The sequence below is a fragment of the Dipodomys merriami genome, unplaced genomic scaffold (genome assembly GCF_024711535.1).
Source record: "Dipodomys merriami isolate MVZ:Mamm:240054 unplaced genomic scaffold, mDipMer1.0.p SCAF_8, whole genome shotgun sequence".
NCBI lineage: Eukaryota > Metazoa > Chordata > Mammalia > Rodentia > Heteromyidae > Dipodomys > Dipodomys merriami.
Genome location: NW_027206401.1, coordinates 33,511,410 through 33,758,307, shown reverse-complemented (window position 1 = coordinate 33,758,307; position 246,898 = coordinate 33,511,410). Strand labels below are relative to the sequence as shown.

The following is a 246,898-nucleotide window of genomic DNA, read 5'->3' as shown; positions in this document are numbered from 1 at the left end:
CTCCCATCTGACCTTAGGAGGGTCCCAGACCCTGAGGTCACATCCAGATCCAGTGAGTCCACACCTTTCCCCCACCTGGCCACACCTCTTCCTGTCCCTGGCCTAGATAAGTCCTGGGCCAGGTGTGGGTCACCCCTCTTTTCAGCCATCCCTCTCTATCATACTGGGTTGTGGCAGCTGTTGGGTAAACAAACTTCTTTTTCTACCTGAATAGTGTGTGGTGCTCTCTTCAGCTACCTACTTAATATGCCTTACATATATGAATACATATAAATAGGGTTTTTTTTGGTCAATTGTGGGGCTTAAACTCAGGGTCTGGGTGCTGCCCCTGAGATTTTTGCGCTAAGATTAGTGCTCTAGGGCTGGGAAGGTGGCTCAGTGGTAGAGTGCTTGCCTTGCATGCATGAGGCCCTGGGCTCGCACTGTTTGGCGTGGTTTTTGGAGATATCTCACATGTACTTTTCTGCCTGGGCTGACTTTGAACTGTGATCCTCATATCTCAGCCTCCTGAACAGCTAGGGTTACTGGCATGAGCCACTGGTGCCCAGCTATAAAATTGTATTTTAGGGGCAAAAAAATACATGGAAATTTTTTTTAAGAATGTAGGAGCTGGGGTGGGGGAAGTAGTTGTGGAGGTGGGAGGGAAGGGAAAGTAGGGGGAAAACAAAGGAGGAGGCAACAATGCTCAATAGGAAATGTATTCATTAACCCCTCTGTACAGCATTTTTACAATAAAATGTACAAAAAAATGTAGGAGCTGGGAATTTGGCTTGGTAGAGTGCTTGCCTAGCATTCCTGAAGCCCTGGGTTCAATTACTCAGTACTACATAAACAGAAAAGGTACTGCGGTTCAAGTGGTAGAATGCTTGCCTTGAACTGAAGAGCTCAGGGACTGTGCCTAGGCCCAGAGTTCATAAGAATATGACCTTGCTAAAATTTTAGAACTAGGTGATTAATTATCCATGTGACAGTATTTTAAAGAGAAATTAAACAGAAGTTAGTATTTGTGTTCATATTGTTAGAAACCAAAGTTTTTTTCTAATAGTTGAATGATTAATAGTATTCAAAGCAACCACCCATACCTGACAGCTCACTTTTCAAAGCATCTCCATGGGCTGGGAAGGTGGCTCAGTGGTAGAGAGCTTGCCTTGCATGTATGAGGCCCTGGGTTCGATTCCTCAGCACCACATAAGAAAAAAGCCAGAAATAGTGCTGTGGTGCAAGTGGCAGAGCTCTAGCCTTGAGCTGAAGAGCTCAGGGACAGTGTTCAGGCCCCACGACCAGACCCCCCAAAAAAAACCCAAACAAACAAAGCATCTCCACACTGACACTGATCTTCAGTGATATTGTAAAGATACATTTTACAGTAAAGTTTTTTCCAACTAAGTTAATAACAAATAGGATTCTAGCCTTAGGAAGAGTGCCTGGCCAAGTTTCAAGCCCCAGGACCAGCACAAAAGAAAAAAAGTCATTGCTACCTTGATTAGAAAATGAACTGTCTTAGGAGGGTGCTGGTGGCTCACGCCTGTAATCCTAGCTATTCAGGAGGCTGAGATCTGAGGATCGCGGTTCAAAGCCAGCCCAGGCAGGAAAGACTGTGAGACTCCTATCTCCAATAAACCACCAGAAAACGGGAAGTGGCGCTGTAGCTCAAGTGGTAGAGCGCTCGCCTTGAGCTGAAGAGCTGAGGGACAGCGCCCAGGCCCAGAGTTCAAGCCCCATGACAGACCAAAAAAAAAAAAGAAAGAAAATGAACTGTCTTGAGCTGGGAAGATGGTTCAGTGGTAGAATGCTTGCCTAGCATTCCTGAAGCCCTGGGTTCGATTCCTCAGCACTACATAAGCAGAAAAAGCCAGAAGTGGTGCTATGGCTCAAGTAGTAGAGTGCTAGCCTTGAGCTGAAGAGCTGAGGGACAGTACCCATGCCCAGAGTTCAAGCCCCACATTGACAAAAAAAAAAAGAAAGAAAGAAAGAAAAAGAAAGAAAATGAGCTATCTTGAAGTGTTTTGCTAATATGAGGGGTTTGGTGTTTGTTTGGGATTGGTGTTTTTTTTATCAGTAAGAAGTGGAAATAGTATAGACAAGTTTCAATGTATTTGAACAGTTTGTATCTAATTTTAGAATTGTCGAAAGAGATCTAGCTGCTCCCTGGTGGCTCATGCTTGCAATTCTATCTATTCAGGAGGCTGAGACTGAGTATGGGGTTGAAAACCAGTCTGGGCAGGAAAGTCTGGGAGACTTTTATCTCCAGTTAACTACCCAAAGACCGGAAGTAGAACTGTGGCTCAAAGTGGTAGAGCACTAGTCTTGAGTGCAAAATCTCAGGGGCAGCACCCAGGGCCTGGGTACTGTTATAATCCAGGAAAAAAATTTTTTTTAATCAGGCCTAGCTGGAAAATCTATGAGACCCTGATCTTCAATTAACTACCAGAAAATTGGAATTGGAGCTGTGGCTCAAAGTGATAGATCACTAGCCTTGACCAAAAGAGTTCAAGGACAGCGTCCAGGCCCTGAGTTCAAGTGCCACATCTAGTGCTGGGTGTGGTAATGCATTTCTATAATCCAGTCCTGGGGAAGAGAAGGTAGAGGCAAGTGTTGGGAAAATTCAAGGCCAGAGGCCCAATGTCACAATGAGACTAGGTACAGAAAATAAAAAATAGGGGGGAAAAAATCTAAGATCTCTGCCCAGCTAGCTGACAGTGGCTCACACCTGTAATCCTAGCCATCAAGAAGTTGAGATATGGGTTTGCGGTTCAAAGCCAACTGAGCCAGGAAAGTCCATGAAATTTCTTTTCTTTCCTTTTTTTTTTTTGTCAGTTGTGGAGCTTGAACTCAGGATCTGGGCCCCGTCCCTGAGCTTTTTTTGGCTCCAGGCTAGCCTTCTACCACTTTGAGCTATAGCACTTCTTCCAGGTTTCTGGTAGTCAATTGAAGATAAAAATCTAATGAACTCTCTTACCCATGTGGCTTTGAACGGCAATCCTCAGATCTCAGCCTTCTGAGTAGCTAGGATTACAGGAATGAGCCACCAAGTGCCTGGCCATGAGACTTTTATGACAGCCCACCAAAAAAGCAAAAGTGGAGCTGAAGCTCAGGGACAGTGCCCAGGCCTTGAATTCAAGTTCTGTGATGGACCGAAAAAAAAAAAAAAATCTCTGCTGCACCTTTAGAAATGCAATAATAGGGGCTGGGAAGGTGGCTCAGTGGTAGAGCGCTTGCCTTGCATGCCTGAGGCCCTGGGTTCGATTCCTCAGCACCACATAAGCAAAAAGAAAAAAGCCGGAAGTGGCGCTGTGGCTCAAGTGGTAGAGTGCTACCTTCAGCTGAAGAGCTGAGGGACAGTGCCCAGGCCCAGAGTTCAGGCCCCATGACCGGACCCCCCCCCCAAAAAAAAAAGAAAGGCAATAATAGAAATAGTTCACAGTTCATAGGATGTGTCTATCTAAAGTAACTTGGGTTTTAAAGGATCTGCTTAATTTCAAATTGTCTTTTAAACTTTTTTATGGACTGGGAATGTGGCTTAGTGTAAGAATGCTTGCCTAGGGCTGGGAAGGTGGCTCAGTGGTAGAGCGCTTGCCTTGCATGCATGAGGCCCTGGATTCGATTCCTCAGCACCACATAAGCAAAAAGAAAAAAGCCAGAAGTGGCGCTGTGGCTCAAGTGGTAGAGCGCTAGCCTTGAGCTGAAGAGCTGAGGGACAGTGCCCAGGCCCAGAGTTCAGGCCCCATGACTGGACCCCTCCCCCCCAAAAAAAATAATAATAAAAAAAAGCCAGAAGTGGCACTGAGGCTCAAGTAGTAGAGTGCTAGCTTTGAACTGAAGAGCTGAGGGACAGCGCTCAGGCCCACGACCGGACCCCTCCACTTCCCCCCCCAAAAAAAATGCTTGCCTAGCATGCATGAAGCCCTGAGTTCCTCAGTACCACATAAACAGAAAAGGCCAGAAGTGGTGCTGTGTCTCAAGTGGTAGAGTTCAGGCCTTGAGCACAGAGAGACTCAAGGACAGTCTCCATACCCTCAGTTCAAGCCCCAGAACTGGCAAAAAACAAAAACAAAAAGAACTTTTCTTTTTTTGCTGGGGTCAAACCTAAGGGCCTTGAACATGTTAAGCAGAAACCAATAAGCTCCATTCTCAACCTCTCATTTCATTTTCTCTCTCTCCCTCCCTCCCTCCTTTCCTCCTCCTTTCTTCCTTCCTTCCTTCCCTCCCTTCTTCCTTCCTTTTTTCTTTTCTTTTCTTTTTTTTTGGGGGGGTCCGGTCGTGGGGCCTGAACTCTGGGCCTGGGCGCTGTCCCTCAGCTCTTCAGCTCAAGGCTAGCGCTCTACCACTTGAGCCATAGCGCCACTTCTGGCTTTTTTCTTTCTGCTTATGTGGTTCTGAGTGTAAGGTTCGCTCCTGGATGGTGAGCAGACTCCACCCTCCTCGCAGCGAAGTCTCCACCCAGTACCTGTGTTACCTAGGCAACTGGGACACCTGGAAGAGGTCACATCTGCATCCACTGAGGTCACATCTGAATTTGATGTGGCCACACCTTTCTCTGCCCATACCCTAGATAAGGTCTAGCCTAGGGCCAGATCCCTCTCTCTGTTCTTTTCTAGCTCTCTCTGCTCTCTCTCTCTTTTCTCTCTCTCTCTCTGCTCTCTCGCTGCTCTTTTCTAGTTCTCTCTTCTCTCTCTGCTCTATCTGCTCTTTTCTAGCTCTTTCCTCTCTCTCCCAGCTCTCTCTCTTTCCTAGGCCTTTCCCAGCCGCGTGGAGTGCCAACCTTGCCTGGTCCCTTACCTGAATACCACGTGCGTGCTGCTGTTCTTACTCAGCTACCTCTTTTTAAAAACATAACACTGAGGAATCAAGGCAAGCGCTCTACCACTGAGCCACCTTCCCAGCCCCATTCCTTCCTTTTTTCTTTTGTGCCAGTCCTAAGGCTTGGATTCAGGGCCTGTGAGCTACTGAGCTTTTTTTGCCCAAGGCTAGTACTCTCTACTACTTGAGCCACAGTTCCACTTCTGGCTTTTGGAGGTTCATTGGAGATAAAAGTCTCAAGGACTTTCCCTATCAGGGCTGATTTTGAACCATGAGCCTCAGATTTCATTCTGAGTAGGTAGAATTACAGGTGTGAGCCAATGGTACCTAGCTTGCCTTCTCATTTTCAATTTTACCTGAGTAAATGCCTCAGAGGAAAATTTCTTATTTGGCTGTATGAACTACTTACATAAAACAGTAGATGTAAAAACTCAACTGGAAAATTACACAGCATTAAATGAATGTGAGGTATGTTCCACATTTTATATGCATGTCACATATATAATACATAATGTAAATATAAGAGTAGTAGACAGTCATTAAGTTTTAGATTTATTATTATGGTTGTACAAAGAGGTTTCAATTCCATATGTCAGGTTATGAGTATCTTATCCTTTTTTTTTTTTTTTTTTGGTCAGTCATGGGGCTTGAACTCTAGGCCTGGGTGCTGTCCCTCAGCTCTTCAGCTCAAGGTGAGCACTCTACCACTTGAGCCACAGGGCCACTTCCAGTTTTCTAGTGGTTTATTGGAGATAAGAGTCTCATGGACTTTCCTGCCCGGGCTGGCTTTGAACCGAGATCCTCAGATCTCAGCCTCCTGAGTAGCTAGGATTACAGGCGTGAGCCACCGGTGCCTGGCATGAGCATCTTATCTTGACCAGTGCCAACCCTTCCATTGTTCTCCCATTTTAGATATCCTTTAATTGGTACTCTAAAGATTTATTTTTACTTTTGTAGGTTATAGGTCTTGAACTCAGGGCCTGAGTGCTGTCTGTTCCTGAGCTTTTTCACTCAAGGCTGGCACTCTACCACTTTGAGCCACAGCTCCATATCCCATTTTGTGGTAGTTAATTATACAAAACAGCCTCTTCTTGCCTGGGCTGGCTTCAAACCACAATCCTGGATCTCAGCCTCTTTTTTTTTTTTTTTTTTTTTTGCCAGTCCTGCTTGAACTCAGGGCCTGGCCACTGTCCCTGAGGTTCTTTTGTTCAAGGCTAGTACTCTACCACTTGAGCCACAGCACCACTTGCAGCATTTTCTGTTTTTGTGGCACTGAGGAATCAAACCTAGAGCTTCAGGAATGCTAGGTTAGCACTCTACCACTAAGCCACAGTACCAGCTCCACCTCTTGAGTAGATAGGATTACAGGTTTGATCCAGCAGAGCCCAGCTACTCTAAAAGTTTTTTTTGTTTTTTGTTTTTTGTTTTTTTTTGCTGGTCCTGAGGCTTGAACTCAGGGCTGGGCACTGTCCCTGAGCCTCTTTGTGTTCAAGGTTAGCTTTCTATCACTTGAGTCACAGAGCCACTTCTGGCTTTTTCTGAGTGTTTTTTTTTTTTTGAGTCTCTTGGACTTTTGGAACTTTCCTGTCCTTCTTGGAGTAGCTTTGAACCACGATCCTCAGATCTCAGCCTCCTGAGTAGCTAGGATTACAGGTGTGAGCCACCAGCTTTCAATGATTTTTTTCTCCATTGCTAAAATATATTTGTAGTTGCTACAACAGTATTTAGAAGGAATTCTTTTTTAGTAGTTAAGTTCTAACAGATTTTTACTGTTATTTGTGAGATATTTCCACATTATATTTTGCCTGTTGGATGTATAATTTTGCCAAGTCTCAACTTCAAGCAGAGTAGCTGGCAGATCAACATGAATCTGAGAATACCCACAAGAGAAAAGAAAGGGAAAAGAGGGTCATATTTATTGAAGAATAGTGTACTTCTAAATTTAATTCCTCCATCCTGGAAAAATTAAGCAAAAAAACAAAAATTTTGCCTTTAATGGAATATGGGATAAAAGTACACTATAACCCAATGTGGGGAAAAAATATATTCTTGTTGCTTTTTAAATTAAGGTGTTGGGCTGGGAAGGTGGCTCAGTGGCAGAGTGCTTGCCTTGCATGCCTGAGGCCCTGGGTTCGATTCCTCAGCACCACATAAGCAAAATGAAAAAAGCCGGAAGTGGCTCTGTGGCTCAAGTGGTAGAGCGCTAGCCTTGAGCTGAAGAGCTGAGGGACAGCGCCCAGGCCCAGAGTTCAGGCCCCAGGACCGGACCCAAAAAAAAAAAGAAAAGAAAAGAAAAATAAATTAAGGTGTTGTACAGAAGGGTTGCTTTTTTTTTTTTTTTTTTTTCTTTTTGCCAGTCCTGGGGTCTGGGTACTGTCCCTGGGCTCCTTTGCTCAAGGCTAGCACCCTGCCTCTTTGAACTACAGCTCCAATTTGGGTCTTTTTCTGTTTATGTGGTACTGAGGAATAGAACCCAGGCGTGCTAGGCAAGCATCTACCACTAAGCCACATTCCCAGCCCACATCTTTTATATTTTCTTTTCTTTTTTTTGAGACAGTATCATTATGTGGCACAGGCTGGAGTTGAACTTGTGATCCTCTTGCCTCAAACTCTAGAATGTTAAGATTAGAAGTGTGTGCTACTATCCCAGTATGTATTATTTTTGAAACCAGATATCCCTAGGCAGGCCATGTTGGCTTCCAACTTACTGTCCTCCTCAGCCTCTCAAGTGTTAGAATCATAGTGGGGCCAGCACAACCAGCAGAGCACCACTTTGAATTCAGGCTCCATTCAGTTAGACAAATGCCATCATACAATTCTCAATATGGCTAAAACCTATGATGGTCCCCAAGCCATTCTTTCTTGTTTTGTTTTGTTTTGTTTTTTTCCTTTTTTCTTGCCAGTCAGTCCTGGAGCTTTGGCACTGTCCTGAGCTTTTTTTTTTTTTTTTTTTTGGGTCCAGTCGTGGGGCCTGAACTCTGGGCCTGGCTGCTGTCCCTCAGCTCTTCAGCTCAAGGCTAGTGCTCTACCACTTGAGCCACAGCGCCACTTACGGCTTTTTTCTTTTTGCTTATGTGGTGCTGAGGAATCGAACCCAGGGCCTCATGCATTGCAAGGCAAGCGCTCTACCACTGAGCCACCTTCCCAGCCCCTGAGCTTTTTTTTTCTTTTTCTTTTTGCCCATGCTGGTTCTAGGGCTTGAACTCTGAGTCTGGGCAATTTCCCTGAATTTTTTTTTTTTGGTCAGTTGTAGGGCCTGAACTCTGGGACTGGGCGCTGTCCCTCAGCTCTTCAGCTGAAGGCTAGCACTCTACCACTTAAGCCACAATGTCACTTCCAGCCTTTTCTGCTTATGTAGTGCTCAGGCATGCAAAGCAAGCACTCTACCACTAAGCCACCTTCCCAGCCCCTGTCCCTGAACTTTTTTTTTTTTGGTTGGTCGTGGAGCTTGAACTCTGGGCCTGGACGCTGTCCCTCAGCTCTTCAGCTCAAGGCTAGCACTCTACCGCTTGAGCCACAGCACCACTTCTGGTTTTCTGAATGGTTTATTGGAGATAAGAGTTTCACGGCCTTTCCTGCCCAGGCTGGCTTTGAACCAAGATCCTCAGATCTCAGCCTCCTAAGTAGCTAGGCTTACAGTGTCCCTGAACTTTTTTTTTTTTTTTTTGTCGGTCGTGGGGCTTGAACTCTGGGCCTGGGAGCTGTCCCTCAGCTCTTCAGCTCAAGGCGAGCACTCTACCACTTGAGCTACAGCGCCACTTCCGGTTTTCTGGTGGTTTATTGGAGATAGGAGTCTCACGGTCTCTCCTGCCCGGGCTGGCTTTGAACCGCGATCCTCAGATCTCAGCCTCCTGAGTAACTAGGATTACAGGCGTGAGCCACCAGCGCCCGGCTCCCTGAACTTTTATGCTCAAGTATACCTAGTGCTCTTTAAGCCTCAGCTCAACTCCAGTTTTCTTGTGGTTAATTGGAGATAATAGTCTCAAGGAGCCTTGGGCTCCCGTGGCTCACGCCTGTAATCCTAGCTATTTAGGAGGCTGAGATCTGAGGATTGCGGTTCAAAGCCAGCCTGGGAGGAAAGTCCATGAGACTCTTATCTCCAATAAACCACTAGAAAACCAGAAGTGGTGCTGTGGCTCAAGCAGTAGAGCACTCGCCTTGAGCTGAAGCCTGCAGGGACAGTGCCCCAGCCCAGAGTTCAAGCCCCACGACCGACCAAAAAAAAAAGTCTCAAGGACTTTCCTGCTGGGGCTAGTTTCAAACTGTGATCTTAGATCTTAGCCTCCTGAGAGCAAGGATTACTGGTAAGACACTAGTGCTCAGCAATACTTCAGGGTTTTTTTCTGGTGCTTAATTGAAGACAAGAGTTTCATGGACTTTCCTGTGAAGGCTGTCTTTGAACCACAATAATCAGATCTCAGCCTCCTGAGTAGGTTGAATTATAGGTGTGAGCCAGTTGAGCTTGACTCTTCAAGCTACATTTTTTTTTTTTTTTTGTCAGTCATGGGGCTTGAACTCTGGGTCTGGAGTTCTGGGCATTGTCCCCGAGCTTCTTTTGCTCAAGGCTAGCACTCTACCACTTGAGCCACAACACCACTTCCAGTTTTCTGGTGGTTAATTGGAGATGGGTCTCATGGATGTTCCTGCCCAGACTCCTTTGAACTATGATCCTCAGATCTCTGCCTCCTGAGTAGCTAGGATCATAGGCATGAGCCACCAGCACCCAGCCCTAAGCTCTCTTTTGTTCAAGGTTAGTGTTCTACCACAGTGCCTCTTCCAGCTTTCTCTGTGATTAATTATAGATAAGAGTCTCACAGCTTTCCCAGCTCTCTCCTCTTTTCTAGCTCTTTTCTTTTTCCCAGCTCTCTTCTCTTTCCCAGCTCTCTTCTCTTTTCTAGCTCTTTTCTCTTTTCTTTTTCCTAGCTCTCTCTCTTTCTAGCTCTCTTCTCTTTCCCAACTCTCTCTTCCTAGTCAAAAAACAAAAAAAAAAAAAAGAAAATTAAAAAAAGAGGAAAAAAAAGAGTCTCACAGACTTTTCTGCCAGGGCTGGCTTTGAACCATGATCCTCAGATCTCAGCCTCCTTAGCAGCCAGGATTACTTGTGTGAGCCATCAGTGCCCAGCCCAAACCACATTCTAATGTTCATTCTCCTCAACCCACCCATTAAACGGGGAACAATATATCCTGCTGTCCATCTTCAGGACAAGTTCTGTCATAGGGTGAGAATGTAGAGGTGTGTATACATTTTGCTTCAGACATCTGTATGAATGAAGAAAAAAAATTAAGAACTATAATTTACTTTCTACTTGAGCCCTATCCTTTTCCTTTTTGTGTGCCAGTCCTGGAGCTTGAACTCATAGCCTGGGCACTGTCTCTAAGCTTTTTTGCTCTAAGCTAGCACTCTACCACTTGAGTCACAATTCCACTTACAGCTTTTTGGTGGTTAATTAGAGATGAGCATCGTAAGGACTTTCCTTCCAGAGCTGGCTTCAAACCATGATCCTCAGCTCCCAGCCTTCTGTGTAACTAGGATTATAGGCATGAGCCCTCTCCATTTGGAGTCCTCTTCTCCCAAGGAAAATTCAGGGCTCTTCCCTACATGTTCCTGCAGAGCTATGGTCATTCTTCCAACATGCCCTACAGGCAGCAGCTCTGCCATGCCCAACCAGGGACAGGGGCATCTCTCTGCTAGGGTGCCTGGTACAGGTCAGGCAAATGCCTACAGGAAGCTGTAAGACATCATAGGGAACTGGGCACTTTGCCTCTTATACTTCTATGAGAAACCCAGGAGTTCCCATGTTACCTACTGTGTATATCTCATCAGTCTGCCTTGCTGTATTGAGGACTGAACGTAGGGCCTCATGAATACTGGACAAATGCTCTAACACTGATTCTTAAGCATTTGGAATGTCTCTTTCATTTCCCCATATATGGAAAAAAAAAATCTTAAGAACCCTGAAGAACATTCCTGCCAGGGATAGGTGGCTCATGTCAGTTATGCTAGTTACCCGGGAGGCTGAGACTGAAGGATTGCTGTTCAAAGGGAGTATGGTCAGGAAACTCCATGAGTCTTACCTCTAATTATGAACTAAGAGGCTGGAAGTGGAGCTGTGGCCCAAGTGGTAGAGCTTCTGCTTTAAGCAACAAAGCTAAAGGACAGCACTCTTTACACACACACACCCCCTGCCCCATACACACACACACAGTGTCACAGGGGATCATTCCTCTGTATTAAGAAAAAAAGCCATGCAAGGCCCTTCACCCCTGATTTCTGCATAGATGGGAACAAAGCAATGGCCAGCCAGGGTGTTTATTCCTGCTATGGTCTGAGTTTGCCTCCTAAGAGCTCAGGTGTTGGGGTCCTGAGTATGAGCCCCAATGTGATAATGTTAAGAGGTGAGGACTAGTAGGAGGCCTTTGGGCATGGAGGGGTGCCCACAGAAGGGATTAACGTAGTTTTCCTAGGAAATTAGTTTTCATGAGAGAACTAGTTCCCTTGTTCTGGCTTTGTGTTTGGGAATGTGATCCTTCTCTCTTAGCTCTTCTTTTATACTCACTCCCACTATGAAATCATCCACCCTTAGGTTGTTAGGCCTCACCACAGAGCCAGCAAATGGGGCTGCATGGTCGTGAACTCCCAATTTCCTAAACATGGGCCTAATAAACCTCAAGTACATATTTTTACTTGATCCTTTCTACTTTATCCTTATCTTTTTCCTTTTTTTGTTCTGGTCTTAGAGCTTGAACTCAGAGCCTGGGTGCTGTCCTAAGCTTTTTTGCTCAAAGCTAGAGCTTTACCACTTGAGTTATAATTCCACTTCCAGCTTTTTGGTGGCTAATTAGAGATGAGTGTCTCAAGGACTTTCCTTCCAAAGTTGGCTTCAAACCATGATTCTCAGCTCTCAGCCTTCTATGTAACTAGGATTATAGGTGTGAGCCCTATCCATTTAAGTACCCAGCCATTATAGCAATGAAAAACAGATGACTGCTTAATAATACATTAGGATATTCCATATTTATTAGTATTTTGTTTTCTTGATCATACCATGGGCAATTTCTTTCTTTTTCTTTTTGTTTGAGATCGGAACTCGAACTCACTATTTGATGCTTGCTTTTGCTTATTTTCCAGTGCTCCATGAGCAATTTCTGAATTAAATTACACTTTTTGGGCTGAAGATGTAGCCCAGTAGTACAGTGTTTGCCTAGTATGCACAAGACTGGATTCGATCCTCAGCAGGGGAAAGAAAAATCTTTTAATCAGACCCATGACCTTTACTATTGAGCGGCATCTATAGCCAGTTATGAGTTTGTTTGTTTTTTTTAAAGCTTTTAATAAATTGCTATATCAAAGGAAGTTAGCTCAGCAGCTGGAAATTGTTTTTGTGTTTTTGTCAGTCATGGGGCTTGAACTCAGGGCCTAGACCCTGTCTTGAACTCCCTTTTGCTCAAGGCTGGAGCTCTACCACTTTGAGCAACAGTGTCACTTCTGGTTTTCTAGTGGATAAATGAAGTGTCATAGACTTTCCTACCTGGACTAGCAGGGAACTGGGATGCTCAGATCTCAGCCTCTTGAGTAGCTAGGATTACAGGCGTGAGCCACCAGCTCCTGGCTTGAAAGTTTTAGCTACTGAGTTAATAATAAACACGATTCCAGTTATTATTGCACCATCATTGGTTTAAAGCAGTAACTTCAGTGAACTATCACTGGTTTAAGGGGCTAGCCCTGAACAACTGTGCTCAGGAAGATGATGGATGGGGGCAGGAGGGTCACTGAAATGCCCTTTGTTTTGTCATTTTCTTTGGTGTGTGAGAGAGATGCTAGTCTCTGCATGGTCCTGATCTGAGTAGTCAGGAGTCAGGCAAGAATACTAGAAAAACACCAGATGAAAATCCTTCAAGTAAGCTGCTTGCTCCCCTCCTGACCCATGGAATCAACCAGGAGTTGAACCAATTGTGGGAGTTTTCAGAAAAAAGACCAGAGGATCTAATAATGCATATTTACTGTTTCTTCCTCTGAGTATTATACATTATACACCTAAAAAGTTGTACGTTTCTCCCTCTGATGAAATGAAAACCATTAAAAATAAAAAGCAGGGCCGGAAGTGTGGCTTATTGGTAGAGTGCTTGCCTGGCATGCATGAAGCCCTGGGTTCGATTCCTCAGTACCACATAAACAGAAAAAGCCAAAAGTGGCCCTGTGGCTCAAGTGGTAGAGTGCTAGCCTGGAGCAAAAGCAGCTTAGGGAGTTCAAGCCCCAGGACAGGCAAAAAAAGGAAAAAAACAGCAAAGGGAGTTGCAGGTGCATACCTGTAATCCTCGCTATTGAAGTGGTTGAGTTCTGAGGGTTGTGCAGGAAAGTCAGGAGGAAAGTCCATGAAACTCTTATATCCAAATAATCAATAAAAAGCCAGAAATAGATCTGTGGTTCAAGTGGTAGAGCACTAGCCCTGAGCAAAAACACTCAGGAACAGCAACAAGACCCTGAGTTCAGGCCCCAGGACTGGCACAAAATAAGTAAATGAAATAAAATAAAAACTATGATATGGGAAAGCTAGAGCCTCTATAGCCACACAGCTCTTCACTATACCAGAGTTCTGTATATTACCAGTGTTACCCTTCTCCCTTTTGGTAAGTAAATGGGGATTGGTAGGAAATGCATTTGTGAGCCTGGCCAGACAGAGGAAGTGCCTGGAAAAATTACATTATTCTTAAATACCAAAAGGGCCAAACTTAAAAGTTAAAACTAGGAAGAAGTTGAAAAAGCAGTTAAGCAACCCTCTCCTTTACCTGCTTTTAGATGTTAACCTACCAGATTCCGGATGAGGGGGCTATCTAAATTTGTTTTATCCTTTGAAATATAGGAGGAGCTATCTTTATCTGCCTTCTTTGAAGTGGTAAAAATCTGGATAGAGATAAAAAGTGTGCAAAGCCCGTCAGGTAGAGGAACTCCTGAAGGTTAACCATTTGGGGCAGGCCTCACCCTTCTCAGTCACCCTAAACAGTAGTTTTAAGATTAGACTTTGTAGCCTGGGGCCTGTGGCTCACGCCCTTAATCATAGCTACCCAGTAGGCTGAGATCTGAGGATAGTAGTTTAAAGTCAGCTGGGGCAGGAAAGTCTGTAAGACTCTTCAATAAACTATTCAGAAAAGCTGGAAGTGGCGCTGTGGCGCTGTGGCCATGAGCACAAAGAGGCTCGGAGACAGCTCTGAGTTCAAGCCCCAAGACTGGCAAGAACAAGGAAAAAGATTATTAGTTGTTAGATGTGACAGCTCTTCCCAGTTTTAAGAGTATGACAGCTTTCGGGAAGAGGAAATGTTTCTCTCCTTCCCACCTTTTCTCTATTTTAACCTGTTGTTCTAAAATAACTCCTTCTTGGGGGGGCTGGGAAGGTGGCGCAGTGGTAGAGCGCTTGCCTTGCATGCATGAGGCCCTGGGTTCGATTCCTCAGCACCACATAAGCAAAAAGAAAAAAGCCAGAAGTGGCGCTGTGGCTCAAGTGGTAGAGCGCTAGCCTTGAGCTGAAGAACTGAGGGACAGCGCCCAGGCCCAGAGTTCAGGCCCCATGACTGGATCCAAAATAAATAAATATAAAATAAAATAAATCCTTTTTTTTAAATTGGATAATTTTTTTCCCCTTCTGGTACTTTGGGCCTTATGCTCAATCTTGTTTTTTTTGCTCAATATGGGTACTCTACCATTTGTGCCACAGTTTTGTTCCATTTGGTCTTTTTGCCTAGTTAATGGGAGATGAGTCTCAAGGACTTTTCTGCCTCAGCTGACTTCCTACTCTGATTCTTCAAATCAGCTCCTGAACAGCTAGGATTACAGGTGTGATCCATCAATCCCAGCTGAAAGGTTTCTAATGAGTGGATTTCAAGAATATGTGATTTTGCATGGAAATCAGGAAGCTGAAGTTCCTCCCTGCTCCCCGCGCCCCCTCCCCCAGACCCCATTCCACCCATCTGACATTTCCAAAGGATCTCTCACCTAGTTTCCAGGCACTGAATGTGCCTTCCTCCAGCTTATGCTCTTCCAGAATTTGGAGCATCTGCCTCACAGCGTTATAAAGGTGATCAAGACCACTTCCTGCCTAAATAAAGGTCTGCACTCACGCAGTTGGCAGAAGATGAGAACTGTTTGGAAGAGAGCTTTGCCAGTTTTCATGTACCCAAAGCTTTCAGAACTAAATGTTTACTGAGCACCTATGCTTACAAAGCCTTGAGTCTTCAGAGGAATAAAGAAAACTCACAGGCTGGGTGCCGGTGGCTTGTGCCTGTGATCCTATCTACTCAGGAGGCTGAGATCTGAGGATCTCAGTTTGAAGCCAGCCTGGGACAGAAAAGTCCCTGAGTCTTAGCTCCAATTAACCACTCAAAAACTGGAAGTGGAGCTGTGGCTCAAAGTGATAGAGTGGTAGCCTTGAGCAAAAGAGCTCAGGGACAGCACCCAGGTCCTGGGCTCAAGCCCCACCACCAGAAAAAAAAAAAAAGTCAGGTTAGCCTCCAACCATGATCCTTAGGATCTCAGCCTTCTGAAGGGCTAGGATTACAGGTGTGAGCCACCAGCACCCAGCTTGTCCCTCCATTTCTGTGCTCTCTCAAAGACAGATAAATGGACAAACATGACAAGAAGAAAACAAAAATGGCAACAAAGAAAAAACGTTTTTTTTCCATTCCCTGGAGTCCATTTGGATAAATATTATCTTATGAGATGCACATGAGTATTGTGCCTTTGTGTTCTCCTCCTAAGGGTATCTTCCTTTGGTCTCATTGCACACACATTAATTTTAAAACTGGTGGGCACCAGTTGCTCACACCTATAACCCAAATGATGCATGATTAGGTGGGTTCTGGTTTTCTGGAGCCATCTAGAAATAAATCCAGAAACTGAAAACTAGAAGGAGGAAGAGTTTATTGCAAAGTGAAAGAAAAAAAAATCCTATTACTATTAAGGAGTGGAGCCCCGTAGTCTGTTTGGCTGTGGTGTCTGCCTTTATCCCCCTACTCCCTAAGAAAAAAAAAAACAAAACAGAAATCCCAGCTATCCTGACTTTAAGCCTTTATCCGTGTCACGGCACCATTTATGTTAGGTTTTTAATAAGAGGTAGCCGAGTAAGAACTGCACCACGCATGTGGTATTCAGGTAAGGAGTAGGTTTATTCAGTAGACCTGCTGGGACCAGGCAAGGTTGGCACTCCACGTGGCTGGGAAAGGCCTGGGAGTGAGCCTGGGAATGAGAGAGAGCTGGGAAGAGAGAAAAGAGAGAGAGGAAAGAGCTAGAAAAGAGCAGAGAGAGCAGGGAGAGAGAGCAGAAAGGAACAGAGAGAGAGTTAGAATAGAACAGAGAGAGAGCAGAGAGGAACAGAGAGAGCAACAAGAATAGAACAGAGAGAGCAAGAACAGAGAGAGAGCTTCTGGGCCTGGGCTAGGCCTTATCTAGGGTATGGGCAGAGAAAGGTGTGGCCACATCAAATTCAGATGTGACCTCAGCGGGTGCAGATGTGACCTCAGCGGGTGCAGATGTGACCTCTTCCAGGTGTCCCAGTAGCCTAGGTAACGCAGGTACTGGGTGGAGACTTTGCTGTGAGGAGGGTGGAGTCTGCTAGCTATCCAGGAGCAGACCTTACAGATACCATCTAGGGACACCTTACTTTCTCTACACACTAAAGAATTAAAAGGCAGGAAGTGTTTAAGGGCAACAGTAAATTTATCTGAAAGTTAGAGGAAAGATGTGGAAGCAAGCAGAGAAACTCCACCTAGAGAGGGAATTAAACAGGAGTTGAGCCCTCTCAGAGGGCAGTATTATACTATGGGGCTCCTTCTGCATCTCCTTGCCTGGGCTTTGCCTGATACCTTAATGGCTTGTGCCTGTGCTGTCTCTGCCCTTTGCATTGGCTGTGTAGGCACCCAGGGGCATTATGGGAATAACGAGCAGTTGAGCAGGAGTCTAGGGTATTAGTGTCATGAGGGGACACTTTATTGGCCATGTGCTATGTCTGCCACTTTTTCTCTGTATGTAACAGTTCCCTTTTGTCTCCTACTGGCTACTTAGAAGGCTAAGATCTGAACATCCCAGTTTGAAGCCAGCCATGGCAGCAGAATCTGTGAGAAATTTATTTCCAGTTAACCAACAGAAAGCCACAAGTGGAGCTGTAGCTCAAGAGGTAGCACAACAGCCTTCAGTGAAAAGCTAAGTAAGAAAGAGAGTAAAGGCCCTGACTTGAAGCCTGACTTGTGGGGGGGAGGAGGGAGAGAAGGAGGGAGAGGGAAAGAGAGAGGGGGGAGGAGAGGGAGAGGGGGGGAAGAGGGAGAGAGAAATTCAATTTTAGAATTTTAGAATTCAGAACTGGCAACCAGCTCCCATTCTTGGCCAGCTTTTGTATGAGATCAGGGTAAATACCCAGAGTGGTGAGGATGGGGGTCTTGGATTTGAAGCTGAGTCGATGAAAGCATATGTGAATGCTCCAAAGAGAAGTTCTCTTTTCTTTCAGAATCTCTACATTCAGATATTTCTAATTGGGACATTTTGAAAATCACTAATGCTATCTTGAGGACATTGGACTCAGAATTGTCTCCAACATGCTGGGCGCTGGTGGCTCATGCCTGTAATCCTACTCAGGAGGCTGAGATCTGAGGATCACAGTTCAAAGCCAGACTGGGCAGGAAAGTCCGTGCGACTCTTATTTCCAATAAATCACCAGAAAACCAGAAGTGGTGCTGTGGCTCAAGTGGTAGAACACTTGTATTGAGCTGATGAGTTGAGGGACAGTGCCCAGGCCCTGAGTTCAAGCCCCATGACCAAAAAAAAAAAAAAAAAAAAAAGGTCCCAACAGAATTAAAATGGGGCCACCAGGTGGCATGAAACCACAACTGAGTTGGGCATGAGTTTATGAGGTGCTGGATTCCCAAAATTCTTCAGCAATTAGCTGCACAGGTTGAGGTTGGCCTTTTTTTTAGTGCTATAAAACATGTTGACTTTACATTTTTTTTTTTTTTTTTTGGTCCGGTTGTGGGGCCTGAACTCTGGGCCTGAGCACTGTCCCTCAGCTCTTCAGCTCAAGGCCAGTGCTCTACCACTTGAGCCACAGCGCCACTTCCGGCTTTTTTCTTTTTGCTTATGTGGTGCTGAGGAATCGAACCCAGGGCCTCAGGCATGCAAGGCAAGCGCTCTACCACTGAGCCAACTTCCCAGCCCCGACTTTACATTTCTTTCTCTCTGTTTTCGCCAGTTCTGGGGCTTGAACTCAGAGCCTGGGCGCTGTCCTTGAGCCTCTTAGTGATTAAGGCTAGCACTCTACCACAAGCCAGTTCCATTTCCTAGTTCATTGGACATAAGATTCTCATGGAGTTTTCTGCCCGGGCTGGCTTTGAACTGCAATCCTCAGACCTCAGACTCCAAAGTAGCTAGGATTATAGGCATGAGCCACTAGTACCTGGCTTGTGACCTTACATTTCATATGTGTGAACTCCTTGGATCTCATTTTTCCAGTTGCAGTAGTTTTACTATACTAATGATAAAAATTGAGGCAAGTATCCTCTTAGTAGACAAAAGACTAGTTAAATGACTACTTGGGTTAGAGTGATACACACATCTCATTGTGTGAAAATTAAAATGTTCAATACGTTCATTTTATTTAAAAAATTTTTCTTTGTCAGTCATGGGGCTTGAACTCTGGGCCTGAGTACTGTCCCTGAGCTTTTGTGCTCAAGGCTAATACTCTATCATTTTGAACCATAGCAACCACTTCCAGTTTTTTTGGTGATTAATTGGAGATAAGATTTTCAGAGACTTTTCTGTCTGGACTGGCTTCAAATCTTGATCTTCAGATCTCAGCCCCTTGAGTAACTAGGATTACAAGTGTGAGCCACTAGTACCTGGCCTAATATGTTCACTTTATAAATACTTGATTTCTCAATTTCTGAGCAGTTTGTATTACTATCATTTTAACTTGATTTACTGGTTTCTTTGAAATTGTTCCCTTGTTTGAGGCTGTATTGTTAGAAGCCAACTTTCTTTTATTAGTACACATTAGTTTCTATTCGTGTATATGTATTCTGATCAACATCACCCCCTCCATCACTCTCCCTCATTCCACTTCTTTCTTAAAACAATTTCCATAGGTTTCATTTTCTATTTTCATACATGCAAATAAACTTCTTAGATCATACTGACCATATTCATCATTGTTCTCTTCATGAACCATTCTCTCTCCTTCTGATGGTCACCCCAGCAGAACCTGGTAAATGTTTTGGATGGCTGTGTCTTTTTTCTTCCCCCTTGCCGGTATTGAGGCTTGAACTCAGAGCCTGAATGCTCAAGGCATTCTCTAATGCCTTGATCTAGAGCCACAGATCTACTTCCAGCTTTTTGTTTGATGGTTAACTGGTTAAAAGTCTTAGGAATGTGTCTGCTTTGGATGACTTTGAACCAGGATCGTCAGATCTCAGCCTTCTGAGGAGCTAGAATTACAGGTGTGAACCATCAGGGAGCAGTGGGCCAGGGCACTGTCTCTTCAGCTCAAGACTAGCACTCTACCACTTGAGCCACAGCGCCACTTTCGTTTTTCTGGTGGCAAATTGGAGGTAAGAGTCTCACAGACATTCCTGCCTTGACTGGCTTTGAACTGTGATCCTCAGATCTCAGACTCCTAAATAGGTAGGACTACAGGCATGAGCCACTGGCACCTGGCAGAACAAAAATGTCATTTAGGGGCTGGAAAGGTGGCTCAGTGGCAGAGCGCTTGCCTTGCATGCATGAGGCCCTGGGTTCGATTCCTCAGCACCACATAAGCAAAAAGAAAAAAGCCGGAAGTGGCGCTGTGGCTCAAATGGTAGAGCGCTAGCCTTGAGCTGAAGAGCTGAGGGACAGCACCTAGGCCCATAGTTCAGGCCCCACAACCGGACCCCCCCCCAAAAAAAATGTCATTAATTTTGTGTGTATGAAGATCAAAATAATAATAGGGCCATGTTTCTGTTGGTGTTTTATATTGTTGGAGGGCAAAATTTCAGTGAACATTACCATGCAAGATGTTTCCATCTTTACAAAGTACACAAAGAATAGGTTGAAAGACTAATTACAACTTTGTAAATAACAAATATAAAAATTTCTGCCATCCTTTTTTTTTATGAGATGCAATCATTTGGTTTACAAGCATGTTTTTTTTTTGTTCATCATAGCTGTGAAGTGACTGTGATGAATGTAATGCTCAACTCCTCATCCACATAACAGCAGGTGAGGGACCAGGGACAAAATTTTCATCTTCAACATTTGTTTTTAGGCATTTATATTTGTCCAAGTATTTGGATACCAGGGGGATAGCTAAGCAACAGCAAGACAGAAACGAAGGTAATCTGTCACACTAACCTCTGATCACTAAAAGTCGGTAGGTAGACATGAGCAAGAAAAATATAGATGCTAGGCTGGGAATATGAAGCCCTAGGTTTGATTCCTCAGTACCACATAAACAGAAAAAGCCAGAAATGGTGCTGTGGTTCAAAGGGTAGAATGTTAGCCTTGAGCAAAAGCTCAGGAACAGTGCCCAGGCCCTGAGTTCAAGCCCCAGGACTGGCAAAAAATAAAATAAATAAAAAAGAAAAAGAAAAAGAAAAAGAAAAAAACCCACAAAAAATCTAGATACTAAATGGTTTAAGAACAAGAAGATGAAGCTGGGTGCTGATGGCTCATGACTATAATCCTAGCTACTCAGGAGGCTGAGCTCTGAGGATCCTGGTTTGAAGACAGTGGCGAAAAACTCTGGAGACACTTATCTCCAATGAACCACCAAAAGTCTGGAAGTGGAGCTTTGGCTACAGAAGTGGAATGTTAGCTTTAGATCACAAGAGCTCAAGGACAGTGCCCAAGCCCCAGTTTCAAGCCCCAGGACATGGACACTCATACACAGGCACAGATAGGACAGGATTCACCACATTATTTAATTCAAGATCAGAAAAGAACTTAGGGTTGTCATGCAACATTTGCATCAAAATTAATGCATGTTTTTTATTCTTTTTTAAAAGTACTAATCATAAAAGGTAAATAGTTTAGCTTACAATTTAATCTAATTGAAATTGTGTTTTTTTGTTGTTGTTGTTCTTTTTTGGTTGTTCACGGGGATTGAACTCTGGGCCTGGGCACTTTCCCTGAGCTCTTCAGCTCAAAGCGAGCGCTCTACTGCTTCAGCCACAATGCCACAATGCTGCTTCCAGTTTTCTGGTGGTTAATTGGAGATCAGAGTCTCATGGATGTTCCTACTCAGGCTGGCTTTGAACCGTAATCCTCAGATCTCAGCCTCCTGAGTAGTAAGGGTTAGGGGCATGAGCCACTGGCGCCCAGCTTTGAAACTGTTTTTAATGTCAGAATTAAATGTTTTGTGTGTATATGTGCATGTTGGCTTGAATTCAGGGCTTGGGCATCATCCCTGAACTTTTTCACTCTAGGCTATCATTCTACCATTTGAGCCACAGCTTCCCTTATGGCTTTTTTTTTTTTTTTTTTTTTTTTTTGCTGTTTCTGAGTCTTGAACTCTGGGCCTGGGCACTGTTCCTAAACTTCTTTTACTCATTGTGAGTGCTCTATCATTTGAACCACAGTACCTCTTCCGTCTTTTTCTGAGTAGTTTATTGGAGATATGAGTCTCTTGTCTTGGCCTTTTCTCCCTGGACTGTGACCACAGTAGATTTGGAAGTGATCTCAGGGCCTGGGGAACCTCTCACCATCCAAAGGAGGAGTGACTGGGGTGGATAAGGAAGTGACCTCACAGTCTGGGGTCCTTTGGTGACTCACAGTCAGGCAATTACTTGTTTTGGGCAAGTGATTTCTGGTTAGGCTGCCTTTATGAAGATGAAGGGAGGAGGGGTTGTTTTCCTGGGCAGACCTAACATTTGTGTGTGTGTGTTCCTAGAGCTTGACCTAGGCCTAGGTGCTGTCCCTGAGCTACTTTTGGTCAAGGTAAGTGCTTTACCAATTGAGTCACAGTACCATGTCTGGCTTTTTCGGTGATTAACTGGCGAAAATAGTCTCACAGACTTTCCTGCTCAGGCTGGCTTTTTTTAACCACGATCATTAGATCTCAGGCTCCTGAGTAGCTAGGATTACAGGCATGAGCCACCAACACCCACCCATTCTAGCTTTTTTTTTGGGGGGGGGGTCTGGTTGTGGGGGCTGAACTCTGGGCCTGGGTGGCTGTCCCTCAGCTCTTCACCTCAAGGCTAGCACTCTACCACTTGAGCCACAGCACCACTTCCGGCTTTTTTCTTTTTGCTTATGTGGTGCTGAGGACTTGAACCCAGGGCCTCATGCATGCAAGGCAAGCACTCTACCACCGAGCCACTTTCCCAGCCCCCATTCTAGCTTTTTGATAAAGCTGCACCAATTCACTCTGGCTACTTCCTATTGATGAGGGGTGTCAATCTTAGTGGTAGAAGGCAGAGAAGTCATCTGGTTTGGGAGAAGGCAGCAGTAGCAGGTTTTTTTTTTTTTTTTTTGGTGCTGAGTGTGAGTATACATCTTTGGATGAAATATGAATAGTCTTATGAGGCAAGGGCTTAACAAGAAAAAATATTATTAGAGAGCATAAAAATAGCAGAAGGAAGCATTTGTATCAGGGTGGAAAACAAAAATTGGATGACTTGGCTAGTTCCTATCTCCTGCGTTCCAGGCAATCCTGGAGTTGGTAAATCATGTCCCTGACTACTTCTGACTGATTAACATCTGGCGACTGGATAGGGAGAGTTTACTGGGACTGCTGTGGTTAGAGACTGGTAGGAGGCCTTGATCATTGCCTGTAAACAGACTACATAAATGTCTGGACTATAGAGTATGGATAGGAGACCCAGGAAGGTGCCAAGTCAAACTGTCCTGAGTCTAACTATAAGTTACTGTCCAATTAGAAGGTAGACAGGTATGAACATTAGGTAGGCATGCTTATTAACTATTTTCTTTTGAACTCCTGACGACTCCATTTAGCTTTGACAGGTACAGAGTGACTCCATTTAGTAGGATCAGACACCATCCCCAATTATTCCACTCCATGATCCCTCATCTCCAGGACCAGTTTTGTCTTGGGGGTATCTAAGTGTTCATTGCTAGGGTGGCTTGTCCTAGTTGACATTTTTGCTGGTAGCTGGATGGCATGTCCCAGTTGATGTCATATCCCACGTTGGAAGGGTAGGTGATTGAAAGATCAAGAAAGAGTCAATGCCAAAAGATTCCCCTCCCCCCCTTTTATTCCAATAGAAGCAACAAGGAGATTGATAGAAGTAGCTTTTAAGCAGGGCTTACCTGGAGCTTGTTAAGAACAGAAGTTAGGTTTGATGAATAAATACTTGTAAGAGTTATTTAGGGCTGGGAAGGTGGTTCAGTGGTAGAGCGCTTGCCTTGCATGCCTGCAGGCCCTGGGTTCGATTCCTCAGCACCACATAAGCAAAAAGCCGGAAGTGGTGCTGTGGCTCAAGTGGTAGAATGCTAGCCCTGAGCTGAAGAGCTGAGGGACAACGCCCAGGCCCAGAGTTCAGGCCCCACAACTGGACCAAAACAAAAAAGAGTTATTTATCCCTCAGTGTCTGACTGTAAATGATATAGAAGATCAAATCTGTACAATTGAGTTTTGAAACAGCAAATAATTAAACAATCATATTTTCTTAATTTTTAACTAAACATAGCACTTTAGAACACTGTAACCATTGTTACTAAGTCAAACCTTTGTGATTACAATGAAAACAGTAGGAAAATAACTCTGTATCCAAGGGAGCTCACTTCCTTGGGAAACTGACTTTAGATAGCAAAAACAGTATTCAAGTTTAAAGGTGTTCACTGGAAAGAACATGATATAAACAGATACATAAGTGAACCCTGCTAGTCTTAATTTTCCTCTTTCTCCACTTTGAAACATGTAGGACAATTCTTACTTTCCAAATTCTTTGTATCCAAAGGAAGCCATTTTTAATCCTTTCCCAAAGCCTTCCTTTACTAACTTCCCTTTTGTGCTTTACACTCCCTTTGCTTTAATTTGCATTTAAAATAACCCCTAGAAAACCTCTTAACAAGCTGGGCAACCTCACCTGTAATCCTAGCTACTCAGGAGGCTGAGATCTGAGGATAATGGTTCAAAGCCAGCCCGGACAGGAAAGTCTGTGAGACTCTTATCTCCAATAAACCACTAGAAAACTGGAAGTGGCACTGTGGCTCAAGCAGTAGAGTGCTCGCCTTGAGCTGAAGAGCACGGGGACAGCGCCCAAGCCCAGAGTTCAAGCCCCGCCACCGACAAAAAAGAAAAAGAAAAGAAAACCTCTTAACTAATATTCCTCTGTAATGCAATGTAATAATCCTTTAAAACATTTGGTAATGCCTAAATCTGATAACCTTCTTTGTAGTTGAATTTAATATCACCCATTTTTTAAACTTGGCTGCTGGTCACAAGCAGCCATATATTAGTTACAATCGAAGTAAAAAAGCAAATAATTTCAGGAAATACCAATAACAAAAATATCAAGCCGGGCGCTAGTGGCTCACACCTGTAATCCTAGCTACTCAGGAGGCTGAGATCTGAGGATCGAGGTTCAAAGCCAGCTTGGGCAGGAGAGACTGTGAGACTCCTATCTCCAATAAACCACCAGAAAACCGGAAGTGGCGCTGTAGCTCAAGTGGTAGTGCGCTCGCCTTGAGCTGAAGAGTTGAGGGACAGTGCCCAGGCCCAGAGTTCAAGTCCCACGACCGACCAAAAAAAAAAAATTAAAAAAAAAATCAATATTCAAAACAGAAGCACTTCAGTTTGTTAAAAAAAAAAAGACTACTTCTCACACCATTGTAAGGTATTGAATAGGTAGGTTTCATTAGGTAGCCGATGAAGAGAATACCACGTGCTATTCAGGCAGGAAAAAGTTTATTTATTGAACTGCTGCCCCGGCTGTGCATGGTGGAGACGCATGGCTGAAAAGAAAGGGTGGTGAACCACCCCTGGGCCAGGACTTATTTAGGCCAGGGACAGGAAGAGGTATAGCCAGGTGGGGAGAAAGGTGTGGCCACACTGGATCTGGATATGACCTCAGGGTCTGCAACCCTCCTAAGGTCAGATGGGAGCCATGTGACCAAAGGTCAGGATATGACCTAGCAGGAGGGGAAGGTGACTGCTTCCAGGTTTACCAGTTACCTAAGTAATAGATACTGGGCTGAAAATTAGCCAAGAGGTAGGAAGGTGTCCCTGTGTAGACCTTTCAACCATGACAACAGGGTTTTTTGTTTGTTTTTTGACCTGGGGCTTGAAATCTGGGCCTTGGTATTGTCCCTGAGCTCTTCAGCTCAAGGCAAACACTCTACCACTTGAGCCACAGCACCACTTCTGGTTTTCTGGTGGTTAATTGGAGATGAGTGACACAGACTTTTCCTGCCTGAGTGACACAGACTTTTCCTGCCTGGGCTGGCTTTGAACCGTGATCCTCAGATCTCAGCCTCCTGAGTAGCTAGGATTACAGGCGTGAGCCAATAGTGCCTGCCTGGGCCTTGAGCCACTAGGGCCAAGCTGATAAGTTTTTATGTATTAAAATGAGGTTGTTTTGAACATGTTCAAAGTCTCTTCAAGTCAACGCGAGCACTCTACCACTTAAGCCACAGTGCCACTTCGGGTTTTCTAGTGATTTATTGGAGATACATCTCACAGACTTTCCAGTCAGGTCTGGCTTTGAACTGCGATCCTCAGATCTCAGCCTCCTGAGTAACTAGGATTACAGGCGTGAGACACAGGTGCCTGGAGACAAGTACACTTAGGTTTTAAAAAAGAAAAATGAAAATCAGTTGTAAGTTTTCTGGAATTCCACTGGCAAGTTGCATGACAGCACCATGTGGTCAATGCTAGAGAAACAGGCAACACTAACAAAATACAAAGTAAAAGACTATAGTTTCAGGGATCATTTCTATAGTTTGTTACAAAGTAAAACTCAAGACACACAACTTTGGCCAGCAGACAGAATATTTTACTTTTACAGCTAAGGTTTTGGTAATATGTTTAGACCACTTTTCAGCAGAACACATTAGATGGGTGGGCCTCTGTATACAGGGCCTGTGAAGAGAGGCAGCAACTTTGTTAGCAAGGCACATTAGCATACAAATTGATCATTGAATACTTCCTGCATGGGTAGAGGCTAAACCCTTAACCCACCATGTGGCCAAGATGGTGAATTTCTGGACAAGTCATGATGATAAGAAAACTTGGAGCTTTATTAAGTAAACAAGCAGACAAGGAGACAAAAAGCAGATAGACAAACAAAAAGGAAGGGGAATACTCTAACAGAGTTTTGATGGTCTTGAGGAGAGACAGTTTTAGCTAAGAGAATTCAAGCCCAGGATGGCTAGCCTTCAAGAGGGAACCTGGGTGAGGGCTGCTTCTCGAGACCTATCCTATTGTACTCATGAGAGCACAAGTCAAAGGGTTGGGCCATTGAGATTGTCTAGCCTACAAGACATTTTGGCTTTATGGAACTGTCTGGTGAGGATGTAGGAGTCCAATAAGGACATGAGGGGTGCCCACAAAGATGCAGAGGTGGTCCATAAGGATGTAGATTCAAATTCTCAATTCAGGTGTCCCTGAAAGGAGAACACATGGCCAAAAAGGCATAGGGGGTCCCTCTGGCATGGTACCATGTCAAAAAAGACAACAGATGAACAGAGGGCCCATAGACAGAAGTCACTCAACAGACAGAGAGATGATGTGGTGGATGTGTAGTCAGCAACAGTAAAGGCAAGAAGTCTAAGGTGGGATTCCTTCAGCTTTTGGTCCCAGGAAGGGTGGTCAGGAGGTGGACTGGCCCTCAGAGAGAAAAGATGAGGGGATCCAGTGGCTCCGGACAATAGCCCCTCCTGGGTTTCAGCACCGTATGTAAGGTTTGCAGAAAGGAGACTGCCATGTGGTTCAGGCAGAAAAGTTTATTGGGGGGGGGGCGGGAAAGCAAACAGCCTGCATGAAATGGAGATGTGCAGAGGAGGGGAAGGAAGGGAAGGAGAGGTGAGGAGAGGAGAAGATAGGAGGAGACAGAGAGAGAGAGAGAGAGAGAGAGAGAGAGAGAGAGAGAGAGAGGAGGGAAGGAGAAGGGAGAAGGGAGAAGAGAGGAGAGGGAATATATGGTTGAGAGATTATATAGGGAAAGATGGGGAGGAGGGATGTCAGAGCCTGGGGAACCTCTCATTGAAGGAGGCAAGACTGGAGCGGATGAGGAAGTGATCTGAGTCTGGGGTCCTTTTGTGACTCACAGTCATGTGATTAACAGTCATATGATTACTGGTTTCAGGCAGGTGATTTCTGATAAAGCTACAGTGCTGTCTTTCACCCAGAGGAAGGGGGAAAGGGACTGTCCTCCTAGGAAGACCTAATAGTGACTATTTCCTTTGCTATGCAGAAACTTATTTATTTTTGGTTGATCCTGGGGCTTAAACTCTGGGCCTGGGTGCTGTCCCTGAGCTCTTCAGCTCAAGGCAAGTGCTCTACCACTTGAGCCAAAGCTGTTTCTGGTTTTCTGGTAGTTATTGGGATATAAAAGAGTCTCACAGACTTTACAGCTTTGAACTGTGATCCTCAGATCTCAGCTTCCTGAGTAGTTAGGATTACAGATATGAGCCAACGGCACCTGGCAGAAACTTATTTTTATGTAATCTCATTAGTCAAGTCTTTCTCTACGTAGCATTCAGCTCAAGGTTTCTTCTCTACCACCTGAGCCACAGCTCCACTTCTTGTTTTTTGATGCGTAATTGGAGATAAGAGTCTCTTGGGTTTGAGTTTGTCTGGTCTGATGATTTCTGAGAATCTAGAATCCTCAGGATCTCACCCTTCCTGAGTAACTAAGATTATAGGTATGAGCCACCAGCTCCTTGCTTTAAGTCTTTCTTTCTAAACAATTTCAACAGAAGAAATCAAATTTTCTAAGTTGGAGAATTTAAAATAAGATCGTGGGCTTTGGCTTCTGTAGTTTAGTGGCAGAGTGCTTCCCTAGCACGAGGGAGGTCCTGCTTCATAGTTTTTAAGGAAACAGAATTGAAAAGTTCTGGGCTGGGAAGGTGGCTCAGTGGTAGAGCGCTTGCCTTGCATGCATGAGGCGCTGGGTTCGATTCCTCAGCACCACATAAGCAGAAAAAAAAAGCCGGAAGTGGTGCTGTGGCTCAAGTGATAGAGCGCTAGCTAGCCTTGAGCTGAAGAGCTGAGGGACAGCACCCAGGCCCAGAGTTCAGGCCCCACGATCAGACCAAAAAAAAAATTCCCACCACCCCCAGAATTAAAAAGTTCATAGAAAAATGATGCTGGAGCTGGGTGTAGGCTCATACCTGTAATCCTAGCTACTCAGGAGATCTGAGGATTGTAGTTCAAAGCCAGCTGGGGTAGAAAAGTCTGTGAGACTCTTATTGCCAATAAACCATTCAGAAAACCGGAAGGTGCTGTGGCTCAAGTGGTAGAGCACTCACCTTGAGTTGAAGAGCTGAGGGAAAGTGCCCGGGCCCAGAGTTTAAGCCCCATGACCAACAAAAATCAAATAAATAAATAAATAAATAAATAAATAAATAAATAAATAAATAAATAAATAAATATACACACACACTCAATACCTGTACAGGTAATTGTAATCTCTTTGTGATCACCTCTATAATAACAATAAAGCAAATTAATAAAAAAATTAAAAAACAAACTTTAGGACCCCACACATCCATCCCAGGGGACCACGCAGAGGCAGGCAGGCACAAGAGAAAGATTACTATAAGGTTTATTAGAGGAGCCATAGTTCCCCCAAGAGGGAGCACATGGCCTCCATCCCCATCCAGGTAGCAGGAGGGTCTGGGGGATAGGAAGTGAGGTAGATGGGAGTTCAGGTGGGTCTGAGCGGAGAGGGAGGGGCCAGCTGTAAGGCGGGAACTCCAGGGCAGGGAGGAGCTCAGGCTTTTGGGTGGAGCTGAGGACCAAAGGTGGGCATAATGCTTACACAAACTACCAAAATACCAATAACAACAAACCTGGAAGTGGAGCTCTGGCTCAAGTGATGAGTGCTAGCTTTGAGTGAAAAAAAGTTGAGGGACAGCACCTAAGCCCTAAGTTCAAGCCCTAGGACTGGCAAAAAGAAAAAGAAAAAAAAAAGAATGATTCTGGGAGAGAAGTAAGAAACAAGAAGGGTAGTTGGAGAAGAAAGGTAGAATGAGAACACCGAAGCTTTTATAAAAGCTTACCAAGCAAGTGTTGGTGGATCACACCTGTAAACCTAGCTACTCAGGAAGCTAGGATCTGAGGATTGCAGTTCAAAGTCAGCCCAGCCAGGAAAGACTGCAAGACTCCACCTCTAATAAACTACCCGCTCCTCCCCCGCCCCCCCCCAAAAAAGTTGGAAATGGAGCTCAAGTGATAAGAGTGCTAGCCTTGAGCAAGAAGCAGCTCAGTAACAGTACCCAGGCCCTGAGTTCAAGCCCAAGGGCCAGTGTGCACAAACACAAAAAACTTACCAAGATACAGAGGTAAGGACTTTGCTAAGTAGGAGCTGAGAGGCCAGGTGGCATTGTGGGTAGAAGTCACTTACCAGGAAGACTGGGGCTGCTGCTCAGGCTGCAGGAGCCAGGAAGTCTGGACATCAAGGGAAGGGGGATGGAACAGCCATGGGTGGTAGAGCACTGGCTTAGTATTCTTAGTATCCTTGATCATTTGTACTGCAAAGGAAAAGAAAGAGGTCACGAAGAAGAGAGGAATGGAATACAGAAAGAATGCTGTTGGGAAGATGAGAAACAGGTAGGGAAGAAGTAAAAAGGCAGAAGAGAGACAGGTAGATATTGACAAACTAGAGTCCTGGATGTCATCTTAGGAGAACTGGAGAATTTAGGTCAACTATGAGGCAGCTTATCAGATGCTCACCACTAAATGCTCTTCATTCCTTTAGAGAAGACAGTTAGTTTCCTACCACACTGAATCTCACACACTCTTTGTTATTTAGAAGTGGTATAGAAAATAACAGAAACCCAGGAAGGGAGTGGTATGGGGGAAGTATTTTATGCCGGTTATTCTCAGGAGGCTGAAATCCAGAGGGTTGAGATTGGAAGCTAGTTTGGGAAGAAAGAATCAAAAAACTTGGGCAGGAGGCATAACTCAAGTGGTAGAGCATCTGCCGAACAAGTAAACAAGCAAAGTGAGCATGAGACCCTGAATTCAAACCTTGGCACCCTTCCCACCTCCCAAAGGAATTAGTGTAAACCTGAAAGAGAAATCATACATTACCTTATTTAATCACATTTTACAGATGAGGAAATTGAGCCTGAGAGAGAAGCAATTTTCTCAAGGCCATACAGCAAATTAGAAGGAAGCTGGAATCTGAGGCACACATGCCTGTGACCTGCAATGCCCCAAGATTTTCCAGCTCCCTAGAGTTTCTGCACATTCAGAACACAAGGACTCCTCCTTTATAGAAGTTAATGGTTAAAATCTAGTCCATCTAAAGCATCTCAGTCACGGTTATTAATTAACCCAAATTCAGTGAGAAAAGACATTGTGAACAGTAAGAGTGGAGTGTTCTCCTTTGGGAAATGTATGGGCGGGTAATAGCATTAAAACATATACAATCCAAGTATTTCAGATCCACTTCAAATATTTCATAATACACAGTAATCTCTGTAACTTTACATTTTCTCTTCATTGAATGCCACCTGCTGGGCTGGGACAAAACTTTTTGGGGGAGGAATTTAAAATGACTTAGTGTTTGAGTGCAGTAGGTAATAAAATCTGTTTGCTGTGTTTGCTGTCTCTAGATAGGGCTGTAATTACACCACATGAGGAAGAAAGGTAGCTGAGTCTCAATCTAGATCATTTATGTAAACTCAGCCTTCTTGTCAACCATGTTCTCATATTGCAATGTGTGTAAACCACAAAATTCATCTCCTGTGAACTGCACAGACAAGTGTCCAATTGCAGGCCTGTCAGATTGCTTATGTTCTTTGTGTAACCAGATGTCTGTGGGTCAAGACCAAAATTTGACATTCTAAAATAAAATGTAAATCTCACCAATGAATTCCTTAGGATAAAAATTATAAAAACATTAGAGAGAGTCTCTAACTCAAAGTATTACAAACAAATACATTTCGCTAGGAAAAAGTTCATCTTTTAAAATAAATTAAAAAGGCCTTCATTCTGTGCAATGTGTTTAGAAAAAAATAACTCTAATCTTCAAGAAAGAAAAACAGACAATTCCTAATATAACTAAGTTAACATTTAATAATATCTTAATCTCCAACTCCAAATATTTGGCAACTTTTCAGCAATTGTTTCCTCCCAGAATCTTACAAAAACCCCACAAAGTATATTCATATTGTATACATAAAAAGACAGACATAACCAAGAAATATATTTTTGTTTGTTAATGAATTGAGCTATTCTCTGCCATGACAACTGGTCAGTAGGCTTCAATGTGACAGTTCTCCAGGGCTGGTCTCAACATTGTTTCTCTTGACACCTGCAGTTTCCAGCTTGCTGTGTCCTCTCCATAAGGAAAACCACAGGCCACCGCCCTGGCGCCATCCCTGGCCTGGTCCAATCAATAAGGACTTATTTCCTGTCCATTTGCTGAGGTCACAGGAGTGAATCTCATTAATTATTTCTGCTACTGCAGCCTCAAGTGTGCTGCTGGTGTGACAAGTGAAGGCTGCTTGACCTTTTTTTCTTCTAATTTTGTTTGTGGTGGATTCAAGAGGAAGGCAGTATTCATTTAGCAATATGATAAAAGGAAAAAATATGGATGTGTTTAAAATCATTAACATGTTCCTGATCACCTCATTCTCTAGGTTTTTCAGCCAAGGAATAATAGTGTCTTTTAAATTTGGTGTCATGAAAATCTGGTCACAGCAAATACAATATTTTCCAAAGCTGATCTCGCCTCTGAGGGAGGGAAGCTCTCCAGGGCTTCCAGTGCCTTGTTTCCATGGTAACGACACAGGTCAATAGCTGAAGTCACACCTTTGCCAGCTTTGATTGTTTCACACAACTGTTAAGAAACAAAATATACAATAAGTCAGTTTTTACGTTACACAGTAAGGACCACAATGTGTGTGTGTGTGTGTGTGTGTGTGAGAGAGAGAGAGAGAGAGAGAGAGAGAGAGAGGGAGAGAGAGAGAGAGAGAGAAACAAAGAAAGGAAGAAAGAGTATACATTCAGTATTTCTGCTCTGGTATTTTCAAGAGAGCAGCCATCATTCCTGGTGATTCCGAGGCATTAAAACCTTCCTTCCTGAGGCTGCTAGTGTCAGTGCTCCAGAGCAGCATAATAGACCCCAATCAACCTCATTACACCTCCTCCACTCCCACCCCTTGATCTATATGGCATGTCTATGCCATGCTGGGATGTGGTAATGAAGATGGAGGGCATTTTGAATTTTGTAGTCTGATATTTTTATGCCACTTCACAACTTTTTCTTTAAAAAAATCATATGTAGATTCAGTGTATATGAAAATTCAAGACCAATATTATTAGACCTGAATGTGACATATGTAGAACCAAAAGATTTTATTTGGAAATGAACCAAAACACTTCCCCTGCCCCTTCCCCTGGTACCTGTCAGGTAGTGGGTCTTCAGCCCTCCAAAACATCTTTGTAAAGAATAAAGCCAGGTGTAAGCTGGGTGCTGGTGGCTCACACCTGTAATCCTAGCTACTCAGGAGGCTGAGATCTGAGGATCGTGGTTCAAAGCCAGCCCGGGCAGGAGAGACCGTGAGACTCCTATCTCCAATAAACCACCAGAAAACCGGAAGTGGCGCTGTAGCTCAAGTGGTAGAGCACTTGCCTTGAGCTGAAGAGCTGAGGGACAGTGCCCAGGCCCAGAGTTCAAGCCCCACGACTGACAAAAATAAATAAATAAATAAATAAATAAATAAATAAATAAAGCCAGGTGTAGTGGTCATACCTGTATCTTAGCTACTCAGGAAGTTGAGATCTGAGGATTGTGGTTCAAAGCCCAGGAAAGCATGTGAGACTCTTATCTCCAATTAACTATCTTCAATTAACTACCAAAAAGCTAAAAGTGGAATGTGGAGCATGAGCCTTGAGCAAAACAAAACAAAACAAAACAAAAAAACCCCACAAAAAACCCAAGGGCAGTGCCCAGGCCCAGAGTTCAAGCCCCACAACCAAAAAAAAAAAAATAAAGTAAATTCAGGCTGAGAAATGTCATCGACTTCCAAACCTCTTCATTAACTGAGAGACCCAATTAAACGGTTATGCTTTAGGGCTGGAACACTTAATGTCTTGGTCTGCTATATTTCCTTTGTCCTAGTTCTACCTTCTCAACCAATGCCTCTAACAAATGCTTATTCGCTCTGCAGGAATTAACAGTCCAGTCCATTAATTTTTCACATACAGTCAGCACCAGGGCAGCACCCTGGTTGCTCATCCACAACAGAATTGTGGACCTCAGCAACTGGGTGGGGCCAGGTACTCTAGTCCTCTAGTTATGGGTCAGGCTGCATGCCACTTCTGGGCTGCAGCACTAGACTGTCCTTGTGCTCCCCTCTAGCACACACAGTAGCCACACCGAGGTTCTCAGCCTTGAGTGACAGCAGTGAGCACCAAGTGCCTTGCCTGCCTGAGATGGACAGAGTGTGGGGGCAAGAGACCCAATTTTATTGTCTTAAGTTGCTAAGACCACGAGAGCAACTGCAGCCACTGTTTTTTGGTGCCAGTCCTGGGGTCTGAACTCAGGGACTGTGCTCTGTCCTTGAACTTTTCTGCCCAAGGCTACAGCTCTACCTTGAGCCACAGCTTTTTAGTAGTGTATTGGAGATAAACTTTCCTGCCATGATCCCTCAGATCTCAGCTTCCTGGGTAGCTAAGATTACGAGCACCTGGCTGTAGCCACTTTCCCTGACATAGTCAATACGACCTTGCTGTTCTATCTCTTTTGGAGCGCTCAAATTTATGCTCTGCTCTTCTTCCCATTGATACCATATACATGAGTTCAGGCTCTCATCATCCTGTGGGTTGATTACTTTTTGCAGTCATCTTCTAAAGAGTCTTCTCACTACCAGTCTTACACCCCTGGACTCCATCTGCCATACCACATTGCAAGGAAGAGCTTTATGAAATGCTATTACAGTCTGCTCACAATTGCCTTCCAATACCCTTAAAAGTCCAAGGTCTTATAGGAGATAGGAAAAAATTTTTTTTTTAAATCTTGCTCTTGCCTAGCTCCATCTCCACTCCTTTCCTCATGTATTTTTGTTGTAATTCTCAGATCAGACCATCTTCCCTGGAGCTGCCATCCTCTACCCCAACCAGCCCTCCAAATTCTACCTGGGTAGAATGTGCTCAGTTGGCTATGTTAATGGCCTAAGGGACTGGCTATCCTTCCTCTAGTACCTTCCTCTAGTATCTTCCAGAGTACCTTGCACATCTGAAATATAGCATTATTACACAGCACTGTGTTTTAATTTTCCACCTCTTCATGAAGCTTCAAGCGACTTACTGCATAATGCATGAAATGTGAATAAATCTGCTGGTGTATGCCCCTAATTATAAAATCAAGAGATCAAAGGTCCAGAAAAACTCAATGACTCAAGATCTAGCTGAAGAGTGGCAAAGCTGAGATAACAGGACAAGTTTTCTGATGCTTGTCCATAACAGCAAACAGATTCCCAACATTCCACACACATTTCCACACTGCCTATGTGCTTGGGGACTATTCCAGCCTAGATTTCCCTAGTCTTTTGTCAATTGCTGGAGGCTTGAAGACTAAATTGGTGCTAGGTATCAGAGGGAGCTAGATTCAAATTCTTACTTTAGTGTAAAAATCTGAGGGAAACCACTCAATTGCTAAGTCCTGAGTATAGCATAAGACCTTGGAAACATTGTTAAGAGGACTTCATGATACAGCATAGACTGCTGGATACTGTCTGAATCACTATGAAGGCTTACACCATTTAGCTTTCCCCTAATCCTTAGAAGCCATTTCATCTGTAGTAACTCCAAAGGTGGCTGAACTTAGATTAGAACAGTCCTAAATGATAAATAGACTGGCAGATAGATAGAAGAACAAAATGAACACTTTCCTATTGTCTTTTCTTTAATCATTTCAAATCTAAATTTGACAAGCCAACATTTTCCTGTTCTAGACTTTGGGCATATGAATACCTGCATGACTAGATTTAGTTGCACAATTTACAAGGATTAAGTGCTTTTGTTGTTGTTGTTGTTATAATGAGGTTTGAACTTGGAACCTTACTCTTGCTAGGCAGGTGTCCTACTATTTTATTTTATTTATTTAGTTATTTATTTTTTGGGTGTGGTTGTGGGTGTCTCTCAGCTCTTCAGCTCAAGGCTAGTGCTTTACCACTTGAGCCACAGTGCCACTTCCGGCTTTTTTCTTTTTGCTTATGTGGTGCTGAGGAATCGAACCCAGGGCCTCAGGCATGCAAGGCAAGCGCTCTACCACTGAGCCACCTTCCCAGCCCGTGTCCTACTATTTGAAAAGCAGTAAAATCAAAGTATAAACGTAGGACTATAGTTATTGAAAGTGATCAGCTTTAACTGGAAGACTGCAGAAGATTGGGCTTTGAGGCAGGTTTTTGTGAATGTTGGGAGGGAATTGTAGGGAATGAAAGCAGTTTAAGGTAAGACACTAAGACACAAAACGTATTAGATTACAGAGTGATCAGGGAATGGAAACAGACTAGTATGGTACCACTTGAAGGGCCAGGTGTCAAGGGACATAGCAAGGCTCTGAAAACCAGGCTAAGAGATGTATACTACTTATTTTTCTTTAAAATGTACACACAGACAAACACACCTACTAAAATGTATATTTACATACACACAAATATATGTATATTTATATATTATGCTAGTAGTAGGGCTTGAACTCGGGGCCTCTTTCTCTTGCTTGGCTTTTTTGTGCAAGACTGGCACTCTACAACTTGAGCCAAAGCTCCACTTGTAACTTTTTGTTGGTCAATTAGAAATTCCTTCCCATGCTAGTTTGCATCATAATCCTCAGATCTTGGCTTCTTGAACAGATAGGATTATGGGCATGACCCAACAACACTCTGACAGAATGTGTGGGGTTTTTTTTTTTGGTGCTGGTTGTGGGGCTTGAACTCAGGGCCTATGTACTGTCCCTAAGCTTTTGTGCTCAAGGTTAGTGCTCTACTGCTTGAGCCACAGCTCCACTTTTTTTTTGGTGGTTAATTGGACATGAGTCCCACAGACTTTTCTGCCCAAGTAGGCTTGAACTGTGATCTTTAGATCTCAGCTTCCTCAGTAGTTAGGATTATAGGTGTGAGCCATGCCACTGGTACCTGGTTATACATAAAGTTTTCTCAGACCATAACCAGGTCTAGTCACAAGTCTTATCTATGGTTGCTTTGGGCTACAGGGGCAAAGCAATAGAGAGGAGTTGTTATGGCAGAGGATAAACGGTCTATAAAGCTGAAGGTATTTGTACTTTGGCTTTTACAGTAAAGTTCTCTTGATTACAGAATTAACACAATAAGTGATACAATATCCTCCACCAAGATTCAATGAGGTTTTTTTGTTTTGTTTTGTTGGTTGGTTGTGGGGATTGAACTCAGGGCCTGGGTGCTATCCCTGAGCTTTTTTGCTCAAGACTAGTGCTCTACCACTTTGAGCCATGCCACAGTGCCACTTCTGGTTTTCTGGTGGTTAACTGGAAATGAGTCTCATGGACTTTCCTGACCCGGCTGGCTTCAAACTGCAATCCTCAGATCTCAGCCTCCTCAGTAGCTAGGATTATAGGTATAAGCTACCAGTGCCTGGTACAATGAGTTTTATCTTGTCATTTTTCTCCCCTCTCTTTCTTCTCTCCTTCGTTCTCCCCCCTCCTTTTTTCCCCAATGCTGGGGTAAAACCTACCTTGCACATGGCTAGGCAAGAGCTCTATCACTAGGCTACATCTCCAGCCCTCATTTCTATCTGTCTATATGTGTATATGTGTGTGTTTCTAAACTATTTGAAAGTAAGCTACATGCAGTGGTATGCTGGTAAATTAGCTGGGTGAAGGAAGAAGGGTAACAAAGTCCTAGTTGTAGCATTTGTAGATTTTTGTGGTATAATACTTCTTTTTTTTTTTTTTTTTTTTGTCGGTCGTGGGGCTTGAACTCTGGGTCTGGGCACTGTCCCTCAGCTCTTCAGCTCAAGGCGAGTGCTCTACCACTTGAGCTACAGCTCCACTTCCGGTTTTCTGGTGGTTTATTGGAGATAGGAGTCTCATGGTCTTTCCTGCCTGGGCTGGCTTTGAACCGCGATCCTCAGATCTCAGCCTCCTGAGTAGCTAGGATTACAGGCGTGAGCCACCAGCGCCCGGCTTGGTATAATACTTCTATCATGTCTGATTTCAAGCTGTTCAGGGTTATGGGATCACAAAAACCTGAATATTTACAAAGGCCCTGGGTTGTGAGGATTTAGCTTTGGGCATGTATTGGCTGCAGGATGTTTCATCTTTGGTTGGACATGCACCAAATTAGTACAAAACAGTAGCCAAGAGTAGCCAAGAAGACAACACTGCAAGTTATTCAAGTCTACAAGAGTTCATTTTCCTCATATAATGACGATTTTCTTTTTTTTGGGGGGGGGGTCCAGTCTTGGGCCTGAACTCTGGGCCTGGGTGCTGTCCCTCAGCTCTTCAGCTCAAGGCTAGTGCTCTACCACTTGAGCCACAGCACTACTTCCAGCTTTTTTCTTTTTGCTTATGTGGTGCTGAGTTGTCAAACCCAGGGCCTCAGGCATGCAAGGCGAGCGCTCTACCACTGAGCCACCTTCCTAGCTCATAATGACGATTTTCTACTTACTCAAACCTACAGAAGTGGCCTCCCAGGACTCTGTATATACTAAGGGACCTGATAGCTTCCAGGTGTAAAATGATTCACTAGTAACCCAATCCTTCATGGAAGGTATTATTTCTCACTGACATCTGCCTGCTAAAGATGAATTGTTGGCTCCAAGGAACTATTTTAGATGCAACTAATAAATTATAAATAAAACTCATTTTTACTGGAAACTAGAATAGGTAATAGGTCTGACTTGATGAAAATGATTTTATTTAAATTTTTTTTTTATTTTTTATTGTAAAGATACTATACAGACGGTTACAGTTACATGAGTAAGGTAATGAGTACACTTCCTATTGAGCATTGTTACCCCCTCCATTGTTTTCCCCCTACCATCCCTTCCCTCCCTACCTTCCCCGAGGTTCTTTTTTTTTTTTGATTGTGATTAAGATGAAAATGATTTTAACCTTAGCAAATGTAATGGAAAACACATTAAGCTGGAGTTCCTAAATGTGGATGATCATGAGCCTCACTGAGAAACCTCAAAATGCAAATATATAGGCCTCCAGATGTGGAGAAGGAGTTCAGGCCTGAAAAATCCTTCTTAGTTCATTTCAGTGGTTATCCTAATTTGGCAGTACTTCACTAGATGATGCATGTATTTTTGTTGTTGTTGTTGGTTATGGGGCTTGAACTCTGGGCCTGAGTGCTGTCCCTCAGCTCTTCAGTTCAAGGCAAGTACTCTACTAGAGGCACAGCGCCACTTCTGGTTTTCTGGTGGTTAATTGGAGATAAGAGTCTCACAGACTTCCTGCCCAGGCTGGATTTGAACCGTGATCCTCAGAGCTCAGCCTCCTAGTAGCTAGAATTATAGGCGTGAGCCACCGGCACCTAGCTGATACATGTATTTTAAGTTACTGCACTTAATTTTTTTTTTTTTTTTTGGTCCAGTCATGGGGCCTGAACTCTGGGCCTGGGCGCTGTCCCTCAGCTCTTCAGTTCAAGGCTAGTGCTCTACCACTTGAGCCACAGTGCCACTTCCGGCTTTTTTCTTTTTGCTTATGTGGTGCTGAGGAATCGAACCTGGGCCTCATGCATGCAAGGCAAGCGCTCTACCACCTTCCCAGCCCCAATTTAAATTTTTTTTAAAGGCAGAATATTGCTGTTGTCCATGTTGGCCTAGAACTACTGGGCTCAAGTGATCTTCCTACCTCAGTCTCCAGGGTAGTTGGGACTACCCTATGTAACACTATACCTGGCTACTGTTTTTAAAAGTTGGTTTGGAACTGGGAGAAAGCAAAGGAAGGGGTGACATTGTCCAAAATGAAATGTACTCATCACCTGACTTATCACCTGAAACAGAAAATTCTCTGTATAACACCTTAATAATAACAATAAAATTATATTTTCAAAAAGTTAGATTGGCTGGAAGCTGGCAGCTCATGCCTATAACCCTAGCTACTTAGGAGACTGTGATCTGGAGAATTAAAACACAAAGCAAGCCTGAGCAGAAATGGCTAGGAGACTTCATCTTTGAAATAAGCAGCGGAGAAGCTGGATTAGAGGTATGGCACAAGTGGTAGAGGGGCAGAGAAGCAAACAAACCAATTGAGTGCAAGAAAAGTTTTAGATTAGGTTTATGTGGTTCTAACTACACTTCCAAGTGATTATCTTTTTTTTGGGGTCCGGTCGTGGGGCCTGAACTCTGGGCCTGGGTGCTGTCCCTCAGCTCTTCAGCTCAAGGCTAGCGCTCTACCATTTGAGCCACAGTGCCACTTCCGGCTTTTTTTCTTTTTGCTTATGTGGTGCTGAGGAATCGAACCCAGGGCCTCAGGCATGCAAGGTAAGTGCTATACCACTGAGCCACCTTCCCAGACCCCAAGTGATTATCTTTAGCTGGCACTAGTGGCTCACTCCTGTAATCATACCTACTTAGTTCAAAGCCATCAAGGGCAGAAACATCCTTGAGACTTTTTTTTTTTTGGTAGGTCATGGGGCTTGGACTCTGGGTTTGGGCACTGTCCCTCAGCTCTTCAGCTCAAGGCTAGCACTGTACCATGTGAGCCACAGCACCACTTCTGGTTTTCTAGTGGTTTATTGGAGATAAGAATCTCACAGATATTCTTGCCAGGGCTGGCTTTGAACCAAAATCTTCAGATCTCAGCCTCCTGTGTAGCTAGGATTACAGGCATGAGCCACCAGCTCCCAGCTTGCTTGAGACTCTTATCTCCAATAAACAGACAAAAAATCTGGGAGTAGAGCTGTGATTAAAGTGGTAAAGTACTAGCCTTGAGCAAAAACTAAGAAACAGTGCTCAGACCCAGAGTTCAAGCCCCAGAGCAGCATACACACAACCCCTCCTTACCAAGCATTTGCTTGATACTTATTTGATAGGGCCTGAGTAGCTTGAGAAACAGAAATGCTTCTAAGATCACATGTTAGAGGGGTAGAGGTAGCTCTAGAACTAGAAGGGGTTCAGTGAAACACTGCCGAATTTTACCCATGCCCTTGGTTCTAATAGCTGTAAGATAAAAACTACAATAAAAAAAAAAAAAAAGTTCTTCCAGGCGCTGGTGGCTCATTCCTGTAATCTTAGCTACTCAGGAAGCTGAGATCTGTGGATCACAGTTCAAAGCCAGCCTGGTCATGAAACTCTGTGAGACTCTTATCTCCAATAAACCACTAGAAAACTGGAAGTGGTGCTGTGGCTCAAGCAGTAGAGTGCTCACTTTGAGCTGAAGAGCACAGGGACAGTGCCCAGGCCCAAAGTTCAAGCCCCATGATGGACAAAAAAAAAAAAAAGTTCTTTCCACTTCTAACTTCTAGAAAGCGCTAGTGTGTTCACTTTGGTCCTTATAGCTTAAAAATACTAAAGACATTTAAAAAAGGGGTAAGTTATCAGTCTGTTTTCTTTCTCTGACATAGCACTTTAGGGCACTAATATAATTAAAATCTCTAATTAAGTCAACTGAATAATCATAAAAGTATAGTATTACCTGAAATAAATTAAACCCAAATCCCCTGATATAGGATCCAATTAAAGAGATTAACAAAGAGGAGAGAATGCAAAATATTTAAAAGTGCAATTGATTTAAAATTTATTAAATAACTTTTTTTTGTTGTTGTTGGTTGTGGGGCTTGAACTCTGGGCCTGTGTGCTGTCCCTCAGCTCTTCAGCTCAAGGCTAGTGCTCTACTACTTGAGCCACAGTGCCACTGCTGGTTTTCTGGTGATTTATTGGAGGTAAAGAATCTCATGAAGCCAGGTGCCAGTGGCTTACACATGTAATCTAGCTACTCTGGAGGCTGAGATCTGAGGATCATGGTTCAAAGCCAGCCTAGGCAGGAAAGTCTGTGAGACTCTTATTTCCAATAAACCACTCAGAAAACCAGAAATGGCACTGTGGCTCAAGTGGTAGAATGCTAGCCTTGAGCTGAAGAGCTGAGGGACAGCATCCAGGCCTAGAGTTCAAGTCCTACAACTGACCAAAAAGAGTCTCATAGATTTTCCTGCCTGGGCTGGCTTTGAATTTCGATCCTCAGATCTTAGCCTCCTGAGTAGCTAGGATGACAGGTGTGAGTCACCAGCACCCCTGGCGCCCGGCATAAATAACTTTTTGATAGTAAATTTTGCTCATATGAGACCCTTTGAGAAATCATTGTATACTTCTGATAACTATTTGGTTAAAAAGTCCTTTCAAGCCTGGTCCTAGTGACTCACACTTGTAATCCTACCTACTAAGGAGGCTACAATCTGGAAGATTTAGGTTCAAATCTAGCCCAGGCAGAAAACTCTGTGAGATCTCTCTTTCAAAATCACCAATAAAACACAAAGTAGAGCTGGGTGTTGGCTTAAGTCTGTAACCCTAGCTACTCAGGAGGCTGAGATCTGGGGATCACAGTTCGAAGCTAGCCTGGGGAAGAAAGTCCATGAGACTCTCCAATTAAACATCAAAAACCTGAAGCAAAGCTGTGACTCAAATGGTAGAGCACTAGCCTTTAGCTCAGGGACAGCATCTAGGTCCTGGGTCCAAACCCTAGGGCCATCACACACAAAAAATAAAAATCCCCCAAAAACAAGACAAAAAAACTGAGGGAAGGCATGGCTCAAGTCACAGGGCCCTCTGCCAAGCAAGCCAGCCAAACATGTGCAAGACCCTAAGTTTGGTGCAAAAATTCCTTCAAAATATGAAAGAGAAGGGCTGGGAATGTGGCTTCATGGTAGAGTGCTTGCCTAGCATGCAAGAAGCCCTGGGTTTGATTCTTTAGTACCACATAAATAGAAAAGCCAGAAGTGGCTCAAGTGATAGAGTACTAGCCTTGAGCATAAAGCTCAGGAACAGCTCTCAGGCCCTGAGTTTAAACCCCAGTACTGGCAACATACATACAAACATACATACATACATACATACATACATATATATATATACACACACATATATATACATATGTATATATACATATATGTATATATATAAACATATATGTATGTATATGTATATATATGTATATGAGAGAAGTTTATGGCATGAGATGTGAATAGTTATAGAAAAACTGAAAATAACAGCCACTTTTGCCCAAGGAAACCAAAGAAAGACTTTAAGACTTGGGGAAACCTCTAAGAGAGAGCTATTAAGTAATATGGATAAGAGTCCGGCAAAAGCTGGGCGCTGGTGGCTCACGCCTGTAATCCTAGCTACTCAGGAGGCTGAGATCAGAGGATCACAGTTCAAAGCCAGCCTAGGCAGGAAAGACAGTGAGACTTCTATCTCCAATAAACCACTAGAAAACCAGAAGTGGCGCTGTAGCTCAAGTGTAGAGTGCTCACCTTGAGCTGAATAGCTGAGGGATAGCGCCCAGGCCCAGAGTTCAAGTCCCACGACCAACAAAAAAAGAAAGAATCCAGCAAGAGGGCAGGAAGTGTGGCTTAAATGGTAAAGTACCTGCTTTGGAAGTATAATCAGGGCATTATAGTAAAGGACAAACAAAAAGACCAGAGAGGATTTTTTTCTTTTCTTTTCGGGACAGGTTCTTACTATGTAAATAGGCTGTCCTGAAGCTACTATGTAACCCAGACTGGCTTTAAATTTGCCACTTTCCTACACTCCTGGACTTCAGGAGTGTAGGAGTATAGGTATGTAGCAATAAGGTTCACAATAAAACCCGTCTTCAATTATAAACATTCTATGAAGTATTTCACACTGATTCATGACACATTTAAAAATTTTCAAGTGTGGGGCTGGAAGGTGGCTCAGTGGTAGAGTGCTTGCCTTGCATGCATGAGGCCCTGGGTTTGATTCCTCAGCACTATATAAGCAGAAAAAAAATGGAAGTGGAGCTGTGGCTCAAGTGGTAGAGTGTGTCCAGGCCCAGAGTTCAAGCCCCATAACTGACCAAAAAAATTTTTTTTCAAGTGTAATTATTAGTAATATAAAAACATTCCTGTGTTTGAAAAATAAATTCCCAATTCCTCATAACAGTTTTATTTTTTGTCAATGCTAGGAATTGAATTCTAGGTCTTCTATAAGAAAAGAATAAGGGGGCGAGGGGAGGATGGGAAGGGATGGGAAGGGGAAACAAAGGAGGAGGCTACAATGCTTGATAAGAAATGTACTCATTATCTTGCCCATGTAATTGTAACCCCTCTGTACAGTATTTTCACAATTAAAAAAAGCCATTGACGGGGCTGGGAAGGTGGCTCAGTGGTAGAGCACTTGCCTTGCATGCTTGAGGCCCTGGGTTCGATTCCTCAGCACCACATAAGAAAAAAAGCAGGAAGTGGCGCTGTGGCTCAAGTGGTAGCCTTGAGCTGAAGAGCTGAGGGACAGCGCCCAGGTCCAGAGTTCAGGCCCCAGGACCGGACCCCCCCAAAAAAAAATAATAATAAAAGCCATTGACATAGAAAAAAAAAAAAGAAAAGAATAAGAAGAGGAAGAGGAGGAGGAGGAAAATAAAAAGAGAAGGAGAAGAGGAAGAAAAGGAAGAGGAGGAGGAGGAAATAAAGAAGAGGAAGAAGGCAAAGGATAAAGACACATGTCATAATTTTTCTTGCCTTCTCTTCCATGCACCTACTAGATTCAGTCTGGGTAGAGTGTGGTCTCCCACTGGGAGTGAGATTTCTGAACTTATTTCGAGATCAATCTCCCTATAAAGAACATTTATGAGTCTAGGTACTGGCCTATCATCCACAACCGAATATAACTGAACAACTCATTTAATGCAGATTATATCTGAATGGCTGTATCCCAGAAGGGCGCCAGTGGCTCATGCCTATAATCCTAGCTACACAGGAGGCTGAGATCTGAGGGTTGAGATTCAAAGCCTGCCCAGACAGGTAAATCTGTAAGTCTTTTATCTCCTGTTAACCACCAGAAAACTGGAAGTGGTGCTGTGCCTCAAGTGGTAGTGTGCTAGTCTTGAGCTGAAGAGCTGAGGGACAGAGTCCATGCCCAGAGTTCAAGCCCCATGACTGACCAAAAAAAGTTATATCTCTACCAAATGTATAGACCAAAGCATATGTGTGTGTGTGTGTGTGTGTGTGTGTGTATGTGTGTGTGTATGTGGGTGTGTATTTTTAGGTCTGAGACCAAGACTGACACTTACTCATTGGCTAGAGCTGTACCAGCGGAGCCACATCTCCAACTCCAAAGTAGATTTAGCAGACTTTTTTTGGTAGGAGCAGGATTTGAACGCAGGGATTTGCTCTTTTTTTTTTTTTTTTTTTTTTAGTTTTATTGTAAAGATGCTATACAGAGGGTTACAGTTACATGAGTAAGGCAATGAGTTTTTACTTGTCAATCATTGTTACCCCTTCCCTTCCCCCGCCCCCCAAAGTTATAAAGTTTGTTTCCAATATACTGTCCTGTGGGTATCCTTAGGGCTTTGCTCTTGTTAGACAGACACTCTGTCACTTAAGCCATAACCCTGTCCTTGTATTCATTTTCATATATGTGTGTATATATGTATGTATATGTTTATATGTATGTGAAATCCTTTATTGGTGCAGTCAAAATTGACCTAAATTGCTGATACTATGACAGAGAAGAATTTAGGTAGTGTTGCTACCCAAGGAGCAGAGATCTACTTGTAGCTTAGGGCAGGAGCAGATAGACCTGACTTTAGGATGTAATTAAATAGGACAAGATGTATAGTTTAATTTATAAACTGTCATCAATACTTAATAGGTTGTGCATTTGAGATTAGTGATATGGAATTACATTAAGTTCAGGAGTAATTCCAAGGGAAAAGTAAATCATTGCTTCCTGGTTTATCATGCCTTTCAAAGGAAAATTTGATGAGTTATAAACAATCATAGCCAGGTATTGGTGGCTCATAATTGTAATCCTAGATACTCAGGAGGCTGAAATCTGAGGATGGCAGTTTGAAGTCATCGAAAGCTTAAAAGTCCATGAAGATTCTTATCTCCAATTAATCGCCAGAAAACTGGAAGTGGTGCTGTGGCTTGAAGTAGTAGAGTGCGAGCTTTGAGCAAAAAAGCTCAGGAGTGGCGCTATAGCTCAAGTGGTAGAGCGCTCGCCTTGAGCTGAAGAGCTGAGGGACAGCGCCCAGGCCCAGAGTTCAAGCCCCACGACTGACAAAAAAAAAAAAAAAAAAAAAAAAAAAGCTCAGGGACAATTCCTAGGCCCTGAGTTCAAGCCCTATCACCGACAAAACAAACCAAACATAAATTTATCGATATTCTGATTCAAAGTGGATTTTTCATTTTAGTATTATATTTCAAAACAGGAATTTAATTCTACATATTGAAGTTTGAAGAGTTCTTGAGACCATGAAGCATTTAGTAAACTCTAACAGAAATTCATCAAGCAAAACATCATAGGCTGTGCACTGCAGCAGTGAGCCAGTCTTGCCTATAGCTATTTTTTTTTTATTTGGTCGGTCGTGGGGCTTGAACTCTGGGCCTGGGCGCTGTCCCTGCACTCTTCAGCTCAAGGCCAGCGCTCTATGGATTGAGCCACAGCTCCACTTCTGGTTTTTAGTGGTTTATTGGAGCTAAGAGTCTCACGGACTTTCCTGCCGGGGCTGGCTTTGAACCCAGATCCTCAGATCTTACCTCCTGTGTAGCTAGGATTACAGGTGTGAGCCACCGGCGCCCAGCTTTGCTTTAGTTATTTTCAAACAGGGTTTCAAGACTTTACTAGGGCTATCCTGGAAGCCACAGTCCTTCCATCTCTGTCTTCTAAGTAGCTGGAATTACAGGTATGACCCACTACGCCCAGCCCCTATCAACCCTTCTTCTCCTTGTACTGGAGTTTGAACTCAGGGCCTACTACTTGTGCTCTTGCTTAGCTTTTTCTGCTAGGCTAGTGCTCTACCACTTGAGCCACAGTTCCATTTCTAGCCTTTTGGTAAAGATAAGAGTCTCAGACTTTCTGCTCCACCTGGCTTTAAACAGTTATCCTGGGCTCCTAAGTAGCTAGGATTATAGGCATGAGTCATTGGTGGCTAGCACTATTAATGTTGATCTACTTTAGTATTTGGGTATTGATGCCTAGGAACTGTGGGCCCCAAACTACAACTACCACTACCACTATCCACATAACCCTACATTCTTTCTTGGGTGTTTTTTTTGGTGTTTTTGTGCATGTGCGCGTGCGCGCACACACACACACACACACACACACACACACACACACACACACACACACACACACACACACACACACACACACACACACACACACACACACACACACACACACACACACACACACACACGCAGAGTGGTCTTGGGGCTAGAACCAGGGCTTGGGCACTGTCCTTGAGCTTTTTTGCTCAAGAGTAGTGCTCTATCACTTTAAGCAACAACTCCACTTCTGGTTTTCTGTTGATTAGTTGGGGATAAGAGTGGTCTCCTGGACTTCCTTGCCTGGGCTGGCTTTGAACTGTGATCCTTACACCACAGTGCCCTGAGTACCTAGGATTATAGGTGTAAGCCACTGGCGCCCAGCTAATTTTCTGATACATCCTGATGCAAGATGAGTTTAAAATGAGAGAACCTTTCAAGCAATAGAAAAACTCTGTAAGAATAATGAGAGTGAAATAAATCTCTTTCATGTTGGTGATGTAAGACTGGAAGCATTTGTACAGGCAAAGTTACTATTATTTATACCATGGATATGTAATCACACCTGCTGGACCAACAGCTTTCCCACATCTAGTGGGTATCTATAGAGTGGTGTTATAGAAAGTGAATTTGTTGCCTTAATCACCTTCTTCAAGAGAATGGCGATGAGAACTTGTTTTACTTTAGTAATTTATTTTTGTGCTGGTCCTGAGGTTTGAACTCACAGTCTAGGCACTGTTCCTGAGCTTTTTTTTCTTCTTCTCAAGGCTAGTTCTCTATAGCATGAACCACAGGCTCCATTTCTGGCTTTTTGGTGGTTAATTGGAGATAAGAATCTTAATAGACTTACCTGGCCAGGCTGGCTTTGAACCATGATCCTCAGATCTCAACCTCTGGAGTAGCTAAGATTATAGGTGTGAGCTGCCACTGCCTGGCTTTATTTTTATTTATTTTTAATTTTTGTTTTTTAAAAAAGGTGATGCGTGGCTCAAGTGGTAGAGCACTAGCCTTGAGCTGAAGAGCTGAGGGACAGTGCCCAGGCCCAGAGTTCAGGCCCCACGACTGGACCAAAAAAAAAAAAAAAAAGAACACTAAGTATAAATTCGGGCTGGGAAGGTGGCTCAGTGGTAGAGCGCTTGCCTTGCATGCCTGAGGCCCTGGGTTCGATTCCTCAGCACCACATAAGAAAAAAACCGGAAGTGGCACTGTGGCTCAAGTGGTAGAGCGCTAGCCTTGAGCTGAAGAGCTGAGGGACAGCGTGCAGGCCCAGAGTTCAGGCCCCACCAAAAAAAAAAAAAAAAAGGTGATGCACAGAGGGTTACAGTTATGTGTCAGTTAAAGAGTACATTTCCTTTTGGACAATGTCACCCCTTACATTTATGTATGTATGTATGTATGTATGTATGTATGTATGTATGTATGTATGTATGTATGTATGTATATATGTATGTATGTAGGTTGTGGGGTCTGAACTCTGGGCCTGGGTGCTGTCCATCAGCTCTTTAGCTCAAGGCTAGTGCTCTACCACTTGAGCCATGGCGCCACTTACAGCCTTTTCTGCATATGTGGTGTTGAGGAATTGAACCCAGGTCCTCATGCATGTAAGGCAAGCACTCTACTACCAAGCTATCTTTCCAGCCCCATTACTTTTATTTTTTAAGACAAGGTTTTACAATGTAGTTCAGGTTGGCCTTCAACTTTGAATCCACCTGCCTCAGCCTCCCAACTGTTGGAATTATAGACGTGTTTCTTTGTGAAAAGATGAGAACTTACATGTGTAATACACCTTGAGAAATAAGTGGCATAGTGGAAAAGAGCATACTACACAGTGGACTCAGCAGACATAGAAGAATCTTGATTCTCTGAGATATAAACTTTATAAATACTGTGAAGTTTCTGAGATTCAGAGAATCTGTTAGAACCATCTGATACTACTGCTTAGTGTGCCTTGAATAGTGCATGCTAGAAACATGAATACAGTGGCATGTATTTTATGAAAGCGCAGCACTTAGAAAGGCTTATCGTCTTTCCTAATCAGGTATACACAAATCTTGTCAGCAATGAATCAAAGATGCAGGTTAGAATCATTTCCTTAGGTCCACAATAGGGAGATCTTCCACAGGGGGCACCATTGCACTGTGCACTAGCTTATGTTCAGGCTTTGGCTGTGCTATGCTCTTGTGAAAGGCAAGACCTTCATCCAGTCTTGCTTGGTAGGGAGTCTATAGGTAAGGTCTCCTTGCCTCCAACCCTTAGTTAATATTGTACACATCACTCATCTATGTTGCAGGTCCTGTGAGCACTACTGAAAATTACCTCAGTAGTTTGCTTGAAATGGAGGGGGCACAGCCACCTTGTTATTTCAGGAAAGATGGTAGGGCACATTACCAAGGATCAATACTCTGTCTGATGCGGTAAATGGGGAGGCTGAGTGCTTGCAGACACTACACAGGAAACATGGGGGAATGGCTTCAGATAAACCAACCAAAAAAATTACAGCTTTGCACATGGCCAACACAGCTGAATCTCAGAAAAAAATTAATCTTTTATAAAATCAGACCACAGATTTAATCGATGAGCCTGGAAATAAAAAATCCAGGTGAGAACAAAGACATCTAACTTATTAAAACCACATTCCATAGATACATAGAAATGCTTTTCTTCTCTCTCCCTCCCCCCTCTCCACCCCCCCCCCCTCACACACACACATACACACAATTTTGGAAACCCATGCCTATCTCAGAGCACTATCTCAGAGACAAGAAAAGAAAATTCCCTTCAGATCTACTTAAAATCTGTTTTAATGGACCTAACAGGCTTACTATGGGCTCTATCCTCTACATAAAGATACACGGACTCTTCCTGTGCACAGGTGGCTCCTGGCACCACAAACTGGGAGCAATAATTGAATCCAGCTATCCTACAGTGCAGTGCATTCACCCACAGAAGCAGCCTGGAGGGCATTCTGAGTTAGCTTTCCAGGTTAAGATTCAAAAGATTATCCCAGCTGAATCTTTGTTTCAACCCAGGAGGTGTAAGGCATTGAGGATGTAACCATTTGATTAAAAATATACTTGAGTGGAAATAAGACAAATAAAGGTAGAGTCAAATAGGCTTGATGAATTAAAACAAGGAACAGGTATAAAATGTGGGGTTTTGTGGGTAATTTTCTCATTCAACTGTCATTCAGAAAATATGTACTGGGAATCTATGGTATGCCAGGCAGTACGACATCAGGGTACAAAGAGGAGTACTCAGACACCATTTCAGGCTCACAAACTAGGAAGGGTCTTCCAGGCTCACAAACTAGGATCGGTCTTCATCAATAATTGAAATCTGTTTTAAGCCTCCTGATAAATATTACATATCAAGATAGGTAATGGTTTTAGAGGCTAGTAATTTAACACAGAAAATTTAAGAGTAGGAGAGACTAGCTATTAGGAAGCTGAGATTTAAGCATCCCAATTCAAAGCCAGACTGGAAACGAAAGCCTGCCAGACTCTTATCTCCAATTATTCAACAAAAAGCTAGAAGTTGAGCTGTGGCTCCAATGTGGTAGAGCACCAGCCCTGAGAAAAAAAGCAAATGTCTGAATTCAAGCTCTAGTACCTGTCCCTCCCTGCAAAAAGAATGAGATTATACCATTAATTATTTAACATTTTATGTATAACATGACAAGGCAAAGATCAATAGCCAATAATATGATTTGTTAAAATGTGAAATTGTAGATATTTAATTATATATTATATTGATGTTTGGGTACACAGATATCTAGTAACCTACTTTCTTTTTCTAAAATATAATTTTATTGTTATTACTAAGGTGTTGTACAGAGAGGTTACTGTTTCGTATGTCAAGTAATGAGTATTTTTCTTTCTTTTTTTTTTTTTTTATGCCGGTCCTGGGGCTTGAACTCAGGGCCTGTCCCTTTTTGCTCAAGGAAGGCTAGCACTCTACCATTTGAGTCAGAGCTCGATTTCAGCTTTTTTGGTAGTTTACTGGATAGGAATCTCATGGACTTTCCTGCCTCGCCTGGCTTTGAACTGTGACCCTCAGATCTCAGCCTCCTGAGTTGTTAGGATTACAGGTGTGAGCCATTGGCACCTGGCTTTGAGTCTATTTCTTTTTGGATAATGTCACTCTTTCCTTCATGTTTCCCTAGTTTCCCCTTCCCTTCCTTGCCCACAAGTTGCATAGTTCATTTTCCACCATTCTATTGAGTAATATGATTAAAAAAACATTTTAGTAAGGGTTTAATATAATAGTGTTAAAATGAGGAGAAATAGAAATAGAAAAAAATTGTTCCTCCCACAGGAAATGCCTAGCAATATAATTTGAAGGAAAACAAGAGAGATTTATAAGCTGGGAGCCCTTGTCTCATGCCTGTAATCCTAGCTACTCAGGAGGCTGAGATCTGAGGATGGTGATTCAAAGCCAGCCTGAGTGAGAAAGTTCATGGGACTCTCATCTCTAATCAACCACTTAAAAGCTGGAAGTGAAGCTGTGGCTCAAGAGGTAGAGTACTAGCCTAGAATGAAAAAAGCTCAAGATACAGCACCCAGGCCCTGGGTTCAACCAACAAAAGAGAGAAAAAGAGAGAGGGGGGTAAGAGAAAGAAGGGGGGAGACTTATAATTGCCTATCTTCAGACAGTATCAATAGGATTTGGCAAAGTAAAAGGGTGGTGTGTTTTATGATGTCATAAAGAGGCTTATCATTAAAATCATTTAATAATTTTATTCATGATTCACAAGGGAACAGAGATTATGATAATTAAATCTGTTGATGCCATTGAGGTGTGTGGGATTGCTAACGCCTCAGAGAACAAGAATCTAATTTTAAAATAACATTAAGAAATGAGAGGAATAGATCATCAAAACAAGATGATAGTCACCAGGGACAAATGTTAAATAATATACTCAGACTTAAGAAGAAAAACTGTGGCTTGATGTTTAAGATACTGCTTATTTCATGTCTTGAATGGTAAGATCTCAGTATTTTAGTCCAGGCTAGCACTGAACTTGAAATCCTCTGAATGCTAAGATTAAAGCTCTGGTCTCATACTAGAATTTGTTTTTGATACAGAGTTTCCTATGGTACAAAAGCTTCTGTGCTTTGTTCTAAACAATAATTGATCAATGATTATTTTTCTACCATTAAAAGTTCACAATACATTGTTATAATAGCGTAAAGAGACTGCTAAAAGAAGAACAATTGTCTGAAATATGAGGGGAGTTTCAAACTCGGTGATGGAAGTTCTGGAATGACTTGAAGCACATCTTGAGGTGGGAGGCCATGAGCATGACACTCTAGCCCTGAAGTACACTAGACGTTCACAATCATTCTCTAGCCCTTTTACCATACCTTTTTTTTTTGGGGGGGGGGGGGTGTTTTGGTCGCGGGTCTTCAATTCTGGGCCTGGGCGCTGTCCCTCAGCTCTTCAGCTCAAGGCTAGCACTCTGCCACATGAGCCACAGTGCCACTTCTGTTTTTCTGAGTGGTTTATTAAAGATAAAAGTCTCATGGACTTTTCCTGCTCGGACTGGCTTTGAACCGAGATCCTCAGATCTCAGCCTTCTGTGTAGCTAAGATTACAGGCGTGGCTCACCAGCTCCCGGCTCTTACTATACCTCTTATACAACAATTATACCTCTCAAATGTGTATTTTTGCTGTGAGTAGAACTATGACTCAAGTGGTAGAATGTGAGCCTGAGTGAAAAAGGCTTAGGGATACACACACACACACACACACAAAACCCGGTATTATTTTAAATTCACACACACACACACACACACACACACACACACACACACACACACACACACACACACACACACACACACACACACACACACACACACACACACACACACACACACACACACACACACACACACACACACACACACGGTATAATTTTAAATTCCTCCCCTCTCTGGGTCAGTACTGGAAATTGAACTCAGGGCCTGGGTGCTGTTGCTGAGCTTCTTTGTTCAAAGTGAGTGTTCTACCACTTGAGCCACAGCTTCACTCTGGCTTTCTGGTGGTCAATTAGAGTCTTATGGACTCTCCTGCCTGGGCTGGCTTTGAACATCAATCCTCAGATCTCAGCTACCTGACTAGCTAGGATTACAGGTGTGAGTCACCAGCACCTGGCTCTTTAATAACTTTATTTACATTTTTATATGCTGTTTTCCACTGTTTATGGAGAATATAAACTTTACACAGTTGCAACCATGTCACAAAGTAGTTAGACATTTTTCTTTAAATTCTGCTATAAACATAATCCTTTAGGAACAAGATAGGAGAGGGGAAGATCAATACATTTATAGTGTTCCTAATATGACTAATTAAACCAGAAATACTACATGGTAAAATATCTTTAAGAAGCTAGAAGAGACAGGTGCTGGTGGCTCATACCTATAATCCTAGCTACTCAGGAGGCTGAGATCTAAGGACTATAGTTCAGTGCATCAGAGTAGGACTGTGATTCTTACCTCTAATTAATCACCAGAAAGCTGGAAGCAGAAGTGTGGTTTAAGTGGTAGAATGATAGCCTTGAGCACAGACACTCAGGGACAGTGCTCAGGTCCTGAGTTCAAGCCCCAAGACCAACACACACACAAAGAGTCCAGAGGGCTGGGAAGGTGGCTCAGTGGTAGAGTGCTTGCCTTGCATGCATGAAGCCCTGGGTTTGATTCTCAGTACCACACAAGCAGAAAAAGCCGGAAGTGGCGCTGTGGCTCAAGTGGCAGAGCATCAGCCTTGAGTTGAAGAGTTGAGGGACAGTGCCCAGGCCCAGAGTTCAGGCCCCACGACCGGCAAAAAAAAAAAAAAAAAAAGAAAAAAAAAAGAGGCCAGAGGAGCTGGGTGCCAGTGGCTGACACCTTATAATTCTAGCTATTCAGGAGGATGATATCTGAGGATCAAGGTTTGAAGCCAGCCAGGTAGGAAAGTCCACAAGACTCTTAACTCCTATTAAGCACATAAAAAAAGCTGGCAGTGGTAGATGGTAGCCTTGAGCAGAAAAAGCTTAGGGACAGTGCCTAGGCTCTGAGTTCAAGCCCTAGGATTGGCACCAAAAATTAGCTAGAGGAAAGCAGAGATTTAGTACACACATTGATGTAGGGACTGTTTTACCAAAGGAGCTAATGTGGAGTCTCAGGACAGGAGGAGCAGCATCTGCCCAAGCAAAGGGTAAAGAGAAGAGAAAACACAGCAACATCTGGTCTCTAAATGTGCCAGTGTAAAAAATTGTTGGAGCCAGTGAGCTAAGGTTGTGAGAAAGCAAGATAGGAAAACTGTTTACACAAAGTGCTGGTGGCTCATGCTTGTAATCCTAGCTACTAAGGAGGCTGAGATCTGAGGATCACAGTTCAAAGCCAGCCTAGGCAAGAATGTCTGTGAGACTCTTATCTCCAATAAACCACCAGAAAACAACAATATTTAAAACAAAATTCTATATTCAAGGTTTAAAAAGTAGGGGTTTGGACTCAGTACAAGGCAAGTGAGGCTAACAGGGCAAAGCTTGGAGAGCAGAATCATGACATAAGGGAAAATATTCTCTTCTTAAAAGGAATTATTGAAATTGGATTGTGTGAGAGCAAATGTCAGTGGGTGTTACTACTGATGAGAAGATATTTTCTGATGAGAAGATTTTTTTTTTTTTTTGGGTCCAGTGGTAGGGCCTGAACTCAGGGCCTGGGCGCTGTCCCTCAGCTCTTCAGCTCAAGGCTAGAGCTCTACCACTTGAGACACAGTGCCACTTCCGGCTTTTTTTTTTTTTTTTTTTGCTTATGTGGTGCTGAGGAATCGAACCCAAGGCCTCAGGCATACAAGGCAAGCGCTCTACCACCCAGCCACATTCCCAGCCTGAGAAGAGAATTTTAATGTGTACACCATGCAAATGAAGTTCATGGTAATGCGCGAGGACTTCTGGGGAAGGAAGGTTAGAGGACAGCAAAGGCTAATAGTCACCAATGCGTAAGAGTCAGGGTAGGACAGAGCCAGAGAACATGCCACCTTGGAACCCTGAACCAATTCTGGAGAGAGTGAGTCCCAATTTCCACCCTTCTTAGAAATCTCTTACACTTGCCTGGGAACTGGATGGTTAAAGAATAAACATCTAGGGCTGGAAATGTGGTTTAGTGTTAGAGTGCTTGCCTAGCATGCATGAAGCCCTGGGTTCGATTCCCCAGTACTACATAAACAGAAAAAGCCAGAAGTGGCACTGTGGCTCAAGTGGTAGAGTAGCTAGCCTTGAGCAAAAAAGCAGCTCAGGGACAGTGCCCAGGCTCTGAGTTCAAGCCCCATGACTGACCCCCCACCCCCCAAAAAAAAAGAAAAAAAAAGAATCAACATCTAGCCAGAAGCCAATGGCCAACACCTGTAACCCTAGCTACTCAGAGATCTGGGGACCAAGTTTCAAAGGCAGCAAGGACAGATAAATCCTTTGGAAACTCTTATTTCCAATTACCCAGAAAAAAGCCAGAACTAGAAACATAGCTCAAATGGTAAAGTGCCAACTTGGATGGAAAAAGGCAAGCAAGAGCAAGCAAGAGCTCCTGAGTTCAAACCCTACTACCAGCGCGCGTGCGCACACACACACACACACAGAAAAAAAAGGAGAGATGGGGCTGGGAAGGTGGCTCAGTGGTAGAGCGCTTGCCTTGCATGCCTGAGGCCCTGGGTTCAATTCCCCAGCACCACATAAGCAAAAAGAAAACAGCCGGAAGTGGCGCTGTGGCTCAAGTGGTAGAGCGCTAGCCTTGAGCTGAAGAGCTGAGGGACAGCGCCCAGGCCCAGAGTTCAGGCCCCATGACCAGACCCCCCCCCAAAAAAAAAAGAAAAAAGAAGGAAAGAAAGAAAGACTCTCTTCTTTGCATAACCTTGAGCCATTCTGTGCTTAAAGTGAACCTCCTAAAAGCTGGATTTCTGTACTGAGTCATGGTAAATGATATGAAATGCTAAACAAAGCAAGAGATCTCATCTTTGTGTCAAAGTCGGCATGAATGTTGAAGCCCATGTAGGGCACAATCTTAGGCACCAGAGAAAGAATGAACATGAGGCAGACTTCACAGTGCTGAACAGTCTGGTTTTGACCAAGTGGAACTTATTCATTTCTGTATATCTAAGCCAATTATTAAAAAGAAAATTGGGAAAACGTCTCTCTCTCTGTGATGAGGATATTTAAACAAGGCATTTTGAAAATGTTAAAAATTAAAATTGTAGAAAGTCAAACCATAGGTGCCATGTTTTGCCTGAAGTGGTAAAAATACCATCTGCCACAGTCTTTTAGCAGCATGCTTATTTCAAGTAGCAGTAGGCTAAACTACAGGCATACGCTAGGCTCCAGCTGGGGAAAATACACAGACGTTTGTAGATGTTTTTCTAAGCAAGAGTAGTCAACATATTCGTTTGCTTTTAGACATATATATTAGTTACCATAGCAAAGCAAGTGTGAATGTGGTCTGAGAAGCTTTTCTACCAGTCCCAACCCACACCCAAGAATCCCTGCAACTTAGTAGGCAGCACTCTTTCCTCTTTCCAAGCCCAATGAACTGTGCTAACCTTAGGGTCAGCAGTCTAAGGAATAGGGAATTGGGGAGGGCTCCAACTTGGGGTTGTAGACCTGTCACTGTAAATAACATTCTCATAGCACTGTTTACCACGGTAAAGCTCAGTGTCAGCTTTCTGACATTTTAGGTAATGACATTCACCTTATAAAATGTTCTCTGCAGGTTTAGTGAGGTAAGTATGATGTTCTTTGTTTTCCTATCTTAGAAGCTAGGATTGGCATACACAGAGAACAGTTTTAATCCTGTACACACCTCAAGGTGGGTGGTCTTCAGCAGTGGGTAGAAAGGAGAAATTTGAACCCACAGTTGTCAAGTGCTTTGATATCTTAGGAAGGAAGGCACCATAACAGTATAAAGCATTCATACTTAAGATCCACTGAAACAGGAACTCAAAAGGTGACTTAGCCAGGCTCAGTGGCTCATGCCTGTAATCCTAGCTACTCAAGAGGCTGAGATCTAGAGGATCATAATTTCAAGACAGCCTGGTCAGCAAACTCTGTAAGACTCCATCTTCATTAATAACTAGCAAGAAAGCCAGGTGGAGGCAAAAGGATCAAGCAATTTGAAGTTAATCTATATAGCAAGAGCTTGTTTCTTTCTTCTAAGGTAATTCACTTATCTGTTTGTGTCCAGGCCACTATTTGCTGAATGTGACAGACACCAGACACTCTGGAGACCCAGCTGAGGCTGATTTTGAAATAATCACCTCTTCCACCACCCCCCTAATTCCTCTGCATTTGAGACTGACAAAATTTGAGTGATGGCATATAGAGCCAGTGTGCATGACTGAAATAATTTTGTTTCCCTGAAATCTGATTTTTAAGGCAAAATTTGGCTTTTCAGTAAGTTATTTCTCACTTGGAAATAAAGAAATTTTCAGCAACAACAGTCTCCTGAAATGATGTTGAGTTTTTTAAATATTGGATTATAGATAACCCCAGCAGGGGAACCCTAATCCAGCAAGCACAATGCCTACATTAGGTCGTGAGCATTATAGGCAATAAGATCACTTCTCTGTCTGTCTGTCTGTCTGTCTCTCTCTCTCACACACACACACAGATACATACACAATTCAGTTCAAGGTATGTGTTAAGACAGGCCCATAGTGCATTGCACAAGAGATAATACTGCAAGGTGCACCCTGCAGACATCACCTCTACTGAGAATGATATATAATCTTACCCCTATGTTACTGGATTTACAGGTAAGAATGACATATCTGGATTAATTAATTACTGTCATCTATTCACACCAGCAATACTATACCTAGAATATCACCAGAAATTCAAGGAGGGGCAGGTTCTGTCATCACATAATGAACATATTCTTAAAATGGCTAAGCTGAAATCTATAATCATTGATTATACTTCCTTTACTTCTTTTGGTGTGCCAATACAGGGACTTGAACTCAGAGCTTTGTGCCCTTATTTGGCTTTCTTGCTCACTGTTGGCACTCTACCATTTGTGTGTGTGTGTGTGTGTGTGTGTGTGTGTGTGTGTGTGTGTGTATGTGTGTGTGTGTGTGTGTGTGTGTGTGTGTGTGTGTGTGTGTGTGTGTGTGTGTGTTGCAAGTCTTGGAGCTTGAACTCAGAACCTGGGAGTTGTCCCTGAACCTTTTAACTTAAGGCTAGTGCTCTGTCATTTGAGCCAGATCCACTTCAGGAATTTTGCTGGTTAATTGAACATAAGAGTCTGATGGACGCCAGGTGCTGATGGCTCATGCCTGTATGTCTAGCTACTCAGGAGGATGAGACCTGAGAATCACAGTTCAAAGCCAGTCTGATCAGGAAAGTCTGTGAGACTCTTATCTCCAATTAACCACCAGAAAACCAGAAAGTGGTGCTATGGCACAAAGTGATAGAGTGCTAGCCTTAAGTAAAAGAGCTCAGGGACAGTGCTCAGATCCTGAGTTCAAGCCCCACAATCAATAAACAACAATAACAAAAAGTCTCATGGACTTTACTGGCTGGCTTTGAGCCTAGATCCTTAGATCTTAGCCTCATGGGTACTTAGGATTATAGAAGTGAGCCACCAATAAATACCTGGCCCACTTAAGCATTTTGCTGGTTAATTGGAGATGAAGTCTCAAAGACTTTTCTGCCTGGATTGGTTTGGAATTATGATTCTCCAGGTCTCAGCCTCCTGAGTAGCTAGGACTTCAGACATGAAGCACTGGCACCCAGCCTATCTGTTCATATTGTCTGAGGAAACTAAGGGAAAGCCAAGGAGACTGATGTAAGATTTTGTACTGAGTTGGTGGCTGAGCTGGTCCAGAGCTGTTCTCATAAGTGCACCATATCTTTTTTGTAGGTCATGGGGCTTGAACTCTGGGCCTGGGTGCTGTTCCTCAGCTCTTCAGCTCAGGGGTAGTGCTCTACCACTTAAGCCACAGTGTCACTTCCAGTTTTCTGGTGGTTAATTGGAGATAAGAGAGTCTCATGGACTTTCCTGCTGGGTTGGCTTTGAACTGTAATCCTCAGATCTCAGCCTCCTGAGTTGCTAGGATTATAGGCATGAGCCACCGACACCCAGCCCATATATATATATATATATATATATATATATATATATATATATATATATATATTTTTTTTTTTTTTTTTTTTTTGAGGGGGGTAATTTTTTTTTTTTTTTTTTGTCGGTCATGGGGCCTGAACTCTGCGCCTGGGCACTGTCCCTCAGCTCTTCAGCTGTAGACTAGCGCTCTACCACTTTGAGCCTCAGACCCACTTCGGCCTTTTCTGGTTATGTAGTGCTGAGGAATCGAACCTAGGGCCTCATGTATGCAAGGCAAGCACTCTACCAATGAGCCACCTTCCCAGCCCAAGGGGGGTAATTTTGTTTTATGGCGATACTGGCGGGCTTGAACTCAAGAGCCTCACACTCTCACTTAACTTTTTTTTTGGGGGGGGGGTCTGGTCGTGGGGCCTGAACTCTGGGCCTGGGCGCTGTCCCTCAGCTCTTCAGCTCAAGGCTAGCGCTCTACCACTTGAGCCACAGCGCCACTTCCGGCTTTTTTCTTTTTTCTTATGTGGTGCTAAGGAATCGAACCCAGGGCCTTGAGCATGCAAGGCAAGCGCTCTACCACTGAGCCATCTTCCCAGCCCTCACTTAACTTTTTTTAGCTCAAGGTTGGAGCTCTATTACTTCAAATCTTGTTCCTCTCTCATCTCAGCCTCCTGAGTATCAATTATAGGTGGGAGCCACTACTGTCTAACTTCCACTAAAAATCTTTTCCATTGTCAAAGTGCTTCTGGGATAAGTACCCTAGAAAGGTTCTCTGAGTCATAAATAAGCTCAGTACTCAGTAGTCAAGTTTTCCTTTACCTGTATATTCTAGTGGTTGCATTCTTTTACTACCACAATAAAATCCCAGATGTTATCTTCAAACTAGTTTGTCAAACCTCCCCAAGAAATCTTCTTAACCTTGTGGATACCTGCAATATGTATCAAAAGCTTCCTTTTCAGAAATGCAAGTCAAAACAACATTGAGATTCCATCTCACCCCAGTAAGATTGGCTAGCATTAAGAATTTGAACAATAACAAATTCTGATGGGGATGTGGAGAAAAAGCGATTCTACTACATTTTGGTGAGAAAAGCATGAAGAGTCCTCCCCGCACCCCCTTGCTCCCCTGCCCCAAAATCTAAACATAGAACTATCCTATGATGAAGCCATACCACTCTTGGGCATCTACCTAGAACATTACAAGTAAAGACAATTGTACATCCATGTTCATTGCTGCATTATTAATAATAGCCAAGTTATGGAAACACTCCAAATGCCCTACAATAGCTAAGTGGATCAAGAAAATGTGGCATCCATACACAATGGAATTTTATACATCTATTAGAAAGAATAATACTGTCTCTTGTAGGAAAATGGATGGATCTAGAACAAATCATGTTAAGTAAGCCAGGCTCAGAGAGACAAACTGAATTTTTTTTCTTATATGTAGAAGCTAGATCCAAAATAATACTGGACATGATAAAATGTATAGAACTCAAAGCATGTACATACAAAAAAACTGACTAAAGACGGGTATATTTAGGGAGGCATCCAAAGGCCTAACTCCCCGGAACAACTCATGTATTGCTTATCAAAATGAATACCAGAAAGTAGAAACCTTTTTTGGGCGGGGGGTGGGCCAAGTGGAATGGAGGGAGGAAGGGTGAGCAAATACAGTCCTTATATTCAATGTACATTATGTAAAAGATGAACTATGAGCCGGCTGCAGTAGCTCATGCCTGGAATCCTAGCTACTCAGGAGGCTGAGATCTGAGGATTGTAGTTCAAAGCCAGCCAGAAAAAATGAAAGTGGCACTGTGGCTCAAGTGGTAAATAAAGTGCTTGCCCTGAGCTGCATTGCTGAGGGACAGCACCCAGGTCCAGAGTTCAAGCCCCATGACCAACAGAAAAAAGAAAAAAAGAAAAAAACTATGTAACTTGAAGGTAGGAATGAGAGGGAAGGGGAAAAGGAGGACAGAGGGTAACATTGACGAGAATCATTGTACTCATGATCTGACTTACAGAATTGTAAACCTTTTGTACAACTACATAATAATAGTAATGGTAATAGTAATAATAACAATAGACTTTGATCTGCATCATAATGGAGCACTGTGATACAAGAGAAGTAGCAATGACTGAGACTGTATTAAGAAAATTGAGGGCTGGGAAGGTGGCTCAGTGGTAGAGTGCTTGCCTTGCATGCATAAGGCCCTGGGTTTGATTCCTCAGCACCACATAAGCAGAAAAGGCCGGAAGTGATGCTGTGGCTCAAGTGGTAGGGTACTAGCCCTGAGCTGAAGAGCTGAGGGACAGTGCCCAGACCAGAGTTTAGGTCCTACAACCAACAACAAAAAAAAAAAATTGAGGAAAGCATCTGATCCAGTCTGAGCAACCAGATTCCCTATACAAGATGGTAAATTACTCTTTACTACAGGGTTAGTAGAGGGTTCTAGAAAAAAGGAGAAGAACCTTGAAAGCAGAGAAGATAGCAAGAGTCAAGACAGAAAAGAGGGGCTCTAGGTGTGGCTCAAATGGCACAGCAATTGCTCAGTAAGCCTGAGGCCCTAAGTTCAAATGCCAGTACCACCAAGACAGAAAAGTAAAACCATGCTTTCCTTAATTTTGTACTGCTGTAGTACAGGGTAAGAGATGAAGCTGGGCAGTCCCTCAGGGAAATTATTGTGTAGCCCATAAATGTCAACATAACAAGCTTTGAATGCCTTGTAGACAACAAGGGGCCAATGAAAGGTTTGAGGCTGGACAAGAAAACTGTCAGACCTGTGGTTTAGATAGATATTCTTTCTGGTAATTTATCTATGGGAGAGGCAGGGAGACCAAGCAGTAGAATTTTCATTGGTTCAGATGACGAGGCTGGTCCTGAGCGCTGAAAAGGGAGGAAAACAAAGGATGGTAAACTAAAAGGAGGATGCAGCCTAGTTTAATGTTGTCGTGGAACATAGGGGTTCAGAAGCGAATGCAGTTCCTCACACAGTTGACCGGTGGGATGACAGTGAAAGTAAAAGGAGAGAGAATAAATAAAAAGGACCAGAAGCAAAACACTAAAGGTGAACTCTGATGTACACTACAAACTGAGTGAGAATTCTGTGATGTAGGCTTGATGATTGGCTATAACAAGTATACTGCTCTGTGTGGGAGATGGTTAGTAGGGAGGTAGAACAAAGGACAGATGCATTTCAGGCCAATAGAACAAAAAAAGAGTTAGGACAGAGTGTGATCCAGAGATGTGCACCTCTGGGCAGCCAAGAGAGTGCATGGTTCCAGGTCAGTAAGAGAGTTAAGAGTTTTCCTGTTGCCAGCATTCTGGCCAACAGAGCTTTTCTGGCTTTTTTTTTTTTGTGGAAATAAAGAGTATCAGGACTTTGCTGCCTGGGCTGGCTTTGAACTGAGATTCTTAGATTTCAGCCTCCTGAGTAGCTAGGATTATAGGTGTGACCTCTGGTATCTGCCTCAGTAGAGGCTTTCTGAGTAATACTTCTTCCCTGTCTCTGGAGTACAGGTACAGGTGTGTTCACCCTCTGGATATTCATGAGTGTTGCACAATTAAGATAGTCACCATATTCATTTAGCCAAGCACTATATATATGGGAAACACTTGTAAATGTTCGTTTGTCCCTGAGGAAAAAACAGAATGTAAATGTTCATTTGTCCCTGAGGAAAAAACAGAATATGACTCAGGTATGTATGCCAGCTGGACTAACGCCCTGAGAGCTAACGTCCCATAGCAGGTTTTAGCCAGCGTACTATATTAGAATTACTGGAAGAAATACTGGAAGGCCCAACTTGTCTTACTCAGCCCTACCTAGCACAGGAGAGTAAGCTTACTGAATGAGAGTGAATTTACTGCAGTAACAGGACCTCAGATCTCAACCTCCTGAGTAGCTAAGATTACAGGCATAAGCCACCAGAACCAAGCCCTGATATCATATTATCTATTTAGTTTTGTTTACTTATCTGTTTTCCCCAGTGGATTGTAAATGTCTTGAAAAGAAAGACTTTGTTTGGCTCACTCTTTTATTCTTAATATTTAATAAAATGTCTGGAGTGAAATAGGCATTCACTAATAAACATATACATTGTTGAATGAATATATTCCATTTGCTGATGTCTATTACTTAACAGGAAATGTCTGTTAGCTTTAAATGTAATGATTCTCTTCTGACTTTTCATATGTAAAGACAAATCAATCATCAAATTGAAATGTGTAAAACTGTATAGTTTACATAAAATCTACTTACCTTAGCATAGTTTAATCTTCCTTTTTCGTGAGCCTAAAATTTGACAGATAAAATGAATGTTAGTTCTTGAACAATTATTTAGTATTTAAATAACTTGTTTCTTGAAGAATAAAACTCAATTGTCATTCCTTTTCTTTCCCCTCCACTAGTTGTGTGTGTGTGTATTTTTTTTGGTGGGGGGGGGGGGGTTGGTCGTGGGGCCTGAACTCTGGAGCTGGGCTCTGTCTCTCAGCTCTTCAGTTCAAGACAAGCACTCTACCTCTTGAGCCATAGTGCTACTTCCAGTTTTCTGATGTTTTATTGGAGATAAGAGTCTCATGAATTTTCCTTCCCAGGCTGCCTTTGAACAGGGCTGGCTTTGAACTGCGATCCTTAGCTCTCAGCCTCCTGAGTTGCTAGAATTACAGGCACAAACCACTGGTGCCGGCTTGTTAATATATATTGAAATACACACATATACATCCATATACCCAACGGTCCCTCTCAAATACATGTATGTGCATGTGACTGCAAATGCACACACACACAAACACTCAGACACATACAACTCTTCCAACTATTCTTTTTGAATTTGGGGCCTTGCTTGAATCAAATCCACAGCTATCAACTTTTCTTTATGTTGGAGATTTATCCACATAGAGAGAGATACACATTATAGACACACACACACACACACACACACACACACACACACACACACACACACACACACACACACACACACTTTGAAAGTAAAGAAAAGTTAAAAGAATAGTACATCCAGGCATAAGTGGCTCATGTCTATAATCCTAGCTACTCAGGGCACTGAGCTCCAAGGATTGTGGTTTGAAGTCAGCCTGGGCAGAAATGTGTGTAATTGGGGCTGGGAAGTTGGCTCAGTGGTAGAGCGCTTGCCTTGCATGCCTGAGGCCCTGGGTTTGATTCCTCAGCACCACGTAAGCAAAAAAAGCCGGAAGTGGCACTGTGGCTCAAGTGGTAGAGCGCTAGCCTTGAGTTGAAGAGCTGAGGGACAGCACTCAGGCCCAGAGTTCAGGCCCCATGACCGGACACAAAAAAAAAACAAAACAAACAAAAAAATGTGCATAATTGGAGACAATTAGGGGCTGGAAAGGTGGCTCAGTGGTAGGGCACTTGCCTTGCATGCATGAGGCCTTGGGTTTGATTCCTCAGCACCACATAAGCAAAAAGAAAAAAAAGCCAGAAGTGGCTCTGTGGCTCAAGTGGTAGAGCCTTGAGCTGAAGAGCTGAGGGACAGCGCCCAGGCCCAGAGTTCAAGCTGCACAACCGGACCCCCACCCCCCCAAAAAAAATCTCCAATTAGCTACCACAAAGCTAAAAGTAGAATTGTGGGTCAAGTGGTAGAGCTATCCTTGTGCAAATAAGCTAAATGATACTTTGTAGGCCCTGAGTTCAAGCCTCAGAACCAGCATACAAACAAAACAAAACAGTATAATGAGCAGATATGTACTCCCTCACAGGATTTGAAGGTGTAGACATCATGATGTTTCATCCTTACATGCTTTAGCATGTCTACAACACATAGGGTATATCTCATATACAATCACATGACTATTGTCCAACTAAAAAACTAATAATAATCCCATGTCACCTAAAATATAACCTGTATACATATTCCCCTAACTATCCCAAGAATATCTTTTATGTCTTTTCTTCCCAAACAAGAATTAAGCAAATTAATCAAGATTTGTACATTGGATTTTGTTTTGTTTTGTGATAGTATTGAGATCAAGACCTCACAATTGCTAAGCAGGCACTATACCACTTGAGCCACAATTTCAGCCCCCTAAAATCTTAATTGTGACCATTCCAAGACTTTCTGGGGAGATGAACATGTTGGGAGCCAGAAAATTGCTTCTAGGCAATTTGTGTATGTGTATGTATGCCAGTACTGGGCCTTGAACTCAGGGCCTGAATGCTGTTCCTTAGCTTTTTCACTCAAGGTTGGCACTTTACCACTTGAACCACAGCTTCACTTCTAACTTTTTGATAGTTAATTGGAGATAAACATCTCAAGAATTTTCTTGCCTGGACTGCCTCTGAACAGATCTCAGCTTCCTGAGTAGCTAGGATTACAGGTATGAGTCACAAGCACCAGCTCTTAAATGGAATCTGAAGGCTTTTATATGGGCCCTTATTGCCTTGCTTATAAAGTAAGAGTATTGGACCATCCTGTTGGATACTGGCCAGTCTGCCTTGGAATCACTGGAATAGCCTGTGAAGAATCAAGATTCTCAACCCCCTACCCATGAGATTATCATTTAAGGATAACTGGTCTGGTCTATATCTTATGTCCTTTCCAATTTATGTTTCAGTGTGCATCAGTGGTGACTTTAAAGACTGGAAAGAAACAGCTGTATGAGCTCTTTATGTCTCATGGAGAATGTATAGTACTGTCACTTTCCCCTTTTTCTGACATCTGTCACAAATGTATTTCTAGTGGAGCAAGATATTATTAAAATAACTTTCTCACTAGGGCCCAAAATAGGCTGATACAAAATAAATGCAGACTATATTTCAACAGCCACAGCCCTGAATTTCTTCCTGCCACACAGTTCATCTCCAGAAGCTACTGTAAATTCTGCCATACACTGCGAATCCCCAGAGGCTTCATTACAAGGGTCTTTAAAAGAGATTCACTCATCTCTTTGCCTCCTGTAGGTGTGCTTCTTGTCAATCCAGGTCATGAGAAGAGAAAGTAATTTTTCCCAGTCGTTAGCAGTTCATAGAAAAATGTATGGTTTGATCCTTGTTTTATCTTTAAAAATGTGAAAATAGACAAGACTGTGTGCCAGTGCTTATGACACTGGAGGTGTCCTTAGACGGCTATGGTGTTCCTGTAAAACAATATCTTGTACAAAAGCAAAGAAAGGCCAGCACTGTGATTGAGATGATGCACAAAGGGATTAATTCCAAAGGTTTATATACTGGTCTCTGCAGTCCACAGGCAGACAGGTTCCCTGTTGGTAAGTAATAGATGTGCAATATGGTCTTTTTTTTTTTTTTTCAGGTAAGGGGTAGGTTTATTTAGTAGACCTGCTGGGACCAGGCAAGGGTGGCACTCCACCTGGCTGGGAAAGGCCTGGGAATGAGAGAGAGCAGGGAAGAGAGGAAAGAGAGAGAAAAGAGCCAGAAAAGAGCAGAGAGAGGGGTAAGAACAGTAGCACTCACGTGGTATTCAGGTAAGGGGTAGACCTGCTGGGACCAGGCAAGGTTGGCACTCCACGTGGCTGGGAAAGAGAGAGAGCAAGAAAAGAACAGAGAGAGTGCTAGAATAGAACAGAGAGAGCAAGAAAAGAGCAGCAAGAGCAAGAGTGGTCTTTTACTTTAAGAAACAAATGCTTTTTTTTGTTAGGTAACAAAGAGGGACTGGATGACATAAATGAGCTGTTTCCAATTTCCAAATAGTGTTGGAGATGCAGACACCATTCCTAAATGTAGAAAGCTAATATTTCACAGCAGGAATCTAGAAATTGCTAGAAACTGGCCATCTCTATTTAACAGGTTAAAAAAATAATTTGAGTCATCTTCCTCCTCGATGTTTTCTTGTGTTGGTATTAGAACTTGAACATAGGGCCTTAGTTCTTATGCTTAAGACTAGCACTCTAAATTGGATATATAAGACTTTACAGACTTTCCTGCCCAGGCTGGCTGATCCTAACATTTCAGCCTCCTGAGTAGCTAGGATTATAGGTGTGAGCCACCAGTGTGCCTGGATAAATTTTTTTTTTGTCAGTCACTATTTTTTCACTTTTTCTGAATCACATTCATTTTTCTTAGGTAAATATCTAGTCTTTTTTGGAAAACTTTAGGTAAAATTCATGTAAAATAAAATTAATCATTTTAATCACCTTAAAGAGCATACATCAGTAGCAGTTAGTACATTCACAGTGCTGTGCAGTCATTATCACTATCAATTCCAAGTATTTATCATCCCAATAGGACACTTGGGTAGGAGGCATTGGTGGCTCAGTGGTACATCTAATTTTCATATCCCTAAAGGAAAAACCATACTTATATGCAATCACTCTCCATTTCCTTACAGCTTACCTGGTAAGCCCCAATAGCTACATATCTGATACATCTCTCTTTGGAACTGCCTATTGTGGATACCTAATAAAAATATAGCCACATAATATGTGGCCTTGTTTTTTTTTGGGTCCGGTCATGGGGCCTGAACTCTGGGCCTGGGCGCTGTCTCTCAGCTCTTCAGCTCAAGGCTAGCGCTCTACACTTGAGCCACAGCACCACTTCCGGCTTTTTTCTTTTTGCTTATGTGGTGCTGAGGAATTGAACCCAGGGCCTCAGGCATGCAAGGCAAGCGCTCTACCATGGAGCCACCTTCCCAGCCCAATATGTGGCCTTTTGTATGTTTTTTTTTTTAAATTTGGCATCATCTTTTCAAGAGTATAGCATATATCAATGCCTCACTTCCTTTAATAACATCCCATTGTATGGACACACTGCACTTTGTTTATTCACTCATCAGCTGATGGACACTGGACTATTTCTGCCTTTTGTATATTGTGAATACTGCCGTACTTAATTTTGTTTGAATAAAAGTCTTTTAAATACATTATTATTTCTGCATCTGTTCCTTACAGTGCCCATGTTTATCACATTTCAGCCAAATGATAATCCTGGTTTCTGAATATACTCTATATCCAAATGTATCCCCTTTTTGTGGCTTCCTTTGTCTAAGAAGGTCTCTTCCCATCCCTAATTCTTATCTTTACTATTAAGACCTTTTCATTCAAGGACTATGTTACATGTCATGTACTTCATAAATTCTCTCTGTTTCTCTCACCAGACTCAAATCCTCTTCCTTCTGAGTTCTCTACTGAATTAATTACAGTACTTTCATATTTATTCCTTTCTCTTATTACCTCAGTAAATTACAAGCAGGTTTTGGGCAATTTATTGTTATGTAAATAGCAGCTAAACACTCTGTCCCTTTAAGTGCAAGAGAAAAATCTTAAGAAAAATTCAAGCTGGGCACCATTGATTTATGCCTGTAATCCTAGCTACTCAGAAGGCTGAGATCTGAGAATTGGGATTCAACTAATCTGGAAGGAAAGTTCATGAGACACATTTTCAATTAACCACCAAGAAGCTGGAAGTAGAGCTGTGGCTCAAGTGGTAGTGTGCTAGCCTTGAGCTAAAATCCCCAGGAAAGCACCCAGGCCCTGCAAACCCCACAACCAGTACGCACACACGCATGCGTACGCATGCACACACACATGCACTCACACAGAGATATATTTGGGTTATGTCATAGATTTAATAGTCTGTAGCTATACATATGGTTCTTTCAAATGTCCACAATGTATATCTTCAATGTTGAGGATGATGCTAATATTATTCTTTTAGTAATAACTAAAAATAATAATAAAAGCCAAAGTATATTGTACATGAGAGGGCTCTTTTCATATGCATTTTCTCTTTCAAGAATTCATGTGTTAGCTGGGCGCCGGTGGCTCACGCCTATAATCTTAGCTACTCCGGAGGCTGACATCTGAGGATTGCAGTTCAAAGCCAGACTGGGCAGGAAAGTCTGTGAGACTCTTATCTCCAATAAACCACTCAGTGGCACAGTGGCTCAAGTGGTAGAGTGCTAGCCTTGAGCTGAAAAGCTGAGGGACAGCGCCCAGGCCCAGAAATCAAGTCCCATGACTGACAAAAAAAAAAAAAAAAAAAAAAAAGGGCTGGGAAGTTGGCTCAGTGGTAGAGCACTTATCTTGAATGCCTGAGGCCCTGGGTTTGATTCCTCAGCACCACATAAGCAAAAAGCAAAAAAGCTGGAAGTGGCACTGTGGTTCAAGTGGTAGAGCGCTAGCCTTGAGCTGAAGAGCTGAGGGAGAGTGCCCAGGCCCAGAGTTCAGACCCCACAACTGGACCCCCCCCCTAAAAAAAAAAAAGAGAAAAGAAAAAAAAGAATGCATGTGTTATTTTTTTTATTGTGAAAATACTGTACAGAGGGGTTACAATTACATGGGTAAGATAATGAGTACATTTCTTATCAAGCATTGTAGCCTCCTCCTTTGTTTCCCCTCCCCATCCCTTCCCATCCTCCCCCACCCGCCATATATATGTGTGTGTGTATGTGTGTGTGTGTGTGTGTTATATTTGTGTGTGTGTGTGTGTGTGTGTGTGTGTGTGTGTGTGTGTGTGTGTGTGTGTGTGTGTGTGTGTGTGTGTGTGTGTTAGTCATGGAGCCTGAACTCTGGGCCTGGGCGCTGTTCCTCAGCTCTTCAGTTCCAGGCTAGCGCTCTACCACTTAAGCCACAGCACCACTTCCAGCCTTTTCTGCTTTTGTGGTGTTGAGGAATCAAACCCAGGGCCTCATGCATGCGAGGCAAGCACTACCACTGAGCCACCTTCCCAGCCCCTGCATGTGTTATTTTTATGCATACTAGCCTTGTCTAGAAATCTTTGTTTCACTTTTCAATAAAGAGTAATAGTAGGATATCTAGGGACAAATGAGTTATAGCTTAGCAACGGTAATATGCAGTGAACTTAAGGCATTTTATGGTTGGTTATGACAATGTCAGAATGTTACAAGGCTAAGTGACATTTCAGTACTTTTAAGAATAGTCATGAAAATATAATCATAATTATTTCTTCGGGTGACTTCTAATGGAATAGAAAACTAGCAGGATCATTAAAAATAAAGCTTGCTGACCTGCAACAGCCTGTGGACTCCCCGAGAGAGTCAGAGCTCTGGGTTCTCTGAAGGATTCCACTTACTTTTACGGGAATCAAAATGCAACTGAGTAATGACTTTACCTCCCTAGGGTGAATCACCCATTCACTAACAGTATTTTAATCTGATCGTTATTTTTTTAGCAGCTACAAATTTAAATTTAAAATTAAGTAGAGTGAGATCTATGGAGACAACGTTCAACAAGTATTTTTCAGTGTTCTGGGATCCAGGCTTGTGTTGTTCATAAACTGCTTCAGGAGTAAGTGTGCGTGTGTGTGTGCATGCATGCATGCATGTGTGTGTGTGTGTGTGTGTGTGTGTGTGTGTCTGTGTGCACATGCCTATGAGGGTGGCCTCCAGATGTAATGAAAGAGGGTTATAGAATCTTTGCAGGGAGGATTGGAGATGAGGTGGTAGATGCTCTTCCTCCTTAGAGTCACAATAATGCTGAATAAGTTTTAGGAGTTCATGATATCCTTGTTTCCTTGCCTAGTCAATAATTTTCACTCCATGTAGGAAATCAAGACTAGATGGGACACAAACCTTTCTGGGCAGAGCAGGAAGTAATTTTACATGTGGCAACAAGAAATCATAGTTGACTTCCATCAACAGGAGCAAGATTTTTCTATTTCTCAGTGTCAAAGCTGGTTTAAGCTTGAAACAGTATTTTTCTTATAGTGCATGTCTTGTCTAAGATATGTGTTTTTTAGATTTGAGAGCTGGAAAAGACCTTACTAGAATTACTATGAATTAACTGAAAAGTGAATTTTCTATTATCCTTATTAATCTTATGATCAACTTCAAAACTAAGGGAAGATATTCAGGAGGGTAAATGACTTGAAAAAATGGGTAAGGGGATGAATAGGGTCAAAATGGCTTTTGTAATGGGGCTGGGAAGGTGGCTCAGTGGTAGAGCGCTTGCCTTGCATGCCTGAGGCCCTGGGTTCAATTCCTCAGCACCACATAAGCAAAAAGAAAAAAGCCGGAAGTGGTGCTGTGGCTCAAGTGGTAGAGCGCTAGCCTTGAGCTGAAGAACTGAGGGACAGTGCGCAGGCCCAGAGTTTAGGCCCCACGACAGGACCAAAAAAAAATAAAAGGCTTTTGTAAGAATGGAAATAGAACAATGAAATCTGCTGAAATTGTTTTAAGAAGAGGGGATTGCAATAAGTGAAAATGATAGATGAGTGCAGTCAATTATGATACATTATGTACTGTGTGGACATGTTATAAGAACCTCCCTTGTTCAATAAATGTTAATAAAAATGACTTGGAAAAAATTTAGGAAGAATTACAAGTAATTTTAGGATTAAAAAGCAATGTCTGCCAGGCACCAGTGGCTAGCTACTCAAGAGGCTGAGATCTGAGGATTGCAGTTCAAAGCCAGCCTGGGCAGGAAAGTTTGTGAAATTCTCATCTCCAACAAACTATCCAGAAAAAGACAGAAGTGGGGCTAGGAAGGTGGCTAAGTGGTAGAGCACTTGCCTTGCATGCCAGAGGCCCTGGGTTCAATTCCTCAGCACCACATAAGCAAAAAGAAAAAAGCCAGAAGTGGCGCTGTGGCTCAAGTGGAAGAGCGCTAGCCTTGAGCTGAAGAGCTGAGGGACAGCGTCCAGGCCCCATGACCGGACCCCCACCCCCCCAAAAAAAAGACAGAAGTGGAACTGTGGCTTAAGTGGTAGAGCCCCAGCCTTGAGCAAAAAAGACAGGTATACACTATTATACTGAGCTTATTAATTGCTAACATTTCGCCTGGGTTGGCCTGGAAGTATAATCCTCCAAATCTCTGCCTGTGAAATAGCTGGAATTAAGCTTAGTCTATTTTTGCTTTTGCTCTAGACTGGTGTTTTACCACTTGAGCTCCATCTCTACTTTTTTTTCCTGGTTAACTGGAGATAAGAGTCTTAAATTTGTTTAGCAAAGCTGTCTTTGAACTTGTATCCTCTGATCTCAGCTTCCTGAGTAGCAATAATTACAGGTGTGATCAACTGGTGCCTGGTTTAAGTTATATTTTTTAACTTAAGATTTTAACATAAGAAAACAATCTGTAGACCTTCTCAGTCCAGGATCCTTCTCTTTAGTTATTTTATTTTTTATTTACTTTCAACTATCACTCTTCCTTGATTTTTAAATTTTGGATATTATCTATTGGTCTTACATGAAAGGAATATTTATATCTCTTTCATAAGCAAATATTTTTTTTCTGCCTTCCTCCCATTCAATCACACTTTAGGTTAAATCAATATTCAGTATTTGGGAGCTCAACTTGTGCCAGATGGTCACCATGTTAATCCCTTTGTGACCTCAGATTGTAGCAAAAGGCAAAAAAGCCACTCTACTGGCTCCTTGAATATGTGTGGGACCATGTCTTTCTTCTCCCCAGGAAGTGGTGGCAAAACTATAATGTCGGCTCCCTGGCCATCTATAAGCACAATGTGATCCAGGTGCTTTGAGGATATATGAAAGGTCAGTAAAGTTCAGGGTACAGAAGGAAATACATCATCTGCATCTAGTGGTGCTTCAGGTTGAGACTGCCATTCTCCAGAGCCAAGAGGCTAACAGGCTCAATTTGGACTAAGACTAGAAAAAAAGCTGTTTCTTTTTTTGGTCTGAGACTGGAACTCAAACTCAGTACCTGATATTTACTCACTGGCTAGTGATTTACCAACTGAACCACGCCTCTAATCCCAGGAAAAAAAATTCTTGAATATGAGGCCAAGTTTTAACAATTTGGAAAGGAAAAAATCAAACATGAGGATGAATTTACTGAGAAAATACAAGAGAATGTGAACCATAGTGAACTAGCCTAGTGTGTATTTCTTAGAAACTTATTAAGATGTTCCTGGAATGTTTTAATTCCTTCCAATTCTGGCTTAATGAATCTGCTTTTGCAATTTTGATGAATAATTTTATGAATAAAATTGGATATCTTTCCTAATTCCAAATGGTATTTGCATCATTTAATCAAAATCAAATTATTTAAAAATATTAAGATGTCTATTTTTATGCTACATAAATATTGTCATATGGAGTATTGTGATTATATTTCCTTTAGTGTACATTTAAATTTTTTTCACTACAGCTAACACCTACTTCACACGACATTCACTGTTTTAAATTCTTATTTGTCCTGGTGCTTGAACTCAGGGCCTGGATGCTATCTCTGAGCTTCTTTTGCTTAAGGTGAGTGCTCTACCACTTGAGCCACAACTCAAAAAAGCTTCTGGTTTTTTTTCCCTTGATAGATTATTGGAGATGCCCGCGCTGGCTTCGAACCATGATTCAAGGATCACAACCTCCTGAGTAGCTAGGATTACAGGCATGAGCCACCAGCACCTGATCCTTTGCTTTTATTTATTTTTTGTCCTGGTACTGGAGCTTGAACTCAGGGCCTCAAGCCCTCATTGGGTTTTCTGGCTCATGGTTAGTGCTTTACCATTTAAGCCATACCTCCAGCCTGGCATTTTTGCTTAGTTCAGTATAATGGACTTCTGAAAATATCTTTCTTCCTTGCATGGTCTCTACTCCTATGAGTTCCCTTACAACAGTTTGCTTTTGACTGGTTCTTTCCTGGGAGTTTTCAATGCTCTGTGGTCCTCTGTTACGTGTCATCTTCAGGGTGGGGCTTTTAATGGTGGGTCTCCCTATGGAGGTCTGCTCCTAGACTAGGCATGCATAATGAGAGACCCCCAAACTGTCACCTCCTGGACTCTTCTAGTTATCTGCCTGGTGAATACTAGGAAATTCAAGCTGGATGCCAGCATTCTAAGAGTCAGTTCAAAAGAGAGACAAGTAGACAAGTGCCAGTGGCTCACGTCTGTAATCCTAGCTACTCAGGAGGCTGAGATCTATCTGAGGATCTCGGTTCAAAGCCAGCCTGGGCAGGAAAGTCTGTGAGACTCATTTCCAATTTTACCACCAGAAAACTAGAAGTGGTGCTGTGCTCAAGTGGTAGAGTGCTCACCATGACCTGAAGAGCTCAGGGACAGTGCCCAGGCCCAGAGTTCAAGACCCACAACAGAGAAGAAAAACAGTGAGGGGGGAGGAGGGAGAAAGGGGGGAGGAGAGTGAGGGGGGAAGTAAGGGAGAGAGGGGGAGGGAGAAAGAGGGGGAGGGGGGAGAGAGAGAGAGAGAGAGAGAAAGAGAGAGAGAGAGAGAGAGAGAGAGAGAGAGAGAGAGAGAAAGAGAGAAAGTGCTAGGCTCTCTGCTCTAAGCATGGGGAAGGCTGTTCTACCTTCCCCATCACTAGCTGTGCCTAGTTTCTGGCACCAGACCTCAGAGTGACCCAAGCAATTACAACAATAACTTCAATGAGGTTCTAAATAAAAACTCAAGAACTTTCTGTACCAGAGTTTTTGAATTAAAGAAAACTAAAAAAGTTCCTTTATATCTGCTATTCCTATGCCCACCAAAATATAGGAAATCAACTCAATTTAAGCCCCTGACCCGTTCTACTTCAGCATGCTTTTTTTCCCCTTGATAATGTCTCAGAACAAGCACTAGGGTCCAAGCTTATTTTAAAATAATTCAAAGAGTTGACAGACGGAGCTCCTGGAATTCTGCAGCTTGCTCTGGAGTCCACAGATGGGAAATTGTTGTCAGTTAAAGGGTGGTGCTGGTAGCGCTATTACCATGCCCAGTTTCTAAAAGCCTTTAGAAAAATCATGTGAATTAATTAGCATTCTCCACAGGCACTAGTGTGTGCTGCAGTATTCTAAGAACTCAGATAACAAAAAAACATAATAATGTAGTCTCTAACTTTTACCTAATAATGTATTAGATAAGTAGATTACAAAGAAAGAATTTTACTTGTTATATGCATGTTGAAAATAGCTGATCTATGTTTTCAAATCATTGTAAAATATGAACTGTGTTCTAGGATCAATTAAAAACTAAAGGTACCAAAATAGGAATAACTTTACCTCTCTGATTTGCTTAATCCACAAATCTCTTCCAAGAAACTCCTGATGTAAGACTACAGGAGCCGAGTTTAAGTTAAAAGTCATGGAGTCACTGCTCTTTTCTTTAATAAATGGCTGAAGGTCAGAATTTATCTGGAAGAGGTAGTTATTAGTTGTATCAATAAAATGTATATATAAACTGGTATGCTTTAGTAACATTCAGAAAGCACAAGTTACACAGTTTTTGGATAAACTATAATAAGCATATGAACATTTCAGATAATTAATAATAACTTTAAAATTCCTTATAATTTGAAGTGGCACTGTGGCTCAAGCGGTAGAGCACTTGCCTTGATCTGAAGAGCTGAGGGACAGCGCTCAGACCCAGAGTTCAAGCCCCACGACCGTAAAAAAAAAAAAAAAATCCTTATAATTAATTTTCCTTATTTATTCATTCAGATACTCTATCTATCTATCCATCTATTTATCTGTCTACCTACATACCTATTTATCTTTTGTGGTCCTGTGGTTCTAACTCAGGGCCTCATTCATGTTAAACATGAATGCTATAACACATTTGAGCTACAAATATTGGTCTCCCCCCCCCCCCCCCCCCCCCCAGTCCTGGGTACTGTTCTTGAGCAATTTTTTTTTTTCCTCAAGGCTGGAGCTCTATCACTTTGAGCCACAGCTCTACTTCCAGTTTTCTGTTGGTTAACTGGAGATAAGAGACTCACAGACTTTCCTTACTGGGCTAGCTTTGAATTGTGATCCTTAGATCTCAGCCTCCTGAGTAACTAGGTCTATAGGTATAAGCCACCAGTGCCTGGTTTCACTCAATTATATTTTAATTTTTTTTTTTTTTTTTTTTTTTGCCAGTCATGGTGCCTGAACTCTGGGCCTGGGCACTGTCCTTCAGCTCTTCAGCTCAAGGCTAGCGCTCTACCACTTGAGCCATAGCACCACTTCTAGCTTTTTCTGCTTATGTGGTGCTGAGGAATCGAACCCAAGGCCTCATGCATGCAAGACAAGCACTCTACCACTGAGCCACCTTCCCAGTCCCTCAATTATATTTTAAGCCCTATTCTTTTTTTATTTGGTAGCAGCTTTCATGCTAATTTTTAAATTAAAGATAAGGATTTAAAGAGTTAGTAAAATTACTAAGTACATGAATCTAGGATTCAATAAAATACGCAAAAGCTTCATTTAGAGATACTGTATGCGTATTTTTCTTGACTCATATGAGCTGTTCAGGTAACATTTGAAAAATAAATAGTAAACAAAATTTAGAAATTACATATATAGAGAAGTAACAATAGCAATTAATTTTGGGATATTTATATTTCACATGTCATTGAATAGTAGGATTTTTTTGTTTGTTTGTTTTGGTTGGTTGTTTGAATTTTTGAGAAAGGGTCCTAAAGTATAGCCCAGGCTGGCTTAGAACTTGTGGTCCTTCTGACTCATGGATATGTGTAGCTATATTTGGCTTAAAATTTTCAATTTTATTAAATATGTGTCTATATTTCATTAACTTTCCATGATTTGTTTTACATTAGGAGCTATAATAAAATTGTAGCAAAAATATCAAATATTCTCCCATTCTGAAAGTAGCAATATTACATGTTATTTAATGATTTGTAAGAGTTCTCTCAAAAATTGTTTCAGGTGGTCAGAACAGATATCATCTAAATATAACTTAAGTAAACTGACGTTTTCTAACAAAATTACATAGTACTTACCAATCACACCATTTTATATAACAATCACCATCTATGATTGACAGATTTTAAACACACATAAACTTTCTTTTTTTTGGAGACCTAACAGCAACTTATTAAATGGCAAAGAGTTCTTGTGTTTCATTTTGGCAATTTAAGTATGCAAAGAAAAAGGGTGGGTAAGTACCTTGTGACTCATGGCCATGTGTTTCCCATACTGAAATGCCATATCCTGAACCTCAGCATCATGCTTTGCTAATTCCATCGCAGCTTGGCAGCTCTTTGCTAGTAAGGCACCATGAGAGAGAAAAGTCTGCTCCTTCCAAGTTGATATTCCAATATCATCTGTGATATAATTTTCCTAAAAATGTAACAAAAGCCAAGATTTAAAAAAAAGCTTTAGGACTAATTTAATTGTTTCTGTTTTTGAAGAGTAAGAGTTAAGAAAAGAATTATTCAAAATGAGCTAGTGTAACAAGGCAGAATTAAAAGATGCAGATCCTGTCCCTGTCTAAAAACAATGAGCACAGACGGAGGTTGCTTTTTTAGGGCAATGGAGAAAATTAAAAAGAATTGTTAAATCATATTTTATTTTGAGCTGGGGAATTTCTATTAAATTGTATTCTGTATAATAGGCAAAAGAGTAGAAACTTAGACCTTTATATTAATTTCACCTATAGTCACATCAGTTCTTGCAAGCTACTGCATGATATTCCCAAACTCAAGAAACATAGTGTTTAACTTATGTGAAAATGTCAAAATGAAGGAACCGCATCTCTTTCTGTAAACAGAAAGGTTAGAGAGGGCCACTTGTTATAATGCAGAATATTAGATACAGAATTTGGCAAAGTATATTCTGATAAAAAAAGGACATCAGGGAGATGTCCTTTATTATTGAATCTTATCTTTTTAAAATATGAAAATCATTATGGTATTTGTATGTAAATTTATACTATCTATTACCTCTAGACTATTTCTGTGTAATAGAGATAAGCCACATGTGCAGTATAACATTTTTTGGTAGCCACATCAAAAAAGTGAAGAGAAATGAGTGCAATTATTATTATTGTTTTACATTACTGGGAATTGTACTCAGGCTTTGCACATGGTAGACAAGCACTCTCCCACTAAGCTGGAACAGCTTGGGCCAGCCTGGGATAAACACTGAGAGCCTATATTAAAAAAAAAAAAAGTGACCTTTAGACAAGACAACAAATAGAAACTTATCAGCATTTCTAACTAGAAAGTCTAGAAAGAAACCAAGCTACGTTCAGGAATTTAATTATTTTAGGGAAAATTTAGACTTTACTATAAGGAGCTAGTTCCATTGTTTAGAAAGATCTATCTTACATAGCAAAGGGGACTTTTTTTTTTTTTTTTTTTTTTTTTTTGCCTGTCGTGGGGCCTGAACTCTGAGCCTGGGCGCTGTCCCTCAGCTTTTCAGCTCAAGGCTAGCACTCCACCACTTGAGCCACAGTTTCACTTCCGGTTTTTTTCTGCTTATGTGGTGCTGAGGAATCGAACCCAGGGCCTCATGAATGCAAGACAAGCACTCTACCACTGAGCCACCTTCCCAGCCCAGCAAAGGGGACTTTGAAGATATGGTTAAATTCAGGGTGTTGAAATGAGAGCAGTTTATCAGGATTATTTTAGGATTTTAAGATGAAAGATTAACAGGGTGGGAAAAATGTAATCAGAAGGGCCTTTATAAGAGGTGGCAAACTGGCAGGAGAGAAATGGACAGGTATCATGTTGCTAGATTTGCAGGTGGAGGGTAAGACTATGAGCTAAGAAATGAAAGTGAAAACCAGAGAGACAAGAAAGTAGATTTTCCTCTAGAGCCTTCCACCATCTTGAGTTTGCGGCTTCTGACCAGGAACAAAGATGTCACTTTCCCAAAGCTTAATTCTTAGTGGGTATGGTTGGGAAGAAATAAAAAGTAGAAAGTAGGTAGAGATTTTTGTCACAGTTATCAAAATTGTAAATGTATTAGTCCTGTGATCCAGTAATCACCCATCTGGGAATTAATCTTACAAATCACACACATATGAAATGGAACATGAACAAGGTTATATCTCTTGTTCATCCACATGCCAAGACCCACAAGGCCTCCAGGATGTTTCTCAAAATATTCCAGGTGTTTCCTCCCTAAGGCCCCCAGAACTTGCTGTCTTCACTGGCAGATGCCCCCTCTGAGGTTTGCATGGCTGGATTTCTCATAGCTTTCTGGTGTCTGTTCAAAATTCAGTTCATCTTTAATAATCTGCCTCTCTCTCCTATTATTTTTCTTCTTACTTTGCTTTAAACATTTTTCTTTGATCTACTAGAATCCTTGTGTGTGTGTATATATATATAAAAACAAATATAAACATATTTGTTTAATGACTTGTCATCTCTTTCCTTCACTAGAGTATAAGCTCCATGAAAACAAGCACTTCTTTTTTGTAAAATTTTTGTTCTGGTCCTGTGGCTTGAACTCAGGACATGGACACTGTCCCTGAGCTTTTTTGTTCAAGGCTAGAACTGTACCACTTGAGTCACAGCTCCACTTCTGGTGCACGCGTGCGTGCGTGCGTGCGTGCGTGCGTGTGGTTTAGTAGGGGTAAGAGTTTTAGAGACAGTCCTGCAGGGATTGGTAATTATTTACCTGTTATCTTTCTTTGATATATCTCTTCTCTTTCATTTTTCTTCTGTATTTCCTAACTTGGTCATAATAAAGAACTGAAATAATTCTCTCTTTTTTTCTTTTTTTGTTGGTCCTGGTGCTTTAACTCTGGCCTTGGGTACTGTCTCTCTGAGCTTTTGTGATCAAAGTCAGTGTTGTAGCATTTGAGCTACAGAGTTACTTCTGGATTTTTGTGGTTAATTGCAGATAAGAGGCTCATGGACAGAAGTGGTACAGTGGCTCAAGTGATAGAGGGCTTATCTTGATTGAGCTGAAGAGATGAGGGACAGTGCTCAGGCCCAGAGTTCAAGCCCCATGACTGGGGGGAAAAAGGTGCAAATTCCAAGCCAGGGACTTAATTTTGGGCTGGGAAGGTGGCTTAGTGGTAGAGTGCTTGCCTTGCATGCATAAGGCCCTGGGTTGGATTCCTCAGCACCACATAAGCAGAAAAGCCAGAAGTCGCACTGTGGCTCAAGTGATAGAGAGCTAGCTTTGAGCTTTTTGCTGAGGGACAGCGCCCAGCTCGAGTTCAGAGTCCACAACCGATCAAAAAAAAAAAAAACAAAAAGTCTCATGGACTTCCTTGTCTATAGAGGTGTGAACCATGATCCTCATGTCTCAGCCTTGGTAGCTAGGATTACAAGAATGCCTGCTAATCATTTTCTTTTAATGCCACTCAGTTGCCCTTAAAATTAAGATAAAACTGTATACATAGTATCTAAGTCCTTTCTTTTGATTGTATGTAGTGAGCCCTCTCTCCTGCCTAATGTATATCCTATGAGAACTGCTTTTCTGTTACACAGGACAATTGCTTGTTTTTTTTTAAAATAAAATATGCACTTATATGAATTTAAAAATTTATTCTCTTCAAAGGAAGTGATATTTCCTCACATTCCTTGTCTAGTAAATTGAATATATCCAGGATGAATACCACTTCTTTGAGGAATTTTCTCAAATACTTTATTTTTCTTCTGACAAACATTGTCGTATTCATATTTCAACAGAGTACTTAATTCCTTCTGAGTTGTACAACTGATTACATATATTTTCCCAAAGGTTCCTTTTGGTCATTGTTACATTTTTTTAATCATTCAGGCTTTTTTAAAATTCAACAAATGTTTGGTAAATCAAAAGAACCAATGTTTCTCCATTGCATGTATTGAGTAGTTGTGTTTTTTTATTTTAAAATAAAATATACTATACAGTTCCATAGTATTCTGCAAGAAAATGAATAAAACTCCTGATACATACTATGCCACAGAGGACTTAAAAAACACTGGCTAAGTGAAAGAAGCTAGATAACAAGAGATCACATACTCTGTGCAAAAGTAGGTTACTGGCTGCCCAAGGCTGAAGGTGTGAAAATGCAATGGGCATGAGAAGCCTTATAGAGGTAGATGTGAAAATATTCTAAAACTGATTTGTGGTGATAGATGTATCATTTATTTAATAGTTACGGAAATTACTGAATTACATACTGGATGTGGGTGAATTTTTTTTTTTTGGGTCCGGTCGTTGGGCCTGAACTCTGGGCCTGGGCGCTGTCCCTCAGCTCTTCAGCTCAAGGCTAGCGCTCTACCACTTGAGCTATAGCGCCACTTCTGGCTTTTTTCTTTTTGCTTATGTGGTGCTGAGGAATGGAACCCAGGGCCTCAGGCATACAAGGCAAGTGCTCTCTACCACTCTTCCCAGCCTGATGTGAATGAATTTTACATGCATATTACATCTTAATAAAGTTGTTAAAAAAGGAAAAAGACTAATGAGGATAACATTTTATACTTTTTTTATAATGTTTTAATTGTTATTATAAAGATGATGTACAGAGGGATTATAGTTATTTAAGTCAGGCAAAATATTTTGCATTTTAAAATCTCAACCGCTTGAACATTAAAAATTTTTATATGACTCAAACTTTTTGTGGTGAATATACCATCCTCATATACTCATACTCAAATAATTGAGATTCTATCATAGGTCAGGCTATTTACAAGCAATACAGATATAAAGATTAATAAAAAGTCTGTCATCAAGATATTTACTCTCTGGACAGTGACAGTGACTCCTACAAACATATACACACATACACATATATCCATACAGATAAACATATAATAAATATACAATATTAACATATAGTATACATAGATTTCAGAATAGCAGGATCTCCAATTATCAAGGATTTAATTTTGTTCATTATTTATTTCTTACAATTTTACAATTCATTTGTATATTTTAAATTATGCAAATAATGTGATCACTAGAAGTACTAGGAATTCAGATAACCAAGAAACAATTTATAGTCCCTTGAAATCTACTTCCATAAGTTAATTGGACTGTAAGTTAATAATTCTGTTCCTAAATAAAGCAGAAATGTTATTCCCTGAACACTGTTATTACTGCTGTGAACTTATTAATGAAACAAAATCCCTCTATTCATTTGTACCAACTTGCCACGTACATGAGCATTCTATTTAAAAGCACAAGTTAACACACAATTCTAAAACATCAGGAAACAAGTATGACAGTGACATTATAAACCAGTATCCTTATATATCCAATATGTAGAATGAGCGTGAAGTGAGTAAATATAGTCAGAATGATGCTCAAATGCATGGCAGGGTAACTGGCATGCTCCACCATACCTGGCTTTACGTTCAACTTTTACAACAGATTTTCTTTTTCTTTTTCTTTTTCATCAGAATTTAGGGCCTGGGAGCTGTCTCTGGGCTTTTGTGATCAAGGCTAGCATTCTACTATTTTGAGCTACAGTGTCACGTCTGGTTAATTAAAGAATCTCCTGGACTTTCCTGAACAGGCTGGCTTCGAACCATAATTCTCAGATCTCAGCCGCTTGACTAGCGAGGATTACAGGTGTGAGCCATCAGCATCCAACTAATTGTTTAATGACCTTTTATGTTTGAGTAAGGCTGGTTCAAATAACAGGAAAAGATTCCCCCCACTTCCCCTGCCATGCCCGTGGCTTACATCTATAATCAAGAGGGAGGCTGATCTGAGGATCAAGTTTCGAAGCCAGTCCAGAGACAAGTCCCCAGACTCTTTTTTTTTTTTTTTTGGTCGGTTGTGGGGCTTGAACTCTGGGCCTGGGCACTGTCCCTCAGCTCAAGGCGAGCGCTCTACCACTTGAGCTACAGCGCCACTTCCGGTTTTCTGGTGGTTTATTGGAGATAGGAGTCTCACGGTCTCTCCTGCCCGGGCTGGCTTTAAACCGCCATCCTCAGATCTCAGCCTCCTGAGTAGCTAGGATTACAGGCGTGAGCCACTAGCGCCCGGCTCCCAGACTCTTATTTCCAATCGGAAGTGCTGGGTGCTGGTGGGTCACACCTGTAATCCTAGCTACTCAGGAGGCTGAGATCCAAGGATCTTAGTTCAAAGCCAGCCTGGGCAGAAAAGTCCGTGAGACTCTTATCTCTAATAAACCACCAGAAAACTGGAAGTGGCGCTGTGGTTCAAGTGGTAGAGCACTTGCCTTGAGCTGAAGAGCTGAGGGACAGTGCCCAGGCCCAGAGTTCAAGCCCCATGACTGACAAAAAGAAAAAACAAAAAACCAAAACAAACCAATAGTGGCGCTGTGGCGCAAGTGGTAGAACCCTAGCCAGGAGCAAAAGATCTCAGGGGCAGCACCCAGGACCTGAGTTGAGGCCCCACTTCAACCTCACCTGGTTTGAGGCCAACTACCACAAAAGAAATCCCCAAAGCTTTATGTAAGAGGATGTTTGCCTGACAGTGTCACTGGTAGTCTTTAAAAAAAATTGTTATTATAAAGGTGATGAACAGGGTCAGTGGTAGTCTTACTTAGAACATATGGTTTAGCTACTTTTTTGTCTGGAGACATATTCTTTGGGTTGCTTTGCTCACTGAAGTGATACATTTGTACACATATATACACAATTCCTGGCTGTCCAGGAATTAAGGTCAGGTCTATCACCATAGAACAAAGACAAACTAATCTGGCTTGGAAAGATGTCAAAGTCTAGCCAGAATCTATTAGATCAAACTGCTACCTTTCACATGGTCAGAAGGGAGGGATTCTGGAAACTCTGACACTAGCTCTCAATGGAATTAAAATAACTTTAAAAAAAGTATGCAAAGGTTAGAGACATACTAAGTAGTAGATGATGTTGCTCTCTAACAACACACAAAGACAAAAGACACACACACACACACAACATGACAAATATTTCCTATTTTCATGCTATTTCAGATTTACACTATGCTTATAAATGTAACCTCAAATAGTCAATTTGAGGTTACATTTAGAAGTCTAAATGATTAGACTTCTCTAATGTTACATTTAACTATTTTAAATGTTTGTTTTGAATTGCCTTTCTTAACTATTCTGAGAAGTTAAATAAGACAGCCAAAACAGTTTATCAGATTCATTAAGAGAAAAATGGTAAAGTATAGGAAGTTTTCAATAAGTTTCTACAGTTATGGGTGAGAAGAGTGGAATTTAATATTTCCTGGGAGTTAACTACATGATGACATTTATTATATTAGTCCTCCAAAATTTTAGGAAGTAGCATTATTCTCATTTAATAGGTAAGGAGGACTCTCTCTCTCTCTCTCTCTCTCTCTCTCTCTCTCTCTATATATATATATATATATATATATGTATATATATATGTATATGTGCTCTGGCACTGAGGCTTGAACTTGAGACTGGGCACTGTCCTTTAGGTTTTTTTTTTTCCACTCAAGGCTAGCATTCTACCACTTGAGCCACAGCTCTACTTCTAGCTTTATTCTGGTTAACTGGGCAGACTTTCCTGCCTGGGCTGGCTCAGAACTCAGCCTCCTGAATAGACAGCATTAGAGGCATAAAGCATTGGCACCCATCTCAAGAATGTATTTTGATGGGGCTGGGAAGGTGGCTCAGTGGTAGAGCGCTTGCCTTGCATGCCTGAGGCCCTGGGTTCAATTCCTCAGCACCACATAAGCAAAAAGAAAAAAGCCAGAAGTGGCGCTGTAGCTCAAGTGGTAGAGTGCTAGCCTTGAGCGGAAGAGCTGAAGGACAGTGCCCAGGCCCAGAGTTCAGGCCCCATGACCGGACCCAAAAAAAAAAGAATGTATTTTGACCAACACTAGTAAATGGTAAAGATGAATCTCAGATTCATCTAGTAAATGGTAAAGATGAATCTCAGATGTATAGTTATTACTTTGATTTGTTTAATACATAATACAAATAGAGGGATGGGCACTAGTGGCTCATGTCTATAATTCTACCTACTTAGGAAACTTGGATCCAGAGAATTGTGGTTCAAAGCCAGTCCAATCAGAAACACCTACAAGATTCCATCTCCAAAATAATCAGTAAAATGCAAGCCCTGAGATATGAGTCAAGTGGTAGAATGCCATCCAAACAAGCAAACCCAGTAAGCAGGAAACTTCAGTTCTGCCACACACAAACAAAAAAATGGATGAAATGTACTAGTAAGCTGTATATAAAAATGAATGATGGGGCTGGGAAAGTGGCTCAGTGGTAGAGTGCTTGCCTTGCATGTATGAGGCTATGGGTTCGATTCCTCAGGACCATATAAGCCGAAAAAGCTGGAAGTGGCGCTGTGGCTCAAGTGGTAGATCGCTAGCCTTGAGCTAAAGAGCTGAGGAACAGTACCCAGGTCCAGAGCTCAGGCCCCTCACAAAAAAAAAAAAAAAAAAAAAAAAAGGCCAGGTGCTGGTGTTTCACACTTAAAATCCTAGCCACTCAGGAGGCTGAGATCTGAGAATCTTGGTTCAAATCTAGCTTGGGCAGTAAAATCCATGAAACTCTTATCTTTGACAAACTAACAAAAAAATCCAGAAATGGGGCCATGGCTCAAATGGTAGAGCACTAGCTTTGGGCAAAAGAAGCACTGGGACAGTGTCCAGGCCCTAAAATATCAAAGGGTTGTTTTCAGGAATCTCAAGGGAGTGTAAGTATATAGTATTTGAAAAATGTCAACTAATAAGATGAAATAATTTGCTTTGATTTATATTCCAGTTACATGGGAGCTAGTAAAGTAGGTACCTAGAAGCTTTACATCTGTATAAATCATAGAAGATAAACTGGTAAGATTTGATAAGTGTGTATTTAAAAGTTGTTTTTATTCAAGTCAGTCACCAGTGGCTCATGTCAGTAATCCTAACTACCTTAGAGGATGAGAATGATAGGGGAGTGGTTTAATGCCAGTCTGGCCAGTAAAGTTCAAGAGACTGCCCCACTTCTCAATGCATAGCTGGGAAAAGTGGCATACATGTGTCATCCAAGCTAAGATGGGAAACCCAGAAAGGAAGTGAAATCCTTTCTCAAAAATTAATCACAGGGGGCTGGGAAGGTGGCTCAGTGGTAGAGTGCTTGCCTTGCACGCATGAGGCCCTGGGTTTGATTCCTCAGCACCACATAAGCAGAAAAAGCCGGAAGTGCCGCTATGGCTCAAGTGGTAGAGTGTTAATCTTGAGTTGAAGAGCTGAGGGGCAGTGCCGAGTTCAGGCCCCACGACTGGGGGAAAAAAAAATCAATCACTGGTGGCTTATGCCTATAACCTTAGCTACTCAGGAAGCTGAGATCCATAGGACTGTGGTTTGAAGGCAGCCTAGAGAAAAATCTTCAAAACTTTATTAAAAAAAAAAATCAGCAAGGCTTGGAATGTGGCTTAGTGGTTTATTACTTGCTGAGCATGCATGATTCATGCCCTGTGTTCCATTCTTCAGTTCCACATAAACAGAAAAAGCCAGAAGTGGTGCTGTGGCTCAAGTGGTAGAAGTTAGCCTTGAGCAAAAGCAGCTCAGGAACAGTGCCCAGACCCTGAGTTTAAGCCCTAGGACTAGCAATGAATAAATAAGTAAATAAATAAATCAGCAAAAAGGGTTGGAAACATGGTTCAGGTGGTAGTGTGCCAGCTCAACAAATAAGCCAAGAAAATGTGAGATTCTGAGTTCAAACTTTGGCATTGGCAAAACAAACAAACATGCAGTACAAACAAGGGCTGGAAGCATGGCCCAGTGATAGAGAACCTCACTAGCAAGTGTGAGGCTGTAAGTTCAAACTCTAGTACTATCAAAACTGTTTCTATTTAATGCATAGTAATTAACAAGTTAGATAGGTTTCTAAGGAATTTAAAATTTTAGGAATCCTTTGGTCTAGAGCTGGCCACTTCCTTCCTGACTTTCCATTAAATCAATTCTTCCTAAAATATATGGGAACAATCATACAAGTCTAGAGTGGGGATGGAGGAGGAAAAACTAGCACAGACCCCAGAACTAATAGGTTTATATCTGGGCTGGGGGAGGCTTTGACCATCTAGAGGGCAGCAATGAGTCTTAGACTGGGTACCATCAAAGAGAAACCTGTGCTTCAAAATGCATGGGGTGGTGCACCTGTAATCCTAGCTACTCAGGAGGCTTAGATCTGAGGATCTTGGTTCAAAGCCAGCCTGGGCAGGAAAGTCCGTGAAACTCTTATTTCCAATAAACCACTCAGAAAACTGAAGTGGTGCTGTAGCTCAAGTGGTAGAGAGCGCTTGCCTTGAGCTGAAGAGCTGAGGGACAGCACTCATACCCAGAGTTTAAGCCCCACGACTGACCAAAAAAAAAAAAAAAATGCACGGGGTGGGTTTGAGCATGGAATATCATGTAAATGTGCATTTTTGAGTGTGCTTATTATATGCTAAGTGTTGTGAATCTGAGAAATAGGCATTACTCCTTGATCTTTAAAAAGAGTTTAGCAGGAGAGAAATAATAAATGATTATAAAGCAGAGAAGGAAGTAAACATCTATCAAAGAAAGGTAACAAAAGGCTTTCATGGCAGGACTGTTAGCTGGCTCTGGTTTTGAGTAGTCAACTGGAATTAACCACAAAGATAAGGCTGATATGACTTTGGGACACCAATATTAGTTCTACATAGATGAAAACACACACTGGGAGATGCAGGTAAAAAAAAAGTGGGATTAGTCAGGTGAGTAAGAGACCTGGAGTTTGATATCTTATCATTTATGTGCTCGGGAACCTTTCAATAGGAAAGAATATGATTACATGTGCAAATTAGAAAGGCTGAATGCTGTGCTTTAGCTGAGCAGAGATGCAGTAACTGGCAGCTGTGTGTGGGGACTGAGAATGAAAATATGAGCTGCTCAGAAAGGAACCAAGATTCTTCCTTACTGTGAAAAGGACTGTTCTCTTAGCATATAATAAGCACACACAAAACTGCACATTTCCATGATATTCCACCCTATGCATTTTGAAGTATACCCAGTTTGTTCAACTCTCTCATTCCCTTCCTTCCAACTAAAAAGAAAAAGTTTTCCCTTCCTCAGGTATTCACTTCCGCCAATTATTAAGCAATAGATGGGTTTGCGTTCTGACTTTATCCAATGAGTTGTAAGAGCAGTCTGCAGAGAGCTCCTGAGAGAGAGATCCAGGTAGCAGGGAGAGTCGTTTCCTCTCAAGACTAGTCAGTCTCGGTAAGACATAGTTATCTAGTGTCCTAAACTGCTATTAGATAAAAAGTATTCTCTGGTTCTTTATTATTGCACAGTTAGAAGATACCTCCTTCATGTCAGGAAGAGAACCTTCACCAGAAATGAAATTGACTGGAACCAATTTGTGACCTAGATTTGTGACCTAGAACTGACAGAAAATAAAGTTCTGTTGTTTATGATGACCCAAGATGGCTAATACACCTACCTTCTCTAGAAGAATTTAGAACTTAACAAATGACCAATGATTTATTTTATTTAAAATTAGTGTCATAAAACCACCATTTTACTCTTCCCAAATATTTGGTGAGTTAGCAATTTAGACAAGGCACTCTGAAGATGGCATATTTCAGCTCCAAGATGTCTGAGGGAAAGTTGGGAAGATTAGAAAAACTAGGGATAATTCCAAAGGCTAGGCATGATTTGACTGGCTGGGGTGTGAAGAACTTAATTGTGGTGGGCTTAGTCACTTATCATCAGTCAGCCCCATCTAGGACTAAGGACCCCAGGACCTAAACTGGAGTCTCCAGGAGGCTTCTCACAGCATGGTGACTCAGTTCGTCTCTTTTATTTTTTTGGCTGGTTGTGGGACTTGAACTCTGGGCCTGCGAGCTGTCCCTCAGCTCTTCAGCTCAAGGCAAGTGCTCTACCACTTGAGCCACAGCCCCACTTCTGGTTTTCTGGTGGTTTATTGGAGATAAGTCTCATGGACTTTCCTGCCCAGGCGAGCTTTGACCCACGATCCTCAGATCTTAGCCTCCTGAGTAGCTAGGATTAGAGGCATAAAAGCCATCAGCACCCAGCTCATGGTGACTCAGTTTTAAAGGGATACTGACATAGGGAGTGTTTCTAGAGTAGCATTACAACAGAATCTGAGATAGCCACTTCTGTGGTATTCTACAGAGTGTACTTAGCCTACCAAGATTCAAAGGGAAGGAATAGAGATTCCCACCACTGGGAGATGATAGGAGGGGCTAAAAAATTTCTACCTCCCTACCCCTCCTTTATTTATTTATTTTTTGGGTCCTGTCATGGGGCCTGAACTTTGGGCCTGGGCGCTGTCCCTCAGCTCTTCAGCTCAAGGCTAGCACTTTACTACTCGTACCACAGTGCCACTTCCAGCTTTTTTCTTTTTGCTTATGTGATGCTGAGGAATCGAACCAAGGGCCTCATGCATGCAAGGCAAGCGCTCTACCACTGAGCCACCTTTCCAGCCCCCTCCTTTATTTTTGTTTTTGTTTTTTTTGGGTCCAGTCGTGGGGCCTGAACTCTGGGCCTGGGCGCTGCCCCTCAGCTCTTTAGCTCAAGGCTAGCGCTCTACCACTTGAGCTACAGTGCCACTTCCGGCTTTTTTCTGTTTGCTTATGTGGTGCTGAGGAATCGAACCCAGGGCCTCATGCATGCAAGGCAAGCGCTCTACCACTGAGCTACCTTCCCAGCCTCCCCCCCCCCCCTTTATTTTTAAGCCATGAAAATTTACTTTTGTTTGTTTGCTTGAGACAGGATCTCAATGTCACTCAGGCTGGCCTGGAACTCACTATGTAGACCAGATTTGGCCTTGAACTCTCATCTTGCTCTAGCTTGACTAATGCTGGAATTACTATGCCATTAGTAATTAGTAAACTAATGGCATAGTACTATTACTATTAGCTTACTACTATTACTATTAGTCTACTACTATTACTATTACTGTTTGTCTACTTTTGAAGAGAATGCTCAGAGGAATAACTTGTTTTCTATGCTCCCTCTCAGTTAAGTTTCTAGTTATGGTAGTGGTACAGGACATAGAATAAGGCAGCCATGGGAGTGACACTGGTGAGGTGCAGGGGTGTGAAGGAGGACTCCCAAATTTTTGACTTGAAAAGTGTCTGAATGGAAATGCTCTTTGTGAAGAAAAAGAACAGAGGAGTGGAGGGAGACAGATCATATATCTAATCTTAAGATTAGAGTCAGAGATGCTCATGAGACCCCCCAAGTAGAAATTTTAACTAAGCAGCTAGTGAGCAAGAGTGATCTGTGATGGAGATAAAATGGGGACACACTGCATATGGAGAGATGGTAATTGAAAGTTTGGGCTTTCTGAACATTCTGAAATGTTTCTTCTTGTTCTGTGATCACAATGATAGTCTATTAAACAATTTACATACTTCACAGTAATGTTTCATCTTTCAGGCAAATAAATTGCCTCTAAAGATATTTTATTGTGATAGCTGTCAGTGAGTGACCTAGAAGACTTCCAAAATATGTACAAATTCAATTTCAATTTCCAGCAGAGACCCACTGTAAACTGTAGTCTACTTAATCAAAAAGACCACTGTGCATAGTAATCTTTCCCAGTCACCTGTATCTTCTGCCTCTCAGTGTCTGCAATGACCTGCACCTCATCGCCTTTTCATGTTGAATCTAGTACTCCTATATTTGATTTCTAATATGTTTACTTCTAATATGCTGCTTTTGAAGCTGCTTCAAATAAGAACATTTTGTGGTTTAAAGAAACATTTAATATTGCTTTTTAAATGTAGTGTGTAGGTGTTTTGTTTTTATTGCTTAAACCATATCATAGATACCTTTGTGTGTTTAGTGCATTTTGTAATGAAAAGAATCATTTTAAGCTACTCTCAATAGACTTCAAATCATAACAAGTATAACATTTTAAAAACATTTTTTATTTGTAGCAAATGATTTAAGACTATTTATACTTTGTGAATCAAGGATGCTAGTAAAATTATAAGTATTATCATCACCAGTAACAGCATCTTCAGTTCTGGGCTTGTGAGTGATACAAGCTTGAACAGATGCCTAGCAAACAATAAAACATGACATGACATGTTTTATTAGCTCATTAATATCTGCCTTGGGTACAATGTGAGGGACAGGTTGTGAGTAAATGGACTGGTGAAATAGACCCCAGCGTATCTTAATATATTTATACAGCGCTCACTTTCATTTTTAAACCTCTTAAAACACACTTTTTTTTTTGTGGTTGTGGGGCTTGAACTCTGGGCCTGGGTGCAGTCCCTGTGCACTTCAGCTCAAGGCTAGTACTCTACCACTTGAGCCACAGAGCCACTTCCAGTTTTTCTGGTGGTTAATTAAAGATAAGAGTCTCATGGACTTTCCTTCCCGGGCTGGCTTTGAACTGTGATCCTCAGATCTCAGCCTCCTGAACACCACTGGGGCCTGGCTCCATTTTCTTTTTGAAATAGCTTTCACACTCTGTCTCTGTCTCTCTCTACACTCTCTCTCTCTCTCTCTCTCTCTCTCTCTCTCTCTCTCTCTCTCTCTCGTTTGTTTTTGGCTGGGGCTTAAACTCAGGGCCTGGGTTCTGTCTCTGAGCTTCTCTGTGCTCAAGGCTAGCACTTGACCACTTGAGCCACAGTGCCACTTCCAGCTTTTTCTGAGTAGTTTACTGGAGGTTAACAGTCTCATGGACTCTTTTTGGCCAGTCTTGGGGCTTGAACTGAGAGCCTGGGTACAGACCCTGAGCTTCTTTGCTCAAGGCTAGCATTCTACCGCTTGAGCCACAGAGCCACTTCTGGCCTTTTCTGTTTATGTGGTATCGAGCAATCGAACCCAGGGCTTCATGCATTCTAGGCAAGCAATCTACAACTAAGCCACATTCTCAGCCTTCTCATGGACTTTTCTGCCTGGTTTGCTTTGAACCATGACCCTCAGATCTCATCTTCCTGAGCGCCTAGGATTACAGGAGTTAGCCACTGGTGCCCAGCACAATATATATGTAAAACAAATTGTTAAATATTTACTTACTTTTTTTTTGTGGCAGTTGTGGCTTTTTTTTTTTTTTTTGTAATTTAGTGTAGAGTCTCATAGACTTTCCTGCCTCAATTGGCTTTGAAATGCAATCCTCAGATCTCAGGCTGCTGAATAGCTAGGATTACAGTTATGAGCCACTGGCACTGACTCTAGAGTTTGCATTGTAATGGTTAATCTTGATGATCAGCTCAATTAGATTGCTAGGAGATGAGTAAAGCACATCTGGGTATACATGTGAAAGGCATTTCTAGAAGGGACTAAGAGGGGAAAAGACCTGCCCTGAATGTGGGCAACACCAACCTGTAAAACTGTTCAAGGGGAGGAAAAAAAAAAGAAATTTTAGAGGCTGGGAAGGTGGCTCAGTGGTAGAGTGCTTGCCTTGCATGCCAGAGGCCCTGGGTTTGATTCCTCAGCACCACATAAGAAAAAAGCCGGAAGTGAGCGCTAGCCTTGAGCTGAAGAGCTGAGGGACAGCACCTAGGCCCAGAGTTCAGGCCCCATGACCGGACCAAAAAAACAAAAAGAAATTTTACTGTGAGGCATTCACACTCTTTGCTTCTATTGTGAAATTCCAGCTATTCCAGTCTGAAGCAGGGGATGATGAACTTTAGGCCAGCTCAGGCTACATATGAGATCTCATCCCATAATGAATGAATAAATAAAGTAATAAAGGTGATAAATACTGGAATGGGACAAATGTAAAACAGGATGGCAATTTAAATTCAATCATATTAATAAAAATATAAAAAAAACAAATATTAAAAAGCAGAAACTGACAGGTTGGACAAAAGAGCAAGTTTCAACTAATATGCACGCAAGAAACTCAATTCAAGGGGCTGGGAAGGTGGCTCAGTGGTAGAGCGCTTGCCTTGCATGCCTGAGGCCCTGAGTTCGATTCCTCAGCACCACATAAGCAAAAAGAAAAAAGCTGGAAATGGCACTGTGGCTCAAGTGGTAGAGCACTAGCCTTGAGCTGAAGAGCTGAGGGACAGTGCCCAGGCCCAGAGTTCAGGCCCCACGACGGGACCCAAAAAAAAAAAAAGAAAAGAAACTCAATTCAAATACAAGAATAAGTAAAAACAAAAAAGAAATATTAAATACTACCCCCACAATCTCATTTTTCTCAAGATGAGTATATTCTCTGAAAAATCCTCTCGTTTCCTGGAACAGGGACAAGCCAGTTCCTGAGCAGAACCTCTGAAAGTGGGGAAGCGATGTGCTGTTTCTCTTCTCAGTACCAACTCAAGTCAGACACTGACTTTGCAAAGGACCTTGGTTAGATTCCGAAAACGGGAACAGGAGTTGGTAGGAAATAAACAATATATTATCAGAAAATAGGTTTGTTAGAGCCCCCTAAGGCCACTTCGAGGCTTGATGATTTGTATGGATGATTCATGGTACCCAATTTACAGCTCCAAATCACAGTTTACGGTTTTAAAAAATTATAGCAAAACCATACAGAGCAAAACTAGTTAGGTACAAAGTCCCCTTGGATGAAGTCTAGGTGAACCAGGTAAAAGCTTTCTGGCATCTGTTCTTAAAAGAGTCACATTGGATGCTTAATTCTTCTACCAATGAGTTGTGAGAATATTCATGAAAAATTATGTAGCAGAGATGTTCATAGGTGACTCAGTGCTCAGGCTATTAGGGCTGGTCATGTAGACATTGTTTATCTAGCATATATCATAATTCTAGACTCCCAAAAGGGAAGCAGGTGTTCAGCACAAACCACATTGTCTGCAGAAATAACACAGGTACTGTGAGCCACTCATCAGGTAGAAAATAAAGGAATATGCCAAAAATCCAAGCTCCCAGATGGGTCAACTTTACTAGCAGGCTTTTTGCATAGTTATCTTGAAAAATTTTTTTATCTTTGAGTCAAGAAACTCAATTTCAAGTGTCCTCGCCCCCCCCATCCACTTTTGGGGTGACACTTCAGATCAAACCTAGGGCCATGCACCTGCTAGGCAAACTCTAGTACTGAACTTTCTTCCCAGTACCTTATTTTTTTTCAAGCAAACAGCATGAAGTAAAGAAAAATTATAACTATATATATATATACATAAATGTCAACAACAATATTATTTAGGTTTAAAAATATATGCCAGGCGCTGGTGGTTCCCACCTATAATCCTATCTACTCAGGAGGCTGAGATCTGAGGATCATAGTTCCAAGCCAGCCCAGTCAGAAAAGTCCATGTGAGACTCTTATCTCCAATTAACTACTCAAACAACAACAACAACAACAACAACAACAACAACAAAATGGGGGCTGGGAATGTGGCTTAATGAGGAGTGCTTGCCTAGCAAGCATGAAGTTCTGGATTCAATTCCCCATGTAAAAAGAAAAAGCCAGAAGTGGCACTGTGGCTCAAGTGACAGAATGCTAGCCTTGAGCAAAAGAAGCTCAGAGACAGCGCCCAGGCCCTGAATTCAAGCCCCAGGACTGGCAAAAACAAAAAACAAAAACTCAAACCAAAACCAAAGCAAAACTCAGTAGTGGTGCCTGGCGCTGGTGGCTCACGCCTGTAATCCTAGCTACTCAGGAGGCTGAGATCTGAGGATGGTGGTTCAAAGCCAGCCTGGGCAAGAGAGACCTTGAGACTCCTATCTCCAATAAACCACCAGAAAACCGGAAGTGGCGCTGTAGCTCAAGTGGTAGAGCGCTCGCCTTGAGCTGAAGAGCTGAGGGACAGCGCCCAGGCCCAGAGTTCAAGCCCCACGACCGACAAAAAAAAAAAAAAAAAAAACCTCAGTAGTGGTGCTGTGGTTCAAAGTAGTAGAGCACCTAGCTTTGAGCAAAAGAACAGTCCCCAGGCTTTGAGTTCAAGCCTCATAACAGACAAAAAAAAAAGTAAGCAAATGCCAGGTGCTGGTGGCTCATGCCTGTAATCCTAGCGACTCAGGATGCTGAGATCTGGGGATTGTGATTCAAAGCCAGCTTGGGCACTGAAGTCTATGAGACTGTTATTGCCATTTAAAAGCCAAAAATAAAACAAATAAAATAGAATAAAAAAATTAACAAAAAATTTAAAAAGCGCAAGCAGAAAAGGTCAGATAAGTTGATATTAGGGAAAATGAACCCTAAGATATGTATTCAAATGTTTTTTTTTCTTTCATGTGATTGTTTCTAACACATTTATAAGGTTATTTCTTTGTTGCTTTGTATGTCCCTCCCCCAGGGTATGACCCCTGCTTTCACTGTTATTTGATGGTATAATTTGTGGAGGGAAAGGGAAAAAACAAATCGTTTAAATAGGGATACAGGTGGACCCATTGCAACAATGAGATGTACAAGTTGTTATGTTGAAAACGAACTTTACAACTTTGGTGTGGGGGGGGGAGTAGGGAGGGTAGGTGGTGGGGGTGGGAGGATTGGGTGGGGGGCGGGGGGAGGATGGGAAGGGATGGGAAGGGGAAACAAAGGAGGAGGCTACAATGCTTGATAAGAAATGCACTCATTATCTTGCCCATGTAATTGTAACCCCTCTGTACAGTATTTTCACAATAAAAAATAAAATTAAAAAAGCTGCAAGTGGGGCCGTAGCTCAAATAGTAGAGTACAAAAGCTCAGGGATAATACCTAGGCCTTGAGTTCAAGCCCAAGGACTGGGGAAAAAAATTTTAAAATTGGTGGAATGTTTAAGTAAATTATATTACAGAGATGTAAAGAAACAATCATTAAAATTATATTTCTCAAAATGTAATGACAACAAAGATAATAAAGATACTAAATTATATATAGAAATACCTCAAAAATGGGTGAAATAGAGTGAAAATTAGAAAGAAGTATATTAGAATATAATCATAATTGATTTCTTTAGGACAGTTACATCAAAATAACTTTTATTTCCCTCTTTGGATTTTAAATTCTTATTTAATGAGCACAAATTTTTCTTATCAGATAGCAAACTATAATAATAAGACATTGTGTTTAAGAGCTTTTAAATATATAGGTCTGTAGATCCAAAGTCAGATTTTTTAAAATATAAAGTAGTGAGTAGAATGATAAGCAGAACTTAGCCTAAGAGACCGAGAAAGGCAAATGACCATTAAAATGAAGAGTTTGCTATTTAATATGCTTCATTCTTCAATTAGATAGTACCAAAAAATATATGGAGGTTTTCTTACAAACACTAACAAAGCAAAATGCCTTTTTTTTTTTTTTTTTGCCAGTCCTGTGGCTTGAACTCAGTCAGGGCTTGGGCCTATCCCTGAGCTTTTTTTGCTCAAGGATAGCACTTCATCACATGAGCCACAGTGCCAGTTCTGGTTTTTTTTTTCTGTTTATGTGGTACTGAGGAATCGAACCTAGGGCTTCATGCATGCTAGGCAAGCACTCTACCACCAAGTCACATTCCCAGCCAGTGCTTAATTTTTTACTGTAACAATGAAATGATTCACATACAAGGTAAATGCAAAACATTAAAATTCTATTTTTCAATAGGTAGAACAAAGGATAAATTGCCTAAGTTACTTTGCATGTTTCCTTAATCAAAAGTTACCCACAATATGTTAAGTATTAGTAATCTAAATCATATACATTTTTTTAAATCACTTTAAGGAGAATTAGGTATTTAGAAACTTCTTTAGGGAACGTTATTTCTGATGTATTGAATTCCAGGTACCTTGTCTGCTTTAATGCATGTACACTAGTCACAAAGATATACCCCACAAAAGCTAGTTTCCTGCTACCAGATTTGCCATCACTGCATTAAATTGCCATATAGAAAACAGACCACTTTTGTATCCTCTTATCCCTAGAGGGAAGAAATGGTTTCCAGCTTATTTTAAATCACAAAGCAATTCTTTTGTGTGCGGAACTGGCCAAAAGCTATGGAGGTTTCACAAGGGAGAAGCACAGGGTCCATGGCTTCTCACATGACCCCCACTTGTATCTGTTCCCAGTCTTGCCAGAACAAGAAAATCTAGAAGGCATGCCATATGATGCAGAGCTCACTGTGTGCCTCTAGAGGTGATTTTTGGGCTAAATTAGAAAAACTAAATTCTGAAAAGCCATTGCAATAGCAAGCACATTCAGAAAAAAAGAACAAGAGAGGGGGAAGAATATTTTTGGTCAGGAAGGGAAAATGTGGTTAACCTAAATTGGACTTTGGGTACAAAAGGCGGCAGCAAGAAGCACTCCCACTGCTATGGTTCAACTATGCATTTTTGTTTCCATTATTAAAAGGAAATACTAGTGGGACATAGAGGGGGTAAGTCTGATCAAAGCATATTATATGCATGTCAAAATGAGCCCTTTGTACACCTAAGCAATGCTAATAAAAGTGTGTGTGTGTGTGTGTATGTGTGTGTGTGTGTGTGTGTGTGAGAGAGAGAGAGAGAGAGAGAGAGAGAGAGAGAGAGAGAGAGAGAGAGAGAGAGGGAGAGAGAGAGAAAGGAACTGCTCTTTAATATTCTGAAACCTAAATGCTTGAAAAAACAAAAAATCAACTCTCAAGTGCTTCAAATGCTGTTTGGGGAGGTGGTGGAGAAAGAGGCCAGATGAACAAAGCATTGTGACAGATTCTTTTGGGTCAAACTTACTGGCTAAGAAGAAAGTCAACAAACGGTGCTTGATCAGTTGGTTCTAGTCTGATCAACAGTCCTTTTAAGTCTTTGTTGCTTCCTTTTTGCTCTAAGAAAGAAACAGATTATACTGAAAAAACAAAGAGCAAAAACAAAACAAAAAACACATAGGCTGGGCACTGGTGGCTCATGCATGTAATCCCAGCTACTCAGGTCAGGAGGCTGAGATCTGAGGATTGTGGTTCAAAGCTAGTCCGGGCAGGAAAGTCCGTGAGACTCTTATCTCCAACTAACACCAGAAAACAGCAAGTGGTTCTGTGGCTCAAGTGGTAGAGTGCTCAGCTTGAGTTGAAGAGTTCTGGGACAGTGCCCTGGCCCAGAGTTCAAGCTCCACCATCAGGAAAAAACAAAAAAACAAAAAATCACACCCCCACCTCCCCCACTGCAAAAAAAAAAAAACCACATAGGACTTGCAGTAAAAAGATCTCCATCTAGCACCAGAAAACTGAAAGTGGCACTGTGGCTCAAGTGGTAGAGCAGTTAAAGAGCTAAGGGATAGCACCTAGGCCCAGAGTTCAAACCCCATGACTAACAAAAAAAAAATAATTTTTTGACATTATGCTTGCCTGCCATTTCTCTTCTGAATTTCATATTTTTCCTGTATAAAATGGAAAGGTACTAGAAAGTAAGGTACTAGAAAGTACTATGTAAGCATATATGAATGTTGTTGCTATTAGGTTTGCTTTCTACATAAAAAGTATTTAATAAATGTTTACCAAGTTATTCATAAACTAGGCTAATATAGAAGACAGATGTAAGAACAGGTAAAAGATTAACCCTACTATTAACACTTTCACTTTAAAATAACAGAAATTTGCCAAGTACAGTCCTAGTGCTTGGGAGGCAGAGGCAAGAGGTTCTCGAGTTTAAGACAAGCCTGAACTATACAAGGAAGACCCTATTTTAAAAAAGAAGAAAAAGATCTGGGAAGGTCGCTCAGTGGTAGAGTGCTCGCCTTGCATGCTTGAGGCCCTGGGTTCAATTCCTCAGCACCACACAAGCAGAAAAAGCTAGAAGTGGCACTGTGGCTGGAGTGGTAGAGTGCTAGCCTTTAGCTGAAGAGCTGAGGGACAACGCCCATGCCCAGAGTTCAGGCCCCAAGACCGACCAAAAAAAAGAAGAAGAAGAATAAAAAGAAAAAGAACAGTAGCAACATATTGAAAAATATTATATTTTTAAACTGTAAAATACTATATAGAACAAAGCTGAAAACCTTAAAATATCCCACAAGAAAAATAATGTCTCAGTTGCACAAATACATCACTGTAACCATCATATGGTATATCAAGTAAGATAGAAAAACAGAGTAAGAGGCTGGGTTGAATTATGGTCTTAAGTTCCATATTCTAGTTAACAGAATGCGTGACACTGGAAAATTGATTCCTTCTTCCTTCCTTCCTTCCTTCCTTCCTTCCTTCCTTCCTTCCTTCCTTCCTTCCTTCCTTCTTTCTTTCCTTCCTTCCTTCCTACCTTCCTTCCTTCCTTCCCTCCCTCTTCCTTCCTTCTTTCTTTCTTTTCTTCTCTCTCTCTCTATTTCTTTCTTTCTCTCTCTTTTTTCCCTTTTTTTTTTGCATGTGCTATCACTCCTGACCCATTTATCATTAAACCTTTGCGTATGTAAAGTGGGAATAGTAGTAGTACTATCTACCTCTCAAGCTTTTTTTGTGACTATTAAATGAAGAAATACAGGGAAATCATTTCCTTAGTGATATTTGCTTTGCTATCATCTTTATCTTATTGTATTAAAGGTGATTTTTTTTTGTGCCAGTCCTGGGACTTGAACTCAGGGCCCGGGCAATGTCCCTGAGTTTTTCTAATCAAGGCTATCAGCACTCTCACACTTGAGCTACAGCTCCACTTCTGGCCTTTTTGGTGCTAACTGGAGATAAAAGTCTCATGAACTTTCCTGTCTGGGATAGTTTCAAACCATAATCTTCAGATCTCAGCCCTGAGTTACTAGGATTACAGGCATGAGCCACTGGTACCAAGCTATAAGGTAACTTTCTATGAGTGGATCTAGATTGGAAGTGATCCTATTTTTTAAAAATTTTATAGTAGGGAATTAAACTTGTCTTAAAAAAAATTCTGGGGCTGGGAAGGTGGCTCAGTGGTAGAGCGCTTGCCTTGCATGCCTGAGGCCCTGGGTTCGATTCCTCAGCACTACATAAGCAAAAAGAAAAAAGCCGGAAGTGGTGCTGTGGCTCAAGTGGTAGAGCGCTAGCCTTAAGCTGAAGAGCTGAGGGACAGCGCCCAGGCCCAGAGTTCAGGCCCCACTACCGGACCCCCCAAAAAAAAAATTCTGTTAGGTGAGTCCACTATGGTCTTACATCTAGGTCCTTTATCATAAAGTCCCCATATACCAATATGCTAATAAAGTGGGGTTAGATATACCTCTTGAGAGCTGTGGTTTCCTGACCCAAATGTTAACAGATGCCCAAGGTATACTTCTTCATATTTTACTAGCCGCACTATGAGCCATCCAAAATCCCTGGATTATATTAAAAATTTTTTTTTCATGACCTATGTTTCACTTCTACTAAAATTTGTCTTCTTTTTCAACTGGAAGTGTTAATGCTTAAGATGTGCATACATGCATACTTTTTCTAATTTGCAGTGAGTGAAATCTTGCAAATACAGAAGCTAAAGAAGTTAGAATAATGAAACACTGGGAGAAGAGTCCCTTATAATAGTATACACCATGGCAAATGATGGTGTGGTCAATGAAGCAATTACTTCACATCTAATCTCCTGCTGAAATGAAATAGCTGCATTTTAAGGAAGTAAAACCTAACCTTCCCTGAGATGACCTGTTAAATGAGTCAAAACGCCTTAATTCTGGACCTATAAAATTAATCAAAATAATCCAACTGTGCAACTGTCCTACTTATTACAGAGAATCTAATGATTCTGCATCTTGAATATTTTAGATGTTTTGCTCCCACTTTTTTGATAGCCATGTTTTTGGGCTCGTGGTCTGTTCTTCTTGAACCCTGAAGTTCCCTTCCTCTGGGAGAATTCTGTGCCCAGATCCCTAGCCCGAGCTGGTCCTCCAGTCTGCCTGCCTTGTGACAGTACTACCTGCCAGCTAGAAGCATCAATGTTTCTAGAGCTGATGCAGACTGAGAATCCAGCCAGAGGATGAGAGGTTGTTTTAATTGGCTAAATCTGCTATGTACTAAGCGTATGGCCATGAATTTGTAGCCAAAACATTAATCTAAAAAAAAAAAGTCATGTACAGTTTAAATACAAAACAAGAATGACATTTTTGTTCACCAATTCTTGTTTTGCCACAAGTACTTCTAACTTTTTAACAAGAATCCCAAAATCCTTTACCTTGGCAGAAGTAGGCTTTTCCTGGTATACTCCATGTACCAAATCCATCAGAGCACTTGCTATAAGTTCTGCAACCTAAAGTAAACAAACAAACAAATAAAAACAATTATAAATTTATTCCATTTTTACCTTAGAATGCTTCAGGAGGTTTATTAGTAGCAAGACAGGGTTTGTTCTTGGCAGAAAAATTGGAGTTATATGCAAAAATCTTGGCAAATTGTAGTGCCCACCTGGATATTAAAGCTGTGATCCAATTTTTTTCAGTCATAATTTAATCAGAAGAAATCTTATGAGCATAACATTTAACTATATAGCATTAACTACATGAAAATCCAGGAAGAACCATTTGAACATAAGTTTCAGTTTCAGATAATGAATGAAATATCAACTCAATTTATTTTCTATATGTTTATTTCTGTCAAGTGGATACTTCTTCAGATTTCCATTCTGGGAGCCATCACAATGCTAATTTTTGTATGTAAAACTGCAAGAGAATGGTTAATTTTTCAAATATGTTCATTTGTATTTAAAATACAATAAAGGTATATTTGATGTATGGGGCCTGAGTCAAATGTACCATAAACACTGAAAGATTTTATGTAACAGCAATATTGAGATTATATTAATCAAATTTGTATTATTTTCAGTGTTCAGACTATTAAAAAAAAAACTCAAGCAAATTCAAAAGCTTTGAACTTACTTCAGAATGTAAAACAAGCAGAAAAACAGTAAATGGCCTCTTTGGAATTATTGCAGAATTTGCAGTTATTTGTACAAAGCATCTTAACTGAAGAGGATAAAATCGTGTATTAATGATACTGTTCAATGCAGCTATTTCAAGTTCAAATTCCTCAAGGCAACCCCACCAGCTTCTTACAAAGTCGTCATATCTAGCACATTTAGCTTTCTGCATTATGCAGTCCTGTATCAAATTTTCACTCTTTGTTTCCTAAAATTTAGCTCAGTTTTGATTGAATTAAAGGATTTTATTTCAGCTTTTATCATTCTTGTAATTGAAGACATTATCAAGTCAAAAGATAGACTCAAACAGCAAGATACTTTAATCTGAGGTATGTTTTATTTAATAAACATTTTTCTTAGAGGCCAATTACATTAATTTGTAAAAAGCTTGTTTTAAAATTTTAACTCATGAGCATTTATCTCTAGTTTTTAATTTGTATTCATACTGTGTAAATAACAGAGACCTGCTGATAGGGAAATTTTGCTGACTAAACGAATATTTTTTTTCTAGTTCTGTAGATGGATTAATTTGTAAGACCCTATCAAAGTCTCTTTAAAAAAAATCATATTGTCCTCTAAGTAACTAAATACCTAAGAAATATTGTGGCAACATGAGCTGCAGAGGAACTGGAAGGACAATGATCCTACAGTATTACCAGATGTGTTGAGTTATTTAAGTGGGGAAGAGAGAAATGAATGGATTTTTTTCCCCCTGAAGGTATCAGATAAGCCCTATTCCTAAATCCAAAAGGATTGAATATCACCAATAGGTCTATGAAAGACTGTAACTAAATGCTCAGCATCAGATTGGATTACAGTTTATACAAGCAACATCCCAAGATCCCCCTGATGGCTGGACACATAATACAAGCCAATCACTCACTAAGAAATGTTATGGTTTTTGAAACAGTTTAAGCTCTGAGACCAGCACACGGATAATATGGAAAGGGATTTACAAAGAGAAAGTCCAACACAAAATGTCAAAATGATGGTATGAACTTTTAACAGCAGATCTAGCTCTGGATAAGCAGAGTGCTCCTTCTCTGAAATTCCAGGCCAGACAGAAGCAACAAAAACATTTTGTTCTCAGACTTTTTCTCTTAATCGAAGTAGCAATCTGACTTAGAAGTTCATAATTTATAAATGACTTGTACTTATAAATGGCCATACTTCAGAATATACCCCTTGGTCATTGACAACCATAAAGGACAAAGATCTGGATTTCTTTATATTAACAAACTAAAGAAAGAGATGATGGAAAAGAAGGCATAGTCTATGAGAGTTAGATGTATCCTGGCTAGGGTGACTTGCCCTGTACACACATAAATCGCTTTCCATTGTCATGCTTGCTTAAAATGTTTATTAAGTTTAAAAACTATGAAAACTATGGTTTAAAATTTTAAAGCTGTTATGTCTAATAGCCCACCTAAACTGCTAGAAAAGAAGTCCTAGTTCAGTGTAAAGAGAGATATCATCCTCCTTTAAAATTATAAACATTTCTAGAATGAACACAGGGCTACCAGCCATGTGTAATTTAGGAAATCGTAATGATTTTAGTTAGTAAGTTAATTAATTAATTAATTTAGTACCAGCACTGGAGCCTGAATTCAGTACCTCATGCTTGCATGGCTTTTTTTGCTCAAGGCTGGAGCTCTACCACTTGAGCCACATCTTAATTTCTAATCTGATCTTTTTTATTACTTGGTTTATTACCCTAGACATTCGCTTATTTGGATAACTGTGGTAGTTAAATTAAGAAAAGCATTTGCAAATGCCAGGTGCTGGTGGCTCACACCTGTAATCCTAGCCACCCACTAAGGAAGTTGAGATGTGAGGATCATGGTTCGATGCCAACCGAGCAAAACTCTTATCTCCAATTAACCACCAGAAAACTGGAAGTGGAGCTGTGGCACAAATGGGTAGAACGCTAGCTAGCCTTGAGAAAAAGAGCTCAACAACAGGGCCCCCGGCCCTGAGTGCAAGCCCCACAATCAACAAAAAACAAAAACAAAAAAAGCATTAGTTTAATAACATATCCCCATTTCAGACTGTTTTACATTTTAAAAATTAGAATATACTAATTGTACAAGAGGATTTCGTTGTGATACCTCTATATATCTAGGATTGCAGGCATGAGTCACCGGCTCCTGGCAGTATTTAAAACGAAAACAGGTCAATCTATGAGTTTATATACAAAGAGAAAACAAATCTGCAAGAAACAACAAAATCATGGTAGCGTATGTGACAGATTATATGTATGCATGTGAACAAATATTACGTATGTGTGAATATATATTTAGTTATATATGTATGTATTCCTTCCCCATTCTCCAGTACCCAGGTTTGAGCTCAAAGGCTTTCATTTGCTCGGCTTGCTTGCTTGCCTGGTGCTCTACCAGGCCTTCAAATTTTTTTTGCTGGGGATGGATTTTTATTCTGGAGATGGATTGTTGTAAACTTTTTAGCCTAGGCTGGTTTCAAATCTCCCTCTGGATTTCAGCTTCCTGAGTAGTTAAACAACTGGTGCTCAGCTGACTCTGGACTTTTTTTTTTTTTTACTTCAGTTGGGCTTGAACCCAGGGTCTGGGTATTATCCCTGAGCAATTCTGCTCAAGGCTAGCACTCTACTACTTTGAGCCACAGTGTCACTTTGGTTTTCTGGTGGTTAACTGGAGATAAGAGTGCTGGAGCTTGCTTTGAACCTGTATCCACAGATCTGGTTTCAAATCTGTTTCCCCTGGATTTCAGCTTCCTGAGTGGCTAGGATTACAGAAGAGAGCCACCAGTGTCCGGCATCTGGATTATTTCTAATGAACATTTATTTTCCAACTTTCTTAATTGTTTACATTTCTATTACATCTGCTTAAATATATACCATGTGTTTTACCTTTTCTTCCCTGAGAAAGGGAGCAGGACATTCTATTTTTAGTCTTAGAGAGGCTTCAAAAGCCAAGCTATGTCCACATACTGATTTATAGAGTATAGTTTTTGTACTACCAAAAATAAGATCAGTAAGTGGTAATAAGTATTCTGTGTAGACAAGTCATGACTTTTTCAATAACTGTGATCCAGGAATACTATCAGTTAAACGCATCTGATGGACAATATTCAAGAGTGCTATAGATGTTTACTCATCTAGATCAGCAGAGACTGAGCAAAAGAGTGCCCACCCCAATCCAGACGTAAAATACAACTAAAGCCTTAGGAAAAAAAATTACAAGGCAATATGGTTCCATGAGGCTCAATTCAGTTTAAGCTGGGTTAATGTAATAAGGTGGTATAGTTTAACTCATTTTAAAGAGGCTGCTGCATAACTCAAGTTGCTTGGTATATATAAATAGTGGAGCCTATTATAGATTTATAATCCAAAAATTTACTCTTGAAAGGTTATTTGTGACAGTTTTTCCTACAGTGTAGAATACCAAAACAATGTAGCATCACCGATGTTTAGAAGGTAAACACATGGAGCATGTCAAGTTTTGTCTAGTCTTAACAGCTGCCAACTGAGGAAACAGTCACGGGTGCACATCTGCAGTGTTGGGGCATTAACTCCACACAAATTTATGGCACTTCCCTCACCACCATGAATAGATAGCAACATATGAAGCAGTAAACAGGAGCAAAGGTAAAAGCACTCTTAGGGAAGAATAAATTTTAATTTACCTCTTGGGAGGTATAAAAGACAGATTCAGCATAAATATATCTGTTCAAAGAGCTCTGGCATTTGAACGTGTCAAGATTTATTTATTTAAGCTTTTAAAATATAATTTTATTGTTATTACTAAGGTGTATATAGAGTCAAGATTTATTGTAAAGCCACAAACATCTTTATTATCCAGAAAGTATCTTACAGAAAAATACTTGTAGAGACAGAAGAAGTTAAGTAGGATGCCAGTGGTAAATCAGAACAGTCAGTGTCTCTCATTAAGCCCTCTTTGCACAAAGCACAGTGTTTAAGAGATGCAAATATAGGCTGGGAATGTAGCTTAGTGGTAAGTGCTTGCCTAATGAAGCCCTCGATACGATTCTTCAGTACCACATAAACAGCAAAAGCTGGAAGTGGTACTATGGTTAAAGTGGTAGAGCACTAGCCTTGAGCAAAAGAAGCTCAGGGACAGTGCTTAGATACTGAGTTCAAGTCTCAGGACTGGCACAAAAAAAAAAAAAAAAAAGAGGAGCGAGAGTGAGATGCAAGTATAGATGAAAATGAAAGATGTACATTTACCAAGAAAAGACAGACTGGGACTGAATGAGGAGTAGTGCCCTCCTGTAGAGACCAATAATAATATCTAACATTTGTAAGGCACTTTATCATTTATAAGCTGGGTTTAAGCAAACCATCTAGTTCCAAGTGGATTCAGTTCCCAGTGTTCAACCAGAGCTTCCAGGTTGGCAGCCTCAGTGCAGTGGTGACCTCTGAAGAACATGGGAGCAATAACAGTGGCCAAATAAGGGGAAATCTACTCAGCTGCCACCTGGGCACCAATAGCCCAGATGAGCCTGTCTCTGCATATTAATATAAATGAGTAGCTTTGATAAAGCCATAGGTAAAGTCTATGAAAGAAGATTCTCCATTCCTTCCTAGCAGATTATGACTAGGTTTAATGATGACAATGATGAAAGATCTATTGCAATAAACACACCACGACTCAGAGGAGCTCTGGAGGAAGCATCTCATTCAGCTGTTTGAAGGGAGCCTTTTCAATGCTGCCAAATGTATGAGGCCTTGCTTATTTGTGGGAGGGATGACAATCTGTTCTACTAAGCTGGAAGTTCTTTCTGGCTAAGCCAGATAGCAGAGAGAAATGGCATTACCAATAGGACAGGTGCAGCATAAACTAAGCAAATTGATAATCTTAATTTTTAATTTAGAACAGCTGATACATTGGTTTAAACTACTGGTAACTTTGTCATAAAATGGTTTCAGAACAATGAATAAACTAAAGTACAAAATTGCAACTGACACAACTTGAAAGAAATAGGTTCACAAGATCAGGAAAATAGTTTAAGTATAAAGTGTTAAGATTTAATTTTATTTGATATTTTATGCAATTTTATATTGTTTGTAATTGAAGCACCCCCTTGGGCTGTGGAGGTTTATGCTTGTGATCCTAGCTACTCAAGAAGCTAAGATCTGAGGATTGTGGTTAGAAACTAGCCTGGAGAGACAAATTGGAAAGACTCTTATCTCTAGCCAAAAGGTGAAAATTAAGGTGTGGCTCAAGTGGTAGAATGACAGCTTTGAGTAGAAAAAGCCAAATAGGAGCATGAGGATCTAAGTTCAATCTCCAGAATTGGCACACAAACACACAAATCTTTGGGGCAGTGCATGCTACTCAAGCGGTAAAGTACCTGTCTGGTAAGCACAAAGTCCTGAGTTCAAACTCAAGTAACACACACATTTACACATGTAGTATAATGTTGGAATTGACTGCAGTCAATTTGATTCCTTGAATCAAATAAGTGATACTGGAGTCAAATTCTTCAAATTATGGAAATCTACTCTTGGATATTTTTCATGTGCATGCTAAGCACATACTATATCACTAAGCTATACCCTTAGTTCTACCTACATTGGCACTAAATCCCCACCCCCCTTTTGTTTCTTACTATGTATCTCAGGCTAGCCTTGAACCTTCTAATATAGCCTAGGCTAGTCTTGAAGTTGCAATCCTCCTGCTTCAGTTTCCTGAATGCTGGGATTATAGTCATATACAATATACCTGGCTATATGTAGCTTTTATTTTTATTTTATTTTATTTTTTTTGGGTCCGGTTATGGGGTCTGAACTCTGGGCCTGGGCGCTGTCCCTCAGCTCTTCAGCTCAAGGCTAGCACTCTACCATTTGAGCCACAGCGCCACTTCTGACTTTTTTCTTTTTTGCTTATGTGGTGCTGGGGAATCGAACCCAGGGCCTCAGGCATGCAAGGCAAGCGCTTACCACTGAGCCACCTTCCCAGCCCTATATGTAGCTTTTAAATAGCTCCATTGCTTAGGACAGACAAATTTTTAGTGAGCTATCAATAGCATACTGAAATTAATGGTATAAATTATAGCTATTTCAAAATAAATGTGAACAGTTATCACTTTGTTTAATCACTAGGCTCAAAATTTGATAGTTTTTTTTTTTTTTTTTAGGTTGTAGGTCTTGAACTCTGGGCCTGGGCACTGTCCCTGAGCTCTTTAGCTCAAGGCAAACGCTCTACTACTTGGGCCACACTTCTGGTTTTGTGGTGGCTAATTAGAGGTAAGAATCTCACAGACTTTCCTTTCTGGGCTGGCTTTGAACCACGATCCTCAGATCTCAGCCTCCTGAGTAGCCAGGATTATAGGTATGAGCCACTGGCACCTAGTTTTGAAGGTACTTGAACAAATGATGCAATTTAAGTGTGGAGTATGCTTTAGATTGCTGAAATATACATGGAAATCTTTTTATCTCTGACAAGGACTAAAATTCTTGGTTTCTATATTACATTCCCTTTTTTTCCTTTCCTTTTATTTGTGGTGAGTGGGGTTTGATCTCAGTTCTCCAAAGTCACGAGGCAGTAAGCCATGCCTCATGCCTACATTTTAAATTTTATTAAAAGTATTTTCAAATACATTGCTTGTATTCACTTATGATTCTATTTTATGTCAGAATCTGGTTCTACGTTGTACATATAGATGTTTTCTTACATTTCTTAGAGTTGTAGACTATGAAATAAATAGATGTGATGGTGCTTGATCTCATAGGTGATGTAATGAAAAAAAGTTGCTTTTGCTCATTAGATAATTCTCTAAGATGCTTCATGAGCCCTTTGATATTTGTACTAAAACATTTATTTCAGTATTTAATGTACTATAAATTCCTTACTGGTTTGTTAGTTTTCTATTTGGGTTTTTCAAGCTAAATTGTCTGAATTTAGGCAACAATAATAATAATAAATGGCTCTACCATTTATTCATAGCATTACTTCAGGGAACCTACCCTTTTCTTGTGCCTCAGGAGACACTAAATAGGTTAACTCATATAATATAATGAAAACAGTTCTTTCCTAGCTAGTAGGGTAGGAATGAGTATGAAGCCAGGTTGGGTTATATAGTGAGACTTAGATTCAGCAAACAAACCAGCTCCTACTATTTAGTAGGTACTCAAATTATGTTATTTAAAAATTATTTGGTAGTAATTTTGAGAAAACTTTTCTATGCTATTGACCTGAACTTAGAATTCTGAGAGATAGAGTAAGTGGGTGGATGTTAAATGACAATGAAACTAAAGAAAGAAAATAAACCAAGGCTAGTCACTTTAGTATTCCTTCCAATTTGTAACACTATGTCATCTGTAGGAGTATGACATAGGTTAAGTGACATATTGTTCAACACATCATAAAAATAAAGTGATCACAAGAGCATAGCTGAAATTGCTATTAGTAATAAAACACATGATCTAGTATTCTAAGCAGAGAAACTGTCATTAAAAACTGAATATTGAGCCTAGTGTGGGAGCACCTGGAAGATTGAGGCAGGAGGTCATAAGTTTGACGCCAGCTTATATACTGAGACTGCCTTAATGTGCTCTCTCTTTCTGTGTCTATCTGTTTCTCTCACCAAAGAAACAAAGCAACTAACCGAGCAATAACTAGGCATACAATGCTTCACATTTCCCTGATTTCTGGCTGACTTACCTTACTATGTACAGTGAAAACGGCCCAGAACAAAGATAATTAAACCATTCTGTAAATGAAAGCAGATAATTTAACTCATTTTCCAAAATGTTTAAAAAGAAACTTCATTGGCCCAGCCATATTTCCTAACAAACCCACTTTAATGTCTACACAGTTTAAAATATCAGAAATGACCTGAGGGTCAGGCATTTTGTCAGTTAATGACCTGTTGGGCTAATCGCCTTTAGCTTTGCCCTGGGCATACAAGTCCTCCAGTAGGTCATTAGCTGCCAGAAAATGGCTCCCCCCATTCACTATTGCTAAATAAATAAAATTTGCTCCCAGGCTCAAGATGTATAAGCAACTTTGGCTTGCAGTGAATGTTTTCCTTGAGTATTTACAACTCTAAAGATTTAAGAAAATGATGTAAATGCTAAGACCAAAATATTTGAAACAACAAAACTCTAAGTGGCGGTTAATGAAGAGTGCTGATATGAATTCTTTTGACTCTTGAAACCTTCTCTTGTATACAATGTTAGAATTTAGTATCCAATCAAACATAGGAGGCACCAGATGACAAATGCACAACAATTTGGAACTGCATGGGTAAGTTAATTGTGTGGAATTCACATTTTCCCAACCAAGCAAGATTACAAATGGTGGCATGTAGCAAGGTTACGAAAAGCAGCCCATAAAAGCCGGGTTAGTTCATTATGTTAGAGATGCCATATACTTGTAATTACAAAACATACCCCTATAATCTCTCAAACAACATTAGGAAGGGGTAGAAGGAGGAAACATTTGTTAAATTATCTTTTTTTTTTTTTTGGGTCCGGTTGTGGAGCCTGAACTCTGGGCCTGGGCACTGTCCCTCAGCTCTTCAGCTCAAGGCTAGTGCTCTACCACTTGAGTCACAGCACCACTTCTGGGTTTTTTCTTTTTTGCTTATGTGGTGCTGAGGAATTGAACCCAGGGCCTCAGGCATGCAAGGCAAGCGCTCTACCACTGAGCCAACTTCCCAGCCCCCCCTTTTTTTCCAGTTTGTTTTTTTTATTGTGAAAATACTGAACAGGGGGGTTACAATTACATGGGCAAGATAATGAGTGCATTTCTTATCAAGCATTGCCTCCTCCTTTGTTTCTCCTTCCCATCCCTTCCGATGCTCCCCGTCCCCCCCAATCCTTCCACCCCACCCTCGCACCAAAGTTGTAAAGTTCGTTTTCAACATAACGACTTGTACATCTCATTGTTGCAGTGGGTCCACCTGTATCCCTATTTAAACGATTTGTTTTTACCCTTCCCCTCCACAAATTATACTGACATCAAATACAGTGAAAGCAGGGGTTATACCGTGGGGGAGGGACATACAAAACAACAAAGAAATAACCTTATAAATGTGTTAGAAACAATCGCATGAAAGAAAAAAAAATTTGCATACATATCTTAGTGTTCATTTCCCTAACATCAACTTATCTGACCTTTTAAAATACATTGACAGTATATGTAGGCTTCATTGTGAGAATCTCACAGATGTGTACAGTGTACTTCATTCATTCTACCTACCTAGTTTGATCTTCATCACCTTTTAGTATCTTTTCCTTCCTCTTCCCTCTCACAGATACCCTAAGACAGTCCCTATTTTAGTCATTTCCTCCATCATCATCATCGTCATCATCATCATCATCATCATCTCATCATCATTTGAGGCCTAGATTCTACAAATGAGCAAAAACATGCAATATTTCCTCTTTGAGCTTGTCTTATCTTGCTTAACATGTTCAATCCATTTTCAAATAACACAACTGCATTTTTTGAATAGCACTACATAATATGTGTGTATGTATGTATACATATATTTATTGCATGTGTAAAGAAAGCATTCTATAAATGTATAACAAAACAATACACAATACTTTTTAAAAATCCATTCCCCTTTTGTTGGGCACTGTGCCTATTTCTGCAGTGGCTATAGTGAACAATGCCATAAACATGCAATAAACATGTGGATGCAGGTATCTCTCTTTTATGTTGGTTTATACTTAAGATATGTAGCCAAGAGTGGTATGGTGGGGTAGATAGGTTTTTTTAGTTTTTTCTCTTTTTTCTCTTTGGTTAGTTGTGGGGCTTGAACTCAGGGCCTGGTTGCTGTCTCTGAGCTCTTTTGTGCAAGGCTAGCATCTACCACTTTGAGCCACAGAAGCATTTCTGGTTCTCTGGTGGCTAATTGGAGCTAAGAATCTCAGAGACTTTCCTGCCTGGGCTGGCTTTGAGCTGTGATACTCAGCTGTCAGCCTCCTGAGTAGCTAGGGTTACAGCATGAGCCACCGGCACTTGGGCATTTTCAGTTTTCTGATGAACCTCTGTACTAAATCCCATAGTGGTTGCACTAGTAAATATTCCTACCTTCAGAATAAGAGGACCCGCTCCCCTTCCTTGCTGTTACCATTTGTTGCTTCCTTAATGATTGACATTCTGACTGGTTATTATGAAATCTTTGTGTAGTTTTGATTTTCATTTCCTTTATGGCTATAGATACTGAACATTTCTTCAAGTATTTATTAGTCATTTGTATTTCTTGTGAGAACAGTCTGTTTAGTTCATGTCCCTATTCATTAGTTGGATTATTTGTATTTTTTGGTTTTGCATTTTAACCTTTCCAGTTCTTTGTAGTTGATACTAATCTTCTATCTGGTGAAGATTTTCCCCCATTCTATGAGTTCTTTCCTGATTCTGGTAATTATTTCCTCTGGTGTGCTGAATATCTTAAAATGCTGACAGTTAAAGGAAATTTGGTTTAACAAGAGGATGAGCATAAACACATTAGCTCTTTCTTATGACTATATATTTATTTATTTATTTTTGGGTCCGGTCGTGAACTTTGGGCATGGGCACTGTCCCTCAGCTCTTCAGCTCAAGGCTAGCACTCTACCACTTGAGCCACAGCGCCACTTCCGGCTTTTTTCTTTTTGCTTATGTGGTGCTGAGGAATCGAACCCAGGGCCTCAGGCATGCAAGGCAAGCGCTCTACCACTGAGCCACCTTCCCAGCCCGACTATTTATTTTTGAATGGCATAATTTTTATTTTTCTTTTGCAAGAGTATACTAGGTTTTTCATGTTTTTCTACTTCAAGTAAAGGTTCTTAGGATTTTTCTCTTGAAAGAAGCAAGGAGAAGGTATAAGGGTGGATTGTTTTGTTATCATTGAAAAAATGAGTATCCTTAATTGAGTTGTAGGGTCCAGTGACACTGGCACAGAAAACAAACCTTTGGGGGTGAAGGAATAGCAATGTTATGCAAGCCAGCTGAAGAAACAGAGGAAGGAATCAGCTGTTCATCACCTAGTATTTTTGTAAAGTTCCAATTCAAGAACTACCCTGGGAAAAATGTTCAGAAAGGCAAAAAGAAAAACAAATAATTCAGCTTTAAAAATATGAATTTCCAGGCAGGGAAGTTGGCTCAGTGGTAGAGTGCTTGCTTTGCATGCATGAGGCCCTGGGTTCGATTCCTCAGCACCACATAAGCAAAAAGAAAAAAGCCGAAGTGGCGCTGTGGCTCAAGTGGTAGAGTGCTAGCCTTGAGCTGAAGAGCTGAGGGACAGTGCCCAGGCCCAGAGTTCAGGCCCCACGACCGGACCCCCCAAAAAAGAAAAAATATATGAATTTCCCTTCTCTCTGACTTTAAAGAAATAGCTACTTATGTAAGTAAAAATGGAGAGAGTGGAGAAGCTGATTTAATTAATTTACTTCTAAGAAGTAGCCAATGCAATTTATAAAAATTGAGGTTGCTAAACTTAAGACTGCTGTAATAGTGTGGCCAACCACTGTATGGGTTCAACTCTACCCATTTTCTTAGAAACCCATGTGTTTCTAGGGAGTTCACACTTTTTTCCCTGAAGACTTTATGATTGTCAGGTACACAGAAGAAATATGCAGGCTTCTTGCTCTTCTTTGTAGTAGTTTCCTGTCTGATAAACATTTAGAAAAATGTCCATTTTGCATAATGTAATATGCCTTTTCTATGCCAAAGAGATACTTTACAATATATTGTTTTTAGCATCAAAACTGGCATAATTCAGGGTTTATAGCAAATTTAAAAGATGTAATTTTTAATATATAAAAGCTGTAATATCTTGCAAAAAATGTAAAAATTTTCTTGTTTCTACTCTCTACTTTGTATACACTATTATCACTTTTACTTCAAAGATCAAAAAAGTAGCCAGAAAGTGTATTGTCTGTTTAATTTGTGAGTAAATTAGCTAATGGTTAAAAAAAAAACCCAAAACTGGTGAAATTAGTTTGTTTTGGAATTCTGAAAAAATAATTTTATAATAGCATTTCAACTTTTCTACTTAATTGATATAAAGACCATCTCTGTTAGCATTACAATATATGACAGCTCACTTACTTTTTGTACCCAACATTTACTCTAGTCATGAAAATCCAGACTTAAGTATATTGTATATACTACAGAATATTAATCTTGGATAAACTAAAGAGAATAAAAGATCTTCAGCAATTTCTACAAGTAATGTTGCTAAATATAAACACAAACTGTCATAATAATGCCTATTTTAGGCTTTTTTTTTTCTTTCCTTCTGGTATTGCAGACCAACTCCAGGGCCTCCAAGTACTCTACAACTAAGCTAATTTTTTTTTTTTTGGTGGGTCCTAGGGCTTGAACTCTGGGCCTGGGCGCTGTCCCTCAGCTCTTCAGCTCAAGGCAAGCACTCTACCACTTGAGCAACAGGGCCACTTTGGGTTTTCTGCTGGTTAATTGGAGATAAGAGTCTCATGGAGCTGGGCACCGGTGGCTTAGGTCTGTAATCCTAGCTACTCAGGAGGCTGAGATCTGAGGATCATGGTTCAAAGCTGGCCCAGGCAGTAAAGTCCGTGAGACTCTTAATCTCCAATAAACCACCAGAAAACCGGAAGTGATGCTGTGGCTCAAGCGGTAGAGTGCTCGCCTTGAGCTGAAGAGCTGAGGGACAATGACCCATGACTGACAAAAAAAAGTCTCATGGACTTTCCTGCCCAGGCCAGCTTTGAACCTTGATCCTGAGATCTCAGTCTCCTGAGTAGCTAGGATTACGGGTGTGAGCCACCAGCACCCAGTCACTAAGCTAAATCTTAAGCCCTAATAATGCCTACTATATGATAAGGAAAAATTTAAAGGTTGAATTATGTAGCATAATATATTTCATTTTCAACATGAAAGTATAATTATATAACTAATAAGATGAACATAAAAATAATAGCAGCCGTTTTATTAAAATTTATAGGCAGTGAAAATTTATATGTATAAATTGAACATATTTATACAAACAAATTTCTTCCTAGTAAACAACATATTTATGCCTTTAGGAAAACAGAGTTAACATAAGGAAATACATCAGTTCTGTATGGAGTACATCTGTTCTGTCCAGTATTTGGAAATATAAATCTTTAATGCTTAATAGAATAGCCCCTAGGAATGACATGACAATGCTCTGGGGTATTTAGACAAGACCCACGTTACCTCCCACTGTCCCATCTGATGTACAATCAAGTGAAAATTACCATGAAGGGGGGAAAAAAAAACTATTGTGCATTTAGTTCTTTAAATGCCAGTCTTCTTACTATATATGTAAAATAACTTTCAAAAGTAGATGACAAGATATAATTAATATAGTATTATTTGATAGTGGCTTTTAAGTCTAAAATATAAATCTAGTCTAAATAAATACAGAAACCAGCAAAAACTTTTAATGACTAGCTAGAATCTAAATTATAGTTCTTTTCCATTTTATGATATATTAACTTCCCCTTGCCCCAACTATTTAACATATCTCATTTTTAGCCTGATGCTCAAACATTAAAATTCTGGATTCTGGCATGACCATATCATTGTAGAACACAGTAATATTCTTCCAATCTAAATGAATACAACTTAAGGCAAATTATCATAATGAGTTCAGATAATTTATGGCTTAAAAAGAGACATTCTGATATCTTTTCACCCAGGTCTGTACACAATACAGTGATGAAATAAGAAGTTCTAAGCCAGGCACTGATGGCTCATACCTATAATTCTAGCTACTCAGGAGGCTGAGATTTGAGGATTGTGGTTCAAAGTCAGCTCAGGCAGCAAAGTCCATGAGACTCTTCTCTCAAATTATGCACCAAAAAGGTAGAAGTGGAGCTGTTGATCAAGTGGTAGAGTGCTAGCCTTGAGCACAAAGGGTCAGGGACAGCGCCCAGACCCTGAGTTCAAGCCCCAGGACTGGCGCGTGCATGCACACACAAAGTAATACTAAGAAGATGATAAACAGAGAATTAATATACCAATTTCTATATTTGGAAATACTTTACAAATCTAAGTATTACCTAAGGTAATTTGCAGACCCCTAATATCTGCAAGGAGGAGCCAAAGGGAGAATAATTGACTTTGCTACTTTTACCCTTGGCAATTATAAATCAGCCCAAATTTCAACAACTGAAGAATTCTTTATCTAATGGTCTACCCTGGGAGAATGGCAGACAAATGTATCATATAGAAAGTCAGACAATCTAGCAGTACAAGGAAATAGGAAATGGATAGAATGAATAAATCATAAAATATTAAAACCGCTATAATAAATGTACCAACTTTAATTACCAAGTTAAATATATAATTCTCAAAGAAAAGGCAGGCTGTTTCTGTGAGAATATAGTGACATACTACAAACAAATTCTGTATTAAGTTCTGTCTGCTTCCTCATTGTTGTGGGTTTATTTATGTTGCCGTTGCTGACAAATTTTCTTTCTTATAAAAGTCAAGTATCACTAGATAGAATTTAACTATACCAGGACATAAACCATATGCAGAGACAAGGAAACAACACTGCCCCAAAACATTTATTGCTATCACCTCCTTTCAATAAAATAACAACAAAAACTATACAATACCCTAAAGGTAGCATTATACTTGACCATCTTTAGCTTCTAGAAGACTTGTTTAATAACATGAATTTACTGAAGATTTTACTTTCCTTTAAAAACTGTTCTGATGAAAATATTGCCAACAATGAGATAGCACCATTATCAATATTATAATTGATGTAGAAATTTTTGTTCAGGTTAAGTAGCATAGAAGTGTATCACAATTCTTTACATTTATAGAAATGAACATTTTTTTGTTTGTTTGGTCAATACTGGTGTTTGAACTCAGGATTTCACATTATTGCTTGAAGTTTTCACTCAAGGCTATTACTTTACTATTTCCAACTTTTAGAAATGAAGGACAGAATTTTGAAAAATACCTAGTTTCAGAAATCATATCTATATATTAGGTACTTTCTATACATAGCACATAAGATAGACCTTATGTGTTATGTTACATATTTTTCTGAGAGAAAAGAGTTATAGTTTTTGTCTTAACTTCTCATTTTTCATATATTTGTTTAGCTGTCTTCTTTTGAAGGGGAAGTTAAAGATTATTACCCGTATTTGTACTGAAGACACATACTTAGGTTTTCTTCCTTTTTATTAAACATTTTATATTTTTTATTTTTATTAAACTTTTTATAGTTACATAAGTTAGGTAAAGAGTACATTTCTGCTGGTTGATGATGGCCTATAATCCTAGCTACTCAGCAGGCTGAGATCTGAAGATTGCTGTTCAAAGCCAGTCCGGGCAGGAAAGTCCCTGAGACTCTTACCTCCAACTAACCACCAGAAAACCAGATGTCGAGTGGTGGCCCAAATTGGCAGAATGCTAGCTTTGAGCAAAAAGAGCTCAAGGACAGTGCTCAGGCCTTGAGCTCTTTATTTTTTTGCCAGTCTTGGGCTTGAACTCAGGGCCTGCGCACTGTCTCTGAGCTTTTTTTGCTTAAGGCTAGCACTCTATCACTTGAGCCACAGTACCACTTATGGCTTTTCCTGTTTATGTGGTGCTGAAGAATTGAACCCAGGGCTTCATGCATGCTAGACAAGCTCTCTACCACAAAGCCACATTCCCAGCCCCAAAAGTACATTTACTTTTTAACAATGTCACCCCTTCCCTAGTTCTCTCCAGGTTTTTCCCTCCCATCCCCACCCACAAGCTGTATAGTTTAATTTCAATAGTGTCCATAGAGTACCATTTCTGCATTTTGTTCACCCTTTGTCCCTCCATTTCTGTCCCTTCCCATACACTCCCAAAGATATATAAACAGAACAAAAAGAAAAGAAAACAAAAATAGCAAAAAAGCAAAAAAACCCAAAACCCTCTTGTTTCCATTTCCTGGAGTTAAATTGGATAAATATTATTTTGTATGATCAGATGCACATACTCAAGTTTTTAAGACAGTAACTAATTTTCTTTTTTTTTTTGTTGGTCGTGGGGCTTGAACTCTAGGCCTGGGCACTGTCCCTCAGCTCTTCAGCTCAAGGTGAGCGCTCTACCACTTAAGCTACAGCGCCACTTCCGGTTTTCTGGTGGTTTATTGGAGATAGGAGTCTCACAGTCTCTCCTGCCCGGGCTGGCTTTGAACCGTGATCCTCAGATCTCAGCCTCCTGAGTAGCTAGGATTACAGGTGTGAGCCACCAGCACCCGGCTAAGACAGTAACTAATTTTCAATAAAATCTCTGAAATAAAAATGAGAAAATCGGGCTGGGAAGGTGGCTCAGTGGTAGAGTGCTTGCCTTGCATGCATGAGGCCCTGGGTTCGATTCCTCAGCACCACATAAGCAAAAAGAAAAAAGCCGGAAGTGGTGCTGTGGCTCAAGTGGTAGAGCACTAGCCTTGAGCTGAAGAGCTGAGGGACAGCGCTCAGGCCCAGAGTTCAGGCCCCACTACCGGACCCCCCCCAAAAAAAATTAAATTAAAAAAAAATGAAAAAAAAAAAAGAGAAAATCTTGCCAAGTATTTAAATGAAAGGAACTGGTTCTGAATAAGGGATATTTGCTTTATCAAAGAGAATTCTTGACTTTCAAGCATTTCAATGACCTCTTACAATCACCTCTCTTTACAATACTGTTCACATGATTTGGACATCATCTATTATGATTAAAAGAGAGCTACTAAAAGCCTAGATCTGTGCAAGATCAATCATAGATCCCTGGATATGGTATCCAAGGCCTTTCATAAAAAGTGAGCTGGTAAAGTATCTTTTGAAATCGACCTGACAAAGCTTTCAGTGACCCTTTGAAGACCAAAGTGCACAAGATCCATGTTTTGGATGAACAGGAAAGCTGTATAGAATAAAGGCTTAGATTGAACAAACAACTATCCAATTCAGTGGGGGAAAAAACCCATATTATGTCCTAAATCCTCATCGAAGAAACATGATAAATGTGAATTTAAAGATGCAGACTTCTGCGGAGACTGTAAAAGTATGGGGATCATCAAAAAGGAAGGAAGTGCCTCATCAATGTTACTACAGGAGAATCTTTAGGTTGAGTTAGTTGTTGCTTAGATATGATATGGTTTGGGAATTATCTCCTCTCTCCTCTTTGTAAATCAAGTAGTTCTACTGAAATCCAGTGCCTAATAGAGCAGATGGTGGAGGTCTTAGATTCTGGAACATTTATAGTGATGTTTCTGAATGCAAAACACTGAGCGGATTTCACAGGCTGTGAATCTGATCTGATTTTGATGAGAGTAAAGCCTTCATTTTCCCTGAAGTTAAAACACAGTGAAAGGAAAAAAGTATGTGTGACTGACCCAAGCCAGTTAAAGGGAACATATTAATTAAATATTATTCCTACTGAGTAGAGAGGATTAAATGAGTGATTGTATCATTAACCATGACTGTACTGGCATATAAAACTATTTTTAATCTTATATAAAATTTCATAAGAATAGCTCAAAGTAAGTTCAAACTGACATTGAGAGAAAACAAATTTATATAAAGGCAATGAACCTTGGTTTCTTTCTTGAAGTAGACTCACACTGAGGTTAATTCTTGACATGTATTCCTGGGTACCATTAAACAACAGGTCCAAAATATCCATTCCTCTTAGACTCATGCAAGTCAAAGCCATGCTGGCCATTGCATGTGGATACAGTATGTCACATACAGGTCTGTCAGATCTATATTTCTGGAGGCTTTTTCCTCTGCAAACAAGGCCCACACTTCCTCATAAGTCACAAGAACAAAAAGGTGGACAATACAGGCAGTATCTCCAGGGACAATAAACTACTCTCCTTACTTTAACTTGTGAATGTTAAAATTAAATAGAATTTAATGAGACCCATCAAAGTAATTATCCAGAGAGAGAAGAAAGAAATCTACATTGATAAAAATGCCTAATGGAGGCAGATTTGTTGTCTCTGCTATTCTGCTTCATATGTCCAATTCATTCTTTTCCCATGTGGATATAAGCTAGATATTATAGGCATCATATTATTTTCTCCCTTAAAAACAAAAGGTGTGTCTCATGAAAAATATGCAGCCAATATTCAAAAGTATGATAGGCTGTAGAATAGAATGACTGCCAGAATGTATCTTACAGGTTTTTGACTGGGATCTTGGCTATGTGCAATACAGGTAGCATTTCCTGGCCATATTAAATTCTGACACCAGAGCCATTGTGTTAGGCCCTGAGTGGTAAGATCTGAGGAGTACAGAACAGTATACAGAAGGAGTCTCACTGAAGAATCACTATACCAACTTATGGATGTTTTTACATGAAACCATAAACTTCTACTTTATTTAGACTAAGTCTCCCCACCCCCACACCTTTTTTTGTCAGTTGTGGAGCTTGAACTCAGGGTCTAGGCACTATCCCTGAGCTCTTTTTGCTCAATGCTGGCTATTTCTTTGGAGATAAGAGCTTCATAGCTTTCTTGTCCAGGCTGGCTTAGAACCGCTATCCTCAGATCTCAGCCTTCTGAGAAGCTAATATTACATGCATGAGCCACAAGTGTCTTATAGTCAAGCCCAATTCTCATATATAAAGAATGACTCTAAACTTTCCAGAAAGCAGCTTAGCAACACATCAGCCATAGTAAAAATACATTCATTTATTTATTCATTTATGGGGTTTTAACTCAGGACATTATGCTTGCTGGCAAGTGCTCTACCATGTGAGCTACTGACAAAGCCCTGCATATTTTGGGGATTAGAGTCTATACTTATGCCTGGGTTGGCCTTGACTGTGATCCTCTTATTTGTGATTCTCTTGTAGCTTGAATGATAAGTATATCACTATGCCCAACTTTTGTTTGAGATGAGGGTCTACTGAACCTTTTGTCTTTTAAGCAATGATATAATTTCCATCTCTTGAGTAGCTAGTATTACAGGTATGAGATACTGGTGCCTAGGTAAAGCATTTATTTTAAAGATATAGTCTGGAATTGAGAAAATTGATATCTGAGGATATTTATTGCAGATTATTTTTGAGTAAAAAATAAGAAAACAAGGAATTTGTTAAATATATTATCTAAATAAAAGTATATGATGCAGTCATTAAAATTTATGAAAAATATTAATAGGAAAAATAGGAAGGATATAAAAATCTTATACACAAGGAAGTTCTTATTTTATGAAAAGATTTCTGGTTTTTTTTTTTTTTTTTTTATGGTCAGTTGTAGGACCTGAACTCTGGGCCTGGGCACTGTCCCTCAGCTCTTCAGCTTAAGGCTAGCACTCTACCACTTGAGCCACAGTGCCACTTCTGTTTTTTTCTGCTTATGTGGTGCTAAGGAATCGAACCCAGGACCTCATGCATGCAAGGCAAGCACTCTACCGCTGAGCCACCCTCCCAGCCCTTACAAAAAGATTTCTATGAATAAAGATACAAATGAACAACATGACTATGGAGAATAGATTAAAATATTGACTAATCCACTATTTATAATAATATTATTCTTTGTCTTCTATGTAGTTCTAGGCTAGCTTTTTATTCTTCTGGCCTTAGCCTCCCAAGTGCTGAGATTACAAGCACATGCCACCATACTTGGCTATTTATATATTCTCTATTTTTAATGTTTAACACTATCCTAATAAAATTAATACTTTTTTTTTTTCCAGTCCTGGGGCTTGAACTCTGGGCCTGGGTGCTGTCCTTGCACTCTTCAGCTCAAGGTGAGAACTCTATCACTTGAGCCACAGCACCTCTTCCGGTTTTCTGCTGGTTAACTGGAGATCAGAGTCTCATGGACTTTCCTGCCCCGGCTCACTTTGAACCTCGATCCTCAGATCTCAGCATCCTGAGTAGCCAGGATTACAGATGTGAGCCACCAGTGCCCTGCAATTCTTTTTTTTTTTTTCTTTATTGTGAAAATACTGTACAGAGGGGTTACAATTACATGGGCAAGATAGTGAGTACATTTCTTATCAAACATTGTAGCCTCCTCCTTTGTCCCCCCCCCCCACCCCCTTTCCCCCTTATTCTTTCTTTTTTGTTGTTATTTTGGTCATGGTGATTGAACTCAGGGCCTGGGCTCTTTTGCTCAAGGCTTGTGCTCTACCACTCTGATCCACAGCTCTACTTCTGGTTTTCCTGGTGGTTAATTGGAGATAAGAGTTTCATGGACTTTCCTGCCTTGGCTGTCTTTGAACCATGATCCTCAGATCTCAGCCTCCTGAGTAGCTAGGATTACAGGTGTGAGCCACCAGTGCCCTGCCACAGGAAATAATTTCATTTGCAATGAGAAAACAAATTCAAAAGTCTTTTACTTTTGGGCAGTACTGGGGCTTTGGATTTGTGCTATACCACTTGGAGCCATAAGCCCAGACCTCTTTGCTTTAAATTTCTTTTTCCCTCCAGGGCTGAGGACCAAACCCAGGGCCTTGTGCGCGCCGGGCAGGCGCCCTTCTGCTGGGCTAAACCCCAGCCCCTAAAAATTTTTTTGAATAGGGTCTCATGCTTATGCCTGGGCCAACCTGAACCATGAGCCTTCTGTTTATGTTCCCTGTGAAGCAGAGATGACAAACATGTATTACTCCTGCCCAACTTTTTATTGGTTAAAGGGGGGAAGGGGGACTATGACTTATAAACTTTTTGGTGGATGGTCTTGAACCACAATCCTTCTGATATCAACTTCCCTAGAATCACAGGTATGAGTCCAAGCTTGGATCCTTTTTTTAAAAAACAAAAACAACAACAACAACAACAAAACAAGATCTGCCTGTGTAGCCAGACTGGATTTTAACAATCTTCTTGCCTCTTCTCTCCTCTCAAGTACTAGGAGTTCAAGCTTGTGTTACCACTCTCGGCTCTTCAATACTATTTTATAGCATATACTAATTTTATCTCACTTTGACACAGAGATCATCACCTTCATGGGTTTTACTGGACATTTATATAGGGGGATCAGGCACCAAGGCACAAAGCCCTCTGTGACTCCAGCAGCCAACCAAAAGCCACCTTGGCACAAGCAAAGCTATGAAGGCACAAGCAAACTGTTTTTACCTTGGTATTCTGTAGAAGAGCTAGTCCATTGCAAGCATTTGCTAGAAGAAAGTCTCCACTCAGGATGGCTATTTTATTTCCAAACTGCATGTCTTTCAATGGTCCATCAGATGACTGCAATTCAGTCAAATTTACTATCCCACGATGTACAAGGAGAGCAGTGTGGATAAGTTCTGTGATCTCTGCCAAACTTCTTTGACTAAAACATAAACACAAGATTTGCCTAAATGTCAAGAACATTATTTTATCATTGTCAGACTTCAGTGTTCAATAATAAAACATTTCACACATGATTCCTTTTTTTGAATGGTGATATTACTTTTTAATGAAGTTTTTACAGAGGCTTCTCTGCTGAACCAACAAACAGATCATGATACTTTATTCTCTAAAATGCTCCTTATTCTTTTACAAGTCACTGGTCTGCCAGTGGAGGGATACCCTCCTCAGTTCCATTTAGATACTTTGTTCTCAGTATACTTCTTTCATGTAAGTGCCACTATGTCCAGCTCCCTCTTTAAAAAAAGTTTTTTTATTGTTATTGTAAAGGTGATACACAGAAAGGTTATACTTAGGCCATAAGAAAGGTAAAGAGTACGTCTCTTTTTGGACAATATCACCTCTTCTCTCTCTTTCTCCAAGTTTTTCCCTCCCATCCCCACACACAACTTGTATAATTCATTTTCAACAAAACTTTTTTTTGTTGTTGTTTTTGTTGGCCGTGAGGCTTGAACTCTGGGCCTGGGCACTGTCCCTCAGCTCTTCAGCTCAAAGCTAGTGTTCTACCATGTAAGGCATAGGGCCACTTTCGATTTTCTGGTGGTTTATTGAAGCTAAGAGTCTCATAGACTTTTCTTGCCTAGGCTGGCTTTGAACCACGATCCTTAGATCTCAGCCTCCTGAGCAGCTAGGATTACAGGTGTGAACCATGGGCACCCAGATCAAACTTTTTGTTAAAAAATAAATTTTAGGGGCTGGGAAGTTGGCTCAGTGGTAGAGCGCTTGCCTTGCATGCATGAGGCCCTGGGTTTGATTCCTCAGCACCACATAAGCAAAAAGAAAAAAGCCAGAAGTGGCACTGTGGCTCAAGTGGTAGAGCGCTAGCCTTGAGATGAAAAGCTGAGGGACAGCACCTAGGCCCAGAGTTCAGGCCCCACGACTGGACCCCCCCCCAAAAAAAATAAATTTTAGGGGTGGGATGGGGGAGATGGGAAGGGGAAACAAAGGAGGAGGCAACAATGCTTGATAAGAAATGTACTCATTACCTTGCCCATGTAATTTTAACCCCTCTGTATGGTATTTTCACAATAAAAAAATAAATTTTGTTATTATTAGGGTATTGTACAGAGGGGTTAGTATTTCACAATTCAGGCAATAAGAACATTTCTCTTTTGGATGATGTCACTCCTTCCCCTGCCTACCCCAGTTCCCCTTCCTATCCCTGCTCACAAGTTGCATAGTTCATTTTCTACATAATGTATTGAATATCATGACTTCCCTCCCTCCCTTTGCGTTCTCTCTTTGCCCAACTAAAAAGCAGAAAAAGAAAGAAGCACAAACACCACTGCCATCACCCAAAACAGTAACAATCATCCATCCTCCTGCATTTCCAGTTCCTGAAGATGGTTTCTATAACTAGTATCTTAAATGTTCAGAGAAGTTGCACCTTTGTGTTCTTCCCCAATGGGTATCCTCCTTTAGTCTGACCATTTGTGAATGCCTAGTCTTGTATCGGTTATCATGTCCAGTTATATTTTAGATCTAGCTTCCACATATGAGAGAAAACATGCAGTTTGTTTATCAGCTTGGCTTACCTCACTTAGCATGATTTTTCCTAGGTCCATCTACTTTCCTGCAAATAACATAATCGTATTTGTTTTAATGGATTAGTAAAATTTCATTCTGGATATATACCACATTTTATTAATCCATTGAACTGCTGTAGGGCATCTGGGCTGTTTCCATAGCTTGGCTATTGTGAATAGTGCAGCAATGAACATGGGTGTGCAAGTTTCTTTACTCTATTGTGCTTTGTAAAATCATCTGGGTAAAGGCCCAAGAATGGTATGGCTGTGTGTATAGAGAAGGGCTGCTGTCCAGAGTGGTTGTACTAGTTTACATTTCTACCAACAGAGTTTTCCCACATATCCTCCACCAGCATTTGTGGTTGGAATTTTTTTTTGGCCAGGCCTGGACTTGAGTGTTATCTCTGAGCTTCATTTGACTGAGGCTAGTGCTTTAGCCACAGCCCCACATTCGGCTTTTTCTGAGCAGTTTATTGAAGACAGTACCACAGACTTTCCTGCCCCAGCTGACTTGGAATGACGAATCCCAGATCTCAGCCTCCTGAGTAGCTAGACTACAGGTGTGAGGCACTGGCTCTGGGACACAGCTCCTTATTTTTAATGGAAGTCACTACTATGGTTTTGTTTCTGATTCACTATTGTATCTGGACATGTGCTGGTAGTAATGAGGTAGGTAACTTACTTGTAGTTCCCAGGTCCTTAAATCAAGAGAAACTGCATACATACAGCCAAATCTTCGCCAAATACAAATGTTATTTTCCATTTGATACTATGAAAAGGATGAAGCTTTAAGGCCTTGAGAGGTATGTGTATGTGTCCCCTGAGGCTTGAACTCAGGGCTGGGCATGAGCCACAGCAACACTTTTGGCTTTTTGGTAGTTCAATGGAGATAGGAGTATCGGAGGCTTTTCTGCCCAGGCTATCTTTGAAACTTGATCCTCATATCTCAGCCTGAGTAGAGTAGCTAGAATTAACAGACATGAATCACCAGATTGTGGCTGATAAATGTTTTGCTATGGAAATGCTGGGAAAATTCCTAGAGTCAGATGAAAACCTGATATACCAATAGGTTACATCTCTTGATATCCATATCACGTACAGTTCACTTTTTGACTTTGAGTTTAACCATGTGACTTTCTTGCCTATGTGGGACAAACAAGTTTGATAAGTCTTTCTGCATTGTTTATCCTCTTGGAAAGCTTCCCTGATATAATGGGAAATTTATGACTGAGCCTTTCTAGCTGTGGCCTAGCAGATCTACTGGGTGAATACAGCCACATAAATAATAGTTAAGAAAACAGTCCAACCAATCCACAGAATGATAATTTGTTGTTTTAAGCTTTGAATGGTTTGTTGTGCAAAAATACATAACTAGCAGATATTCCAAAACTCAATCAATTTCTACTATCTAGCTGCTTTCTAAATATTCCCTAGAGAAGCTAAATTTGAGTTTGGATTTGAAAGGGATAAGTGGGATAACCACAGCTAGAGAAAAAGATCAGATCACAAAAAGTAACAGAAATTAGAAAGCCAAAAATAAGGTAGACCTGAAATCAAGGCTTACAGAAGGCAAGGGTAAACAATGTGACTAGAGTGAGCAGGTCAGTTGGCTGGAGTATAAAATCTGTATGGTTAAGTGAGAATAAGAATTTGGCACTAGCTAGGCACTGGTGGCTCACACCTGTAATCCTAGCTACTCAGGAGGCTGAGATCTAATGACCACGGTTCAAAGCCAGCCGGGGCCGGAAAGACTTGTGAGACTCTTATCTCCAATAAACTACCAGAAAACTGAAAGTGGCACTGTGGCTCAAATGGTAGAGCACTAGCCTAAAGCTGAATAGCTGAGGGAGAGTGCCCAGGCCCAGAGTTCAAGCCCCACAACTTGACCTGCCCCCTCCCCCCCAAAAATAAGAGAATCTGGGACTAGACTATAACAGGTTAACAAGTCTATATTTTATTGTACAGGCAACACTATTGAGAAAGGGGATGATATAAGTGTTTTAATAATTTAGGAGGAGTAGCCTGAAAGTGATATATAGAAAAGTCTAAACAAATATGTAGTGAAAAATAGATGGTGGGTTAAGAGGAGAGCTATTTACAAAGGTACAAGGCAAATGTAACAAAAGGGCTTGAAGGTGACAACCTTAATCATGGAAAGGAATAAATATAACCACAGGATAAATACAAGAGACTCTTCTTTCAAAATGTATTACTTACTAGGTACCAGTGGCTCATGCCTATAATCCTAGCTATTCAGGAGTCTGAGATCTGAGGATGGAGGTTTGAAGCCAGCCCAGGCAGAAAAGTCTCCTTAAGACTCTATCTCCAATTAACCACTTAAAAACCAGAAGTGGTGCTGTTGCTCAAGGTGGTAGAACGTTAGCCTTGAGCAAAAGAGCTTGACAGTGCCCAGGCACCCACAATGAACAACAACAACAAAAAACCCCAAAAAGTATTACTTGTTTAATCACAATAATTATATAAAGACACAATTACAACTCTACAACTTTTTTTTGTTGATGTTAGGAATTGAGCATTCATGCCTTGGACATGCTAGGCAAGAACTCTACACTGGACTACATCCCAGCCCCTTAAAGATACAGTTAAGATAAAATAAAGGAGTCAATTTGGCAATATCAAAGAAAAATTATGTATCTATTTCATTTCTTTTACAAATTAAGAGAATATGCAACAATTTCCCAGTAGAACAACTATGCTTAATTACAGATTGGGGGAATATGAAAAAGCGATGAACCAGTGAATTAAACACTTTCTAAGGAAAAAAAAAAAAGATAAAGTCAAGGTTAGATTAAAATTTCATTACATTCCAAAGAAAATCATTGAGAATAGAAACTTCAGAGATGACTGAGAAATTTTTAAAAAGTGGAGTTGACAATTTAAATTATTTTTTAAAGTCTAAAAGAAAGGAATAAAAATTGTACTACCATCCTGAAAATACTTTCTAGTTTATAAAACCATTCACTGAAAAAAAGTCTGTATTGTCATTTTTTGCAAAAATCACAAAATGAAGGTATGGCAACTATACTCAAAAAGGGTTACACATCTGGTTAAGTCTCTAATGCAATTTATTTTATGAAAGAAAGTAATAATCAGGCGAGCAAGATACTGTAGACTTTTTGGATTACACTAAGGATAAACAGGAATAATTGCAAGCTTTTAATAGAGGCAAGTATAAAACAGCATTCATTAAATAAAAAGTTTTAAGTGCTACGTGACCAAAACCAACAAAAAGGTAGTAATAACAACAAAACCCACCACTTGTACTTACCATTTACAAAGGACGTTCATTGCATTTACATTATCTATTTGTGATTTTAATTATAGAAGATTCATAAAGGTTAAATATTTGTAAAGGACAGAGCTGGAACTTAGACCACATTATCATAGTGACCAATAAGAACTTAGAGTTTTGTTTTCTAAAGAAAAAATGAGGAAAGGGGATAAGCTAATAATATTAACACTGGTATATGCCCATGTTTTTAAATACTATGTAGGAAACGTTGCTAGGAGAATATACATTAAAAATAATCTGCCTCTTTTTGTTCAAAGTAACTAGGGAATGTCATTATATTGTTTCTAAATCATTTGCTCACAACCAAATTAACTGATTTACTCAGTCAAGAATCTGGATTAGTTCTACTTTTGCCTATCCTGTGAGACAGACAGATTAGGAGTGGATCCCTTGTACTTACTGGTCCTTGGTCTTCTCTGAAGATCAGGGATGAAGAACAGATTCTTTCCTGTTCCCAACTTGTAAGATGCAAGGATTTTTTTTAAGTTACCTAACCTAGCAACTAATTTTGTCTTTTTTCTTTGTCTTCCTTTCTTTTCTTCCCTTGCTCTACCCATTTTTTCATGAGTTCCTAGAATTATTTTCTAGGATAAATAATTGTTGTACTTTAAAATTTTTTATTTTATTGTAAAGATACTGTACAGAGGGGTTACAGGTACATGAGTAAGGCAATGAATATATTTCTTGTTGAGCATTGTTGCCCCCTTCCTTGTTGTTCTCCCACTATCCCTTCCCTTCCTCACCTCCCTCACTCCCCCCACCCCCCACAATGCTGTACTCTTTTAAACTACTGTTTATTGTGTGCACTCAAATTCCTGAAAGATATGGTCACATTGTGCCACAAAAAGAACCTAGACACTTTATGTTCCTATTTCTTCACTCTGGTTTTATCTATCTACCTTATAGGATCTGTTGGAGAAAGTTCCAATTATTTACAAGTAAGAGAACCTCTACCGAGTACCCCTGTATGAAAGTGCCATACAACTTTTGCTGCTATGAGGAAAAAAACAGTTGTGTTTTTGTTTAAAGCCCACATGCCACTTCTTTTGGAAAGCTTCCTTCATTTCTCTACACTTAACTCCTCTATGTTTCAAGGTCCTTGAATATAGCTTTGTCATTTCTCATACTTCATTTCTGTAGTCATCTATCTCCCTGCACTCCCACCCCCAGGACACTGTAATTATACTATCTAGTTCCCTGGACTGCCTACAAGGTATTTGTCAAGTCAGTAACCCTTTACTTAGCAATCATTTCTATGACGACTATAGAAGGTTAGTTTCAAAAAGGAAGAAATGTCAAAAATTAAAATCAGGTTTATAGAATCACAGTTCTAAGTGATCCAGAGGCCAATTTGCCTCCTCCAACTGCCACTTTTAAGGTATGAGTAATAATGTTCCCTATGAATAATAAGAACCTTACAGGAGCTATCACTGCTGATACATCGTTTTAATTATTAAAACTAGGCACTGGTAGCACACACCTATAATCTTAGTTACTCAGAAGTTGAGATCTGAGGATCATGGTTCGAAGCCAGCCTGGGCAAGAAAGTCCAATCTTGATTAAACACCCAGAAAATTGGAAGTGAAGGTGTGGCTCAAGTGGTAGAATGCTAGCTTTGAATGAAAAAGCTCAGGGACAGCACCCCACCATGTTACTTACATTTACACTGTTAAAATAGTAATCTGGACAATGTGTTTCACAACACAGATAAGGGAAAGAAAAGACACTGGAATCTGTTTTCTCCCTCTTTCTCTATTTCTTCTTTCTCTATTTCTTCTTTCTTTGTCATCTATTCCCTTGCTTTTTGAAATTTAAAAAAGGCAGAATAGTTGCCAGGTACTGGTGGCTCATGCCTGTACTCTCAGCTACTTAGAAGTCTGAGATGTGAGGAGAAGTCAGCCTTGAGCAGGAAAGCCCATGACACTATCATCTCCCATAAACTACCCAAAAGCTGGAGGTGGATCTGTGCTCAAGTGGTAGAACTTAAGAGCCTTGAGCAAAAAAATGTTCAGGGATAGGGCCCAAGCCTCAGGACTAGCACAAAACAACAAAACTACCACTACCAATTAGATAGTATGGACAAGAATATTCACATAGTGTTCAACTTAAAGAACTGATGGCTTACATTTTGTCAGTTTTAATAATTTCTAAAATTTTTTAACTCTGCTTTTAATTTCAAACATATACACGTGGAAAAATATGGCATCAGGACATCTGGGATAATTGCCAGCTTCAAGAATGACTAATCCCAAACTACCCCCAACTTTTATTATAGCTTTTACTTCCTTTCTAAATTTTGGAAGTAATGCAGAAAACATGTTATTTCGTCTGAAAATGCTTTAAATATTTTACTTTAAAATGCTAATGATGATTATAGCTACCCTATAAATTACTTTAAACTAATTATATTCTATGCTGAGCACCATGTTAAAATAATTAAATAGATGGATTAATAAACAAATGAATATATATAAAGTAACAGCTCTCTGAGGTAAGTAGTGCTTGTGCCACACAGAAGGGAACTAATCTGACATGTCAACTAAACCCAAGTTTGCATGGTGGGTAAACTGGAGGCTGGATTCAAGCCCAGAACTGTAGGGTTCTAAAGACTACTTTCTTTGCATATCAATAGAAAACTCATCAAAATCCCAAACACAACCTGTACAAAATTTGGTATCTTTCTAAATGTAAAATGCTAGGCAAGAGTCATTTATGGTAAGATAATTTTATCTGCATTCTTAACATTTTTTAAAGCTAGAAAACGAACTTACACGTTTGAAACTTCGATTTTTAGAAAAGAAAAAAACTCTGCCATTTTAGATTTTGCAACTTATTGCAATGTTTTGTTTTGTTTTTTATTTTTTGGTGATAGTGGGGTTCAAATTCAAGTTCTTGCAATATTAAGCATATAGTGATGCCAAAGAACAGACGAATTGGATAGACTTGGGATAGAATCTAGAAGGAGACCCAAATATATTTGGTAAATTATTTATGGTAACAATAACAAATAATTCTGGAAAATATGGATTATTCTTACAAATGATGCTAGGCCAAGTGGCTATCAATTAAAGGAAATAAATAATAAAATTGCATTCCTATTTCACACCATAGATAAAAATACATTTAGATACATGATGTAAATAGAAAAACAATATTATAAATTTAGCGAAACCTTTCTTTTTTTTGGCCCAGTCCTGGGGCCTGAACTTTGGGCCTGGGCGCTGTCCCTCAGCTCTTCAGCTCAAGGCTAGAGCTCTACCACTTGAGCCACAGCACCACTTCCGGCTTTTTTCTTTTTGCTTTTGTGGTACTGAGGAATCAAACCCAGGGCCTCATGCATGCAAGGCAAACGCTCTAACACTGAGCCACCTTCCCAGCCCCAGCGAAACCTTCTTGAAGCCATGGAGTGAGGTCTCATAAAATATGACAAGTCATAAAGCTATAAAGAAAATAGATAAATTTGAATAATTAAAATATATGAAAATATAATAGTAAAATTTATAAAAAAGAAGGCAAATACTAACTGGATATAAAGCATATAATGAACAGATTAAATATTTATATTCAAAGCATGTATGGAACATGTCCAAACTGAGCAAAATAAATAAGAGATAAACAGCTTAAAAGTAAAGTAAAAAGAACATAAAGCAGTAATTCAGAAGAAACATAAATTGTCAAAAGACACATGAAATGATGCTCAATTTCACTAACCTCACTAACAAGACTGAAAAAAATTATAATAATAAAGAAACAATACTTTTGTTTCATTAGTTTAATAAAAATGAAAAGGATTCAGAAGATACAGTGTCAGTAAAGGCATAGTGGTTTGCTAGTTCTGGTATATGACAGAAATGAAGTGCCCTGGCATATTATTTGGCAATTAATGTTTTCAAGAATAAACAGTTAGGCTAGGAAGGTGGCTCAGTGGTAGAGCGCTTGCCTTGCATGCATGAGGCCCTGGGTTCGATTCCTCAGCACCACATAAGCAAAAAGAAAAAAAAAGCCAGAAGTGGCGCTGTGGCTCAAGTGGTAGAGCCTTGAGCTGAAGAGCTGAGGGACAGTGCCCAGGCCCAGAGTTCAGGCTTCATGACCAGACCCCCCCCCCCCAAAAAAAAAGAAAAAAAAGAATACAATGCTTTCTGGACAGTTATAGGTGAGGCCATCTAATACAGGGAGGAATACAAATGAAGTTGGCCAAGTGTACTGGAGAATCTTGAATAGGGCCAGAGTTTTTCTAAATCACAGCATGAAGCTATAAAGAATTACTGGGAAGTATGAAGATATTCACTTGAAACTGGAATTTTAAGAAATGGAAGCCAGCACAGGTTGCTTATGCCTGTAATCCTACTCAGGAAGGTAAGATGTGAGGACCACATTCAAAGTCAGCCTGGGCAGGAAAGTCCATGAGACTCAAGTAGTAGAGAGAACCAGTGTAAGATTCAATTCAAGCTCCAGTATGGGCACTACAAAATAAAACAAGATGAACTCAAAGTTGAACTATCATATGATCCTGTTATATCATTTCTGGGCATATACTGAATGAATGTAAGTCAGCATACAATAAAGATTCCTGCAAACTCTATGTATATTCAAGTTCTCTTCAAAGTAGTTATGTTATGTAATAAGCCAAGGTGCACAACAATCAACCAATAAACGGATGAATGAAATGTGATATAGATACATATATATAGTATACATGTGTTTATATATATATATGTATATGTACACAATGGTAACATTATTTAGCCATAAAGAAAAATGATACTATGTAACTTGCAGAAAAATGGATGGAAGATCTTCATTAAGTGAAATAAGTCAGACTACAAAGACAAATATCACATGTTGTATTTTCATATGCAGTATCTAGACCTAATACAAAAAAGAGTGACATGAATGTAAGGAGGGAACTGTTTTAGTTCAGAGAGAGTAGCAAAGGAAAAGACAAAAAAGGGAATGATGGAGGGGACACACACACACACACACACACATATATATATATATATATATATATATATACACATATAATAAAGTCCATTATAATCTGTTTTGAGAGGGGGGAAGGGAAGAGTAGAATAAGAACAAACAATAGCCAGGTGCAATGGCTCATTTCTATAATCCCAGATACTTAGGAGGCGAAGATTAAGAAAATCACGGTATGAGGCTAGCCCAGGTAAAAAGTTAGTGAGACTCCATCTCAACTAATAAGCTGTGTATGTTGTCACATGCTTACTTTATCCCAGTTTTGTGGAAGGGATAAATGGGAAGCTCATAGTACAGGCTAGCTGAGGAAAAACTAACTAACTAACTAAATAAATAAATAAAACACAAAGGCTGGGTATGGCTCAAGTGGTAGAATATCTGCCTAGCAAGTGCAAATTCCAACCTCAGTAATCTTCAAAGTAAGTGGGAAGCAATTCTGTTTTTAATGTGTTTCTCATTGGTTCAAGTATCATATGAATATTTGGAATTATGCCTTCTGAGGCATCTCAGAAGGAATATTATAAGAAACTTACTAATGAGTCTGACATTTTTTTAATATCACTAAAGACGTATTAGTTGGACACAAGAAAATGCTAGAAAGAAATCTGTCCATCTTTCTCCCAAACTGACAGATTTTTTTCTTTTTGTGGCATTGGGGATCAACCCTGGGGTATTACAAGGCAAGGATTTGTCCACTGAGCTACATCCCAGCCTTTGACAGATTTTTTATTTTTTGGGGGGTCCGGTCCTGGGGCCTGAGCTCTGGGCCTGGGCTCTGTCCCTCAGCTCTTCAACTCAAGGCTAGCGCTCTACCACTTGAGCCACAGCACCACTTCCGGCTTTTTTCGTTTTTTGCTTATCGAACCCAGGGCCTCAGGCATGCAAGGCAAGCGCTCTACCTTCCCAGCCCCCAAACCTTTCTAGCTTTTAAAATAGATTTAATCATTTCATGGCTAAAATCACAATGTAAAAACAAAAACAAAAATTCTTTTTTTTTTTTTTTTTTTTGGTTATGGGGCTTGATCTTTGGGCCTAGGCATTTTCCTTCAGTTCTTCAGCTTAGGGCACAGCGCCACTTTTGGTTTTCTGGTGGTTAATTGGAGATAAGAGTCTCATGGACATTCCTGCCCAGGCTGGCTTTGAACTGCAATCCTCAGATCTCAGCCTTCTGAGTAGCTAGGATTACAGGTGTGAGCCACCAGCGCCAGGCAACAAAAAGTAATACTTTCAATAAAACTTTTTTTTTTTTTATTTTTTGTCGGTATAGTGGGGTTAAACTCTGGGCCTTGGCACTGTCCTTGCGATCTTTAGCTCAAGGTGAGTACTTTACTGCTTGAGCCACAGCGCCACTTCTGGTTTTCTAGTCATTTATTGGAGATAAGAGTCTCATGTGGACTTTTCTGTCCGGGCTGGTTTTGAACTGTGATCCTCAAATCTCAGTCTTCTGAGTAGCTAGGATTATAGGTGTGAGCCACAGGTGCCTGGCCAATAAAACTTTTAGAACAGACAAAACTCTTTCATATATAGAATTTAAAGCAGTCCTGGACTGGTGATATTGTTTAGAGGTAAAACACTTGCCTACCCTGTGAGAGGCCCTGGATTCAATCCCACTACCACAAAGTAAAGCAAAATAAAACCAAAATGAATAGATGATACCTATGTGGTGACTAATATTTGCAATTTGGCTGTAGCTAAATAATAAACTTTTTAAAAAGCCTATAGTTTTACTGAAATATAATTTCAAAATACTCATTGCTTAACATGAAGACTTGTTGTTTAGTCTTTCCCTACCTTGATTTATTTCCAAAAAACTAAGGCTCATATTGATGTTTTCTGCGCTTAATTCTCTCCAGCCTTGCCAACCCATCTACAAAGAGGTCAGTTGCCTTAGGTAGCAGTAGTCATACTTGAAAGAGCAGAGGGATATTGGGACTCAACAAGGACTCACCCTATTTATCATTAGAAATTTGCTAACCAGAAAGAAATTTGTATTACATTGTTTCTTTATGCAGGCACATAATAACATTCTGCTAAGTGATTAATGAACATACCTATGAAACTAATAAGAGCATAAACAAGCCAGGTAACTTACCTTTAAGAGTGTTTGTTGCCGGGTGCTGGTGGCTCACACCTATAATCCTAGCTACTCAGGAGGCTGAGATCTGAGAATCACGGTTCAAAGCCAGCCTGGGCAAGAAAGTCCACGAGACTCATCTCCAATTAACTGCTAGAAACCCGAAGTGGCACTGTGGCTCAAACAGTAGAGTGCTCACTTTGAGTAGAAGAGCTTAGGGACAGAGCCCTGGCTCAGATTCAAGCCCCCAAGCAGACATATATATTTATTTATTTATTTGTACTACTCTATTTTTTTGAATAACTCAGTCACAAACTTGACATTATCAGCACAGAATTATCCTATACATCAATCAGCTGCTTACAATTAGGAAGGAGATAGGTAGCTAACTAATATTATCTAGTTTGTAGCCCTCTCTGGCAGAGAAGCAGAGAGAAAGACAAGGTAGGCATCCCTGTCCAATCTGTAAGAGTGGGTTTGGGTTTAGCTATCACAAAAGGGGTTAACAATACTTGAGACTATCCAAAAAGCCTAACAAGACATCTGGGTGCAGCGGCTGTCACTGTCAGGGCAGGCCTTGGAGGGAATGCCCGTATCAATTCAGTTTATCAGATAGACAGCTGATCAACATTAAACAGACTTGCTCTGGGCAGACTGAGCTAAGCTTCCTGACATGAATTCCAATGAGAGCCCTCTGCACTCTAGCACTGAACGCTGCCATTTTTTTTAATTCTTTTTTTTTTTTTTTTTTTACTGTTGCAGCTCCCTGGACATATGGGAATCCCTAGTGATGAGCACATAAAGCTGCCTCTAACTCAGGTGACGGCTCATTTCCCCTGGCTGACGGCAGACATTAATATCCTGAGGAGATCAGACCCGCCTCTCTGACCCTCATCTATCGAAGCAGAACCACTGCCCTATTTCTTCATTTAATAAGCTTTTAATGAAGAAAACCAAAACTCCCCCACAGACTGCACAGAGTTCTATATGAAAAGGTTATACAAACATATCAGATTCAGCATCAAAGTTTTCCAGAATATCTGCTCCCCACTCAGCCCTCCAATGGATTCTGTCATTTGCCCTCCTATAGAGCTCACTCTTTCTGCTGCAGTACAGGCAGGAGTTCAGTTCTCTGCTCTGATAATTACGAGTTGTCTCCATGGCATGACAGGTGGAGGATTAAAGAACTGATTACAAAGAGCATGCTGGTGTTTTCATTCTCATTACAACTCTCTCTTTGCAAGGGCTCATCAGTTAGTTATGAAACTGCTTCAGGCATAACCAGGCTGGGAGAAATGACAGTCCAGTGACAATCTCGAAAGTATACCAGAAGATGCTGTGGAACTAAATTAGAATATGGGAAAGCTAAAAATATTGGTTGAATTGGAGCTGGCAAACATGCTTTGGTTTCAGGAGAAATAGTGGGAAAGATGTGTGATTGCAAATGAAGATAGCAGATTTTCTACCTGTGAATTGGAGGCTGGTCAAAAGCAAGGGGATCTGAATCACTACTTAAGTTTAGTGCCAGGGCTGAGAGTTCTGATTTGCTTTGTAAGAGACTGGGCTTGAGTCTTCTCTCCAGAAGAAAGCAAACAGGGGTCAGGAGAGATATGAAGCTGCATGTTAAATGGGCCACAGTAAACACCATAGGAGGGAAATGTCATTCTGCAAAGACTTCTCCAACTAAATAACAAGAGGCAGTGATGGACCAAAAGAGGAAAGTTAGCAGGTTCTATTTAGACCATGAAGTGTGTCCAAGGCTGGGAGCTTCTGTGAAGGTAAAGGGAAATCAAGTGAAACAATGATCTGCTTCCTATGAAAAAGAGTGTAAGGGCATAGGTTATATAGTGGCATGCTTTAAATTAGATTGCTTTTATTGTTTCCCAACCAATCTAGATTTACAGAGACACAAAAATAAATCCTAAGTGTTCCCCAATATGTTTGATCAGGTCTCCTCAAATATAAAAGTAGAGTGATTCTCCAACATATCTAAACCACAGACTACTCATTGTACAGGTACTCATTGTACAGATTAATACACAATTCATTACTACAATGTCCCAGATATTATCATTTTTAATGAAGCATTTAATATATACAATTTTAGCTATTAACCCTGTTTTATAGATGAGAAAAATGGGAGCTCAGATATGTTAATTGATCTGCCTAAGGGGTTATGACTTGGAGGCAACGGGCTAGATTTTTGATTAAAAAACTTTTTGCTGAGGTGAAATGCAATTTACCTGCTATCTATCCAACTTTACTGACTCCCTAAAGAATCAGTTTTCTCAATAACAGAATAATTGTGGCACATCTATAGTCTGTCACTGGAAACGGGTTCTGTGCTTAACCACTGTTAGACCATGAGTCCCTTGGTAGTCAGATAAAGCCCAGGGACTCTTAAAGAACATCCTCAGAAACTCTAAACACATCAATAAGATTATAACATCAGGCCCTTAGATACCTACAGTCTCCCAAGAAGTAACTCTTGGCTAAGCACCAGCAGTTCCAATGACCCTAGCCACTCAAGAGATTGAGGTCTTAGGATCCCATTTCAGAACCAGCCTGGGCAAGAAAGTCTGTGAGCTTCTTATCTTCAATTAACCACCAAAAGATGAAAGTGGAGCTGTGGCTCAAGCACAGGATAATGTGCAGATCCTCAGGGTCAAGCCCCAAGACTGCCATAAAAAAAATTATATGGAAACAACTTAGGTGTACAGAGGTTAATTTTTTGCCTCATGTCATTCCGAGGTTTTTCCAGAGTCAGTCTGACCTGTGAATCCATGTTCCTTCCATTTCACCAATGTAGTAACTAAATGTTCAGACAAGAAGAACATGGGTGGGAGGCGGGCTTGATTGGCACCTCTCAACAGCAATAGTGGTCTTCTATTTATTGACCTAATGAAGAAGAATCTGAAAGCCACATGTCTGTAATAGGTTCTGTACCTTTTTGTCAAATAGGCTGATGTCCTCTATCACCACCACCCTCAATGACAGAATTATGCATTTCCATCCTGTTAAACAAGGTCAAATGAAATATTAGTGAAAAATATCATTTCTAAGCAAAGGCTTTCAGAGATACATGGTTCGCTTGATCTCTTTTCTGTTTCAAATGGAGGCTGCTTCATCAGCCTTGGTCTTATAGATTAAGGATAGCCCCCACACCCTGTACAATCAGAGCTAGACTATCCAATAATATAGCTGCTAACCACAGGTAGCTTTTTTTTTTTCTTGGTCAGTGATGGGGCTTGAACTCTGGGCCTGGGCATGGTCCCTCAGCTCTTTAGCTCAAGGCTAGCACTCTACCACTTGAGCCACAGCACCACTTCCGGCTTTGCTGTTTACGTGGTGCTGAGGAATCAAACCCAGGGTCTCATGCATGCGAGGCAAGCACTCTACCACTGAGCCACCTTCCCAGCCCCATCACAGGTAGCTATTAAGCACTTAAAATGCTACCACTGGTTTACATTTACATGTTCTGTAAGTGTAAAAGACTTAGTTAAAAAATTTTAAATATCTTAATGATAAATGTTTTATATTGTCTACCTCTTGAAAGACAGTATTTTAGACATTAATTTAAATAAAAAATTGAACTTAGGATTGTTTCCTTTTTAGTACAGTTGCTAGCATATTTGTTTAGAGTCAGGCATGGTATGCATACCTGTAATCCTGCACTTTGGAGGCAGTCAGGACAATTGCAAATTATAAGCCAATCTGTGCTACATAGTGAGTTCAAGGCCAGCCTGAGTTAACCATGAGATCCTGTTAGAACATAGTAAGGGCTGAGATATAACTCACTAGTAGTTTGCTTGCCTAGTATGTTCAAGGGACTGTGTTCAATTCATAGCACTGCCCCCAGTCCTCAAAAAATTATTTCTCTGAACAGATATACAGTACTATTTCTCCTCTGGGGCCCTGCTAAGCTCACATCTTTCCATTCCACCTTTTTCTCCAGAGTTGTCTAATAGTTGAGCATGTTTCCCTTCAGATTTTGGCTGCACATTTTTAATATATGTTTATAAAATATAGTAAATGTTATGCATTTTCCCATAAAAATGTTAATTATTATGCATACCATAAATTGTTTTATTCAACTACAGTTGATGATTTCGAGGTCCTTACTACAGGTCAAACTACCTAACTTATTAACAATGGATATAGATCCAAAGTATGGATATATTATGTTCTTCAGACCTCATTAATAAATACTTAGGCTATTTCCTGCTATTATTATAAACAATGCTACAGTGAACATCTTCATATACCAACCACATGTATCTATGTCCTTTTTTATATTTTTAAATTTTATTTTATTTTTCTATGTTCTACTTCTATAGAATATACACCCCAGAAATAAAATTACAGGTTGAATAGTATTTAAATGGTACTTAAAACTGTATTAAGATATGGCCAAAGCTGGGCGCTGGAGGCTCACGCCTGTAATCCTAGCTACTCAGGAGGCTGAGATCTAAGGATCACGATTCAAAGCCAGTCCAGGCAGGAAAGTCCGTGAGACTCTTATCTTCAATAAACCACTAGAAAACTGGAAGTGGCGCTGTGGCTCAAGTGGTAGAGCACTTGCCTTGAGCTGAAATGCTGAAGGACAGTGCCCAAGCCCAGAGTTCAAGCCCCACGACCAACCAAAAAAAAAAAAAAGGCCAAATGGGCCATTCTATCTTCAAAACAAAAGGTTTAAGTTATTTGCTTCATAGTATCTATAATTGTAAACCTTCATAATTCTCTGATATGACAAAGGCATAGCTTTCTGTAAGGAATTCAGTGAACCTCTAACTTACTTGCTCAAGTCAATTCAGATGTAGCTACAAATAACTGGCAGGCACTTTCTTTTTTTTTTTTTTTTGGTCGGTCGTGGGGCTTGAACTCTGGGCCTGGGCACTGTCCCTCAGCTCTTCAGCTCAAGGCGAGGGCTCTACCACTTCAGCTACAGCGCCACTTCCGGTTTTCTGGTGGTTTATTGGAGATAGGAGTCTCACGGTCTCTCCTGCCCGGGCTGGCTTTGAACCGCGATCCTCAGATCTCAGCCTCCTGAGTAGCTAGGATTACAGGCGTGAGCCACCAGTGCCCGGCTGGCAGGCACTTTCTTGAGATTTCCTGATGGTTGTGCTTTCTCTCAAACATTATCTCCCTCCCCTCACTGAGAAAGTAATTTTCATGAGAAAGTAAAGCTGCCACTTCTATGTGACCCTTAGTCTCTTCCATGCTGGCTGAGTGTTCCAGGGCCAAGCACATGGCCTGATCAATAGAGCTTAGATTCTTTTCCTAGCAATCTGAAATCCAGGGCTATTTGGGAGTGGATCGGAATGATTTATTAGAGCAGCATTTACAAACTTCAGCTAAAGCAGGTTTGGTGGAACATGTGTGTAATCCCAACACTCAGGAGGCAAAGGCAGAATTGTGAGTTTGAGGACAATATGGAATACACAGAAGGCCCTGTCTCAAAAACAAACAAACAAAACAAAGCAATTCCCTGGCCAAGTACATGCCTACTATGGTTGGTTTGATCCTCAACACTATAAAACAAACAACTAAAAATACTCTTTGGTTACCCACATATCTCTTTTCTCCATGAATCAATAGTTCTCTTACACATTCTAGGTTTTCTTTAAGTACTTTTTTTGGTTTAAAGATTTTTGTTCATTTAGAGAAAGCATAGAGTTTAGGAATAATAATTCTAGAGATCCACTGCCTAAATTCAAATCCTAACTGCAACTTATCAGCTAAGTGACCTTAAGCAGCTTGCTTGGCTACTCTCAGGACTCAGACATTTCATCTCTAAATGGTGGGAGCAACAAATATGGTTATGGGAGATTAGATGACTGTGTAGATGCCTCTTAGAGTGGTGGTAATTCACATAGTAAACACTCACTAAATGTTAACTTTTACTGCTTTTAAGCCAACTTAGCTTTCTTTTCAAGTTTTTTTTGTTTTGTTTTTGGGTGGGTTGTGAACTCTGGGCCTGGGCGCTGTCCCTGAGATCTTCAGCTCAAGGCAAGCGCTCTACCACCTGAGCCACAGTGTTACTTCCTCAAATAAATCTTTAGAGAAAGCTTTGCATCCCAAGTATCTTATAATTATAGGTAAGGAGCAAATCACCCACAGAGCAGAAGGACTTGAACCTGTGGCAACAGGGAGTCAATTCACTTTACTACTGCAGACATTCCCATGGGGCAATGGCACAATGTCCTTGGATTTGTGGATGCTGTTCTTGGTGACAGACAATCCTTTCCTATCCCTCTAGAGCCTCATCATGCCCTGCCACTCAAAATTCCTCTATGAACCTATGAAATATCACCAATTTTGACTAGTATATCTACATTAAAGATGAGGAACTAGCAGATCAAATAGGTCTGCTCAGTTGTTAAGAACTATCATCCAGATGTCCTAACTTCCATCTACTGCATTTCTTCTTCTATAATGGATTTCATGCTGAATCTTTTTGAAAAGAAAATTGCTAAATTATTTCAAGTAATCTAATGGTTGTATCAGCAAAAGCAAGAAAGATGGAAAGTTTCCTGGCCAGGAAGTTTTCACCTCAAGTATCTGTTCAACTTGTTTTCACTGTGTCTCCTTAAATCAAAAGCTTAGTCTCTGGGAATAATCATAAGTTAATTATGCTTTCAGGTGAGTATAAGCTTATTTAAATATTGAGTTTTATTAAAAGTTCTGGTTTGAATCCTGGCTTCATTTCCTATAAGCTGAAAACAAGTTATTTCAACCCTCAAAGTCTTTCACATTTGAAAATGAGATTTCTTAAGACTGTTGTAAGGAGGCAATAAACCTTACTCATTATGTAAGCAGCAAGGACTTACACGGTATCACTATCAATTGGTAGAAGATCTGGTCCATGGGCTGGGAAGGTGGCTCAGTGGTAGAGTGCTTGCCTTGCATGCATGAGGCCCTGGGTTCAATTCCTTAGCACCACATAAAAGAAAAAGCCAGAAGTGGTGCTGTGCCTCAAGTGGTAGAGTGCTACCCTTGAGCTAAAGAGCTCAGGGACAGCGCCCAGACCCAGAGTTCAAGCCCCACGACTGACCAAAAAAAAAAAAAAGAAGATCTGGTCCATTTTTAATTATTCCCATTGCTTACAGAAATAGACAGATAGCAAATGTTTCCTTTCCTTTTATGTACAAATGGAGCTGGTATTATGGATTTTTAAACCCAGGAACTGTTTGTTAAGTAACATTGCATGGAAGATACAAATCCAGTGCACTGGGAATGTAGAGAAGCTTAAGGTTATCACTCCAGAAACTTCTAGCCTAGTGGGTGATATTATACTTAGACCTTTGTAAGCTACAGCCAAATATAGTACTCTTTTCAGAATAGAAGACTATTGAGGACCTTAGACCCCCATCATCCAATTCTGAAACCTTATTTTACAGTTGTAGAAATTGAGGCCAAGAAAAAGAAGTAGTTATGCAGAGGTCAAGGTACTTGAACTATAAGTATAATCTTTTTGCTATCTTATGCTACTGTTAGAATGACAAAACAATTTACATTAACAATGTCTAGATGAAAGTTTCAAAACAAATCAGTATGACAAAATGAAATCAGGTAGCACAGAATAATCACATTCTTTTACAACAATAGAATGCAAATGTATACCCAAGTTATTGTTTATTGGTGTTTTTTTAATGAAAAATATATCATTAAAGATTTTTTAAAAATTGAACTAGTATTTGATAAGCGATGTTAACAACCAATTAACATTGATTAGTCAGTAAAAGATAATCAGAATTGAATTTTGTAACGAATTTACTGGTTTGTCCTTTCTTTATCATAAACAGAGAAATCTGAAAATGCTTCTGCCTAGCTTAACAAGATGGTGTTTGCAAAATATGTTATGTTTTCCGCTTTTGGCTTCAAGCCCTAAGTAGCTATACATGCAAGGAACTGATTTTCACTAAAGACCTCTAAGACCACGGTACTTTTAGTCATATTTTCCTTTTGTTGGATCATGATTTCTCATTCTGGCCTTCTGGATTTAGTGCTTATTGGCTCTTTTTGAGAACACCAGGAGCTGGGGGTGAGGCCAGTACCACCAAAAAAAGAAAAGAAAACCAGGCAATAAATAAGTCATTTGATCAACACTAGTTCATATTATGTGTAGTATAATATTATTACAACAATCTAAAATATGTTCATCTTAGTCACTATATATATTTTATGATCAAGTGAAATAATCTACTCATATTGATTTACAGACAAAGAACTTTAAGAACTAAATATTGTGATTATTAAAAGAATCAGAATAGGTAAAACTTGAAAAAAATAACCGAGATTATCTGATTATCATTATCATCAACATTATTTGTGCAATTCCTACTGGTTAGACTCTGAAAATACCAAGTATTTAAGAAGTATTTTTATCTTATAAGTATGAAGTTTATAAGTCCTTTTTTTGGGGGGAGAGGGTCCAGTCGTGGGGCCTGAACTCTGGGCCTGGGCGCTGTCCCTCAGCTCTTCAGCTCAAGGCTAGCGCTCTTCCACTTGAGCCACAGCACCACTTCCGGCTTTTTTCTTTTTGCTTATGTGGTGCTGAGGAATCGAACCCAGGGCCTCATGCATGCAAGGCAAGCGCTCTACTACTGAGCCACCTTCCCAGCCACTTATAAGTCTTTTAAAAGTAATTTAAAATATGGTCTTAGCCCGGCACCAGCGGCTCATATAAGTAATCCTAGCTACTCAGGAAACTGAGATCTGAAGATCCTGGGTCAAAGCCAGCCCAGGCATAAAATTCTGTAAGACTCTTACCTCCAGTTAACCACCAAAAAAAGCTGAAAGTGAAGCTGTGGCTCAAGTGATAAAGTGTTGGCCTTAAAAGAAGCTCAGGGACTGCAACCAGGCCATAAGTTCAGTACCAAAAAAGGGTGTATGCCCTGAAGCTTCACAGTTTAGTTGGAGATACTGTACAATGATATAAAAAGATCTGGCAGGAAAATGATAGAATATACAAGTGTAAAGTGAACACCATGACCCATATGTACTGGTCTCTGAGGATTTAGCGGGAGGAAAGGGAGGACTCTAAGGGAAAAGAGACAAGAGAGCTGAGCTTTTCTTAGATGAGGAACACTCTGATTATCCGAGCAAGGATGCTACTGCTGCACCCCCATGCCATGTATGGTGCCACTGCAGTGCTCTGGGGGCTCTAGGTGGGTGGCTGCTGTTGTGCTGCTGGTCCTGACAGAACTCACCCTCTGGCCACACAATGAATGGAGTTGGCAGCTGCCACAGAGTGGTTTGATAATGGTTGCAGTCAGCAGACTGAAACTGGAATATAGATTGATCACAGGTTTAGAACAAGGCTTTGGAGCAATCAATTCCAAGTTCATTTCTGCTTCATGGATTTCTTAATTGGATATGAACACTCTTTTGCTGTGGCTGCTCCTGCTGCTGCTGTGTTCTACCAAAATTTATACTCATATCTATCTGCAAACATAAAAAAAACCATCAATGTTAAAGTGAGGGGTGGGATTAGATGTCTTTTCTTAGAGCCTGAGAGGAAAAGAAATGAGAACAATACAAAAGAGGACAGAAGCTCAGGAGCATTCTTACCTTCTGGCCACAGCCCCAAATGACTTGGATCAGTTAAAAAGACTAAAATGATTGAGTTGCTACTCTCTGCCCAAATGTCATTTTCATGCAGAGACAAAAGAAAATTAGCATGCCTCTTCTTTTATATTTTGCTTAGTAAGGTTACCTAAAGCAAAGAAATGTGCATTGACAGCTGGGTTTTAGGTACCACAGAAGAATATTCACTGTGAGTTAATTATCAGAATGTCAAGTCATTATACTACCTAATTTCATCAGCACAATTTCATCTGGACACAAAACCCTGCTGTGGTCTAAAGCAGAAGCCCATTTATTAATCACAGTAGCTTATAGAGTAACTCAGTTTGAGGAGAGCAAAAAGATAAATGAAGCTAACTGAATCTTTTGTCTTCATTCTCATTCTGAAGGAAGGAATGCAGTAAAGACTTCAAACAGAGATGATACAGAGAGCTCTTGGCAAGCCTTCTGAGAAAATAAAAATGTACCTGTTTGCCTTCCCTAAGGTTTAAGTTTAAGATTTAGATGGTTCCCTTTCATTTCACAGGTCTTCCATTCCCTTACAAAACTTGTCCCGGGGAAAGGATGGAATCAGAAATTCTGAAAGAAGACTTGGGAAAGAGCTCCTCTCTTTTGTGGGAAGGGAAGGAATTGGTTGTTCCTCAGGAGAGAAGGATGTCACCAAGTCCTTTTAATAACACAAGCAATTAAATTTCTGTTTCTACAAACATCTTACATGATTATCCTTACTATATTATTAATAGCATAGTAAACGAGTATATGTTTGGATATTTATCATATGGGCAATCATGACCATTTCTTCAAACATCTGACTTAAATCCCATTATAGTAGACTTCCAGGGCAACCCTTCCCACCAGACTTAGTAGTTTAACTAGACATTTATTTTCTCACAGTTCTGGAGGCTAGAAGTCTAAGATAAAGTGCCAGAAAATCCCAACTCTTGTAAGGCTCTCTTCTGGCTTTGCAAAGAGCCCTATTTCCATTGTCGTCCTATGGCTGCTTCTGTGTATGCTCAGCAGGAGACAGAACTCCCTCTCCATTGTCTCTTCACACCTTTATGACCTCACTGAATCTTACTTGCCTCCCTAAGCCTCTAGTTCCTAATATAGACACAATGTAAGTTAAGGTTTCAATACATAAAATTTGAGGGATACAGTTCAGTCCATGACACCTACCTAGAAATATGTGTATGGTTTGGTTTTTTTTTACAGCTTGCTAACATATCCTGCCAAAGGAATTTACATTAAACTCAGCTCACTACAAAATACATTTAAAATCCAAGTACATTTAGTTAAAACAAAAAATAAAGAGCACATTTTTTGCTATGTATTCTGCTTCTTTCTCTTTCAAAGCACAATTCTGATATGATTTAGGACAAAAGAGGAATGAGACACAGTATAATCCTTATGGAGTTTATAGTCTCATTATGAGAAATATAAAAGCAGACATCAATAAAGTATGACAAATACACTACAGTTATTAAGAATATAAGTTTGAGTAAGAAAGGTCTGATTTAAATTTCAGGTGTGCTATTTACTGGCTGTGTAGATCCTGGCTGAATTATTTAATACCTCCAAGCTTCACTGTCCTGATTCATGGGGCTACTGCTATTGAGGAGGCCTATTGTGAGGCATAAGTGGGCTGGTAGGTCAGGCATTCTCAGCACAATGCCCTGGCACATGGTGTGTGCTCAGGACATGATAGAAATTACGACTATCACCACTAATGTTTACACAGAACACCCTGAAAGCCAAGAAAGAGTACTTAGCCTGGGGCTGGTGGTGGGGTCCTGGAGAAGATAGAGTAGAGCTGTATCTTAGGGGACAGATCAGAATTTGATGAAGAAAAGTAGGAATGCAGACCAATTCAGGTATCTAGCAATTATGGACAAGTCTGGTGTAACTGATTGATATCAGTTCCCCCTTGCCCTGGCACCCTGTAGCATAATTTCTTCTTCTTCTTCTTCTTCTTTTTTCTGCTTATGTGGTGCTGAGGAATCAAACCCAGGGCCTCATGCATGCAAGGCAAACACTCTACCATTGAGCCACCTTCCTAGTAATTTGGCTTGCAGACTATTCTTTTGCTTTATCCAAAAACATACAATTCTAATAACAAGATAAGAATAAGCTAAAAAAAAAAGTAAAGTTAAAACTATGGAAAGAGGCTGGGAATGTGGTTAGTGGTAGAGTGCTTGCCTAGCATGCATGAAGCCCTGGGTTCCATTCCGCAGTACCACATAAACAGAAAAGGCCAGAAGTAGAGCTGTGGCTCAAGTGGTAGAGTGCTAGCCTTGAGCAAAAGACAGTGCCCCAGGCCCTGAGTTCAAGCCCCAAGACTGACAAAACAAACGAACAAAGAAAATATATGGAAAGCTGAATGATTAGGGCACTGTCTATGTTTGGCTTTTATAAAGCAATAACTTTAAGAGTTGAATTTAGATGTAGAAACTAGGATCTTCGATGTAGAAAGACTAGGGTCTTATATACATATTACCTCTTCTTTGCCAGTGAAGATGCTTCTCCTCCTCCCTTCTCTCTCTCACACACACAGACATGCAAGCAAACAGAAATACAAGTCTTGTCACATGTTGGCAATAAGACTAATAAAAAAGCACCAATCCTTATGGGAAGCTTCAAGTACTCAAAGACTAGAAACAGTGGGGAAGAGGAGTATATTCTCTTCTAAAGAGTTATTTTATATACATATGCATTTTTAACCTAAAATATAGTTTTTTTAAATTACAAATTCCTATATGGCCATTAGTGGGCTCCAGTGATGCAAGCCATATTTATTAGAGGCAGGATGTCAAATAGGAGTTGACAATTACAGTCTCTATCAATACATATTATGCCAGATGGTAATGAGCCATCCACAAAGGGCTAGCCATCCAAAATAATCATGCTGCTTTCCAGAGAAGTGTCGAAGAGGTTATGGTTTATTACACAGTTCTCATTAGATATACAGTGGCAGCATTAGCAATTTTTCCTTCATTTGCTTCTCATTTAAAGATCTGCCCCCACAAGCATAGTCAAATTAGTACACAAGGTTAAAACCATTATGCCCAGAAAAAAAAAATTAAGCTGCATTTTATTTTACAGTAATGGTGGATCAAAGGTCCTTGGAATCTATTATTTGTGAAACCATTATCTAACAGTGAATATTAACAAAAGGAAAAAGAAAAGCAATGTCCTGCCAGCATGGCTTTGACAGGAAGGCACACTGTTTGAAATAAGCAAACATCCTATTACTTAATTAAATATCACTTTAAAAAACTATTTTTAAAATAACAATAGGGTTGTGACATCAACTGACAAAAGTCACAAATTAAAGTTAATGATGAGGCACCAACCTATACTTTGAAGTGCTTCATTTACATCATCTTATTTTTTAAACATTTTTATATAGCCTTTGTGCACAATTCGGTTATACATTCAATAACTGCTATATTTATTTTCTTTAAAAGGTAAGCTACTCTATTATCCATAGGAAAAACTCACATTTATTAATATTTAACAAATTCTAATTTGTAGACATAACTATTACAACTAGAAAGACTTGGTCAAAAAGGCAAATCTTTTGTGCCAGTACTGAAGCTTGAACTCAGGGCCTGTGAGCTGTTGCCTAGCTTTATTGCTCAAGGCTGGAACTCTACCACTTGGGCCCACAGCTCCACTCTGGCTTTTTGCTGATTAGGGGAAGATAAACGAGTTTCACAGACTTTTTATTCCAGATGATTTTGAAGCACAATCCTCAGCATTCTACCTCCTGAGTAGATAAGATTAAAAGTACAGTATAAGGGAAGAAGGCAAATCTTGAACTAAATTATAAAATTAGAACAGATTTCTCCAAATCAGAAGGTAATTGTTTAAGTCTGAATTACAGCATAAACAATGAAGCAAAGAGATCTTGTGAAGAAATTTCTAAAATGCTATTAATACAATTTTTAAATTTAGTAGTTAGAAGGATATAATTATAAAGATATTTCCCTTTATTATTAGACTGCAATAGCAGTGATTACTCAAGATTTTCATTTAATGAACATTTACTGAATGACTGTCATATGTCAGATAGACTTTGAGAATTCATTGAAAAGGGTGAGAGGTAGGGGAAGGAAGGCATTATGCTGTACTGGAGAAGCTGTGATGGCCAGATTAGTGGATGTGGACAGAAAACCAAAAAGATTTTAATCCAGGGCAATAATAGCTATTACAAAAATAAACACAGGTTGCCAAAAAAGCCAGGAAGAAAGGACTATAACTCATATTTTGCAAGGCAAGCACTCTACCACTGAGCCACCTTCTCAGCCCAACTCATATTTTGATGGAGTAAGGCAAGGAATTTATGCTCAGATTTGGTTCTAATGAGATCCATAGGGTAGAAATATACTGAGAAGGTGAAGAAATGGAGAGAGGGTTGAAATGGGACAATTTACCTCAGATTATTGAAATAAATAATTTTAAGGAATATTCTAACACATTTATAAGATTATTTCTTTGTTGCTTTGTATGTCCCTCCCCCACGGTATAACCCCTGCTTTCACTGTATTTGATGTTGGTATAATTTGTGGAGGGGAAGGGGAAAAACAAATCGTTTAAATAGGGATACAGGTGGACCCATTGCAACAATGAGATGTACAAGTCGTTATGTTGAAAAGGAACTTTACAACTTTGGTGGGGGGGGGGAGGATTGGGTGGGGGAAACAAAAGAGGAGGCTACAATGCTTGATAAGTAATGTACTCATTATCTTGCCCATGTAATTGCAACCCCTCTGTACAGTATTTTCACAATAAAAAAATTTTAAGGAATCTATTTTATAAACTGATCCAACTTCAAACTGAAGTTGAGTAGATGTATTTTATGAAACTGACTCCATAAGAAACTTGTAGAACAATTCAGATCATGTCTTTATTTTTTTATTTTTGAGGCTAGACCTGGTGCTTAAGTTCAGGGCTTAGGTGCTATCCCTGAGCTTTTGTGCTCAATATTTGAACCACTACTCCACTTCTGGCTTCTTCTTTTTTTTTTTTTTTTTGGTAGTTAATTGGAGAAAAGAGTCATATGGACTTTCCTACCAGTCTTGGCTTTGAGCTATGATCCTCAGACCTTAGCTTTCTGAATAGCTAAGATCACAGGCATGACCACTAGCATCCAGCTAGTTTTTTTTTTTTTTTTGTCGGTCATGAGGCTTGAACTCTGGGCATGGGCACTGTCCCTCAGTTCTTCAGCTCAAGGCGAGCGCTCTACCACTTGAGCTACAGCGCCACTTCCGGTTTTCTAGTGGTTTATTGGAGATAGGAGTCTCACGGAATTTCCTGCCCGGGCTGGCTTTGAACCGCGATTCTCAGATCTCAGCCTTCTGAGTAGCTAGGATTACAGGCGTGAGCCACCGGCGCCCGGCACATCCAGCTAGTTTTTAAGAGAACATTTCCTGGCCACATACACATATAGTAAATCAAATTTCAGAGTGGACGAATATATTATCCACCTAATGTGAGCCATTAAGTCTGACCAAATAGTTTGTTATGACTAACATTTGAATTTTGTTGGTTATTCTTATTCTTTATTCTTGCAAATAAAAATCTTTTTCTCTTCCCTCTTAAACTGGCAAGAGTATAAATTATATATTACAGAACTTGAATTGTTCCAATATATATATATAACATGCCTAATATGTGTATCAATTCTCAAAATACCTGTAAGAGATAATAAACTTTTAGAAGAAAGAGGACAGATGGATTTAATTCTTTTGGTATGTTGCACAGTATAGTTCCAATATAGAAACTTGCCTAAAAATGTTTTCAAAAAATTAATGTAAGCTGGATACTAGTGGCTCATGCCTATAATTTTAGCTACTAAAGAGGCTAAAATCTGGGGGCTGGGAAAGGGGCTCAGTGATAGAGCGCTTGCCTTGCATGCCTGAGGCCCTGGGTTCGATTCCTCAGCACCACATAAGCAAAAAGAAAAAAGCTGGAAGTGGTGCTGTGGCTCAAGTGGTAGAGCGCTAGCCTTGAGCTGAAAAGCTGAGGGATAGCGCCTAGGCTCAGAGTTTAGGCCCCATGACCGGACCCTCCCACAAAAAAAACCCAAAACCAAAACCAAACAAAAAAAACAAGAGGCTAAAATCTGAGAACTGAGATTTTAAGTCAGATTTGTCTGATAGACAAATCTACGAGACGTATCTCTAATTAACAAGTAAAAAACTGGAAATGAAGGACTGGCTCAAGTAGTATAGCATGCCAGATGAGAGAAAAGAAGCCAAGCAAGAGTTTCAAGTCTACAAGCCCAGTATTTACATGCATGCATATGCGCGTGCACGTGTGCACACACAAACATACATGTCCATGTGCACGCACAGAATAAATGTCATGTCTTGGTATAGTCTCCCCTCTCTATATATACACACATATATACATATACATATATAAAACATACTTTTTTAAAACTATAAGCTTAGGATTCTTTTTTTTTTTTTTTGTGGTTGGTCGTGGGGCTAGAATTCTGTGCCTGGGCACTGTCTCTGTGCTCTTCAGCTCAAGACGAGCGCTCCACCTCTTGAGCTACAGCGCCACTTCCAAAGCTTAGGATTCTTCTACCTTCCCCTAAGTGCTGATTTTACAGGCTTGTCTCACCACAGCTACAAACAGATTTCCTTTTTAAAAGAGCAACGGGGGTAGCGGGGGGGGGGGGGGGGGGTGGGCCGCAGGGGGAGATGGGATAAAGGGGTGGGTATAAGGAGGTGGGAAGATGATCATTCCAAAAGTCTCTCACCTTGGCCATGTAAAAATCTAGTCATTTACTTCAATAACTCATCTAATTGCAGACCAGAAGAGGTCAGTGGAGAGCAGCTCTAGGCACCCAGCTTCCCACCTACTGGGCTGAGCTCTAGCACAGTTCAGGTCCCAGTTTACCCAAAGAGCAGTAGAAAAGAAAACATAACAAATCGTAATATTCAGTTCTTTCTGTTTTTTATATACTATAAAATAATTTTAAGGTTGCTGTAATGCTTACTTTAAAAGAAAGTTTGAAGAAAACAAATTCTCCCATGTGGTTGTAAAAGATGTTTTTATAACAAAAAGGTCTTTGAAGGAGAACAATGTCAATAAAAATGACAGTGCCTTTATATTGACATAAAGATCTTATTTTGCTGGAAAACATATTTTCAAAAAACATACGAGTTGTTGGTACACAAAATTCACATTTAAAATATACCCAATATCTAATGATTTGTGCTATGGAAAAAAAGAACATGAAATTCACAAGACCCAATCAAGTATTAGAGACCTATTCTTTCTGTTCTAATCCCAAACGAATCAGAGAATCTAAAAATTAAACATGATTTTTAATGTTTTAAATATTTTAACTTATTTTTTCCTCTTTTAGCTTTAAGGAAAGGGGAAGTGTAAACTAAACAAAACCCTTCCTCTTTACTCCATCCCCAATTGAAAGAAAAAAGCTACACAGAGACTTTTAAATATCAGTTCCTACTTTAGCTGTGCTGTCAACTTTGGAAAAAGTATCTCAGTTTACCGTGTTGAGTTGGCATTGTACAGAAATTAATAGCCATATTGGTCTAGAAATGTTAAACTTAATTTTTTTCCATTTGTACAGGGGTAAACGCACTGTATTAAATATGTAAGGTCTTATCTACGTGGGTTTGATTACAGAAACTAATAAAGTATTCTCTAAATAATGAAAAAAAAAATAAATAAATAAATATCAGTTCCTATGTTTTTACTTGCCTCTCCCAAGAATTTCCTTCCGTGAAGGCCCCTATCTCTGAGATAGGGCACCGAAAACCCAGAGTTAGCTACTTTTCACTAAGATCTAATCTAAGATATAATTACTAAATATAAAGCAAGTATTGAGAACAAAGCAGAAAGGGAATGGCAACCACAAAAGTCTAACATGGTACCTGACTTTAGACATTTTATGAATCTAACAGGGGGAATCCATAACATTAAAAAAGGCAAAAGAAAGACCCAAGATGAGTGCATACATTATTCAACAGGCTACACATTAACATGTATACCCTCTAATTGTTCCCTGCTGCAGCTTTGCAGAAGGTACTTTCGGAAATAATAACTTGTTAATATCACTAAGTATGAAAGGGATATCAGAGACAAAAACTGGCTTTGCAAACGTGTAGCCATATATTAAATTAAACCCTAATAGCTTAGTATCATTTCATTTAAATTCTAACAACTCAGATATTTAACTTACTGTTTTGTTAAATAGGTCTGGTTTATCTACAAAGAGATTAAAAAAACGTAAATTCCTATTTTTAAAGTTTTGAATTGACTGATACAAAATTAAATGCAGAAATGCATTTTAAGCAAAGTATCCTTCGCTGTTGCCAGAAAACAACTAACAAAGGAGTTAAGTAATTTCACAGGCATATTTTTGCACTCTTCTTTACTGGGAACACAGTCATTTGCATGGCAAAACAAGCTGTAAATTATAAACATTTTTACATAGCCTGCTGTAAAGAAAAGTCTGCCAGATTTCTACTATATTGGATAGTGTTCAAGTGATTAACTACAGCTTTGGAAAGAAGGGGTGGAAACTTGTTTTATTTCTCAGTTTGTTGGTTCTCTTATGCACAGCCTCTAAAATCCGTTACATCATTAATTGCAATGAATGTGTAAGTAATTATAGTAGAGTAATAGATGCTCCATATTACTGCAAGATACAAATTACCCATAGACACTAGCAAATCTTTTGTTGTTGTTGGTGGTGGTGGTTGTGGGGCTTGAACTCTGGGCCTGAGTACTGTCCCTCAGAGAGCACTCTACCACTTGAGCCACAGCACACTTAGTAGCAAATCTTGTAGGTACATAATCATCCAAGTATTGCCTGAAATGGTGTTTCCAAAGAGAATAAATGTAGTAACAAAATTTTGTGGTACCCGAATTTGAAGCAACAAATATTTCAAGATGAAGGACAAATTATATATACTTTCCACTGTCTGTAGAGAAGGTACACTGGACAGAACATCTGCTTAGGACAGAAGTCTAAGTTGTATGAACACATGTGTGTGTGCATGCAAGTGTATGTAGTATGTGTATGTGTTGGACGTAGGACTTGAACTCAAGTCCAGGGTGCTGTCCCTGAGCTTTTGTGCTCAAGGCTACACTTTACCACTTGAGACCCACCTCCACTTCTGGCTTTTTGGTAGTTTGTTGGTGATAAGAATCTCATGAACTTCCCTGCCTGAGCTAGCTTTGAAGCACAATCTTCAGATCTCAGCCTCCTGAGTAGCTAGGATTACAGGTATGAGCCACCATCTGGCTAAGACATGATTCTTGTATGGGGTACAGGTATTGCTACACTTCTACTCTAAGGGTCCTAGGGATTGCCTATTACTGAGTTAAGGAATGTGTATATAATCCTGTAGGAAATGGGATGCAAATGAAGAATTAAAGATATTTTACTCCACTTAAAAATTTGAGGAGGGATTGGGGAAATCAGTACAGAAAACAGAGAGTGAAGATGCTAGCAACTTTAGAAAGCAAGGGAGTCAGGGTAGAGATAACTCTGAAAATCTTCTCTCTTTACCTCTATTTACCTATTACAACCTTAAAGAACAAGAAGGAAAGTCCAACAGCATAGGGAGAAAAGAGTTCTCCAGGTATAAAAGCATCTGCAGATGGCCAGTTCTCACCTAGCATATTATGTGAAGGGGTGCTTATCACCATTTATCTTTAGTTAAACAAAGGGCCTACCAATGGACATAGATAGATGGTGGACTCAAGTGTGGTAAACATGGATATAGCTCTAGCAGTTAAGTTCTAAAAGCAGGTTCTAGAAACTGCCTCTGGAAGGCTACTAGCTGCATACATTGTTTCCTTACATTGTCATTTAATTCTATTCATATTATGAGTATGTCATATTGACCTATTTGAAAGCTATTTCTTGTTTACATTTGCAAGTTTGTAAAGCTCTGTGTCTTGCAGAAAGGGGGTTGTCAAGAGAAATTAGACTGTAGGTTAGTTAAACCTATGTTAGTTAAGCTGGTGAGAGTATCATTATTGTCCCCATTCTACAAATAAGTAAGTTCATTGTTCAAGATCAACTACATAATTAGTTATGGATTTGAGATAAACATATGTCTTATTTACAGTATACTGTTTGCTATTACGAGTGCCCTGAGTTTGAGATTCAAGGATCAGTATTAAGTTGTAAAACTACAGCAGACTTTGAATTAAAGTCTCTCCACCCATAAAGGGGATGGAGTTTTGCTATGTTACTCAAGACTGATCCCAGAACTTGTGGTCCTCCTGTCTCTACTTACTAAGTAGCTGGGACAACAGACATGGAGGATATTAAACAGTTTAACCACAGGTCTTCTACCACAGAAAACTAACATTTTACTGATGAATGTCGAGAATGAAGCACATGCCTAGTGCCAGTAGCACACACTTGTTATCCTAGGTACTCAGGAAGCTGAGATTAGATGATTTCAGTTCAAAGCCAGCCTGGACAGACAAATCCATGAAATAATTCTATCAATCAGCAAAAAGCTAGAACTGGAGATGTAACTGAAGTGGTAGAGTGCTATCTAGAGCAAAAAAGTCAAGGAAGAGCACCATGCTCTTAGTTCAAGCCCTCATAAACACATACACATACACACATTAAGCACTGTTTAAAATGCAATATTAGACACTGGACACCGCCTTTGACTTTGGTCTTTTACTAGTTGCCATATAGTCTTCTTTTAAGAAAAAGACTTAAACATTTTTTTGGGGGGGATTGGGGGGTTGGTCATGGGGCCTGAATTCTGGGCCTGGGTGCTGTCCCTGAGCTCTTCAGCTCAAGGCTAGTGCTCTATCACATGAGCCATAGCACCACTTCCATCTTTTTCTGCTTATGTGGTGCTGAGGATTCGAACACAGGGCCTCATGCATGCAAGGCAAGCAATCTACCACTGAGCCACCTTTCCAGCCTGATTTAAACATTTTTACCATTAATATAAACAATCTATACAGCTTAGTTTTCTTTTCTGTGATAGAGTCAGGCAGTCTAGTTTATATCATGTTATTTATATATGATAAACTAACTCTCAGCTGAGTAGATTAGTATTTTACTCACCTTACTTTTTGTGGTTAATTATACTTGCTTTGTAAGAGGCTGATCTTAGTTTGTGTTTTTCTAAAAGCTCTAGTGAAGTAATGACTTCTGATGTACAGTACATTGAACATAATGAGCCTTCCCCTTCTTGCTCAACATATAATTGCTGCATTTGTGCATGCTGTGTAAGTTGAAAATAACAATAAAAAGTTAATGAAGAAAATAAGCACTGGTTGTAATGAATTAGTAATATTACTAGATTTGTATGTAGTTTTTTTATTGTCCTAAGTAGAATACAATCAATAGGAATATGAAATCAAACTGTAATGCTGCTCTCTTAAGATCATTCTGAAAAGCAGGTAAGATATCTTTTGAATTTAAAAAAGCCTACGCTAAGTTCAATTATTCAGCATAATCATTTAAAATCACCGGCTATAAACAGTCCTCATTTGCAAAGTTTTTATTGTAGAAAGATACATTTCTCAGATTAGTTTTTATTGATTTACAATTGGAAATAAAACTTTCTTTTTATTTTAAATATCAATTATATGAAATAAATCCTCTTAATTTAAAAACCAAAGTGGTACAAATAAAATCCCTTTTGACTATTTTATTATACTTGTTCTCAGTAACCACATCCACACTTTTCCCAACTACTATTATTATAAAGATAAGGGTGCTTTCTTCTGGACTCCTGTATGCATGTACATATAACCTTAAATAAGACAACCATCACACATATTATATACAATATATAATATGTATTTATATAAAATATATACACCTGCATACACATATACATATAAATGTAAGTATATATATACTTATGTATTTATATTAACACACTAGGGTTCGAATTCAGGGCCTTGTGCTTGCTGCAGGTGCTTTATTGCTGAGTCATACCTCTAACCCATTATATTCTGCTTTTTTTTGTGGGGGGGCAGTCCGGTCATGGGGCCTGAACTCTGGGCCTGGGCGCTGTCCCTCAGCTCTTCAGCTCAAGGCTAGCGCTCTACCACTTGAGCGACAGTGCCACTTCTGGCTTTTTTTCTTTTTGCTTATGTGGTGCTAAGGAATCGAACCCAGGGCCTCATGCATGCAAGGCATGCACTCTACCACTGAGCCACCTTCCCAGCCCCCATTTTAAATATTTTTATCAGTGTATATGGTTGCACAAAATCAGGAGTTTCGTTATGACATTATCATATCTAACATACTATGGCCACACATTTCCTCTAAAAGTTTTAGTATTATATATTACATTTGGTAATAATCCATCTTTCATACACAAAATATTCTATTCTCAAGAAAATGAGAAGTTATAAATTTTGTCTCAAATATGGCTAGGGATGCATATAAAATTTAAGGTCTATCTATCTATCTATCTATCTATCTATCTATCTATCTATCTATCTATCTATCTATCTATTTTTTTTTTTGTCGGTCATGGGGCTTGAACTCTGGACCTGGGAGCTGTTCAGCTCTTCAGCTCAATGCTAGCACTCTACCAGTTGATCCACAGTGCCACTTCTGGCTTTTTCTGTTTATGTAGTGCTGAAGAATTGAACCCATGGCCTCATGCATGTGAGGCCACCTTCCCAGCCCTAGATTTATTATTGATTGGATTTACATTCAATTTTTTAAAGTCAGTATTGGTAGAATAACCTATGGTCTTGTTGACAAAAGGCTAAGGTAAATGTTTATAGTGTAGTTTTACAAATGTGGCTCTTTTGCCTATTTTTCAAAATGTAGTGATTACATTTCAGCCTAAATTCTGCCTCTCTTAGCCATTATGTGATAAGTTCTCTAGCTATATCTAGAGTACCAGTTATATCTTTAGGCCAAACAAAAGAGATCACCTAGCTTACTTTGGTCTCTTAGGAAATTTACTCAGGTACTATTAACTGATATCAAAGTTAAGTTTATGAGAGAAAAATACCAACAATGTAGTTTGAAGGTGAATTAAAAAGCTTCCAAATCAGTACTTCCCTCAAATGTTAAATAATTCACTGTGGCATTATAGATACAAGCCTCTAGCAAAAGTTACACTTGAATAATTAAGGAAGTAGGAGCCAAATAAATTACTTCAGGAGTAAAGAAATAAATGAATGGTTTCTCAAAGTACTAAATGGCTTTTTCACATTAACAAGTGTATAAAATATCCAAATAAACAAATGACTTACTAGACCAAGTCTGATTAGAAAACAACCTGAAACTACATGGTGGTATTTTCCCTAAGTGCAAGTGTAAAGACTATACACTTGAATATAAAACCCATTTATGTTATGTTCATAATATATACCTTCTCTTTGGCAATGTTCATCTATGTAGATTGCTCACATTAAAAATGACAATCTACCAAATACCTATGGGAAGAATCTGAAGAAATGCAATTGTTTCTTCAAGGCTAGATAAGAAATTAGAAAGGAACTGAGCTAATAACCATAGTATATCCAGTACATATGGCTACTGAATGGTAGCCATTTTAGTTTAGCCAGTTTCGAATAAAAATAAATTGCAGGGCTGGGATGTAGCTCAGTGGCAAAGCGCTTACCTAGCAAGTACAACGTCCTGGGTTCGATCCCCAGTACCAAAAAAGAAAAGATGAAAAAAAAAATTGCAATCTCAACTCTATTACTTCCTACCTAGAAAATGTAAGATAAGTCTTAAATTCAATAATGGTTATCTGTTCTATAGAATGATGACTATTCACTTATGAAGCAAATATCAAACATCTCTCATGTGTCAAGTAGTACTTTCCAGTGATTATTAAAGATTATATATATATATATATATATATATATATATATATATATATATATATATATATATATGTATGTAGTTCTCCAAATGTACAAACAGGTAACTAATGAATAAGACGAAGTCAAGACCAGCAGGTTGAAAATTAATGGAATTCCTAACAGGAAACTGAGGTGCTGTGCGGTCCATTTGTTTCTCTGGGTCTAATGGGTTATTAACATTCATTCTAGATCTTTGGATACTCTTTCTAGTAGTCTAAATTGAACCTAGCTAAGAGTGTTCTACAAAATTTATAAGGTAAAGTTCAGGGGTCTAATTCAATTAAATTTGGGGAAAGAATACAGATGTATGAAAGATTTTCCAAGTTGCTTTCTACTTATATGTTTTTCAAGACTGTTTATTTTTTTTGTTGGTCGTAGGGGCTTGAACTCTGGGCCTGAGCGGGCCATCAGCTCTTCAGCTCAAAGTGAGAGTTCTACTTCTTGAGCCACTGCACCCTTCCCGTTTTCTGGTGATTAATTGGAGATAAGAGTCTCTCGGACTTTCCTGCCCAGGCTGGCTTTGAACCATGATCCTCAGATCTCAGCCTTTTGAGTAGCTAGGATTACAGGCATGAGTCACTGGCACCCATGCTCAGGACATCTTTATAAGATTTTCTTTTGGCAAACTAACTTAATAGCAAATTTAATCTAAAGTGAAATAAAGTCTTTTTTTTTTTTTTTTTTTTTGGTCCAGTCGTGGGGCCTGACCTCTGGGCCTGGGCACTGTCCCTAGCTCTTCAGCTCAAGGCTAGTGCTCTACCACTTGAGCCACAGCACCACTTCTGGCTTTTTTTCTTATGTGGTGCTGAGGAATCAAACTCAGGGCCTCAGGCATGCAAGGCAAGTGCTCTACCACTGAGCCACCTTCCCAGCCCTAAAGTGAAATAAATTCTTGAAAAATAGAAAGATGAAATAAAACAGTAGACTTGGAAGAAGAGATCTATGTTACAGCTTTGTTTCCCTATTTGCTAACTGTATTACCTGAAAAAGACTGAAAGTTTTTTAATCTGTTTTCTCAAGAGTAAACTAAGTATAACTCCTACCTATTGATCAAATGACCTGTCATAAAAATGATTAGTACCTAAAAGCCTAAAATAATGTTATTTCAGAGTGATTAATAACTGAAAATTATCCCAAAACATCTCTTCTAGTAAAGATACATATATGAATGAATAGTGCAAGATGATATTGGCTGTGCAGTGGTTATTTGACATTATCTTCTTTGCTAGCTTATTAATGAAGAAGGATCACTAAATTTCATAGTTGGCAAGCAAAATCTATTTCTAAATACTACAGGATGAATAAATACTTGTGAAAAAAGACCTAGGAATAAAAAAAAAAAAGTCAAAGATCAGGCACGGGTGGCTCATACCTGCAATCCTAGCTAAACAGGAGATCTGAGGATCTTGGTTTGAAGCCATCCCAGGCAGGAAAGTAATGAGATTATCTTCAATTAACCACCAAAAAGCTGGAAAAAGAGGTGTGGCTAAAGTGGTGGTGTTCAAGCAGTAGCCTTGAACAACAAGCAAAGGGACAGTACTCAGTCCCTAAATCGAATAAGCTCCCGTACCAGTACACACACACAGAGTCAAAGATGCAGGCAGACATTTTTTGTGCCAGTCTTGGGAGACTGGATGCTATCCTTGAACTTTTGTGCTCAATGTTAGCACTCTATCACTCGAACAACAGCTTCACTTCCTGCCTAGATTGGCTTTCAATCATAATCTTTAGATCTCAGTCTCCTGAGTAGCTAGGATTATAAGCATTAGCTACCAGTACCCAGCCTGAAAACTGATTTTTTAAAAAGTTTGATTAACAAGTTTGATTAGTCAGTCATAAATCAAAATTTTTAGAAATGCTTCTTTTCATAAGGAAAACTTCCTTATATTTTTGGCTGGTTATAATTTCACATGCCCAAGTTCATCTGCAGATTGCTACTCTCTTAAAGCTATTATCTAATAACAAATGTACTGATATATTGTTGCCATATATCTAAAATACACATATGTGATTATCTTAACAAAACTAAACTTTAAGTCCATCTTAAATAAAAACTAGTGATATTTGTTGGGTGCCGTCGCTGTGCTTTTAAGCTCAAGGCGAGCACTCTACTGTTTGAGCCACAGAACCACTTCTGGTTTTCTGGTGGTTAATTGGAGATAAGAGTCTCATGGACTTTTCTGCCCAGGTTGGCTTAAACCACAATCCTCAGATCTCAGCCTCCTGAGTAGCTAGGATTACAGGCATGAGTCACCAGTGCCTGGCAAAAATTTCTTATCCTAGTAACCAATAGAACCTCTTTGACATAAAAATCTCCAGAAGAAAAAAAAAAAAGAACTGAAGTAACTACTTTTAAAATGGTAGTAATATCAATCTTTATACAACTAGATACCATTTTTATAAGGTTTAAAAATCACAAATTATGAACTAAGTGACACAGTAGGCTGTACAGAAACACAAGCATACCATAAGGGGGTGAAGAATAGTTAGAAATGAATGTATTCTTTACAAATTGAATGGTAAAATTTACCTGAGTGCATGAAGCTGGTCAAGATTATCAGACTTATTAGGAACTGCAAAAAGTGATTTTTTAAAAAGCCAACATACATTCATCTGTCTTTGAATCAGAGAATGACAAAGAGCTAAACAGTGATCTCTATACTGTTCAGAACCAGGTATTGGTGGCTCATGCCTGAAATCCTGGCTATTTGGGAGGTCAAGATCAAGAGATTGTGGTTCAAGGCCAGACTGAGCATACACATTAAAAACTCCTTTTCAACTGGCTGGGTGTGGCGATATGAGAGGCTGAGATCAAGAGAATCACAGTTCCAGGCCAGCCTAGAAAGAAAAAACTCCTCAAGACTCCATCTCAGCAGAAGAAACTGAACAAGGTGGTACATAGCTATCATCCAAGCTATGATGGTAGCCTAGGCCCATGTCAAGGCAAAAAGCAAGAACCTATCTCAAAAATAACCATTGTACAAAAGGTCTAAAAGAAGCAGAGGTGTGACTCAAGTGACAAAACTTCAGTCTTGAGTGGGAAGAGGGCTAGAGAGGTGGTTGAGCAGCATAGTGCTATCTTGCCGTAGTGCAAGAACTTGAGTTCAAAGCTCAGAACTGCCAAAAAAAGAAAAGAAAATACATACTAGAGAGCAATGTAAAAAGGTTAATTTCTTCTTACCATGAGTAGATTCCACTAACCATGTCATAGTTATGACATGAATCATCCATGCTGCTGGGCCCTGCTGCTTTGGAAATGAGCAGCACCACCAAGCCTCTCAACTGAAGGTTATGCCGGCTGTCATGTACAAGCCCTCTGCCAACAAGTAAAGAAAGAAGAGGATTAATATAACTTCACAGAACAAGTCAGGTCAAGTTAAAAAATTGCTACAAGTATGCCCAAACTTCTAAAACTATACAATGGGCTTACTGAAAAGGGTTGAGGAAGTAAAGAGTTAATGTGAGGGATCTAACACATTCAAGAAACAATTGGAGAAACTGATGGTTGGATTTTATTTTTTAAATTAGGATACAAAGGGGTTTCAAAATGACATTTCATACATGCATATAATGTATTTTAACCAAACTCATCCCCTCGTATACTATTTCTTATTCCTCTCTTTCACATTTCTTCTTTTTAAACAGTAAGTTTCATTATGCTATTTTCATACTTACATATATTCTGATTATATTCACCCCCATATTTCTTTTCCTCTGTCTTTCTCCTAGTAGTGCTCCCAAGTAGTCTCTCTTTCACAACCTTTGTGCTGGTTTTATCACTTATTTTATTAGCATAAATTCATTATAGAAAGGCTTACATACATACATATGATGTACTTTGATCAAATTTACTCCATGCATTTACATAAGCAGAAATGAGCAAGGTATGATGGCTTTTGTCTGTAAATCCTAGCTACTCAGGAGGCTGAGAACAGGCAGAAAAGTTTGTGAGACTCCATTTCAACCCAATATGATGATGTCCACCTGTATAAATAGAAGGACCCCAGTCTAGGCTGGTCTGCAAATAAACATATTGAAAAATAATAAGAGCAAGATAGCTGGGGATATGGCTCAAGAATGCCTGCCTAGCAACTGTGAAGAACTGGGTTCAAATATCAGTACTACATAAAAAGGGAGAAATGAAGGAAGAAGAAAGAAAGCAGACAGAAAAGGAAAACATTATCATACTAGGCTTTAATTTGAACGTCATTATTTCTTTTGTAATGAGGATTGAGCTTTTCTGACTTCTTTATAACTAAGACAAAGTACATGCTAAATCCAAATTAGAAGAGTAAACTAATCTTTATACCCAGATATAACTATGCCTGAAAAATTCTTTTGTCATTCACAAGTGCTACGACATAGATACTGACATCTCTTTGAGTGAATGAGTAACAATATCTGTTTTCCACAGTCATCATTTGAAAGAAACAACACTGGTAAAAGTATGAAACACAGAGGAAGCACATGGTACTTACATTCCATGTGTTCCTTTTGTTTTTATTTTTTCTTAATTGCTTTCTCCTACTCCCTTTCTACTATCTCAGAACAAGCATTCATATCTATTTATTCATCCATCCTGCTATATGGTTTGCTTTTCTACCTCCCTAAATAACAAAAGTTACAAAATTTTTCCTTATCAGTCCTTATCATTGAAACACTTGCCTCTTTCAGAATGAATTAATGAAAAGTCAGGAAAATAATCTGTAATAGAGTAGTTGAGAAAAAATAAAGACAGCATTCAGAAGAAAGAGCACTCCTTCTAACCATTAACATTCACTAAGATAGGAGTTAACAGCCTGGAGGGCAGATTAAAATGAGCAAATTAAACAATTATTTCTGAAACAGTTCTTTAAAGTCACTTCATTAACACCCTTAAAAACAGTACTAAGATAAACTGCTAATGCCTAAAGCAGAAAAATCAGCTCACCAAGAAAGAAGAATAAATTTTGCTTCTGAGCACACATTCTTTGGGATATGAATTTACAGGAACCATATGTTTCTTATAGACCAGGTCAGCCTTAACCTGGAACACTTTTGATATATTATCAGTGCCTCTCTTAAGGAGGGACACTGCTAAGACAGAGGATATTGAGAAGTTGGTATAATTATATACAAGTTGCAAAAGCTTCAAATATTACACAGTACCAAAAAAAAAAAATAGAAATCTGAAACATTCCTGTTCCTAAGCATTTTAGATAAATGATCATCAAACTAGACTCCATATGTGTGGATAATACCTTGAAGAATGATGAAGTTGATATTCTCAAATTTATTCAGTCAGAAATGTTTGTTAATGCTTATCTTCTGTCAGACATAGTGCTCAATAGTGGTGGAGGACATGGTGATAAACTCTAGTGAAGTATGACTTCTCTTCTTGTAGGTTAATAATATGGATTTTAAAAAATCATAAAATGCTGTTATATAGTCTGCATGAGGGATGAACAAGAACTGTACAAAGGAGTACAAAGAGACAGCCACTAATATAACCCACTGAGGATTTAAAGAAATCTCTGTGAGATTGTTTTAAACAATGGGGAAAAAGTAGCCAGGGTAGTTGGGACTAGGAGTATAAGTGTTCTGAAGAGAGAAACAATGTATGACAGTTTGAAGGAAAGAGGAGGACAGAGCTGTTCTAGAACCAATATGGCAGGTACATGGTCTGAGGATGGTAGGGACTAGGAAAAATAACAATAAAGAGCATTTGTTTGAAAGGCTTCCATATGGCCAGGACAGAAACCTGGTCTGCATTTTTTTAGAGTTCAATAAAAATGAATAGAAATTATATCAGGTCAGTTTTGGCTCTGCATGGAAAAAATGAAAAACCAGAATAGCCTCTGGAGATGCTGGGGCACTTGTTGTTAGAGATGTTTAAGAAGCTACATAGCTTCTGACTATTCATCAGACGGCAGGACTATTTGGCATCTGGTGCTTTTACTTTATTCTCTGATTCTGTATGATTTCACTTAATTATATTTAATCACCTAATCGCAATAGGTGTGAAAAACATAAAAAAGTCTTTTATTGTCATCAGTGTCATAAATAAAAGCAACTTTTAGTATATTGTAATCTTTACTACTAAAGTTCTATAGAACTATTTTCTTTTTTTTTTTAATTTTTTTTTGATGCTAATACTAGGGCTTGAACTCAGGACCTGGCTCCCAGAATTTGTTATTTTTTTTGTTTTAGTTTTCTCAAGGCTAACATTTTACTGCTTGTACCACAGCTCCATTTCTAGCTTTTGCTAGTTATTTTCAAATCAGAATCTACTGGACTTTTTTTTCTTTCTTTTTTTTGGGGGGGTCCAGTCGTGGGGACTGAACTCAGGGCCTGTGTGCTGTCCCTCAGCTCTTCAGCTCAAGGCTAGTGCTCTAAAACTTGAGCCACAGCGCCACTTCCAGCTTTTTTTTTTTTCTTTTTGCTTATGTGGTGCTGGGGAATCAAACCCAGGGCCTCATGCATGCAAGGCAAGCGTTCTACCACTGAGCCACCTTCCCAGCTCTATAGAACTATTTTCTGATGTAAACAAAAACCTCATCCTTCAATCACTCATTTACTTGATATAAACTGAACACTTTTTCCACGCATTAGGCACTGTGCTAATCTCAGATGCAAAGGCAATCAAAACCCCTATATAGGACTTGTAAAGCATGGAATAAACTGGTAAAAGTGAAATTTTCAGATTTATTACAAAGTTTATTATGGTGATAAAAGCTATAAACTACAAGGAGAGAGATTACCAGAAGGTTATAATAGAGAAAATGATTACTTAGTTGGTGCCCAAAGAAAGAACATATGTAAAGAAGAGCTGCAGGAAGAGAACAGTGAGGGGAGTTAATCACAGCACAGGAATGAGCATATGCCAGGCCAAGGGTACTGAGTGAAATAAGGCTAGAGGCTCACAGGTTGAACATGCCATGACAAGAGATTTTTCTCATTTGTATCCAAAGAGCAATAGAAAGGTATTAAAAATTGGGTTTATTAAGCATAATCAGATACTTAAAAAATTCCTCTATCATTTTCAAAAAACAACTTGTTGGGCAGAAGTAGGGGAAAGGGGAAAAAACTAAATGGGATTGAGGAGCCTAAAAGATTCACCTCCCCTTCTTTTCCCTCCCTTCTCTTTCCTTCCCTTTTCTTTGTGCTGGTCCTGGAATAAAAGTTGGGATAGGGATGAGGTTATTGAAATGAAAAACAAAAAATAAACCCCGTATAAGCAGTGACAAGATGGGAGAATGGAAAACAGGCTCAGAAGCTATGGAGCTAACCATCTGGGAAATGTGCAGGTAAGCAAGCCCTGGAAAACAGTCTAAAGGACAAAGGGGCTTGGAACTGAAGTCTAGGGTTTGGACTTTGTTCTGCAGGCATGGAGAGTTTGTTTAGCAAGAGAGTGGCATGATTAAAGCTAAGGATAAAAACTATGATCTCTGCCTAACACTGTTCCTTTGGCAGTAGCATGATGGGTGCAGAGGAAAGGAGAGAGATTAGTTAAGAGAAGCCTCATCCAGCAGGTCAAATGGGAGATAAAGAGACCCTAAATTAGGGAAATGGCAACAACAGACATGGAGAAAAAATGCTGAATGATAACAGAAACATAGAGCTGAAACAGGCTAGTCTGGCCCAATGACTGCATGAGAGAAACATTGGGGAGAGCGAAGCAAAGGAAAAGTAAGGTCTGAATTTAAAATTAAGCCGTTTGCTGAAGATGGTGTTATAGTTAGTAGAGATTGGAAAGAACAGCTAATGGGGATGAGTATGTCCATTTTGGACATGCTCTTTGGAGGCAAAAAGGACTTCCAGATGGAGATGCCCAGGAAGCAGCTGGAAATGCTCTGAGTATGGATTTGGGAAGTAACTTCGTGGAACTGATGGTTGGACCAGTAGGAATTGATGGATGAGTTTTGGATGAAAAAGAAAAAAAGAAGGGATGGGAAGGGGAAACAAAGGAGGAGGCTACAATGCTTGATAAGAAATGTACTCATTATCTTGCCCATGTAATTGTAAACCCTCTGTACAGTATTTTCACAATAAAAAATAAATAAAAATTAAAAAAAAAGAAAAAGAAAAAAAGAAGCAAAGACAAGGGAAGGGATGGGAAGAATAGAGCTGGGCAAGGCAGAGATAAGGAAGGAAGCTGAGAGTATTGCTCAAGTGGTATAGCATCTGTTTAGCAACCGAAGACCCTGAATTCAAACCTCAGTACTGCCTGAGATAAGAAGGAAAAAAGAAGCCAGAGTAATGGTGCACTCTAACAATCCTAGAATTCAGAAAGCTGAGGCAGAATTGTGAGTTTAAAGCAGCTACACAGCAAAACGATTTCTAAAAACTAAAGCGATGGGCAGAGAAAAGGAAAGGAAAAAGGAGAGGGAGAGGGGAAAAATACTAAAGTCAGTAGTTACCTCTCCCATTGTAAACTTGTTTAGCACTTAACACACTGAATGATTAAAAAAAATAGCAAGTGATACACACAACTATAACACAATATGAAGCCAAGCATCTGTTTTCTCACAAAACCCGTACAAATAACTAATAGTATATCCTTACAAATGAAGAAAATAGGCAAAAACCTTAGAAAAGTGAAATAATATTCATCACAATTAGTCAATGAGTAAAGGAGGTGTCAAAATTTAAACAGTAGTTGGACTTGAAAGCCCAGTCCTGTGTTGAAGCCTTGTTATTTAACTATTGTTCACAAGTTTCCCTCACAAGGCTGTGAGAAACTTGAGAGCACTCAGACATAGTCATCTTAGGATGTTCTGTACCCAGTAATTGACACAGAACTGGTCCCAAAAAGTGAAAGATGAGAGAACAAACAGCTCTGAGGAGTAGGGCAGTAGGCTTTCCATCTTACACATCACTCCCAAATAGACCAGTTTCTTTATCCAGCTTTCTCATCTTTCCTTGTTTTCCATTTGCCACTCTCAGTCATTCTACTTTGGAGTCCTGAGTCCCTCTTCCTATATCATAATGACTTCCTAAAAGTGACAGCTACACATATTCTTAAACACATCCTCAGGTTTGTTATTTTAATACTATGTTTAAACTACTTTGAACAATCTATTCCTTAAGTTTTAGAAACAAGAAGTGTCTTAGTGCCTTATTGCCTTGTTTCCTCATTTGGGAGAAGTGAACTCATTGCTGCAACAGTACTCTTGAGAGAAAGCTGCCCTCACTGAACAGAGGGTGGAGATACTTCCCAGATGTACAGCAGAGGTGGGATGCAGATCTGGAACATGGGAAGACACTTTTGAGATTTATGCTTAAGAGTTCATAATTCTTATACCAGTGATCTAAATTACGATCTTTTGATAAGTTCATAGTTCAATATAACACTTACAAGAGATCAGAACTCTTAAGTAGCCTCAAAGTTCCCTCAATGTAAAACTGAATTGGAAAGAACTCTGCTGAGGGGAAGAACTCCTTACACTCCTAAAATCTAGAGATATAGAGTATATTTTATTAACCTCATTTTCCATATATTCAATCCCAGTAAGTCTATCCAGTAAAATCATAAAAAAGCAGACATCAAGTTCTAACATTCATGAGATGGGTTGATTAGTAACATTCTAGCTGAGTATGGCGGTGTAAGCCTATAATCTCAGCTACACAGGAGTCGGAGGCAGAAGTGAGATGCTCTCTCTTTTGGTGTTGTCATTGGGCTTGAACTCAGGGCATGGGCACTGTTCCTGAGCTTCTGTGCTTAAGGCTAGGCTTTACCACTTTGAGCCATAGCTCCTTGTCTGGCTCTCTGGTAGCTAACTGGAGACAGAAATCTCATGGGCTTTTCTGCCCAAGATAGCTTTGAACTATAATCCTTAGATCTCAGGCACCTGAGTAGCTAGTAATACAGATGTGAGCCACTGTTACCTGGCTTTTGAAACTCTATCTCAAAAAAAGTAAAACCCTGATTTTATTTTTAAAAAATATATACATACAACTGAATAAAAAAGATTGACTACAATACGTATAGTTTTTGCCAAAGGACTATAAAACTACTATGATCTTTTCTAATGTTTTTTAGTCTGACTGCAGCCTACTAAATTGACTTTGTGACCCATTAATGTGTTTACAGTACTCTTTTGAAAAAAAACAGGAATTTAACATGGAATGTGATATTTGTCAAAAAGAATTGGAAATAGAAAAATAAATAGAAATATCAGTTTGAGGGGAAAAAAATCAGAGAAACATTGTGTTGCAACAAAGCATAAAAACAATTTCAAGACTGCAGATTCAAATAGTAGAATGTGAGCTGTGAGCAAAAAATGCTAACCGAGAGTACAAGGCTCTGAATTCATACCCTGGTACTGGTACCAAAAAAACAAAAATGAACTGAGGATGTAACTCATTGGTAAAGTGACTGCCTACTAAGTAAGAAGCCCTGGCATGGAAAAACAATTAAACAAAAAGATAGAATGGAAGGGGATGGGAATGTAGTCAAGAATTCTTTGTATACCATAAAATTAAGAAATGTAAGGGAAGAGGTGGGTAGAAGGGGATGAGATTATTTAAGAGAGTGACAGATCAAGATGCACTCTATTCATATTCTCCTTTGTTAAATTTACTCCCTTGTACAACTACTTAATTTTTTAAAAAGATAGACTATAAATTGGCACTTCTGACTTACACCTACAATCTTAGGCACTTGGGAGGCTGAGAACAGGAGAATATCAGTTGCAGGGCAACTTGCACAGAAAAGTCAGATGCATGTTACTGAAAACAGTGGTATGTGATTTACATCTCACAAGAAGCCGAAAATAGGCAGAACATAGTTCTGACATGTACCTAGTCAGGACAAGACCCAATCTTAAAAAGTTAGCAAGGCCAGGCACCGATGGCTCATGCCTCTAATCCTAGCTACTCAGGAGGCTGAGATATGAGGATCATGGTTCAAAGCCAGCCTGAGCAGGAAAGTCTGTGAGACTCTTATCTCTAATAATCTACTCATAAAAGCCAGAAGTAACACTGTGGCTCAAGTGGTAGAGTGCTAGCCTTGAGCACAAAGAGGCTCATGGATAGCATCCAGGTCCTGAATTAGAGACCCAGGACTGGCAAAAAACAAAACAAAACAAAAAACCTCCATTGGGGTATGCCTTAAGTGGTAGAGTATTTGAGGATTCAATCCCCACCAAAAATATATGTTATGTATTTTTTTACATATAAAAGCTGTGTGAAATTATATATATCATATATTATATACACACATATCTCTGAAAGTGGATCCCTACTCTCTTAACCTAGAAAACCTCACAAGAACAACTGAGAAAGTGCTAAGGCCATCAAGGATATGCATATCTGAAAAAACTACTAAGTGTCTGAAATATGTCACTTTAAAGAGGCAATGTGTGCCATTCTGGTAATACAATTATGAAGTTGGTAGATATGCTCAAGCCAAACAGAGGGGTTGGACAAAGCATCTGTAGCCCCAGAAGATTTCTAAATTTTTGCTACACATGCTTTAAAAGATAGAGAGTAGTGCCAAACCATAGGGTGTAGATGTAGATTCTGTGGTCACTGAACACATTCAGGTGAACAAAACATACAGATACTCCACTGACTATACTTATAGAGTTCATGGTCCAATTAATATGAGAGCTCCTCTGACCCTGGGAGCTAATACTTACTGAAAAGGAACAAACTGCTCTTAAACCAGAAGAGGAGTATCCACTGAAGAAAAGGTACACAGAACAAATAGGGGAGGGGGAGGGTGGAGAACACTCATACAATCAGGCTAGGAATTAATTTAGCATAAAATAAATGCAAATGAAAGTATGTTGGTTGTTGTTATTGGTAAATATTATAGGTATCCTCACAAGATAGAGCAAATGAATCTAAATATGATTAAAACTAGGAACAATTTTACAAACTATATATAATTTCTCAATTAGGTTCCAAGGTATGTAACTTACCCAAGGACAAAACCTGAGACTAAGTATGGCAAAAGATTAACATTTTAAATATAGATACAAAGTATTCTGTGTGATGGAAATATTCTGTTTTAAAAAATGGAAAAAAAAAACATGATAAGGAAAACATACTACCAAATGGCATTGAGTGTGACTTATTTTCTAAGGTGCATTCAAGACCGTAAGTCTCTTTTTAAGCCAGAAAGAAAAGCACTATATTTTTTAAAAAGCAAAACAGAATTTTGAAAAGACAAAGAAAAAATTCATATTCAATGATCCTCAAAGCCTTATATCAGGTGAGTTTTGGGTCCTCATATTTCACTCTTAATTTTTCTAAGATTTAGACAGGGCCAAAGTTTAAATTGTATTAAGGAAGTGATGTAAAACTATATATAAAATTAGCAATTTGATGACAGTAATATTACTCAGTACAAGAAAAATAACTCATGAAAAAATTTTAAAGCACTATGATTTGAATGAGACCAAAAATAGTCTGTATATCACAAAATTTTGTATAAAATTAGCAGAAGAATTGGAGGCTAATTTCCATTGACAAAATGAACTAAATTGTATTTTTTACTGTTTTATCTATCCTGAGACCAAACTGTCCTAGACTTCAAACAACTTTAGGGCCTGAGGTGACCAGCCTTTAGAATCTGGTAGTTGTAGCAACATTGACATGGCTTGAGGGCCACATACACATCCCACCCAAATTAAATCCCTGAGGGGACAGTAAGGCCAAGGAACTGCCTTACCAAAGCCCTCCAAAAGCTGTAATTAGGCCTGATGGGCATGTGGCAGAAGACAGATGTCTGGAAAAAAAAGAGAAAAGAGAAAGAATAGGGAAGGGGAAAGATAGAGGATACTGAGCAAGGGAGGCAATCAAAACAAGAGTTCTTCAGAAATGGTTATTGATCGCAAAGTAGTTTACTGAAATATGATTGAAATACAAAAGAAGTACACAAGAATGTCAGGATCAGTCATGTTTGCAGCTACATTTAGAATTAAACATACAGCTAGATAACTAAGATTTCCTTAGTGGAATAATAACTGAAGATTTACTTTAAATCTAATTGGATGAAATGAGTCTATTTCAAAAAATAAGATTTGGCTATACTGAAAATTCTTAAAATGACCTTATTTCACAGATTTAGAAAATCAGTTTAGTGTTAAGGCAAGGGATAGAAAAATGGAGTGTTGGAATATAGGCATCACTGCATTACACAGACATACAACCCCCTCCCCCACCACCACTTGAGCAATGGCACTGGCTAAGAGCTAATATGCTGTGAATTACACTTCCAACTACCACAATCTGTCTGAACAGAGAATAAATCAAGCAAACATGAAGGTAAGCACTTAGCACTTTTTTCAGCTCATTCTCTTTATTTCTATAGATTGCCACTCAAGAGAACTGCTCTTAGATTAATCTACCATTTTCAATGGTCTTACTTGGTTTTACATGTAGATAGTTTTTAAAAAACAAAATGTCTCAATGCAAATAAATATTTATTCGGCATTTGGAATATCAGTTCTTTTAGCCAATGAAGAGGTTTAATTGTGCAAATTTTAGAATATTTGCACTTGAACAAGCTGGGATAGACATATTACTAAGACTCAAATGCCAAATATAAAAGATATAACAGCAGATGGGAATAAAACCATAAAAATCAGCAAGTTGAAAAAAAATGATGATATACTTTCTAGAGAAACAGATAATACCTTAAGGGCAAATTAGGGAAAGTAGGAGAAGCAAGAGGATATGTAACAGATTTTAGCAGAAAATGTGTTTAAAAATGATTGGAAAAATAAAATGTAAAACTAAACTACTGTAACTATTTTATGGCTCAGAAATGCAAATGTTTTAGGAAAATTTCATTTCTTTTGCCAAAGTCAACACTAATTTAAGGTGTAGGAGACTAAGGCATAAAAGACTTCAAAGTGATGAGACAGCAGGACTGACTGCTTGTATGCCTCTTCCACATAAAATAACCACTAGAGAAAAGATCCCATGCTTGGCTAAGTAAGAATCCCCTAGCTCTCATAATCACAAAAATAATCATCCAATTAACACCTATAGATATTTTAAATGATTACCAACAGAGGTATGATAGGGGACGTATTACTACAAAAGGAAGCATCTCTCCAATTATGAGTGTCAACTAAAAATACGATATTTTAAAACTTCATTCACATGGCATTTAATAAGTAAGATGATGCCTATTTAATGAAGATACTAGGAATAAATCACATACAAGTTACCCTAGCCAATTTAAGCTCATAAAACAACAATATTTACTCTATTGTAGATGGTCAAAAAACTGGGGAGAAAATCTTTCTCACCAGATTGTCAGTAAGCTGTTTGGGGCAGACTGTCTAATTCACCACAGTGTTCCCTAACTTTCACATGTGTTGTGTCATCTGATCTGACAACTATCTTTAAGATGATAGCTGCTTCCACTTTGTTAAGGATTTCAAAGCTCATAATAGTTTATCTTTCTTCATACCAATTGTTGCATCAGACATACTACATACTTACAATCTATCATTTATTTTGGTTATTCATGTTCTTGACTACAATGTAAGCATGATACAACATACTTACTTGCCTACAGTTGCTTCTCTAGTGCTCAGAATAATACTGGGCACACAAAGACATTCAAAACTTACTTAATGGGGGCTGAGAAGGTGGCTCAGTGGTAGAGTACTTGCCTTGCATGCATGAGGCTGAGTTCAATTCCTCAGCACCACATAGGCAGAAAAGGCCAGAATGCTGCTATGGCTCAAGTGGTAGAACGCTAGCCTTGAGCTAAAGAGCTGAGGGATGGTACTCAGGCCCCACGACAGACAAAAAACAAAAACAAACAAACAAAAAAACTTGCTTAATGAACTATTAACTTATCCTGCTTAAAAATATTATTCAATAAGCTAGAAACCTGGGCTTCAATTTGGACATCTGCCTTCTTAGTTTATATTCATCAAACTGTAAAGATAATGAGAACAGAAGAATTAAAATACAGAGTAAACAGGAATCATAGTTTAAAATATGGGCTAAACATAGGTGTTATAGGCAAACTGTATGAAAAAAATTTAAGTTTATTTCTCCTGAAGGCTTCCTTGAAATGTCTTTTGAGTCTAGACCTGGCACTGAGCAATGGACCAACAGAAGTATGGTGCCCCAGGCCCCACCCCTTTATAGGCAGGCTTACAAAGATTCCAGATGGCTCAGGGTCAGAGGATTGGCAGCTCATTAAACATAGGATATCTGGAATAGACCCCATTCACACCGAGGCCAAGAAAAGTCTGCAGTATAGTGAAAGTGCTGCCCAGGTTAAAAACAAAAACTTCTTTAGTTTTAGTTTTTTTTGGTGTCTTTTTTTTGTTGCTGTTTTTAAATAGAAATAAGGGCTGAGGCATGAGTGAGGCCTGGGATTTCAACCCCAGTAATTAATAAGTAAATAAATGAATACATAACCAATATACCTCACAGACTGCAAAGGAAGGCAGGGTCTATCTCCTCACCAAGGAGTATTACCCTGAAATGAGGATTTGCTAAAAATGGGGTTTGTAATATACAGCACTGTTGTGGTCCCAGACAGCTGACCCTCCATAATAGCTTATAAGCACACAATTTTTAGGGAAGAGGTCATATTTTACCTTATTATTTTCTGAATTATCTTAGGTCCTTTTTTAAAACACTATGAAGAATATGGTTTCCTCCACAGAAAGGACTACCGAATTAACAGAAATAATTTACATACATTGCTTTTATTTCCAAGAATATATACAAGTCCACGAGACTCCTCCAGCTACTCAGAAAAAGCAGGAAGTAGCACTGTGGCTCAAGTGGTAGAGTACTAGCCTTGAGCACAAAGAGGCTCAGGGACAGTGCCCAAGCCCTGAGTTCAAGCCCCAGGACGAGAAAAAAAAAAAGGAGGGGAGGGGAGAGGAAGGGAGAAGAGGGGAGGGAAATGGAGGGTAGGGAAGGGAAGAGGAGAGGGGAGGGGAGGGAGGAGGGGAGGGGAGGAGAGATTCAGAGAACAGTGTGGTGGAATTTGAAGCTTCAAGTTGGTAAAAGAATATTTTTTTCATTGATTTGTTAAAGAAAGGAGAAAGGAAAGGAGAAAAGAAAGGAGAGAGGAGAGGAGAGGAGAGGAGAGGAGAGGAGAGGAGAGGAGAGGGGAGAGAAGGGGAGGGGAGAGGAGGGAAGGATTGGAGAGGAAGGGAAAGATTCAGAGAACAGTGTGGTGGAATTTGAAGCTTCAGGTTGGTAAAAGAATATTTTTCATTGATTTGTTGTGTTTCTGGGTCTTTATTAAGAAAATTTCAGTCTGTGCCAAGGAGCCCTAGAATTTCTCTTATTCTTTCCTGTAATGTTTTCAGGGTCTCTGATTTGACTTCAAGGTCTTTGATCCGTTTGGAGTTGATTCTGGTGCAGGGTGATATATAAGAATCTAGCTTTAGCCAGGTGCTGGTGGCTCACGCCTGTAATCCTAGCTACTCAGGAAGCTGAGATCTGAGGATTGTGGTACAAAGCCAGCCAGGGCAAGAAAGTCCGTGAGATTCTTATCTCCAATAAAACACTAGAAAACTGGAAGTGGTGCTGTGGCTCAAGTGGTAGAGCGCTCACCTTGAGCTGAAGAGTGCAAAAACAGTGCTCAAGCCCCATGACTGACCAAAAAAAAAAAAAAAAAAAAAATCGAGCTTTAGTTTTCTACAGGTATTAAACTAATTTTGCCAGCACCATTTACTGAAGAGGCTGTCTTTCTTTCATTCTATTTTTTTGGCTCCCTCACGGAAGATTAGGTGGCTATAGGTCTGTGGGTTCATTTTGGGGTCTTCAGTTCTATTCCATTGGTCTTCAGGTCTGTTCTTGTGCCAGTACCAAGCTGTTTTGATTACTGGGATTGCATGAAACTGCAGAGCTTCTGGCATGGCAAAGGACAATAGAAAGTCCACGGATTGGGAGAAGATCTTCACTAGCTATACAACAGACAAGGGCCTCATGTCTAAAATATACTTAGAACTCAAAAAAATTAAATCCCCCAACAACCAATCCTCAAAAAACAACCGCCCGATTAATAACTGGGCTAAAAACTTAAAGAGAGACTTCTCTGAAGAGGAAGTAAGAATGGCCAATAGACACATGAAGAAATGCTCAACTTCTCTAGTCATAAAAGAAATGCAAATCAAAACAACATTGAGCTTTCACCTCACCCTGGTTAGAATGGCTATAACCAAGAAATCTATTAACAACAGATGCTGGAGGGTATGTGGTCAAAAGGGAACCCTACTGCATTGTTAGTGGGAGTGTAAACTTGTTCAACCACTTTGGAAAGCAGTATGGAGGTTCCTCAAAAGACTCCACATAGACCTCCCCTATGACCCATCAACTCCACTTGTAGGCATACTAAACAAGGGCATACTAAAGCTACCAGCACAACAATGTTTATCACAGCATTATTCACCATAGCTAAGATATGGAACCAACCCAGATGCCCCTCAGTAGATGAATGGATCAAGAAAATGTAGTGTACACACACACACACACACACACACACACACACACACACACACACACACACACACACACACACACACACACACACACACACACACACACACACACACACACACACACACACACACACACACACACACACACACACACACACAAATGGAATCCTATTCCTCCACCAGAAAGAATGACACTGACTCATTTGTTAGGAAATGGAAAGACTTGGAAAAAAATTATATTAAGTGAAGCCAGACCCAAAGAAACCCATGGTTTCCCCTATCTGCAATAACTTATATATATCTAGAACAAGCAGAAGAGGTCAAAAACTATGCACATATGACCATGTAAGCTGATGCTAAGTGAAATGAACACCAAGATAGGGACACAAGAGATTTTATCTTTCTTGCTATTCTTTTTAATGTACTTATAATGTACTATGTGATTTTTTTTTTTGTTTCTTTGTATGTTCTTCCCCCATGGTATAACCTCTATTATCACTGTATTTGGTTCCAGTGTCCTGCATCTTGTACATACATTTTTCTAATTTGGGGAAGGGAAGGGAAATAACAAAATGCTGAAATAAGGATACAGGATGACCCACTGTAATAATGAGATGTACAAGACACTGTTGAAAAATAACTTTACAACTTTGGGGGCAAAGGAGGAAGGAGTTGGGGAGGAAAGGGATGGTAGGGGAAAAACAAAGGAGGAGGCAACAATGCTTGATAGGAAATGGACTCATTACCTTGCTCATGTAACTGTAACCCCTCTATACAGAATCTTTACAAAAAAAAGTTATTGATGGTAACAAAAAACTATTTTTGAGTGCCTATATAGACACAGGTTTGTATAAACAAAATATATGGATATATACAATCATTTTGGATTAGGAAAAATTAGGTCTACATTAGAAAAAAGGAAAAAAAAAAAGCCAGGTGCTGATGGCTCACATCTGTAACCCTAGCTACTCAGAAGGCTGCAATCAGAGGATAGCAATTTGAAACCAGCCAAGGCGGGAAAAGTCCATGAAACTCTTACCTCCAACTAGCCTCCAGGAAACTGTAAGTGGTGCTGTAGCTCAAAGTGGTAGAGCACTGGTCTTGAGCAAAAAAAGACCTCAGGGACAGCACTCAGATCCTGAGTTCAAGTCTCATGACCCCAAACACACATACACACACACACACACACGCACACACACACAGAAAAGCATGTACTTTTACTTTCTTCTTTCCTAGGAAAGATTTCTAGCAATATCAATTTATTTTACTTAGTTATATCAAGGAAGGTTTGTTTGTCTGTTTGTGTATGTGCGTGTGCTAGTCTTGAGTCTTGAACTCAAGGTCTGGGCACTGTCCCTGAGCTTTTTGCACAAGTCTAGCTGGCTCTCTACCACTTAAGCCACAGCTCCACGTCCAGGTCTTTTTGGTGGTTAACTGGAAAGAGACTCATGGATTTTCCTGCTCAAGCTGCCTTCAAACCAGGATCCTCAGAACTCAGCTTCCTGGGTAGCTAGAATTACAAGCATGAGCCACTGGCACCAGGCTCACAAGAAAAGTTTTTGGTTTGTTTTTAATTAAAATACCTCTTTTATTTTATTTTATTTTTTTGCTTCAGAGTATTTTTTAAAATATTTACTTACTAGTCAAACAAAGGGTCTCATTTGTACAGGTTTTTAAAAAATAACGTTTATTTAACATGTAAATTTACATATATAAGCAAAGAACAAAATAGTGCTGCCTGAAGCAGTTCAGCTGGAAATGACTCTTCTAGATTTCCCAAGTAATACACCGAGCTTGGGCATGTCACCCCTTCCATCATTCTCTCCTGCTTTTCTCCATCCCATCCCTATCTTGTTACATATTTCATCATGTCTCTTGAATATAATGGCTCCATTTGTCCACCCTTCCTCCCTCCATTCATGTACGAGGTCTCCTAATTGTCCCCTCTCCAACATGTTTCAGTTTCCTGATAATCATTTTGTTGAATACCTCATTAGTTATTTAAAGGAGTTATGCTGTCAAATTCCCTCTTAAGTATACTTCCTTAAGCCAATTTTATTTGTTGTTTTTTTGCCAGTAGTGGGGCCTGAACTCTAGGCCTGAACGCTATCCCTCAGCTCTTCAGCTCAAGGCTAGTGCTCTACCACTTGAGCCACAGCGCCACTTCTGGATTTTTCTGCTTATGTGGTACGGACCCCAGGGCCTCATGCATGAAAGGCAAGCACTCTACCACTGAGCCACCTTCCTAGCCCCCCATTAAGTCAAATTTAAACAAAGTATTGTTAATATCTATATGTGTGCATGCATGCATGTGCATGTGCATGTCTGTATGTGTGTTGGTCTCCTGGTACTTGAACTCAGGACCTGGGTGTTGTCCTTGAGCTTTCTTTTTGCTCAAAGCTACCACTCTACCACTTGAGCCACAGCTCCAACTTCCACCTTTTTTTGTGTGTATGAATGTATATTTAACAATACCTACACTTTTAGAAGAACCATTCTTTTGAAAGCCAAGCATTCCCTTGCTGTAGCTGTTCTCAAATGAGCAAATATGAAAGCAATAACTAAATGCGGTTAGTCATTATAATTACATTAGCACTGCCTTTCCTCCCTAGATATCATGTTGCATTTGTTACCTCTTCAGACTTCTTTCTGTTGTGATGCCAATAAAAGTTTTTCTGGGGCTGGAAAGGTGACTCAGTGGTAGAGTGCTTGCCTTGCATGCATGAGGCCCTGGGTTCGATTCCTCAGCACCATATAAACAGAAAAAGCCAGAAGTGGCACTGTGGCTCAAGTGGTAGAGCACTCGCCTTGAGCTGAAGAGCTGAGGGACAGCGTCCAGACCCAGAGTTCAGGCCCCACAACCGACCAAAAAAAAAAGTTTTTCTGAGGATTAAAGTTTTGTTTATAAAATGGCAGGTGGCACCCTTCAATTGATATTTTCATCAGTTATTAAAATATAAAAGCTTTCTCGAATTATGAAATTCTGAGGCAAAAATATCAGCCTACAAATAAATAAATTATACAGAGAAGACTTTTAGAAAAAGTGATGAAAATTTTAAAATGTGTTTTTCTTTTCTTTCGCTCAGGAAAAAGCTTGTGACTTTAAAAAATTGGAGAATTTAAGCAAACACTCGGTGGTTTTGGAAATGAAGTTTCCATGGCAACCAACATGGTCTTCTTTATATAGCATTATAAACAGATGGCAAAGAGTGGTCATGTTTGTTTCTTTGCCAGTATATCAATAAAACTGCTGTAATTTTCTGTATTGAATACACTTAAAATATTTAATAAATGTAATGTACTTCCCATAAGATGTAGTAATTCAAATGAATATAATTAAGTAGTATCTGGGGCTTTTTTCCCCTCTTTTAATAAACACACAAAGCTCTTGAACAGTGAAAGCACTATACTCTACACTCAACAGTCCTCTTTGGCAAGAAGTTGTACCAATGTTTCCTCAGCACTTGCCATGTGGGGCACATAACCACAAATGTGAATGAGGCACTAATAATGGATGAACTAATAAACAAGACACTCTGTCTGTAATTATGTTTATTTGTTATCTTTCCCTAAAGAGCAAATGAAAAATTAGGAAACACAAAGTTTTCTTACCAAAAAAACCTGATAAAGTGTGAAGCAAATGGCAAAATTATTTAAAAATTAGACTCCGTTCTGTACATATAATGGCTTTCAGAAATATAGGTGTTCTGAAGTCTACTGTGATAACGTGCTAGGTGCTATTTGCTTCAAAATTATTTGTTGCTAAAAGCAGCCAAATACTATAAAGGGTGGCAAAATTATTGATTAGTACTCTGATTAGTAATTAATTAGTAATTAGTACCATTTCCAAATGCATTATCATCTGAGAGGCAACAACTGTGGCTGGAAAATTTTTAGTCAGGAGAGGCTGCACACACTGTTAGGGGTCCACCAAAGCACTAGTCACCTTCATAGTAAGTTCATCTTCCCAAGCAAGACTGAAGAATGCTTACCTTTTAGCAAGTTCCAACAACATGTACTATTTTTAGTTACATAAATGGTCATTTTCTTACACTTACAAGACAGTATTTGGTACCTGACTTCAACTCTCCATCCCATGAAGTCCTATTTTCATGTACCTGTCCCTAAATTTGCTAAATTTATCACTGATAATTTTTTTTTGGTCTGTCATGGGGCTTGAACTCTGGGCTTGGGTACTGTCCCTGTGCTCTTCAGCTCAAGGAGAGTGCTCTGCCAACTGAGCCACAGTACCACTTCCGGTTTTCTAGTGGTTTATTGGAGATAAGAGTCTCACAGAGTTTCTTGCCCAGGCTGGCTTTGAATCGGATCCTCAGATCTCAGCCTCCTGAGTAGCTAGGATTATAGGTGTGAGCCACCAGCACCGCCCCCCCTTGACAAATTCTTTTTATGTTCCTTATACCAAAGTAAATCCATTTTAAGTGAGATAATTATATAGGATAATCTATGATGGGAATATGGAAAAGGGGTATGGAGAGGTACAAAAGAAGTGATGTTTAAGTGATACAAGGTGTATATCATGGTTCAACTGAAAACCACAAAATTTCAATTAAAACATTTTAAAACTGGCAGGGATTGTTTGGGTACTTTATGTGATGCAAACAGGAGAGCATATTTTCTAAATTATTTCTTAGATAAACTACTATGAATTCCAGTTTATCTCAAACTGTTGCCCTAACACAATTTGAAATACTTACTTACTTGGAAAACCTACACAAACATCTCCTTTTCCACAAAGATAGAACATTTCCAATCAAGTATGAGGTTCATCCACCCCACAATCATGCCTACAGTAATTTCCCTACTTCTTATTTCACAAAAATCATATTCTGTTTTTCAAGAATAACCTTCAAATGATCACCAACAGTACTGAAAATTCAGGTGTTTAGAAAAAGATGGTTTAAGAACGTTATCTGCATTCTTCTGTAGCACAGATTCAAAAATATTTTTTATAAACCTATTAATATGTTATCCTGATAAAGAAGTGAATGCAGGAGGTTGAAATGTTATTTCAAGCCACATACTCATAACAAAATTCTATCATATTGAAAAATAATGCTTGGTGGATTCTGATAATAAGTAGTTCCTTGTCTATATGATTTTCTCCTTTGCAACTGTTTGCATAATATGCTTGCTTGATATGAAATAGTAAGCAGAAAACAATAATTACAAATTTTCCAAATAGTCCATGATGGAAAATACAAAAAGGTATAATTAATAAGCTCAGATGATGAACCATTTCTATACTACAGCTTTGGAATTGTTTTGTACTTTTTTGTTTGTTTTCTTACATTTCCACAGGCTACTAAAATTTCCTTGAGAAACTTTATTTGATGCTATTAACTCATAATTTGACATTAAATCCTCATAATTTAACATGATTGAAGTTTAATTCTAAAAAAAAAATTCAAAATACACAAAACAAGAAAAAAAATACCACCCTAATGCATTTAGGAACAAACAACCTATTAAAGAGAATAAGTGTGTCTGGCAGAATTCTACAGATGATAGAAAACAAGAGGAAACAACATTTCTTAATGTCATTTAGATATGCACAAAGGAGACATGGAGATGTGGTGGGCTAAAGAATCAACAGGAACTCTACTCTTCCTGCACATATAATAGGGCTTCATTAACAATAAAGGAACAGGTGTCTTGGGACCCATTTAAATAGACTATTAACTATTATGAGCTGCTGGTACTCAGATTTATTTTAGTACTAGGCAACAGATTAAAAATACAAATTTAAAATCCATTTATTTGCATGTGAAAGCAGTCCCCAGCTTTGCAGAGTCTAATTTAATAGAAAGGTATTTTTCCATGGTCCAGATGATAGGACACTGATGTTCACATACCATATTTCCTAAGTCCTCATATTAAGACTTCATTTGAATATTAAAAAATTTGATAAACAGCCTTTTTGTCTTAACTTGAAAAAATGAAACAAGCTTTATGTACTAAGAACTAAATTTTTATTCAAACCTAGAAAAATGATAAAAACAGGTGTTCAGCTTTAAAGAAGCAGTAGGATTCACATAGGCCAACTGCACTAAATTCTGTGCATTTCATCACATTTTATACTACTTATTTTGACAAGCATGAACGACAATGATTATTCTCTGGTAATTGGTTATGCTTTCACCTTCAATGACTAAGAAAACAAACGTTTTCCAGGTACCAGTTGCTCATTCATGTAAGCCCACCTACTCAGGAGACTGAGATCTGAGGATCTAGGTTTGCAGACAGCCCAGGCAGGAAAGTCCATGAGACTCTAACCTATAATTAATCAGCAAGTGGAGCTGTGGCTCAAGTAGTAGACCACTCACTAGCCTTAAACACAAAAGCTCAGGACAGTGCCTAGGCCCTGAGTTCAAGCCCCAGGACTGGCACACCAAAAAAAAAAAGGAAAGAAAGAAAAGGAAAAAAATGTTTCAGCTATTGGAGAAATCTTTACTAAATACAAAATATTAAAAAAAAGTACTTAGAACGTTAGAGTTAGAACTACAGTAGGGATAAATCTAGTCCAACATAATTTTTTTATGCTGATTTGGGGGCTTGAACACAGGGTCTGAGCACTGTCCCTGAACTGCTAGTGCTCTATCCCTTGAGCCACAGCTCCACTTTGGCTTTTTGACAGTTACTTGGAGATAAGAGTTTTATGTGGGGCTGGGAAGGTGGCTCAGTGGTAGAGTGCTCACCTTGCATGCATGAGGCCCTGAGTTCGATTCCTCAGCACCACATAAACAAAAAGAAAAAAGCCGGAAGTGGCACTGTGGCTCAAGTGGTAGAGCGCTAACCTTGAGCTGAAGAGTTGAGGGACAGTGCCCAGGCCCAGAGTTCAGGCCCCATGACCGAACCCCTACACACACACACACAAAAAGAGTTTCATGTGTTTTCTTTAATTGTCTTTGAACCAGAATACTCAGATCTCAGCCTCCCAACAGCTAGGATTTACAGGCATGAGCCACCAGTAGGCTAAACTAGGAAGTTTAGTATTCTCCTAAATAGCTCAATATAAAACATAAGGATAACCTGAATAATAAAATAATTATATTCAAGATCAAGCTGTGGCTTTGGTTTTGACTTTTACAGTTTCTCTGTCATTAACAAAAAGTACAAGGAAATATAAAATTAGTAATTAATTCATATTCCTGATGATGGTATTTTTCACTGTATTAAACTTTGTCAAATTATCAACAGCTACCCATTTCCCAAAGAATCCTAGTATTTTCTTCTCTAACCTTCATAGCTGTGAACATATGAAACTAAATAACTGTTTGTTAATGGTAATACTTCATTAAAAGTGTGGAGCATAAAGTACATGGAATTACATTTGTAGACACAAAAAAAAAAAAACAGACGAAGAAATGTCTGAGAATCATTGACCAAATATGAACTGAGTCAGGATCATAGTTAATAAGAATCAGGCCTACCAGGCACCAGTGACTCACACCTGTCACTCTATATACTCAAGAGGCTGAGATCTGAGGATTGAGGTTTGAAGCCCCCTCGGGCAGGAAAGTCATGAGCATATTAGCTCCAATAAACTATGCAAAAAAAGATGGAAGTGGAACTGTGGATCAAACAATACAATGATAGCCTTGAGTAAAAGAAGCTCAGGGACAGTACCCAGGCCCTGAGCCCACGCCCAGGACCAACACCAAAGGAAAAAAAAAAAAAAAAACAGGCCCAAGTAGGACAGTCCATGAGACAGACCTAACATTGGTGTAATTCTAGGAACTGTTGGGTTTTGGGCTGTGCATGGAAAACAAAGAAAAAAATAACCTGGACACTGATATCACAAAGAGGAACATGCTGTTCATTTCAATCTTGCATTTACTTGAAAAGTTACTTATATTCTTATACAGTATTTCCTTTAACAACAATAGTATTTTATAGTACATGAAAATTTAATTTCAAATGTTTGAGGTACAAAGATATCTGATTTAAATAGAGGATAACTTATTTTTAGTTGGAAAAAATGCAATGCCAAACTATTTTACATTTAATAATTTAATTTACATCTATTATAATATTCATGATATATGATAAATACTTAAATCCTATTTGGAAAACTTTCATTGTGAAAAAATTAAAATTTTAACAAAAACGCTTCACATTTTAAAACATGTTCTCATTTTTGAAAGTACACATTAATTTGACAGATACTAAACTAATAAACTCAAAGTTGATCTTTTAAGATCTTAGGATTTGGGCTGGGAAGGTGGCTCAGTGGTAGAGCACTTGCCTTGCATACATGAGGCCCTGGGTTCGATTCCTCAGCACCACATAAGCAAAGAGAAAAAAGCCAGAAGTGGTGCTGTGGCTCAAGTGGTAGAGCGCTAGCCTTGAACTGAAGAGCTGAGGGACAACGCCCAGGCCCAGAGTTCAGGCCCCACGACCGGACCCAAAAAAAAAAAAAAAAAAATCTTAGGATTTTAAACTAGCTTTTTTTTCAGTTTCCAGTGGGAACTTTAGCAACATTTGAAAACATCTGAAAAATTAAAGAATTTCCAAAGATAGCATGGTATGGTTTTCATGGCTGAATGACCATTTAGGCATAGCTAGAGTGTATTTCAAAGATAAGGAAGTACATATTGAAGAATAATGAAATGTTAATTTCTTCCTCTCTGGTTAAGGTGAGAATATTCAAGTATCAATTTTGTTCTTTCCCCATTTAGCATACATCAACTCTAGACATACAGGTAACAACTCTCGAATTATTTATTTTGCCAGCATCTTCTAAGTGGCAGAAGGCAAGATAGTTTTTGATGCCAAGAAAATCTAGGTACCTCCATTTCCAGGTCACAATCAGAGTAATTTTGTTTTATATCTTTCCTATATAGATTAAGTAACTACATTAAGAAAATGTCAACTGCCAGAAAAGGAGACTGAATCTGAGATTTTCCTTTGAAATACCAGGAAGAAAGTCCTATTTTATTAGCTACCACAGTTATGCAACTCAGGACATTGAGCCATCTTCTTTCAGCCAAAGGGCTGGGGTTCTTAAATTTTAACTATACAGGAAAAGACAGAGAATATGTATATTTTGATATATAAGCCAATATTAACAGTGTAAGTTTACTACAAGTTTGGTATAGTAGTAATGCATGCCTATAATCACAGCATTAGAGAGGTTTCAGCAAGAGGATTGAAAGTCAGAAGACAGCCTGGGCTATACAGTAACTATGAATAAATAAGTAAAAGAACTTAGTGCAGGGGCTGGGAAGGTAGCTCAGTGGAAGAGTGCATGCCTTGCAAGCATGAGGCCCTGGGTTCGATTCCTTAGCACCACATAAACAGAAAAAGCCGGAAGAGGCACTGTGGCTCCAGTGTTAGAGCACTATCCTTGAGCTGAAGAGCTGAGGGACAGCGCCCCGACCCAGAGTTCAGGCCCCATGACCGGACCCAAAAAAAAAAAAAAAAAAGAACTCAGTACAATCTTGATAGCTACAGAAAAAATTTTCAGAAATTTAATACTAGCTACATAGTTTATATACAAAAATCTTTTTTAGAGTTTTCTAGAAGTTAATGTAAAACAAACAAGAATAATGAGCCAGGTTCTGGTGGTTCATGCCTATAATCAATCCTAGCTACTCAGGTGACTGACCAAAAGATCAAGTTTCAAAGCCACCTATGAAGGAAAGTCCATAACAATTAACAGCACAGAGCCCTAAGTGGAGCTGTGGCTCAAGTAGTAGAGCTCCAGCCCTGAATGAAAAAAGCTAAGAAACAGCACCCAGGCCCTACCTACTGGCAAAAACAAAACAAAACAAAACAAAAGACAAAAACAAATGAACAAACAGACAAAACAGGTTCAAATATAACTAGTTGAGGAATTTGAACTTTATTGTGAGAAAAAGTAATGGGAAGCTGTGAAGATTTTTAGTCAAGAAAATACCCATGTTTAATAAGGATTATTATTTTTTTTTTATTTTTTTTGGGGTCCGGTCATGGGGCCTGAACTCTGGGCCTGGGTGCTGTCCCTCAGCTCTTCAGCTCAAGGCTAACACTCTACCACTTGAGCCACAGCACCACTTCCGGCTTTTTTCTCTTTGCTTATGTGGTGCTGAGGAATCGAACTCAGGGCCTCAGGCATGCAAGGCAAGCGCTCTGCCACTGAGCCACCTTCCCAGCCCCAGGATTATTTTAGTATATTTCATTGAACTAATTTTTCATTGGTTTTTGTTTGATTGATTTATTTTTGTTTTGCTTTATTCTGAGACGGGACCTTATTATATAGCTCAGGCTGCCTTCAAAATTACAGTCTTTCAGACGTAACCTCCTGAGTACTGAGATTATTATAGGCATATGTCACCAAACCCACCTTGACTTTTGTGTGTGTATGCGTGTGTGTGTGCGTGCGTGCGTGTGTGTGTGTGTGTGTGTGTGTGTGTGTGTGTGTGTGTGCATCCCAGTCCTGGATCTTGAACTTAGGGCCTAGGCACTGCCCTTGAGCTTTTGTGCTTAAAGCTAGAGCTCTACCCATTGCACACAGCTCTACTGCTGGCTTTATTGGTAATTAGTTGGAGATACGAATGTCACAAACTGTACTGCCCAAGCTGGCTTCCAACTGTGATCCTTAGATCTTAGTCTCCTGAGTAATTAGGATTGTAAGCATGAGCCACTAGCCCCTAGCTGGTTTTTTTGCTGTTATGTCCTCAATGCCAATATAATGCCAGGTGCAACAGGTAAACAAACAAAAATGTTTACATGAATTTAGGTAAAGAAGCAATTGCTGACCAATCTCTTTGATGAACAGAGATGTAAAGCTCCTCAATAAAATTTTATCCAGAAGAATCCAGAAACAGGGCTAGGAAGGTGGTAGAGTGCTTGCCTTGCATGCATGAGGCCCTGGGTTTGATTCCTTAGCATCACATAAACAGAAAAAGCCGGAAGTGGCACTATGGCTCAAGTGGTAGAGTGCTAGCCTTAAGCTGAAGGGCTGAGGGACAGTGCCCAGGCCCAGAATTCAGGCCCACGACTGACAAAAAAAAAAAAAAAAAGAATCCAGAAACGTATTTAAAAAAAAATCATATGCTATGATCAAGTAGGCTTCATCCAGGATATGCATGGATGGTTTAACATAAGTAAATCAATAAATATAATCTATTACATCAACAGATCTAAGGTCAAACATGATTATCACCATTGATACAGAAAAGGCTTTTGATAAAATACCACATTCATTCATGTTAAAAGCTCTGGAGAATATAGGAATAGATGGAACATTCCTTAAAACAATAAAAGCCATATATGACACTAATAGCCAATATTGTACTTAACAGGAAAAAACCACAACCAATTCTCCTAAAAACAGGAACAAGACAAGGATGCCCACTTTCTCCACTCCTCTTCAATATAGTTCTAGAATCCTTAGCCAGAGCAATAAGGCAAGAAAACGACATTAAAGAAATCCTCATAGGGAAGGAAGAAGTTAAACATCCCTTTTTGCAGATGACATGATATTATACCTAACGATCCCCAAAACTCCACTCCCAATCTGAGAGCTTATAAACCACTTCAGCAAAGTAGCAGAATACAAAAATAACCCACAAAAATCAGTTGCCTTTCCGTACATCAACAATAAACAACCCCATTCACAATAACCTCAAAAAAAAAAACATCTAGGAATTAACCTAACCAAACATGTAAAGGAACTATTTAGTGAAAACGATAAAAGCCTAAAAGAAAGAAATCACAGAGGACACCAGGAAATGGAAAGACCTTCCATGTTCTTGGATAGGCAGAATTACTATAGTGAAAATGGCCATATAGCCAAAATTGATATACAAATTCAATGCAATTCCCATTAAAATCCCAACGATGTACTTTACTGAAGTAGAGAAAACAATCCAAAAATTCATATAGAACAACAAAAGACCTAGAATAGCCAAAGCAGTTCTAGGCAAAAGAAACAACACAAGAGAGATCACAATACCAGATTTCAAGCCATGATAAAAACGACAGCTTGGTATTGGCACAAGAATAGACCTGAAGACCAATGGAATAGATTAGAAGATTCGGAAATAAAACCACATATTTACAGTCAGCTGATATTTGACAAAGTAGCCAAAGACATACAGTGGAAGAAGCATAGCCTCTTCAACTACTAGTGCTTGAAAATCTGGGCGGCCACATGCAGAAAACTGAAAGTGGACCCTAGCCTATTACCATGTACTAGCACCAACTCCAAATAGACTAAAGACCTTAACATCAAACCTGAAACTCTGAAACTACTGCAGGACAGAGTAGAAGAGACACCTGAACCTATAGGCACAGGCAGGAACTTCCTGAACAGAGTCCCAGCAGGGTCACAACAAATTGGAGAGGGAGGGCTGGGAAGGTGGCTCAATGGTAGAGCACTTGCCTTGCATGCCTGAGGCCCTGGGTTTGATTCCTCAGCATCACATAAGCAGAAGAAAAAAAAAGTCGGAAGTGGCGCTATGGCTCAAGTGGTAGAGTGCTAGCCTTGAGCTGAAGAGCTGAGGGACAGCGCCCAGGCCTAGAGCTCAGGCCCCACGACCGAACTCTCCCCCCCTCCCCCGCCAAAAAAAAAATTGGAGAGAGACTTGACATATGGGACTACCTTAAAATAAAGTTTCTGCACAGCTAAAGACATAGCAACCAAACTAGAAAGACAGCCAACTAATTGGGAAAAAAATATTTACCAGCAATATATCAGACAAGGGCCTAATATCCATTATATACAGGGAACTCAAGAAACTACTCCCTCCCAAATCTAACAACCAATCATTAAATGGGCAATGGCACTAAAGAGAGACTTCTCAGAAGAGATAAAAATGGCAAAGAAACACAGAGGCACTGCTCATCATCCCTGGCTGTAAAGGAAATGCAAATAAAAACAACCCTGAGGTATTACCTTACCCAGTCAGAATGGCCCACATCCTAAATTCAGCCAACAACAAATGCTGGAGGGGATTGCATTGCTGATGGGAATGTACACTAATACAACCACTTTGGAAAGCAGTCTGGAGGTACCTCAGGAAGCTAAATATAGGCTTTCCCTATAACCCAGCCATACCACTCCTAGTCATCTACCCTGAGCAACAGGAACCAGGATACAAGAACACATGCACCTCCATGCAGCACTGTTCACAATAGTCAAGATATGGAAATAACCCAGATGCCCCACTACTAGTGAACAGATCCAAAAACTGTGGTACCTGTATACAATGGAATATTATATAGCCATTAGAAAAGACAAAATAATGACATTTGCAGGGGAATGCATGAAACTAGAAAAAAAAAATTTTTTTTCTTTTTGGTTGGTCGTGGCGCTTGAACCTGGGCCTGGCCTCAGCTCTTCAGCTCAAGGCTTGCACTCTACCACTTAAGCCACAGTGCCACTTCCGATTTTCTGACTGGTTTATTGGAGATAAGAGTCTCATGGACTTTCCTGCTGGGGCTGGCTTTGAACCATGATCCTCAGATCTCAGACTCCTGAGTAGCTAGGATTACAGGCATGAGCCACTGGCACCCGGCAGAAAAAATCATTTTGAGTGAGGTAAGTGAAGGGCAAAGAGACAAATGGCTCATGGTCTCCCTGATACGTGGATGTTAAATCCAAAATGCAAGGAGATATGCCAAAGTAAACAGGACTTGAGAAACAAAGGCCCTCCATTCATTTTGTTGTATCATTACTAAATGACTCCATGTTCTTGACCACATATATGTGCGTGCGTGTGTGTGTGTGTGTGTGTGTGTGTGTGTGTGTGTGTGTGTGTGTGTGTGTGTGTGTGTGTGTGTGTGTGTGTGTACATCTAAGGGAAGTTATGAGAACACTGAATCAGAGCAAAAACATGCAACAGAGAGGCCTAGCAGCAGCACTGAACATTGATGAAAATGAACTTAGCAACTCAAAGACAACAATGGGTGGGAGGGAATGAGAGGGAAAGAGGGAACAACTTACACTAAGCAAAGGGAAAGAAATGTACGTATCACCCAATGTGGAAGAAATAGTTGTAATGTCAAAACTCATAGAAGTCACAAACTTTATAGACCATGATAATGACAATTTGCTTCATGAAGGTTAAAATGTGTTTGACTTTGAGTATCACTATCTTACAATACTGTGAAATTTATGTAACATTATTAAAAAAAAATTACTGTGGGGCTGGGAAGGTGGCTCAGTGGTAGAGTGCTTCCCTTGCATGCATGAGGCCCTGGGTTCAATTCCTCAGCACCACATAAACAGAAAAAGCCGGAAGTGGCGCTGTGGCTCAAGCGGTAGAGTGCTTGCCTTGAGCTGAAGAGCTGAGAGACAGCGCCTGGGCCCAGAGTTCAGGTCCAGGACCAGCAAAAAAAAAAATATTACGGTGGATTTATCCCTAAGATATGTATTCAACTGTTTTTTTTTCTTTCATGCGATTGTTTCTAACACATTTATAAGATTATTTCTTTGTTGCTTTGTATGTCCCTCCCCCATGGTATAACCCCTGCTTTCATTGTATTTGATGTTGGTATAATTTGTGGAGGGGAAGGGTAAAAACAAATCGTTTAAATAGGGATACAGGTGGACCCACTGCAACAATGAGACATACAAGTCATTATGTTGAAAACGAACTTTACAACTTTGGTGGTGGGGGGAGGAGGGTTGGGGGGGTTGGGGGGGGAAAGATGGGATGGGAAGGGGAACAAAGGAGGAGGCTACAATGCTTGATAAGAAATGTACTCACTATCTTGCCCATGTAATTGTAACCCCTCTGTACAGTATTTTCACAAAAAAAAAATTTAAAAAAAAATTACTGTGGAAAGCTCTTCTAAAATGATGGTTGACTTAATACAACTTTAAGAGCAGTAATGGAGATTTTTTTTTATAGGAAAACTGATTTTAATTAGGAATATAAATGGCTCCAATGTAAAAAAAGAAGCAATTGCCTTATTTCCCCCTAAAACTTAGGCAATAACTACCTCCACCACAGCAAAACAAAGTCCTGAAAAAATAAATTTCTTAGACCATTCTAAGAAATATTAAAAAATAATAATTAAGCACTGGTGATCAAAAAAATGTGGGTAATGAGGAAAAATAAAAGTAAAAATGTAGGGGATTTTAGGAATAAGAAGTTATGTGACAAATACAATGTGGTAGGAGAATAAGGACAGACATGTAGATCAACAGAATAGACTTCAGAATTCAAAAATAGCACCCTACATTTATGGTTTTGACAAGAGTGTTGCGTTCAATCAATGGAGAAAGAATACTCTTTCTAATAAATGGTGCTGGATTAACTGAAGAGCCATTTTAAGCTGCACCCTTAACTTACAGCATATACAGATAAAATATTTAAAAGAAAATGAAGTAAATCATTATAATCTATGATTAAGCAATGATTTTTAAGGTACAACACAGGCAATAAAATAAAGACAGATTAAATCATCAAAATTTAAAGAGTTATATATACGTATATATACCTATTTGAAAAGATGCCATTAAAAGGTGAAAAACAAACTACACAATGGAAGAAGATATTTAAATCATATGTTCAACAAGGGTTTGCATCTAGATTATATAAAGAACTCTTGCCAGGTGCTGGTGGCTCATGCCTGTAATCCTAGCTATTCAGGAGACTGAGATCTGGGCAGGAAAGTCTGTGAGACTCTTATCTCCAATAAACCTCTAGAAAACCAGAAGTGGCGCTGTAGCTCAAGTGGTAGAGTGCTCACCTTGAGCTGAAGAACTGAGGGACAGTGCCCAGGCCCAGAGTTCAAGCCCCACAACCGACACACACACAAAAATTCTTTTGCCATAACAAAGAAAAACAATTTCAAAACAGGCAAAGTGTAAGTAAGAAACTATCATAAGGAAATCCCTTTTTACAACTATACACTAGTTTTTTAAAAAAGTCAGTTGGCAGTGGCTCATTCCTGTAATCCTAGCTACTCAGGAGGCTGAGATCTGAGCATCGCGGTTCGAAGCCAGCCCAGGCAGGAAAGTCCGTGAGACTCTTATCTCCAATAAACCACTGGAAAACCAGAAGCGGCGTTGTGGTTCAACTGTCGCAGAGCGCTCGCCTTGAGCTGAAGAGCTGAGGGACAGCGCCCAAGCCGAGAGTTCAAGCCCTACAACTCAAAATAAATAAATAAATAAATAAATAAATAAATAAATAAATAAATAAATAAATAAATAAAAGAGCAAAGTAAATTATCTTATTGGGCCTTTCAATGATTTTCTCTGAGTTTATGAAAAGAAATAACTACACTAAGCCAAACACAAGAGGAAGCAGAAGTTTGATGCTCCTTCAGGTATAAGTTCATAGTAAAAATTTTACATGGCCTGGGTCTTGCATCAAGTCTCAAAGTTTCTAGGTGCTACTTATTGATGCTCAACATCAAATAAGTATGACAGATTTCTCAAAAAAAATTTTTTTTGTCAGTCTTTGTATTTTGCTTTGGAATTGTGACCACTGTGAACAGGAAAGTCCTAAAGAGAGCCTGACTCAACCTACTTAGACAGTGATCATAGAACCTTCACTGTTTCCCCACTACTCAGGAAAAAGACCAGACAGGCTGCTGAATATGCTTAGAGATGAGTTTGACAAGCCTGCACATACACAGCTGTGATGTCTAATTCTCACTTGTATGACAAAATGGAAATAACAACCTATATTTCCAGAAATATTAGCAGGTTTTATATGAATGAACTTACTCTAGAGAATCTCAGTTTCATAAATGCACTCCTCAAAAATTCCATTAGCAATGCTCAATAGTAAATGTACTCATTACCTTACTCATGTAACTATAACCCCTCTGTACAGCATCTTAAGAATAAAAATTTTTTTTTAATTCCATTAGCAGATTTTTTTGTTTTCTTTTGTTTTTCCTGCCCTGGGACTAGAACTCAGGGCCTGGATGCTGTCCCTGAGCTTCTTTTGCTCAAGGCTAGCCCCCTACCACTTAAGCCACAGCACCCCTTCTGGCTCTACCACTTTGAGCCACAGTACCATTTCTGGTTTTATGGTATTTAAATAATTGGAGATAAGAGTCTCAGGAACTTTCCCTGCTTAGGCTGGCTTTGAACTGCAATCCTCAGCTCTTAGGCTCCTGAGTAGCAAGGGTTAGAGGCGTGAGTCATTGGAGCCTGGCAATAACAATTGCTAGCTATATAAAATATAAAGCACTGTTTTACATAAAGTTTACTGAACTGATGAGAGTAGAAACTGCAGAAGAAATATGATTTGTGACTAGAAGACTCTGTAAGACTAGAGACTTGATAACACTAAGAACTTCCTTTCCATTCAAGATTTATATTTAGAGCTTCGGTGTTATATTCTTCTGGGAGAGAACCAAGAAGTGGTTACTAAAAACCAAGTGGTTACTAGAAAACCACTTGGTTACTAGAACCAAGTGGTTACTAGAAAAGAAATCTCATCTTATTCCTAAGATCAGCAGTGCACCGAGAAGCCAACAACATTGTATCTACAGCTCATGAGAGATAAGAAAACCAAACAGAAGGATTGTGTGGTGGTATTTTTTTTTTAATTCCACTTATAATGATAAGAGGGAGTTAAGTAGGAAGATAATGAAAATGGACTAACTTTCTATCATAGCTGGTAGCAAACAGGCTGTATTTTTAAATTAATTCTTTCTATAAATGTCTTCTATGGCAAGGGCTAATTACTTTCTTGAAGAGCTCCTGCTGCCAGAAACAGTTTCTATTCCAAGCAGGGGGGAAAAATTACAGAGCAGGCAACAAATCACCTAAAAGCAAATATTTTTCTTGATGTTTTTCTACCATCCATAGCAGTATGACAAGTCAGATGATATTTCAGTTTTAGGTATTTCTGGTATGCTAATATGGAATAAACTTCCATTTTCCTTGTGGGAAGCAACAAACTACAATTACTGCCCAAACTACTTTCCAGTATGTCTACTAAACCAGTGCATACAATAACTAATATACTATAATAAATATTATCCTTAGTTTCCCCCACAAAATCCACCTTATTCATTTATTCAGCAAATACTTGTTCAATGTGTAAACATTTTTTGGATGATTTTATAAATTTTGAAAAAATGATACATGTTCACTATGCCAAAATTCAAGAAGTTCAAATAAGTGATGTGGGAAAAAAAATCACTGTACTGCTACAATGTTAATATTTCTTTTTGTTTTGTTTTGTTTTTGTAGTCCTAGGGCTTGAACTCAGTGTCTGGGCACTGTCCCTGAGCTTCTTTTTTGCTCAAGGCAGGCACAGTACCACTTGAGCCACAATGCCCCTTCTGGCTTTTTATATTTATGTAGTGCTAAGGAATCTATCCCAGGGCTTCATGTATGCTAGACAAGCACTCTACCACTAAGCCACATTCCCAACCCTAATGTTAATATTTCATAAGAAGCACTACAGGCTGGATGCCTATCTATCTATCCTCTCTAGTCAGGAGGCTAAGGTATGACGATCCTGCCAGGGCAGGACTGTGGGACTCTTATCTCCAATTAACTAGCAAAAAGCCAGAAGTGGAGTTGTGGCTAGCCTTGAGCAAAAAGGTAGGCCTATAATAACAACAACAAAAATATAGATGGTTGAAGAATTCACTGAAAATTCAAGCCAGAATTATAGATTTTAATGTAATAAAGTTAGTTGATATGGTTTCAGATTTTACACTGTAACGTACTCTTCAGGAATTACCATATACCTAGGATCAAAGAAGAATGATCAGGGGGAAAAAAAACTATGAAAATAACTCCTCTTTTTTCCAACTACTTCTGTGTGAGGTTAGATTTTTCTTCATTCAATTCAATCAGTCTTAAACACACAATGAATTGAAGATGGCAACAGATATGAGAATTCAGTTGTCTCTCATATTAAACCAGATAATAAAGAGATTTTCAAAAATATATAACAATTCTACTCTTAATAGTCCTGATGGGGAAATTATATTATTTTTCCAAAGTTAAGTTTATTACTGTTATCAAGCAAGTTGTTTTGTTTCTGAGACAGGGTCCACTATGTTTCCTAGCCTGATCTTAAATTATGATTCTCCTACCTCAAATTCCTAAGTGCTGGTGTACACTACCACACTTGGTAAAATTTGTAACCTTTTTTTTTCTTTTTTGTAGTACTAAGGTCCAACTTGTGTAGGTATTCTATTTCTGAGATATTTCATCTTGTCAATTAATAAATATTTAACATTTTTCTTTTAATTTGTAATTTTTGGGGGGGCGGGGAGAGGGGTCAGTCATGGGGCTTGAACTCACGGCCTGCATGCTGTTCCTGAGCTCTTTTGCTCAAGGCTAGTGCTCTATCACTTTGAGCCACAGCTCTATTTCTGGTTTTCTGGTAGTTTACTGGAGGTAAGAGTCTCACAGACTTTTCTGCCCAGGCTGGCTCTGAACAGCAATCCTCAGATCTCAGCCTCCTAGGTAGCTAGGATTACAAGTGTGACCCACTATCACCTGGCTTTGTAAATTCTTTATATACCATACAGCAACAGATATGAAACATAGTAGCAAGATCTCCTTGAACTCTTCAATAATTTGTAGGGCTGGAAAGGAGTTCTGCAATCACAAAGTGCAAATCTCTTTAAAAACGTAAGATTACAAGAGATTATACCTACTTTTTTCCCACAGATGTCTGAATAAATAAAATATGGAATTATCCAGTTATTCAAAAAGGAATGAAGCTGGGCGCCGGTGGCTCACGCTTGTAATCCTAGCTACTCAGGAGGCTGAGATCTGAGGATCATGGTTCAAAGCCAGCCCAGGCAGGAAAATCTGTGAGACTCTTATCTCCAATAAACCACTTGAAAACTGGAAGTGGCACTGTGGCTCAAGTGGTAGAGTGCTCGCCTTGAGCTGAAGAGCTGAGGGACAGTGCCCAAGCCCAGAGTTCAAGCCCCATGACTGACCAAAAAAAAAAGAAAGAAAGAAAAAGGAGTGAAATTTTGATAAATCCAAAAACATGGAACCTGGAAAAATTATGCTAAGTGAGGCCAGACATAAAAGAAGAATGTATGAGTCCATTTACATGAAGTAATTAAAATAGGCCAATTCAGAGATTTAAAAAAAAACCAACAACAAAGTTTACGAAGGCCAGGAAGAGGAGGAAGTAAGTTATTATTTCCCTGATAGAGTTTCTGTTTCAGATGATAAAATAAATCTGGACATTGATAATAGTGGCAGTTGAAAAACAATGTGAGGGCTGGGAAGGTGGCTCAGTGGTAGAGTGCTTGCCTTGCATGCCTGAGGCCCTGGGTTCTATTCCTCAGCACCAAATAAGCAAAAAGAAAAAAAGCCAGAAGTGGTGCTGTGGCTCAAGTGGTAGAATGCTCGCCTTGAGCTGAAGAGCTGAGGGACAGCGCCCAGGACCAGAGTTCAGGCCCCACGACTAGACCCAAAAAAAAGAAAACCAAAACAATGTGAATGTACTTAATGTCAGTGAACTGTAAATATGAGCATGGTTAAATGGTAAAATTTTATTGTGCATATTTTACTATACTTTTTTGGAGAGGGGAGGTGGATTAGCTTTTTTTTTTGTCTTTTCTTTTTTGGTACTAGGATCAAACCAAGACATTGCACATGCTAGGCAAGTACTGTGACACTTAGCTATATCCAAGCCAACCACAATTTTTCAATGCAAAAAAAATTTAAGCCAAAAGGCTAAAGATTGACGTTCAAAGCCAGCCTAGGCAGGAAAGTCCATGAGACCTTATCACCAATTAACTATCAAAAAAAAAGAAAAGAAAAAAAAACAAAACAGTGGAGCTTTGGCTCAAGTAAAAAGCTCAGGGACAGCACCCAGGCCCTGAGTTCAAACCCCAAGACTAGCACCAAAAAAAATTAAAAAATTAGTTTGAAGCCAGCCCAGGCAAGGAAGTCTATGAGATTATGATCTCCAATAAACTACTCAGAAAAAGCCAGAAGTAGAGCTGTGGCTAAATGGTAGCATGCTAGTCTTGAGCAAAAAGAAGCTCAGGGACAGAGCCTAGGCCCAGAATCCAAATCCCAGGAACTGGGGGCAAGGGTGGGAGAGAATCTCATTAGCCAGAAGAACCAAAAAAGGATGGCTGTTCTCTGAGATTAACTGAACACAACAGAGACTGATTTTCAAACTCCCTTGATCTTAACCTGGTAGTCTCCTACTCAAAAATGCCAAATGTTACAATCTTGAATGCCCAGACAAACTAGAGTGTAGGTAAAGAATATAAAATTAATGCAAGCAAGGAAGATGCATATGAGATGCATAGAGAATAGAAAGTGTCAGCTTACAGTGCTTCTGCAAACTACAAAGGTGTTGCTAAGTGTGGCCACATGGCAATGCTGCTTCTTCAGTTAGCCTGTAAGCCATACATTCTGAATCCCCATGCTCAATGTTGTGCCTTCTGAATTTTTAAGAGGATGTTAATTCAATTTTTCAACATAATTAGTAAGCTGAGTAAAATGGTCCTGAGAGCCCTGAATATTAGTGGCTTGTGCCTTCTACTCCAGGTACATCATTCTTCAAGCTCTGAAAGAAAATGGTAGGAAACAGTACTTCTTAGTTATACAGATCTCAGTTTTTCATGTAAAGCTCCAGTTCTCTGACAGCAAAGCAGGAGGCAACATTCAAGTAATGTAAAACTTTTAAAAAGCCAAGAGTAAACTGAAAAAGCATTTTTAATACCCACATAATACATAAAAAGTTTAAACCTGGCAGTTAAAGTGTTTGTTAAAAGAATCTACCTGGGCTAGGAAGGTGGCTCAGTGATAGAGTGCTTGCCTTGCATGTATGAGGCCCTGGGTTCGATTCCTCAGCACCACTTAAACAGCAAAAGCCGAAAGTGGTGCTGTGGCTGAAGTGGTAGAGCACTAGCCTTGAGCTGAAGAGCTAAGGGATGGCACCCAGGCCCAGAGTTCAGGCCTCATGACCAGCAAAAAATAAAAAAATAAAAAATAAAAAATCTGCCCTACCAATTTTCAAAATGTCACAAACTGAATGAGGCCATGGAAACTGGAGCACATTGGAAGAAAGTATTAAGCAGCTAGAACATTAAAATTTTAGGATTAACTGCAGCATTATTTTCTATAGCTAAGATATGGAACCAACCCAGATGCCCCTCAGTAGATGAAAAGATCGAGAAAATGTGGTATATATACACAATGGAATTCTATGCCTCCATCAGAAAGAATGACCTTGCCCCATTTGTTAGGAAATGGAAAGACTTGGAAAAAATTATATTAAGTGAAGTAAGCCAGGTCCAAAGAAACATAGGTCCCATGGTTTCCCTTATTTGCAATAAATAGTATATGTCTGAGACAAGCAGAAACAGTCAGATAAGTTGATGTTAGGTGAAATGAACCCCAGGGTAAGGACTCAAATGTTTTTTTTTTTCTTTCTGGCTATTGTTTCTAACATATTTATAAGATGATTTCTTTGTTGCTTTGTATGTCCCTCCCCCACAGTATAACCCCTGCTTTTACTGTATTTGATGTCGGTATAATTTGTGGAGGGGAAGGGTAAAAACAAATCGTTTAAATAGGGATACAGGTGGACCACTGCAACAATGAGATGTATAAGTTGTCATGTCAAAAACGAACTTTACAACTTTGGTGGGGGGGAGCGGGGGAGGGGAAGATTGGGTGGAGAGGTGGGGGGGGGAGAATGGGAAGGGGAAACAAAGGAGGCTACAATGCTTGATAAGAAATGTACTCATTATCTTGCCCATGTAATTGTAACCCCTCTGTATAGTATTTTCACAATAAAAAAAAAAAACAAAACTTTAGGATTAAAACTCTTGGAAGCCAACCTGTAGATAGATGATAGGGTACACAATCTCTGTGAGTCTCAATATAGTCATCCTGTTCCCTATGCCACAACATGAACTACCTATTGTAGCATCTTGGATCCATTATCTTGAATCTTAAATGACATTTACAACTTGATTCAAAGGACAAATATGGTTTTAATTGCACATGTTGATTTCTCATATTACAACAGACATTTTGTATTTGAAACTGCCTGCTGCTTGATTAAAATAAATAAAAGAAATACAACAAAAAGGGGGGTAAATCTTCCGACAAAACAATTTTTTACAGTTTGACTTAGATACAGGAGTCAAGAATAATGGAAGACTAAAAGCTTTTTCTTTACTCCCCTCAAAAAAGATTAGAGTAATCTAAAGGTAATCTTTAAGGCAATCCTTTCTCTCACCAAAGAGAGTTAGAATTCTTTCTTCCTTTATTCAGTTAATTTAGTAACAAACAATATATTCTTTTCTAAAAACAGAATACTTCATGTAAGCTTCACTTCCCTATGAAATAGGTATTTTTATCTCCAAGAAGACACAATCCTTAATGTCATGAGGCTGCTTTTCTAATGTTAGAAACAAACATCAAACAATATCAAAATGTACAACTGCATTTATGACCACAGTTAGAATGGAGATGAACAAGGTGCTACTGTGCTGCCTGTGAAGTAACAGTTGTCTTATCTCGGGTAGTTTTTCTGAGGAAATATCTGTAGAGATCAAAGAATCAGCAAGTTTTAATGATAACTGATCTTATTAAGACCTATTGAAGAGAATTATAAGAAGTTAGTGTATGGCTTACATTCCAAGAAGGCCAAATATGGCTATTTGGTTTATGGTCTTTTTTGTTTGTTTGTTCAAGAACAGGACTCAAACTCAGTACCCACTGCTTTTGCTCACTGACTAGTGCTCTACCAACTGAGCCATGTCTCCAAATTCTAGTTTATAACCTTCCAAAAGTCTCAAAGCAGAAGGAAGAACATAATGGAATTTTCAATAAGAGTGTGCAGAAGAGACAACAGGCTAATGTGTTTGAAGCAGGGAGAACCAAGAGAAGCATGCTAAAAGTCGAAGGTATGGCCTTGAAATTCACAGAAGTTTCTAGGTCAGATCAAAAGAAACTGCTGAAGTTAGGGAAGGAGGATATTAAGATTTGTGGATATTTTTAAATCAAAAGAACCTAAAATAAAATGTATTGTCTCACTCCCATCCTGCCACTACCTGCCGGGTTTCCACCACAGGTAATTAATTTCAGCCTTATTGTGTAGTACATTAATTCCAGATATAAATACACAGACATGTCACCAGACTTCTTTCTTATACAGAAGATAGTACGTTATACTAGTGTTACAGTGCTTGATTTTTTAAAAAATTAATGTACTTTTTTGTTATTCACTGTTTTTCAACTTCCTAACATTCCAAGGTTTGTTCCATGGTTTGTTTTACCTGTTCCCTTAAGAATGAGAAGAAGATATACCAATTGTACTATGTTTACAGCTACAGACACTTTTATAAGTAGGATGCTATATCAAACAGCAAATGCATTTTATAATTTTGACAGGGATAGATTCTACACTTCAATCAATAATATATGGAAACAATGTATGAAAAACTGGAGAGCCAAGTAAGTTGACGGGTGTGTACACACACACCAGTACTGAGACTTAAACTCAAGGCCTTGCACTCTTGCTTGGCTGTTTCACTGCAGGCTGGTGCTATACCACTTAAGCCAAACTTCCATTTCCAGCTTTTTGCTGGTTAATTGGAGATAAGAGTATCACTAACTCTTCTGCCCAAGATCTCAGCCTCCTAGCAGCCAGAATTAACAGTTGTGAGGCACTAGAGCCCACCACTTCTCTATTTTTACCAATGTGATAGGCCTAAAACTATTTATTAGTTTTGGGGTTTTTTTTTGTTTGTTTGTTTTGCCAATACTAGGGCTTAAACTCAGGGTCTGGGCATGGTCCTGAGCTTTCTATTCAAGACTAGCACTCTACCACAGGTTTTTTGATGGTTAATTAGAGATAAGAGTCTCACAGAGGGCTGGAAAGGTGGCTCAGTGGTAGAGTGCTTGCCTTGTATGCATGAGGTCCTGGGTTCGATTCCTCAGCACCACATAAGCAAAGAGGAAAAAGCCAGAAGTGGTGCTGAGGCTCAAGTGGTAGAGCGCTAGCCTTGAGCTGAAGAGCTGAGGGACAGCGCCCAGGCCCAGAGTTCAGGCCCCACCACCGGACCCAAAAAAAAAAAAAAAAAAAAGTCTCACAGAGTTCAAACCGCTATCCTCATTTCAGCCTCCTGAGTAGCTAGGATTACAGGTGTGAGCCACCAGTGTCTCACTGTCTTATTAGTTTTAATTTGCATTTCTTTCCTTTAGGTAAGGCTAAGCATCCCAACCTTTCATATAGTTAAGAGTCATTTATACTTCCTTTTCTGTCAGCTATCTATTGATGTGTCCTTTGCTCATTTTTCTGATAGTTACGTATTTGTGTATATGTTCATCTATGATAAAAGTGGCAATTTTTTCCCTCAAGTTTTCTTTCTTTGACTCTGCTTATGGTAATACATAATTTTAAGGGCAAATTTATAAATCTTTTGACTTTAGTATTTTGAGTTGTAATTTTAGTCTTTATAACTCTACAGTGATAATTAAATTCTTCTATAAAAATGTTTTCACGTTTTTATGCTAAAAACTCTGACCCAACTGGAGTTTATCCAAGTATAGGACATCTTATATGGACTTTGTGTTCTCTCTTCCAGATGGCTACAAAACTGTACCAATGTAACTTATTACAGTCTATCCTTACTCATGCTAAGTTGTCATGCCTCCAAAGTTTTGTCAAGTTTTATGTCATGTTTTCACATCTGGAAATATCAGTTTCCAGGTATGGACCCCTTGCTCAAGGTTTTTCTCTAGTTTTCTAGTGTGGGTTTTTTTTTTTAAATTGGGGTCACTTTGTAAATTAAATGTGGGAAAACTGATGCTTTATGATGCTAAAACTTCTTGGTCAAGAACGTGTGTGTGTGTGTGTGTGTGTGTGTGTGTGTGTGTGTGTGTGTGTGTGTGTGTGTGTGTGTGTGTGTGTGTGTGTGTGTGTGTGTGTGTGTGTGTGTGTGTGTGTGTGTGTGTGTGTGTGTGTGTGTGTGTGTGTGTGTGTGTGTGTGTGTGTGTGTTTAAATAGGGTTATTTCTACTTCTATTTTCATATCCTTCGAAAATGTGAGAAGTAGCCTGAGAAGACGACTGAGTGAGGTTAGATCAATATAGATATAACTGGAGAATATGGAAGGGGAAAACAAGAGAGTACAGAATTGAGTATTTCACCACTTATTCACTCAGATAAGACTGCACAGAGGTGAGAAAGGAATGGCCACAAAGTTGGGCTGAAGGGAGATAAATAAATCCATTAGGTTTAGTGATATGGAAATCATAACTGACCTTATTAAGACCTTTTTAAGAACGGTAAGACTAAAAGCCAGTGCATGGCTTATATTCCAATAAGGCCAAATATGGCTATTTGGTTTAAGGCTTTCTAGAAGATAAATTGCCACTCATTTCAGAATATAACTGAATAGTAAGTTTTTCTTTTTTCTTTTTTTTTTTTTTTGCCAGTCATGGGGCCTGAGCTCTGGGCCTGGGCGCTGTCCCTCAGCTCTTCAGCTCAAGGCTAGCACTCTACCACTTGAACCACAGCGCCACTTCTGGCTTTTTCTGCTTATGTGGTGCTGAGGAATTGAACCCAGGGCCTCATGCATCAAGGCAAGCACTCTACCACTGAGCCACCTTCCCAGCCCCTTGAATAGTAAGTTTTTCTTAAAATGAAGTTCAAACATACTCTCAGAAGCAAGTTCTTGAGTAACTCATCAAAAAATGCACAGGCCCAGAAAATTCTGCCAATAGGAGGAAACATCAGGCAGTAGAATAGGAAGTAAAGAGCCAGAGAGAGCCAAAGGAGGGGCACAAAAGGATTTAACTTCAGAAAAGTAAATAGACTCAAATCAAGCACAACAGAAGAATACATAAAACATGTGGCTGCCCAAACTGGAAGCACAAAGCCCAGGTTGCTCAGAAATCCTTACTTCTGCCTCTGGTCAAGATAGTGCTCCTTTCCCCGCTTCTTCCCTCCCTCCTTCTGTTTGATCTCAAAATCCTAATCATGGTTGCTTCTCTGGGTTACAGCTAACAGAGGCCTTTGAGTTTCCTCAGGTAAGAAAATAAGGGTATTCATGGTATCTTTGCCAGTATTAACAAAAGGCATAGCATGAGGATGTAGCAAGAGGGGTTAGGAAACAGAAGGCTCAATAAAACCATGACAAAGCCTTGGTTAGAACCATACTGAGGCTCGATAAGGCCAACAGAGAATGCCCCACCAGAAACTCCAGAAACCTAGGTTGATGATATATGATGGGCATGGGATGGCATTCAAGGAATATAGTAACTGAACCTTTGGTTTACTTGTTTGAAACAGGATCTTACTACATAGTCTACAGTGTCTTCAAACTAGCTCTGTAGCTCAGATTGACCTCTAATTTGTAACTAAACCCTCTAAGTTCTGGGAATACAAGTGTGCACCACTATGCTCAGTCTAATTAAAGATATTATCTGGCTCAGAAAGAAAACTATATGATTTTTACATCATGATTTTTTGTTGTTGTTGGTTGTTGGTCATGGGGATTGAACTATGGGCCTGAGCTCTGTCCCTCAGCTCAAGGCTAGTGCTCTACCACTTGAGCCACAGCACCACTTCCAGTTTTCTGGTGGTTTACTGGAGATAAGAGTTTCACAGCCTTTCCTGTTTTGAACCGAGATCCTCAGATCTCAGCCTCTTGAGTAGCTAGGATTACAGGTGTGAGCCACTGGTGCCCAGCCCACATCATGATTTTACCACTTATAATTGAATCAAATAAAACTAGGAATCTCAAATGGACTTGATTAATGGAACATACACATTTTAATTTTTTTATTTTTTTACTGTTATTATAAAGATGATACACAGAGGGGTTACAGTTACATAGGCATTGTCTACAATTCTTTTTGGACAATGTCATCTACCTCTTCCCTCACTCTCCTAGTTTTCCCTCTCACAAGCTGTATAGTTTATTTTCAACATAGTGTCTAGTGAGTTCTACTGCTGCATCCATTCACACTTTGTCCCTCCATTTTTATGTCCCCCCTTATTCTCCCAAAGACAGATAAATGAACAAACAAGACAAAAAGAAAACAAAACAACACCAAAGAACAAAAACCTGTTATTTCCATTTCCTAGAGTTCATTTAGATAAATCTTATTTTATATGATCAGATGCACATAGGCATTGTACCTTTGTGGAACACATACTTTTTAAAAGTATAGTTTCTGTATATTTCTCCGAAATAAAGAATTTCCATGCCTACCTATGCCATGCCATGCCATGCCAAAACCAATTATTCCCACATGAAAAACCAGACTGATAACTTTCACCTTCCATTTTAACAAGATTTGGGCCAAAAATGAAAAAAATCCTAGCATAAAAAAGTGCATTAGTCCTAGATCCTTTCTGTCTGCTACTATTTTCATTGTTACAGAGTAATGAAAAACACTGGTAGGTGTTCATGAACCAACTCCTTCTGGTTTATAAAAAAGGGTCTATTCTCAGACCAGAGTTGTTATTCTTTGATTGCTAATGATACTAAGCAAGATCAGTAGATTCAATTAAAATCACTGAGGTAAAAGTGGAGGAGACGAAACAACAAGGCGCCTGAAATAGAGAAGACAATGAATAACTCCTTAGTGGAGTTCTGTCTAGAGGACTGGTTATAAATCAAGTTCTATACTATTTTGACAAGCACATACATATTTGGACACACACACATCTCTTGCAAGGCTACACAAAACAAATGCCCACCTAACAAAGTAGTACTCAAAAACACCTAAGTCAACAAGGAAAATTTTTCTCAACAGATAAGTTTAATAGTGCACGGTTCTAAATCATTCTGTAAAACTAATGCCATTGTCTTTAAGTGGTAGAATCATAATATATATTATTTATGTTAACATATTATACACACATACACACACACACACACACACACGGACAGGGGACACTGCACCAGAGATCTTCATTAACTTAGAATCTATTCTCATGTATCAATTCTCTATAAGATGTTATCTCATGAAACAATTAGAGCTAGCTAGTTTTGCAGTTTAATTTATACTCCCTCTTTTTGGAACCAGAAGAAATAAAAGGAAATATTAAGGAAATGTGGTTGTTCTTGGGGGCAATGTTCTTATTTCTTTACAGAATTATAATTGTGCTATTTCTTGCCACAGGAGTAGGGAACAAATCACATATTAGTCCACTATGGTGATACTTTATTTATTTTTCGTAGGAGGAATACATTTTATTCCCATGATAAAATGACAGAACTCTGTTCTCAGGAATGTGCCTAGCCCTTATTTCAAGGGAAAAAAATCATAAACACAATATTCTAAGTTAAATCAGGCAAGATGGGGGACCATGAGCCATGAAATGGGAAACAAACAGGAAAGAGACAGGGCAGAGGCATTTAAAGGTAATAAATATGATAGCAATTGAGAAGATGAACAGTTCGTGTTGTTTATGATTACAGACTGATTATTCCTCTAAGTGCAAAGGCCATCCAATAAGTCATATCCGGGCTGATTTGTTAGCAAGGTACTTTCACCAGATAATAAATTAGAATGTAATTAAAGTGCATTCTGTCTGTTTATCATGGACCAAGATGGCTTAGTATAATTCTCAATTATCTGCATGAATACACAACATGACAGCATAGAGAATAAACCTTCTAGCAAAGGGCAACAAATATCATAGAAGGCTGAAAAAATTACTAGATTTTTTCTAGTTCTTTAAAAAAAACTGTTTCCAATTTTAATAAATTATTATGACTTAAACCCAATTAATTTGGCACTTACTTTGGCACAATAAGTCATAGAGTAGTTCTGAACTCACAAGTCCTCAAATTTCTTAGTTCCTTAGCAATTTGTTAAGAAAAAAACAAGTAAAAAATAACTGGATATCACTAAAAACCTTCATAATGTAGAAAAATTTAAGTATAGAGAAATCAGAAGAATCACAAAGTAAGAAATATCAACATTCAAAGTTAAAAACTTGTGTTTATAAAGAGCAGAGTAGCATAAAGGTGACAGTTTTACTACATAAAGATCTCATTAAGTAAAAATAAGGGGCTCAAGTGAGTGAAAGCAGGAAGCCCTGAGTTCAAGCCCCAATCTCAACAAATATTACTAACAATATAATGTAGCTCATCAAACAAATGAATAAAACACAAGGATAGAGGCATAGTATTCAAATAAATTATGTTTAAGCCAAAGTAACATTTTTCACATAATTAGTAAAAGTCTTTTTAGATGCTAATGGCCAAAACTGGCAAAAACACAGTGACACTTGCACTTCCAAATACCACTAAGAGTGTCACAAATTGGTTAGGACTCTTCAAAAATGCAATCTGCCAATTCAAATTAAACACTATGAAAAATTTTCAAATTTTAGTTCAGCACTTACTCATCATGGAATCTATCTAATAAAAACTGCTTTACACATCGATTAATCAGTAAGAATCTGAAACATAAAAAATCCAACAAGGTAAAGATATGAATACCATAAAATCCAATGTACGATAAAAACACAGAACCAATATTACAAAGCTATTCAAAATGATGATTAATGAGCTTAAGAAGGATAGAATATTGTATGTATGAGAGAGAGTGAAGTTAATCAAAGTACATTATATGTTTGTATGGAAATACTACAATGAAACCTCTTCATATAGTATATTTATGTTAATAAAAATATACAGAAGAAAAAAAGCAAATTGCATTGCGCCACTGTTATACACAAGTAAAAATGTGTTTTAAAGAAAACTGGGAAGAAAATCAGACATGATCATCGTTTTATTATGGTAGTACTGTAAGCCGAATAATTGACTCTTCAAAATGTCCATGCCCATGAAGAAACTAGGGGAAAGTTAAGTAAGGGGTGATATTGTCTACAAGAAGAATGTACGCATCACCTTAATTGTGAAATGGTAACCCATCTATACAACACCTTAATAATAACAATAAAATTATATTTTTTAAAATGTCCCTGTCCATGTCCTGTGAAAGTTGCTTTACTTGGTAAGAGGAACTTTTGTTATTACAGTGCTAGGAAGTGATTGAACCCAGTACCTTAAGCATGCTAGAGAAGCACTCTACTACTTCGCTACACCCTGAGCCCTAACAGGAGAGAAATTTTGCAAAGGTGACTGTGAAGGATTTTGAGATGAGATTATCCTAGATTATCTGGACTGCCCCTATAAAATCACACGGTGAATTTATGACAAGGAAGCAAGTGGGTCAGAGTCAAAGCATATGTGGTGACAGGACAGAGAGTAAAGTGAAGTAGTCAGTGATGGAGTTTGAATTCCTCTAGAAGTAGGAAATAGGAATAAATAGATTCTGCAGTTAGCCTTCAGGAGAATGCATATGTCTTGAATTAGCTCTGAAAGATTCACTTCAGGCTTCTGACCTCCTGCATATAAATTAATAAACTTTTTTTTTTTTTTGTCCGTCGTGGGGCTTGAACTCTGGGCTTGGGCGCTGTCCTTGTGCTCTTCCGCTCAAGGCGAGTGCTCTACCTCTTGAGTCACAGCACCACTTCCAGTTTTCTAGCGGTTTATTGGAGATAAGAGTCTCATGAACTTTCCTGCCTGGGATGGCTTTGAACAGAAATCCTCAGATCTCAGCCTCCTGATTAGCTAGGATTACAGGCGTGAGCCACCAGCACCTGGCTAAATTAATAAACTTCTAATAGTTTGGTCGTATTTTTAAGCCACTGAAATTATGATAATTTGGTATAGCAAAAATAGGAAACAGAAGACTGACCTTCTTAATCTGTGTAATACTTCATATAACTTGTGTTTGTGCGCTCTATTATAAAAGTTTAGCTTGAATTCAAGACTCTACATGAAAACCTACTTGCTACAGAGTTCTCAATCTCAACTGCATGTTAGTATCTAGTAATTCACTTAGGGAGAGAGGGAGCCAGAGAATGAACACCAATGCTATGCCTTCTCCCCCATCCTCTGAGATTGTGATTGAACTGTTGTTCAATTCAAACATCAGTGTTTGTTAAAACTCCCACATGCTAGCATGAGTTTCCCTAACTAAAACAAAAATGTGAATCAACCAAAAACTAGGTGTTTTTTTTTTTAATTCTGCAAATAAAAACACTCAGGGACAATCTGTATTAGCTTAAATTTAGGACTGAGACTTGTGTCCAAGTTTAACTGACACTTCATCAATATAAAAAATTAAAATCACTAACTCAATGTTGTTCAACTGTAGAGTTCAAGACTTTACCCATACAATTCTCCAAGAGAACGGTTCTGATTTAGCTATTACCAAGTATCTATGTTCAAATTAGAGCAATGCACATAATAATTGTGCTTCCTTTACTTTTTTTTTCTAACACCTGATTTTATTTTAAAACTACAAAAATTATGTAAGATTAGTTTTTCAATTTTTGAGTATGTTTTTGAAATAGTATACACTAGCCATACGAAAGAGTCTCTCAAAGTCCTCTGATAATGTGGTCTTTTACTTGTTTTTAAAGTTTCTTGCTTTTGTACTGGCCTAAAATTTGTGATCCTCCTTCTTCAGCATCCTGAGTGCTGGGATTACAGACATGTACAAGCACACATGCTTGATAATATAGGAGGTTTTGGGTTGTTTTGCCTTTTTTTGTTTTGCTTTGTTGTTCTGTTTTTTTGGTGCTAGGGGTCAAACCCCAAGCCTTGTACTTGCTGGGCCCACACTCCACCTCTGACCTAGATCTTATTTTTTGCAATCAGTCTTACTACATACCTTACACCAGGCTAGAGCTCATGATCCTCTGTCTCTGCCTCCCAAAAGCTGAGATTACAGGCATGTAATCTGTAGCTAGATACACTTTATACAATATATCTGTATAGGAAGTGGTACTGTGGCTCAAGTGGTAGAGTACTCGCCTTGATCTGAAGAGCTGAGGGACAGTGTCCAGGCCCAGAGTTCAAGCCCCAAAACTGACAAAAAAAATAAATAAATAACTATATATATATATCTGTATATACTTCATATTATATATGTATATTATATGTGTATGGATATATAAAGTAATTATACCACCAAAAGGCTTGAAAACATGTTTCTAAAAGTCATGTTTCCTCTATTTTCCAAGTAGCAAGTTCATACACTTACAAAAAAAAACCCTTATGCATTGTAGTATGTTTATAAGCAAAACAGAACTTAAGAGTTTTCAAATGTGAGAGTCTACATGATGAGAAATCACTGGCAGTCACATATATCTCTTGGTCAATTCACAGCATCATCTCATATTCTTTCAGCAACAAAATCTACATATGAAAGACAACTATCAACCATGTGTGTCCAAAGATGGATCTCCATAGCAACTGTAACTCTGCCACATGTAGTGTATAAGGCATCAGAGTTAACACTGCATGCACGCAGAGCACTGGTATTATGTAGTGCAGATTGTGGTTGCTGTAGAAACCTAAACCCAAGTCCCTAACAAGTGAAGAAAAGGAAAACATGAGGGTCCTTGAGAAGTTACCCATTTACTCTTTTGCTTTCAAGAAGGAGGATACCATCCTAAACACTCTATAATAGTCTTGCACTGATAGGACTAAAGGAAATTTTCCTACAAAAATGACTTTAAATGACAGAAAGTCTATTTAACATTAGGAACAACTTCCTATTAAAAAAAAAAAAAAACCTCCTTCCCCTTTCGCTACCAAACTGGATGTTTAGAACTTACTCTAACAAAGTACTGTCCCTTTCTCCTAATCACAGCCAGAACCAGTCTCATACAAACAAAATGGAGATAGCCAGCCTTTATCTGATGTATAAAAAATACCCAATTAATGAAATACATTGTGAAATTTCTATATGTGTATATTGTCCAATCAGAGTAAACCTATCTATTTACTCATTTATCATTTCTTTATGAAAACAATGTTAAAATTCCTTATATTGACATATTTAATGTTTAATAATATAGAACAATGAATTATATATATTTGATATATAATATATTATATGTATATACAGTACATTACTAATATATATAGTCACTCTACTATGCAAAAGAACATCAGAATTTCTTTTTGTTCAATAAGAAATAGAATGAGACATTTAGAAAACACACCAACAACCCTACATCCAGGGAAGGAACAGCCCTCCTAAGGAAATATTTTCTTTTTCTTTTTCTTTTTTTTTTTTAATCGGTGATGGGGCCTGAACTCTGGGCCTGAGCACTGTCCCTCAGCTCTTCAGCTCAAGGCTAGCGCTCTACCACTTGAACCACCACTTCTAGCTTTTTCTGCTTATGTGGTGGTGAGGAATCGAACCCAGGGCCTCATGCACGTGAGGCAAGCACTCTACCACTGAGCCACCTTCCCAGCCCAATATTTTATTTTTCAATCAGCCCCAGACATTAGGCAAAAGTTTCAGAAGCTTCAGAAGTGCCTTCATGGTGTATAATAATCTAGATTTGGGGGGAGGGGAAAAAGAGACAGGTGAGGAAAAAATGAGCCAAAGTATGGCAGCCATAATTGGGAAAGCCTTCAAAGGCCCTAGAACATCTGAGAGGGAGAAGGACAACAAGCCTGGAAAGTTCACTTGCCACAAATATAAAAAGCCAGAGCAGATGGGAAGGGGAAACAAGGAGGAGGCAACAATGCTTGATAAGAAATGTACATGTTATCTTGCCCATGTAATTGTAACTCCTCTGTACAGTATTCTCACAATAAAAAATTAATTAATTTTTTTAAAAAGCCAGAGCATTTCACAAAGGACAGCTTAGTCCCCCTCCCAGTCCCTGCTGCCCCTGCTCCAAAATGGGAGAGGAAGCATGGCAATGAAGACTTCAGTCCCTACTCCCCAGTGAGAAAGGCAGCTGACCAAGACTAATTTCAATAACATATTCAAAAATAAGACTAGGAGGATGAGGATTCCCTTTTGCAGCCCCTGCAGAGACTATATTTCTTATAAAGAACCTTGAATATTCATATGTCCTGGGTAACCAAATTCCATTTCTGTTGGATATTGGACAACTTATTTCAGTCTACTCACTTACATGGGAAAGTCTCCTTCCATACTACAATTATAAATGGTGTCAAAGGAAAAGAAATAACTGAAGGCATGGCTCAAATGTCTAGCAAGAACAAGGCTCTGAGCTTAATCTCCAGTACTGCAGAAAAAAAAAACAAACCAACAAACAAACAACCTACAATTTCACCCCTGATATGCCTTGCCAAACAGGGAATCAGGCAGTTTTGTATAAATTCCTCATCTTTACAATACAAATTCAAAAATACTGTAAAAATGGCTTCAAATTAAGCAAAACAGAATACATAAGAATTTCATATTTCGTGCTGGGAAGGTGGCTCAGTGGTAGAGCGCTTGCCTTGCATTCATGAGGCCCTGGGTTCGATTCCTCAGCACCACATAAGCAGAAAAAAAAAGCCAGAAGTGGTGCTGTGGCTCAAGGGGTAGAGTGCTAGCCTTGAGCTGAAGAACTGAGGGACAGTGCCCAGGCCCAGAGTTCAGGCCCCACAACCGGACCCAAAAAAAAAAGAATTTATTATTTCAAGTCGGGCGCCAGTGGCTCATGTCTGTAATCCTCTAGCCACTGAGGAGGCTGAAATCTGAGGATCACGGTTCAAAGCCAGCCCAGGCAAGGAAAGTCCATGAGACTCTTATCTCCAATAAACCACTACAAAACTGGAAGTGGCGCTGTGGCTCAAGTGGTAGAGCTCTCACCTTGAGCTGAGGAGCTGAGGGATAACACCAAGCCCAGAGTTCAAGCCCCACGACCAACAAGAAAAAAAATTTCATATTTCATACAGAAGCTCTTTCTCAAATTTCCTGTGAGTCATTAAAGAATTTAAGATCAACCTCATCCCTACTGGAGGCAATTAGCATTAAAGTAAAATATCTGTAAAGAGAAGACATGGCCTGACCATTGCATCTGACCCAGAAACAGATGCATCTAGGTTGCCATCTTACTATAACTGTCAAACTAATAATGTGGTTTTTGTAGATGACAGGTATATTCAATATATTAAACCTATAGACTTTACATTTTCTTAATATTTTAAGATTCCTTTAAAAAGAAAACTCTGTTAATTTAACCTCTTGTTTTCTTATGCTGGTCCTGGGGCTTGAACTCAGGGCCTAAATGTTGACCAGGAGCTTTTCTGCTCAATGCCACTGTTCTACTACTTAAGCCACAGCTCCATGTCCAGCTTTTTTTTTTCATGTCCAGCTTTTTGTGTTTAATTGGAGATGAGAGAATCTCACACTCTTTTCTTACCTTTCAAATAGTGATCCTCATATCTCAACCTCCTCAGTAGCTAGGGTTACAGGTGTGAGCCACCAGCACCCAGCTTGATGAGTATTTGTTCTCAAATTCTAATTAAATTTATGATACTATAACAATAACTTCTTTTCACACTATATATTATAGTTAAAATTTTGTCACAGGGGCTGGGAAGGTGGCTCAGTGGTAGAGCGCTTGCCTTGCATGCTCGAGGCCCTGGGTTTGATTCCTCAGCACCACATAAGCAGAAAAAAAAAGCCGGAAGTGGTGCTGTGGCTCAAGTGGTAGAGTGCTGCTAGCCTTGAGCTGAAGAGCTGAGGGACAGCGCCCAGGCCCAGAGTTCAGGCCCCACGACTGGACCCAAAAAAAAACAAACAAAAAATTGTCACATTCTGAATGCTCACAGTACGTTCCTGCACAGTGGCTAGCAAGTTTCCTCCCATAATTGTAATCAATTCTGCTATAATTTAAGTGCATTTTCTCTTGCTTTGTCTTCAGGAAATGTTGATTCCTATCTTCAATTCAGTAAGAATAATATGTAAGATGAATACCTTAGTCTAATTAAAGTAGCAACTAAGGCAAAGATTAAGTAAAGGACCTTTTGGTTAGTAAAAGCTTTACTACAATGAAGGATTTCTGTGGCAAATATATAGGCAATAGGAAATACATTTAAATTATAGGCCCAACACAAAGGAGTCAGTTAGCTCAGTTAACTGAAACAACTCAAATGGTGATGGAGAACATATCCCATCTCTAGAGGAAGCCATTGTAACTTGATACCAGCGGACCAAGGTCACGAGGAAACCAACGCAGTAATGTCATAACTCCACATGTTTTGGAAAGACAGACATTATTTGGAAGGATGAGCAAAAGAGATATAAGGAACATAGAGAGAGAGGGAATGTTTAACAAAAGTGTTGACACTTAAGCAGAGCTTACCAAGTATGAATGTAGAAGGTTGTTTCCTGTGGCTTCAGCTTAAGGTGGAAAGCGAAGACAGAAAAAGCAGCTAGAGAAGAAGCCATATGAAAGCTGAACTTTATCATACAGAACATGGAAGCTTCTGAAAAGTTTAATAGGGTTCCACATCACAGAAAAGGATTATTATCTATCTTTAGAACAGATAAAGAGGCAGGAACCTTGTTTTTTTAATCCAGAAAGTTAGACTAGGGGCTGGGAAGGTGGCTCAGTGGTAGAGCGCTTGCCTTACATGCATGAGGCCCTGGGTTCCATTCCTCAGCACCACATAAGCAAAAAGAAAAAAGTTGGAAGTGGCGCTGTGGCTCAAGTGATAGAGTGCTAGCCTTGAGCTGAAGACCTGAGGGACAGCGCCCAAGCCCAGAGTTCAGGCCCCACGACCCGACCCAAAAACAAAAACAGAAAGTTAGACTAGGCAGTACTACCTCCAAACACTCCCTTAGGTCTGTAACCATTGAGACATCTAAGTCCTGGCATCCTTCCATTATCAGCAGTGGCTCCCTAAGCAGATAGCAACCAAATATAAAGAAAGGAAGATTTTTCTTAGAGCTATCATCCCCCTAAAATGTTTCCCCTTCATTATTGACAAAGATTTTTTTTAAGTGCTCCTATCTTATTCATTGCTAAAATGACTTAGCTTTTACATAATCTCATAACATATATTACCCTCACTCACCTAAGAGATTCTTAGTCTGGGTTTTTTGTTGTGGTTTTTTTTTAACGCAACCATTGTAGCACTTATATTGAACTTCTTTCTTCAGAACAAGAGTTTTTTTAGAAAAAAAATTCTAATAAATTCAGGGCCACAGACTAACCAGTCCCCTTTCAACTTCCTATCTCATTAGTTGAGCCAATTTTACTTGAAATTCATTAATGAAAATACAATCAACTCTAATGCAAAATTAATCTATATTTTGCTTCAGGAAATATGATTGCTTCTATCAAGGATACTTCCCGTTGTCTAATTAGGGAAGAGGAAAGAAACTTACTTGGGCTCTGTTACCTAAACCTTTCTTTCAATGAGCTTCACAAGAAGATATATTTCATAAGATAAGACACTATTCCAATTTTGTCTAATGAGCAAACTGTAGCTCTAAGTAGTTAACTTGTCCAAATAGCAGATAGTTAATGACCGAGCAGGGCTGCGGGTAGACCTGTCTGCTTCCCAAATTGTTCTTTCCATTATGCCACCTAATTTTAACTGCTATTTCTAGTCATGATCACAATACTTAGCTTCTATTATACACTACAGCCTTCCTTCAAATCTTCAATACTTTTGTGCAATACTAAAACTATCTTTCAGAAAACTAGAGGGGGATGACTAACCTAAGATCACAGACAAATGAGTAGGCACAGAAAATAGCTAATATTTATGAAGCACTTAAGCCAATCATGCTATAATTTGTAATCCTCATTACAATTCTGAGAGACAGGTAGTAATAGTACCATCTCTTTTACAAATCATGAATTAAGACTCAAAGAATTCCACAGCATACACAGCTAGAAAATAGCAGCACTGACATTAAAATTTGGAGACTGATAGGTTCACAGTCCATATTCACGTTTTGTTCTGATGGTATTGGGTTTTGGAACACCTCCTCATGCAGGCCTCATGCAGGCAGGGTACTACTTGCAACCCTCTTTGCTTTAGTGATTTTTTTCAAGTAAAGTCTCATGGTTTTTTTCCCCCAGGGCTTGCCTCTGACCATGATCCTCACACTATGCCTCCTCATGGCTGGATGACATCACCACCACATCCAGCTTGTTGGATGAGATGGATTCTTGCTAACTTTTTGCCTGGACTAACCCTGCACTGTGATCTTCCTCTTCTTTGCCCCCCAAGTAGCTGGGATCAGAGACATGAGACATCATGCACAGCCAAGACAATGCTGTCATCTACAATATCATATAGTGGGTTTTTTTTCCTCCAGTATAATTAAATTAAAATAACAAAAATCTGCCTGCATTCCCAAACCCACTGTTGAATGAAAGTAGTAGAAGCAACTAATAGGTGACAAGGATATATCTACTAGGAATTCAAAAGAAAATTTTAATTGGATAATGGATACAGAGAAGTCAGAAACATATTAGGATCATCAAAATCCTCGGATTGTTCTCTCTGGATCAAGCAACATTATTTTGCCCACTATTTAACTAAAAACTCTTGCTTTTTAAAAAAATCAAAATAAAAAAAACTCATTCTATTAAATAGTAAAATTACCCAAGATGGGAAAGCTACGTTCATTGTTTTCTTTGATCGATACTGTATTTTGGGAAGTTGAGACAGTACTAGGGTTTCAAATCAGGAGCTTCACACTTACTAGGCAGGCATTCTACTTGATCAACACCACCAGTTTCTTTATGCTCTGGTTATTTTTGAGATAGGGTCTCACTTTATGATGACCAGGCTGACTTGGACTATGAACCCACTATCTGTGCTTCCCACCATATTTAGTGTGACAGGCGTGTGCCACCATACCCAGCTACTAGTTGAGATGGGTCTCATGAATTATCTGCTCAGACTGGATTAGTAAGCCACCATACATAGCTGTGCAGGCATAGTTTTAATTTTTTTTTAAGTTAAATTATAATGCTAGGACCAGTAACAGCAACTTTTTTTTTTTTTTTTGGTCCATTATGGGGCTTGAACTCTGGGCCTGGGCACTGTCCTTCAGCTCTTCAGCTCAAGGCAAGCTCTACCATCTGAGCTACAGCACCACTTCCAATTTTTTGGTGGTTTATTGGAAATAAGAGTCTCCAGCCTTTCCTGCCTGGGCTGGCTTTGAACTGCGATCCTCAGATCTCAACCTCCTGAGTAGTTAGGATTATAGGTGTGAGCCACCAGCACCTGGCTAAATGTGGGGGTGGGGTGGTTTTTTTTTTAACAGCAACTTTTAGATGTTATTTCTGGAGCTACTTTCTAGGTAGTTAAAAATTAAACTAGGTATACTCTACTGTCATAGAGTCATGCTTTTTTCTTTTTGGCAATACTGGGAGTTGAATTCACAGCCTCATACTTGCTCACCACCCCACAATCCTCTGGCTTTTAGTTTATGTTTTAGATGGGGTCTCCCACTTTTGTACATAGTATCCATCTATCTCTGGGATTACAGACATGGACTATCACATCTAGTTCCTATGATGCCTGTTCCTAATCATGGTCACTACAGAATACAAATTCTGTGAGAAAATAAAAAGAATCCTTAAAGCAAATGAAGTAACACTGCAAAGAGATTCTGGGAGAAGATCAATTTTTAAAGCTTTTTTTTTTTTTTTTTGGTTGGTCATGGGGCTTGAACTTGGGGCCTGAGCACTGTCTCTGAGCTCTTTTGCTCAAGGCTAGTGCTCCACCACTGTGTGCCACAGCACCACTTCTGGTTTTCTGGTGGTTTACTGGAGATAAGAGACTCATGGACTTTCCTGCCTAGGCTGGCTTTGAACAGCAATCTTCAGACCTCAGCCTCTTGAATAGCTAGGATTACGGTGTAAGCCACTAGCACCTGGCTAAAGCTATTTGGGGGGGGGGGCTGAACTCTGGGCCTGGGCACTGTCCCTCAGCTCTTCAGCTCAAGGCTAGTGCTCTACCACTTGGGCCACAGCGCCACTTCCGGCTTTTTTCTTATGTGGTGCTGAGGAATCGAACCCAGGGCCTCGAGCATGCAAGACAAGTACTCTACCACTGAGCCACCTTCCCAGCCCTAGCTAAAGCTATTTTTAAGCATGTGTTAAAATGAAGTTATGGTACACAAAATACAGAAAAAGAAAGGAAGAAAGAAAGGAAGGGAGGGACAGACCTGGCAATGAACTTTCTTTGGTAGGCCATAGAATGAGAGGTGAGTGCAGCTGTACTGTACAAACTGTAGACGTATCTTCTAATAAGCATTCGGACAGCAACAGCTAGCTAAGCGTTAATGGCTAGTACTATTTTTTAAACAAGTGTAGAATAGCTATTTTGGAAAAAACAAAAACAAAAGACCAACTAATAAGCCTCCAAGGTATTTGTATAAAAGAGTAAACTCTGAATCCTATACAACAATAAACGACAATTATGTAATGCACTGTTGATGAAAACAACTGACAGTAGTACTGAGCAAGATGAGAACAAAAATGTATCTGAATCTACCTAACTTGTCAGTATCCTATTCACAAAGAGTTAAAAGCACAATCAACTCATTGAGCTCAGAATTAAAACCATAAATTAGTTAGTACTCTCCATCCTTCAGGAACATAGAGACCCTTTTAAAGTTTTAACATCTGGGAGCTACGTCACTGCACTGGACATAGAAGAAAAAGAACTAAGCAACCCAAAGACAGCAATGGGAAGGGAGGAATGAGAGGGAAAGAGGGAACAGCTTACACTAAGCAAAAGGAAAGAAATGTAAACATCACCTGATGTGGAAGAAATAATTGTATTGTCAAAGCTCATACAATTCACAAACTTTATGGACCATGATAAAGACAATTTGCCTTGTGAAGGTTAAAATGTGTTTGTGACTTTAACTAAATATCACTATTCCACAATAATGTGAAATATGTGAAATTCATGTAACCACCTAATCTCAATTTAAAAAAAAAAAGAAGCCATCCTACTCAGGAGGCTGAGTTCTGAGGATCATGGTTCAAAGCCACGCCTGGTAACAAAGTCCATGAGACTCTTATCTCCAATAAACCACTCAGAAAACCCAAAGTGGTGCTGTGGCTCAAGTTCAGCTGAAGAGCTGAGGGACAGCAACTAGGCCCAAAGTTCAAGCCCCACGACTAACCAAAAAAAAAAAAAAAAAAGTGAGAGAAGGGATGGGTTAGGAACAATGGGTGACAATGTTGTCGATACCTTGTATTCATATACTGTTTTGTAGAATGGGAACTTCTTTGTACAACTATTTAAAAATAAAAAAAAAATTTTGTGGGGGTCCAGTCGTGGGGCCTGAACTCTGGGCCTGGGCACTGTCCCTCAGCTCTTCAGCTCAAGGCTAGCGCTCTACCACTTGAGCCACAGCGCCACTTCTGGCTTTTTTCTTTTTGCTTATGTGGTGCTGAGGAATCGAACCCAGGGCCTCGAGCATGCAAGGCAAGCGCTCTACCACTGAGCCACCTTCCCAGCCCCAAGATAAAAATTTTTTTTAAGTTTAAAAAAAAGAAACTGCTACAAAAAAAGAATTAATGTAAAATCCAATAGTAAAGATCTATTTTCTTGTTAACTTTGTTACTATGCTTTGAAAGACTAAAAATGTTCATTGTGTATGCAATGTTACATTGTGTCATAAATTTTGTGACTTAAAGTGGAATGCTTGAGTTTTTTTTTCCTTATCTTACGTATTTTGGCTGATATAATAATTGTTGAAAAATCTTCATGAGAAAATCATGGGAATAACTTATTTTTGAAATGTTACAACTCAGTGAGTTATAGACTTCATCTACAACCAAATTGGGCTTCATATATCACTAAGAACTATGCTCATAGCCTGCAGTCCTAGCTACTCAGGCTGAGATATGAGGATCAGGATTGGAAGCCAGCTTGGGCAGCTGAATCCAAGAGACTCACCTCCAATAGCTAGCAATAAAGCTAGAATGGAAAGTCTGACTCATGTGGAAAAACACCAGGTTTAAGGTAAAAGTACAAGAGTGTAAAGCCTGATTTCAAGTGCTTAGTATAAGCTAAAAACAATTTAATAATTCACTGGATTCATATACTGTTCTGTCAAATTATGTTTGATATACGTAACAGTCAAGATTAGAAGCCTAGATACTTAGTATCATTTACTTTAACATATGTCAGAAACATATAGTAGGGTATTCTGCATGTGGTAGCTGTGATACGAAATTGTGTTATACAACAAGATACATGCGCTAAATATATCCATCTTTTTTAATATCTATGAAACTTGAATATTAAGAAAATAGGAAAGACAGTATTGTAAGCAACACTTATGCTTGTAGCATTATTTAAGTGATACTTTAACCTGTCACATGATATGTTTAAACCCTCAAGATTTGGGCATAAATGTTATGTTCTTTTCTGTATATATCTCAATAAAAAGTTTTAAATTGGAAAAAAAAAGATCTGGGGGCTAAAGAGATAGCTCAGTGGTACCATGCTTGGCTAGTAAACTCAAGGCCCTAGTTTTGATCCCCAGCCGCACAAAACACCAACAATAAGTTTAAAATTCATTTATTCAGTACTGCTTTAACCAGTTTTTACTAAAATATTTAAATATATATAAACAAAAATTATAAATTGTACAGTAATAGTTATTATACAACTAACAATAGTAGAAGTACAAGCTGAAAAACAAACTTCTCAAATTGACATTGACTTACTGTGACAAATGAAGATACTTAACAAACAAAATTGCTATCACCAATATGAAGCTATTGCTAACTCCCTTGGCACCAGTCCTTTGGAATTAGGGAAAAAAGCCTGCAAGCAGAATACATTCTCTCCCATTCTGCCCTATTTAAATGTATGAACCCATTATTCATACAACATATTGCTCTTATATCTCATGGCTAAATCTAGAAGATCCTCTTTTCACCCCTCACACAGAAATAGCTTGGTGAGGGCCACATCACAGTCCCCATGATGACTTCAGTGGCTCTACCTCCTAGTGCTAAAAAATTGATTCAAGGAACTGCCACTGAATGGGCTCCCTGAAACCAAGAAGTAATGGGAAGGGTTTGGAGTAAAGTTGAGTCCAGGTTGTAGCAGTTACTTGCCAGAAACAAAGTGAGATGAATGTGGGTTATCAGGAATCTTTATGCTTTGTTTTAAGAAGCACAATCCCTGTCTATACCTAAATGATCTGAACTCAAGAATTCAAATCAACAGACAGTCCACTATTGAATATCCGATTTTATTTTTTAAGTGATTTAAATAATCAAAATAACTCCAGATACAGTAAACTGGTCTAAGACACTAGAGCATGGGTGAGGAATGACAGTCCACAGACTATAGAATACCCACAAAATCATTTAGTACCTGACTAGACAGACATGTATGTGTTTCATCAGCCACAGGCAGTTGTATGCTTGTATTGATAATTTTGTATGGCTCCAGAATGATGTTGTAGGGGCTGGGAAGGTGGCTCATCAGTAGATTGCTTGCCTCGCATGCATGAGGCCCTGAGTTCGATTCCTCAGCACCACATAAGCAGAAAAAGCCAGCACTGTGGCTTAAGTGGTAGAGCGCTAGCCTTGAGCTAAAGAGCTGAGGGACAGCACCCAAGCCCAGAGTTTGAGCCCCATGATCGGAAAACAAAACAAAACAAAACAACAAAGAATGATGTTGTAATATCCAAATGATCCTTAGTATAAAAAAGGTTCCCCACCCCTGCACTAGAGAGTCATGAATTTAAAAAACCCTGAATTTTCTTAATAGAGACTCAGAAATAAAACAAATCAAAGAAAGGTTAGACAAATGGGATTGCATGAAATAGCAGAGCTTATGCATGGCAAAGGACATAGCTAGCAAAATCAATAGAAAGCCCACGGATTGGGAGAAGATCTTCACTAGCTATACAATGGACAAGGGTTTCATAGCTAAAATATACCTGGAACTCAAAAATTTAAATCCCCCAACAACAAATCCTCAAAGAAACAACTGCCCAATAAATTAGTGGGCTAAAGACTTAATGAGAAATTTCTCTGAAGATGAAAGAAGGATGGCCAATCGACACATGAAGAAATGCTCAACCTCTCTAGCCATAAAAGAAATGCAAATCAAAACAACACTGAGATACTACCTCACCCCAGCTATCATCAAGAACTCTAATAACAACAGATGCTGGAGGGGATGTGGACAGAAGGAAACCTTACTACATTGTCGGTGGGAGTGTAAACCTGTTCAATCACTTTGGAAAGTAGTATGAAGGTTCCTCAAAAGACTCCACATAGAGCTCCCCTATGACCCAGCAATCCCACTTTTGGGCATTTACCCAAATGTTCACAAACAAGACCACATTAAAGCTACCAGCACAACTATGTTTATTGCAGCATTATTTACCATAGCTAAGACATGGAACCAACCCAGATGCCCCTCAATACATGAATGGATCAAGAAAATGTGGTATATATACACAATGGAATTCTATGCCTCCATCAGAAAGAATGACATTGCCCCATTTGTTAGGAAATGGAAAGACTTGGAAAAAATTATATTAAGTGAAGGAAGCCAGGCCCAAAGAAACATAGGTCCCATGGTTTCCCTTATTTGCAATAACTAGTATATGTCTGAGACAAGCAGAAAAGGTCAGATAAGTTGACCTTAGGTGAAATGAACCCCAAGATAAGTATTCAAATGTTTTTTTCTTTCATGCAATTGTTTCTAACATATCTATAAGATTATTTCTTTGTTGCTTTGTATGTCCATCCCCGATGGTATAACCCCTGCTCTCATTGTATTTGATGTTGGTATAATCTGTGGAGGGGAAGGGCAAAAACAAATCATTTAAATAGGGATACAGGTGGACCCACTGCAACAATGAGATGTACAAGTGCTTATGTCGAAAAACGAACTTTACAACTTTGGGGGGTGGGGGTGGGAAGGGGAAACAAAGGAGGAGGCAACAATGCTTGATAAGAAATGTACTCATTATCTTGCCCATGCAATTGTAACCCCTCTGTACAGTATTTTCACAATAAAAAAAGAAAAATTTATATTAAAAAACAATAAATAAAATTTAAAAACCCTGAATGAAGTTCCCTGATAATCTCTTTTGGAACTATATATCTCTTTTTAAAGTATTTTCCCAAATGGATCTCAAGCCATTTACCCAGATAATCATGAGAGAAAGAAAGGAAGAGATAGAGAAAGAGGGAGGGAGGGAGGGAAGTAAGCAGGAAGGAGGGAGGGAGGGCAGGTAGGCAGGCAGGCAGAAAGAGTGGGGAGGGAGGGAGAAAGGGAGGAAAAAAGAAAGGATGAAAGAAAGAGAAAAGAAATGAAGGAAGGAAATATTCAATCTTCTTAATTATTAGAAGCTGGATTTATACTAATGTTAATTCTTAGGAAATAATACCACAGGCTCATCGGCTGGACTGAGGATTTATAAGAGTTTTGTACATGAGATGGAATTCGAATTCAACTTCTTACAACAGACTTCATGAGAGCCCATACACATATCCTATATTTCAGAAATTCCTAAGTACTGTCAGAATCCCCACAGAGGCACTCTAATTCAACAGGAAGGACTATTATGTCAAAAAAAAGAAAAAAAGTAGAAGCTGATCTTTCTTTATCAAAATCATTGTCTTTCTAAAGAAAAGATGAAATGCTGTTCTGCTACAAAGGCATAACAGATTGAGTGGGACACATGCTGCTTAAAGAAGCAAAGTGTAAATGACTTCCTTCCTCCCCCAATTCTCTTACTGGACAATTTAAAATATATTTTTTTCTATTCTTGAGTTTGAACTCAGGGCTTTGAGCTAAATTCAAACAGTAGAGTGTCTACCATTTGAACCATACTGCCAGCCCTTAAAAGATGATTTAGCCTAAAATGATGTCACACTGACTCTGAAAACCCCACAGAAACATAATATACTCCATAAGGTTTTGAAACCCGTGTCCATTTCAGTAAGCAGCTCAAGTAACATTTTTCTGTTGAGAAACAGCTCCCAGGTTGCTACTAGACTTCAGTGAAAACTGAAGAGAACATTCATGAAGTGACCATGAAGTCTTGACAGGCATTATTAGTCCTTTTTTGGGGGGGAGGGGTGGGGAGGAGTAGTATTGAGATTTGAACTCTAGGCCTTGAATTTTATCTCTTTGAGCCAACCCTACTTTTTCCCATGCAAGGCTGGCACTGTATATATCTGTATATATATCTGTATATCTATACAGATGTTTATACATATATGTGTATACACACAAACACAATCACATGCACACACACGCACGCACATGCACACACACAAACATACACAAATGAGGAAACTAAGGCACAGAGAGTTTAAGTAAACTGCCTGAGATCATCACATAGCTTGGCTGTGTAGAGCCAGGATGTAAACCTAAGGTTCACATTAATCAATCCAGCAAGGCTTTGATTCCAGAGCTCTTGCTCACTATACTTTCTCTCATGAATTACTGGATGGCAGCAACTGTTTCTTATTCTTGTTTGTACACCCCATGCCCAGAGCACCTCAAATATTTGTGGAATGAATTAAAATTTATAATTTTCTCCTAGTCATCCAAGAAAAAGGTTTTTTTTATAAATAATGTAGGGTTTCAGTCCATAATTACAGAACTGAATCTAGAAAGGGTCTTTCATACACATGAAAGAGACTAAATTTAAATTTCTAATAATAAAGTCAAGGATATCTGAAGAATTTTACCATGTAAAAAGAACAACTAAGGTTTTTCAGGTAGCCAAGTAACTGGTGAACTCAGAAACAAGAAGTCTCTACTAAGGATTTAATCTTTTCTAAGAGAAAAGACAAAATGTCACAATTTGTCTACTATTACTATACACTAAAGAAATGACATCTATCTAAATCTTAGAGGGCAAAGAGTTTTAAAGGCAAAAGCAAAAAGCCAGATCTGTGAAAAGTCATCAATGAAAATAAATAAAGCCACATTACTCAAGGTAATCAGCAATGTTTAAACAACGAACATTTGATCACTACATGTATGGAAAAATGTTAGTTGTTGCAGTGATGGTGGTTCATATCTATTATCCTAGCTACTCAGAAGGCTGAAATCTGAGGATCTAGGTTCAAAGCCAGCATGGGCAGGACACTCATCTCTAATTACTAGAAAAAACTGGAAGTGGAGATATGGCTCAAAGTGGTTGAGTGCTAGCCTTGAGCAAAAGAGCTCAGGCACAGCACCCAGGCCCTAAGTTAAAGCCATAACAAATAATAACAACAACAAAAGGTATTAGTTGTCATCTTTTAAACAATTAAGTACCTTCCCTATGATATTAAATGCATTTACATTCTTGAAAGTAGGTAGTATATGAAGTTATAAAAGCTAAAAATTCTTAAATTTTAATGATTTATACAGAAAATTAAATGATTAAATTTAAAAAGCATTACCCAAAAGTGGGTAACTATATTGCCTTAGGGAGGCAATAAACGAAAACAGACAGCACAAGCTCTATTGGTCGAGGGGCAGGGTTGATATACTGTGGCTGCCTTCGGCTTCTGCACAGTATACTATGTATACCAAAATGCTTGCACCACCCTACACACCACTGTCCTGCTCAGACAGGTCCACATTCCCTCCTCCAAAGCCCTGAACCAAATGTCTTTCAGAATGCAAACCTTTTCGAACTTTAGTAAGTTGCTTTTAACCCAACACTCCAACAGGAACTGGGGCAGTACCTTGTACTCAAACTCATTAACATTTCTGCAGCAAAATGCATGAATATTCAATTCACATTCAGTAGGATAAATAAAGACTATAAATAGTCTCACAACCATTCAGGTCAGATTTGTAAGTGTGAAGAAATACATTCTGTTTTTTTCTGAGCTTCAGAATTTTTAAATTTGGAAAAAAAATAGTCTATATTGTATTACTATACTGCGTTCAATCTGTTTAAAACGTCTTCATTTAATAATTAAAAGAGGCTTTCTTGCCTGCACATTCAGGTACAACACTAATTTCTAAATTAAGTCTAGTATTAGCAATAGAACTGGAAACTACCCAGTTAAATTCCTTATGTCACTGTGAGGAAACCAATGCCCAGAGAGATGGGATGACTTTCCTGGGGCCACACAGTATTTATCTTCAGAGATAAAACTGGAGCATACAGGTCTCTGGTCTCTCAAGCTATTTCTCTCTTTCCTTCTCCTCTTCCTGTCTCTCCTCTCTGCTCTACCTACTCAATTTGAAGTGCTACATTTTAAATTTCAAAATAATGAAATAGTTACATATAGAAAGCTGCAAAAAACACGTGCACCTCCATGTTTATTGCAGCACTGTTCACAACAGCTAGGATATGGAAACAACCCAGATGCCCCACCACAGATGAATGGATCCAAAAATTGTGGTATCTATACACAATGGAATATTATGCAGCCATTAGAAATGACAAAATAATGGCATTTGCAGGGAAATGGATGGAGCTAGAAGGAATCATGTTGAGCGAGATAAGCTAAGAGCAAAGAGACAAACGGTACATGGTAAGTGGATAAGTGGATGCTAAGTGGGTGCTAAGTGGATGCTAAATCCAAAATGTTAGGTGATACGACAAAACTAACAGGACTGAAGAAACAAAGAACTCCCACTCATCTGGTAGAACCACTACTAAATATCCCCATGCTGCTGATCACATGTATGGTGTATAACATGTGTACACCTATATATGTTATAGACTGTGATAGACAATTTGCTCCAGGAAAGTTAGAATGAACTTGTGACTTTCAATGAGCATCATTATTCCACAATACTGTGAAATTCGGGAAATTATGTAATCACTTAATCACAATCAAAAAAAAAAAAAAAAAAAAGAACCTCGGGGAAGGTAGGGAGGGAAAGGATGGTAGGGGGAAAACAATGGAGGGGGTAACAATGCTCAATAGGAAGTGTACTCATTACCTTACTCATGTAACTGTAACCCTCTGTATAGTATCTTTACAATAAAAAAAAAAGACAAAAAAAAAAGAAAGCTGCAAAAATTACATACAATGTTAGCTATCCTCCACACAGCTCCACCCAATTGTGGTTAAAATTTTAGCTAAGAATACAATACCAAAGGGGGGAAAATGACTTGATACATTAATGTTAACTAAACTACAGCCCTTACTTATTTTTTTAGCACTTTGTTTCATTTCACATTCACTTACATCTGTAACTGTATGTAGTTCTATGCAATTTTATTTCTTGTCCACATATAATTAGCATCATAAAGATTCCAAACTGCTCCATCACAATACAGATCTTTGAATTGCTTTCTCCTCCTGAAACCCACCTTGTCCCTGACTCCAGAAATCACTAATTGGTTCTCTATCTGTACAGTTTTGGCATTTTGAAAACAAAATATATATTGAATGGATGGAATCATACACTAGATAAAGTGTATCATACATTTGCAAGACGGTGCTTTGTCTAGGAAATGTTTACCTTTCTTTAGGTTCTGAAGATGTTCATTTGTGTTTTCTTCTAAAAGTTCTGGTCTTCTATTTCTATACTTTATATTTATGCTAAAACCATTTCAAACCAATTTCACAATGATAAATTTACACTTCATTTTTTTTAAGTTACGCTTGAAACTTTTTTTGGGGTGGGACTTTGATGTCTTAATGTTCTAGCCCCATTTGTTGAAAAGACTATCCTCATACTGAATAAACATTAAGGTATATTTATCTTGATATATGTCTGAATTTTCTGTTCTGACATTGATAGGTATATCTGTGTCTCTGCTCCTGTCACACCATTTTGATTAATGTTACGATATACTAAGAATTCATAGACGAAATGGTTCTTCCTTTTTTATCTTTTCCCCCATCTCTAACATTTTGGCTATTCTAGCTATATTCATGCTACTCATTTTATTGCTTTTAATATCATTCATACACCTAGTAGAAATATAACTACCTGGGAGAGAAGAGAAAAGAATTATGAAGGAAGAAGTAATACATCACATTACTCTAAAATATTATTCCTGAGCTGGATGCCCATGTCTCACGCCTGTAATTTTAGCTACTCAGGTGGTTGAGATCTGAGGACCACAATTTGAAGCCAGCCTGAGCTGAAAAGTCTCAGTGAGACTCTTACCTTCAAATTTACCAGAAACCTGGAAGTGGTGCTGTGGCTCAAAGTGGTAGAGTGCTAGCCTTGAGCAAAGAGCTCAAGGACAGCACCCACGCTCTAAGTTCAAGTCCCACAACTGATCAAAGAAAAAAACATTTACCCTTCAGTGAAGTCCCAAGTTTTCTATGAAAGGTTCTTTATTATTTTAGACCAAGTCATTAGCAAGTAATTTTCTTCTTTCTGTTAGAGACTTGTAACTATATTTGTGTTTAACAGAATATCAATTACAAAAAACAGGGTCCATGTTTCAGATTTTTTATATTCATAAATTTCAATAAACTTGCAATTGAGGATCTAATTGTTTTACAACAGAGATATCCTAGAAAATCTCAAACAAGGTTAAAATTACCAATTGCTATGTTGCTCCCAGTACTTAACCAAATCTCAAGAGTTTTTTATTTGCTGTGGATTCTAACTTGAATGGTTTTAAGAGTGTACTACTTCTAGACTCTTTTTCCCTTTCCTCAATAGAGTAGCTTTGGTAAAGAAAAGAAAGTAGTGAATAATAAATGGCAGTAATTTCCTTTTTCCCCTCCTAGTATTTGCCAAAACAATATAATTCACCTAATATGGTTAACTATAAACATACAATATAGTTCAAGGGTTAGGATACTGATTGGAGAAAAAAATAATAAAGACCATGTCCAATTTCATAAGACCTTGACTATTCCAGCTACTGGGAGTCTCTTTGATCCTTGACTACCACATGCTGAGAATATCTTCATTATCAATGATTTGCTAACAGGACTTCAACATATTAGTGTACAGTATGTGAAGTAATGCTACTTAATCCATACTTTTAGCTCTAATTTACAATAACCATAGCCTGCCTTAAAAGAATACAGTATGTTTATATGTGTCACATAGGGCCTAGGGATGTAGACTAGTTGTAGAATGCTTGCCTATCATGCACAAGGCCCAGGGTTCAATTCCCTGCAGTGAACAAAAAAAAAAAAAAGGGTATGTAAAGTTTCTTTGCTCACTGACTGCCTATGAGTTCAGATCACTTAATTTGCAGCACACTATCATAGTAAATCAATAAGATACATGCATATTAGCGCTCACTTATAAAATACAATTTATATAGGATACCATTACAACTTGGCTAAAATTTGCTATTTGATTTGTTCTGCTCCAACTCTTTCAGTAGTACTATGGGACTACTAGGCAGGTAGTCTTCAGTCAGGAAAGTTTCAGAGCCATTAGTATCACATTTCTTTTTTTCCCATTTAAACACACCTCACTCAGATAATAGTACTACTTTTCACCTGGTGTATCTGACAACTTCAAAAGGGATCCTTTCAAAGCCTTTGTTAGATGCTCTAGTAACTAAGTAGATGAATTGCAATTTTTTTACTGTGACATTAATAATTTTTTTAGCTCTACTCGCTTCCCTTCAGTATTTTATTAAAGACATTACAATACTCAATATACTACAATAATACAACCCCCATTATTGACACCATTATTCCTACCACACAAAAAAGAAACCTCCTTCTTGATTAGCAAACATTCAGAAACTTCTGCCTAGCACCAGTGGCACATGCCTGTAATCCTAACTACTCAAGAGACTGAGATCTGGATGATCTCAGCTCAAGGCCAGGCAGTAAAGTCTGTTAGACAGGATCTTAAAAATTATCAGCAAAAAGTAGGTCTGGAGACAAGGTAAAGTTAACAGCCAAGCAAGTAAGCACAGCAAGCACAAGGCCCTGAGTTCAAACCCTAGTACCACCATAACAAAATAGAAAAAACCTTTCTGATGCTAATGTCACAAGAACATATATATGGAGTAGCCTGAACTAAAGCTTGGAAAAGATCCATGTCACAAGAACAACGAGTAATTTGAGAGTGTAAACTGGTATTACTACTTTAGAAAACAATTTGCATTATCTTCTAAAGATGAATATGTGTTTACCCAACAATTATACTTCCATATTTATATTTAAGATATATACAACCACAAACACATAAACTGATTCATAGCAGCACTTTTTATAGCATCAAAAAATGCAAACAACCAAATACCAATTAAAAGAGAATGAGGTATATTCATACAATAAAATTTCACACACCAGTGCAAAACTAATGACACACCATTAAATACACCTATGGATTAATCTCAGAAACAATGATGAGGGAAAAAAGTAACTAAATCACACAAAGCCATATGCAATAAACTACATGTTTTTAAATTTAAACAAAAGGAGCAAAATAGCATGCTATTATTTAGAGAAACACAGGAAATCTTAAAAAGGAAAATTAAGCTAGGCGCTGGAGGCTCACGCTGTAATTCTAGCTACTCAGGAGGCTGAGATCTGAGGATCAAGGTTCAAAGCCAGCCCGGACAGGAAAGACCGTGAGACTCCTATCTCCAATAAACCACTAGAAAACCAGAAGTGGCGCTGTAGCTCAAGCAGCAGAGTGCTCGCCTTGAGCTGAAGAGCTGAGGGACAGCATCCAGGCCCAGAGTTCAAGCCCCACAACCGACCAAAAAAAAAAAAAAAAGGAAAATTTTAAAACTCAGCATAATGGAGATCAGGGAGATAAACTGGGGATTACCAGGGATTAGGAAGCATCAATAAGATTGGCAAAATTACAGTTGTTAGAATGGGTATTAGAACAGATTCATTTATTTCATTATTAAGCTTGAAAACATATACATACATACATGATTAGCCTACATAAATTATGTCTCTATGTGTTTTCTGAGTACATATCACATAACAATTTCTGAAGAACATTCCATCTACCATACAAGTTTAGATCAATCATAAAATCCCACTGACATGGTAGTAATGCCTACAGTCCCAGCTACAGGGGAGGTAGAGATCATAAGCATAACAGAGGCCTGCCTGGGCAAAAAGTTAACAAGACCTCTTCTCAATCATTAAACTGGGAAGAGTAGCATACTCTTGTCATCCAGCTATGAAGCAATCTGTACATAGGAGAATCTTGGTCTGAGGCCTACCCCATGTAGCATGAGATTCTATCTGAAAAATAAAGCAAGAAAGGGCTTGGATCTTGGCTCAAGTGATGGAACCTAGCATGTGACCTTAAGTTGAAATTCCAGTATAAAAATTTTTTTTAAAAAGGAGGAAAGGAGAAAAAGGAGGGAGAAACAAAAGAAGAAATAAAATCACCTTGTTATTGCTATTTAGTGACTTCTATAATAAGAAATGACAGCTATTTTCTCACACACAGAAAAAAGAAACAAGGTAAGAGAAGTGGGTGTGGTTAAAAGTACAAGAGGAAGAGGGGGGACCAAGATGGCGATGGGGCAGTAGGGAAACGCCACAGCTCTCTCCAACCCAAAAGAGAGTTCGAGTTCCAACGCTTAATCTCCCCAAGAGACCAACAACAACAAAAAGACGAACACTCAGAGAAAAACCAGAGGTGGAAAATAACAAAAAAAGAAAGAGAGGAAAAGAAGAATTTCAGAACAAAGAAAAGCGAAGACCCCTCCCCCAACCTTTACTGGCCATGCAGCAGTGCGCCAAGCCGCCAGCCAGCCGGCCCGGCGGGGGCTGCCGGAGCCCCAGAGACACAGGGGGCCGCTTGCAGATCACCAGGTACCGGATCGCCAGGAACAAAGCAGATCACCAGGTACCGGATCGCCAGGAACAAAGAAACCTACCAGCTGGGAGTCTCCACGAGGATCACACCCCCACCCCTCACTCTCCACCGGAGCAGAGAGGCTCCATCCCGCCAAAGCCGCCCGGCACCAGCAGCGCGACAAAGGGACCTGTTGGCAGACCACCCGACCGATCGCGATCTCAACGACCCGGCGGGGGCCGCCCGGGTCCCAGAGGCACAGGGGGCTGCCTGCAGATCACCCGCGCAGAAGTCGCCTGAGGCACCGGCGTCAGACCCACCAGATTTCTACAACCCACGAAGAAACCGCCTGAGCGTGGACACTTTTGACCCGACAGCTTCAACAGAGGCAGAGACAGAAAAGAATCACACAGAGCCACCACCGCCCAACTCAGCCCGCAACCACCCCAACTGAATTCGGATTGCAACAACAACTGATGACCTACACCACACAGAAACAACCAGCTCCAGGGTGAGTACCCCACAGGGGACAGTGTATCCCTCAAGGGAGACCAGAGCTGGAGGGAATCCCCAGACCCTGACCTAGACTGCCTACCCCAACACCCGGACCACAGGACCCACTAAAACTGGGAACTGTTCAAGAGCTCCACCAGCCCGTGGAGCACACTCTGCTGGCCAGGCTAGAGCAAGAGTGCCCCTGGAAGGGAGCTTAAATGCCCAAGCCAGGAACAGCGCCCCTGGGTCAAGACTACCAACAGTACAAGAAATTTGAACTGTGTCCCCCAGGCTGCATAACCTAGGTGGTATACACTTCAGCACAGGCCTAACGAGCGCGCTCCAGGCTGGGGCCGGAACCAGGCCCGGGGATCCGGCGCCTGAACAACACAACCAACTCCTCCCAACTGAAGTAAAAAGCTGAGCATACGCCTCAACAGAGGGGAGAAAATCAGGAAACAACACTCCCCGGGAAGCATGCCTGTGACAACAAAAGACCTGGAGGCTCAGGACAAGAGAAGCCCAAACCCCACCAAAACTCCACCCATATACCCTAGGCTGGGAATTGGGCAACACAGGCTGCCAGCACCTGATAGTAAGCAGGAGCTCAGGCTGTTAAGGTGGCTCAGCAATAGAGTGATAGTCTTGGATGTATGAGGCCCTGGATCTGATTCCTCAGCATCACAAAAGCAAAAAGGGTCAGAAGTGGTGCTGTGGCTCAAATGGTAGGGTGCCAGCCTTGAGCTGAAGAGCTGAGGGACAGCACCCAAACCTAGAGTTCAAGCCCACAACCAGCCCAAAACAAACAAACAAAAACACATCAGGAGCCCATAGCAGACTCCAGTATTTGGGAGAGTGCATCCAGAGCATCTGATCTTCCCAAGAGCACCGGCAGGAGCAAACACAAGCAGTCTAGGCTGCTCAACCCTTCCAAAGGCGGGAATTGCCAGCAATCTACAGCAGAGAGCTGAAAATCCTAAGTAAGTCAGAATAGTAGCTGGAAATAGGCTCCCAACAGAACCCAGATCAGGCACAGACTCTCTCTACCAATACAGAATCAGCAACCAAGCAAAGACAGACACACCAAAACAAAATTGAAGAGCAGTCTCCTGAACCCCCATGCGAAAATCACAGAGAAAAATCACAAGGTTTACCACCACCCAGGACAGCAAGCTCACCCCAAAAGCCAGCAGCCACGCAGGGGAGAGCCCCAGTGGGAGCAAAGCAGGAATGGAAGACAAAAGCTACATTCAAGGGTTGCTGGAGGCAATGACTCAAGAAATAAAGCGAGAAATTGATCAGAAATTGAAAGAGCACAAGGATGAACTATCAAAAGAGATACAGGATATCAAACAAGAGTTGGATGCAAAAATAGAAGCTGCACAAACCTCAGTAAGAAGTGAGATAAACGCCAAATTAGAAGTAATGCATACCTCATTGAGAGGCGAGATCAGTACTCTGAGAACCAACATTGAATCCATAAAGGGATCCATTTCCTCCATGCAAACCACAATAGAAGCCACGGTCAACAGAGTGAATGAAATGGAAGGTAGAGTGTCAGATACAGAAGACAGAATACACCAACTGGACCAAAAAGTGACAGATATGGAAAAATCACTCAAATTAAACCAAAGGGAAATTCAAGAGCAAGCAGATAATGCCAAGAAATTTAACCTTCGCATAATCGGAGTGGACGAAGGTGAGGAATTCCAGAGCAAGGGAATGCAACACCTATTTAACAAGATAATCAATGAAAATTTTCCCCACCTCAAAAACGACCATCTTAACTACATCACAGAAGCTTATCAAACACCCAACAAGCAAGATCCCAGGAGAAACACTTCTAGACACATTATAGTAAAAATGATAGATCTGAATAATAAGGAAACAATCCTGCATGCAGCAAAAATGAAGAAGGAGCTATACTACAACGGGAAAAAAATTAGAATCACTGCAGATCTCTCCACACAAACAATGAATGCAAGAAAAGCCTGGGAAAGCACCATACGAGCCCTGAGAGCCAATAACTGCCAACCCAGACTAATATACCCGGCAAAGCTAGCATTCACATTCGATGGAGAACTGAAAACTTTTAATAGCAAAGAAAAACTAAATGAATACATAAACATTAAGCCAGCATTATGAAGAATTCTAAGAGGGGGGACACAACCTGAAGAAAGCAACCAGGAACGCCCCAAACAGGCGTTACTCAAAGTCTAACTGAGCAAGCACAGGAGGAAAGGAAAGAAGAAAAACTTAGGAAAACGGAATGGCAGGGACAACAATGCATCTCTCTATACTTTCTCTTAATATAAATGGGCTGAATTCGCCAATTAAAAGAAAACAAACTGAGGACTGGATCAGAAAACAAGACCCATCCATCTGTTGCCTTCAGGAGACCACCTCTCAGCCAAACAAACTCAGAGTGAAGGGGTGGAAAAGGATCTACCAATCAAATGCCCCCAGTAAGAAAGCAGGTGTAGGTATCCTGATATCTGACAAAATAAACTTTTCATTAAAATCAGTACAGAAAGACAAGGACGGACACTACATATTAATAAAGGGAACAATCCAAGAGGAGGATATAACCATCATCAACTTATATGCCCCAAATATTGGTGCACCCAGATATGTCAAACAAATGCTCTCAAACTAACAGAATAAAATAGATCCCAATACGATAATACTAGGAGACTTTAACACACCACTCTCACCAAAGGACAGGTCTACCAACCAGAGGATTGGCAAAGAAGCTACCGAATTAAGAGAGGCCATACTTCAAGCGGAATTAACTGACATCTACCGAGTATTTCACCCTAAAACAACACAGTACACATTCTTCTCAGCAGCTCACGGAACTTTCTCCAAAATAGACCATATCATAGTTCATGCAAGGAACTTAAGCAAATACAAAGGGATCGACATAATCCCCTGTATCCTATCTGACCACAGTGGAATCAAGCTAGCTCTCAATAACAAAGCATATCGCAGAAATTTCTCTAATACATGGAAATTGAACAGCACACTCTTAACAATGCCTGGGTAACAGAAGAGATCAGAGAAGAAATAAAGCATTTCCTACAACTCAATGAAAATGAAAACACCTCACAAAGAAACTTGTGGGACACAGCAAAAGCAGTCCTGAGGGGCAAATTTATTGCCCTCAGTGCCCACATCAAGAGAATGGAGACAGACCAAGTAAATAATCTCATGTTGCAATTAAAACAGCTAGAAAAACAAGAAAAAATGGGACCTAAAGCTACTAGACGAAGCCAGATAACCAAATTAAGAGCAGAGCTTAACCAATTAGAAAATCAGAAAACCATAACCAAAATAAACCAAACAAAAAGCTGGTTCTTTGAAAAAATAAACAAAATTGATGACCCGTTGGCTAGATTAATTAAAAAAAGAAGAGAGGAAACCCATATTAATAGGATTAGGGATGCCACGGGAAACATCGCAACACGTACCCAAGATATCCAAACAATTCTAACAGACTACTTTCAAAAGCTATACTCTCTAAAGGAAGAAAATCGGGCAGAAATGGATGCATTTTTAGAGAAATACAAGTTGCCCAAACTGAGCAAAGAAGAAGTTAACCAATTAAATAAGCCAATATCCTATAATGAGATACAGGAAGCTATCAAAAGTCTTCCAACAAAAAAAAAGCCCAGGACCAGATGGATTCACAGCAGAATTCTATAAGACCTTTAAACAAGAACTAATACCCATACTCCTCAAGCTCTTCAGAGAAACAGAGAAGGAGGGAGCTATCCCAAACTCATTCTATGAAGCCAATATCACACTCATCCCCAAACCAGGCAAAGACCCAACCAAAAAGGAGAATTACAGGCCAATTTCCTTGATGAACACAGATGCAAAGATCCTTAACAAGATTCTAGCTAACAGAATCCAGAAACACATAAAAAAAATAATACACTATGACCAGGTAGGCTTCATCCCAGAGACACAGGGATGGTTTAACATATGTAAGTCAATAAATGTAATCCAACATATCAACAGAACTAAGGTCAAGAATCACATGATTCAGTGCCCAGGCCCAGAGTTCAAGCCCCACGACCGACAAAAAAAAAAAAAAAAAAAAAGAATCACATGATTATCGCCACAGATGCAGAAAAGGCCTTTGATAAAATTCAACATTCATTCATGCTAAAAGCTCTGGAGAAAATAGGAATAGAAGGAACATTTCTAAAAACAATAAAAGCCATTTATGACAGACCAATAGCCAATATTATACTTAATGGGGAAAAGCTACAACAATTCTCCTAAAATCAGGAACAAGGCAAGGATGCCCACTGTCTCCACTCCTCTTCAATATAGTCCTAGAACCCTTAGCCAGGGCAATAAGGCAAGAAAAAGACATTAAAGGGATCCGCATAGGGAAAGAAGAAGTTAAACTATCCCTTTTTGCAGACGACATGATACTATACCTCCACGATCCCAAAAACTCCATCCCCAAACTCTTAGAAATCATAAATCACTTCAGCAAAATAGCAGGATACAAAATAAACCCACAAAAATCAGTTGCCTTCCTATATACTGATAATGTACAGGAAGAGAGGGAAATAAAGGGAGCAACCCCATTCACAATAACCTCCCAAAAAATAAAATATTTAGGAATTAATCTAACCAAAGATGTAAAAGAACTATTTAATGAGAACTATAAAAAGTTAAAGAAAGAAATTGCAGAAGACACTAGGAAATGGAAAGACCTCCCATGCTCCTGGATAGGCCGACTTAATATAGTAAGTATGGTAATACTTCCAAAACTAATACACAAATTCAATGCAATTCCTATTAAAATCCCAATGACGTACATCACTGAAATACAGAAACCAGTCCAAAAATTCATATGGAACAACAAAAGACCTAGAATAGCCAAAACAATTCTAGGGGATAAAAACAATATGGGAGGGCTATCCATGCCGAACTTCAAACTCTACTACAGAGCTATAATAACAAAGACAGCATGGTACTCGCACAAAAACAGACCCGAAGACCAATGGAACAGAATAGAAGATCCAGAAATAAATCCACAGGCCTACAGCCAGCTGATATTCGACAAAGGAGCCAAAGACATACAATGGAAGAAACACAGCCTCTTCAACCGCTGGTGCTGGGAAAACTGGGCAGCCACATGCAGAAAACTAAAAGTGGACCCCAGCCTATCACCATGCACCAACATCAACTCAAAATGGATTAAAGACCTTAACATTAAACCTGAATCTCTGAAACTACTGCAGGACAGAATAGGAGAGACACTTGAACTAATAAGCACAGGAAGGAGCTTCCTGAACAGAGTCCCAGGGTCACAACAAGTTGGAGAGAGTCTCGACAAATGGGACTACCTTAAAATAAAAAGCTTCTGCACAGCTAAAGCTATCGCAACCAAGCTAGAAAGACAACCAACTAATTGGGAAAAAATATTTACCAGCAATATATCAGACAAGGGGTTAACATCCTGTATATACAGGGAACTCAAGAAACTAATCCCTCCCAAACCAAACAAACCAATTACTAAATGGGCAAGGGAACTAAAGAGGGACTTCTCAAATGAAGAAATAAAAATGGCAAAGAAACACATGAGGAAATGTTCATCATCCCTGGTGGTGAAGGAAATGCAAATAAAGACAACCCTGAGATACCACCTTACCCCAGTCAGAATGTCCCACATCCACAAAACAGCCAACGACAAATGCTGGAGGGGATGTGGAGAAAGAGGAACCCTATTACACTGCTGGTAGGAATGTACACTTATACAACCACTTTGGAAAGCAGTCTGGAGGGTCCTAGAAAGCTAAAGATTGACCTCCCTTACGACCCAGTCATACCACTTCTAGGCATCTACCCTGAACAACAGGAACCAATATACAAGGACACGTGCACCTCCACGTTTATTGCAGCACTGTTCACAATAGCTAGGATATGGAAACAACCTAGATGCCCCACCACAGATGAATGGATCCAAAAATTGTGGTATCTATATACAATGGAATATTATGCAGCCATCAGAAATGACAAAATAATGGCATTTGCAGGGAAATGGATGGAGCTAGAAGGAATCATGTTGAGCAAGGTAAGCCAAGAAAGAAGAGACAAACGGTACATGGTCTCCCTGATAAGTGGATGCTAAATCCAAAATGTTAGGTGATACGACAAAACTAACAGGACTGAAGAAACAAAGAACTCCCACTCATCTGGTTGAACCACGACTAAATATCCCCATGCTGCTGATCACATATATGGTATATAACATGTGAGCACCGTTATATATTACAGACTGTGATAGACAATTTGCTCCAGGAAAGTTAGAATGAACTTGTGACTTTAAATGAGCATCATTATTCCACAATACTGTGAATTTCCGGAAATTATGTAATCACTTAATCAAAATCAAAAAAAAAAAAAAAAAGAACTTCGGGGAAGGGAGGGAGGGATGGGATGGTAGGGGGAAAACAATGGAGGGGGTAACAATGTACAAGAGGAAGTGTACTCATTACCTCACTCATGTAACTGTAACCCTCTGTATAGTATCTTTACAATAAAAAAAAAAATAACCAGCAAAAAAAAAAAAAAAAAGTACAAAAGGAGGAATCTTTGACACAAATGATACCTTAGGGCACATAATTTTTTTGAAGGGTGGAACTGTCCTAGGTATTTAAGTCAGGGCCAACTGGCCAAATGATCCTTTGTGAATATCAAAAATGTCTCTATACCTTGTCAAGTGTCCCTTGGAGGGCAAAAATTGAGAACCACTACTCTAGTTATAAAGCCAAGAAGAGATATGGAAATTCCTGATCGGAGAACGAGTAACAACACATAACTAAATACAACACTGATCCTAGTTTGGATCCTGTACTAGAAAGTGAAAAATACCAAAAGGACATTATTAGGACAATTAATAAAATAAATGATGAAAGTATTGTATCAATACTGAATGTACTTAAGTTGAAAACCAAACTATAGTTATGCAAAAGAATGTGTCAGAAATGCATAGGTATTTAGGTATAAAGGATCATGATAAATGTAATCTTCCCTTCAATTAATCACAGAAATATATAGTTATATACAATAGACATCATAAATCACATACCATATATATTTTATAATATATTCTATATATCATATACAATATATTATGTATTATTATATACCATATATTATAAAATATATATGTATATGATATATGACACATCAAATATTATGTATCATATAGTTATATACATACATGAATAGTGTGTGAGTATAACAGGTGAATCTGACTAATGGGTACATAGTGTATTTATTTGTACTGTATTTATTCTTGCAACTTTTCTGTATCTTTGGAATTAATTACAAATTAAATGACATGGGTTGTTAAAAAGGTTCTATCCCGGCTCCTGTGTCTAATACCTTGCTACAGGAGGCTGAGATTTGAGGACTGAGGTTTGAAGCAGTTGGGACAGGAAAGCTAGGGAGACTCCATCTCCAAGTAGCCAGCAAAAAAAAAAAAAAAAAATGAACTGGAAGTATGGCTCAAGCCAGAACTGAAGCCCTGAGTTTGAGTTCCCTGATATTACATCAAAAAATAAATAAAAAAGTTCTAAAAACTCTAATGGCAGGTTTCACAGCAGTAGTCCAGGATAAAGTAATAAAAATCCCAAAAAGAACATAGTCAATTGGAAAGAGCTGTCTACTTTCAGCCAATCGCTTCCTCTCCGTATTGTTTCTGGAGATAACTTCTACGGAAAATTAATCTATTACATTTGTTTAAAGGCCATTTCTGGAGAGCGACGCAAACTGACACCCCTGCGTGATTTTTCTACCTCAAATCCCTGAAAGTCTCTTCATCCTCAACAGTGAAGTGATATCGCGAAAAGGGGTATTTCAAGAGTTTCTCCTAAGATAACCATTGATCCACCCCGTGGAGGAAGCAAGTTAAGAAAAGAAAGACCCGTCAGAGCACACAAGGAATGGACAGTGTCAATGGACCAATCTGAGCCAATCTGAGCAAGGTACCTGAGGTGTGCAGGCCCAGAAAAAGGACTGGGGGGGAGGGGGGGAGGACGGGGTCGGGGTCGGCTCACCTGGCCGTGGTGAGCAGGGGGTGCCGAGTCCCCACCAGCTTCCGCACCTGCATGGCGATGTTGCTGAGCTCGTCGCTGAGCAGGCAGCGGAGGCTCATGAAGGACGTGGGGTAGCCCACAATCTTCTCCGCCTCCGACACCACCTGGCTCCAGTGAGCCGGGGACTTGGTGCACCGACCACGCCAAGAGCCAACCGAGGACAGCGTGTCGAGGGGCCGAGCCCAGCACCGGCGACGCGGGGGGCCCGAGGCCCCGAGAGCGCGGGGCCAACGCGAAAGCAGCCGCCCAGGGTTCATGACCGGAGTCGCGCGTGAGGAGGGCGCGGGGGACGGGCCAGGAACCCGAGGGCGTCCCGAGACAGCGCGGGAAAACTAACCAGGGACTTGAGGCTCCCGACCCTAGAAATGCGCTGGGATTTCGGGAACCGTGACCAGAAATGAACTTTTGCTGTTTGGGGGTGGACCGCAGCTCAGCGCCGCCTCCGGCCACCTGAAGCAGACACCACTAACATTGCAACGACCGGCATGGGGGACGCCATATTGGAGGTGTGAAATACGGCCTGTCGTAAAGCTGAAGGGCAGGCTGCGGAGAGGCAAAGCACGAGCTTTGCTTTACGGCTCCGTCGAGACCGGCACGTAGGGGCGAGGCTCTGGGAGTCCCGGAAGGCGCGCGTGCGGGCGGTGTCCACGTCTGCTGAGGCCGGGGTCGCGGTGTGGACACAATGACGTCATCCTCCCCCCCCCCCCCCCCCCGCCTGGAGTCAGGGGCGTCAGAGCCTCTCAGGAGCGCACACCAGGGGGGCGTACTTAAGTATTTGGGTGGTGTTTGCCGAGGTCTCTTCCGGATCTCACCACTGGCGGGTGTCCGCTGCCAGCGTCAGGTAGTGTCGATGCCATGCGGTCCTCCCGGGCTGCGTGCTGTGCGAGCCGTGGGCCACGATCACGGGGGATGCGAAGACGGACAGTGCGGCCGAGCTCTAGGCCCTCGGCGTTCGGCTGTGCGGAAGCCGACAAGGCGTGGCCCGACGAGGAGGGGTCCTCGTTCCTAGAACGTCTCCCATCGTGGTTGCGATCTCTGGCATCCTCTCAGATTCTGACCGTCTCCCGTGCATTTCCTCACTAGGGTGGGGAGGAGATGCTACGAATGTTGTTTATCCCCTACCTCTCCTCCTACTCTGCCGTTTTGTACCGGTACCAGGATTTGAACTCAGAACCTGGGTCCTATCCCTTAGCATTTTTCATTCAAGGCTAGCGCTCTACCACTAGAGTTACAGCTCCACTTCTGGCTTTTTCTCGGGGGTTTGGGGGGTGATTAGTAAGAGCCTTAGGGACATTTTTTTGCCCAGGAGGCTTCAAGTCGTGAACCTCGGATCTCAGCCTCTTATTAGTAGCCAGGATTACAGTCTTGAGTCACCAGTCCCCAGCTCGCCTCTTTTTCATTCCTTTTTATATCTGACTCGGCATTTAGGATTTAGAACTGACCACTGGCCTGATCTACTTCATCATGTATCTTCGCAGTTTGTAAGAGCAAACCGATGACAGGCAGGTTGAATAAATATTTAAGGCCACATTGGGCAAGAATGAACAGAATTCATCCAGAACTTTTTTTTTCCTTTCTTTTTTAACCCTGGGGTTTGAACCTGGGTCTAGTACATGCTAGTCAAGTGCTGTGCCGTGTAGGGCCCATGAAATCATTAGATCTATGACAGACATGTATTTTTTTTGGGGGGGGACTCCAGGAGGGATCTGCCAGTATTGATAGTTTTGTATGCCCAAAAATGACGTTGTAAACATACAAATGGCCTTCACCCCTGAAGGTAATAGGCTACCAATAATATTTTTCCTCAGTAAGAGGAAGTCATCTGTGTGATTGTTTAAATAATGCTACCTTTTCTTCTAGTATGTCTAGTGTCTTGTCCCTTTATTAACAAGTGTAAAACACTTGTTAATAATAAAGATATAGTACCTACTTCTTTGGGGGGAGTAGTGGTAATCAGCATTGAATTTAGCAACCCCTCCCCTTCTAGGAAAACACAACCAGTTCAATCTCCAGTCCCTTCCCTCCTTTATTGTGAAAATGCTGTACAGAGGAGTTACAATTACATAGGCAAGATAATGAGTACATTTCTTATCAAGCATTGTAGCCTCCTTCTTTGTTTCCCCTTCCCATACCATCCTTTTCCCGGCCCCTCCACCCAATCCTCCCCCACCCACCAAAGTTATAAAGTTCGTTTTCAACATAACGACTTGTACATCTCTTTGCAGTCCCTCCTTTTTATACTCAGAGTTTCTTAAACGTTCTTCAGCTTTGAAAATCCTTCCTAATTCTTGCTTCAATATTTTAAAATTAGCATCATACACAATCATAGGCTAGATTTTTTAAGCCACATATAAAAATTGGGACTTAAAATGGGGCAAATTGAGGGGGAATTAAAAAAAGTTTTTCTCTACAAAAGTTTAGCTTCAGCTTCTCTTTGCAAATTTCCCCTGTGATTTAAAATTGTATACAAATTTAAGTTAGAGCTAGGCACCAGTGGCTCATTCCTGTTATCCTACACAAGAGGTTCAAAGCCAGCTCCAGCAGGAGAGCCCATCAGACTCCTCCAATAAACTACCAAAGAAGCCAGAAGGGAAGCTGTAGCTTAAATTACAAAAGTTATAACCTTAAAGATAGGCATTGGTGGCTGACACATATAATCCTAGCTACTCAGGAGGCTGAGATTGGAGAATCACAGTTCAAAAGCCAGCTTCAAAAGGCACCTGGGGCTGGAAAGTCTATGAGACTCTTTTCTCCTATTAACCACCAGAAAACCCGGAAGTGGCGCTTTGACTCAAGTGATAGAGCACTCACCTTGAGCTGAAGAGCTCAGGGACAGCGCCCAGGCCCAGAGTTCAAACCCCATGACCAACCAAAAAAAAAAAAAAAAAAAAGTGCTAACCTTGAGTAAAAGAAGCTTGGGAGCAGTGCTAGGCCCTGAGTTCAACCCCCAGAACTGGTGTGTGCACACACACAATTTAATTTGCATATAGCATCCTAAGGCTATTCTTCATGCTTAAGATATAAAAAGTTTCTGCCCTAAAAGTATATGAAGCCTGAAGTTTGAAAATAATTCCTGTAAAAGAGATAGACGGCTGGCAATAAAATTCAAATCTTACTAGATGGAAATGAATGTGGAGAGTAGGATACCTTACCGTTCCAAAAAGTTCCAAGACCTGAGCTTCTGGATGATCCAAGGTGAAAGAAGTCATGAAAAGCAAAGAGATGAAATCTGAATATGATATATTGTGTACCTAATGCTGTTTCTTCTGAATCAAGGTATCTTCAGAGTAACTTTTCATGAAATTACCTTTACAATTCAGAGCATGTGTTTTAATTTCTCCACAAAAGCCGAGTGCATTATTCTCTGGTCATACTCTATTAACCAAGTTTTTTATTATTCATGGGACTTTTGGTCCCATTTAGCTTTAAATAATCAGTACTTAGCTTTACACTTACACTTTAAAGATTACATTATACCTAATGAAAAACGGTTTTTAGAAGATTAAAATAGCATCTGTTCTTCAGTCTTCGAGATAAGTATGTAATTCCTTAAGTCTTCATGATTAAAAGAATGTCCAAAATGTTAGCAACTTTTAAAGGAGCAGGGAGAGTGTCCGTGAATCTGCCCTTTACCACCAATAATAGTTCTTTTAAGGAAGTAAGTGAATGTATGCAAAACAGTATAAATGCATCAGTTCCCAACTTCTTCATTATTGACATTTTAGACCATATAGTTTTTTGTGAGAGGAAAGAGAGTTTGTCCTGATTAGTTTAAGATACTTAGCAACATCCCTGACTTCTACTCACTAGATTCTGGAAGTACCTCTCCAAAATTATAACAACCAAAGTACATCTCTAGACCTTCCCAAATGTGTTTCTCTTGAGGGTAAAATGATTTGGTAGAATATGGAAATGTTAAAAAAAAAAAAAAAGTTCATCCTTGACATTTACTCCTACAAAACAGCAAAAGAAGACCTGAGCATAAGCAGCCATACGGGATTGTAATCATTCCACAATATGTGGAAACCTCTAGCCTCACACAGCTACTTTACTTTTAACACTGGGGCTATTCCAGAGACAGCATGACGACAAAAGCTAGATGTTCCTCCTCCAATTTTCATAGAATCCTTTCTCAGTAAGTGGGTTCCACTTACCTATCTTTCTACATTCTACTGGCCTTAGAAGTGAGGTGATATTTGATGACCTTTTCTTTGGCCAGAAACCCAAGACAACTTTTGGAAATACAAGGTTAGGTGAATGGAAATAGAGGCTCTGTAGCCACCCTCCTCTTACCTCCTTTAACACAATCACCTCTTGTTCATCCTGAGAGAGTTCTTCCTAGAGTAGATGAAAGCATCCTTGTATACCTTGAGGGGAGAATGATAAAGACAAGTGATCAGACTAGCAAAAATCCACAAAGTTGGCCTCCTACTTGGTTAACAGGCTGTGGGGTTCAGAATGACCTATGTTGCCATTGAGAATATAAAATGGTACACAGTACCTGAGAAAAGCCATTTGAACACTGTTTGCTAATAAAATCACATACACATTTGCCTTTTGACCCAGAAATACTAATTCTAGGAAATTATTCCAAAATATCTTTATAATAGCAAGAGATTAGAAACACTAAACCACAAGGAAAAGACTAGTTGAATCAGCTTGGATAGAGCCACATAAGACATATTATGCAACTGTGCAATTTTAAAATGAGGGTCATCTCTACCTAATGGAGAGTGGTCTCTATGACATGCTATCAAAAAAATGCAGAATGCATACTAGTTATGCACAGGAAGAAACAGGTAGAGATTAACATGGAAAATAGACTATTCTAAATAAATCAGCCTATGTAGGGTTTTGTGGTTTTGTTTTTTCAGTACTAGAATTTGAACTCAGAGCTTTGCCCTTGCTAGACAGGAACTCTACTGCTAAGCCGTGCTTCCAGCCATTTATTTTTGCCCTGCTTATTTTTAGATAAAATCTCACTTCTTTGCCCAACCTCACAATTGAGCCAACATCTGCTTTCTACCATACCCCACTATTGGTTGAGAAGGGTCTTACACGTAAATCTAGGCAGGCCTCCAGTCATCACATCACAATCTTAGATTCCCAACTTTTTAGGATTATAGGGCTGAGCAACTGGCTCCAGGCTTTTGATTTTAGAATCATATATATTTTATATAGTCAAAGTGATTTTAAATCTAAGAGAAAAATGCAATCCCTAAAATTGGAAAATTGAAGCAAATGAACAAACTTTATATTAAGTTGGTGGAATAACCATGCCAAATAAATAAATGATGTTTTTATGTATTAAGAAAATGTTCACCTTGAGCTGAAGAGCTGAGGGACAGTGCCCAGGCCCAGAGTTCAAGCCCCACATCCAACCAAAAAAAAAAAAAAAAACAAGAAAATGTTTTCAGGGCTGGGAAGGTGGCTCAGTGTTAGAGCGCTTGCCTTGCATGCCTGAGGCCCTGGGTTGGATTCCTCAGTACCACATAAGGAGAAAGAAAAAAGCCGGAAGTGGTGCTGTGGCTCAAGTGATAGAGCGCTAGCCTTGAGCTGAAGAGCTGAGGTACAGCGCCCAGGCCCAGGGTTCAGGCCCCACAACCGGGCCCCCCCCCAAAAAAAGAAAATGTTTTCAAATGCTCTTCCCTCTTGTCTCCCCCCAACTCTTCTTGTTTATCCATATGGACATCCTGGATGTACATACATGTATTTCCTTTATAAACACAACTGACATACATAAAAGAGAAAATATGTTTTTACTGTTCATTCAGTACATTCTAAGGATAAATAGGTCTACCTGAGATCTTAATTATTTTCAATAGTCAAAAGACTCATAAGACTGCTAGAAGAAATATAGGTGTTATCACTGTCAAATTATCCTAAATGTTATACATAAAAATAAAGGTTACAGTTGTTAGGAACAATGATTTTTTTCAGAGAAGTAGAATCAATATGAATTAAAGTTGAATTATAAATAGTCTAGCTTATGATTTTTCAGAAACTGTTCTTGTATCTCAGTAAGAAAAGTTGTACATTCATTGGGGGAATTTACTTGCTGTTTACCATGAAAAGGCCAAAACATAATGTCAACCATATAGTATAAGGACCTTTAGCATTATATTGTACTTTTAATACATCATTTCCTATGAAAAGGAGAAAGATTTTTTGTAGGAATTTCACAGCTCAAGCTGTGTGATGAACTTAGAATACCCTTGTGGTGCTGAAAATGAAGGAAACTATTGAATTCTATAATCTAACAGGACTATCAAAGGTACAAAGGAGTCAACATAAAGGAGTTCTCGTCAGCTGAAGAAAGGCTAATCTGAACATTAAAAGAAGAAATACAACTGATTAAAATTCATTGGTTGCATGTAAACCCATGAATCCATTATTAGATGTAAATAGGGCAATATCTGAACATTTTCAGTGGAATGAAAGAATTGAACATTCATCCTGCTTTTCCTGTATGAGTTGTATTTAGTGGAGTCTTAGCCTGGCTTACCCCTGAAAACTGAATCTGAGACAAGGGCTTATTTTTTAGGTAGTTGATTTTAGATGGTGATCTCAGGAAACAGTAGTGGATGACTAAGGAAAGTGAAATAAGGAAAATCAATACAAGGGTATTCTGGAATTAGTAATCACTATAGGCAATGAGCACTGGGGCTATGTGGAATACAATTCATAATTGTCAGCTTGATGCAAAAAGAGAACAGTTGTTTACCTGCTCCCACACACCTTTAAGCTATCTCATGTCAGTGCCAAGCAGATATCCCACTCCTATATCATCAGGGGGAATGGGGAAGGAGCTAGAAAGTGATATGCATGTAATGTATATGAAGAGAGGTTCTTTTGGGTTACCTGCAAGAATCAGGTTGGTGCAGTAATGGCTGTACTAAAAAGTAGGTGATGATATGAAATAGGCAACAAATCTCTTCAAATGCATAAATCAAATTGCCTAGGTCAATGAGGAAACATTCTTTAAAAATATAATTCCATTGAGTGAAAAGAGGATATGGTTAGGAAATAACCATTTTGTAATTTCTAAAGAACTACTTGACTCAGGCAACAGTCACCCATTAATGAAAAAGAAACTGCACTGGAGGCCTCAGACTGACAGATCCTCTAATGCTACTCAATCTCAGCATTACTAAAAGGGAGAAGACATCCACATGCACCTCCTAATGTGATGCATTATAAATATATAATGCCACCTAAAAAACTTTTAGCCAAAATAGTTGAATCTAAATCTCCTCAAGTCTTTAGGATTAACTTCCAATTTTATACAAATGAAGTAGGTTAAAGAACAAGTGAAAAAAAATTTAAAAAAAGAAAAAAAAAAAGAACAAGTGAAATGCCAACACAAGAAGGCCAGCCAGTCAATTCTGTGGAATCTTCTATAAGCTAGCAGCCTGGGTTTCTTCAAGCAGACAAAGGCATAAAAAGAGAGTAAAGAGACCTCTTCTCATTGTGAGGTATTATGAGTAAAGCCAAACCAAATATAAGTTGTTAACCTATAATCCTCATTCAACTATTAAAAATAAGCTTTGAGACATAATTTTAATATGTTTGATATATGAGCTATTGCAAAGTAGTTATCCATTTGTGTGTATAAATCTATAAGATTCAATATCAATGTCAATATTTATTTGTTGGTTGGCTGGTTGGTTGGTTGTGGGGCTTGAGCTCAGGGCTTGGGCACTGTCCCTGAGCTCTTTTGCTCAAGGCTAGCACTCTACCACTTTGAACCACAGCTCTACTCCCTGTTTCCTGGTTGTTAAATGGAGATGAGAGTCTCACAGACTTCCATGGCTTTGAACCATGATCCTTAGATATCAGCCTTTTGAATAGCTAGGTTTATAGGCGTGAGCTACCAGCATCTGGCAACTGTCAATATTTTTTAATGATGTCTACTAAAGTATATAGAAATAAAATAAACACAATGTCAGAAATTTGATGTAAAATAGGAAGAAAAAATAGATTAACAAGCTAAAACCTAAAAGTTTGGTCATTATGGGTAAATGGTGTTTATTATGCAATTTTATGTTTTAATTTATTTATCTATCATCAATTCATTTATTTATGTGATTCTAGGGATTGAACTCAAAGCTTGAATAACAGGTATTTTTTTCAAATTATTCCCCTCTTCATGGGGGTATGACTATACCATGCGTCATCCATTCACTATTTGTGTTCCTTCCAGATTTGTTTCCATTACAATAGTGCTGTCACAAACACATTTACAACTGCATCCAGGTGCACATGGTGAAAGATTATACATAGCATTGAAATTACTGGGCTGTGGGGTATATGAATATTTGACTTTGATAGATTATGCCAAACGACATTCCCAGTGGCTCTGCCAATGTACACTCCTCTAGCAATTTATGAGAATCACTTTTGATCACATGCTCTCAATTTTTTATATTGTCAGATCTGAACATTTCCAACAGGTATAAAATGCCATCTCATGGATCTACATCTCTCTTAGCACTCGCGAGATTGTTGAATGCACTTTTTATCTTGCATATGAGTCTGAAGGGGATATGGAAAGTTCTATAAAACCACAACTCTTCATTATAATTTTGCTCTTTGGTTTTATTTTTACTTCTTGCTTTTTGAGTAGCTTCTCAAATTCACAATAGTCCTCTCTTGCATTTTGTTCCAATGTTCTTAGTGTTTGACCTCAGAACAACCGTATTTAGGGAAGAAATGGACCAAGACCTATTCTCCTTTTTCTGGTTCTTCTCCCTATAGGGCAGCAGTGTGGAATTGACTAGCAGCTCTGCTAGTCAATTTCACACTAGGATTAGCTCAACAGGAGAAGTTGGTCTTTTTTTCCAAGGCACTATTTTCTTTTAGAAACTTGGGGGAAAAAAATCTTCTGAGGTTTTTACTTGAACATAGGCAGTATTATGAAAGGCCAGACATCTAGGTTTTACAGCTTCTGTCCTGAAGAAAAACAGTCATAAGCTCATCATTTCATCCCTCTGAGTTTAAAGTTATTCATCTGTAAAACAAAAATAGTTGGAATTCTTGGGTTCATTTAAGTGCCAACATGTTTTTAATTCCATGAGCAAAATAAGCCAGTAGATTTTCTACATGTCTTTACTCTCACCAGACCCCACTCCTCATCACACACTAACCTAATTGATCTTGGCATTAATATAGGTTAAAATTTGGGATCTACAAAGAGAATTTCAGAGAGGACCCTATCATCATTTACTCATTTTGTTTGACACTGTATCCCAAGCACTCAATACTGAGAACAGGCACCACACAAATATTTCTTGGTTAGTTGAATGACTAATAGATAAATTAGCTAGGTGTTTACTCCATTCTCATCCTTACTGACACACTCAAATTTAGAAGTTATTAGA

At 39.7% G+C, this 246,898-nt stretch overlaps 1 protein-coding gene across 2 annotated transcripts; it reads right to left on the bottom strand.

Annotated features, from left to right (window-relative positions):
* Positions 1 to 30,999: 30,999 nt before the first annotated feature.
* Pdss2 (decaprenyl diphosphate synthase subunit 2) lies at positions 31,000 to 238,039 on the bottom strand. Of its 2 annotated transcripts, XM_070010094.1 has the most exons (8): positions 237,480 to 238,038; positions 160,228 to 160,362; positions 121,421 to 121,619; positions 99,681 to 99,755; positions 76,032 to 76,205; positions 74,145 to 74,276; positions 62,505 to 62,537; positions 31,000 to 31,785 (listed from the first exon to the last, which is right to left on the bottom strand). In XM_070010094.1, the coding sequence occupies exons 1-8, from the start codon at positions 237,773 to 237,775 to the stop codon at positions 31,627 to 31,629; spliced, it is 1,203 nt and encodes a 400-aa protein (XP_069866195.1). In that variant the 5' UTR covers positions 237,776 to 238,038; the 3' UTR covers positions 31,000 to 31,626. The 2 variants fall into 2 exon arrangements, with proteins under 2 accessions (XP_069866195.1, XP_069866196.1); XM_070010095.1 differs by lacking the exon at positions 74,145 to 74,276 and having other exon boundaries at positions 237,480 to 238,039.
* Between the last annotated feature and the right edge of the window lie 8,859 nt (positions 238,040 to 246,898).

Coding starts and splice junctions, on each gene's coding strand:
- Pdss2 (XM_070010094.1), bottom strand. CDS start 237,775: ATGAACCCTGGGCGGCTGCTTTCGCGTTGGCCCCGCGCTCTCGGGGCC. Junction 160,363..237,479: donor CCCCTGCTCACCACGGCCAG/GTGAGCCGACCC, acceptor ACTTGTTGGCAG/AGGGCTTGTACATGACAGCC. Junction 74,277..76,031: donor ACATGGCCATGAGTCACAAG/GTACTTACCCAC, acceptor TACCTCTTCCAG/ATAAATTCTGACCTTCAGCC.